At 39.4% G+C, this 236,548-nt stretch overlaps 14 protein-coding genes across 32 annotated transcripts; 4 read left to right on the top strand and 10 right to left on the bottom strand.

The window, feature by feature from the left end:
- Positions 1 to 1,858: 1,858 nt before the first annotated feature.
- LOC115435795 (aquaporin-10) lies at positions 1,859 to 10,528 on the bottom strand. The gene is given in 9 exon segments (XM_075353517.1): positions 1,859 to 2,021; positions 2,080 to 2,105; positions 5,937 to 6,132; positions 6,739 to 6,956; positions 7,058 to 7,176; positions 7,395 to 7,491; positions 7,493 to 7,533; positions 8,021 to 8,147; positions 10,445 to 10,528. Coding segments are annotated over 9 exon segments (1,071 nt in total).
- Positions 10,529 to 12,369: 1,841 nt separating this feature from the next.
- On the bottom strand, positions 12,370 to 20,989 carry LOC115435247 (uncharacterized). 3 transcript variants are annotated; one of them, XM_030157528.1, is made up of 7 exons: positions 20,725 to 20,989; positions 15,739 to 18,682; positions 15,457 to 15,652; positions 15,227 to 15,325; positions 14,022 to 14,271; positions 13,809 to 13,925; positions 12,370 to 12,960 (listed from the first exon to the last, which is right to left on the bottom strand). In XM_030157528.1, exons 2-7 carry the CDS (start codon positions 18,381 to 18,383, stop codon positions 12,797 to 12,799), a joined length of 3,471 nt encoding a protein of 1,156 aa, XP_030013388.1. In that variant the 5' UTR covers positions 18,384 to 18,682; positions 20,725 to 20,989; the 3' UTR covers positions 12,370 to 12,796. The 3 variants fall into 3 exon arrangements, with proteins under 3 accessions (XP_030013388.1, XP_030013389.1, XP_030013387.1); XM_030157529.1 differs by lacking the exon at positions 20,725 to 20,989 and adding an exon at positions 19,813 to 20,290 and having other exon boundaries at positions 13,809 to 13,920; positions 14,017 to 14,271; XM_030157527.1 differs by lacking the exon at positions 20,725 to 20,989 and adding an exon at positions 19,813 to 20,289.
- Positions 20,990 to 22,364: 1,375 nt separating this feature from the next.
- On the top strand, positions 22,365 to 27,116 carry ltap1 (lipid transport auxiliary protein 1). Its single transcript, XM_030158411.1, has 9 exons — positions 22,365 to 22,654; positions 22,856 to 22,874; positions 23,035 to 23,053; positions 23,678 to 23,779; positions 24,075 to 24,183; positions 24,284 to 24,337; positions 24,615 to 24,790; positions 25,850 to 25,908; positions 26,009 to 27,116. Exons 1-9 carry the CDS (start codon positions 22,591 to 22,593, stop codon positions 26,226 to 26,228), a joined length of 822 nt encoding a protein of 273 aa, XP_030014271.1. The 5' UTR covers positions 22,365 to 22,590; the 3' UTR covers positions 26,229 to 27,116.
- Positions 27,117 to 27,241: 125 nt separating this feature from the next.
- tuft1a (tuftelin 1a) lies at positions 27,242 to 41,083 on the bottom strand. 2 transcript variants are annotated; one of them, XM_030157530.1, is made up of 12 exons: positions 40,877 to 41,083; positions 34,150 to 34,227; positions 32,361 to 32,462; positions 32,177 to 32,263; positions 31,867 to 31,917; positions 31,642 to 31,728; positions 30,823 to 30,933; positions 29,222 to 29,445; positions 29,004 to 29,109; positions 28,821 to 28,904; positions 28,493 to 28,587; positions 27,242 to 28,368 (listed from the first exon to the last, which is right to left on the bottom strand). In XM_030157530.1, the coding sequence occupies exons 1-12, from the start codon at positions 40,934 to 40,936 to the stop codon at positions 28,296 to 28,298; spliced, it is 1,158 nt and encodes a 385-aa protein (XP_030013390.1). In that variant the 5' UTR covers positions 40,937 to 41,083; the 3' UTR covers positions 27,242 to 28,295. The 2 variants fall into 2 exon arrangements, with proteins under 2 accessions (XP_030013390.1, XP_030013391.1); XM_030157531.1 differs by lacking the exon at positions 40,877 to 41,083 and adding an exon at positions 34,725 to 34,822.
- Positions 41,084 to 49,459: 8,376 nt separating this feature from the next.
- Positions 49,460 to 64,594, bottom strand: cgna (cingulin a). Of its 4 annotated transcripts, none has more exons than XM_030158250.1 (21): positions 64,406 to 64,594; positions 59,166 to 60,030; positions 58,959 to 59,056; positions 58,755 to 58,824; positions 58,184 to 58,279; positions 57,416 to 57,537; positions 57,065 to 57,176; positions 56,655 to 56,867; positions 56,335 to 56,483; positions 56,103 to 56,129; positions 55,390 to 55,510; positions 55,076 to 55,288; positions 54,674 to 54,895; positions 54,300 to 54,548; positions 53,996 to 54,166; positions 53,615 to 53,776; positions 52,664 to 52,837; positions 52,393 to 52,511; positions 51,884 to 51,992; positions 51,639 to 51,802; positions 49,460 to 51,041 (listed from the first exon to the last, which is right to left on the bottom strand). In XM_030158250.1, the coding sequence occupies exons 2-21, from the start codon at positions 60,027 to 60,029 to the stop codon at positions 50,906 to 50,908; spliced, it is 3,591 nt and encodes a 1,196-aa protein (XP_030014110.1). In that variant the 5' UTR covers position 60,030; positions 64,406 to 64,594; the 3' UTR covers positions 49,460 to 50,905. The 4 variants fall into 4 exon arrangements, with proteins under 4 accessions (XP_030014110.1, XP_030014113.1, XP_030014111.1 ...); XM_030158253.1 differs by having other exon boundaries at positions 58,959 to 59,029; XM_030158251.1 differs by lacking the exon at positions 64,406 to 64,594 and adding an exon at positions 63,246 to 63,473.
- A 1,512-nt stretch (positions 64,595 to 66,106) lies between these two features.
- Positions 66,107 to 76,651, top strand: she (Src homology 2 domain containing E). Of its 5 annotated transcripts, none has more exons than XM_030159183.1 (7): positions 66,107 to 67,030; positions 67,576 to 67,702; positions 70,457 to 70,711; positions 70,940 to 70,997; positions 71,037 to 71,318; positions 73,728 to 73,847; positions 75,451 to 76,651. In XM_030159183.1, the coding sequence occupies exons 1-7, from the start codon at positions 66,584 to 66,586 to the stop codon at positions 75,641 to 75,643; spliced, it is 1,482 nt and encodes a 493-aa protein (XP_030015043.1). In that variant the 5' UTR covers positions 66,107 to 66,583; the 3' UTR covers positions 75,644 to 76,651. The 5 variants fall into 5 exon arrangements, with proteins under 5 accessions (XP_030015043.1, XP_030015042.1, XP_030015041.1 ...); XM_030159182.1 differs by having other exon boundaries at positions 71,034 to 71,318; XM_030159181.1 differs by having other exon boundaries at positions 71,031 to 71,318.
- A 4,163-nt stretch (positions 76,652 to 80,814) lies between these two features.
- chrnb2 (cholinergic receptor, nicotinic, beta 2) lies at positions 80,815 to 104,868 on the top strand. Its single transcript, XM_030157396.1, has 6 exons — positions 80,815 to 81,117; positions 91,010 to 91,155; positions 92,370 to 92,414; positions 96,067 to 96,176; positions 98,333 to 99,461; positions 102,450 to 104,868. The coding sequence occupies exons 1-6, from the start codon at positions 81,066 to 81,068 to the stop codon at positions 102,600 to 102,602; spliced, it is 1,635 nt and encodes a 544-aa protein (XP_030013256.1). The 5' UTR covers positions 80,815 to 81,065; the 3' UTR covers positions 102,603 to 104,868.
- A 578-nt stretch (positions 104,869 to 105,446) lies between these two features.
- On the bottom strand, positions 105,447 to 107,362 carry s100t (S100 calcium binding protein T). 2 transcript variants are annotated; one of them, XM_030157398.1, is made up of 3 exons: positions 107,265 to 107,360; positions 106,048 to 106,210; positions 105,447 to 105,945 (listed from the first exon to the last, which is right to left on the bottom strand). In XM_030157398.1, exons 2-3 carry the CDS (start codon positions 106,207 to 106,209, stop codon positions 105,784 to 105,786), a joined length of 324 nt encoding a protein of 107 aa, XP_030013258.1. In that variant the 5' UTR covers position 106,210; positions 107,265 to 107,360; the 3' UTR covers positions 105,447 to 105,783. The 2 variants fall into 2 exon arrangements, with proteins under 2 accessions (XP_030013258.1, XP_030013257.1); XM_030157397.1 differs by having other exon boundaries at positions 106,048 to 107,362.
- A 1,380-nt stretch (positions 107,363 to 108,742) lies between these two features.
- Positions 108,743 to 113,712, bottom strand: LOC115435167 (protein S100-A10). Its single transcript, XM_030157399.1, has 3 exons — positions 113,555 to 113,712; positions 109,440 to 109,561; positions 108,743 to 109,303 (listed from the first exon to the last, which is right to left on the bottom strand). The coding sequence occupies exons 2-3, from the start codon at positions 109,557 to 109,559 to the stop codon at positions 109,148 to 109,150; spliced, it is 276 nt and encodes a 91-aa protein (XP_030013259.1). The 5' UTR covers positions 109,560 to 109,561; positions 113,555 to 113,712; the 3' UTR covers positions 108,743 to 109,147.
- A 9,386-nt stretch (positions 113,713 to 123,098) lies between these two features.
- Positions 123,099 to 135,989, bottom strand: pbxip1b (pre-B-cell leukemia homeobox interacting protein 1b). The gene is given in 12 exon segments (XM_030157395.1): positions 123,099 to 125,678; positions 125,681 to 125,892; positions 126,072 to 126,306; positions 126,449 to 126,562; positions 126,845 to 126,897; positions 128,646 to 128,669; positions 128,860 to 129,102; positions 130,760 to 131,159; positions 132,698 to 132,741; positions 132,995 to 133,070; positions 133,517 to 133,593; positions 135,886 to 135,989. Coding segments are annotated over 11 exon segments (2,778 nt in total). The 5' UTR covers positions 133,568 to 133,593; positions 135,886 to 135,989; the 3' UTR covers positions 123,099 to 124,352.
- A 707-nt stretch (positions 135,990 to 136,696) lies between these two features.
- On the bottom strand, positions 136,697 to 137,352 carry lenep (lens epithelial protein). Its single transcript, XM_030157002.1, has one exon. The coding sequence runs from the start codon at positions 137,074 to 137,076 to the stop codon at positions 136,882 to 136,884; it is 195 nt and encodes a 64-aa protein (XP_030012862.1). The 5' UTR covers positions 137,077 to 137,352; the 3' UTR covers positions 136,697 to 136,881.
- A 317-nt stretch (positions 137,353 to 137,669) lies between these two features.
- Positions 137,670 to 161,054, bottom strand: shc1 (SHC (Src homology 2 domain containing) transforming protein 1). Of its 6 annotated transcripts, XM_030157000.1 has the most exons (14): positions 160,872 to 161,054; positions 154,769 to 154,813; positions 147,882 to 148,046; positions 147,559 to 147,629; positions 147,047 to 147,110; positions 145,921 to 146,040; positions 143,790 to 143,843; positions 143,383 to 143,434; positions 142,683 to 142,809; positions 142,441 to 142,588; positions 142,099 to 142,156; positions 141,500 to 141,616; positions 140,619 to 140,875; positions 137,670 to 140,474 (listed from the first exon to the last, which is right to left on the bottom strand). In XM_030157000.1, exons 2-14 carry the CDS (start codon positions 154,778 to 154,780, stop codon positions 140,346 to 140,348), a joined length of 1,374 nt encoding a protein of 457 aa, XP_030012860.1. In that variant the 5' UTR covers positions 154,781 to 154,813; positions 160,872 to 161,054; the 3' UTR covers positions 137,670 to 140,345. The 6 variants fall into 6 exon arrangements, with proteins under 6 accessions (XP_030012860.1, XP_030012861.1, XP_030012858.1 ...); XM_030157001.1 differs by lacking the exon at positions 154,769 to 154,813; XM_030156998.1 differs by lacking the exons at positions 154,769 to 154,813; positions 160,872 to 161,054 and having other exon boundaries at positions 140,619 to 140,854; positions 147,882 to 152,987.
- Positions 161,055 to 162,795: 1,741 nt separating this feature from the next.
- flad1 (flavin adenine dinucleotide synthetase 1) lies at positions 162,796 to 172,319 on the top strand. 3 transcript variants are annotated; one of them, XM_030158732.1, is made up of 11 exons: positions 162,796 to 163,069; positions 164,058 to 164,151; positions 164,451 to 164,619; positions 165,166 to 165,543; positions 166,245 to 166,358; positions 166,740 to 167,007; positions 167,351 to 167,498; positions 167,818 to 167,916; positions 169,091 to 169,280; positions 171,805 to 171,878; positions 171,977 to 172,319. In XM_030158732.1, exons 2-11 carry the CDS (start codon positions 164,144 to 164,146, stop codon positions 172,110 to 172,112), a joined length of 1,584 nt encoding a protein of 527 aa, XP_030014592.1. In that variant the 5' UTR covers positions 162,796 to 163,069; positions 164,058 to 164,143; the 3' UTR covers positions 172,113 to 172,319. The 3 variants fall into 3 exon arrangements, with proteins under 3 accessions (XP_030014592.1, XP_030014593.1, XP_030014595.1); XM_030158733.1 differs by lacking the exon at positions 162,796 to 163,069 and adding an exon at positions 163,080 to 163,227; XM_030158735.1 differs by lacking the exon at positions 162,796 to 163,069 and adding an exon at positions 163,128 to 163,151.
- A 9,263-nt stretch (positions 172,320 to 181,582) lies between these two features.
- On the bottom strand, positions 181,583 to 213,361 carry efna4 (ephrin A4). The gene is made up of 5 exons (XM_030159232.1): positions 212,793 to 213,361; positions 192,688 to 192,986; positions 189,421 to 189,489; positions 183,868 to 183,894; positions 181,583 to 183,491 (listed from the first exon to the last, which is right to left on the bottom strand). Exons 1-5 carry the CDS (start codon positions 212,906 to 212,908, stop codon positions 183,406 to 183,408), a joined length of 597 nt encoding a protein of 198 aa, XP_030015092.1. The 5' UTR covers positions 212,909 to 213,361; the 3' UTR covers positions 181,583 to 183,405.
- Positions 213,362 to 236,548: the final 23,187 nt, after the last annotated feature.

Below are 236,548 nucleotides of genomic sequence, written 5' to 3'. Positions count from 1 at the left end.
ACCACCCAGTGAACCCACTGATCTGCTTGTTAAACTCTGTCACACAGACACTTAAGAACAGTGGAGGAGCCCCATCACCTCACATCCACCCATGCATACAATGTTACTGGACGATTCAGCTCAGTATAAAGTTATGAATTACTGAAGTATGATAATATCTTAATATAATGTCATCTGTTTTAACATTAACATTAATTTGACTGTTTTATTAAACATTACTCTATTGTGCTTTGCAACTTCAGTGTCTCATTTTACCTGAAGACAGCTCATCTGAAAAATGTGGGACAGCTGATGTTTCAAAAGCTATAGGACCCGAATAATATTTCACCAATTCTACACAAAAATATTTGATACCTTCCTTATTTCCTACAAAAACATAATTCAGTGAAATACATAGCTTTTTAAAATTTTCCTGAGTGATTAACCAAAAAGTGGCCCAATTTAGCTGATGTCACCCTATTCAATATCCAATACTTTGTGATTTTGTAAAATTTGTTACACTTAAGACATCACACATGAAAAATACTGCACATTTAACCGATTTATTGAGTATAAACCTTGGTGGCCATTGTTGTAACCCATAAAGGTGCAGTGATACTTTTGTTGTAGTTACCAAATGTCCCCTGTATTTGGGGCTTTTTCTGTGAAAATCAAATATTTTCATATATTTAATTCACTGATCATGTAGATGTTCATAAAAGCCCATAGTAAAGTTGAGGGTTATATCAGAAACAGACAAAACTGAAGAAAGTGACTTTTTCAACTAAATCATTAACTGCACATAAGCCCAGTGTGTCCGTCCGCTGTCACTGATCCAATTCCATGGGTTTTACTGGTGAATGAATGTTGTAAATGACAGTGATCCGCATTCACTACGAAGCTTCTGAACATCTTAATGGGTCATAGCTGATGACCATGAAAAGATGACAAACTGCATTATACACCAATTACTTATATGTATTGTTAGGATTAGTGGATCAACAGGTATTAAACAGTTCAGATCTGTAGACAGTTTCGGTCAGTGGTGGATGTTTGGGTATGGACTCTATGCACAGCCTCACTACTTCCTGAACTTCAGGCGGGTCCTTTATTTCCTGTCTTTCATTATTGGACACACTGATTAATCCAGGTGTGTCTGCTGCCTCTTGTTGCAACTACTGATTAATTAGGCACACCTGGATTAATCAGTGTGTCCAATAATGAGACAGGAAATAAAGGACCCACCTGAAGTTCAGGAAGTAGTGGGGCTGTGCATAGAGCCCATTTATGGGTTAAGCAATGAAATAAATTTGGAAAAACAACAATTGAGAGAAATTTTAATTAAAATATAAAATCCAATTCAGACTTAATTTACAGAACCCAGTAGAATCCTCCAGGAGCAAACACTAAGTGTGACAGTGGCGAGGAAAAACTGCCTTTTAGGCAGAAACCTCGAGCAGACCCAGACTCCTGGAGGATGGTCATCCGCCTTGACCAGCTGTGGTCAAAGAGAAGAGAAAGACTGGGGAGAAAGGGGGGGGGGGGGGGGGGTAAGGGGAGACACATTGATGCACAACAAATAATGATTATAATATGTTAAAATAACTACACTAACAATACTAATGGTCCCGAGAAATAGATATGCAGGACGCATAAAAAACACTGGCCCAATGTCAGCATCCTAAAACTATTTACATATGTATAAGGTGACCCCAATGCAAGACGTTACCAGGGGCCACAATTAAAAGAATAAAATTTAAAAGTGTAAAAAACCAGGTAAACCCTGGTGCAGGCCTGACCAGACTCACAGGTCCTGCACTCTGACAAAATTACATACTAAACATTAATGATGTGATGAGGCAGGGGTGGATATTCAGGTTCAAGGAGCTGCTGGATGTCCTGGTAACTGGGGGGTCTCTTCAGTGCCTCTGGCGTTTCTTCGAGGGAGAGCCGCAGTCACTTTCCCAGGGGCCAGCGGGTGTCCCTCCTCTTCCTCAACATCCCACGCTGCATCAATGCCCAGAGTGCTCTCTTGGCTGAAGCTGCAGAGGACAGACATCAGCATGTGACCACAGGTGTCTGTAGTCTGACGTTGCTTACCACAGGAGAGAAGACTGGTCACGTGCCTGCAGAACACAATCAGGACAACAGAGTGAGGGGGGGAAAAAAAAAACTGTTCTGTGGGCTTTGATTCCTCCCACTTTTCAACTGAAACCCAGTGAAATGTTTAATCTTTCTGAATGATCTGCTGGATGTGGCTCCCCTGGTGCAGCTGTAGAGACCCCAGAGTCTCTGGGTGGATCTGCGTGTGCACCTGCGGGGGCAGGGTGACATGTGCAGACTGGTGAGGAGGGAGCCTCCATAACAGACTGGAGGGAAGGCAGAGGAGCCTGTTGCCAAGTTAAAGTTCAGGCTCAGGAGGGACCCCACCATGGAGGACACAAGTCCTCACATTCTGGACGAGTTCTGTGGAAACTGCACAGAACCTGGACAGAGGCAAAAAGAACTGTAGTCAGGATCAGTTGATCACAACTCTTATGACTTTGCATCACAAGAAATACAAACACTAGCTCCATGTGTGATTTCTAATCCAGTCCCACATCTTCAAAGGTCATGGACTTGGACCCAAAAAAGGTTGGAACAGGTGAGAATTTACTGATTTGGTTGCCAAAATCCATTTCAGAGCAGTATCAGGGAGTCAAACATGCAGCCCGTGGGCCAAAATTGGCTCAACAGAGGTTCCAATCCAGCCTGCAGGATGCATTTGGGAAATGCAAAAATTACACTGAAGATGTTAATTATTTTAGTTGAGGTTCCTCATATAGATCAATTTAATCTCAAGTGGGTCAGATCAGTAAAATACTATCATAACCTATAAATACTCACAACTCCAATTTTCCTCCTCTTTGAAAATGTTTACATTTTTTATTTCACAAAAACACAAATAACCTGAAGAAATATGAACATTTTGAAATGTCTGAAGTGCAAGTTTACCATTATTATGTCTGTTATTAAATGTTTATGCATTTGTTGACCCACTGATCTGTAAGTTGTAATGTATATGTGCAAATTATAACCAATACACAATATTGTTAAAATTGCACTGAGTTTCTTAAGAAATTTCAGTTTGTTACTCACATTGTTTTAAAGGATAGTTGGTAGATGTGAATATTTCATTGCATAATTTTTACTTTTTTGCTCTAAAACAAGGAATATATATCAGTATGTTATTATTTCACTGGTCCAGCCCACTGATGCACGTCCTTGATGCAAAATTGGCAGACTCAAACACACGACTCACAAAAAATGAACAAAAGTATTTCAATAGTCCAAATGTAATGAAACAAAAGGTGCTCCCAAGGAGGATACAAAGTGCAACTTAAAAGAATCACTACAAGAAACAAAACCCTTACAGAATACCTGAGCCAAACCTGATGAACATGAAAAAGCTGACTGGGACAGTTGATGAGACCACACAGACTGAACAAGACAAACTGGCACCAGATAAAGGGAGACAGGGACTATTTGTACATGAGGTGGGGGAACACAGGTGAAACCAATCAGGGGTGGGGCTAACAATCGCACTGGTGGGAAAATCACACAAAGGGAGGAAGTCAGGGTCTGAAACAAGAGGGAAGAGATGCGTACAAAATAAAACAGGAAGTGCATGACAGGACCAAATGTGAACAACTCGAACTTAACATAAAGTGACTGATCATAAAACAGGGACAAAACACTGAATCACCTAAGACAAGACATGAAACACTAAACGTTAACATGACTAAATTCAACGCACTTGACAAGACATGACAGTAAACTCCCTTTTTAACATGTGTTTTACTATTCAGAGATGATAGGTTACTTTTACACAGTAATGATAGTAAGAGGATCATAAATTGCTGAGAGTACTGTTCTAAAGAGTGTAGATGTGGAGATCAAATCAGTCAATCAAATTTTGTTTATACCGCATCACATCAAAGCAAAAGATATCTCTTGACACTTTACATTTAGAGCTGGTCTAAACCAGATTCTGCTGCTGCTTCCGCTGTTTTCAGTTTCCCTTTGTGCTGTTTTCTCTGTGTAAAGGTGAGTGTGTCTAAATGTGCTTTGAGCTGTTCAGCACACGGCTTCAGTCTTTAACGTGTATGTATATGGGCTTGGCATGAGGATGTGTTTAGCTACTGCTTACTGTCAGAAAACACAAACATAGCTAAATCTGATGTACAGGCAGTGTCCCTAAACACAAAACCTAGACAGACTTGGTTATAAATAATGGATAAGACAGATCCCATTTTAAATGTCCTGTCCTGATGCAGATGAAAGATGTTAATTTTGGAAGACACATTACACAGTTGTGCAGTTGTCTTCTACCAGCATCCTGTTGTCCCTATTTGTTGGTTTTTACTGGTTTAAACAGGAAATGGGCCTTGTATGTATTGTAATTATTTTAATTATGCCAACAGAGAGGACAGTGATTATAACCTCAGAGTACATGATTAAAACCAAAACACCAGACTGTTTGATGGTTAGAAGCACATTAGAGCATCAGCACATCTTGCAGTCATCATTGTGATTGTATTGTATTGTATTGTATGAATGGGTATTGTATTTTTAAGTTCAGAGAATATTACAGTATTTTAGCAAAAACTAGGCCACCATTTAGAATGATGTCTTGTCCTTTACTGCTCTCATCTTGTTGCTTGTGAAATACTTGTCACAAACAGTTGTTTGACAACTGTACAGACCATCAATTTAAGACAGTCTTGACCTTTGTGTATGTGATTCTGTGGCTCAAACAAATCATCATTGTGTAATCAACCTATTTTACAATCATCTCCTGAGTGCATTCCATATGTACTCAAGAGACTGCAGCAATCGAAAACACTGACGACAGAAACAGGCGCAACACTGAAAACTCAGGCTCTGACTCTTGTCTTCCCACATACAATCAACAGATGGTCACACTTACATGACAACATTTGTGTCCTGTGACCGTCATGTCATCACAGCATGAAAATATAGAGAAAAGCTTAATCAAAGTAAATCAAGTCAGATTTAGTTTTTAATTCCTTAAATCAGATTAAATAAGAAATAGTTGAAGAGAGTTAACAGTAAACATTTAATTTTAATTGTAGAAATTAAAACAATATAAAAAGCCTTTTTCTTTTTAAATTACGATTTACTGGACACATTTTAGGTTAGACAAAAACAGAAAAAACACGGTGCATACATTTATGAAAAATAGTTTTAATTCCTTGCTTTAATACATATATATTATAGAGACTATGAACATGACGTTATACCTTTTAGAAATACTGCTCCCATAATGCAGAAAATACAAGGTTGAAACAATGAAGCAGCAAGAAATAGACAGACGTGCAGGTTCTGATATATACTGTACCTCTCAACTGAAGATTCTGTGGTGTAGCTGAACACTTCAGTGGACTCTGAGGTATTTTGTTAAATTATAAAAAATCATATTTGAAAAAAAAAAAAAAAAAAAATCCCTGACTAAGTCATATAAACATATTATCAAGAGTGATACTGACACTTTCTATTCATTTTAATAAATTATATTCCTAGTATTCATTTTTAATTTCATAAATAGTACATAAAACTCAGTAAATCAATATTATTTAGTGCGGAATACAGACGTCAATGTAAACAACATTTTCACACAATACCAGTCTCTACTGAATGTGTTTAAGGAGGTCACAAGCTTGATCATGTACAAAAAGATACCTGTTACTTCAACAACAACAACAACAAAAAATTATGTATGTGTGTGTGTGTGTGTGTGTGTGTGTGTGTGTGTGTGTGTGTGTGTGTGTTCTTCAACAGTGACTAAACACAGATTTATTTCTTCAAACACAATATTTCCATCTCTGGTTCATCTATATTGGTCACAAAGGCTGAATAACACATTGTCATTGCAGTAACACTTAGAAATGTGCAACCTTTAGCTCTAGTTCATTTTCCCATGCAGTGGTGGGCTTCTTGACGCTGTCACTGATGGTAGATAGTTTGGAGGGTTCTACAGGGGGCTCTGGGTCAGGCAGATGCCAGTCAATGAAGATCAGGTACATGAAAGTGCCTAAAACTCCTCCGATGAGTGGTGCAACCAGCGGTACCCAGAACCAGTAGTTGTAACACCTGGAGAGTAAATCCATACAAATAACACAAGACATAACAACCCAGGAATAATGTAATAAGGGGATTACTCAAATGTATAATATTCCTTTGCACATATTCGATTGAACACTATTTACAATGTGTTTCAGCATTAGCTTTCATATTGTCAGACAAAGAAGAGCAAAGAACTGATACAAAAGCAAAAAAAAACATTTTTTGTGAGTTATATTTAATAGTGGTTAACTTCTCAGCCTAAAGGTAAGAGCTGCTAAAAACATGTCTCAAATGTAACACATCCAAAGTTTATGACTTAATTACTGACCATTGAAAAGAATTGATCAGTAAGAGAACTTGAAACAGCTGTGAAACTACAGAAAGCCAGAAGACCACAATCATAATCAGATCATCTGCGATACGTTGACTGACATGGTGGCCCTTTGATCCTGTGGAGTAATAACATATGTGCTTCTTACATACATGCAGATAGCCTTTATTGTACCAAGATGGAAATGACTGAATGCTGATAACCTCTGAGGCACAAAAGGTCAAAGACCAGTGAGAATGAGAGAGTTGTATTTGTTTACTGCTGTGCATATGTGCTTTGCATATGTTACATAAGACCCTTACTTGAAAACCTCGGTGCCCCAGCCTGCAGTCAGTGTAAACAGGCGTGGCCCCAGGTCCCGTGCAGGATTAATCGCAGCACCGCAGTTGGCAGACATCGACATGGAGATTCCCAAGACAATCACTGCCACTATGGGAGGAATCAGCTCTTCAGGAGCAGGTGTGTTCCTCTTTTCTCCCAGACCCAGGATGCACAGCATCAGCATGGCAGTGCCTACTACCTAATGAAATCATATGTGCAAATAAATGTGAAATTACAATGAATTCAGATAAACGACAGCCCTTAGAGTTCTGACCCAAGTTCTACATCATCTCAACTGACCTGGTCAAGAAAACTTCTGCCCAGAGTCAAAAACTCTGAGGGATAGGTGGCAAATATAGATGCTGTCTCATTTGGACCATAAACAGTCAGGACTCCTCCACTGAAGTCCATTATAGCATCTGGGACAAAGATATAGACAATTCTGCAAATGCACGTCTGCAGTATATGTGACAAATGAAGGTAAAGGCTGATGATGTTGCATTAGATGTGCAAACTATTCACTGACTGCTCAAAGATAATAAATGTATCATGTTTCTCCATTTATTCAATCAGGATGTCATTGCGATACGGGTGTTTCAGGGTATGGTATGGTGTTTTATGTAGCACAGAGACAAACCATAGTAGACCAGGTACACAAGTCCTGATGCGACATATGCCCCCAGCACCTGGGAGAGGCAGTAGGGCAGCAGCCGACCCCAGGGCACCTGACCCAAACACACAGAAACTCAGACTCACTGCTGGATTCAGATGAGCACCTACAGCAAAACACAGGGAGATGGAGGCAGTGAAAGAAAGGCAGTGAGCCAACGGGGCTTCACATGGGACTGGAGTAAGAAAGAATGGGAGGTATTATCTCAGTCATGTCTTGAAAAGGAGGACACAGTGTCTCTACACCGAGAACAGAGTGATAAATATAGAGTGCTCAGTTCAGTATCAGAAACAGAAGGAAAACTGGGTGAAAATAAATGTATTTCTGTAGCACAAGTAAAATTAACCTGAGGTGATCCAGGTGTTTTACAAAACGTGCAAAAGAAAACAATGTTAATAAAGTAGGCAATAGAATCATTCACTTACTGTAACAAAGTAAATTAATGATAAAGGTAGTAAAGGTACATGGAATTAGAAATGATGACACAAGTAAATAACTCAGTAGATGGAGCAAATCTCATGTGTTATTGATATTTCCAGGGACGGTAGAGGGAGTAAATATACTTTAAATAAGAGAAAAGTTCAGGTGTTTACCTGTGATGCCCTTGGTGAGGTACATGGCTGACATAACCCCCACAGAGAAGGCCATGTTAACAGACAGGAACTGGCCTTTGGTGTCTCTGCTGGTCTTCACCTGCGCGGCAGCAGAACAGCCAAAGAGCTGCAGACACAGAGGACATCGTGACAGATAAAGACTCAGACTCCTACAGTGAAAATGTAGATAGAACAAGTGATGGAAACTGTTGGGATGACGAAACAATGGGGCAGCTTTGGGTAAATGTTCTTAGGGGACAATCAGAATTAAATCAGAAATGAGTTTATTGGCAAGTAGGTTTTCACATACAGCAACAATAACAGTGGGTTTAACAAGAAACAATCTTTAGTCTTAGTTAACCCTTTCATGCATACTGGTCACTACAGTGGACAGTTATTCTACAGCTGTTCTCTTGGATATTCATGGGTTTTGTTGTTTCAGTTCCATATCAACCAACACAGTGGACGCTTATGCACCATCCAATACACTGTAATTCATACCATCACTGTAACTGTGCTGTTCTTGATAAATCTGATCTGCACTAACATGATTGGGCATTAATCAATTGCTAATTGTTCTTAAACTGTAATTAAAAGTTTTCTTAATCAAAAAGTTTTTCTTTTTTTGCATATTATCTCCATGAAGTGAGTAATAACTAGTATTAGAGTATGATAAAATGTGAGAAAACACCAGATTAGCTGCATGAAAAATGTTTTTATTTCATAGTATTCACACACTATGACAGTAAATACATGTTTTTTTGCTTCAAAAATTAAACACATGGTGACCAGCTGAGTGGACATTTTTGTAGCTCCATGAAAAATAGGTTCATAAAAAAAATGTCAATCGCATTGTTTTTTTTTTATGCTTAAAGAGGAATAAAAACACTCAGGAAAAAAATCTCAAGTAAGGGTCTCATAATTCATGCACGAAAGGGTCAAAGGGCCGGAACACAATGCAAGAAGTAATAAATGCACCATTGTATAATATACAACATACAATAACATGAATACAAATATAACAAATATTAACATAATAGCACAAATAAAATATACAATGACAGAAGTGACAGATTTGACAATAGCCATTAAGATTCTAAGTGAACTATGTCTGGCCGTTATATTATTGACAGATAGGAGTTATTTCTGCCTCTTATATCAATGCCAGTTTACTTATCTGAACTGATGGTTTTCTTTTGTTTACATCTTATTATTCTTTGTTATTCTTATATTTCTTTTTCTATGAAGTCCAAAAAAAATATGTATCATAAAAATGGAACAATCCCACTGTCATCAAACATCTTGTAAAAACTAGTCATAGCAGCTTCTGGGTCAAAGGGTTAAGTATGTATTAGTGCCAAATTAGTTTTGTTCAACTGTAATTAATTATAACCTGTCGTTAAGTCCGACTTTGGGATTCAGCTTAGTTTTCTTTATCTTATGGTATCTTTATGTCCCAGTAATTAATGATAAAATTGTGTACAGACAATAAATTCAGCCATTACAGGCAATAAATTATTTATTATTTTCACATATATGCTTTCCAGGTCACAGTGATCCGAATAAAGATGCATTAATAATTAATGTTAATATTTCTGTCATTGAGTGTTTTGTTTGATAAAGTGGTTTAATAAAGATTAGGTTTAGATTGGCTTTGTACATCATGTGATTGCAGATTCATTCATGCATTTAACAGATTATCTGCAAGTGTTTGTCTCATAAATTAACATAAAAACTACCATTTCATAGATCTTACAGATGTTTTATTACACATTTTTGTGTAATAGTCTATATTGCATACATTTTACAAGTTTAAGTTTTCCCAAGAGCCTGTGCATATACAGATCAACCTCATCTTGCATTCTTCACTGAAAAAATGTCCTTAAAATGTAACTTTGGCACAGATTTTGAATAATTGGGCCATTTTACAAGATAGTTCCAATATACAGGGGTTGGACAAAATAATGGAAACACCTTCACCTCAAGATGATAATGCCCCAATCCATACAGCAAGAATTGTTAAAGAATGGCATGAGGAACATTTTAATGAAGTTGAGCATCTCGTATGGCCGGCACAGTCCCCAGACCTCAACATTATTGAGCATTTATGGTCAGTTTTAGAGATTCAAGTAAGACGTCGATTTCCACCGCCATCATCTCTAAAAGAGTTGGAGGGTATTCTAACTGAAGAATGGCTTAAAATTCCTTTGGAAACAATTCACAAGTTGTATGAATCAATACCTCGGAGAATTGAGGCTGTAATTGCTGCAAAAGGCGGACCTACACCATATTAAATTATATTTTGTTGATTTTTTAAGGTGTTTCCATTATTTTGTCCAACCCCTGTATATAAACCATTTCCACATGCTTCAACCCAACATGAGTCCAAATCAAACCCAGGTTAAAGGATCATGAATCACTTACCAGCAACACAAAAGTTCCCAAAAACTCGGCCATACACTCCCGCACCAGGGCATTCCTGATTCTCATAAAACGAAGCTTTGACATAACTGGAGTTGTGTGAAAACTCTCCACTCATCCCACGCTGGACTCAGCTCTGGTTCAGGTCTGGCTCTACCTTCAGATGGACCAGGTGAAGACCAGGTTTTCGGTCAGTCAGTCCAGGTTCAGGAGCCAATGTAGCGATTTTACTGAAGAATCCAACAAAACTGACGCCACCTTGAGCTTCCTGAGGATATGAGGGTGTAAACTGTAGTCCACGTCTTCTGAATGTCTTGCCTCTGTCTTCTCTTTCTCCACAGCTGCTCAAACACTATTATTACCCATTTACTACACTGTCACATAAAGCGATTGGCTGGTGCAGACAGCGTAATGTACTTCAGATGTTAGAGGCAGCTTATATGACCAGAGATCATAAACATGTAGATTACGTTGTGTATTTACCTAAGTGATAGGAGATAATCAGTTTAGTCAACATACTTCATAACTATAGAGTATATAAACTGAAAAGAAAATCTATATATAGTTCAGTACGCCAGTTACAGATGGTTCTTTGATGTCCTCTCCACTGATTTTAATAGTCATGGACTTGTGGAACTGAGCCTATCATCTAATTATGCCTGTTGTTTAATAATTACTCCTCCCATTGTAATAAGTAAGCTCAGAAATGTCACATTACCATTACAAAGTACCATTTCTTGTTGAACAATGTGTTATTGTTTGGATACATTACACTAGATTAAAATCAACATTAAATTTAGATTTTGTAAGTAAACTCCAACAAAAAACTCCTTTGTTTTCCTTTGTTGAGATGAATTATTTATTTAAAAAATATATTAATGTGTGCATAAAAGCCGAACCTTTAATATCAAGACATTACAAATTATTAGCAGTCATTGTTATTCTTTATCAAAATATGCTAATCTTAAAACATGAATTAGATCTATTCTTACTCCATTAATTTCTCAAAAGATATTGAGGAAAAAACATTAATAGTGAATGCTGCACTGGGTCAAATGCAAAAAACTGCACAAAGTAATGGATGTGTAGAAAAATCAGCTGCTCATCAAGGATGGAGCTGAATAACATAAAACAAAGAAAAGGCAGAAAGACTGTCTCAAATGACTAATGGCAGGGATGAACAGAACTGCATAAGAACAAAGTCTGAGGCTCCCTGATTAGGAAAATAAAACGCTTTTAGAGGATTCATAGTTTAATCCTGAAGAGTCTTCATCAGGGAATCAAACTCCAAGAGAATCTGAAGTCCTGCTGTTTGTCAGTAGAGATTGTCTCTGATTTAGTTTTTGTTTTTTACTTTCATTCTTAAATATACATAAAAATAATAATATGAAATTTAAATGGATATTTTAAACATGTAATATATATGTCAATGGATGGACCAACTCTGATGTGGACCAATGATTATATTTTTTGCTTTGAATAGTTATATTTCCTGGAAAAGATTTCACCACAACCCCTCTCATTGAACTCTGGACTCTAATGGATTATGTAACCTCAATAACTGCTATGTAGGACCATGTTATTGCTGATAAATTTCAGAGTCACAGGAAAATAAATCAGTGACAGATAAGATGTAATACTAATACTCCATGTCAGCTTTGTATAATTTTAAAAGAAAATGCATTTCTCTTATTTATTGGAGTTTTACTCTTTTAAATGTGTGATTTGAGAGGAAAAGAGGCAATTTATAAAAGCGTCATAAACCTTGGAGGAGTATTAGACTAAGTCTATAAAAGATGCATGACACTGACTTATCTGAGCTCATCTTTTCTTATCTAGTGCTGATGACTACACTTACTCTGCTTTACTGGTAAGGTAATTTATCACTCTGCCTCCATCTGCTGGACAAAAGACCATCAAAGCATTAATTTATGCAAGTTAGAATTTATTAAAAATCAATATAAACTCTTAATGCAATTAGCTTTTATTTACAATATAATACTTAATGTGCAACAACATTTTTTCCATACAGGTGGCGCATCACTGGCTTGTATTTGGCCATTCTATCTTTTCCTGCAGGTGTCAAACATGATAAATGTGTGAGCTCATCAGTGCACTGGAATTATGGCTGATAAAATAATGACCAGGGCCATGAGGTAGATGTAATCTATAAAGATGAAAGAGTTAACACCGTCTACCTGATTACTAATGTTATTTTCCTATTAGCTTTGTTACTGTATATAGATTATCTAAAAGGAAAATCTACTGCCCCAGTTAATTCATATCAAATGGTTTTATGACTTTCTCCAATATCTTTCCCTGAATTTTAGCTGACATAAAGCACTTCATTAATCCTCATGTATTCGGGTGTTTAGAGGATCGGCGCAGAACCACGTTCACAGGACCAGGAGGAAGTTTTCGGATCAAAGTCCAGGCCTCCAGACGTCTCATCCCCACCACACTCAAACCTTCAATCTCCAGTACCTCATCACCAGGACACACTTTGTCAACAGGACCTCCTGAGCAAAAAGAAAAAAGGAACATTCAGTCCATCTTATGAAATGAGTTACACATCATACAAACACTACAGTTTCTGTGAAAGGCATAAGGGCATTAGCTTGTTTATCTTTTCTCTCAGTGCAGTGGTTCCCAACCTTTTTTGGCTCGTAACCCCATTTTAACATCTCAAATTTCTGGCGACCCCAGAAGACCCCACTGAAGACTTTTTTTTTGGCTAAAATGAACTCATTTTTGATCATGTAGTAGTTTGCTACTATGTTGGAAATAAACCTTCATTTTAGATGGCATTTAGGCTATATAATGTATATTATAATGTATATTATAATGTATATTATTATGGAAGGAGGCAGAAAAGCCAGGTGTAGATTACTGCACAAAGTGAGAATTTTATTTTCCTTGGTCAGGATATGTACAGTCAGTCCAGCTTGGATTTACAAGGCTGCAAATTAATACTGAACAAACAATAAGTCAAACTATGAATTATGAAAGAGCTGCAGCATCTTACACCGGCCACAATGAACATTTCAAAGATAAACAGTACCACAGTGCTTCAGTTTCAGCTTCAGAGTTTGTCATGTCTTTTATTTTCTTATGATTGTCTCTCTCAACTCACCATGTATATTTTATTAGTAAGGTTTTTTTTTTTTTTAATTTTATCAATTACTAGAAATTTCAGACGACCCCATTTGAACTCTAGGCGACCCCATGTGGGGTCCCAACCCCAAGGTTGAAAAACACTGTCTTTGTGTATTTGGCAAAGTCATGAGACACAAATATACTTCTTTGTGATAATGTTAACAACTGTCATTTTCTATGGAAATCTGAAGGACTGAACTTCAGCTCGCACCTTGGAAGATCTTCTGTACAGAAAGTGGTTTATTTCCCATACTGGAGCCTACTCCTCCCTCCAGACTGAAGCCCAGGTCCCTGTTGTTCTTCTCCAGCTGGACACACACACACTCACCTGAGATTGACGAAAACATTAGAACACACAGCAAGTCATGAGACACGATTTTTCACAATGTGATACATAATTCTTCTCCGTGTCCTAACACTTCACCTGTTTCAGTGTCTTCAGTTGGTGTTGGTTCCTGATTATTTGTCAAAACGCTCCCCTTTGAGACAGTGGTAATCCCACCTCTCTTCAGGACCACCACCCCCATCTCACGGCTCTTTGCCCGTCTCAGGACCCTCAGGGCCTCCCAGTGGGCATAACCCCCTAAAGCTGTACCATTTATTGATAAGACCTGGTCCCCCTCTCGTATGGAGCCTTCCTGGGCGGCCACACCTGAATGAAACACTTTGTGAACCTAAGGAGACAACAGATAAAGAAACAATAAATCAAATAAAAGTGTCATTAAATTGTAATAGTAATGTAATAGTATGGGAGAAGCTGCTGCTGGGTTGGAATCTATAAAAATAGCAAACTATTTATGATTAAATGTTAATACTAATACGAATAAATGAAAGAAATGATTTAAACTATTTTTAATACCTGAAGTAGTAACAAAGTGTCGGCCTTAAATAGTATTTTGTCTCATTCCTCATGTTAATGCAGGTTTGGATGTTGGAGGAAGTGTTTTATCATCTGTTGTCAAACAGCCAAGACGCTGGATTAATTGCTTAAGTTACAACAAAATTTCTAACATCTGCTATTTTAAAAATTGCTACATGAATTTTTCATCTGCACTGCATTACTGTATTTGCACATTTACACAGTCCTCATCTATTTACAAAATAACCCCCCCTACAACCCCTTTCACTGGTTTCCTTCACTGTACCAAAAATGTATAAAAAATGTATCGAACCAAAGACCCTCGCATGTTATGCATTTTTGAATGTTCAATGTTCATTTATGGCAAACCCTGTAATTTACTGAGTGTTTGTGAACACCTCACAATTGATTCTGCCAACTTGAGTTAAAAAAATAAAAACCTTTTTGCCGTAAAGGAAGCCGTGGACTCTTGTGCCACAAAGCTGCAACATACCGAAAACCGAAAGTGACACCTAACATGCGCTGAGAATTCACTACTGCTGAATGTATATAGAGGAAACCCTGCTCACAGGTTCTGCTGGTGTCCACCCAGCTTCCAGAGTGTTTGCGTTCTTCACATAGGATAAATGTATTTGTTTGGTACACCTCCGAATTGTATTGAAGGCCCCGAACCAAAAACGGTTTGGTACAAACAAGTGCACCGTTCAGTTAAATTAGACAAAATAATTGGAAATGTCTGAGGTAAAAGTAAAGAAACAGTATTTCCTCACAGTGACTGGTTTGTTCTGGTCCACACCTCCTGCCATACTGAAGCCCAGTCCCACTCCCACGTCCTTATGGAGAACAACCACCTGCACATCTTCACACCCCTGAAAAAAAGGGAGATCAGCCGGATCAGAAACAAATAGCACATTTTAGTTGTGTTACAACAAGGAAAAATATGAAATTGGGTGTTCTGATGTCATTTGGTGATAATTATTTTCATTCTTATGACAGGTACCTGGAGGGCGTTGTCCCCCAGGCCTTTCACATCATCTATCAGCCTGTCAAGCTCCTCGCTGGGCATCACAGACACATAGGACAGAGCAGACACATCTGAACTCAAGGAGGCTGAGCGGCGGCCTGTTGACTGCCATTCATCACTATCAGTCTCTGATTCGTAGTCCATTCCAGCAAAGTTACACAGATCTGCAAGACTGTAAAAATGAAAAAGGACAAAAACATACCTAAAAACTGACTGATCTGTTTTAATAGTTGCTTCAGATTATTTCACTTTACTCACCTGACGCTGAAGCTCTTGTGGTCTGACTGGCTCATGTTGCTGGTGATGGTCACTGAGGATTCTCCAGAGTCTGAATCATAGTTTGAATCATCATCCTTCTGTGTACTTTCATCATCATCATCATCATCATCATCATCTTCATCATCCTCCCATCCCTTAATTTGTGGATTTAAGCCAGCAACCCAAGCATCCAAGTCCAGCACCCGTTTCTTCCCTTTTGGAAGGACTTGGTTGGAATCTGGAGAGATGAGGTCAGGTAGGGTGATATACGAGGAGGTGGCGAGAGGAGTGGGTGTGGATTCACTGTCCAGAGGTTTGGCTTCCTGTATGAAGACAGAGCTGTCTTCATTTTCATTTTCCCCAAAGGGACTGGACATTTGTGGTTGTGGATCAGGGGACAGGAAGGGTGAGTTGTCTGGGGTGTTAGTGGGAGTCTTCTCATCATCACTAACAGGTGTATTCTGCAGACCAGAGGGCTCAGAGGGCTCAGAGCGTTGAAGCATACCAGTAGAAGTATCTCCACAGTCTGACAGTAATGAAGACGTTGTACTGTCAGTTGTAAGTTTCTGTTTCACTTCTTTGGGGCTTGAGACTTTTGAAAAATCTGTCTCATCCACATAAAACTTTACAGAATTTTGTGTTTGTGAACCTCCATGCAGTGGGATGTCTAGTGTTTCCTTTAGTCTGGAATATTTACCCAAATCCTCTGAACATTTGTTACCAGTGTTGACATTTTTTTCTTCCTTGTCTGCTACATCAGTACCTCGTCTTTCTTTATTTGTTAATCTTAGTCCAGCTTCATCCACTGACATTGACCTAAGGTTCAACCCCCTCTGGACCTCCTTGCTCTGGTCTGGGTTTTCAGTTTTGGTCTCTTGCAGAACTCTCTCAAACCCAAACTTCTTGTGCGTGTTTGACATTTTGTCTTCCTCTCTCTCCCTCAGTCCCTCCCACTTGTCTTTCAGTCCTCCTATTGCTTTTGCTGACCCACTCTTCTTCACACCATCGTAGGCCCTGCTGAGGTGTGTTGGCACAGAAAAAGTCCGTCTGGGTATCAGGACCTGGCCTGTGGTCAAACCCTGTGCTCTCTGTGTCAGAGCTTCAAACTGATTTATTTTATTTCTGACATTAGCTGCAGAAGGAGCGGATGACTTATTGGTAAATGACTTCTTCTCAACTGTTTTGAGTCTGATTTTCAGTGGATTTGTCTCAAACACGTCTTCTTCATCAGTTCTACTTCTCTTCAGATCAGTGTCTTTTCTTTTTTTCTCTTCTTTTAACTCACCCTCTGTCATTTTCTCTTGTTTCTGCTCCTTAATTTGATCCATTTTAATAGGATTTCTTTCTTTTAACACCCCACTCAAACCATCTGTTTCACTCTCTCTTTCTTCATTGTTTGTCCCGTCTTTCTCTTTGCTTCCATTTTGTCCTTGCGGTCTTGAAGCAAATTGATGTTTATCAGACACCTCTGATAACTCTTTTAGGAAAGTGTGTGAATGTGCTGGGGGTGCACTTTCTTCTGCAGCTCGAGCAGCTCTGATTTTGGCTGCTATAGTGTATTTACTCCTGGCTCTATCCAGAGACCTTGTGCCCAGCTCCTCCCACCCTCTACCTTGGTAAACACTCCCTTCATCAAAGTGCCTGCCACTGATTGGTCTTTGCCACTGTCCCCCTCCTGATCCTGATGTTACCCTGGTCTTACTTGTCCCAGGGGAAAACAGTGCGTCAGAATCTGCAGATATGGGATCTTTTGGAGATAACCAGCTGAATGATTCCCTAGTTTGCCCTGGACTCAGATTATACGTCTCTCTCTCTGATGAAAAACGCCTTGGAAAGGTTCCCCCAGATAAGTGCCTAGTTTTGCTGTGATCTTCTGTTTTACTCAAACCAGACGACCCGAAGAGTTTCTCTATCCGCTCCAATATACTCTGACCTCCTTTGGGCCCAAATGAAGCAGCTACCTCCTTAGATTGGCTCCTCAACTTGGAGGGCAGGGAATGACCTCTGCTGGCTCTGTCCAAAGTCTGGTCTGAGTCAGTACTTGTACCTGCAGAGTTATAAGCCTGTACCGTTGACATTACCCTGCTTCTCACGCTGTCATTTCCTCGAACCTGTTTACTGACGTCCTCTCCTGGTTTTCTTGACAACATGTCAGTCCTGGTGCAACGCTCAGGGCTTCTCCCCCCTGCTCTCCAGTCTAAACTCTTACTTCTGCTTGTCAGGTTGGATCTCCTCCATTCTGTCCTGCCCCGGCTTTCAGATGCAAAGTTTACACTTCTGTCAGTGCCAGACTCTGTGCTTGTTTTGCCTGCTATGCCATTATGGTTCATCTTGGTGGACAGTCTATGGTCTGACATTTCCCTCTCCTCACTCTGACGTCTGACACTGCTGTAGCCTGAGGTCCTACTTTGACAACCAGACGCTGAGCGATCCTCTTTGCTTGCACCATTCGTCCCATGTCTGTCTCTATTTCCAACTTCCTCAGTGTCTTCTCTGTCCTCCTGGCACAGCGTCCTGGATTTTCTAATACCTGGTCTGCGGGTGAGACTGTAAGATGGGGAGTTTGCTGATCGGACAGTGAAATGAGCTCCTGTCCTCTGCTTGTTGTAGTCGCTCACTGGAGCAGAGAGCAAGGTCAAGTCCATTGTCTGAGAGTAAACAACGTTAACAACCTCCTGTCAAGTGCCAAATCCCAAAAAGAGAACTTGATATTTAAGAGATTCAATGTAATTGTCTTTTTAATTGCACTGTGGAAAAAGCAATAAGATATTGCCGATAGATTTTTCCAGTGACACAAATCCTCTGATGAAAAAGGGGCAATGACCCTGATGGGTCTCCGTTATGTGGTATAGAAGTGATGACTCCTCTGGGCTCCTCTTTTTGTTGTTTTGTCCCCAGATGTCCTCTGCTTCTCAGCACGACCTCAGCAAACAGCTCCCATTGCCTGCCAAGCATAAAAATGTACAAATTTCCATCCTCAGAACAGAACAGACTGGAATGTTGTGATATGTGGATTGTGGTTGCTCTGGGCACTTTAAACAGTCCCACAGAATCACAGAGTGGTTGAAGACTGGAAATAAAACATGTTATTGAGACAAATAAAGTGGGAAATGAATGGAGAAGATAGGAAAATTATAAAAGTAGCAGGTAATATTAACAAATAGAAGAACAGACAGAGCCTGAGAGCTGGAGAAGTGCTCCTGTCAGTGAAGTCATTTTGCAATAAGTCCCTACATTCTCAACATTTCTCTGTCAGTGACTCAGTCCATTCATAGATCACAGACTCAAACTACTTTGTTGGACATACATTTCATAGTGGCTGTTTACACAAGCAACATACTCATGACTATCTGTCAGCGTCAGCTAAACCTGAACCATAAACTGGAATAACTCACCCAACGGCAATCCACACAGCAAAACAATGCATTTAAGTATCACATTTTATGTAGCGTGTATCGGTCTTACAGACTCCAGTAAATACAACTGGTTAAAGACAATTTGTGTGAAATAATCAGATAAGACAGACAAAGATAAGGACAAAGGCTCTTTGATTTACATACAGCAGAGAGGACAGTGTTACTGATGGACAATGGCTTAAAGCTTTCCACACAGCAGGCATTGTCAATGAAACAATCTTGGAGTTATCATGCAATCATCAGTTCTTACATTAAACAGAGTAAGCCATTGGCTTTACTGTTGCAGAAATACACAATTAAGGTCAAGTATAGTGAGTATAGTCTGACAAACCAGATACATATATTTGATGAATGTTATGAATTCCAGGTTATGGTGTTTAACTATGAGTGTCAGTCCCTGGTGGTGCTTTACTGTGCAGGTGAGTCTGCGTGTCAGTTTACAGAAACACCTGTTCTTCCAGGTCACAGAGTTTCCCATCTGGGTAGCCTGGGCAGCACAGCCCCGTTTACCTCAAACTCCAATTGATCCACCAAGAAATACATTAAAAAAAAAAAAAAAAACATCCAGAGATAAATCAAAAACACCCATTTACTTACTGCAACACATTATGACTTGTACTTTTCTCTACTGACTTCACACTTTAAATTTCAACCTTACCTTTTTTTGGAAAGGCGTCCTAGACCATGTTGTTGACACAGGTTTGTGTAAAAGGCAGCGCTCTGCAGTGACATCAGCTCCTAACTCCCCTCTCTCCGTCTTCTTCTCTTTCCATCAGCTTTGCATGATGGACTGCGTACAGTGACGCAAACCTGCCACACTGGTTTATCCTCTTGTACTCTTTCATTTCTTCCTCTCTCTCTCTCTCTGTCTGTCTCTCTCTCTCTCTCCTCCCCCTTCCATTGTTGTTTTCTCCCTCTTTTCCTCTTCTCACAGGGTAGCATTCCTGACTTCAGTTCAATGTGTCACCCACTAAACGTCTCAGTGGGGAGTGCACACACACACATGCTAACATACACACCCTCCCGACACTTCAAACCCCATTTCTTGGTCTACAACATGTGACATCAGCATTTCATAGCTCAAGGGAGAGGAGATACAGTTCAGATAATTGTGTGAAACGTAACAAGATGACATTTTCCAACACTGTTTATAATATCACCACACCTAAGGCAATCTAGTCATCTGGCCTGTGCAGGTATCAAAATACATAATAACAGAGCACCTTTAATTGGGACCAGAGACTACAAAGAGTTCATCCGGACCCCGAAATACCAATAGGGATAAATATTGTTTAACATACTCCTCTTATATGACACATGTACAACAAAACAGAGCTCCAGTGGAGACATCAGTATCTCCTCCACGCCTCTGTGTCTGTGGGACTGTAATGTCGACTGAAGGGGGAAATATCTGAGCTGGCTGATAGATCAAAATCAGGCAGAAGCAGAAGAAGAGGAAGCTTTGTGCAAAAAGTGGAGTAGGAAAGTGAACAAACAACAATTGAATCACAAATTGGCTGAATAGAAAACTAATAAAGTATTTACACTAAAAAAAAATATGAGTACTTACCATCAAGGCTGCGAACACCAATCTTCTCATTGCAGCATTTTTGCATACACCTGCTCCACTCTTCCGTTGACACAAAGGAAACTGTGGTTACAATATGAGCTTGCTGCAACCCAAATATACAAGATGTGTCTGCGTGTCTGTAAAACATGAGAATAGAAAACACAAGAGCCTGTGTTATTAGGTCACCTTTGTGTGTTTTATGACAATAATAATCCAATCATTGATCAGCCTCACAGACAGATCCCTCGGGACAGAGATAACTTCTATGAGTGGGGACAATCAGCTTCAGTACAACTCCACAGACACCCACATTTGTTCCTGACAGCATAAAAGCCCCAGTGTTTCTGCAGAATGGATGCAAATCACTGTCTTGTTCACACAGACACAGTGGTACTTTAAGTTCATTCTTTGGGGTGTAGGACTCAGGGCTCCCGTGATCGACACATTATGTGACAAATGGCAGTTTGTAGTATTTCGTCAGTGAGACATGAATGATATCAATAATCTAATGTCAAGTAATCAAGCAGCAAAATAAACTGTGAGAAGGAGCGATATAAGTGTTTGAATTGGTTTGTGTATTTGACTGGATGTGGAAATGAGAAGATTAACCCCTGGTAGACTATAGCTGTAAATTTACATCAATATTTCACTGTTTTTGTAACTCTTTCTGAGTACATATGTTACCTGGTTAAACTGCAACCAATGTCAAAATTATGTTGGAATAATAGCGATATTAATTTTATGAGAGTCTACTGATATTTGGATCTTTTTTTATTGGATTGTTGACTGGAGGAATTGGTCAATAGCAGCAGCAATAGAATAATCAACCTACCCAAGACCAGCACCTTAATGTACAGTGGTGGCCAAAATCATAAGAACACCTGACAGATCTGAAAATATTGACCTTTTTTGACTCTAAATCATGATTTTATTTCATTATGTTCATGTAACAAGTGGTTGCTCCTAGCACAATAAACATCAAATGAAGTGATTCCTACTGTTTTATTCAGTTTAACCACAATCACACCTTCTGTGAAGGAACATGACTGTGTGACATTGGCAGTGAAATAGGCCTAGTTTGTTTTTTGAAAGGTCAGGATGTCTTTATTCTATGGTTTATAAAACATAATGATGACTTTATATATATATATATATATATATATATATATATATATATATATATATAATATATATATATATATATATATATATCACTCTTTCTAGGGGTATTTTACTGGCCAATTCAAAAGAAATGAAAAAAAAAAAATTAGATGAAACCTCTTACATATGCCAAGTGTTTTTGTTTTTGTTTTTTATAATTTTGGCCAACACTGTACATCCATATATCAATTATACCTAATGTCACCAATTTGCATCATAGTTATTGTACAATATTAACAATCTCCACTAAAGTTTTCTTGACAGCAGCAACACAAGGATGTATTTCTTTACATAATTGTAATAAATTTGGGCTGGAAGGGGTTAATCTTATCTTTCTTTGCGATTCACATGGCAGGAATTGCTTGTTAGCTTGTTTTTTTTATTCCGTGAGCTTACTTTTTGCCAGCAGAGGGCAGAAGAGGCTCAAAACCACATAAGACTTGACGTCACGTACAGTTGTACCAGTCACGTGACTTTACCGGAAGTCAACAAACCAAACGGTCAAATGCAACAACTCAAAGCACTTTATTAAACTTCTGCGCGTATGCATTTTTTGTTTCGTACCTTTTAACCTTCATGAATTTTAGAACCGACAACTGGAATGAAACCGTGTGCCTTACGGGAACCAACCGAGGGCCGTGTTTTGTTTGTCGCTTAGCTAACATTGACGCTTTTTTCGTTGAAGGTTGAACAGACAGACTCAAAATGCTCAGTGAGTCTCTGTCACGGAACGTCAACGTTGTTCTTGTGATGGCCTACGGAAGGTCTGGTGAGGCCCTGTCCTGTAGTTCCCTTTGTAATGTCACTGTCATTCTGTAACCATTCTCCTTTTAGTCATTTGTCATTGTTTTTTTCGTGTTTGTTCAATGTGGGATATTCTTAATCATTGGTTAGTTCAGTGCTGTTCCTCATTATGTCGTTGTTCATTGTTATCATTGTTCTTGTTTGTTTTTTTGTTGTTGTTTTTTAGCTTTCGTTGGATTCGTTTCGTGAGATACTGTTTATTATTATTATTATTATTATTATTATTATTATTATTATTATTATTGTTATTATTATCATTACACATAGCATTTAAATATAATTTAATTACCCTTCTGTTAGTATTTAGTTATACATTGTTATTTTTACTTATTTGTAATCATTAAGTTACTATGTTTGGTTTTGTGTGAGATATTCTATATTATATTTATGTTTTTGTTTGCTATATTCTTCATTATTGTTTTGTCACTTTTCATAATGTAGTTATTTTTGTGTGTGTTTTGCGTGAGATATTTTTTGTTATTATTATATAGATATTCTTTGTTTTTGTCACAGTGACAAATAAGAATTGGCAAGATGAGCAAGTAATTATTTTGTTATCCTTGTGTTTGGCTTTGTGTGATATATATATATATATATATATATATATATATATATATATATATATATATATATATATATAAAATATATATAAAATTTGTTTGTTTGTTAAATGCTTGATTGTGTTTTTCCTGAGACATTCTTTGCTATAATGTAGTATTTCATTATTACTTAGTTTTGATTTTTATTTTGTTACTTTTATCATTATTTAGTTATTTTTGAGTGTGTTTTGTGTGAGGTTTTTTTTTTAAATTATTATTTAGTTATTCATTAACATCTGTGTCATAAATAACACTTGACAAGAGGATCAACTGAAACTTCTATTGAAAAACTTTTTTATATGTACCTGAGAATATCAAATGGCATAAACAAAAGGTGTGTATAGGGCCTCTAAATTAACCTAATATTAAAACCACTGACTTGCTTCTAGGTGTTTGTTTTGCTCTTCATCTTTGTGAAAAGACAAATTATGCGATTTGCCATGAAGTCTCGAAGAGGACCACATGTTCCTCTTGGCCACAATGCTCCTAAGGTAACACTGGATTAACCTTCACTTTTAGATGGAATGGTTGGGGTGTCTTAAATGTGTATTGATATACTGTGTGTAGATGAGTATTAGTTTTACTCATATTAATTTGCTTACGCAGTATCTCAGCCCTCTGTATCTCCCCTTCGTGATTCTTTTTGAGGTTAGCTTTTGGTTAGAGTAATAGTTGTTCCTGTGGCTTTGGCATTGGCTAAGGTTAATGTCTCAGGAAATGAAATAAATCAGTGAGATGTTTCTGAAAGTGATGAAAACCAATTTCTGTGTGTATGTGTTTGTGTAGGAGCTGAGACAAGAAATAGAGGCCAAACTGTGCCAGGTCCAGAAAATCCACTTTGAGCCTCGTCTGCTGTCCCCAGATGATGATAGGCTAAAGCATAGAGACCAGTCTGGTTAGAGGAACACATAAACACAGATACGGTCACATCAGTCCTGATACAACATACTCGCAGTGTTGATCACAGTCATCAGAAGACTATGTGTGTGTTGCAGATTCCTGTGATTACCTGTACAGGATGAGAGCCCTGGATGCCATCAGAGACACTGGTAAACACTGCTGGTTTTGACTGTGCTGTTTTCCATACTGAGCTTTGTGTAAATATGTAAATACTTTTTATATTAGTGGATTTTGTCTGACTATTGTTTTTTTTTTATTAAACATGTATTACATTTAAACAGCATCGTTCAATATATTTTTCTGTGTTTATAGTTTATCGTCTTGAAGTTAGTTTTCTTTTTTTTTTTTTTTTTTTTTTAAAGCTTATTCACATTAAATAAGGAATTATATAAATAAATCATACCATGCTGTATGCTCTGCTGTTAGACCTCCCTTTTCGTGAACTGGGTGGGACGTCTACTGCTGTGACGGGGAAAAGATTTCGGACGTGGCTACTGCAGCTACGTAAATCACACTGCCTGTTCCGAAACAGCCAAGACAAGACAAGCTCCCTCATCGACACAGTGTTAGATGGTTACAACAAAGCTCGCCATGGGTCAGAGGTCAGTGTTTGTCTATGTAAGAGACACATTTTCAAGATATACATAGAATTACATTATGATGTGATATTGATAATATAGTAAGACAGGGATATATTGTATTACTTACGCTCACAATATGTGATACACGTTGTATTCTTGCACAAAGTGAACATATTTGCCTGCACTACTTCTTATTGATGGTGCAAGTATAATTTGTGTGATACAGATAAAAGATGTACCAAAAAAGAATCCATGCATTGTTTTGACTTCATTTCATCTCAGTTGTCAAATTTTGTGAAACTGACTCTACACTGCCATGAATAAATGAATAATTACCCTGCCCCCCAAAGGGAGGCAAGGGTATTGTTTTTGGTTCAGTTTGTTTGTTTGTTTGTTAACACTCTAGCAGCAGAACTATTGGTTGAATTCATACCAAATTTGGTTTATAGATTGCCAGTGACCCAGAATAGATCTGATTAAATTTTGGGAAAAGTAGGTCAAAGTTACAATTTTTTAAATGAATTTTTATAATCGCTTTTTTTTTCCCATTTACTTATAATGGGTGAAATTTCATGTGCTTATAGCAGCAAAACTATTGGGTGAATTCATACCAAATTGGGTTTATAGATTGCCAGTGACCCAGAATGGATCTCATTACATTTTGGGAACAGTAGGTCAAAGTTCAAATTTCTCATGAATTTTTAAAATCTTCCCATTTACTTATAATGGGCAAAATATGTGCAAGGGGCGGGGTTTGTTGTGCCTGGCACCACTTATTTTCCCTTTTTCTTTCATTATCACTTTTACAAATTGTCTTCAGATATATCAAGTATCATAAAATTGCTTTATTATGATACTATCATCATTAGAAGCAACATATTGTGAATTACTCTGTGATTCCCACCTGTAGTAAATGTATGTCTTTTAATAGCAGCCATATGATTAGCATGATTTTTAAAGTATAGAGTCAAAATTTGAACCCAGACATTGCTCATAAAGTAATAATAATATTAATATTATGTACAAGTCTTGGTTTTGTGATGAAGTGCGTCCTCACTGGTGTTTACTTTTTGTCCGTAGGCTTTTGGTGAAGCTGAGTTTTTGAAATACCAGGAAGCGCTGACTGAACTGGCCTCTGTGTGAGTGATTTTCCCCACTTTGCTTCTCTTTTAAGCTAATCCCTATGTGGAATGTTAATTATACACTCAGAACAATCTGTTTCTCCCTCCTCTGTTTCAGTGTGAAGTCTCACAGCAGCAGCAGCAACACTCTGAGCCAGCACCATCAGACCGCAGCCAAAGACTTGACCATTACCACAGAGCCTGCGAGCCCCTCCACCTCCCCGACCCAAACCACCTACCTCACATCTACAGCTCAGCAGCGCAGCAAGCGGTCCAGACACTTCCTGGAGTTAAAGAACTTCAAAGACAACTACAACACTCTGGATAGTACGCTTTGAAAAACCTACAACATCCGTCCAAAGGAAAAGTCAACGATTAGTGCTGCCAGTGTAAAAGTGCCTAGAGTGAAGTCAGAAAGCACTGCCTTTATGTACTAACCCAAATTGCCTGGTTTACAGTTTACTACATATCAGACATATGTTACAATGTGCTTTACCTTAATGTAACTTGTGCAAATATTATTGTTAATGCACGCATGCCTGCTGTATTTGGGCATAAATAACTAAGACAAACAGCTATAGCAAATGATGTTAAGAAGCAAGAGTGATTTGACCAAAACACACCAGAGCTCTGGGAATATGCAACAGCATTAGACAATCAGTATTTATTGCACAATATAAGAGCCTATGCACACTGTTAAAGTTGACTAACTGCATGTACTGTATATATCCCTTTAGTTACTCGTACTTGTGAATGAGAAAGAATGAGAAAGCCAGTGTTACTGGCCGGTTCACACTGAGAAAAACATACACTGTCACTTGTGTTTACATGTCTGTCTGTCCGTCTGTCTGTCTCTTCGATGAATTAAGCACCTCTTATTTTTTAGCCTTAAAGTGTTGTTTTACAGAAGCCATACTTGAAAACATTATTTTTCTGATTGAATTTTAATCATGTTCTGGACTGGTTTTAACTTTTTAATCTTCTTTTCAGTGCAATGTAATTTAATAGTATTCCAGTTCTTAATTGGATTCTGAATGTGAAATCTTACACCTGAGGACGTCTCTTTGACAACGTATTGTTTCTTTTATGCTACATTAGAGGTTGACTGGCATCCAGTACTTATTTGGGAGTAACAGTCATCAGACATGAATTGTAATGCCAGTTTTATTTTGAGTGGTGCTCTCTGTACAAATTGCCATCCAAATAAAAAGTGTAACATACAAGTTCTATGTTCTATCATGTTTTCAGCATAACATATTTGTAGTGCAAATACTGTCCAGCAGATGGCAGCCTCTGCATAATAATCTGCTGTCAAAACCCAGGTTAAATTAGTTGTGCAACAAACGAGCCATAATTTTCAGGACTTTATTCAAAGAGACAAAAAACACAGATAATAGATTAGAATACATGTCATATAAAATCTCCTCTATCACACAGCCTAGAGGTTTATATTATAAATAAATACAAAGAACGTGGTTAGGCAGAAATTACAAATCACATCAGTGAATATTATTTACAACACACAGTGACTACTTACACAGTGGCAGGAAACTGAAATGTTCTACAAGAAGATTGTATAAAGTAATGACACCTCTATGAAGCAGTAATGTCAAATATCTTCATCAGCACTGACATTATGTGTTTCTTTATGCATTCACTTTAATAAGGTGCCATATTGTCTTAGTTTGAGACATAAAGCCACACTGTAATTTAGAACTCAACAAATCAACCGCCCTCATAAATCCACAGGGTCTTCTACAGTCTACCGTCAGTATTTACAATCAAAACAAAGGATTCACTCATTAAAGTGAACAGTCCAAACAAGGACAAGAGTTAGCTCTTCTGGTTAATGAATGACCGATCTGTTACGACACAGGAGTAAGTCATATTGATGCTACATTACATTACATTACCGTACATGGTCTTCTCATAACCTAGTTTAGATCTTGTGAAAAATGTCGTTTTACACTTTGCACGACAGCTGTGTTTTGATATAACTAAGCAGATGTTATAAACTCAAAGGTCAAAGTAGTTCTCACACATGGTAAAATGTGGAAACGTCTGCGTATAAAGTGTTAAAATGCAAAGCATCAAATGCATGTCAGCTGACCAGTACACCTATGTACTGACATTTAAAGTCTCACATACACATTTGATCCTTCACATTCACTCATGTATGGACACACATAACAAGCCATGCATGTGTGCTAACAAACTCTGTAAAAAAAAAAAAAAAAAATCCTTCAAGAGTGTACACTGAGTGGAAATGCTGATGCAGAGAAGTCACGTCTCTTAGCTTAAATATTCACAGACTCAGATCTACAAGCAGAGCTTGTTTGGTTTCAGTTGTAATTCAGAAGAGTTAGTGACTGTGAGCCCTTCTGTTTTCCTTCTGCACAGCGGCTTCATGACTTGATCTCGATGACTTTGATGAAAGGGAGTGGCTTATTAGACGAGGTGGAGGGCTTGAGTGGTTTACTGAGGGGACAAGAAGAAAAACAGATATATGACACATTAAAAACAGCATAAAACCTTGAGTCTGTATATGTGTTTGCACGATTTCCGTGAGGCCAGAGGTAGAAATCAATGCCTAATAAGTTACCTGTAGACGATCTGGGGATTACGCTCTGATGAAAGGTAGGAATTTGATCTTTGACCCCCAAGAAAGTAGTCCATCTGGTCATGCATCTCCCGGTTCTGCACAAACAAGAAGTTATGGGTCAGTTTGTATGAAAAAAGGCAAAAAAACACAAAACAGGCAACCTTTTGTGTCCGGTAAGATCATTTTCCTCTCAAATTTCTTCTGCAGAGATAGGACTGAGAAGGATTTATTGTTCCTTCTGTCACTAATTCCTGTCTTTGCTCTGACTCTTCACTTTGAACCCATCTAAAAATATATTTTATAGGAGATAAAAATGCGCAGCTCTCACCTCAGCTTCCAAGAACGCCACTTTCTCCTCCAGCTCTTTGATCACGCGGTCCCGCTCCTGGATCACCATGCGTGAATTCTGGAGCTGAAGATGAACAAACACACAGTGAGCTCTAAGCTCTTCACAAATATGAAATGGAGATAAAGTGTTTGCATTATAGAGTCTCGCACATGTGCATCTCACCTGTTCAATCATGTGTCTGACTTTCCTCTGCTGACTTTTCAGCATGTCATCCAGATGGTGGATCTTCTCTTTAAGAACTGCCACCTCCTTCTCCAACTGCTCAGCCCTAAAAATATACATGCAGTTTTAGCACACGGCTGTTGATTTGACACATTACGTACTTGTGCATGTGTTGATGATAATACTGCACATTTCACAGTTAATGTATAGAAGCTCACCTCTGCTCCCCTTTCTGGTCCCCCTCTCTGATCTTGCGTAGTTCACCGAGTTCCTCCTCCCGGTTGCGGATTTCCTCCCTCAAGGTGGCACTCTCCTGCTCCATCCCTCCCAGCAGCCTCTGGAGTTCTTCAATGCGTTTGTCTTTCTTGTCATTGGCTTCTTCTGTGGTCTTCAGCTTCTCCTCCTGTTCACTTAGACGGTCCCTCAGCTGGTTCCCTTCAGCCTGGACAGAGGAGAGAGAAGAGGGGGTGTTGTGTTGCTTTGTTTCGTTTAAAATAATCTGTGGAGGAAGTATTTAAAAGTAAAATCTACTAAATATGAAAAGAAGGTTCAGTAAAATCAGAGAAAATAGTTAGTGTTAATACTACATATGATGTTTTTGGAATCATTTTCCCAGTGCATTAATATGTTTGCTGGAGTTTACTGCTGTAGGTATTTAATGGTGAGCTAATTTTAATTATTTTATAAACTGTTGTGCAGTTTACTCTACAGCACAGGTGTCAAAACCGGCTCGCCAAAGGGTCCGTTCCAGCCCATGGGATGAATTTGTGATTTGCAAAAGTTATACTGAAAATCAATGGAGTCATAATAGTTTTAATTTTAGGTTCCACATACAGACCAATTCAATCTAATGTGGGTCAGACCAGTAAAATGCTATCATATTAACCTATAAATAATGAAAACAGCAAATGTTCTCTTTTTTAAATGTAAAATGTGAAAATGTTTACATTTACAAACTATCCTTTTCCAAAAATTGTAGATAACCTGAACAAATATGAACAACCTGAAATGTCATTTTAAGTGTCATTTTCACAACATTCTGCTCCTTACTAAATGTTTGGTGTTTTTGTAATTGTAAAGGAAGTTGTAATATACATGTGTAAATGATAAACTGAGGCAGAATATTGTTAAAATTGCAGTTATTTTTCTTGAGACATTTCAGATTGTTCATGTTATTCAGATTTTTAACAAAACTTTGAAGATGTAAACATTTCATAATGTAATTTGACTTTTCACTGTTATTATTTAACTGGTCCAGCCCACTTGAGATCATATTGGGCTGAATGTGGTCCCTGAACTAAAATGAGTTTGACAGCCCTGCTCTACAGCAATCATCATATTCTATAAGATCGTCTCATGTTTAAGAGCAGTGATATCCTGTTAGAACCAGATATCTCTGAAAAGTCAACTCTAATAGGAAAGAAAAACCGGCTTGTTTTCAGCACCATGTAAATGTATTTTCCAGATAATCCGGGAGGGTTTTAAAACAGTTTATTTATCTTAAGGAGGATGTGAACTCATAAAGAGACATTTAATCCTTATCACAAACATTCAGAATCAACACATTTGAAGATATGAGGTTTTTACTTGACAGGAACAGAATGAAAAGTGAAAACGAAAAGTGAGTAAAGCTGTCAGACAAATAAAAAGTACTATTTGCCTCTGAAATGAGTAAAACTGCAAACTTGCAGTACAAGCCCCTTAAATTTGCACTGAAGTAGATTAGTGAAGTGAAAGTATTTAGTGACATTCCACTACTGCTTAAGATGCAGTGTTTTTATTATTATTTTGCATTATAAATACTGCATGTATGCGTTACCTGCAGCCTCTCTTTTTCCTCTTGGTGTTTTTTCTCAGCCTCTTGGAGTTGTGCATACAAGCGCTTACTGACTTCTCTCAGTTTGGCTCTCTCTGCTTCATCATCCACTTCCTAATAGAGAAACAAAGAAATAGATTGATGATTTAGTGGATTATGCAATATAACATCTTGTTTGCTGACGTGAGAAGAAAAAAAGCTCAGTGTTTCTGGCTGTCTTTACGACAGCAGGCGTGTCTGTGTGCGTCAGTGAGGGAGCTGGATTTCAACCAATATTTCCCTCCTTTTTCTGCAACACTGGGAGTAAGCCATATATTTAGCATGAGTCATAGTTAAATACTATAATTAGGGCAAAAACAATCACGCAAACTCTTTGTTGTCAACACTGTTGTGTTAGCACAAAATACTACTGACATGGCTGATAGAGGTGCACAGCTCAAAGACAGTAACAAAACGATTAAAGGATGAAACAGCTGAGGAATGCTGGGAACAATGACGAAGGCCTGAGCACAATAACACATGCAGGCAAAGGAACAGCTTGTGCTAGAACAGCCCTCTCACACATTTTTATGCACCCTAGGGTAATATAAGCACTTTTCTCTCACACTCAAAGCGAGACTCGTCACTGTTTGCTTTCTGTTTAACTTTACACCTTTTCCTTGTGTGTATCTGGGAGCTGCGTGTCAAAGATCACTTTACAGGCTTCTCATGAAACAAACTGGCACGCATTGCCAAGAGGAAAACACACATTTGTAAAGACACACACACATACTGTACATAACCAAACTTCAACACAGATCATCTATGTGGTAGACTGCTCACCTGTACGTCTGTTTTAGAGCCTCCTTTAGGTGAAGGTGACGTGCTCTTTCTGAACGGAACGCTGACCTTCCACCCATTAGTGTGAGACTGGAGGGAGAAAAAGAGGAAATGCGTTAAGAAAAGTAAAAGATGGAGATGAGAGAGGTGGAGGAAATTCCACTGAAGTCACAGGATGTAAGGTTAACAATGGTGAGGGCACAACAGAGCAGTTCCAAATAGACGTACCTTGTTTTTGGCCGCCATCTGCTCCCTCAGTGTCTTCAGGCAATACCTCACCTGTAAATACACCAAGTTGTTGTAAGTTATTGAAATAATATGTTTTTTGTCTATGATGTGTGTAGTAGGACTGTTAGTTGAAGTGTCAGCCTCTCCCAACTGATCGACACATAATATTCAGTATCAGCGCCGGGAAAACAAGGGAGGGGACGCAGACAGAATCATGTGAGCCAGGAGGAATTTACATGATGCAAACTAATTCTTCGATAATTCAAGGCAGAGAGAGTTAAAGTCAAAGTTGGATTCTTGCCAGACTGACCTCTTGTATCTGTGAAACTTCATCTGACAACATCTTCAGGCTCTGTTGGTGTTTCTGCTGCTCTTGTCTGCGTGCTTCTAGATACACCTGCAAGAGGCAAATACACGGATGTAAAACCTACAAACACATTTACATAAATACAAAACACAACAAACAAAATGTCCAGCCAAAGTGCCGCTCCCACCTTGATGACCTCCACCTGCTCCTCTGTAGATTTGACAGGTTCAGGGGTCAAAGATCTCTTGTCACTTGCTGGTTGTACCACTGCAAATGCACGTCCGATGGGCTGCAGAATAAAGAGGGGTTACAGTATGCACATTGACGCATAAGCATGGGTGGATGTATTTCCAAACACCATAAAAAAAAAGCAAAATGGCACAGTGCTTTGGGAATACAGGAATGTTTGTGATGAGTATTGCACAGCAGCATTTGGAAAAACCCAGTAAAATTTAATTCAACTATTCAACTACTTCAACAATAAACTCCTTTTCCTAGACTTCTGAGAAAAGGATTCCTGTGTCTGTGTGTGCGACTGACTGTCAATCTCTGTAAACAGGACAGCGATAATCACCACAGAGGCCTGGACTAACCCATAAACATCTGGCTGCTCTTTTAGAAGTGGTAGACAGACTTGGTCAAAACCTACAAGCCAAGAGAGTGAGAGGGAGGGCAGTGCAGAAGAAGGTGGAGAGGCGTTATGTAACTCCTCTGCTCTGGTGGTCCTTTTTTGGTACTGATTTCTGGAAGAACAATGCCTGTCTTGAAGCGTTTTGAGTTGCCTTGTGTGGGATGAACACTAATGAGAAGCAGTGGAGCAGTGTTTACAACCACTAAGAGTCTCTGGACAGTTTGTGTGTAGGAACATGGAATAAACACACAGTAGCTTCAGACTATGAAGACAGTTAACTCAAGTTTAACCCATACAGACCCACACATCCACTAGTGACCAAAATCATCTACTGTTCTAAAGTATCTAATACCTGTTGATCCACTAATCCTATCAATACATGTAAATAACTGGTGTAAAAAAATGCAGTTTGTCATCTTTTCATGGTGATGATGAAAATTCTTTATTCAGTCATCACATAATACAACCAGTGTCAACACTACAAACATTACCAACAGGTTAGTGACTGAAAAGGCACAGGCAGAAGCAGAATGCTTATATTAATGCCTGTCCTAAATAACAAATTCAGCTGCCATGCATTCAACATAGGAAAAAGAAAAAACAAAAATGCATACAACCAAACAAGCAAAAACATAAAAAAGTGAAACTAAACCAGAAAACCAGAAAACATAACCAACCAAATTAATGGTAATTTAATGTAGAGTCAAAAATAAATTCTTTACTTATTACTTATTAGATCTTAACAATTGTATCCTTCAAAAATTGCCCTACGTACCATTTTTTTAAAAACCAAAAATGAGCTACACATTCTTAAATCCATACTGGCCTCATTGCATAGTTTAACTCCAACAATAGATGCACCTCTCCTTTTAGTTTCTTTTCTAGCTTTTTGTACAACAAATTCTTTTCATGGTCATCAGATATGACCCATTTGGACGTTCAGAGGCTCCATAATGAACATGGAAACACCATCATCTTCTACAACATTAATTCAACAGTAAAACCCATGGAGTTGGATCAGTGACAGTGGATGGAGACACTTCTTTTTACGTTCAGTTATTGATATATTTGATGAAAATGTGACTTTTCCTTCAGTTTTCTCTGTTTTGATATAATAACCTTGAGTTTTCATGAACATCTACATTAAATGGAGGAAATTAAATAGGAAAATACATGATTTACAGTGAAATTTCAAAATACAACACACACACACACACACAATAACACACATTAAAGCTTAACTTTCTGTGTATTCATGCTCTGCTCTTCCTCATACCACTCTGATACACTCTGCTCTAGTGTCAGACTAAAGATCGTAGGTTATTAACGTCCAGGATGTTCTCACCTTGTCTCGCTGCTGCTCTGTGCTCCGAGCTGCCTGGTTCTGGTCGTGGAGTGTGAGACGCAGCCGCCTGCACCCCTCCTGAAAAACCCAATGAAGACAGGACAAAATGTAATGAATCCACAAAGAGGCCGTTATGTGATGGAGAAACTGATTGAGGACTATTTTGAGGAGAGGGGAAAAAGAGGAGGAGAGACTGAGTCATACTCACTGAATGAAACAGTGAAGGAGGGAGAGAGGGGGCAGTAACCAGTAAGAGAGAGAGGTAAGAGCGTCACAGAGAATGCCAAAGTTTTTCACAGCTGCACAGAGACAGATTGTTTGATTTAAATTGTGTGCTACGGACGTCACAGGGACTTAGGCGGCAACTCTCTAGCCAATTGGAAGCAGCCGCTGGATTTCTGGGAAAGTGGGCAGAAAATGTCATGTCAAGCAAGACACAACATTTCCATGGCAACAAAATCACATAGTAGCCATAAAACACTGGCAAACTCACGACATAAGAACAGAGAAGAGCAAGACAAAGACAAATTAACACACATGCAACATAGAATTGAACATGAAAAAGCAAAACTCACAAGCGTTCCTCGTTTCGTTTTACTCTGAAGTACATTTACTGGGAAAAGGCTCAACTGGGATGTGACTGGGTGTGTGTCCTCCAGTACAGGGAACCCCCCTTCATAAGAGATACCCAGTGTGTGCGTGTGTGTGTGTGCGAGTCTGAGTATGCGGATATGAGGGAGGAGGTCAGAGACATTATATAAGCCATTCCAGCCATCACATCTTGTTCTGTTTATTTTTCTGTGTGTATCCCTAGTGTCGTCCTCGTGGGTAAATTCATGTCAACTCGACACGAAACAGGCAAAGAAGGAACGACATAAATGTAGACACACATAAAACGCTGCAAGAAGTCACATCTAAGACTAATTAAACTAAGGAAATACATGTTTTTGTGTTGTCAGACAACACATTTTGCTCATGTCATGGAGGTTATTTGTTTGTATTATTAATGCAAGACCCTTTGTTCAAACCTTTTTTGTCCTTAATCGTCTTAATACAATAAAATTACTGAAATTCTATTACTGGTTTGAAATGCCTGAAACTATAAAGTACCAGAATGAATTCTTCTAAAGTACTTTGTCAAAGTTAGAATTTTCAAGTGGAAATCTTATTCATACATATACATATACATATACATATACATATACATATACATATACATATACATACATATTGTCTTTATGTCTTAGCAAATGTACATGTTTCAGTCTAAATGCACTAGTTTACATATCTGTGGTTTCTTTCATGTTAGATATTTTTGCTCGTTTTAAACATCTTCTGTTGGTAGACCAAAAGCATAAATCACTAATAATAATTGAATAACTTCTGAAACACTAATCCTATCAATGTATGTAAATGCAGTTTCTACACCCATCCATGGCATCAGATATGACCTATTTGGACATTCAGAGGCTCTGAAGTGAACATGGAAAAACTGTCATATTCTGCTACATTTATTCATCAATAAATCTTGTGTAGTTTGACAAATGGACAGTAGCTGTAGATGGTTGCTTTTATGTTCAATTCATGATAGATTTTGCCTAAAAAAGTACTTCTTCCTTCTTTCTTTGTTTAGATACAAAAAACCTTTCAATTTACTTGGAGTTTTTATGAACATCCACATGATCAGAATTAGGCTAAATACAGGATTTTCAGTGAAAAATACAAAATACAGAGTAATATTAGGTTAAATTCAGAGAAAAATTCATTTGGAAGAGGCCACTAAAATAGATCTAGGTCTTTATCTGTTAATTTTTATAGCATTTCCCTGATTTTATTGCTTTTTCTTTTTTGTTCTTGGGAGCCAAGTTTTTGCTGTGACTGTTATGAAACAGTGCACGTGCACATATTTCAGATTCACTGGTGATTTATAATTTAATAAGACTGGTGTCTGGGGTAATGAGAGGAATTTGACTTGTTCAGCTGGTGATCATGATCGTCGTGTTTGTCTTTCTCCAAACTGCATTTGAGTGGGTGTGTGTCATCATTGTTTGTGCCTTCCTGTACAGTAAATCTGTATTTCTTTTGTACATATCATGCAGCACAAAAGGCTACTTAATGTTACCTTGAATGTCTTGTTCTAATCTCATACTGTTCATTGTGGCACTGAAACTGAATAAAAGAGGTGACACTCAGAAAGAATTTTTACTGTATCTCCTGAGGTATGTACCCTGGTGCCTGGCGTGCAGAATGGCCTTGATTCTAACCAGAGGTGAAATGTACTGTGCTGTGTTGCGTGATAAAGATAAAGAGCAGTGAGAGGTTATAAAATGAAAGGCATGTCTTCCAAAGAAGGACTTTAAGATTAGAAGGAAGTACACTAACAGGAGCAAAAGCACAGTGGGAGGAATAGGAAAGAAAAAGAAAGTCAGACTGAAAGAACAATAAGTAGAAGCAGGGGAAATAACATGCGGGGTGGGGGTCCAGTTATAACAAACAGAAGTCAGTAAAATGAAAGCAAAATGCCCCCCTTCCTCAACATGCTTTCCTCTCAGATTACCAACACCTAAAAGCTCTACTAGGGCAGAGCGATTACGGGAAAGAAAGGGAGGAAAAGAGAGGAGGGGGAGAGAGAAGAGAACAGTGAGAGGGTTGTTAAGAAGGAATCCATGGTTATACAACTTCTCGGGCCCTTCATAGTGGACCAGACAAAGAGTCCGGCTAATCCTCACTCCTGCATCAAATCTGTACACCCTAGTCTCTCTCTGTCTGTTTTCCCTTTTGTATCCGCATACACAAAAATGCTGTTTAACCCACCTTCAAAGATAACCTGTAATACTAGACTTCCCTGGATCACAGACAAAGAAACCGATGGGATGTGCTCATGGAGGCTGACGCATGCATGCACACGTACACAGCCGTTCACACACGGAAAAACACACACAATAACTCAGAGTACACACTACAGGGCAGAAACCTGAAACTAAGCACACATAGCATCCACACTGATGGGCGCACTGACAATGGGCACAAAGGACCACGGGGTACAGTCAGGCTGAAAGGCTTAAAGGGTATGAAGACGCTTTTGTTTTCCATTTTGGTTTGAACGAGAGTGTAAATCATCTGAGGGGGAGTACTGATAAACAGACAGCTGATGAATGTCAAGACAGTGAAGCAGCAGCAGACATTAAGACGAAAGTAGTAAAATATTAAATCCTCCATAGCCTCCGGATCCAGCATTCCATAAAAAAAACAAAAACAAAAACGCTCAGGTATGTGTGTGCGTGTGAGCACTTCAGCATCCATTAAATCACTCCATCCCTCTCATGCACCCCCCCATACCTGCAGCACAGATGTCACTTTTGTCTTCTGTCCAAATGCAGCATAAACTTTAGCCCAGGAGGCCCCAAGTCGACAGGTGTGAGTCGACAGGGTTGGATATCATGTCAGAGTTTACAATACTGATGCCAAATCCAGTTTCAGTACCAGACTTTTACTTCTGTCAGTGTTTTGCTTTGGGGAAGTGTAAAAAACATTGCAAAAACTTTCTAGAAAGAAGACGTTTATCCTTCAGTACAACCAAACTGCCTGGTATTACGTACAGAAAGATGACATTTTACTAATTATATTGATTAAGTTTATAATTGTTGTTGTTAGAGGTGGGCAATATGGACAAAGATTTTAACCTTGATGTTTTTTTTTTAATGTTTGGAAGATTTATGATTTTAATCAATTGTCCTGGCTACATGATCTGTAGCAAAAACTTGATTAAAAAGAAAAAAAATCTGTCTTTACTACATATCTGACTGGAGAAACACATTCACAACTCATATTTTACAAAAAGCTGTTGCAAGTCGTTTGAATTTTTGTTGAGTGACAAAGGTCTCTAAAAGAATGATCCTGATTTTTCTACATTTTAAGAAAGCAAAACTTTGATTTATTGATTTAACTCCATATATTGTCCAACCTTACGTTGGCCCTTAAAAGTCGACAACAGCTCAACCTCAAAGATTAAGCATATGCCTTACAGATGAGCAAATCTTTCTTGGCTATATTTCTAAAAGAATGCTATAGTGTAAAAAGTCTAGCAGCTGAAACCAAAAAAATGTAACGAAGTAAAGTCATTTCAGGCTTCATTTAGTGTTCTTCAACTGAGAGGTTGTGTCTCCAGTCTGGCTTCTGTGATATATGAGAATATTATGCAACTATTTGGTTTAGTTACTGGTTAAATTTAGCTCCGTAGCAGCTTATTAAGCCAAAATTAGATTTATTTTCTTAAAATGAACTTTCATAACCTAAATTGTTTGATATGATTATTATTATTATTAAGACTAATTTCCCAGAAACAAGCCATTTTTACTCTCTTGAGATCACTTTTTTTCAGCTCTAACCTCATTGTACCTTAGATTAATCTGCAAAAAATTTCTGTCAGTGTTAATTATTTTCTTTATTGAACTAATGATTAAAGAGGAACAGGATCAGACTAAAATGTGCATGACTCAGACATATTCACTCACTGAATATGAAAAAACTCTTCAGACTATTATTATATTTTAGTAAAATTCTAAGGACACATCCCGTTAGTACCCAACATGCTCTGGGTTCAGAACACAGACACTCTCTTGTAAATCCTTAAGCATCTTGTATCTGAGCTGTAATTCCCAGGCTGATGGTGGCTGACGTCTGTCTGAGGCTTGGCCCTTTCAGTCAGTCAACAGTCTGTACAAACTCAAAGGTTAAGTAAACTTTAAAGAGACGAGTCAGGTTGAAGTGTGAAGTGTTGAATGTGTTTTGCATCTTCAAAAAGCCTAAACAGGTTTCACTAAAGATGAATTATGAAATCATCTCACATTCTGTACTCAAGATGTAATTATCTTTACATCGTCATACTCTGTTGGGTATTTTACTAGACTGTGTGACATGTAAACCAGGTGTGCTGATACATATTTCAGTCATTTTACCACATAGATGCATTTCTGTTTGGGCTATTTCCAGTCAGTGATGTCAGACACTCCTGACAGAGACGACGGTGACTGAGGATGAGCAAAGACATCTGGAATGTGTGAAGTCATGCAATGTAGGGAACGTAAATGACCGCAGGGATAACTGTAGCTTTATTTAAATGTGCATGAGTCAAATAAAACATGTTTTTGTCTCACTATGGAGGAAAGCTGTGCCTCAGTTTCAGTTTATCAAATCTACAAGTTACCAATCAGATGTTTCCGTCTGCAACAAATATAACAGAACATTTAGTTTTTCAGAATGTTTGAGTTCATCTGGTCTTATTTAGGGATATGATCATTCGTCTCAGTTCCAGGAAATACTGTAACATCCAAACAAACATCTTTCTCTGCTACATTCCTTCTCCTAATGTATCCTTCCAGTCATGTCCCTGATAAATGGTTTGAGGTCAATTTTTTTTAAATATTCTTTCATTCCTACTTGTCATTATGGTATGTTACAGACAGAAGTGAAATACCTCTGTGGTTTGATGAAGTCTGACCTGAATAAGTATATCACATATGTAAATACTGCTGGGTGACTATTTGCCTATTGGACTGGACTTTGATAAAGATGAATTTGTGTTCTGTATAGAGTGATGCAAATCAGTGAAATGTTAACATTTCATACATGTTATTTAAACAGTAGTTGAACAAACATGGAGTTTCATCTATTGCTTCACAGCACATTCCTGAACTCAATTAATCAGTTTATTATGAGTGTGAGTGGTGCTGCCCTTTGTACACTCTGACCTTTTTCACATTTGTACAGTTACACAACTGTAACTGATATTAAAGTCTAGACTTTCACTATTAACACAAATGTAGAAACAGGCTTTCAAATTCTGCACTGGCATAAAAGATTGACTCTGTCACTTATTTTAATATTATAATGAAATGTCCTGGTCAGTGTGCACAGTGGCTTTTCATAAGAGAATATAGATCAGTCTGCTGCTGGCAGGTATGACTTCAGCAGGAGGCTGCTGATAAGGTGAAAGTGTCATGTTGCTCCGCAACCTCATAAACCACAGGACACATTAACGGTTTACTTTTATTCAGAACAAAGTCAATGATTAAACAGCTGCTGCCATAGACACTAGATGAAGCGGCTGATCATTCATTTACAAATATTTAACAAAAAACAAAGTTTAAGGAAGTGTCCTGTTCAGTCTAGTGTAACACAACTTCACATGCACAGGTGGTGACATGCTGCACAAGAGGAGCTTTTCCCAGTGTGTGTCTGAGCTGCCTTCAGTCTGTCACAACTGCACATGTAAGCCCCCAAATGATGCAGAGGGAAGCACCGGTGACAGGCACAGATGTGACTGGACTAAGGCTGCCATACCATGTGTGTGTGAGAGTGTGTGTGCTAATACTTTAAATACTATAAGGACATATAAGTAGATGAAGCCACTCAGCCTACAGATCTCTCACATATCACAGTCACAAAACCACAAAACCCAGAGCAGTCCATAAATCTGACAACACAGCCCTGTCAAACAGTTTAATACTAAGAATAAACAAACCATAAGCAAATAAAAGGAGGAACAACACATAAAATAAAAAAAGGGAGTAAAGATGTGGTTTTATGTTCAATTCATTCATTCACGAACAGCTTATTATCATCACGAAGTTTCCGTAAAATGAATCAAAAACCCACTTAAATCTGATATTATTGAATATACAGTCCTGGATTCTGTAATAGAAATGTAATATAGAGTAAAACTTACCCCATAATCCTGATTCCGGATGTTATCAAATGTGCACAAACTCCGTGTGACTCCGTTCATGTTTGAAAGATATAAATACACAAAGAACCCGGTAAACAAATAAATAAATAAATAAAGTGTAAATATAGTGGGTGTCCTCCTGTGTCTGGTGTGTTCTGGTCCACGGTAGCTGCTGCTGTTGTCAGTCCACACACCGGCCTGCGGGGCTCGCGCCTCTGCCTCCTCCTCTTCTTAGAAGCTCGTGCAATAACTCAGCTCACTTTTCTCATCACGTCACTGTGGGAGTGCGCCACAGCACCCCGCCCACAACACAACACCAAAAGGCCAAATAGGGAACTAGGGAACTGGGATAAATGTGCGCAGGGAGGGTCAGAGGACCGGCTACACAACTATAGGGACAGAAACTAAACTAAACTAAAACTAAAAAACAAACCCCCACAAACTGGAGCACCAGGGTCATGATGTGACACTGGTGGGAGTATAAGATGTTTGTACAAGTTGAACATGAATGAGATCAAATCCAGACCCTGCTGAAGGTGTGTGCTCATTTTACATATAAATAATTCATTGGAAAAGTTTAACTCCTGAATGAACCCGTTTAAGGAGTATAACCTTACAAAGCAAGTGAAAACAGACTAGTGCTGTTTACTTTTCGGTCATTTTTGATCAATCCACTACTGAATACTCATTATATCATGAATAACATATTTGTTTGTTGTTTGTTTGTTTATTGCAACTGCCTTTTTAAGTTGTCGGTAGTTTTGTTTTTTGTTTTTCTTTTTGTCTTTCCCTTTCCTTTTTTCTTCTGTTTTTTGTTTTGTTTTGTTTTCCTTTTTGTAAATGTCTGAAAATATGATAAAATCAATAAAAATTTAAATGACAAAAAATAATAATAATAACATATAAATCAAACTTTAAAGACCCACAATTATTTGTGTCATAACTTCCACATTTTTCTTGACTTTCCCAAGAAATATATCACCATATATTATCAAATTATCCTCTGCATTTTGCATTTTTCAGTGAAAATCAGGTATTTTTCCAGTTTGATTTTATTTAATTTACTGATCATGTAGGTGTACATAAAAGTTCAGAATAAACTGAAAGGTTATTAGAACAGAATCAGACAAAAAATAGGAAAAAGTGACTTTTTTTTATCAAAATATATCATTAACTGAACATAAAAACAAGTGTCTCCATCCACTGTCATTGATTCAACTCCATGGGTTTTACTGGTGAATCAATGTTGTCGAAGATGACTGTGTTTCCACATTCACCGTGGGACCTCTGAACGTCCAAATGGGTCATATCTGATGAGATACTGCATTTTATCTGAATCATTTACATATATTGATCATATATATTGATATATTGATTGATTATTGGATTAACAGTTATTAAGTATTTTAGATCAGTAGATGCTTTTGGTCAGCGGTGGAAGTTTGAGTCTTTATGGGTTAAAGCTATTATTGAAGAAATCACAACTATTGTATTTTTACTCAATCAAACTTCATTTATGTGTCAAATACAACATCAAATGCTGAACATAAAACAAGTAATAAAAAAAAAGACCCAAATATGACAAATACAAAACAGTTCAATAGGTACAAGTAAAATATTAAATAATTTCCAAAAATATGAATATAAGTAAATGTGTGCATCCACTTGTTTGTTCATGCAAATTATTTACCATGTGTCCCTCCTTTGTCCTCCTTTGTCAGCAGTTGCAGTTGTTTCATTGGTACAGAACTAACTTACTTATGACTGTTTTACACAAAAAGGACAAGGTTTGACCTAAAAAGTCTATGTATGTGACAGAACTGAATCTGAATGTGAATCTGCACAGAAACTTAAAGCCTTGTATGTTTGACACATTTGCAGCTAAGGATTTTTTTTTTGCCTGTTTTTATTCTTTTAATACATTTGAACCCAGTACACATCATGACACAACATGACCATGTCGACTGAGGACAGATAAAAGAAACAACATAAGATCACATAAGTGAGGGGCTAAACTCTGCAGTGCTGGCATTTGGCTGAGTCTTGCAGCAGATGATCCACGCAGCGCAGAGCACAAATTGGATAAAGACTTTAATGGCATTAATGGCTGTAGAGGAGCAAACAGCAACTCACTCTGACAAACAAGGGAAGAAGTTAAATGAATATGAAACGACAGCAAAAATAACACACAGACCCACACAGAAACAAATGGATCTCATCAGTCACGAACGGATAAAAATAAAATGAAACTAGTACCAAGCAGTAAATGTTTTACAGTGACTTTTAAATTATCAACTTTATAAGAATGTAGTTAATGTTTCTATCAGTGGGTGTTATTTTGAAATGGTTGGTCAATCATCAGGAATGAAGTTCTGCCACACGCACAATAAACACACCTAATCCTTACTACAGCATGTCATCATGTACCATGCAGGCAGCTACTAAGCCATAATATTATGTTTACATCACACAGCTGACCACAGTCAGACAGACTGATCCACAGATCAGACAGTTATGGGAGGTCTGTCACATACTGAAGAAACTGAAGTGAGTCAGAAAACTGTTATTCATCCTGACATTCAGTCATATTTTTGGTGTGACCTTAATGATCCAGTCATATGATGTGAACATTACAGCAAATGCAATAAAACTGACCAATAAACAGGAAAAGGCAGATAAAGTTCATGTTTTGTTTATCTGGGAATAATGGTTCAGGGGTTAAAAGTGCGTTAGGGAGTCACTGTGTGGTGATTAAGTGATGACAGTCAAACTAAAAACTGAATAATGACATCATTTATACTCAGAAGTAAAGATAAATCCTCTGCTCATTCAGAATCATCAGGGCTGAAGCTGCTGAGAAAATTGTTGTCATGCCTTCTTATGTTGATGGGAACTTTTGGGTTGTAACAATCTATGACCAAGCCTTAAAATGAGACTTTGTCATTAACTACCCAGATAGCAAACATTTTGGCAGTATTATGTCATACATTTGGCATTTTTGGCTTTCTTTTGGTATTATGAAAACCTTTAGGCTTAACTGTGGTATGATTAAGGTTATCCATAATAGATATGGAGGCACCAGCAGTATATGGCTGAGTTCTGGCATATGTGTGGTGAACCAAAAGACTGGGCAAAGAGAGGGATCAAGTACAGGGATGGTATGGCATGTTTATGGTAAGCCAGAAGATTGACTAAAGAGCGGCAACATCTTATTCCATATATGGATGTTTTTTGGTTGTGTTTTGGCATATTTCTGTAAAGCCAAACACTGAGCAAAGAGCGGGAATTTCTATTCAGAAGAAAACCTCACTTCATTTTAAAAGCATGATCAACACAAATTTTGGGTGAATTTTGGCCTCCGTTTGGCCTCTCTTTGGGTCAGTTTTGGCTACTTTTTGGCTGGATTAAGGGGATTTGGGGCTTTTCTGGGACAATTATGGCTATGTTTTGGAAGTCCGCAGTTACTTTTGGGTGAATTTTGGCTTCCTCCTGGTTTGATTTTGGCTTGCCTATTTTGGGCCATTTAGGGCCCATACATCTGCCCAGGATTTTGCCAAAATGGAATGCCAGTTTTGGGCCAGATTTAAGCCCTAATGATTTTGCTATCTGGGTAGATGCAGAAAGGCTTGTTGGTATTTTTCCATAGTTCACAGCCTGTTGTGTTTTAGGTAATAGTATAAACCTCAGCTATGTCGAGGTCTCCTTGGTTATATTCAGGGGAAATGGGGGATCTGCTGTTTTAATTGGGATTTCAATTGTTTAGTTTATGAGCGACTCTTTATTTGAATATTTGTCTTCTTCAATAACTCATCTGATTCAAGAATGACTTAACCTCAATGAATAAAATTAAATTCTGACCTTATCTCAATGGTGTCATTACTTCAGTACTCCTGTCCACAGATAGTTATAGCACCAAAGCGTCACCCGTCCACTCCTCATGCTTCTCTTCTTATTAAATAATTAATTAATATCTTGCTTGTCTTTCCACTGTCCGTGTTGTTTTCAGGTTCTACACTGAAACCTGCTTTAGGGCTGTCCTGTATTCTGTCTAAACAACTGTGACCATATATCATAGCAAATACACCATGATTTCAAAACACAACACACCCAGCGTTTGGCAAATCAGCCCTCAGGTGTTAAGTTGTTTGGAAAAAATGGAATGATATGGAAACTCAATCCCTCCCTCGGAAACTATGTTTGCTCATAATTTATGTTCCAGCAAAACAGGTACTGCTGTACACATGACACAGTACAGGTTTGGTTACACTGCATGGAACGTGTAGTATCGTGGTTTGCGGCCACCACACAAATTTGCTCCATGTAATATTTTTCCCAACTAAATTCCTATTAATCAGGAGGAGGAGGAGATTTTAACCCATAAAGACCCAAACCTCCTGCAGTGACCAAAGGCATAACTGTGTAATACCTGTTGATCCACTAATCCTATTTATACATGTAAATAACTGGTGTAGAATGCAGTTCTCTTCATGGTCATCAGATATGATCCATTTGGACGTTCAGAGGCTCCGTACTGAACGTGGAAACACCGTCATCTTCTACAACACTGATTCACTAGTAAAACCCATATACTTTGACAAATGACAGTGGTTGTAGATGCTTGTTTTTACATTCATTTATTGATATCTTTGCTTTTTCTTCAGTTTTCTCCATTTTAATATAACCTTTGAATTAATTCTGAGTTTTCACGAACATCTAAATTAAATATAGGAAATTAAATATAGGAAAAAACATGACACACAGTGAAAAATGCTAAATACAGAAGATAATATTCTAATAATCACTTAACCCATACTGCAACCAAAAGCATCTACTCATCTATAATGTTTACTAGCTATTGATCCACTAATCCTATCAATCCATGTAAATAATTAGTGTAAAATACAGTTTATCATCTTTTCATAGTCATCAGATATGACCCATTTGGACATTCAAAGGCTCCATAGTGAACATGGAAACAACATCATCTACTACAACATTGATTCATCAGTAAAACCCATGGAGTTGGATCAATGATAATGGATGGAAACACTTGGTTTATGTTCAGTTAATGATAGATTTTACTGAAAAAGTCACTTTTTCCTCAGTTTTCTCTGATTTTTAAAATAATAACTCTCAACTTTAATCTGAGCTTTTATGAACATCTACATGATCAGTGAATTAAATATTAGGGAAAATACCTGATTTTCACTGAAAAATGCAAAATACAGAGGATAATAGTGTAATGAATGATGACAAATCACTTAAGAAAGGTTAAGCAGGGAGAAAAATTCATTTGGGAACTGCCGTGAAAGTAGCACTGGGTCATTATGGGTCAAAGTCCTTTGTGGTTGAGCACACAAAAGCACCACAGGAGGAGCAGTCAGTTTGTCAAAATCAACAAGATTCTCATGCATTTCTAACACACAGACGTCATTGTGGGGTCTCAAAACAGCAAACCACAGCTTTGTTAAAGTGGCAACTTGTTAAATAGGATGTAAACACATAAATAACCTGAGGATCTGGTGAAGTGAACCTCCAGGGTGTTGACTTTCATCTCTTTTCAACACACGTATGAGGCGTAAAGGGACGGTTGATTCCCATAACCATCAGGAGATGAACAGAGGAGCTGCAGGTGTTACAAACCGACTTATTTTCTGAGGTAGACGCATATTTCTGTTCTAAAAATATCGTGTACTTCTGCAGAAGTTTCCTTGGAAGCTGTTTTCACATGGTTGTTCCTGATCCTGCACATTCCTGACATGCTTCACCCAGTGGTTTTTGTAGCAAACAATCCATCATTACCAACAACACTAACAAAAAGAGACACGTCCACAGTACAGCTGGTACCCGCCTAACACATCACCTTAAAATCCTACTTAGACAATTTAAGTTTGTCCAAACACACATTATCATTTGTCTTACTTTAAGGGTGTGGTGAAGATGAGGTTTTGAGTGGCATTTTCCTCATTCATAAGGTGAAAAATAGCCTTAAGTGTATTTGAGGCACACATTCCTGAACATGCCATCTATGTGAGAAGATTATTTTATGCTCGTGTGAAACAGGTTGATGTTATTTTACCACACATTGATCTGTTGCTTGGTGGACGCTTATATTACAGTTGCAACCAGGATCTGAGTGACAACTGTTCTGCAGTTTCATGTGTGTTTTCTGATCGTTCTGGAGTTTCTCTTTTACATAGCTGTTCAGAAAAATACTTTGTCATCAGTTGATTCTCCGTGTCTCAGTAACAGCTAAAGGTTTAACAGGCCTAAAATCTAAGCCCTAAATTAGGATTCATCCAGGAATAATGCAGAGAAAGTTGGAATGAGCTGGAAAATGTTCCCGTATCAGTCCATCAGTGGAGGTAATGTCTGCTCAGCAAGATGCTTATCCCAGTTACAATGAACAAAACAGCTCTGTGGCAAGAGATAAGAGTAAAACAATAACAATAGACACTCAGCTGTGGGTGACATGTCAACTCATACACACTCCTGGAACAGCTGATGGAAATGTAACTGCATATGTAACATGTCATATTGATGCTGATGGAAGATCAATCAATCAATTAAATTTTATTTATATAGCACCAAATCATAACAAATGTTATCTCATGACACTTAACATACAGAGCTGGTCAAAACCAGACTCTTCAGCCAAGATGCTTCACATGTGCAGCTAAGATTAGTTTGATCACTGCTAATTTTGCGACTGAGAAAAAGATTTGACCTTCAGTACGGTGCAAAAGTTTTAGGCAGCCTTTAGATTTGTTGTTTTAGCAGTGTTGAAATGAACATGCATATTTATTTCTCAGTCTCTTTTCTTCAGATACAACAAGAAAATACAGAAAATATGTGCACAGTCTTAAAAGACAGATAAAAAAAGAGAACTAAATGGGTTCCAAAATTTTAAAGTCAGTATTTAGTGTGACCCCTGACCCCATGACAAGAATCAGTAAAAACCGTAAGAAACATCTGGCATGTGCTGAATGAAACCTGGTATAAAACATCAGAAAGTGAATGGCAAAAAATTTAATATTGTAAGAACAAAAGGATTAAAGACATGTTAAGTGTAAAAGGAAGGTCACTTTAAATATGATGACAACACAAGAGGGAATCAACACCCCACCAGCAAAATGGGAAACAGAATTTTGCAAAATTATATCAAATGTATGAGACAACTCATTTTGTCATAACTACAGAAATAAAAAGTAAACATTTGACCACATACACATACACACAGTAAATGTTCTTGAATTGGAAATTATGGTAGTAGAAACTGTCACTAGAAATTGTTTAAGTGTAAAAACTCCAAAGCAGGATCAGTGACTGAAACTTCTTGTTATGGAGAAGTTGACTTACATTCTGAGAATCAAAGAAAATGCCGGAAAAAATGGAACGTCTATACAGTGTATGAGATGTGATACTGAGTGAGTGCGTGAACACCTGTAACTGGAGCTGAATATTTAGTGAAGTTCCCCCTGGGGATTAATAAAGTTTATCTGTATCTGTGTATGTGCTTCATATGTCAAATGTCCACATCAATGAAATAAAACAGCAAACTATAGATCTTTTCCACTGCAGATTTATGTAACTGCAGGTTTTTGAAGGATTTAGTTCATCTAGGACATGATCACCAATAAAACCAATGTAGTTTGACACATGACGGTGGTTGTAGACATATTTTTATTTCTACTTAATGATGTATATTGCAGAAAAAGTCTGTTATTCGTCAGTTTTCTTTGCTCTGATAAAATAATTGAATTTACGCTGAGTTGTTAGGAAAATCTAAAGGATTAGTAAATTAGTTATTGGAAAATACCAGATTTTTTGTTAGAAAAAGCAAAATGCGGAGGATGATATAATAATAAATGGTGGTAAATCACTTAGGAAAGGTTAAATGTAGAGAAGTATTCATTTGGAAGTCACCATAAAAATAGCTGTTGGTCTATAAGGGTTAACAACATCACAGAAAATAACACACGTAAAGACAAAGCTGTTATCAGTGTGAATCCAGGCTTTGAACTGGACGTACAGTTATCTATTTCTACAAAAAAGTTATAATCATTATGTGCTTAACTGGCTCTTGTGGGTGGTGCTGCATTTGAAAACACACCTCCATTCACAGTAAAAATAAACATTAAACCTACTTCCAGAGAAGCCCTGCCCTGTGACCAAAACAATAACATGAGCCATCTCTGTTATCCTAAGCACACACATCTGCCCTGTATTAGCATGTTTAGGGCTGTGTTTTTTTTGGTTTCAGACAGGTACAAATAACTTGCATAGTCCTATCTAAGTACTTCTGTACTAGTGTCAAGCTAAACTTTATTGGTATTTATCTATTTCAATATTTACTGTCTTACATTGAACTCCAATAAAACCCCATGGACTCATGTGAGGGGGGTATATCCTCTTCCATCAACCTTTGCTTTATCTGGAAATATGAACACCTGACTTCTTAAAAGCAAATGTATAAAGATAATGACAAATTTAAAAATACTACAATGCTCAAACTAATAACTGTACAGCAAAGGTAATTATTTAAAATAGGTAATAGCAACAAAGACAACAATACAGAAAATGTTCACTTAATCATTTTATTATTGCTAAATTGAAATGCAATAGAAAATTCTGTGAAGCAGTCACAGTATGAATTTCACCGTTACAACACATGTAACATATTGTACAGTTCATGGTACCATTTTGAAGTTTCATTGAAAAGACAAAAAATATTAAAACATAATGTAATACAGCTCTAACTACCTGATTGTTCAGACTGTATACAAAACCCCAAATAATCTACAAATGTTAAATACAAACACTTTACAAAAATCATTTCAATATGAATAACAAGTCTATTACAATTTTTTTCAACAATTTAAGGCATTGTAATGAAATGACAGAATATATTTAATGACGTTTATAAGGTTGAATGCATAGAAATTGTGCAGCTTCTACAAATAAAGACAGCTGTTTTGGCTGATATAAAGTGAATTGTGATCTTCAGACACTGCTCAGGACAGTTATAAACCAAAGAATCAAACTTTTAACAGGAAACGTTCAGATATTATAGACATATAGCATGAAACTAATCTAAACCTTTACTCCAACTTGTTTCTATCACATTTATATAATTATTATCAGGTTTGAAACAGAATTTGTGTCCATGCTCCAAACAATCTATTTCACAGGATTTCAGTCTCATCTTTTTGTTTACACTTTCTTTTACAAAAATAATGTACCATATTTCAGAAAACAAATCCATATATCAAAATACAGAGGCACATAACCTCTGTAATAGACAGTGTGAGAATTGTATAGTTATATTGTTATATATTTGTTATATTTAAATTGAAATCATAAATTCAATTAAACGTCAGCATGTGGTCCAAGTGTTTTATTAGTGTTTTAGGATACAGATTATTGTTAAGTTCAATCAAGTTGACAGCTGCACTACAGAAAGGCTGGAGTCCAGCAGGTAAACTGTCTACACAAAGAAATAATAGGAGTTTTTTTTTTTTTTATTATTCAGTCAAAGTCAGACTCTGGAATCTGAGTACCAGACCCAGACTCAACCCTGAAATATTTTGACATTTATTTGTACCAAAAGTGCAAGAGGTATTTTTATTGATGTTTTCACTTCATGCTGTTTATACTTACAAGCTAATATCAAAGTTTGTACAGCAGTGAGTGTGTTCATACTGTAGTGCCTTTGTTTAGTAGCATGCATTCTGTGCATGAAATGGAATGCTTCCAAATGTACGGTGTACATCTGTGGACATTGCAGACTGAAGGAAATTGCCCTGAAATCCAGAGGGTGTTGTGTTTCCTTCTATTCAGTCTAGTGTGGAAAATCATCCCCCTCTAACCTCTACACTCATTTATGTGACAGCCCTTTGTACGCATTCCTTATTTTCTATAGTGCATAGCATTATGCCTTTAATCTAAAGTTACCATGAACCTATCTGACACTTCTGTCCTTTGCATTGCTACATTTTCCCACCCCTACACCGAGGGTGAAGTACGGTTTTAACAGGAGCTGGTCTGAAGGTTGCTCTCGGTGAGGATGGAAGTGATGGTGGTGGGATCGTACAGGCTGTCGTCATCATCTGAGCTGAGGGCTGATGAATCCAAAGCTGGCCGCATTGCCACCTGGGTCTTTCTCCTGTAACACATGCCAATCATTATTTTACAACATCACTCAGGTAGTCACTAATTTCAATGAAGTCAAGGATTTTAAGTATGTTTTTTTTTTTTTCTTTTTACAGGCTTCAGCAATGGTCAACCTAAAAGGTGTCAGCTATGGTGCTCCCTCTGCAGGTAACATACAGGAACAACATGCATTTTGCTGCTTCTAGTGCAGGAATGCCTAGTATTTAATTTCCCCTGTGGTCCATGAGTAATGTGCCTTTTTAGTTTAATGAAATACCTTTTCACACATGGGTGATCACTAAAATGTTTTACACATGACATTCTGAAACACTGCACCTTAGGGACGCTGTGTGAATCTCTAGCAGGTGTCTGTAATTGTGTGCAACAGTCGCACAAATCTGGGTACATCAGCATTAGCTTCATTTACATGCAGTTTATTCATTCAGTGACATAAGGAGGGGGAGAAGGAGGCTCTGTATTACTCATTCATCCACACACTGCTGTGATAATCAGGATGTCAGGAAGTGTCTTGCATAATTATTACTAGAGGTTCGCGTAGTAACACATTAGGTGAAAATTGAAAAGGAGATAAAGAAATGGAAATGCTCACTTGAGCTCAGTTTCTAGAGCTGCAACTCTGGTCTGCAAGGCCTCTTTGAGTTCAATCTGTTCCTCCATGTCCCTCTGAGCTTTTCTCCTCAGTCCGTCCATCCTTTCCAGCTCTGTCTCGCTTTCGTCGACCTGCCTCTTCAGAGCCTTTACTTTGAGAGCAAGCTGGGATCCAGGAGAAAGAGAAACTGGTTGCAAAATGCACTTCAAAAATACAGATATAAAGTGTATAAAAAGTGTATATACCTGGTCTCTCTGTTCAGAGTGATGTTGTCTCTCCTCATCCAGCGTCATGTTGAATTCTTTTAGTTTTCTCTCCAGACGACGTTGAGATGCCAGCACAGAGTTCTTCTCTCTTTACATGTAGAAGAAGTATATTATAAACTATATTATGCTAATCATACACAGTCATTTGAGGTGTGTGATTTTTAAAAGCACTTTCTAAATAAAAGGGAGTTTAGATTTACTTAACTTCACTTAACTGATTAAAATACAGTCATAAGTGGTTTTACAAAAAATAAAAGATGTGATACATTGAGAGTTGTCATCCATTTTTTATAACTGACAAATGAATGCTAATCCAATGCTAACTGTAAGGTCAAATGTTAGAATCTAATCATCCAATCCTGCTAATACTCTTCCTTTCAATAACCATTTCCATTATGTCCTGGGCATCTCCCAGCTCACTGAACGCTTCCAAAGGTCGGTGTTCCTTTTACCCCCGTTAACAAATCCTATTCAGAATGGAGATTTACCTCTCTTCGCTCCGAAGGCGTTCTTCCAGCTCCTGTATCTTTTTCTCCAGCTGGGACACTCCTACTGAGGAGCGAGACTGGCCCTCCATGTCGGCCACACGACTCCTCAGCTCCTTCAGCTGCAGATAAGAGGTCAACAAACGTCAAACTACACTTAGGAGGAAAGTCAAAACAGGTATTCTTAGTTCCACCTTTATGTATTATATTGAAAGTGCAAACAATCGGACAGTGGAACTTGTCAGATATAAGAGTAGACGTAGATGGTGTGTACATGTCTCTCCATGGCGTTCTTGTCCAGCTCCAGGTCCTGTTTGGACGATCGCTCCTGCATGAGCTCAGAGCGAAGCTGATCGATCTGGTCTCTGCTCCTGCTCATTCTGTCTGTCAGCATCTCCGCACTGCTTTTCTCCTCCTCTAACTCCAGCTCTAGACGCTTCAGCTTATCCTGATAAAGAGGTTAAATATCCATTTTATTACGGCCATAGCTCCAAGAAGACTATGTCCACTCAGGACTAAAACAAAACAGAATCAACTACAGCCTCTACTCACCATCCATCAGTGCAATACTCATTACTCATGCACCTTGTTTTTAACTTTACTTTAACTAACTAACTAACACACACACACACACACACACACACATATATATATCCTTTATATGTTGTATATAAATTTCATCTATCTGTGGTATAGAGTTGGCCTTTTGTATATTTTAGGATTTCTTTGTAATTTTGTATATTGTGAGTATTTTTCAGTATATATTTTCAGTGTAATTTTTATGTGATAGTTTTATATACAGTCTTTCTTTTTCTACATTAAGAATCTGCTGTTAAACAGAAACAGAGCTGCTAAACTGATTTTCATTGTTCCTGTAACAGTGACAATAAAAATTAGATTCTATTCTAAAGATTACACATAATGGCATATGCAAGATCCTAAAAATATTAATATAAAATAAATATAGCCAGAATTCTTAATATGACAATCTCTGATAAATAATGGTGTATCAAGTGTTCATTACTCATATCTAAATGTTCATCTATTACCCTCATCTGATTCGATAGAAGTAAATGTGCAGAAATATATGAAGGGACCCTCATATCACACACTGGGTAAAATGTTACCAGTCTATTTCTCTACAAAAGAAGAGCTAAAATAGACAGCTAAGAGCCCCACAGTGAAGGTTTGTTCTCCTAAACCAGGATATGAACAGATATCTTACCTCCAGGATGCGAATCTCCCTGGTTTTCTCATTCTGGCTGTTTTTGCTGGATTCTAGCTCTCCCTCCAGATGGCGCAGTCTGTTTGTCAGAAGCTCTTTATCCAGCTGGTGGTTGTCTCTTTCCTCACATACCAGCAGAAGCTCCTTCTTCTGCCGTGATACCTATTTAGAGGCATAATGAGAAAAACAATAATGCCAGACTGAATTATTATCATAAAAAAAATGTGTGCTCTTATACACAGTGTGATCAGTCATCCATGAATCATCCATCTCTAAACTACTGGAAGCATTCAGATCAGACATCATTTTCATAATAAAAACAACAACCAAGCCAAATCTGAGAGTAAACATGCACACAAACATTAAAATACAAACATGCACCTCCTCCTCCAGTCGCCTTAGATTTGTTTGGCTTCTATCCAGTTCCGTCTGAGCATCGCTTCCGTGACGTTGCACCTCTTGCATTTCCTTGCGTGCCCTCTCTCTTTGCTCTTCCAGCTGAACCCTGAGAGTCCGCAACTCCTCTCTTAAGGACATGGTCAGAGACTCATGCTGACAGAGAGAGGGAAGACAAAAGTAAACAGAGAGAGATTTTTTTTTTTTGCTTTACACTCGGTAATGAGCAGAACTGATGCTCCAGGGTTTTATCATTTGCAAAGGTATAAAAACCCGCTTCCCATCTCACCTCTTTGGTGAGTTTCTCCAGGGTTCGTTCCTGCTGTTGTTTCGTGTCTTCTAGCTGGTTTATGGTGTGTTTGAGCATCTCCCTGTCTTTCTCTGTGTCTTGGAGTCGCAGGCTGAGCTCACTGTTCTCTTGGCTCAGTCTGGAAGCTTTTCTCTTAGCCTCATCTATCTCAGATCTCAACCCTCTCACCTCGGCGTGAAGGGCAAGCTCTGCCTCTGAACTCTCTGTAGCATTAGTCAGCAGCTGAGCCTAAAGGAATCACAAGAGTTGCTCATTTCTGCTTAAACATATCTGCTCCTTTGAGGATATCTAACACACTGAAATGAAAACAGTCCAAGGCATTACAAGCCGTGCACACAAGAATATGACTTTACCTCTAAACGCGAAAGTTTTTCTTTAAGTCGTATGTTGGCCTCCTTCTGCTCCTGCTGCGTATCCTCAAAAGTCTTAAGGTCCACCTGAGACCTGTGTAGATGGGTCTTACTGGCCTCCAGTTCCTCCTCAGCCAGGGTGAGTTTATCTTTGAGTTGACTGGCTTCACTTTGCGCCTCGCCAAGCTTCTGCTCTAACTCTGAGACAGTGGATGGATCTGGAAGCTGAAAAGAGAAAGGAAAAAAGAGATACAGAGGAAAGGCAAATGGATGAATTTAATATATTAAAATAAAAAAATAAAAAAAATAGAAACGCAAAACCATCGCATTAAAAACTTAGTGTATATTCACTTATTTGTTAGGCACATCTGAAACTGTTAAATCTAATGTACGGATTAAACTAACCCGTTTGCTTTTCTCCTGTGCCTTGGCAAAGTCCTCTTTGGCCCTTTGTAACTGGTCTTTTAACCTGTTGATCTCATACTTCAGTTCTGCTTCCTGGTCCTGGTGACCTTTCTTAATCGAGATGACCTCCATAACCTTCTTGTCGTACTCTGTCCTCTGCTTCTCCACCTCAAGCTTGGCCTTTCGTAGGTCAGTGTTACATCGCTGGAGTTCCTGAACAGAAGTACAACCAATTTGAAGGTGAAATGATGGCTTTTACAAGAAGTCACTTCATTCACTTGGGCTGTGTGTGTGTGTGCGCGTGTTAACTGCACCTGGTTCAGAGTTTGAGTGTGGCTAGCGTCTGGTAATTGTTGTTTCATGGAGCTCACTTTCTCCTGAAGTTCCTTCAGTTCCTCTTCAAACTCCTCTTTTTCCAAGCGTGACTGTAGGAGTCTGAAAATGGAAACATACAACTGGTAAAAACAAACTGCACCACAAAAACAATGTGATTACCGCTTGATTATGTGATTAGCAGGAGTTTAATTAAATATGGTAATCATGAGAAGTGTTCTTGATTTACTCTGATGTAGTAAAATCGCACGTAAGTTTTAATTATTTAATCTTCAAACATCTCAAAATTAATCAACATTAACAACTTACAATTTACATTTAACAAATCTACAAGACAATTTTTTGCTAAAACACAAAAAAGACCATCCACACAACTTTTGTGCTACTTGTTATTCCTACTTTAATTGTGTGTAGAGAATTAGAAACAAGTGTAACCGTATAACTAGAGTTCCAGTATGTACAGCTGTATGGCTCAATTAGTCACATATTAAGCATCACATATAATTACTGCAGAAAATTCAGCTAATTGTGCATGCGCCTGTAAGTAAAAGATGATTATGACGCTGTTAGACACGGTCCAATTGTGAATCATGTGTGGATGGCCTTAAAACTACAGTGAGACAATTGTTAGCAAAACTAAACACATCTACAGGTCTGATCTAAACACAAATGTGGTTCAACTAATGACTCTCACGGTGTTTCAGGGCTGCTGGGTCGCTCTCTGACAGAGAGAAAAACATTGACCAAGCAGAATGAAAGAAAAGACATGGATACTTATTAGTAGTGCAGTGGGCGTAAAATGCAACAATGTGTAGAGGATGACTGACAAAATCCGTACCCAGGTAAATCCACTGGAAATCCCTCATCCAGAATAGGTGAATGCAGTTTGTGAATTATATACACTATGTTGGGTTTGACTGACTTACTCCTGTTTAGTTGATCGAAGTTCGTCCCTGGTGGTATGAAACTGCTCCATCCAGTGGCTGCTCTCGTCTCTACAGTCTTCCAACTGTTGCTGAAGGGAGCGAACTGAAGCGTTTACACGAAGCCTCTCTGCCTCAATTCCTGCATGAGACTAAAATGGGAGACAGAGGTATTCAGCCTGTCATACAATGTCTCAAACATCATCAGCAAGTTCTCTTTGTGGAAGGTATTGCGAATTTTAGTCAACTGATCCAATTTGACTCCGTCCTAATCTTTTCATATGAGCTGTTGGTGATACTTGGCCAACTGTGAGCTCGTGTACCTGAGACACCTGCTCCATGCTGTTCCGAAGCTTCTCCATGTCAACACTGTACTGCTCTCTGAGAGCCTCTATCTCTTTGTCATGTGAGGCCACCTCTTCCTTCAAAGCTCCTTTCAGAGCCGTTAGCTCTCTCTCCCTCTGCCTCAGCGTCTCCTCCAGCTTTTGTTTCAGTTGGTACACTTCTGTCATCTCTGCCTGGCAAGACATCAGGTCCTACACACACAGGGAATATACAGAGTTACCTTATTGCTCACTTTAAAACAGAAAACATAAATATGTGTTGTAAAAATAGTTTATCCACTCTGCTTGTATGGGTCTCCCTGTCTTCATATGTTGCCATCTCAGGGCAATGCAATCCTGAATTATATCATCTGAATGTGCATTTCTGAGTAAGTATATTTGTATAGTACCGCCTTGTTGCTGTTTTCTCTCCTCAGTTCATCCTGAAACTCAGCCAGTTGGTCCTCCATCTCCCTGACCCGGGTCTCTGCATTTTCCCTGTCCATACGCAGTTGAGTCAGCCTGTGATGGGGAAAAAAGGACACACTATTACTCACACTTCTGATTGTTTGAGTTAAAACAGCTTTGATGCACTTATTAAACAAGTTACAGTAGCTGCTTGTTTAATCAAATAGTGAAAGAGTGTGTGGTTGACAATAAAAAGCATTTCTTGTTCACTCCTCTGTGTTCTGACTCACAGACAATGGTACCATGGCCCTGTCTGTGTGAGTGAGTGTGTGGGTATGCCAGCGTGTCCTCACTCGGATTGTGTTTCATTTAACTCTTTCTTCATCCGGTCCTGTATCTCCCGGAGTTGCAGATTTTCATCCAGACAGGAGTCCAGCTCAGCTTTCAGAGCAGGATCAGAATTGTTAACGGAGTCCTAGGCACAAGCACAAATGATGAATAAATGAGAACAGTGAAACATTAGACATCAGTTAGCTCTAGTGGGAAAAACAATGGGGGTTTTAGGAGACATTCAAGCAGGCTGCAAGGGCTCACCAATCAATATGCACGATGGATTAAGGTTTTAGGGGCCATTAGAGATTAAGAGATGCCCAACTTCCTTAAACCAACATTTAGTCTTTAGTGAAGTTAGATTATAGTGTGTGTGTACACCTCTGACCAGGCCAATGGGTTTTAGGGATTAATCTGAGGATTAATCTGGAGCACACTCCAAGCAACCCCCTGTCCTCCTGGTTAGTTTTAAAGAAAAAGCATCAAAATGCTAAGGTATAGAAATCACCTCAACTGTTTTACAAGTATTTCTTTAATTTGATGATCCATTTTGCATGGCCACGGATGAGTGTTTGTAATGTTGCACTGGATATTATCCATGTAATTAGATCTGAGCTGAAGCGACAGGCTACTTTTTGAATGTTAACAATCCCTGGTGTCAGGCACTTCCAATTAGCCAAGTGAATTCAGCGAGGCATGGCAGGTCACCCAAGGCAACAAAACTCCCTCACACATTCTACATGTGTCTATTTCCTGATATTTCACACCAGAAAGTGTCTCTGCTTTTTTACCCTTCTATTCTGCTGCAGGGTAGTCTTTAGGTCAGCCAGTTTTCTCTCGAGCTCCTTCTTTTCTCTCATCCAATCTTCCCTGCCTTTTTCTTTGGACTGGAAGAAAAAACAGGTTCATGAGGACATACAGTACACATAAGCAGTTTACCTGTGATATCTGTACATCTGACAAACAAAACATGAAGAGACCACTTCACATTCCCAGACTTGAACCCCACTAAAAACCTCTGGAATGTGTTCAAGACGAAGCCAAATGGCCATAAGCCATCAAACAAAGCTGAGCTGCTTGCATTTTAGTAACAGAGTGGCATAAAGCAGCCAACAGCAATGTTAAAGAGTGGTGGAGGGGATGTCAACACAGATCAAAGTTGTGACTGAAAACCCCCTTTGTTATTTTGACCATTTGCCATTTTGTGCAAAATAAATTCTCTTACTGACAATAATTTCATTTGGAATTTGGGAAGGGATACTGTCAGTAGTTTCTAGAGTAAACAAGTAGAACCAGTGGTCTTTTCAAAGGCGTGTAAATTTGTGCCCATACAAGACTATAACATTTTTACAGATGACAAACCTTGAGGTTGTGAAATGTATTAAGGATGACCCTGACTTTGTGCTTGATGACAGTATCACTCTCGATTGTCCTAGGGGAAAGATGAAAATGAAGATGAAAAGATACATTCACATAGTTATTCATTATAATAATCATGGTCATTATTTCAGCATAAAAGAAATCTCTTAGTCCTAAACCAGCAAAAGAAGCTTAAAATGTTTATACCCTTCTCTCAGGATATTGTAGAGAGTCTGCATGATCTGCTCGTCCTCGCTGTTCAACTCTGCACTCTGACCCTGGTCCAGCAAAAGGTCAGGTGTCACCTTAAGACATAGATCAGAAAACTACTCTTGCAGTGTTTCATGTACTTTACCATGAGGACCTCACTACAAATCAAATGTAATTACCAACCAGGAAACATTTGATCCTTACTTGTGTGTCTTTGAGATTAGCCTGTGGTGTCTCCACAGCTGTGCGTCTCCCTGTCCACTGATTAGCAGAGTGTGCAGGAACTTTGTCGACAGGACCCTGGCTGCATCCCAGGCTGCTGTGTGTTGAGGATGGAGGTGAGGTGTATGGATTTGGGCTGGGGAGAGGAGATGCAGTTCTGGGATCCTGTTGTGCAGGAGCGAGGCCTCTCTGCTGACCTCCATCAAACCTGTTTATCAGTCTGTTAACAGGAGTCTGCTTGTGAGTAGACTGAAACTCATTCGTTTGTGAGGATGGGTTTTGAAATGTTTTATATGAACTGGGCCACATATTCCTCTCCATGTTCCCCTCTCTACCACCAACATTTTGAGCCTGCTCCCTTTCTCCCTTTACTCTTGTCCCCCCGTCCAGATTACCATAACTACCAGACTTCCCATCTCCTGGTGGTCTTGACAGCTGAAAATCATCATTGCCTGCTCCTATCTCTCCATCCCTGTCCAGTAGGGACCCATGTGACTGGGCCCTTCGGAGTCCTCCTCCCTGCCCTCCCCCGCCTCCTGCATCACCCCCATCAGTTCCAGATTCTGCTCGTTCTCTCCTTCGGGGGAGGCTACTGTAACCAGAGGGGTAATGGGTTCTGAGCTGGACCCCATATGAATCTCCTTTCTCTCCATCCTTCAGAACGACATACGGCTGACCAGCAATACCCTGCACCCTGACCGCCACGCCATACTTGGAGGTGGTCTGAGTCTTGGTCCTGGGCTGATACCCTGGCTGGCCCCCACCACTATCATGAAGGTCATTAATGAAGCGGATCTGGACACCATAGTCCACTGGCGTCTTCCGTCCCGAGGACTGTGTCATCATGCTGCAACACAATAATGAGTAGAAGGCTGAGTTCAGAGCACAGGTAAGAGCTTCTGCTAGTTTACTGCAGCAGGTATAACACCATGAGCACCCTGGTAGTCCCTATTTTAAAAAAAACAAAACATTAAATGGAACATGTGAATGGTGATTTAAACAATTTTTCAGCACTATATGTTGGAAAAAAAAAAAAACAGTTCATTTATTCATTCTTTAATTTAGTCTCAGAATATATTATGAAAAAAGTTAGATAGAAAAACAAACAGATAGGCTACTGTGTCAAAGTTGTGTCTTATGCCTTGCTGTAGTATCAGAACCAATGACCAGTATGTCAAAATAGTTACGCACTGCTCAGCAAGAAACCCTGAACTGTCTAAGTTTGACAAACACTCAGATGCAGCCTTTCTTTGAACAAATACAGGGACACAGATTTATATCCACACTTAGTTTCAGGCTCGTGTGTGCCGGTGTGGACTTTGTCCTCAGTAAACTCCATTAGTCATTAACCTGAAAACACACACCCACATATCACTTTCCCCTTGTGAGGTCCAACTAAAGTTTTTCCCAACTTTTGGAACTTTCCCAGCCATACACTAAACCAATTTCCCTTCATCAAAAACAGTGTCAGCTTTGATACAGAGGCATTCCAGTGCAGCGAGTCCTGGCCTTTTCTTTTTTTTCACTCTATGATTTCCTGCACTTGTTATTTTTCTTGACTCCCTAAGCCTCCCTTTTCCAAGTTTTGATAGCGTATGATGAGTAACTCTTAAACTATTTGTCCTCCACTGAAACTGATCACACCTTTATGAGCGTTAAGTTATACATCACTGCCAACCTTGTTCAGGCCTGTAAATTGCATCAACTAATGGACACTCCTGGTTTTACATCGATTAAATCATGCCACCATTTGTTATGTCACATTCTAAGAGCCCATTATTCATGTCATTACCACGGCATGGTTCATTAAACTCATTTCAAACCTATTACAACACTCCTTCCTCACCTCTGCACCTTCCACCTCTCACTTCCTTTCCACAGCTTTCCAAGGTGAGAGACAGAAAGTGGGCTGGTAGACAGAAAGGGAGGGTGGAGTGAGAGAGGAAGAGGGACAAAAATACTCAGCTTTTCTTCTCTTATCAGTGCTCTATGTGATAAAATCCAAAGTCAAACTGTTCCTGTGAACGGCCCTCCCCACACACACACACACACACACACACACACACACACACACACACACACACACACACACACACACACACACATCTACAAAGAACTGGCTACAAATGAACAAACCATCACACCAGTCTGCTTTTTGCACTGACACATGTACACTCATAGATTATTGAAAGCCCACTCATAGACAACTTCATATTTCCATGCAGATTTTGGATTGCCCTAAAACAAGCTAATTCACTCTCAGGAGGACATAGTAAGACATCAATTCACCAGACTGAACCAATAATACAAAAAAAATGCACTACTAATATACAGAACAGTTTTGGAGCGACATGATGTGAGTGACCTTTGAGGATATCTGTGAGGGTGCAGTGTGTTTGTATAGTCTGCAGACAGGCCCACTCAGAAGTGCAGTTAGTAAATCGTTTCACCCTTTGGGAACCACAGAGGAAGCGCCCTGTCACAACACATTTGGGCAGCCAAGCATGGAGTCTGCAGCCCCCCGTCTTCACACCAAGGTCAAGCCAACATGTCATGCATTGACGATTGTGCTACTGACGCATCATAAGAGGACAGCAGAAGACCCAAGTCCCAGTTCTGAGAGCAATATGAGTGAGGGGGAACCCATCCTATTGTCCACTTGATGTGGGGCGGAAAATGAGGGCAGCAATTCTGGGAATGCATCTCCCAAACAATCCATGTGCTCTTTTTCCTCCCTCTCTTAAACTGCCTGTCTGATTAAAGGAAACTTTAATAATGAAATTGCCCTTGTGCACTTTTTAAAATACCTCCTCAAAGCTACTGACAGTACTTTCCACACCTCTGTAACATAAATATTGTTTTATGTAATTAAAGATTAAGAACAATAATAATGTCACTGGTTTCTTTGGAAAGTTATTGTATTCATTAGAAAGAAAAGCTTAAGTGAATATCTAACTACTGTAAGATTGATCAGGTACGGTCCTAAAAATGGGTTATTTCAGATATATTCAGTAAAGCTGGTTTTATTTATTCTGTGTAACAGGAGAATTTTCTTTGGACTTTTGATCAAACAAGATATGTTGATAATGCCAGAATTTACTGTTTGGAATTTTGCATGAACTTAATCAAGTTGCAGACTTATTTTGTGTTTCTCAGAGCTATTTTCTAAGATACACTGATAGAGGTTTCAATCAAATAACAGGGAAAAAACAAAACAAAACAAAAAAACACCATACCTGAGCCTTTCACAAATCTTGGGAAAACTCTGAACTGATGTAACAGTTGTTGCATGTGCTGTATTCTATACATATTGTATTTCTAACATGCTACACCAACACTTGTACCATCAATAACATGTGACTTCAACCTCCAACCAACTTTCACTGCCGGGCTTAACCTATTAAGATTGTAGCTGGTGCTTTGAATTCTGTTACAGTCATGGTCCCCTGCAGTTACGCTGCTGGGCCCTCGACTGCTGACTTCAAATTGAATTTTTGCACAGTAAATTGATTTGGGGTTGCAGTCCTTTTAAGATCCAAGATGGAACAAACAATATAATTAGAGGATTAGATCAGGTGTGGGGACAAATGAAACAACAGCAAAATGGAGTCATTAAAGTGCCGCTGCTGACTCAGAGTCAACATGGTTTATCATCTGATCAGATCACTGCCACTCCCTGCCTAAATGTAATACATGTAAAAATGACAGAAAAAGGTCTAATTTTTTAATATGCAGCACTGAATTGATATATATTTATATAGCACATATAAAATTAAGCAGAGTATATCATTCAAAATATGCTATTTTTTATGTCACTAATATTTAAAATGTTGGTTTTACTTGATAAATTATGTTCCGCATTTATCTGATTGACTTACTATTGAATAAATTAGCAAACTGTCGCAGTACCTGTTTACAACATCTAATAAATCAAACATGAGGAAGCTGTAAAACTGTATTTTGCCCTTTTCCTCCATGTGAATCACCAAGTTCTACAGGTGTAAACTGGAAAATAGACATAAGGGCTTAAGTAACAGCACTGGACAAAACAGGATCTCATACTTCTCTGCTCTTAAAGGACTGTCAGCCTCTCAGTCCTTAGGGTATTCTCCCTCTCCATTACATTGTTGACATAAAACCAGGCTCTATTCCTCTCTCCAGCAGTCAATCCTTTTCTCCAAACTTGCCTCTGCTCCTCTTTCACGCTCAAACAAATAGCCATTTATTCCTCTTTTCACATCCAAAGAACTTCATTGGCATAACAAAGGGACGCTTCAGTGTTACCAAATAGTACACAAATGACACCATATTAGGAGGATAATAAATATGCCCCTCCCTTATCCCACATTCCAGACACTTGTTTCTCTCAGTTCTTCTCACACAGACTGAGTGTGAGTACGTGGATGTAGAAGACAATACATCCTAGGACATGATCTGCACAGCTTTTAGTATCTGTAACACACTGGATGTACCTTTATCTTTGTGTTTATACTTAAGAACTGAAGTCATGCTTAACTTTCCCCCATGTTCACAATGAATCTGTGTCGTCATCTTCAATACTGTAATTATGTGCTCGAGATACAAACTATAATTTAACATTTCTCTCTTGCCAGTGTCATCACTTTCCTCTAACTACAGTTTAGCAGAAGACCTGCCTTACAACACTCACATATTAAAGGGTACGTGTCTTTTTTATATAATCATCATGGTGCGTAGATACAGAAATCTTTAAGGGTTTTAAACATGGTCACCTTTGGAGAACAGGTGTACATGGAAACCGCTAGCTGCTCAGTGCTACTATGACTTTATGGATAATAAAAATTATACCTGCAGTAAAAATGGAACCCTTTACCTTCAAGACATCATTGTAACTCCAACACAGACACGTGTTGTCATCATGAGAGTATTTTATTGGAAGTTTCTTTTTCATATATTTTTCGTTTCTAGTTCATTTCTGCCTTAGGAGAACTCAGAAGTTGCAGTAGCGCTAGCTGGTACAACTCGAACCATCAACTATGGTTAGCTACCGAGCTAAAAGGGGCTATGGAAAAACCTCAATGTTAAGCTGACACAGTACTGTTATTGACTGTTACAGAACTAACGAAAACAAAGTTGTAAACACCGGAAAACGTTAAAAACTGTCGCATATCGCATAAGTAACAGTCTGACAGGTTGTCTCTGGTTTAGCTGTCCGGCTATGTGAAGTCCAAACATTAACTTACCTCTTTTTCTTAAGTTAGTCCTCTGCTCTTCCAACTTCTTGCCCTTTAAGTCGTTGATAATATCAGATATCTTCACGAGCATCCATGAAAAAAGTACGGACGCATCCGGGTGGGACACAACTCTTGTGAAAATTAAGACAGCAACAAGTTCATTATGTGGAGACTGCAACCTGTTACCTTTGTCGGGGATGTAACCGCCCCGCCCAGCCCAGCCGTAGAGAGCGATATGATTGGACAGTTGTGCCAAGATAGGCGGGACTATTGATATGAGCAATGTTGCTTATTGGTGAAATCCTCACGTCCATCGTTCGTTATCATTTGAGACTGTATATTGACTTTATATAAGGGTATTATGTGTGGCAGCCTGTATCTTGAAACCAGATAAAACGAACAAAAAACTACCGGTGTAACCCAGATAAACAAAGGTTTTACTGGATTAAGTTAAAGATGAATGGTCTGATGCTTCATATTTGTATTGCTCAAGTTTGTCAGAAGATGGCGCAGCTATCTACCAACTGGTGAACAAGTAGCAACAACATCCTTGTCCCATGGAAAAAGCCCTCAGGCTCAGATGCATGACCACAGGAGAACCATGAGCAGAAAGATGCAAGAGGATGAGCAGGAAGCGGTGAGCATGGAAAACCCTGCCGGAAATAAACAAGTGGTTCTCTTACGTCATAATAAACTCAGGTCTAAGCCTTGCAATCTTTCATTTCATTTTAATTCCAGCTTTTATAACATACACTTATTCCTATCGTATCTGCTGTTGTTGGTCATTTGTTCCATTATGCTCCTCCACTATTGTAAATAAGTTCGAATCATACTTCCTTAGAGTCTCTGATTTATCTTTTAACCTGCTTTATTTATTCTTATTATGTTTCGCTCTCTTTTTAATTCCATGGAATTTATTACCTGGGTGAAACAGAAACAATATTTTAATTCTCTGTATGTCGTTTACATCTTGTGAACCGTGAAATCTTTAATGTTTTACAGAGGAAATGTATTCATTACTTTAAAGAATTGAAGTTGATTTTGACTGAGATCATATTCTTTATTTGTTAATTGTAACAGTGCTTCATTTAAGTCATTTAACATTTTATTTAACCTTTTTATTTTTATATTTGATTTCGTTACGGCTTCAGACAATATTGATATGAAATGACAGCAGCATTTAATCACAACTTTTCTGACTTATGATTGACTTATACAAATATAATTAAAAGTATAATTCATTTGATAGGTGACTTGTCATTTAGCACTGATGTTAGAGAAGCTTTCAGCACAAAATATTTTCCTGATGTCACCATTGATTAATTTAACACATTATCTACTTCAGAGAAAAAATGTGCAAACAGACTAACTAGAAAACAAACAACATAAGTGATGATTTGTTAATGTTTCGAAATTACACACATTAATGTATATTTATAAAACGGACTGACAAATCTTACACTAGAAGGAATCTGAAAATGACAGAGTAGAGAAATGGCAGCTCAGACACTCGTCTTGACAACTATAGCCACAATAATAACCATAAGGCTACTTAATTTAAGTTTCCCTAGTTATATATATATATATATATATATATATATATATGCATTTTACTTGTTGACCAGTGTAATGTGTAAGAAGTGATGACAGGATAACCCCCAGCCCGCCCCTTACGCACAGCACCTCCCCATATTCAGCGACATCCCACAGTCTGCGCACACAGAGCTTTTCTCTAACTTCTCATCATTTTTCCTTGTCCACTGCCTGGACGCACCATCTTACGTTCCGGGAATGGGATCTGTACTGGATTCAAAGAAAAACTTTCAGTTCTTTCGAGTTTACGCTCTGCAGAAGCTACTCTTCAAACTGCAGGGATAGTTGTTACTGCAGGTGCAGGGTGACAGCAACAAGAGGCGCTCGCCAATGTTCTCCAAGACGCACCAGAAGGTTTCAGATGTTAGGGAGTTTTAAGTGTTAGGAATCCGTTTAACACCGCAAAGTGGGCTCTCCTTAATTTGTCAACTGAAGATTCTTGCATTTTTATGTCGAATTTACCTCAGGAGTGGCGTGCGTAAAATATCTGTGCGTAAAAGTTAAAGCTGTTGCGCAACTTGTAAACGTAACCTGTGCAAAACCTCAGATTTATCACATTTTCACTCTGTGAGAAGAATAAAAACGTTGGCAATCATGGCAAAATGGTTTAAAGATTTTCCCATAAATCTGAAGAACGGAAATGAACGGGTCCGCTCTGCCTCTGAATCTGGCCCTCAGACCCGTCCAAAACCGTCGTTTTCTCGAGACAGTCTCAAAGGAAATCAGCGTAAAGATGGAGGAGTGGGGGGTTTACTGGCAGGGAGAAATAGGAAAAATTCAGCAACAGAATTAGGCCGTAGCAACACTGGGTCAGGTGGGACGGTCTGGGACACCCTGACATCTGGGAAAGGTCGTAAAAACTCCAAGGCCGAGACTGGGACCTCAGATGAGAACCGTCAGGTCAGAACCTCCAGTCTGGCGCAGGCGTACATCAGCAGGATGATCAAAGTGGACAAGCAAGACAAGAACCCCAAACTCAACGGGAGAAGTGAACAGAAGCTGCCAGAGAATGAGAAGGGCAGGCCTGACATCAAAACAACGGTGAGTAGTAACTTTTAGTCATGTACACCCCTGAACCAGGTTTGGAATTGTATATTTTATCTGGGTTTTTTTTTTTTTTTTTTTTTTTAGAATAAAACTACACAAGACACAAACATTTACAGCAACATTTGGAAGTAGATATACAGGGCAAAAACTAATGTCATTGTGGGGTTGAGGTCAGTGTTTTCCTTTGTGTTTTCCCTTCCCACATCAGATCATAACCCTGTATTCAGTTTCCATCCCTATCAAAGGAATACAATGCAGTTTCACTACATTGTGTCAGATCAAACAGGCAACACAATGCACTGACCTCTTTGCACAAGCATTTCCGCTTTTCTCTACATTACTGTCACTCTGTCATGGACACCACACACACACACACACACACACACACACACACACACACACACACACACACACACACACACACACACGTACACACTGTATGAAATCCTCTCCCCATTGTTGTTCCTACACAAATGTAACATCTGAATAGGTATAGAAACCTTGCATTGTTCTATTTGACAGTTCTTTCCTTCACACAGCTGATTATCCTGGAGGACTATGCAGATCCTTTTGATGCCGAGAAAACCAAGGAGCAGAGAGAGGCTGAGAGAGCAGGAGTGAATGATGGATACATGGAGCCCTATGACGCCCAGGTCATCATCACAGGTGAGGTCAGACGGGGAGGATCATTTATCTCAGTGACAAAATCAAAGGGCTAATGTTTCCTTGACTGCACTCTGCCTTCAAAGACATTACTCTTGAAAGCCTAATGTTTATATACACCATTTATTATAATCAGGAGCTCACTCATTGTCATGTACAGACAGTAGACAAATGGATTTGCCAGTTAATGTAATGTGAAGGTGAAGGTGATGCCAAGACTGCAAGTCAGGGGTGGAATATAATTACTTTTACAAAAGTATGTGCTTCAGTACAAATTTGAAGTACTTTTGCACATCCATTTTAAATTACTTTACTCTTCTACTCAACTACATTGTTTACTCATACTTTGTTTTAATTTTCCCTTATTTATCTGACAGCTTCAGTTACTTTTCAGATTGCAAAAAATTCCCCTCCTGTGCAGTAAAAATCATATATCTCTGAAGATGATTAGTTGAATGTTTGTCCATAAATTGAAGGATTAGTTGCTTGTAAAATCATATTGGATTATTTAGGGAAAGTGTTCTCAAAAAGCTCTAAAAGGCCTGTTTTTCTGAGTTTAAAAGTCTACTTTTTATGGATAGGTGGTTCTCACAGGACAGCGACACCACTGACATACAGTATGATGATGCTACCCAAAATTACATAAAGGAATAATATAATCCAGAATCATAATTCATAGTAGTTTAACACTGAGAGCAAGGATTTTACTGGACAATTACTTTACTTGTTATTTAGTTTTGCTGATAAAACTTACATGTTTTTACTTAATATGGTTTTGAAGTGTTTTTTTTTCCATTTTAGTAGGATATACAGTATGCATACTTTTCGACTTCTGCTGCAGTGTCACATAATTTACACATTCTTATGAAATTCTTGTTAAAATCCACTTTAAAGTGACCCAGAGCCGGACAAGAACCTTGGTCTCGCTGCTGGCTTCCCTGCCTGCTGCTGGCAGTTGCTATAGCAACAGTGTTGTGCAGGGACAATGGGTGCAGCTTCCTCTTCCAACTTCCTGTCTCCTGCCTCTGTTTCCTTTGCCCCATTCTCTTGATAGGAAGTTGGCCCCTGTGCCCCCCTCCCCCCTTAACACGTGCGTGCACACACACACACACACACACACACACACACACACACACACACACACACACACACGCACACACACACACACACACACACACACACATACACACATAATACTTGATGGTCCCTTATGTGTGAAAAAAAACTTTAAGGACCCCTCACCCCACCCTTCTCCTACAGGTCCCCATCCTCCCCACCTCAGTTTCACCCAATCATTTCCCAGCAGTCAGGAAGTCAGACCTGGTCAGTCAGCCAATCAGCAGCTGTGTTGACCTTTTCTTCCTGTAACTCCATTGTTTGCTCACACAATGGTGCAGACACGCAGGCTACCTGTCAGACAGCAAAGAAACACAGCAAGTAAAATTTCCCTAAAATGTAAAGACTTATCAAAACAAACAGTGTCCAGAGAAAAGACTACAATATAGTGTGTGGAAAAATAACATTACTTAGTATAAGATAAGATGACATTAGTCATCCAAACAAGTATTTCTTCAGTATATCAGAACCCTAAAACTCAAATCAGCACTTCAGTCCATTAGTGTTTGCATAATTTTGAAAAAAGAGAAAAAAAAAAAGTAATTACTGACAGCTAGCAAAGGACAAGGTTCACTAAGAGCTCATTAATTGATTATACTTGGGACTTAAGGCAAACGTGTGAATATTATACAAAATGAGTGCACTGAGCTCAATGAAGCAGCAAACCATATGAACTGCAAACATGTTATGTTCCACTATATATTATAATTTGTTCAAGTTTGTGTGGCAATTAAATAGGGTAACAGCCACTGCATCAGCGTCGTTCAGCCCCAAAAAAGATATTCATTGATCCATATCATTATAAAATGTAGAATATTATAAAGTCTGAACACATTTTGGCCCTTTATCAGATAAACACCTAATCTGGGCTCAAGAGTGGCTGCTTTTCCTTAGTTACGTAATGAAAAAAAAAAAAAAACATCTCCAGTGGTGGAAGAAGTATTGAAATATATTACAAGTAAAATACTTCACTACACCAGGATATTAGGATATTCAAAACCCACCTTAAGTTTAAAAAAAAGTTAAAAAAGATTTATGAGAAAAAAATATTAAGTGAAAGTAATGGTGTGCATTAAAATATTACCTGTCACTGTTTTGCTATTATTTATAGTTTACATTACTGTTGCATTAATGGGTATGTTGAATTTTACTGCTGCATGTGTTTAAGCTCATTGGTATTTTATATACTGTTATGGAGTTTAATATACAGCAATGCATCATATTCTATAAGACCAACTTATATTGTTTTAAGAGAAACACATATCATAACAGCAGGCTACGGTTTGTGGCAAGATAATTCAAGGGGATTTTCAAGGTGTTTATTTAGCCTGAACTGATGGAGAATTTTGAACTCAACTAGCTTAAATATTGGAGGTTTTCACTGCATAGGAAAGGGATGAAAATCTGTGATCTGCAAAATAAGTAGTTACTGAAGTTGTCAAGGATACAATTCTAGTGGCTAAAAGTACAATATTTGCCTTTCAGATACAGTGGTGTAGTAATATAAGGCAGCAAACATAGTATGGAAATACTTAAGTACAGTACAAGTATACCTCAATTTTGTACATAAATTCAGTACATACAGCACTATACAGAGCTCCACAAAGTCTGTAAACTTAACACATGACCTTTCTGTTGCAGAGGTTCGTAGACGAGGCTCCAAGGACCTCCTTAAAGTGTGTGTTCTGCTGGACCGAGGCCAGAAAGAGGGGAAGGCAGAGGAGGGCAAGCCCACACCCCCAAATATCTACGATATACCATATGAAGGCGGACCGGACGGCGACAGTGAGGGGGTGTGGATCCCTGTCACACGGCCAGAGTCTGATGTCCGTCCTGCTGGAGAATATGAACTGCCCTGGGAGTGGAGGAAGGAGGACATTGTTAGAGCGCTGTCAGGTAGAGACAGAGAGAGGGATGATGGGAAGGGTGGGGGTTTAGGGTGTGGAGGAAGGATGCCATGACTTTTATTTGTACAGTTATGCCACAACAATTTGTGTTTGCTTTAGACAGGAAGCAAAACAATCCCACTGAATCAATTTCCAGTGATGTGTTTACCTAAGCTTTGGCATACTTTGATAGACTTTTACTCTGAAAGGTTGATATTTTCTGTCCTGCTTCCTTTAGCTCAGTTTGAGGCGGTGGATTGTTCACCCAGCAAAGAGAACAGTTCAACTTCCTGCCGGCAGCAGCAGCAGCAGCAGCAGCAGCAGCAGCAGCAGCAGCAGCAGCAGCAGCAGCAGACCCTGAGGCAGAAAAACTGGAACCACAAAACCCTTGTGTCCTCCTCCTCCTCCTCTTCTTCTCCCTCCTTTCCCTCCTCTCCTATTCTTAAACTCTCCCCTCTCATACCCTCGTCTCCCTCCTTCCCGACTCTCAAACTTTCTCCCCTCTCACCTTCGTCCACACCTAACAAACTGTCTCCTACGTCTCCTACCTCCCCTGGTGCCCCACTGGATGGGGAGGCCACCAAAGTGGACCCCAGCCTGCCCCTGGAGAAGCAGAGGTAAGGAAAGAAAAAGGACAGATTTTATAGATGAGACGTTCTTAAATGTAAGAGATGGACCTTTGAGAGATTATCAGTATTTCATCCTTATAAGGTCTTTAGGCAGTGAAATCTTACTATTTTCAATCCAAGAGGAGGGACATCTCTCATACAAATATGTATATAGCCTATAGTTTTATTACCTACTACTACTACTATTATTTTTAATATTGTTTTTTTCCCACTATCTTTATGCACACACATTTTTTTCTTGCGCTTCATTCTGTTGCTACTTTGACCAGTGAATGTCCCTGTTGTGGGATCAATAAAGTTTCATCTAATCTCCTCTGAGGCTCTTTCTGAGGTTCATCCCCTTTTTTCTCTGTTAATGGGGAGGTTTTCCTTCTTCAAACTGAAACTGGACAGGTCAACAGGGTGTTGTATGTTGTATAGATCAGAACACCACTTGAGACAGATTTTCTATACTGTAGGGTTCAAATTGACTTGACTTGAAAAACTGACAAGCAGGGAAATTCTCAACCAGACAAAACTCTTATCAAATGATAAAGAGCAGAGTAAGTTGATATAAAAACTCCAAAAAATCCAGAAGAATCCTTAAAAACCTGGAGGAACTATTGCAGTCGTTTCCAAATTATTATTATTATTATTATTATTATTATTATTGTTGTTGTTGTTTGACATTTAAGCATTCTTAAGTGATTTATCACCTTTTATTATAATAATATTATCCACTGCATTTTGCATTTTTGGTGAACATCATGTACGATATTTTACCATATTTTATTTACTGATTGTGTAGATCTTCATCAAAGCTCAGAGTAGATTCAAAGGTTTTTATATCAAAACAGAAAAAACTCAAAATACAAAGCAAAAGCAAAATAAATCATGAACTGAACATAAAAACAAGCATCTAAAAACACTGTCATTTGTCAAACTATATGGGTTTTATTATTGGTGAATCAATGTTGCAGAATATGATGATGTTTCCATGCTCATTATGGAGCCTTTGAATGTCCAAAAAAGAAAAAAAAAGGCAGAGAAACTGCATTTTTCCTGAAATATTTAAATGTATTGATAGGATTAGTGGTTCAAAAGCTACTAAGATTTTAGATCAGTAGATACCTTTGGCTCCCAGCAGCTGTTTAGATGTTTGAAGGTTCATAAACATAGGTAAATAAATAAAGAAAATCCATACTCCACATGTCCACAAGACAGTTTAAAAGTATCATTCTGTTTATATAAGTGCTGTCCTTACCTACTGATCTAACTTTCACCCACTGCATGCTGGGATAGGCTCCTGTGCCCCCTCACAACTCAGAGTGGGATTAATGGATAGAAGGAATTAACCAGAGATGAAGGCTGAGACATGTCGGCATCTTTATCTAATAAGCGTGTATTGTTAGTGCTTATCAAAACGAACACAACATTTAGAGTTGACATGTTTTTCATTAACTTTGCAGATTCAATTGCACTTCCTGTCACCCTGCTCTCTCTGTTACTCTGCTTTGCATCAGTTATGACAGGAAAGGACACAGATTACATTTTGAAGAATTTTTGTTTTTTTAAACTCAACTCTTTTCATTAGTAAGAAACATAAAGTTCTGAGGTAAAGTGCCCTCCTTGGTGGTTTTGGCTGCAAATCAGTTTCCATTAGTAAAAGATGTAAAGCAATCAAGCAGATGTCTGTCATTATCTGATCTGGTGACTTATGATGTCAGATATATCGCAAAGGCTGCCAGTCTTCAAGGCCAAATCCTTGAACATGATATATTAAGCAAACCACTTTAGAAAAGTGAAATTGGGTATATATTACTAAGAGAATAATCCAACAGCTGCTCTTAAGCATACAATTCATAATGATGATGATGGTGCACTATTCAGTTGAGACGTCATGGAATAGAACAGCAACATTCATTAGTCTATAGTCTTGTTCCTTATTATCGCAGCCTTTCTATTTCAGATGGAACACATAGGGAACATGCTCAGAGCACGTTAGCATTTGTTCCTATCATGTTGTTGCTGAATGTCAGTGTGTTTTGCCTCCTAGCACCAAAGCCATATACTGTACAATCTGTTTATATATGGCCCATCGCCTGTAGCCATTGTCAACACCACCTTGCGCCCCAATAATAGCCCTCCCCTGAGACACTACAGCTGCAACCGTTTTGCTATTCTGTTTTATTTATCTCTCTGCTCTCTCAGGTTCACGTTTGAGTTTATATCTGTCAGTGTAACTTATGCTAAATAAATCTGTCAGTCTTGTTCTTTCCAGGCTCTTTCTCTCTTTTTTCTCTCTCAGAATCATTGCCTATCATTATCTTGACATCTGACTTATCTCCATATGTCAGTGTGCTATATGTCAGTGATATGCTGTCGCTCTTCCCCCACCCCCTCCCTCACCTCCCCTAGCTGGTACCATGGCAGTGTGAGTCGCCAGCAGGCTGAGGCTCAGCTGCAGCGCTGCAGGGAAGCCAGTTTCCTGGTGAGAGACAGCGAATCAGGAACCAGCAAGTACTCCATCGCTCTGAAGTAAGTGCACGACTATGTGTATAGTCATTGTGTGTTTTCTGAACATGGCACTCTAAAATGCAAAATGTACATATTTATTTATAGTGCTCATTTGGCTCATTTTACTCATTTACTCTTGATATTTTTAAAGAAGTTGTGTGTGTAAATAATACTTCTATTTATTTATTTTTCTACTTTGATGCCACAAGCCAATTTGACAGCCTTTAAGAAGTAGTCATGGACAAGGCTTTTTATAAAAACACTGAATATAAATAAATCCATTGTTAATTATTTTTAGTCATGTGTTGAGTATTCCCACAATAGAGAATGAACCTGTGTGTGTATATTTTTAAGAAGGTTGTTGGCAACATGAAAGGTGTCAGGAGAGGTGAGCGTGACAATATCTGTCATTTGTAGAACAGATGCCACCAACTATTTTGCCAAGAGCAGATTTTTTTGGAATACTGTGAAAGCTGAAATTTGTGCCATTGTGTTTGTGTTCCTTGTCATTCTATCCTGATGGGGACTTTGACCTGAATTCATACCCACCCATGGGGGATAGTGTCGCTGCGGGGACAAAAATTGAGTTCCCCACGGGTAGAGTCCACTTTGAGGGTTGTAAAGACTTGGGTTATGTATTCAGTTGTAATGGCTGGGGTTAAGAGTAAGGGACTGTGTTACAGCAGCGGGGGTCCTTAGAGGAGTAGTGAAACCAACATATATGTGCATGTGTGTGCACGCCTGAGTGCACATTTGCACGTTTCTTTTATTTTGCTCATTCGAGAGTCCATATCCTTAACCCCATTTACAAAATTTCCAGTGAACTTGAAAATAACTTATATAACTTCATTTGGGAAGAGATATATCAAAGAGGAATTTTTTGTGTTACGATAACAATATTATATTTCCATTTTCAGCTTTTTTACCAGATGAAAACAGCTGTAGAAGGTGAATGTGTTGAATTATATTTAATTGTCTTGGTCATAAATACTATGTGTAGCAAATTTTTATTTGTCTTTCATCAAATGATGGAGTATCTATTGTAAACTGAAAACTGCTGTTCCTATAGCATGTTAACCCTTAAAGACCTATACTTGTCTACAGTGATTCATCACCATTTATTATAATATTTTACCTGGATTATGCATTTTTTCAGTGGGAATCAGGTGTTTTCCTATATTTAATTTACTGACCATGTAGATGTTCTTAAAAGTTTAGAGTAAATTCAAAGGTTATTATATCAAAACTGAGAAAACGTTTTTTTAGCAACATATGTCATTAACTGATCAAATCAAACATCTACAACCACTGCCATTTGTCAAACTACATGGATTTTACTGATGAATCGATATTGATGGTGACAGCATTTCCATGTTCTGGACGTCCAAATCTGATGCCACTGAAAAGCTGAGAAACTGTATTTTACCTGAATACATTTAAATGTATTGATAGGATTAGTGGTTCAATCTTATTGAATATTTTAGATCAGTAAAAGCTTTTGGTTACTGGTGGCTATTTACGTCTTTGAGGGTTAACTTATTAACTCTAAAAACGGTTGTATGCCTCTCATATTCTCTGTTAATGTTTTTGTTTTTTGTTTTTTGTCTCGTTCTTGCTGCTTCAGGACCAGCCAGAGTTGTGTGCACATCATTGTGGCCCAGACTAAGAGTAGTAAAGGCTTGTGCTACACACTGGATCAGAGCAGCTGTGTCTTCTCCAGTATTCCTGAGCTGGTACACCACTACTGCATGCACAGACTGCCTTTCACTGGAGCAGAGCACATGACCCTACAGCACCCTGTACTCAAGCAACACTGAGCATGGGTGAAAGAAAAAGAAAACATACTGGAACACACTTGCACATTTGCAAACACAAGCTGAGACAGAGAGAAAAGATATATGCACAAATTTGCACATATGTTAAAGCTTAATACATGTGCAAACACAGTTATTCAAAGGTATGCTGCTTAGGATGATCCTGTGCACTAATTGAGTTTGTATGTTAACTTTGGGTATGTTTGTATCTTATACACTACCTAGTGGACAAAACCATACACTACAACAGCCAGCAGTGTTTCCTGTTTTCAACTGAAATGAACAACATTTAGTTAAAGAAACAGCATTACTTTTTACTGAATGGTGTGTTTGTCATTTTGACCCCAAAGACCATAGTGGATAAAATACAAACCAAACTAGTATTTGTCATGTCTGATGCTATACACACAATGCATTGTACTCACTGTAACCAGTTTGAACTTTGGAGAAAGTGAACAGGTTTATGATGTCCTGAGGTGATTTCCTTTGACAGAGGTGCTGACATCATCAATTAGCGCCCTGCTGCTCAGTGAGAGCGCGGTCTGTAGAATCAATACACATGATTGAAGTATATTCTTTCATCCATCTGACATGTCAATCAGCCTATTGATCTATCCTGAAAATCATGCTCATTTGCCAACCACCCTGTCAGTCAAGACAAAGAGCTTTATTGATTAGAGGAGTAGAGGTAGTGAAGTGGGAGGGGTTTGATAACATTATGGTGCCCACTCAGCAAAATTAATAAGGCTTTGTATGTGTGCCAAAAAATATGTGAATACAATGCTCATTCACATGCCTTTACTATAATTGAAATATAAAGGCTTTATGGTTAAAAAGCTTTTACTTGTAATTGTAATAAACTGACCTGCCTTACCCTAAAAATGTACCTTTGCATAAAGGATGTATGTATGAAGTGACTGTTGAATATTGTTGAATCAACCACACAATGAGGCGTGTTGTATATTATTTCTGTAAGACTTTTATTCAGTAAATAAATTCATTTTAACAATGTCCTGACAATGGGTTATTAATAGAAGTGCCAGCAGCAAATGTCAAAGCAGGATTCAAAGCAAAAACCAGTGAAACAGATATGAAAGCTAACTAGAGTGAATGTGTGCGCTTTTTCTCTTGTAGCTGTGAAACCATTGACCTGAGTGTGAAATCAATTACAGTTACACACATGCAACCTCACGCATACACATTTCCTCACAGATTTCTAGTCAACAGATACAGTCAAACATGAACACACATACAAAATGCATACATAAATAGTGCGCACACAAATAGCATTTACTTACACAATCTTTTCCCCGAACAGTGGCGCATTTAAAACCTCGCCAACACATGAAGCTTCTCACAAAAATACAGAGGAGCTTTATCCTCACAATGATGCATGAAAATGTGTGTTTGTGGTAAGATATGCCTTACCAGTAAACACCAGTGTATTGGTTGCCTATGTGTGTGTGTGTGTGTGTGTGTGTGTGTGTGTGTGTGCGTGCGTGTGTGTGTGTATATATGTGTATGTGGGCACGCTTGGATAAGTGTGTGTGCAAGTGTGATTGGGCCCATGTGTGCAACCATGTGTGCATATATATGTGTGTGTGAGACAGAGATAGAGAGAGAGAGAGACTGAATTTTTCTGTACAGGGATTACCAGGTTGCCATGGTGATTAGTTAGAGTGAGGTAGGGCCATCTCTACAGGGAATGATGAGAGGGAGAGAGAAAGAGAAAGAGGGAGGAGAGACAGACTGCAATATAAAAAGAGCTATGAATAACCATGGCCATAGTAGCAATGTAGCACCCCCACAGAATAGCCCACTCAGTTTGTGAATGAAGAGCAGCAACATGTAATGTCAGACAAGTGCCACAAATTAATAGGCCTATGCAATTAACTCCTGTAACTGTCTGTTCACCAATCAGTTTTTGAGTCCCGTTATTGATCGCTTGACCCCCTCCCTAGAGGTCAAAGTCTAGCGGCCAACACCAGACACACATGTACATGGCTTAAGGACAATGAAGCAAATACTTTTACATGAGTTCCAACCCAAGCCTTTCCGGTTGAGGAGCCATTTCTAATCTTGGCTGTCCTGCTACCCAGCGTGTCACAAATGGCAATGTTACACAACAACAAACACCACTAACCATCACCCCTCCTTCCATCCGTATGATCCGTTGTGCTTTAGTCCTCTATGTACTCTTAATTAAATCACAAAGTAGGTCAAAGCAAACAAGGGGCCTGAGGTGTCGGACATATGATTTTTGCAGAGTTCTGTGGAAAGTTACGTTTAGTATCTATTGAGTCTAATATTGCTCCTAAAATATTTGGATTTTCTCGACCATGAATATGCATCATTTCAAACACTGAAATGATCCTTAACTAATCAAAGTTTAAATACATTTTCAGATCTTTTATGTAAGTAAGGCTACCAGTAATAAAATATATGTGAACTTGATCACAAGTAATGTCTGCAATTTACATAAAATAAATTAAAATGTACACTGCTTAATCCTATGGGGAGGGCTGTGGGGAGGCTGGAGCCGATCCTAGCTGAGCAAAGGTAGAGTACAACCTGTACATGTGAAAATGTGCACAAGTTATATAAATAAATGTACTGTGACTATCAGAAGTAAAAGTTCAGAATCATGTTTATTGCCATGTAAGTAAACATTGTTCACATTACTAGGATTTTGCTTCAGTGGTTTGCTGCATACATAGAACATGGAGTAAATAAGAAACATGCAGTAAAAAAGAAAAGAAAAGAAAGATAGAAGTAAGAGAATAAACAAGTAAGCTAAAGTTCAAAATATACGATATACAGCATGGACAAAAGCAATGGGTTTAGTGAGACTATAATGGTACCGCTTATGGTTCTGTACAGATATGCAAGTACTTAGCAGTGCAATCAGCAGATGGATAAAGTGCCAATGCAGTGTATTTGGTGTTGGTGTTATTTAGAGTTCAGGAGTTTAACAGCAGAGGGGAAGACGCTGTTCCTGTGGTGTGAGGTTCTGGTCCAAATGGATTGTAGTCTCCTGCCTGAGGGAAGTGGTTTCAAAGAGTCCATGTCCAGGGTGAGAGGGATCAGCTGTGATTCGACCTGCACGCCCCAGAGTCCTGGAGGTGTACAGGCCTTGGAGGGATGGGAGGCTGCAGCCGATCACCTTCTCAGCAGAACACACAATGCACTCCAGTCTGTTTGTCCCTGGCAGTGGCCCCAGCACACCAAACAATGACGGTGGATGTGAGGATGGACTTAATGATGGCCGTGTAGAACTGGACCATCATCTTCACTGGGAGCTTGAATTTCCTCAGCTGCCGCAGGAAGAACATCCTCTGGTGGGCCATTATTATTGTACTCAAAAGACCTGTCAGTTTTGTATATTTTATACACTTTACTATTTGATTAAAATGGCTGATGTCTTAACATTTAAGCAACCCTCTGATATTGGCATTGTTGCAGAAAACTACATAAAGTATATTTGATTTTTTTACTCTATACATTAAATGCTTCAAAAAATTGCTCACATTTTAATAATTGCCTAATTGTGTGACCAACCATAAGGCAAAACATCACTCTCAAAGTACTACATTTTCATAAACTGTGATTTGCAGTACTTTACAGTATGCACAACTTTCCACCACTGTAAATCTTCATTTCTTTTATTTCATTGAATGATGCAGTATTATGTCTGTGATTTGTGTATCAGATTTGCACATTTATTAATCAAGGTAATACCTAGACATGACAGGAATGCAGGAAGCAATAGCTGCCACCAGAAGACAGAATGACAAGCATGAGAGGAAGGGACAGAGGAAGAGGAGAGAGAGAGGGAGTGTGAGGGGGTGCTAGGGGAAGACAAGCACTCGTGGGGGTCCCAGCTTTTAAATAATTCAGAGAGAGACTCACAGCACTCAGTGCAGAGGAGGAGCACTGTCAGGTCAACTCATTCACTGCAGAGGAGAGGTAGAGAGGGAGGCACTGTACAGAGAGACGGAAAGAGGAAGAGTGTATAAAGATAGCATGGAAGAGGAAGGCATTACTGGGAGTTAGCCTGTGTGTACATACATACGTTTGTGCATGCCTGTGTGTATACGCATTGTGTGCATATATGCATGAGCCCTGTACATGTGTGTTGTGTGCAAGCTGTGCGTGTGTATTCTTTGTGTGTACTGGTGATGAAAATAGAAAAAATGAAGGAGAAACAGGTCGCTTCCTCCTGGAGCTTTCTGGTTTCTCTTAGTCACCACGGCAACCGCCTCCTCCCTCCACCCTGCACTCCTGTTTACTTTTTTTACTCTTCCCCATCCATCCCTCCCAGCCTCCCACGCTCTTTAGACTCTCCCTCCCCTCTTCCTTCTGAGTCTTGTACCCCTCTTTATTTGCTGCATTCGCTCCTCCCCTCGTCATCTAAAACAATTGTTAGCATTAATACAGCATGTTGCTGTAGGTTGAAAATCCTGAAGTGTGTCTACCTGGTCACACTTTCCTGACATACCTCCTCTTTCTTCTCTTACCTCATCTTTCTGTCTCCTGTGTGTAGACCTATGGATGGAGAGTAGAGGTCGTTTCACTGGCCTTGAGAGGAAATTGAATGAGGAATCATTTGCTGTAAAGGAAAATAGAGACAGAAATAGAAAAGTAAAATTAAACAGATTTTGAATGTCACAGCATAATAGTCCCAGAAAGAAAAGGCAGAATGGGGTTATTTACGCAGTTATTTTCACAGGCAAAACTTTTACATTTAATTGAATGTATAATTTAACTTGTTCTGTTCTAATTAATCCAATATATTGCAGTATTGGGCTAAAATATTTTGAATGCCGAAAAAAAAAAAAAACTGGTTAGCATCGTAGCTAAATTTCAGGGGATAATAAATATTAGTGTTGACAGATATAATTGGCTCAGGGCTAATGTTAAAAATAAATCACAAAGAGATAAAAGATGCCTTTAAGTTTGACAAGGTCACTGTATAGTCACTATTGAGCACCACAGACACTCTGGAAATGCCTACGGATGCTGAATATTATATGGTGATGTGTGACTTTGCGTGGAGAAGATACTGGCATCGCTAACTGAGCCGTGGAGCCTCTGAGGTATGCCACATCCCCACCTCCTCCCCCCTTTCCTCGCGCTCCGACGCGCGCCCCCCGCCCCGCCCCCGCCTCTCCGGCACGTCGCATCGCTGAGCGCCGTGTTCAGCGCGGACATCCAGCACCGCACGACCCAGCGCGCGGCTTACCTGGCTCCACCAAAATATTTGTATATCCCCGTGGATGTGTGGACCGACGGAGAGCCCTGACGTCACCATGCCAGGTAGAAAGTGAAGGCGGCTTTGGGTCGTGAGGAGGGGGGAGTATCACTGCGGGTGTGTTTGGGGTGGCCTCTCCATCCTGGTGAACACCTTTCGGGCTCGGACTCACGTATGATGATGGACGTGCGGCTGCCGCTGCTGACTCTGCTCGCCATTGCGGGAGGTAAGTAACTTGTCTGTTCATGGCTCCATCGATGCGCTTTTGTGTGCAGCGTTACCTTTACAGGCCAGAACCACCGTGCGTTTGAGCATTCACTGACTCTCAATAGGTTTCTTTTAAGTACTGAGGGAGTGAGTGGGAAAACAAAAGGAGTGGTTAGATGCTGTGGAGAGACAGAGGTGGAGAAAATGACTCTTTCATTGCTGTGTCACCATCTTTTTTTATAACAGCAACAACAGCAACGAGCGCGACGGAATGATGTAGTGGAGAAATATTGCCTACTCCATATACTGAATGCGCACAATACATGAAACGCAGTGGTTAATATCACTTATGTTATGCTTTTACAATTTAAAAGAAGCCTTTATCTTTGTGTCTGTGCTTGTCACTATAATATGCGTATAGAAACCTTACTCAGGTAATAAATAACATGTGGTAATGTGATATTCCTCTCAGTTAGCCTACTTGCGGGCTACATTTCTTTTGACTCAGCTTGGGGTAAGTGATCATTTGGCTACAAAATGAATAAGATATGGCACTTTTTAGGTTCAATAGGTTAATATAAATCAGCCTATTAAATATTGATACTGACTGATAGTAATCTATGATTTTCTGCCACTGATCACCTGAACTTAAATTATTTACACACACAACACAAAGGGAAGTGAGCAAGTGAGCATGCAATTTACAAAACATTACCTTTTAAAAAAAGACTTAAGGCCTGTTGCTGTTAATGCACCTCTACATTAGAGATACATTAGAAGGAGAAAGAAGGAAATTTTGTTATCAGCCACTTACCCCCCCCCCCCCCCCCCACTCTCATTAACACTGAGGTCTTGGATTGAGTGGGCAGGTTAATGAGAGGCACGTTCAGCTAAAAAACTTCAACATCCTGTCATCAAAGCACAAATGATGTGTCATTCAGAGTTACAGGAACAGCTTAAGACAAATAAATGGTCTTTTTGACTTTATAGAGGACATGCATTGAGTAGATTACTCCTTTAGTCTAGATACTGCACTTGGAGTAAATGAGGTATGTGTAAATGTAAAGCTATTAGGGTGTTTGGACATATTTTACCTCAGTAACTTGGCTCTAATTTGGTGTTAATTTCTGCTCAGTGAGCGTTTGCCCCAAGCAGAGCGGAAACACATCGGCTGATTGGGTGAATTACAACTGCCTTAATATTTTCAGCCAATCCATAGTAACGACAGGCCAGAGGCCAACTCAACGCCTCCAAGCAAAAGGACTGCCTGTCACTGCCTGTGTAGCAGTACATATAACTACACACTCAGAACACACCTCTATCCACTCACACACACATGCCTGGCCATCTGCCTGGCATTGACTAAGTGTTCATCATCACCCATGGCAACAACATGCTCCTGCTTTCTCTCTGTCACACATGCCCGTAGACTATCACTGTGTGTCTCACTCAGAAAGACACTTTTACACAACATAAAAACACACACAAAACAATAATAATGTGTTGTTTTTTGATTGAATCATTGATCAGTGAAAATCAAGATTTGATCTGTATGCGCTCGGTTCTTATGCATAAACGCTAATGTTTAGAACGTGTTCATGTTTGATTTTGCAGGTAATGTAATTATTTCCAATATATATGACAAATTCGCGGTGTCGTACAGATATCATAATATTAGGATTGCAATTAATGATTATTATTATTAATTTTATCCTTCATTTTTATATTGTGGTTGCTGATTATTTTTTTGAATTATTCAGTTAGTTTTTTGGGAAAATAGTGAAAAATATCAGTGATTCCCAAAGTCTAAGATGATATCCTCAAATGTCTTGATTGGTCTGTAAAATATTCAGATTACTGTCATAGAGTAAGTAAAGAAGCCAAAAAAAAAATCATTTAAGAAATTGGATTCACAAAATGTAAACTTTATTCTCAAAAATGATTAATACGTATGTGTAATGAGTAATTATTTAGACTCTAAACCCAGGGTCTTTATTACCTCAAAGAAGTCTTTAAAAGGTATAAAATTTGATATGGTAGGTCTTAAGTTATGTTGTCAAAAACTTGTTGGCTGTATTGTGTTTAAATGTGCCTGGGAAATGTCAAAACTGCAGTGAAAGTAACGTTAGCCAACTCATTTCCATATGTGTCAAACCCATAATTTATATTAATATTAGGGACTAATTATATTGAAATTAGGGACCAATTATAACTTTGCAGCCCCCGGACAGAAATAACTTGTTACGATGGGAATCAAGGCATTGGAGTAAATAGATACATTTTCCTAAATTCTAGGACTTGCCAATATGATCGTGAAATAGGCTGTGAAATTGGCATTCATTTCTGTTTAAGTAGTCTTAAAACGCCTTAAATTTAACATGTAGAAACCTGTAGGAACCCTGTAAACCATTTGGGTAACTTTCTAATGTAGGAAAGGCTCCATACACAATCTATATGCAAAAAACAGTTTTGACAGTTTTCATACTGCCATCACACGGTATTTATTTAAAACACCCTTATCATGAAAATACAGTTTTTTTAGACAGAATCTATTTAAGTTAGTAAGTTTTTTTTTTTTTACAAACTTATACTGAATCCAAGAACAGGATGTGAAGGGATAGTAAAAGTAGCAAAAAACTAGTTGAAAATTGATATAAAGTGTCACAAGTATTCATGAAAATGTAAGGTGGTGCATTCAGTTTTGTTGGTTGGTCATTCCTGGGTTCAAACAGAGGTATGTGCACTAAAACAGAAAATATTACCATTGTGAAATATCACTTTAAGGAGCTTCCTAAGCAGTGGAGCACTAATGAGTCATCATCCCTTAAGGGAAGAAATCTGATTAGCATCATCCTCAGAGACTATTAACATAGTCCACAGAAAAACACACAAAACACATGGTTAATACACACACATACATACCTGGAGCATGAAGTTGTATGAAACAGTAACATTTAAGAGCACTTACAAGGAGACACGGAAAATATGTATAACTGTAAAACTTGTGTTACAATATGTGCGTCGGCCTGGACTAAGATACAGTTGTGTTCACGTTAGCCAAAACACACACACACATACACACACACAGGTGAAAGAACTGTGTTTGTGAGTTTATGCCGTCTCCTTCCTGCACACACTCATTTATCCGAATCACGGTGTCAGAGTAAATATTGGTGGTGATAGAATGAGCCGGGGCGAAGTCATAACTTTGCACCTCCAGACACACAACAATACTTTCTTACATAAGACATTCAAATACACAGACTCTCTCTCAAACACGCACACTCACGGATGGAGCCTCACATTAAGCTGCTGTGCAAGGACGCTCAAGGACATCTCACCACCTGTCTTCGACTCTGCCGTGAGGATGTGGCCATCCTGTTGTGTGAGGAGGATGTCTCTTGTCATTTCCCCAGCAGGCCATGCATAATAAACAGGTCTGTGGTGCGGGGCTGACCTGATGCAGGGGTTACCAGATATAGAGCACAGTCTCAAACAGTCTCAAAGTCTAAATGTACTTGCTATGAACACTTAATGCAAGATACGTCTTCCACCTTTCTGTCTGCTCTTGTCATGTGTGACAATGTAAGTGGACGTACACGCCATAAATTTGTCCACTTGTCCCCTGTAAGTATGTGCGTAGTGAATATCAGCTAATCATTTCCTTGGCAGTGCTACAGTCTAGAAAGTTCTGCTCCGTCTGTTTTGCCTGTCATCACTTTTCTGCTGTTCTGTTCCAGCCCGCTGATCTCTGCAGCATCTCAACCTGCACATTACAACAGCCCTCCTATTGTCTCTGCCTCTCTCTCCCTCTCTTGCTGTCACTTGCAGTCTTTATCTCGCTCTCTAATTTTCCCTGTCTCTATCTCTTTGGACCGAGTCCCAATACACAGCGGCAACAGATTCAGACCTGCGATTAGATATGCACTGCAGACACACAACAGAGGACAGCATTATATGTGAGAACGTGTGTAAAACTAGGGGCTCTCATGTGTGATGTGTGCAGGACTGTGCTTGTGTGTGTGTGTGTGTGTGTGTGTGTGTGCGTGTGTGTGCGTGTGTGTGTGTGTGTGTGTGTGTGAGAATGTGCAGCAGTAGTAGTGGCTCAAAGCAGTGTGTGGCCCAGGAGATTAGAGTGAAGCACAGGGAGCACAGAGGTTTAATAGAAACTTAAGCAGTGGAGAAGAAGACACAGATAAGAGGTGTTTGGAAAGTTAAGAGTTTTAATTTTGACTTTGTCCAGGAATATTATTTAAAAAAAGGAAAAGGTTCACTTAGACAGAGACAGTCCTTGCATTGTTCAGATGCAGGTGGCTATGAAATTGCCTCAAGATAATGCACAACTTCCTGTGATCATACACAAAAGATAAAGTGGTTTTATCTTCTATTCACCGTAAAAATATCTGGCAGTAAAAAGTGCATCGTGATAAAGAACATTGCAATAAAATGAACTCGAAAAGTCTGCTTATCTACTCGAAGAATTATGCTTTTGTAAAGGGGAACATAATTTTTCTATTTCATGTAAAAAGCTATTTTTGTTACAGTTTGCCCTGGGACTTTTTCCAAGATAAGGTTTAAGTGTGTTTTCTAGGTGCATGCGTTGCTGAAAGGCAGAATGCTATCACTATGTGTCCACATATTACTTTCAGGCAGAAGGCCTCAGCCTCATGAGAGCATAGCCTCAGGATTTATGGGTAGCCACATAGTGCTCAAATAATCGCTGTTATGACTGGCATAATGCAGTTTAAATGATGTGTCTCATTGCAGTTCCTGAATTATGCACCACTATAGTTAGAAAGCCATACCATCTTTCATGCAGAAGCTATGCTCCTTGTGCCGTAAATAACACAAATAAACCAACCAGCAGATCCCTACTATAAGGATTTCAACACCACGACAGCGGGGTAGTGTACTAACTGCAGCCATTTGGTTCTATTTCAGTGGCTTTAAATTTAGCTGAAACACGTTTTCACACTTCTCACTAAAGCAGTGTCAGACTTATTATTATTAAATGTGAAAATATTCCAATCTAACCCACCTTTTTTCATAGTTTCACCTTTATGATAATAAATGAGATGTTCTCACTTAACACATCCATGAATATAGTGGATATTAATTGGATTAAAACATGTTTTCAGAACAGTAATGCATTCATGATAATAGAAATGTTTAAGAGTTTGTAAAATCAATGTTTCTGCAGGGGAATATATGATATGTATATCTCTGCATTTACACCTTACATAATGCAGTCATTGTGGTTTTATATTGTGCTTTTGAACCCTTTAGTAGTGCAACTTTTTTTCTCTCATTTTTCATTTTCACTTAGGAAATAACTATCAGATCTGGCTTTCTGTAAACACTTTCTGTGCTTTTAATTTCTGGAACTAAGCCTTATGTTAAGGTTGTGTGTATGTGTACTTGTATTAAGGTTTACTATGTAAAAATTAAATATGGTAGAAATGCACAATATACACAATTTGTACTTGTAGAAATACATTAATACATTCACATGGATCAAGGAGATGGCCTGAAATGCTGCACCTGTGATTATTACACGTCAGCTGTTCAGTAAAACATGCAATTACAGTATATGAACTCATACTGACTTGACATATAGTCTTGAGTTTAAGTTTGTGGAATTTGGCAACATCATAGCTTTCACTCTTAGTTCATCCACAGTGGGATGGCTTTGTTTTTAGAGTACTATGATATTGCAGCTGGGCAGAGAATCAATATTAATATCTCAGTTCTATGGCCACTACAGAGCCAATTGGGTGTTGCCAGTAGATCAATGGATCCCTCTGTTATTGATTTAAGAAGAGGTCCGAGCTGCAGCCAAAAAGCCTCTTTGGCAGAGAGCAGAGTACGACCCTACTTTCCCTCCAACCTTCCTCCTCATTTGAGTGAGCTGTATAAATAGAGATCATCACTATAATAGTCTTAGTGGGATAATTCAATTTAGCTCTCGCTTCACCCTCATTTTCCCCACATTTGTCTTTACAGCTTGTGTAGAAGTCTGGCCTCCGAGTAGCAGTGTCAAATCGAACAACAGATGCTGTAATATTTAATGACTGATCTTCTCACATGATCAGACAAGTTACTTTATGTGCACTGATTTCACATCAATCACAAATAACATTGATATCTGTTAGTATGTGAAGATCAATGACAAAGTAGAAGAAGAGAAACAAGTGCTGCTGTGAGGCAATCCAATACGATAAACATGGCTCCCATCGCGTCTGTTCCCGTGCTGTGTCACTGAGGTGTTTGTGGATGTGTGTTTGCATGTGCATGGTGGTGTGTAACTTCCCTCGCTCCAGGGTTTAATGGGGAGCCCTGCTGAAATATTCATAGTGTCACATTAAGTTTGCAATATTTTCACTGAAAAACAACCTGAGCTACCAGCAACATTACAACCACTCAGCTTGGCCTTTAGCGTGACACAGTGTCATGTTTGAAGACAGAGAAACATCAGTTTCTGTTCAGAGGCTTTAATAAGAGCCAAAGATGAGCCTCAGAGTTAACTTGTTTGTGCAGCGATCAGACCAGCGGGTGCAGACATTTTTTGCAGACTTTTTCTTAAGATAAGAAAAACTGGAATAGACTAAAGCTTTCCGTTTAGGTCTTTAATTTGTCGCAGTGCCATATAATATTAGGTTAGACATTTATCCTAAACATGTTTTATCTGTAGAATTTGACTAAAAATAAGGCACTAATAACAGGACAGTGCAAGTAATTTAAAGTCGCAACATTTTTTTTAAATACAGTATAGAAATACGGAACTTACAGAGATTAAAAAAGATAAGGGTAGAAATTTGTTACACCCACTTGAGAGTAAATATCTATTCTATTCTATTCTATTCTATTCTATTCTATTCTATTCTATTCTATTCTATTCTATTCTATTCTACAATGATGAACATGAACCTATAAAATATATGTATGCAACTCCTCTCAAATCCACACATGCATTATGATTTCATCCTCCAGTTTTTGGGATATTTTGTGACACCAGCGAAAGAAACCGGAAAAAAAACTGATGAAGATAACTATCTCTAAAATGCTGCAGCCTTGCACTTACTGTAGCCTCTTTTTGACTGTCTATGTCATTATCAATGGTTTTAAAGCCTTTTCCAGAGCTGATTCTGAAAAAAAAAAAAAGCCCAAAAAGAAAACACCCAAAGACGCATTTGCTATTTATCACAAAAAATCATGTCAACCAGCTCTCATCTGTTATGAGGTTTGGCAGCTTTAAGACCTTGTATTAAAAAGACCTAGCATAAAAAAATCGGTTTTTGCATACAAATTTGACAGGTAGTGGGGTTTCAAAAGTTAACATAATAATAGTCATAATGTCACCCTGTCAAGCACTGAAATTACGAATGTTTTACTTTATTAGAAACATGAACCATTGAACTAAACTTCTAAGTCAAAGTAAGAATAAATTAATCTGGAAATGAACATAAAAGTATCCATGAAAAGGTAAGGTCATCATTTGATGCATTATTTTTGCTCAAACTCAGTTATTCATGTTGGGATCTCTAATATTATTCGTCTTTTGCCACTACTTTAAAGTGATTTTAGTATTTGTAGAACATCATATCAGCTCTGATTAACTGATTTACTTCAAAGTTTGTTGATAAAGAAAAACTACTGGATATTTATTTATATTCTTTAGTACAGCCTTCAAGTTGTCTCATTCTTAGTTTGAGCTTATTACTATTTACATTACAGGCACAGCAGACACAAATGTGGATATTTTATGCTTCATCACTGTTTAAGTGAACTGTATTAGCGTTCTGTCTCATCCGGCACTGTTATTGCCTTGTGCTTCTGGGAATAATATACATTACTCATAAGGTCCAGGCGCAGACAGTAATGCTTATTTCCCACATGTGCACATGCACACAAAAGGACATGTACACATAAAAAACAAGCTGGCTTCCATGCACAATAAACAACTATAGAGCTACACACGTGTGTTGACAGGATGTGTATTGATGATGTTGCATTACTGAGGGAAGGGGCAATAAATGGACAGTGGCTGTCAGCGACGGTGAGATGGAGATAACAGGAAAGTGAGAAGGAGGGAGACAGTCAGGGGAAGGAGAGGAAAATATGGCCGGGTCAGATGATAGAAAATGGAGAAAGTGTCAGATAAAATGAGATGGAAGACACAAGACACACGAAATAGCAAAAGATAACAAAAAAGGGAAGCGGGGAATTGCGTGTTGAGTAAGGTGCATGAATAGAGTCTTCATTGATCCAGAGACAGAGGCTATCATTCCTGCTCAGTGAACACAGCAGTGCTACAGGGCACCAGGGAGGGGAGGAGGAAGGGGGAAACCAGGGGAAGGTAGTGGGGGAGGACAGCGTTAGAGGTTATTGCACAAATAGACACATTCATTGGTACGATGAATTGATATGAGTTTAATTTAACATTGTACCTTTGAATCTATATAGTACTAAATATCATGTCATACTACTCTCTTTTGATGAAGGCTTCTATTTACCTTTCTGTTATAATTCTTGGTCCTCAGTTTCTGTACAAAACATTACAAAAAAAGAGAAAACAAGTCAAATTTCTAAAAGCCTGAGGCGCAGTTGGTTCAAACCCCAAATATATTCAATAAATAATGATATAAAACTGGAAAATTACATAAAACAGAAAAATGCTCTCAATTCTCTCATCTGAAAAACTGAGCTCTGGAAGAGTTTGTGTGTCTTGCTTGATGGATGCAGATAACCCAGATAAATCTTGCATAAAAATGTATTAATTGATTCATGAATTGCAGTTCTAATACTGATGGATTTCATCGTTTCAGTTGTTTATATTCTCTCTGTTATTTTTGGGCTGATGGTATAGTGTAGGAGTGATTTGGGGCTGAAGTAGAGCTGTCTTTTCTATCCATCTCTGCATTCTATTTATTTTCATTTCATGTAATATATGCGTTTTGTGAGTACCTCCTAAAAATGTGTCTATTCATCACAGGGTCTCAAGAGTCTGTGCGTCTTCAGATTCAGCACAAATGGGAGCGGAATTTAGTCACGTCAGCATTTGCATGTTTATTTTTCTGCACCTTTAATAGCCTCTGAAATAGCAGGAATGAAAAATGACAACATGGGTACCAGGTTAACAGTAAGCAGCCTGTGTTTATCTTCTGGGGGAAAGTGTGAGGGAAAAGATGCTGCGGAGGACAGAGCAGATGCCAGAGAAGCAGGGAATGAACAGCAGCAGAGAAAAGAAGGAGGAGGTGCAGAACACAGTTGTTTTTCTTTTTGCCTCATGTTTCTTAGTAAAACGCTTCCTCTCCTGCGTGCGTTGTTGTGACAGCTCTGCCCGAACTCGGCCGCTCCACAGATACGACTACAGTCTGCTGCAGATGGAAGGATGGCAGACAGGAGGGAGGGATGGGGGGGGTGGGGCGACAGGGCGAGGAAAAGGATGTGAGAGATGGAGTGAAAATAACCTAAAGCTACAAAAGACTGGCAGTTGGGGCGCAACACAGCAGAGGAGAATAGATAGAGACAGAGCAGAGGCACCAAGAGACTGATAGAGACAGAACGGATAGCGATAGAGACATTCAGACTGGTTGACTCATTCTTATGATGTCAGATCTTGTAAGAAAAGTGTGTATCGAGTTGTGCTGACATGCTCCAGCCGGCAGTGATGCGTAATACCATGGTTCAAAGGATTTGCATACTCAATACACATAGATAGCGCCTTTTAAAGCTAACAGCGAGTGTAGTACAAACAGAACTCAACAATCCTATGCTGTACTGTATGTTTGCAGTTTACCTTTAAAAGTGTACTGCATTAACTGTCTTGTACTAATAAGGCCAAAACAGATGTGTGACTTACTTTATATCTGATGATGGAGTCAGGTAATGATGATGTGTTCTCATTACAGGCAGCCTCGGGGCAGACACAGAGGAGCGGTTAGTGGAGCACCTCTTAAACCCAGCCCACTACAACAAACTGATCCGACCTGCGACTAATGGCTCCGAGTTGGTCACTGTGCAGCTGATGGTGTCACTGGCCCAGCTCATCAGTGTGGTGAGTGTGCACGCTGTTGTTTGTTAGAATCTGTGTGTACCTGTCGCACCGTGAGGATGATCCAGTGTAATTCTCATAATTTAATTTGGATCACACACAAAACCAAAGGATCATAATAATTACATCCAGAAGGCTTTTGGAAGGCGCAAAAACTGCACTAATGCTGACTAATTCTCTTCATGTTCCTGTTGGAGACTTGAACTTAAATTGATTTCCTGACTCCGCTAGGATTTGTATTAAAGTCTCACTTTTACAGCTGCATCAAAAATCATTTACTTTGATCTACTATATCAGTCCTTTGAGTAAATAATGGGTCTTTCAGTTTAACCCATAAAGACCCAAACATCCACTGGTGACCCAAATCATTTACTAATCTAAACTGTTCAATACCCATTTATCCACTAATCCTATCAATCCATATAAATAATTGGTATAAAATGCACTTTGTCATCTTTTCATGGTCATCAGATATGACCCTTTTGGATGTTCAGAGGCTCCGTAGTGAACGTGGAAACACTGTCATCTTCTACAAGATTGATTCACCAGTAAAACCCATGGAGTTGAATCAATGACAGTGAATGGACACACAGTTAATGATACAGTTTACTGAGAATGTCATTTTTTCTTCAGTTTTCTCTGTTGAGATATAATAACCTTTGGATTTACTCTGAATTTTTATGAACATCTAAATTAAATATAGCAAATTAAATACAGGAATATACGTGATTCCCAGTAAAAAAAAAAGGTAAAATACAGAGGTAATATTTTAATAAATGGTGATAAATCAGATGTAGAGAAGAGATAAATTTATTTGGGAACTGACACAAAAGTAGCACTGGGTCTTTATGGATTAAGGACATTCCTTTTTTCTGGCTTTATAAATAAATATAAATATATAAATATCATTTTACTCCCCAGGTTAAAATGTATATGATGTGTCTGCATCGCTGTTGGAGCTTCATAGAGTCTTAGAAATTAAGGCACATCATTTCACATTTAATACAGGACATCTGTGTTGTGAATGAAAGAGTGCATTAGTAGGCAGAAGACTGAGTTGCATCATGCTTAACTCATCCTGTATAACACAATATCACTGTCTCTATTACTCTGATTTTAATTATTCTTTTTTATAAATGTTTTGTTGCATTGCTGTAATGTTCAGTCACCTTTAATTTTAAGTTTTTTAACATCCACATCTCCCTCCCTGTCTGCAGCACGAAAGGGAGCAGGTGATGACTACCAATGTCTGGCTAACACAGGTAAGACATTCTGCTCTTAACGTCCTGCAAAAAGAAAGCCGCAACATAAGAGCAATGGGGCAGTTATTGGAAGGGAAATAGCGTATTTTTGTGTTCCATATGTTTGGCTGGTGCTGTGTCTGCCTGTGTCTAATCCTGCCTCGAGTCATGTGGAGCAGCAGCTCTGTGAACTGACAAGTCTGAAGTGTCAGATACACACCGTGAGAGACATCAAACAATACATGGCCTTAAAAATCCGACAGCTAAAATATGAGAAAAGAAAGCAAGAAACTGTGATTGTTCTATTTTCCACCTGAAACACAGATAAGGGATGACATGAAAGCACACAGTATAAATGCTGAGCCTCTTTTTCTCAGCAGGTGAGTTGGGCAGTTTTTTATATTTGTGAGCCAATGTGATGCCACTATAACCTGACCTTTTTGAACTGTTGAATAATCTGACTCTGACTGAGCTGTGACCTTCTTCTACATCGCTGGTTCTTTGTATACTTACAGCTGGGACCTACAACATGCTAGAACAAGTATGTATACATGTTTAAATAAAAACGCACCCACTCACATATGTGCTAAGGTGTTAAAATAAGCAGACATATGTTTGCTTTTACCCTATGGCACAGAAATTCAGTTCATATACAGCCGAAGTGCAGATCCAATTATGTCTTGCAATAAACATTATTGTAGAACACATTACATTTGCTACAAATAACCTGTGACTTCTTTTGCCTTTTTTGAATGGAGCAGAGTTAGACTATGTAAAATCTAGGACAGTTTAGGTGCTTTGTTAGGGCTAAGAAAAGATTGAGCTTTGCTTTAAATAAGAATAAATACATTGGAGGTATTTTTTAAATCATAAATTTGCTGAATTTTTCTGAATTAAACCCAGCACTGGTATCTTTCTTTAATGTGTTGCTATCAGTCCCTGAAGCACAAAGGGTTTAATAGTGCTAGATATAGTCAAAACTAACTAATGAATTTAAATCAAGCTGGCTGATCTTTTGGTGGGACATGAAGAATTTTTATATATATATATATATTTATATTCGGAGCAACATTTTTGCCAGACTCAAGAAAGAAGGAAATATATATGCACTTAACGTGTTTATTAAACACTTTCAACAGTTTCAACAAAACAAATTAAAACAGCTGTTCCATCTTGGGTTTTTTGTACTAGAATTTCCATGAAACTGGGTTTATTTTGGTATCTGGCAATTCGTCAGCTTTTTAAACATAATAATAGAAGAAAAATTAGACTTATTTCCCATATTTCCAGGATGTACCTAATGATGACCTCAGATAGATACAAAAAAAAGTATACTCTAGCTCTGAGCCATCCCAAAATTAATGCATTTTTAATAAAATATTGGGGCCAAAAATAGGACCAAAATTGGGACAGGAAAAGCTACTTAAGTGTCAGTGCATTTGATCCAGAAAACTTCACTTGAAATGGTCTTGTATAGTCCTATGAAGACACTGTATTAAATGTGATGCTCTTAGTGGTTTTTCTAATACAGACATGCAGGTTTTTCATAAATCAGCAGTCTCATTCCAGGTTTCGTGCTTAACCCATCATGTCCGCTCCCACCTGCCCATTTAAACACAAAAAAATCGTGAGTGATTTTGCAATAGTGGTCATTTTTGTGAAACACTCTGCCTTGCATATTTACTTCGATTCCCAAAATGTACCTGTGAGAGAATAAAAAGATATTCGATCAAATAGTAGTGCATAATTTTCGTGTCCTTTTTACTTGGTTACGTCGGGGTAATCATTGCAGAATCATCCGCGTACTGCTGGAATACTGACTAGTCGTAATTTCAGGGAAAAACTCAGATATCACGGAGTTGTCTGTGGATTTGCCTTGTGTAACAGTGTGGGTATTGGGGAAAAAAACCTGAAAGAAAAGGACGAGGGAGTTCATTATAGAAACCTGGTGTATGTGTTTCATAGAAACTCCCATATACACATATGTGATATCCTTCTCTAAATTGTCATATTCCCGCTCAGTACGACTGCTTGCTTTGTTTACAGAACATGCATCAGTCATATTTCACAACACAATATACACTTTAATATTAACTAACCCTGAGGCTTAGATGTAATAGTAGCATAGTTTTTTCTACTTGGTAGAAGGCCTACTAGTAGTTCATTAAAGAAAATGTGTGTGCATGTAGAATACTTGACCATCTGTCAAGCAAAACACTGTAACAATTCACAAGATGCTGACATGTCCAACAGCCAGTAAATGCAGTAAAATGTGTCTACACACACCAGTTAGATATAGGCCTATGTTTGACAACTTTGCATGATTCACTCAATCACTGGCTGTGTTCTGTAGCAAAAGCCATGCCGTTCTATAGTTCCCACTGTATAGTCATACCTTCTACATCATACATACCTTCTGTGGCTACCCGTCTGTTTTCCATGCACACCCAAATGCTGCCTGAATAGACAGTTGTCTCGTCATGATTATTAGACTTTATGCTAGTTATAAATGGTGCGTGCACAGACAACCCTTCTCCCTTCCTCCAATAAAAGACATAGGAGAGCCGCGGGGCGCAAAAATTAGCACCCAAGCACCACCCACAAGTGTAAACATCACATTCCAAAAAGAATCAAAACAACCAGATAGCAAATAGGTCTGTTCAAAGCACTACTGGTGTATAGCTCAGTAGGTGATGCTTTCTACTATGAAGTAGAATACCGGGGTTTGAATCCCAGCCAAAGCAGTGATGTTTTCCTGCAAATTTTCAAACAGGGAGTGCGGCGCTGAGGGCGCCGGTAGGTAAATCCACCATTGCATTTTGAATTAAATGAATTAATAACAGTATTGATGCAAAACATAATGCCATTATGTTTACTGTAAAAATGAGGAGATATGATTACTTTAGAATGATTATGAATGTAGGTCTAGGTCACACACAGATTAAATTCAATCTTTCATGTACACTGTAATAACACAGATGCTGTATTTTCAGTTACATTGTTTACACACATGTTCACACGCTCACACTTGCACCTGAGCTAGGTAGGATTTACAACATGTAATGTAGCGTAGACTGGCAATCAGTACACTATAGATCCCTTGCTTTCTGCAAGAGGGGGAGCCAAGGACAGTTGTCCTGAGCCAAGACAGGCTGTAATGGCCATAATGCATCAACGTCTAGCATGAGCATAACAGCTCCAAATGGCCCTAACATAGAAGAACAAGACACAGCTGCTGCTTTCAGGTCACAGAGTGTTCAGTATGGCTATGTTAATGATTGATCCACACGATAATGTGAGTTCTTTTACAAAAGGTTAGACAGAGGACTATGCTGTCCATTTAGACACCTGCACAGAGACACAGGATTGATCTTACTGTAGTCATTTTAATCATTTTTATTGGTTTGTGGCTTTGTGTATTTAAAAGAACATCTGACATGAGCACTTTCCTTTCTCTCTCTGGCTTTTAGTGAAAATTATGATGTAAGCGTAGAGGGGACAGACAGCACAGGATGTTCCCTGTGCTTACGTGGCTTGTGATGTGTCTAATTGACCGCCGTTTGACCTAATCGGATTGACAGACATTCTCCTCTTTGCTTCTCTTAAGATGTCTTATTGCTGTTGTTTGACAGTTAAATGAATGATTAAGCATTGTGTTTTTACTGGCCCACAGGAGTGGCAGGATTATCGTCTGACCTGGGTCCCTGAGGAGTTTGATGGGATGCTGAAGGTCAGACTGCCCTCAAAACACATCTGGCTGCCTGACGTGGTGCTCTACAACAAGTGAGTCATCCGTTCACCCTCCTGCTCTCACTTCAGAAGGCTCCCAGTAGACACACACACAGGCTCATGGATGCATACATACTCACAAAATATACAGAAACACTCAGTTCTCATTCTAAACCTAGGTTTTAAAGCCAAGTCCCTGCTGATTCAATGCAGCTGCCACCATTGTAAGTCACTTTGGATAAGAACATCTATTAAATACCTGAAGTTTAACTGTTTAACTGTGTAACACATGCAGGCCAGCCACACATGACTGGATCCGTCCACTGCTATTTACTCATATAGCTCGTGCTACATTAGCATGCCTCCAAGTCTCATGAGACACTTCAAAGATGGAGTCATCTGCACAGCACACAGCTACTGTAGATAAACACAGATACCTGCACAGTAGATATGCACAGGGACTGATAGTAGACATTTAAAAAACCATATGATGATTATTTAAGGAGAAAAAGCTGTGTCAGAAATGACTCTATGACTTTATAAGAAAGCAATGACTGAACATCTTAGAAAAAGTAATAAATGCCTTAAAATTAAATAAATAACTCTGATGACTGAACGTCAAAATGACTAACCAATAACCCTGGGAATTAAAAGGGAACAAACAGTAAAAATCTAGATGGGAGTGATTGTTTTTAGCTATTATTTCCCCTCAATGTCAGTATTTCAGGTTGACATGCCTAAAATTAGCCATCAGCCACAATCACAACTAAGTTTTGTCAGTGCTGACAGGCAATATAATGTCCTATTGATTAGAGTTAGTTATATAAACAGATTAATCTGTCAACAAGAATACATTTACAGTGATTCAAACACTGAAGCACTGTTTCAGTTGTTTGATATTTAGATTTTGGGGAAATTGTACATGATTACCTATATATTTAAAGGTCTGTTTAAAGTTTGGATGGTTTACATATGACATAATCTTAATTTTTAAAACAGAAACACTAAATCCTGTTTTGTTAGTTTTTAAATAGAGTTTGACCACTCGTCTTAATGTAATGGAAACTGTGTGTCAGCCTACAGTATGTAAATCAGAGTAGAGTGATCTGTCTGGCCTTCTCCTCTTTCTTTCCCTGCTTCAGTCCTAGCTTTACTAAAGATTAAAAGATCCCTGACCCACCTCAGTCTAGATAAAATGATCCTTTTAATCCCTGATCACATACTGAGGTCAGTGTTTTCCTAAATGTCTTTTCTGCTACTTCAGACATCTTTCAGTTACTTAAAGAGGAGGATTAGCTCTGAATGCATTAGTAATGACAGTGACTAATTTGAAGTCTTAATTTAATTTTGTGGCTAAATTTGCAGGAAAGAGGTTTTTTATATCATGTATTTCAGTAGGTGGGTCATTTGTGAAATTACTGATGGAAGGCTAGGTTAATGCTCTTGTGTATGCAACATCCCACAGCTTAAGACATCATTAATTCTTCCCAAATCTAAAGTAAAATGGAAATTCAATCTATAGCTTTTCTGCAGTCAGTGTTAGCTGAGTAGTGACTGAAGTGACTCATTTGAGATGTTCATCCTGACCCAGTCTGACCTGTGAGCCGTGTTTCTTGTCTAGACTGTACGTTCATTCGGTCCTTCTTCCTTTTTTCCGGTGTTTGTATAAGCTTGTGTGTCACCCTGCTGCCCCAAGACACCTCAAAGACACCTTAGTCCAGTCAGTTTCACATTCACACATGTGTCTGTGTGTGTGTGTGTGTGTATGTGTGCACGCGTGCATGCATGTGTGAGTGTGTTTGTGTGTAAGGGTGTGCGTGCGTGTGTGTGTGTGTGTGCATGCGTGCGTGCATGAGTGTGTGTATGTGTGTACGTGTGTGTGTGTGTGTGTGTGTGTGTGCGCAGCTTGGTGTCCTTAATGTGTGTGTCAGTGCACCTGGTGAACTGTAGCTTGTCTAAACCCTAAACATATGTCATCTCTGGAGACCAGACAAATCTGTATCTTACCACTCAGATGGTAACATTGTTTTATAGAGCTTTTTACTTAACAGATATTATGCAATGAGGTGCATGAGCATCATGCCCACCATTTCTCAGGGGAAACAAAGCCGCTTATTAAACTTTTTGTTTACATTGTTTTATTTCTAGTTAAATGATCACATAAAAGTTTTTGTTTTCCTGACACTTCTCTTTTCTTTCTTATCTCTTAGCGCTGATGGAGTGTATGAAGTATCATTCTATTCTAACGCCGTGGTCTCCTATGATGGTAGTATCTTCTGGTTGCCCCCTGCCATCTATAAATCAGCCTGTAAGATCGAGGTTAAGCACTTCCCATTTGACCAGCAGAACTGCACGCTACGTTTCCGCTCCTGGACCTACGACCGCACAGAGATTGATCTGGTGCTCCGGGCTGATGTAGCTAGCATGGATGACTTTACGCCCAGCGGGGAATGGGACATCATTGCCCTTCCAGGCAGACGAAATGAGAACCCAGCCGACCCCACCTACGTGGACATCACTTATGACTTCATCATCCGCAGGAAGCCTCTTTTTTACACCATTAACCTCATCATCCCCTGTGTACTCATCACATCTCTGGCCATCCTGGTCTTCTACCTGCCCTCTGACTGTGGAGAGAAGATGACCCTCTGCATCTCTGTGCTGCTCGCCCTCACTGTGTTCCTGCTGCTGATCTCCAAGATCGTCCCACCCACTTCACTAGACGTCCCTCTTGTAGGGAAGTATCTGATGTTCACCATGGTTCTGGTCACCTTCTCTATTGTCACCAGTGTGTGTGTGCTCAATGTACACCACCGCTCACCCACCACACACACCATGCCTCCTTGGGTTAAACTAGTGTTCCTTAACAAGCTTCCAGCTCTGCTGTTCATGCGGCAACCAAGAAACAGCTGTGAACGCCAGCGGTTGCGTCAAAGAAGGAGGGCCCAGGAGCAGAAGGAGGGCGGGCGTGGTGGAGAGGCGGGGGCTTTGATGGTGGGCCTTGGACTGGGTAGCGCTGGTGGGAATGGAGGGGCAGCTTCCACAGGCGTGTTTAACAAAGACGACAGTGACCCTTGTACCTGCTATGTGAACCGGGCATCTGTTAAACAGTTTGGGGGAGATCTGGGAGGTGCAGGAGGGGGGTCCATGGATGGTCTCAACAGAGTGAGGGAGGGCCGGGAGGGGAGTGCTGGAAATATGCCACGGGGAAAACCAGCGGCAGGAGGTCCTGCTCTGACTCAGGCTCTGCTGGCTCAAGCCTGTCCAGGCTTTGAAGAGGCTGTGGAAGGAGTACGCTTTATTGCCAACCACATGAAGAGCGAGGATGATGATCAGAGTGTGAGTATTAAACACTATTATCTGTGTAAACGTAGTACACTCTAAGAAATGAAATGTTGGAATTTATTAAAAATGTTATGCAACTTGTTCCACGAAACATGGTTATTTAAATGTAAAAAGATGTTGCAGTTAATTGCAAATATAACCTACTAATAATAAATCCAAAGTAACTGTGTCAATAAATCTAAATTAAGGTGTTACTTTAATGCTACAGCTTAAGAATTACATTTTCTAATTAACAGTACTGATTTGGATTTACACACATTTTGTTGTAATGAGTGATGAGAAGTCTGATTCTTTTAACTAGCTCGATTCTTTTGGTTCATTTGTCTGTTGCAAATAGATTTCGAATCGATTCACCAATTAAAAAAAAAAAAACATCCAGCTGGCATTAGTTGCAAACTTTGGGGGCCAAACTGCCAAGTGTATGTTTAACCCAATGCACCACTTGACGTGCCTAAGTATCAAGAGGTCTAGCACTTAATATCTCTCTTCTGTCCATCTATGAATTATCTGTCTATCTATTAGATCTAATAGATAGACGGACGGACGGACGGACGGACGGATAGATAGATAGATAGATAGATAGATAGATAGATAGATAGATAGATAGATAGATAGATAGATAGATAGATAGATAGATAGATAGATAGATAGATAGATCTACATCTTTTTTTAGATTTATTAACGCAATTACTTTAGATTTATTTGCAGGTTATCTTTGCAATTAATTGCAACATCTTTTACATTTAAATAACCATGTTTTGTTTATTTCTTAGAGTATATTAATAGTATCTGGTGCTCCATATTTGTGTACTGCATTCCAATACCAATATATTCTCTGATATGATTTTTTTCTACTTGAAACAATCTCTGTACTGGACAGTATGAAACATATTAGGATGGAAGAGTAACGATTCAATGTATTATGATACACTTAAATATTGTAAAATGTGATTTTACAAAAACTATCATAGTATTTTTTTAAAGATGATATCACTATAAAATGCACCAAAATATTTTATTCAGATTAGAGGCAATACCTGAGTTTAAAGGTCAAATGAGTGTAGATAGATTGTGATGTAGTTTTCTAGCAGCACAAATGAGCCATAGATCTTTGGTAAAACATGGCAGTGTCATGAAAAACCCTGAATGTGTCTGTGATCACATTAAATTGTATTATGAATCTACTCTCCTGGTTTTCAAGGAAAATGTACAGAATGCTAATTATTTTGAGGTGCTTATGTTTTCAACCCAAACATCCACAAAAAAAATACAGAAAAGTTTATTTTTTCTGCATGTTTAACATAGTACCTCTCTCTGCTGTATGTCACTTAATCCCAATATCATCGTATAATTTATGTTGTTTTTACTCTTTTTTTGTTCTTCTGGTTGGGCTATGTACCAATAGTCATGTGACCATACAGACCTGGTACAACATGACTGAATAACCCTCTACAGTAGCCACTAAAAGCACGCTTTACCCTCCACACTTTACTTTATTAACCCATATGACACATCTCATGAGATAATAACTCTGGTTCACACCAAATCCAAGTAGGTGACAGTAATATACCATAATGATGGCTGCCCCCCGCTATAAAAAGGACAAGAAGAGGAAGTATGTTCTGAGCTGCTATAGAAACATTATGGCATAATATGTCAGATTCCATGAAAGAGGACCTTCTCCTGTAGATATAAACACCTCATTCTCATAGAAAAAAGACAACGGTTTTTATTTTCAGCTTATTATACATTAATCAATACATAATTATAATTGTGTTCAATTTCTGCAGTTATATCCCCCTTAAATCCCCCTAAAGCTTCACACACTGGACCTTTAATTTGCAGTCTTTGGAGATTATATGTAATTGAACAGGCTTACATTGCAACTGTGATTCCATTTGATTTAATTGTATCGCCCTAATATAGACTGTTAATTAAAAATCGATGGTGTTTTTTTTTTCTTTAGAATCAATGATGTAGTATTTTTTATGCTCTGTTATATCGGCACTTTCCCCTAGATATGAAAAATGAATTTCCCCCCTATCTGTGATCTGGATATTAGGCTGTAATATTGACCTGCTGATGTATCATTTAGGCTCCGTTCCCATTAGAATAATTTATTACTTTCTATGTGGAAGACATCATATCATATTTCATTTTTCCTTTTATGTGAGTGTGTTATTAGCCATTAGTGTGTGTGTGTGTGTGTGTGTGTGTGTTATGAGCCATGTGCAGCACAGATCTGTCCTTTCTTTGGCGTATCATGTTCTGTTGAGGATAGAGCTGCACAGCGGTGCCGTTTCAGCTCTGCCATTTGAAACGCATGGGGGACTACACCAGAGCATAAGTGAAGAAGACAGATCTAGTGACGCAATCATCGCCCTCTGAATATTCAACATAGACATGTAATTATAGCAGTGGCATGACGTGTGCATAGAGGAGTACAACCAGAAAAGAGCTGGAATAGAGGAGGTGAGACATAGAATGAGGGTGGCATTTTTTTTATTTCTCACCCCCCCAGGCATCACAAGGGGCCGGGCATCTCTTCAGAAATGAAAGAAACTGACATGGAATTAACAATCCTCTTTAATTCTGTCCATCATTTTCTTAGTTACCATTCTGTCACCATGCCAACCATATTAAAATCCTCCTTCTCCTGGCACAGTGCATGGTTCATCAGGCTTTCCCCTGGCCCTTCTCCCCTCCTCCCCCAATCGTCATCATAAGGGTTACAGTATCAGCACGTCACTATCGTATCTCTCACGTCCTTCCCGTGCTTCTCCTTGACTTGTGCTGGACCTCATCAGTGCTGTGCGGCAGGATGAGTCTCTGCTCGCATTAACTCTTCACCTCCATTAACCCAACCGTAGGCAAAAGCAGGGGCGTAGATAGATGGAGGAGCCATGGGTATGAGAGAGTGTGATTCACCTTAATCTTTCTTTTTATGACATCTGAAAAAACCTTGTCCTCCTCCGTCCACAGGTGAGCGAAGACTGGAAGTATGTTGCCATGGTGATCGACCGCCTCTTCCTATGGATCTTTGTGTTTGTGTGTGTGTTTGGAACAATGGGCATGTTCCTGCAGCCGCTCTTCCAGAATTACACAGCCAAGACCATCACCAGTACACCAGGCTGACCATCCTGAGGCCACGGACTCGCTGATGGACAGCTCCTCCCAATCAATCAGCATGAGGACAAGGCTGAAGGTGGGGGGAGCAGGTCTGGCTTTTATTGTGTCTTTGGAACTGGAAACAGAACAGGAACTGAACAGTGATCACGCCCATTACCTTTATAATAACGATTTTTGCAATGAACTGTTTTTCTTGTATGACGAAAAAGGAAAAACCATCATACTCCTACTACCTGCAGTTTTTTGTCCAGATGTTTTATGGACTGACCTCCCCCTTCTGGTTGACAGGCCCCTCCCTGCTCTCCTCCTCAGGTAGCCAGGGAGGGAGGATGCCCTTATTTATTCCGTGTTGAACCTTACGCCAGCCAAACAATTTTATCTGCCCAGTGCTGACTGCTTAATTGTCACATGACATGCCCGCCTTCAACTACGAGAGACCTTACCTGTTTGCAGTTCTGACCGAAGAAAGTAGGAGCTAGTCAGAAAGGGAAGGGAAGTTCATATCAAGGTTCTGATATATTTATTTTATTTTTTCAGAAATCCACAATGTCAGTAAACTGATTCAGTATATTTTATCATAGCCTAGCAGCTTACCACAGTATAGCATCAAGTATATATTATTAAGATTTCTCTATATGTTAGCTCATGCGAGGGTCTGTTGCTGATAGAAAGGCTATGGTGTGTGTTGTATGATTGTATAGATTAAACAAGAATGTGATATAAACTGTAATACACAGCCTGTGATGCGCACACTAACACAATATGTGTACAAGCAACAGCAGATTACAAAGGAGTTTAATAAATACAAAGAGGATATGTATATTAAAGGAAGTTCCAGGATGCATTATTAGATGAAAGTAAAAGGGATAAAGTAATAGATTTTGCATGGACAGTTTTTCCGTAGAGAGTTATGCACAATAAGTAGAGTACAGCAACAGCCGGCTGTGCCAGAGTGCTCAGCTGCAGACAGATGAGTTTAGCTCTGAGCCAAGATGGTGAAAATAACCTCATATATGACCGACAGTGAATATCAGAACATGATTTTTCTATGAAGGAAGTTCTCAGAGCTCACTGATGGGCAAAGATCGGTACTGGCAAAAGTCAATTAATTTAAGTGTGTCGTGGAGAAAAGGGGTTTTTAGTCATGGAAATTAAGCTTTTGTGTGTATTAATATGTGATTTCACAACTGTTCATTTCTGTCATTGCTTTGATACTGATATCAGAGTAAAATGCCTCTCCTCTCCTCTCCTCTCACTTCATGTATGTACTTTTCTGAAAGTATGTTTGTATGTGTGTGTGTGTGTGTGTGTGTGTCTATATGTGATCCATACTGTCACATATGATCACATCTGTCAGATACAATGATCAGGACAGCATGTGTATGTCAGCCCTACTCTATACCTCTCCCTCTTCTTCTCTGGTCTTCCATGGACAAATACATGTCATTTTGTCCAATCAGAATACTGATAACCTACATACCCTACACACCTGCTCTCTTTTAATCATGAAATGGCTGATTTGTCATATTTTCACAACCCTCCAGGTCTGCTGACAGTGATGCAAAAGGTCTTTTCAGGCACACAGAATAAACTGAATAAATTAATATTTCAGTACAAAAGAGAGAAAGGACAACAGGATCAACGCTGATGCAGTCATGCCCGGTAATAAGTCACAGGTGCAAAATCATAAGCAGAAAAGATTACGCAAAGGGTGATACATGGAACTAAATATTGTTTGTGTTGAAGCTGAAGAACAATAGACTGAAAAATTACAGCAAGAGCAAGCACAATTCCCACAGTGAGGAGTAAAGGAGACTCTACAGACAAAGGACTGTTACTGCTGATGCATATGAAAGCCACTATAAACCGCTGAAAAAATGGCGCCTAGTACTCAGTCACTGTCACTCTGTGAGAGTTTCCCCGTCTTTTTATGGTCATGTGGCCAAGACTGCAGTCCATCTCAGTTCTGGACCAGGAGTCTCTTCTCTTTTTCTGTCTCTGTGTCTGGGGGACGGGAGTACCCAGGGAATTCCCAGCAGATCCTGAAAAAGTGTGAAAAGCCTATCGGACACCTGTGAAAAAAAAAAAAAAATGTGGGCTGCTCCACACGGACAGTGTTGTCCACTCTATCTCTCTTTGACCTTTCCACTTGCCTTCCTTTCTCACTTCCTCTCTCATTATACTCCCTCATTTTTCACCCTCTACTGATTCTCAGATCTGCTCCTGTGCACACCTTAATCAGTCCAATAAAGGTTGTAGGTTCAGATTAATCAAACTATGCGTCTATGTTGCATGTTTTCACACCCCCACTTGCACATATTTCCTATGTAGCCTTTAAAGTAGGGCATTACACAAACTTCCCATTAATCTTACACCACAGCAGAGAACAGAAGAAAGAAATGTTTCCTGGCTTTCTAATAGAGGCTGCTTAACTTCCTTTTTATATACTCTGTAAAACACCACCTACATGCTCTAGGAAACAGAGCTTTAAAACAATCATGGGTGTAGGGTCCAGCCAAGGTCACTGTAAGTTCCCATGATTCTCCTATAAAAACAGGAATGTGAGCACAGACACCACAGTTTTAACCAGATATTCGCTGGCTCTGTTTCAATTTTCTTGAAGCTGCAGGAAAAGTGAAATAAATTCCTCTCAGAGAAGTCATTATAACATATAATCTATTGATGATATACCTCCACCAACCATACTTTACCAACAAAGACTATTAGGTTTGAACGCTAAACATCAGTTTTCAGAGCTACTTGATTCAGCTGCTGCCACCTGGTGACCATTTTGTGTTGTTGCTCTTTCCTGCTCTAAAAGAAACACCAAACACCGTGTAGTATGAGTAAAGTTCACATTTATTCTTTCCAGGGGGAACTGTATTTGAGGGAATTTGTTACAAAATACATGAAAAGAACCAGAATGGGAGGTTTTCACAGATCCGACAATAACAGCTGTTGAAACTCTCCAGATTTTTACTTGAATACAGGAGTGATTGGGATTTGCAGAAAAATACACAAACACTCAAACAAACATTTACTACTCAACATTAGACATGTTTGTGTTTGTGTGTGTGTTTGTGAAGTCCATGACAGGATAGTCTACACAGGACTTCTCTCCTGCCTTAACTGTTACTCCCTGGAGTGTATGGGTTGCAGAATATACATCTTCAAGCTGAGGGTGTGTTCACTTCTTCTCTTGCTTATCGTTGTATTCCAGGAAGAAGTCGTTGCAGGCCACGGTAAGAGCTCCGACCAGTATGATGAACTCAGTGAAGTCTACCTCCCCATCGTTGTTGGAGTCCAGGTCTCCCATTACCTTATCCACAGCCTCCTTATCCTGAGCATTCTGCATATGCAACAATACAAAAGCAACATGAAGTGGTTATTTCATTTTCCACATGTAAAACTCTCATGTACATTTTCCTCTCCTGTACATGTATCTCCTTACCCCCAGGTAGTTGCCAAGCTCTGCAGTAAGCATCTCTTTGAGCTCAGCCCTGCTCAGTGTATATTTGTCGCCCTCATTTCCAGAGTACTTATGGAAGGTCTGGATCATGAGTTGCATGGCACTCTCCAGGGTGGAGGCATTCTCTGAGTTGGGCAAAGACATTCTGGAGAAAGATAGAAGATGATGGGATGTAGGAGGGAAAAGTTCACAAAAATAGTCCATGTCAGTACTAATTTCTGCAATATCTGCTCTTTCAAGCATGGAGGACACATCCTCTGTAAATCAATACAAGTTAATGCTTCCCCCTGTCACTTTCAGCTCAAACTCATGCACGCCTGCTCTGCCTCTTGTATTTCTCATAGACAGAGTGCCAGACAGGTTTTAGATAATTAGACGGATTTGGACACGCAGTAATGAATACATAAAAAGTTGAATCATAGGTTACAGTTCCATCGCTGACATCACTAAATAATGAACTGTTGAAGCATATCTACCAAGAGAGGGGAGCGGTATTTGGCAGAGTTTGAAATCCTGCCCTGAATCAAATTTGGTCTGTTGCCTCATACGGAGTGTTTCCTTCCTGTCAGGGGTCCTGATAAGATTTTTGTACTGATAAACTCATCCATCTGTCTGTGGCTTTGCCTCAATGAAGGGACCTCTGGGATGACATAGGACATCGTCAGCAGCCGGACATGTGAGCCAGCTGATAAGAGTGAAACTCTAAGCTGGTAAAAAAAAAAAAAAAAAAGCCAAACCAGTGGAGATGTAACAGGGACACATGGAGGCAACCTGATATGCTTTTACTTTACCGATGTAGGATGGCAGAAACACTAGAGAAAGGTGTAAGTGCTTGACTTTCCTGGACCTATATCACCTCTGAACTGTGAAGCCTTTGTAGTTGTCAGTCACAATGTTCACCAGTTTCTCCTCATGGCCAGCATGCTTTACATTTTCCTGAATATGTGCCACAAGTATTCATAAGACTGGTTCTGCTACTTACTACACCTTTTAAATAAACAAACTTTCACTGCCCTGACTCACACTGAGCTTGAAAAGAGCAGTCCATTTTCAGAAAACACTACTCATTTGCTGCACCCCAAAAAGTAGAGTTAGTAGGTTAAAAAGTAGATATAGAGATTAACAATTTTACAGAAACTGTTTTCAGTGTTGAAAGTCCTCCTCTCCTTGCAAACTTTAGGCTGGTCTTTGTTTCTTACCTGAGTGAAGGAGTGCTGGTCTACTGGTCAGGTGTTGAGAGTGAAGGCAAAGCGGCTGATGGTCAGAATGAGAAGGATAACGCCTTTAAATACATCCCTCACTCCTCCCATCCCACCTCTCCCTTCCTCCCCTTCCCCTCCTTCCACCTGTTGCTCCCCTTTACCCCATCCCCCTCTTCTCTCCTTCTCCTTCTCTGCTTACACATCAGACACCTGCTATCTGTAGTAGGATCCTCCTGCTCAGCTGTATCCTGTTGTCTATCAGAGATGACATAATGACAAAAAAACACTAATAGTACAGTAAATGCGACATTAAGTAAATTGAGGAATCAATAATGTACTTTAAATGTGGTCTTGTTACTTTCTGTGGTCAGTCTGCATTTAAGTAACTGAGCAAAAGCAGAGTGATGTTAAAAGAACACAGACATTGAATTAGTCGGATTCACTTTGAATTATCCTACTGCCTGCTTTTGTTAGCATTTTGAACTTCATGTCAGAAAAGTACAGATATAAATGACTCTACAAACGTTTAATCAGTAAAAAGTGCAGGGTGTATGGTGTTAAAGGAGGAGGTGATGGGGTTCATGTCTGATATACTATCTGAATGATTGTTGTAGCACCAGTGAATCGAGCATCACACCTGGCAAGCCATGCAGAGTAATCCCCATACAAAGACTTTACAAATGCACACAAAGGAAAACTGCTAATGCAATGCAAAGACACACACATACACACACACTTTCACAAACACAGCCACTTCTAATGGTCTAAAACACAAACACAATACATGCATGCACAAAGCATGTGAACAAGACACAAATACAGATGTATCTAGTCAAGAAAACACATTTCAAATAGCTCATAACAGCAGATTTGATGCAATATGATGGATATAGTGAAAGCCAAGGAGCATGAAAATTAAATGAAGAGAAAGAAACGACAAAAGATCATGTATGCTTGAGCGAATGGTCTAGAAAAGCATACATGGATGCAAACAACATCAACATTAATGCAAAATGACATCAAGATGTTATGAAATGTATGATTTCCATCATGGTAAGTGCATCTTCTTGTTTATGGGTCTTGCTGCAGTATATTGTGTCAGTGAGTGGGGTAGCACAGTGTGTGGGCATGCTTACAGTACATACACTGCATGTATGTATAGTGTTGCAGACTGGAGGATAGCGCACAATAGAAAGCGTATACTGTATGTCGGGATCTGGTTTCAATAGTTGATGCATCAAAGGCTGCTGAGTGTGACTAGTCAGGGGTGTTAGAGCTAAATTTAGGTTATGTTGCTGGTATCTGAGGAAGAAGAGGGTATCTGTGCAACACTTCCTATGGGACAATAACAGTTCATACCAGCGAGACAACGACGGAATTTTAGAATCTCACTGAGGACTATTGGGTAATGTCGACAAATAGAAACACAATGTATACAAATGGGAGAAAATAAACACACAATTTGAAACAGATTTAAATGGTTTTAGCATAAAGCTTTTATTCTTTTGAAAATACATTAAGTCTTCTTTGCATATTTGGTATAAAAAAGAATACACCTAGCTCAGAGTCCTTCAATATGTCCTTAAGAATGGAAAGTTAGATAGTAAGCAGTAACTGTAAAAAGGTTGATCTGAACAGATATAAAGGTGTACTTCAGAGCATCAACAGTGTCATTTAACTAAATGAAAATGATTATGGACTGTAGCTCAACATTATGATGATTTTTGGGTATTAGAGATGAGAAAACATAAAAATGCTTGAAAAGCAGACAAAGATATAAAAAAAAAAGAGAGAGACAGAATTTGCTGTTAATTTGCTGATCCTCCAAATACTCCCAACTTCACAGACTCCATGTCATGAGACACCTGCTGGAGAAGAATCTACGAGGCTGCTTCCTTGGGTTCACAATGCTTCTGACTCATTGTGTTGGCCACGTAACCAATCAGAGTGAGGTATTCTTGGAAGCTGACCTTTCCATCAGAATTCTCATCTAGTCCCTTCTGCATCTCCATAATGGCTGCAGAGCTGTCTGTATCCTGAACAAAACATAATGGGATGAACAGAAGCATTCAGGGAATATTGAATTTGAAATATAGCATGTCCCTCTGCAAATAAAGGACAATTATTGTTATAACAAAGAATGATGTAGAAGCAACCAAAAGTCGTTTGTACCTCCATGACGCCAGAGAACTGCTTCTGTACAAGCTTCTGGAAGGCTTTTGGAGAGAGGTTGTCCTTCCCCCCAGCAGACTTAAGAAATGTAGTGACTATTGTCTTAATAGCTGACTCCATATCTAAAGAGAGACAGGCAAGGACAAAAATGGAATAAGGAAGGGAATATGGCAAGTGCAGAGAAGAGATATGATATCTTTATCATTCAGATATGTTGCCATTAGGTTATTTTCATTTCCATGAATTTATTAACATGAGAAGATGTTTTCATGGGGTTTATTTCAGTTATTGAGAGCACTGGTTTGAAAACATTCGCCATAGCCTTGACCTGTTTGTGATGAAGATTCACAGTTAATTCTCTGTAACATTTATCAACCCATATGAAATCAACTTATTTGAAACATTTAAAACCATTTAGAACACCTAAAATTACTGAAACAATCATAACAAAGACATAAAATGCAATAATTCCACTTCAAATCTGTAAACAATCACCAGTAAAGATGGTGCACAATAATGTTTATTATATTTCTAGACAGATCATACAAAAAGTTTTAACATAAAATATGAGAAAGTCGAGACAAACATGTGATGTCAGCATAGAAAAAGAGGGAGAGAAGAAGGGAGATGAAAGCAGCCAGCCAGGAGGCTCTCTGAGGTAAACAGAGCGAGAGAGGGAGTGATGGAAGGTTGAAGAGGAAGGGAGTCTCTGAGGTAAACACAATGGGAGCTGTGATCTCTGACGGTGGACATCTGATCCCCAGAAGCCAGCAGGAGGCCGCAGGTTCAAATTACTGCATGCTGTCCGTATGCCGCAGAACACTTCCCCAAACACTGTAGGAATACATCACGTACTGTCCGCAAAATATGAGCAGAAAACCCTCAACTAAACCACGCACCTACAGATGAACCTAGCATGAATGTAAACAAACAGCTGGTGTCGCAGAATCACAGTCAGGTGTATCCAGATCCTCTCAATGTTCACAACCTGATGTACCGGATGTCAGGAAGTAAATGATAGCCTTTAAATCTAGTAGGATAATAAAACAGCAGCCAAGTCCTGACTCCATATTATCCATTATACCATTACACCCCATGTGTGCAACTTTTGATTATGTTCTCAGTAAAGTCATAAAATCTCAGTATACACACTTGATTTTTGACTCTGCTGTTAATGGAAACTTTAGGCCAACCAAATAATGCATAGAGTCCACACATGAGCTCCTCACGGCTGCAAAAAATTAACATAAATTGCGGTGAGGTGGCACCAGGAAAAGAAAGAAAGAAAGAAAGAAAGAAAGAAAGAAAGAAAGAAAGAAAGAAAGAAAGAAAGAAAGAAAGAAAGAAAGAAAGACTATTGCAACTTTTTTGCTTCTTTTTACCGTGTTGTTTTACCTCATTAGTACTAAACTGGAGTTGGATTCCTCACACATTAAATAACAAAACAGTGATCATTAGTTTGTGTAACACTGGGAAGTAACCAGTCACACCAAACGACATTATAAACATGAATGACAAAATTAAGGTGACTGCAAGAAAAGGAATATTACAAATTATACAATTATATTTCATATGAAGGTTTCTAATCAAGATGTTGGTGTTTACAAAGGATTTACGTGGAAATGTCCTTATTTTCTGTGCATGAATGACTTGCTTAGGGATGTTTCCTGTCAACATGGATCTGAATGAATATGAATGTTAAGGCTGAGGTTTACAGTCTGATTTAATCTGACAGATTCAGGACTTTCAGTTTTATTGCTCATTGGACTAATTTCTTTAAAAAGTCCATAAAAGGAGCCAAATGTAATGTCATGTAATGTATTACATTTATAAACACAATCATCTATTACTTGTAATCAAAATTAGTATTTTGGATGCATAATATGTATTATGAAATTATTGTCACCCAGCTCATTATTCCTGTTTGAACTCCTTCTTTGCATACTCGAATTAGAATGGAGTCAGTGTTTGCCCAGAGATGCTAATCTTGTGCATGTGCAACCTGATGCACCTCGACAAAGTCCCTTTTAGCTTTCTGTTTTCTTAACAAACAAGAATAATGACTGCTGGCAAAAAAATTAAAGGCATGAAGGGCCACTGCAGACACACAAGAAGCGTTGATAAGTATCAGTCATTAGCCACATGGCAGTGTGGGCTGAGGCCCTGCTGCAGGATTTCCAGTGTGTATTGGAAACTACCACGAGTCCCACAGGAGGATGATGATGGGTGACTGGGGTCATGTTGTTGGGGTAACAGGAGAACCCGGTAATTCTCCCATCTGACACAGATGCCACACCTCGATGCACATACAATGCAGTCACCATGGCCGACAGACAAAGACATACAGACAGACAGAGACACATATATCTAAAGAAGGACAACACCAATTAGGACTTCTGTTGCATTAACCTAATTACTGGGTGAGCGAGAGCAGGGTACGCTCATGGTCAGGCACCCAAACCTGGGATTCTGTTTCATGTCTCCTTGCCATGCCTGCACACACACACACACACACACACACACACACACACACACACACACACACACACACACACACACCTGTTTTCCAACATACAGGTGATCAGCTGTCATCAGCATGCTCTTCATCATTATTTTATAAGTTACTATAATTATCCTGACACCTTCCTAACACCAGGTACATGCCGGACACTAGATCAAGACCAGACCAGACCTGCGTCTCTGTGTGTTTGCATCTTTGAGGGCCATTTATCAGAAAGCCTGACAGGCCACCATCCATTAGTGTCTCACCCAAGTGTAATGAGATGAACATGAAACCACGGAGGCATCGGTCAAAGCGGGAGACATCGGGGCCACAGAATTACAAATGGGTAGAAAGGAACATGTAGGGGTTTTCTTCAGAGATGGGGTGACCTGGCTACTTGTGTTTGCTGAGTGCACATAAATTTCTTATCCGGCCTCTCAGCAGATGCATTCACGGTCAGAGCGTGGAGTCGGGATTGCCATGACAGAGCCAGACGCATTGTTCTGCTTGCATCACTGGTTTTCTTCATCCTGTGTCTCACTGCAAGTGAACCCTCAACACATGTTCCTCCTGTAGTTTGGCCTTTTTGAATTTTACTCTATTATTTTTTGGTGTAATATATGTGCGTACTTTCCTTGTAGCATTGAATCTACATTGGAGAGATGAACTTTGGATTGCCTTTGTGCGTAAATAACTGTACATTACTGTGCGTAAAAAAATACAATTCTTCCGTTTTAAGAAGTATTTGAAGGTCTGGATAAGTACAAACCAGTACAGGTGAACTGGGTAAGGCCACCACCCTTACACCCCACTGAACCAAGCTGACTTTAAATGTTAGTTATCTTAATGTAGGCTCTTAAACCCAAAGTTTTAGAATGACCGCAGACTACACAGATCGTTATCGAGTGCTGGCACCGGATCGTTTTGAGCATTGATTAATCCCACTGACCAATCAGCTCCACCCCGGTCGTGTTGTTTGCACTAGGCGTGACTGACTCACTTCCTCCATGAGCATGTTACCTGTCATCGGCCAGGTCGCCGTTTCTCCACGGGGTGATTAACGTCACCAGGTTAAAGCTTTTTCGAGTCTCGCTACCGGAGTCTTATCATGGTGTAAATAATTCAAGCTGATAAGAGCTAAATCTGACCGCCGTTCCATCGATCACCGTATGGACTGTTTAACGGGGCGACAACGGCCCTGGCGCATATGCTCAGAGTAGTCTGCGCCGTGCGTAACGGAGATGTCAAGGGGCTTGCCCGTGTTCCACATTTACATTTACTCTAACTAATCCTGACAATTTGTAGAGAGACCACAGGCAGGACTGACACGGCAAATAAATAAGTAATCGTGATGCGGGACTCCGGTTTCTCTGTAAGTGTAAAGGGGTTGGGGTTACATTACCAAGAAGGAGAACCTGATCCATGCGGCCACCAAGCTGGATAATGACAATAGAGACACTCCCATATGATACAAAATTGATGACACTGGGGTTGAAATACGTAAACAGGTAATTTTCTTGTTTACTCTGTAAACAGCTTGCACAACAGCCTAACCCACCATCATGTCATGTCATTGCGCACAAAATTCAATATTTGATCAGAATAGACTCACCGTTAAGAGAGAGATTAAAAAGCGACAAACTACTTCAGCAGCTGCTCCTTGTTTCTCACAGATCCTCCTCTCTAGTCTTGGGCTAGATTAACCAGCAACACATATCTTTTCCGTGATTTAACTACTCACTCCAGCCAGCTTTTTTTCGTTGTCATAGGGCGTGTGCCTAGGAGAGAAGGAATGTGGAAAGAGGCGCAGCTTGAGCAACACAGCACTTTGGAGAAACGCTTTGTTACAAACATTTCCCTCGTTAAAATCAACACCAAATACCTTTATTTTATGATTCAATAAATGTTCTGATTATATTTGCCTGCTTTTCTGATGATTTCTTGCGCATTTTCTTTTTCTTTAGACAGGCTTTCTTTCAACATGTAGAAACAAGCGCGCACATGTGCCCGTGCGCGCTTGTTCAAAGCTCTCCTAACAGACAGATGTACGCAGGCCACACCCTGAAACTATACTCACTAGTGCAAAGAATAAAGATACTGTTAACTACATAGAAAACCTCTGAGCAAATTAAGAGGCAAAGGCCAGAGGGGTATGACATGGGGATTAACAAGTCACATTTTGGGGGATTTTATTTTTAGGTTTCAACACCAAACCATGGTCTTCCAGTACAACACCACTGTTTGTCTTCTGGAGAGTGATTCCAAGCTGCACAAGACCTTCCAAGAATTAGGCAAGTCAGTAATACAATGTAATCACTTTTCAGACAATGTGATTCATGCTCTCATGGTTGTAGACCTGTAAGCACAAGCAGCTCTGAATATGTGTGTGTGTGTGTATACCAGTCAAGATTGCTTTTAATATTGCTGAAACTGTTGAACAGTATCTTGCATCAGTGTTTTGTAGCAGTTTGCCATTTATTTGTGAGAGGGCAGAGAGAAGACATGCAGACTACAAAGACATGCAGTTGGAACAAACTTTAGGGTGTTTTCCATTTGGATCATTTCCCATTTTTTCATGTGAGTAACAGAGATGGAGATATGAGAGAGCTTCTGAGGACATTTTAGTGGCTGAATCATTCTCCCTCGCTTGTGTGATGTCCAATTGGCTCCCAGAATTAAAGGAAGTTGAGCTCTACATCATTGTTCTTGTCCAGTTGGTCCATGGCAACAGGGGTCACCACTATTCTGCATGAAAACAGGAAAGCATCGGAAAATACAAAATGTGGATTAACTTGATATTATTAGGTGCACAGAGGTGAGGTGGAGGTAAGTAGACACTGACATGACAAATTCATGCGGTGTCAGCACTGGTGGTTTGGCATAAAGATCTGTCACTCTGTCACCATCTAGTGGACACTGGGATTTTGTTCAGCCGTTCAGGGGATCAGAAACACATGGAATTTTCCACACTTGGAAAAAGTAGATTCCTTTGGAGGCCTCAGGAACTACAGTCTTCTGTCATACAATGTAGACAACGCAACCGTATCTACACAACAAAAGAGACTGACAGCTTCACCTCTTTTATTATTGGAAAAAAGGAAGCTGGTGTAGTATGTGAGTGAAAATCAACTGGTGAGTTTTTTCTTCCTGATCTGTCACAGGAGTGAAATTAAAAGAAAAAAAAAACATTCCTCCCATGAAAAAGTACTTTTACTTAAGTCAACTATTGCCTAACTAAGGCACAATGGATTAAAGGAGTGCCCACGCAAAAGAACAAATGTAGTTCTTTTGAAGGCAAGTATGACTAACAGTTAATTATACAGTGCAGACACAGTGAAAAGGGCCAATATGTGATCCAGATGATACCCACCACAATATCAAACCGCTTTTTCTAACCTTTTTTTGCTGCACCAACTCTGAGGACTCAATTTTAGTATCTTTCATATTGTTTTCTAACAGTATAATTATAGATTTATGTAGGAAAAACTACCCAAGTCTTAGATGTTACTATAGTTATTTTTATTCAAAATCTGTTGTTGTCTAACAATGACCTGGATGTCTGAGGCATATGACCAGTACATGGGATTAACCCATACAGACCCAGTGCTAATTTTGTGTCAGTTCCCAAATTAATTTTTCTCCGTATTTAACCTTTCTTAAGTAATTTATCAGCATTTATTATAATATTGTCATATGTATTTTTCCACTTTTCACTGTATATCATGTATTTTCCTAAATTTGATTTCCTATACTTTATGATGCTAATGAAAACTCAAAGTAAATTCAAAGGTTATTATATCAAAACAGAAAACTGAAGAAAAATATATTTTTTCAGTAAAATATATCATTAACTAAACATAAACCAAATGCCTCCATCCACTGTCATTGATCAAACTCCGTAGGTTTTACTGGTGAATCAATGTTGTAGAAGATGACGGTGTTTCCTTGTTCACTACAGAGCTTCTGAACGTCCAAATGGGTCATATCTGATGACCATGGAAAGATGACAGACTGTATTTTATACCAGTTATTTGCATGTATTGATAGGATTAGTGTATCAACAGGTATTACACATATTAGATCAGTAGATGCTTTTGATGCTTTGGGTCTTTTTGGGTTAAAAAAAAAAAAATAGAAGGGAGTTAGTATTAGATTACTTTATAGTTCTACTCTTTGGGGTGAGAGCATATTAGACATTAGTCACTAGTTGCATTTCATTGTAATTCAAGTGATCTGAGAGGAGCCAAGAATTCAGCATCTATTACTGGGGAAAAAAATTTACCTTGTGAAGGGAATTTTTGGCTGCCTATTGGTGTTTTCAGGCAGGTCAGGGGGTTAAATGTGTTACTGACAGCTGTAATTACACGAAGTCATCCTGCAGGCATGAGTCTGCTGCTGCTGTGGCGTCACTTTTCCACAACAATAGTGCCTGGTCTTATAGAATATCTTTATACAGTATTAACTCTTTTGATTTTCAACAGAGATGAGACGGCTACAGAAGGAATTTATGTATTTTCAAATTCAGATTCTTTATCTTAACTTGACAAAGGATGAGGCTAATTGGAAAATTCATCTCTGCTCAACCTGTCACAAGAGCTATCATTACCCACAAATGTTTTGAAATAGGAAACAACTACATTAGTGGAAGACTGCATATAAGAGAACAGTAGGAACTTGAATCTACAAAGAAATACAGAAATTGAAATGCTGGTCATTTTAATAATAAAATCTTGAATAACTCTAGGAAACACATTCATTTTTGGCTCAGAGAGAACACAAATGGATAATTACCCCACCCACCGAAGGGGAGGCAAGGGGTATTGTTTTTGGATCGGTTTGTTTGTGGGTCAAAACACAGTGATGCCCCGTCACAAAGCGAACTTTAATTGATTGCCATTCCAACAGTTTTTTCAGTATGAAGTAGCTCCTTGTTTTGCATAATCCCTTATGGTCCAACTAACACAAAAATGAATTTAAAAGTAAAAATGTGGGTCATTTAGCAACACTAATCTGTCAAATTGTCTCTAAAATGTCCCATTAGAGAGATTTTGACTATTGTGTTTTGACCCTTGTTTGGTTGGTTGGTTGGTTGGTTGGTTGGTTGGTTGGTTGGTAACACTCTAGCAGCAAACCTATTGCTTCAATTCATACCAAATTGGGTTTATAGGTTGCCAGTGACCCAGAATAGACCTGATTACATTTTGGGAACAGTAGGTCAAAGTTCAAATTTTTTATGAATTTTTTAAAATCTTTTTTTTTTTCCTATTTACTTATAATGGGTGAAATTGTAAATGTCTGTGGTAGCAAAACTATTGGTTTAATTCATACCACATTGAGTTTATAGATTTCCAGTGACCCAGAACAGATGTGGTTACATTTTGGAAAAATTATATGAAAGTTAAAAAATTTTTATGAATTCTTAAAATATTTTTCGTCTCTCATTTACTTATAACGGGCAGAATTTCACATGTCTATAAAAACATCAACTTTGTTTCAATTTCCTTCCACCTTGGCCCATATATAGAGGGAATTGATATGCTGACATCACCACACGCATATACATGATGACATCAGCAGGATCAATGTCAAAATAAGCTAAAATATTTGCAAGGGCGGGGTTTGTTGTGCCTGGAACCACTTCTTTTTTCTTGTTTTTGTAAGTGGTAAATATCTGCAATCATTAAAGGAAGGTGACCAGTGATGTTGTACAGTTTAATGACAGCTGCACTGATGAAAAGACAGGAGGCACAGCTGAAGATGTTGAATTTTTGGGGGGAGTGACAAGGATGGACAGGATTAGGAAGGAGCACATCAGAAGGATGGCTGAGGATGGACATTTTGGGGACAAAGTGAGAGAGGCCAGACTGAGATGGTTCAGATGAGTGCAGAGGAGGGATAGTAAACATATTGGTTGAAGGATGAGGAGGATGAAGAAAGAGGAGATTTATGGATGTGTTGAAGGAGGATAAGCAGGTGGTTGGTGTCAAAGACAGAGATGAAAGGGACAGGGTCAGATGGAAGCAGATGATTTGCTGTGGAGACCCCTGAAGGGAACAGCTGAAAGTAGTAGAAATGGTGTGAAATATCATTTCAAAGGGCAGGTGAGGACACAAGGCTGTATGCTGTTTTTATAGCCTATGTTTTTAATACATAAAACATCTACAAGGCGGGTGAAAAGTAACTAGGCATTAGAAATTACTTATAGAATTTTTAGTATCGCTAAAGTCATGTTGAAAACATTTTTTAAACAGACAACACTAATGGGGATTTCTTATTTTCCTATTGTCTTATTTCTTATTCACAGATTCAGGAGGTCCTCAGTGGTATCCCAGATGATGTCCTTCAGAAGGTTATTCATTCCATCCCTGGTCGTTTGAGGAAACTGGTTGACACCACCAGTGGTTACTTTGAAATATGAAGGTTTACTTTCATTTTCCCATGTAATAAAGAACATGTATCATTTGTTTCAATAAATTTGTAATAGGAATAGGGATTTTATTACCAATTTTTAATGCCTAGTTACTTTTCACCCACCCTGTACTTTCTTACAAACTGATAATTGCAACCTGCAGTGATCTAAAAAAAAAAAAAAAAACAGTCCAGAGTTGAACTAATATCGAATAATGTTGTAATGGCAGTGAATCATTGTATAGCTTTTCTCATTTGAGTCACTGACTTCACACGCAGATGTGGATAAGATAAGATAAGATAAGATAAGATAAGATAAGATAAGATAAGATAAGATAAGATAAGATAAGATAAGATAAGATAAGATAAGATAAGGAGAGAAGTTTTGTTAAATGACTGAAACCCCACAAAACAAAACAGCTCATAAAAGGACATGTGTCAAAACCTACCATTTCCAGCTTGTAGTTGCTGTTTTTTGATGGAACATGAGATTTTTGCTCAATATTTAACCTCTCCTGAGTGACTTATCATCATTTATTCTAATATTATCCCCTACATTTGGCATTTTTCAATGTAAATCATGTATTTTACTAAATTTAATTCTCTGATCATGTGGATGACATTATATATGTAAATGCCTCCTGATGCTCTGCATTGGTGTCTCACTTTGTTCTTCTATTTTGTTATTTCCTGTAGAGGATGGATGTTTTGCTTTGAAAAGCTATTATTAATGTGGTTGATGTAAAGCAAAAAGAGTCAAAGACAGGTTAAGGAGAGAAAAAGGTTGAATAACAAAAAAACGCGTTGAGAGAATGAGTAATTTCAGCTATGATATAGGAACAGGGTAGTTTGTAATGTGATTTATATGTGTTTATAATGATTTTAGTTATTCAGTTTTTCTCATCATCAAGTTCGCTGAGTCCAGTCTTGGTAAGAACAGACCCAGAGAACAGACTGGAATTCAAATGGGGTCGCCTGAAATTTCTAGTAACTGAAAAAAAATTACAAATAAAAAATCTGTTTTAATGATTCAATATATATTTCATTATAATTAAAACACTACACACTTCTCCTAATAAAAATCAAGTTCAAATAAAATGCAGGATATTATATCTGAGAGGGCATATGTTGATTGACCCAATCATGTGACCATGTGCTTGTAGTTTTATGGAAGCGCGCTTCCATATAGTTTGAGTTCTTGTTTGTTCAGTATTAATTGTCAGCCTTGTAAATCCAAGCTGGACTGACTGTACATATCCTGACCAAGGAAAACAAAACTCTCACTTTGTGCAGTAATCTACACCTGGCTTTTCTGCCTCCGTCCATAATAATATACATTATATAGCCTAAATGTCATCTAAAATTAACGTTTATTTGCAACATAGTATAGCAAACTATTACATGATCAAAAACAAGTTAATTTTAGCAAAAAAAAATTCTCCACTTTGAATGTCTGGGGTTGCCAGAAATTTGTAATGTTAAAATGGGATCACAAGCCAAAAAAAGGTTGGAAACCACTGGGTTATGCCATTGGCTCCCTAACATATTCCCACAATCACCATGATATATCAGTCAATTTGATTTCAGTACATTTGTACAACTACTTACATGCCATTTATATTTGTTTTTGATACATTTTGTACAGGCCTATAGTTCAAAACTGGGTGAAGAATTCTTTTTGAATCCCATATCATGAGAATAAAGATGTATTTCTTGTTTTTCTGCCTCTAGTGTATGTTCCAACAATGTGTCACATCACCTGGTGACGTTCATCTACTCAGTAACACATTTTTTAACAAGTGGTGCCAGACACAACAAACCCCACCCCTCGCATGCATTGTAGCTTATTTTGGCATTGATCCAGCTGATGTCATCATGTCTATGCATGTGCTGATGTCAGCATATCAACTGGCTCTATATATGTACCAAGTTTAGAGTAAATTGAAACAAAATGTATGTTTTTATAGACATTTGAAATTTTGCCCATTATTAGTAAATGGGAGAAGACAAAAGATTTTAAAAATTCATTAAAAATGTGAACTTTGACCTACTTATCCTAAAATTTAACCACATCTATTCTGGGTCACTGGCAGTCTATAAACTCAATGTGGTAGGAATTCAACCAATAGTTTTGTCGCTAGAGTGTTAAAAAACAAACAAAGAAACAAACCAAACCAAAAACCATCCCCCTTGCCTCCCCTTCAGGGGGCAGGGTGATAAAGTTATCACAAAAACTACTGTTGCATTCGAGTGCATCTTGGGATATTTGCCAGCCAAGTCTACATGAGTCACCAACCAGTGCATCCTGGGTTTAAGCTAGCAGACAATTTACACTGTTTTTCTTTTTTAAACAAAAAGTTGTTTTTTGTTTTTTTTTTTCATTTTAACTCCATAAAGTGAATGACAACTAGTATTGGAGTATGTTAAAATGTAAGAAAACATCAGATTAGCAGCATTAAAAAATGTTTTTATGTCATACTTTTCACACAGTTTAGCATTTTCTGATACTGGTTTGTCAAATACATATTTCTTTGCTTCAGAAGTTAAACTCATGGTGTCCAGATGTGTGGATATTTTTGTAACTCCATGAAAATCAGGTTAATTTGCAAACAATTTGCAACAATGCAAAAAAATTTGCATAGTTTTTTTTTATGTCTAAAGAGGAATAAAAACACTCAGGAAAAAAACCTTGACTTAAGTTCTCATGAGTCATGCATGAAAGGATTAATGTATTACTAAATTAAAATGCAACTCAAACATGATGATGCAGCAGACCTGTACATGAGGACATTTTCTCTGTATGGACCTTGAATCATAATGGACTCCCCCTGGACAAAGGGAACATGAATAATCCTCAACACATGTCTTGACTTTATGATGAATTGCTCATGATTTCCATAGAAATACTAAATAATATGGAGGATCTAAGCCTTCTAATGATCCATAGCATGTCTGTTCTGACAGATGTGTGACCTCCAGGCTCAGCTGGCCCCACTTACACTGATTTTAAAAAGGGTTAAATATATGCCATTGTGGACTCACTCAGCTTATCGTTTGGCTTGGCTCATACCCACACACGGACAATAGCTTCACATTTTTTCCTTGTGTCACGAGTGAGTATGAAAAGATGGGCAAAGTGCTGTAGAGGGCAAAAACAAAGCAGTAAATCAGGTCTAATGATGCAGTCTGTGCTGCAAAACTTTTGAAAACGAGGCACTTGGGTTTCACCTCAGAAAAGTCATATTATTTAAACCAAAGCTCTGACAGGATGTGCACAACAGGCATATTAGGGAGGCAGTTAGCGCTAACAAGCACAGTGGCTTCATCATCCAAACATCCCTGCACACCAACAGTTTTCTCATCTCAGCTGTATGACACACACACAAACACACATATCTATATCCCCATACACCTGAAACTGCAGGCTAAAGTTCTCCTCCTTCACATCCTCCTGCCATCACTGAGAAACTAGACTGAAGTACCACAGATCTCCACAGGGTAAAGCTACTAGTTGTGTCATGATTAATGTTCAGCTGTTGGTGTATTTGCGTCTAAGGATTTGTTGATTCACATTTCAAAGCACAATTCATACATCAGAATCTCTCAATTACCTTGTTGTACCGTTCATCCGGCATACAGCCTTAGGGAAAAAAAAGAGTGTGTGGGAAAACACAAAGGTCTTTAAAATCATATCTTCATAAACCAGTGTCACTGACCGATTTACACAATCTCCTTTCAGACTTTAATAGGCTGATTTTGGACCTTCAGAGACGCTGGGAACTGCAAACTTTTCTTTTCAAGAGCAGCAGGATCATTTTTATGTGTGCTTTATTTGTATGTTGTAATGCAGTACCACACCTAACTATGACTGGCTTTGAACCAATTTGTCCCACACACAGCAACCACTTGTATTTATCTGAAATCCTATCTTCAGTGACACACACATAAAACCTTCAACAGTAATGTTTTCAGTGTTAATCACACTTCCTGACTGACAACAGAGACACACATTGATGCAAAGACATGAAGTCATTATGATCTAGCTCATCTCCTTTCTTGTCTACCTTTAGGCTGTAGCTGCTCCACCCACTGTGATGCATGAAATAACAGGAGTTCAACAGCAGATTGTTAATGTCAGTGAACAGATAAATAGTGTAGTCATTATGTCCATTCAATAATATGCAATAACTGGACTGAAAACTCCAGAGCATCATCTTCAACCCATTCTAACAAACCTGAAAAGTACATGGTGAGTAACATGGACTTTAAAACACCTCAGTCTGATGATCACTGTTTATTATCCTATAGTTTTTGGTTTGGTTTGTTTGCTTGATTGTTAACTCTTTGGCAGCAAAACTATTGGTTCAATTCATACCAAATTGGGTTTATAGATTACCAGTGACCCAGAATAATGGCTTTACATTTTGGGAAGGGTAGGTCAAAGTTAAAATTTTTTATGATTTAAAAAAAAAAAAATCTTTTCTTTTACTTACAGTGGGCAAAATATGTAAGATGGGCGGGGTTTGTTGGGCCTGGCACCACTTGTTAATTCTGTTTTTGATTAGGTTTTGTTTTTCTTGAGCTGATGAAAAAAGTGAATTTCTGAAGATGAATAAAGTTCATCTGTATCTATACTTGTAACACCAGTGTTGGCTTATAAGAAATAAGTTGTCAAAGGTTTCAGTATTGCCTATCATTGCCTAAAAACACTGATGCCAATGACAGTGAAAAGAGGACAAAATACAAGGTTTTTCATCAAGACGTTGACCAGATTTATTAAGTACAGCACTCTTAGGAACATCCTAACAAACAAATAAGAGTCTGTGTTGCCTAACGCATGCACAGTATGTGGTTCTGCATGACGCTTTCTGAAATTCAATCTCTATTTGGCTGTAGGCCCTGAAGAAGTACAATTATTTTACTTCAACAAAGAACTTAGAAAACATGCACTTTTTAAAGCAGTATATGTTGACAGTGTAGTGACTTATCTAATCAAACATTCAAAATTAAATGATTAAGGACATTTTAGTGCACAACAAACATTCTGTACCCAGAAAGAAACATAACATGCTCAACATGTCAATATTTTATTAACCCACCAATTTCTTTTTTTTAAATCTATATTATACATTTTCAATGCCTATAAAATAAGTTAAATACATTTCCACATATTAGCATTGTCCTTTAACCAATGAGTTTATGTAATATGTACAAACATTCTGAAGAAAATCAACACATACTGACTCAGCCAAACGTTTTTCAGCACGCTTTATAAAAACTGGTTGTTGATTTCAAGATATTCTGACATTAACAGCCAGGTGAAAGCAAATAACACATTAAGATGAAATATGTACAGGCCTAAACAGGGAAAAGGTGTAGTCATCAGTGCACAGAGGTGTTTACAGATTAAGAGGGATGTGCATAAGACTGGACAGTATCTAGTCTGGAGGGTGAGTGCAAAGCAGAGGAACATCCAACTCTGGGAGGTTTAATCATCTGGGTGCATAAGGAGAAATGGGAGAAGAAATGGCTTTCACACCAGTGGATGTTCAACATTAGCTGCAGGTGTTTAGCCGAACATAAAAAAGCCACATGTGATGTTTGAGGTTTTCTGTGGATTAGACATAAGTGAAAGAGCACATAAAGTGCTTCAAGCTTCACCAATGTCTCCAGAGTCTCACTATCATATCATTGAAGTCTTTCCCAAGAAGCAGGGCCTGACGTAAATGCTTGCGATGTCTCTATAACAGTGTAAGATCTATGCCTTGGTGTATAGATGCAATACAAAAACATGAAAAACTGTCAAATTAAATGAGAAGTTAAATCACTGGGGCAGCAGGAAGAGGTAAAATAAGATCGGCCAGCCTGTTCAAAGGGTGGCAGGATGATGAATGTGGGTTTGTAAGCATTTGTGGTCCGATATAAGGTGTTCTCTTCGAATAACCTCTCATCTGTCGTGACTCAGCTGAGCCTCTTGTGACAGATCTATCAATGCCTTCAATTCAGCCTCGTCCTCGTACACTCTCCTTCCTCCACTCTCCTTTGATTTTCTCTTCCTCTCCAGCTCCTGGCACTGAAAACTTCTGCATCACCTCTAATTCAAAGCCCTCCATTTCATCCTCAATAGCGCTATCCTCTTCTTCCTCATTCTCATTCTCCTCCACCATGTCTTCCAGAATGTCTCCTATATCTTCAACATAATCTTGAAAGCTCATCTGGTCGTGAACAAAGAGTCCATCTTTGAAAAACTCTGCGGCCAGCCTTCTGAGCTCGTCTGTTGTGGAGGAGTCGACCCCCGCCTCCTCTGCTTTGGAGAGGTAGGTTTGGAGGGTGGTCTGGAACTCAGTTAAGTGGACCAGTCGGACCCTGTCAGCCTGGGCGCAGGCCTCCGTGGAAGCGCAAGTCTGCTGGGGTCTGGTGCTGTGCTGGAGGCGGTCCCTCTTATGGACCCAGTACTCGGGCTGGTTTGGGGAGGGTCGACGGTGGCTGTGAGGGGGTTTCCTCTCCCCCCACAGATGCTCTTCATCGTGGTCATGATGGTCATGATCCCCACTGTTTTTGAGCTCCTCTGTGTGTTTCCGGAAGCTTGATTTGTCTTTTTTCCATTCTGCATTGTGCTTTTTCTCTTTCCATCCTTCCTCACCAAGCCGTTTGTCGTTTCCCCTCTGTTTCCTCTCATCTTTCCTTTTCCATTCCTTCTCATCTTTCCCAGTTTTACTCTCACTGCTCCACTGCCTCCTCTCATCCTTTTCCTTCCATTCCTTGTCATGATTTTTGCTTTCATGTTTCCTTTCACCCTGTCCTTTCCATTCTTTGCTGTTATCTTTGCCATTCTTACTCTTCCAGTCACCATCTTTCTTCCATTCTTTTTTCTCTCCTTTCTCCTTCTGATCTTTTTTCTCATATTTCTCTTTGCCACTGTCCTTGAAACCATCTTTTGCTTTCTTCCACTCCTTCTCTCCCCTCCACTCGTCTTTGCTCTTCTGCCACTCTCCATGGTCCTTTCCTGATTTCCACTCTTTCCTCTGCTCTTTATCCCTCCATTCCTTACCCTCATTTAATTTGTCATGCTTTGACTTTTTCCAGTCTTTTTCACTCTTCTCCATCCTCTCGTTCTTCCCTTCCCTGTCCTTCCAAGGCTTTCCTTCATCACCTCTGCTAGCCTTATCTTTCTTCCATTCTTTTTCCTTTCCTTTCCATTGTTTTGGCTCTTCACTGTGCTTCTTCTGCTTACCTTCCTTCTCCTTGTCAAACCTTCCTTGCTCGGTTTTTCCCTTTTTCCATTCCTTCTCTTTGCCCTCCGCTTTACTTCCATCTTTGCGTGCCTTTGTCTCTCCTTTCCATTCAGATTTTCTCCCTCTCTCCACTCTTTCTTCTCACCCATGTCATATTTATCCTTCTTCCAATCCTTCTTCTTCCCTTCCTTTTGCTCATTCCATGGTTTCCTGGCCTGCTTTTCTGCAGGGTCAGCTGTGCTGTGCCTGCTATGTTCTATCTGGCCACTAGAGGGAGATGTAGCAGCCTTTACAGGCGCTTCAGCTGCTGAAAGAAAAACAAGTAGTTACTACAACTGCAAAGAGTGGAAGAAGAAGCAATAAATTCAAATTACGGAATAGATGAAAAAGCAATACTGCACTTCCACTAAAACACTGATAACCATCTCATTCTAAATCTTCTTTCTAAATCTCCTCTATATCCCCTCTCTAGCTCTCCCTTTGTACCTGAGGAGAGTTTTAATTCAGTCACAGTGGACGTCAGTCTTTCTAGTTCTTTCTGTAGGGCCGGGACAGACTCCAGCTCTCTCTTCATCCTCTCGTTCTCTTTCTGAAGGACAGGGAGAGATGCCATCATTTTCTTCAACCTACTGTTTTCCTTCTCCACCTCTTCCCACTGCAGTCGCTCCTTTGCTCCCTCTGCTGCCTGTCCCTTGGCTACTTTTAGCTCTTCTTTTTGTGCCTGTAAAAAAAAAAAAGCAGGAAAAAGGTCCTGTGAGAATATTGCACACTTAGTGACACCCTTGTGCACATATTCACATGTATACGTATAAAGCACACACACAGAGGAGAGAGATAAGGTGAGAGACAGAATGGAGTCACACCTGAAGCTGGGCTTGTAGCTCAGTGATGTGCTGGTTCCCTTCGGCTAACTTGTTTAGAAGCTCTGTATTGTCAGCATCTGCTGCAGGCGGAGGAACGTCTGGATTAAGCCAGTCCTGTCAAAAGTTGCACATAGCAAAGAACAAAATGGCAGCAGTTCAAATGAGTTCTCAGAATTATTGTTTTCAGACAACTGAAAAAGTCTGGGTGCTGATGAGAAGGAAAAGAACAAAACCCAGAGAAGCAGAGAATGAAGACAGTACTGCTGTGTGTGCTGGTGGTGGACTCCTACAGAACCTACCATGCTAAATATTTAGGTGGTGCAATGTATTGTACTGTGGCATAAAAAAAGACTAATCTATGAAGAGTAGATTAGACAGGAGAAAAATCAGGCTGACCTGTTTTCCTGGTGCCTCTGAATCCTTCAGCCCTCTTGCACCATAGTCACTTTCTGCAAATTGTTATGCAAAGCTTAATTTGTTGGATTATACTCAGACAAAAAAAACACAAAAAAACAAAAACAATAAAAGCAACAGCACTGACTGTAAAACAACTGAACCATACAACAATGAAGGATTTGAGAACACAATGTGAACTATTCAGCTGGGTGAATTTTAGGTATTTACACCATTTATTTCCCATTAAAAATTGATGGCAGTTTATAAACCAAATATTGGCTGGTTGAAAACCCTGTATCTCCGAGTTAGGATTAAGTTTCACCTTGTTTGTGCTAAGACCTTACACTTATGTGACCTGAAAGTGAATGAGGTGTTAAACTAGAAAAGACATATCGGTTTTGTATACACAAATGATAAACAAACCTGATTTCCAGAGATAAATGGGGCATTTTCTGAAGTGCAATAAAAACCTGAAATATTAATTTGTTTGAGCCTTTATGATAGACAAAAAAGTCAATGTTTTTGTTAGTCAATATTTTACTGGCCAACTTACATGATAAATGCAAACAAATTTAGATTTTGATACCTGATACTCCAAAAAGTGGTTACAATGTATGTTTACCACATTGACATACATTGCCTTTCTATTAAATTATGTAAGAACTGGAGGTATTGATTGTTGCCCATTTTTAGACTAACCAATCTATGATGGCCATTGTCTGATTTGTAATGTTTGTACATTTTCAGCAGCAGACAGATGTGGACTGCAGATGAAACAGTCTAGCACTAGCAGTTTGTAGATATGAAGCCACACTATGTGAACTGGTCCAGAATCAGACCTGACACTGGCCTGCTGGAATAACTTCAGACCTTCAAGGCATAAATGTCAACTTGAACTCTAACATATGCCTTCATGTCGATGGTACCTTCACACATACACAGACCATCACAGAAGCTGTTTTTGTACCTGGACGGTCTTCTTTCCTGACACCTGTTTACACCTCTTCATATAATAATTTCAGATTGTATTTCTAGGTGAAACAGCATTAAAGGGACAATGGTTTTCCAAAGTCCTCTTGAAACCAGGGTGCCTACATTCATACATTCATGGTGGCTTGATTTTTTAAAAGCAGTGCCACCTGGGGGTCAAAGGTCATGCACATTCAACAGTGGTTTCCACCCTTGGCTTTTATACAGATGACATGTCCCTGGACTCCTTGTAGTGTAGATGGCGAAAGACCTCCATTTTGCATTGACAAATAGTCCTTTTGATCTGACTGACATTCCTTCCATGTCCCATCCCTTGTAAGCACTAAGTGTTTGGTTGATGCTCCATTTAAAATGAACCATGATCTCTTTATCTGTTACCAGATATCCTGATAATTGTGCAATCTGTTGTTGAACATTGTTACATGTATGTATTTTACTAATCTTTCAGTCTTATTTAGTCTCCGTATCACCTGTTGTGTGCATACTGCAGGTGTTAGTATTGACTTTCACAAATTAACAAATCAGAAACTTTTGTTTTTATTTCATTTAAGAAACTGCCCCAACTTTCCCGGAAATGGGTTTGTTTGTGATATTGTGATCATGTGGTACAAGGTTTTCATTTTACAAGTGCAAAGCTCCACGACACAAGTGTATAAATCACTCTCTCACATAAAAGCAGGCAGGGCTTTTAAACCACAAGTGTCATATGGAAGTCAGTGTTTTCTGCATGCACATTCACAAACAGAAAACATGCTGTGGGCAAGAAAGTAGTCACATACAGACTAAAACATGTGCAGAAACACAAACCTACCATCATCCAGGTCCATGAAGACACCTGCAGGTATAATACACCTCAGTCTCAGACCACCCTTTATGTTGAACACTACTAATAATTCATCACTCCCTCAATCTAACCTCACTTTAGCAGTCATAAAATTAAAATAAATGTACCATGACATAAACAAAACAACAATCCAAACAAAACAGGTGTTCACTTTCCCCACAGCTCAAATAATTATACTTACCTGAGAAAAAAATGGTGCCGAGGCCTAATAGAATAACAGCACCCAGGATGCATTTGTTCAGTGATAACCCGCTGTCCTCCTCCCTCTGTGGCACTTGAAATTCTTCCTCTTCATCCTCTTCCTCCTCTGTCCTTCCGATCCGCTCCAGAGCTGCAAGAAGAGGCCTTCGCCTCCTCACCTCCTCTCCCTCCTCTCCCTTCGTCTCAAGCCTCTCCTCCCCCGCTTCTGAATCCACTGGGGAGTCTGGAGAGGCACAGAAGAACAGTATGAAAAGCTGTAAAAGTACATTTTAACAGGTACAGTGCTTTGCAATTTACAGCTTTAATCTATTTTATGTGTACGCTCCAAGGCATAAATGGTGAAAACAACAGATCATTTATTCTGCAGTTATCCATTAGTATGTTTTACTTTATGACCCATTTATAAATTTGAAACAAAGCCTTGCCCTTTACTGGGCAAACATTCGCTCTTGCACGAATACAGCTGATATTATATAGCAGTGATATACACAGCAGCTTCGTATGATGCTGTAACCAGCTGCGGTATGAGGCAAAACTCCTCATGGGAGACAAGACTTGCTTTATTGACTCTGCTGTGCATTGCATGGTGGTTCATTTTCCTGACACTCCTTACTTTTAAAAACTGCAGTAATAAGTACTAAACAAATCACATAATGTAAAATTTGCAAATCCTTGACTCTTGTGCTTTAAGTATCTTAAACTAGCACTATAAGATTACCTGCATCTCATTTTATTGTGAAAATGCAGCGAAAGTCCTCATGACGCTTTAACAAACTTACTTTCGCTGAACTATAGTTGTTAAACAAAGGCTGGATGAAAGAAATGCACAACAGAGCAAAAAGAGGAGTCATTTTTAATGCTGTAGCATGACAAAGAGCTGCAGACCAAAAACCCCACACTGCAAAAAAACTTTATAGAGGTCCCAGTCCCTCTGAAGCCAATTTACTTCAGCAGGGTGTCATGCAAGCAAAAGTTTTCTGTCACATCATGCTCCCCTCTTTATACCAACCACAGGCTCTCCAGACAACCTCCTGGCCCAGATACTGTCCATTACCAGCTGGTCCACACAGTACACTTCAAACACAAATAGTACATACAGTACTGCTTAGTTCCCCCCGAAAAATACAGACAAGACACAAGAAAACCATGTAATTATTATTGCCATGGATAGAATATGTCAAGTGGGGAAAACACTACTAAAATGACACTTTTACCTGGATATGATTTAAATCTGCAGGAGCTGAATACATAACACACTTTCCTTCTGTATCTCTTTCCTCTTGGTTCAAATCAAGACACTTAATATACATATTAAATATAATGGTTTCATGCCACTGTGAGAAAAAAAAAGACACTTCGCGAAGCTTCTCACTGAGTCATGTCTGACTGAATCTTATCAGCATTCACTAATTACAACTCTCAGCTGCGTATTTAACCCCTCCCCCTCCACCTGCTGGAAAACATCTGTGATTATAAAAAGTGTACATTTTCTACAGTCTGAAAACCCAAAAGTGTGTAGAAATTCTTGTTTCATCTCAGATCACCTAAATTGCAATGATCTAAACAGTAATTATGGAATTTTGGACAATTGATGCCAAAAAACTACCCACAACTGCACCTTTAGGTCCAGTAACCAATATATTTACATTAGAGGTGGGAATCACAGAGTGCAAATCATGATAAGATATTGGTATCATGATAAAGTAATTCTAAGGCATATGATATATCACAATGTCTGTGCAAAGGAAGAATAAACTCCTTAAAGAAGGACTTTTACTTCTAATAAACAGTATTGCACACAACACTTTAATGCTTATTGTCAAAGGAGAGAAATACACGATAACCAAGATCTTATATTCCACTGAGTCTTGTTTTCGTACCTGCCACTTTCCCTAAGTCGGTCATGCCCTGAGATAGCTCCGACTCATCCTCTTCTTGTTGCAACTCCTCCCCATCCACTGGATGCTGCGTTCCTTCCTGTGTGAGCCGTTCTTCTTCTTGTATTGACTCCAGCCCCCCCAGAGTCTCAGTGCTCAGTGGTGATGCTGGGCTCTCATCAGGAGAGGGGCTTATGTGGGTGTAGGAATCAGAGAATGAGTCAGGATCAGCGTTGGTCTGTGCTGTGGCTTCAGGTGGTTTGTCTGATCGGCTTCCACTGTCGGGGACACAGCTGCTCATGACTTCCAATGATGTGGGAACAGGGATGTCAGGAATGGAGGAGGCCGCGACTTTGTGGACGTCTTTGTCTCCACTTGGCTCGGTTGTTTTTTCCTCCAATAGCTGGATTTAACAATGAGATAAGCAAAATTCTTAAGTATGATGGTTTTGTGTTTGCACAAATCAACATCATATTCTGATTTTAGAACCCTGGATAAACACGAAACTTAGATTTGAGATACTTAATTACTGAAGCTGGAGATCTTTGAAAGAACTCAGTATATTGTTACTTTTACAGTACTGTGCGAAAGCCTTAGGCCACCCTGGGGTTTGGTGTTGTGTATTTCCAATCTCTGTTTCTATATAAAGTATGCACAAGCAGAATATATAAGAAATATGTTAACAGAATTAAAAATAAGAGCATTATAGGGGCTCTGTGGGATTGGATGGATGAAGAAAAGAATGAAAAAAGTCTTAAGAAGAACTCCATGGAAGCTTGGTGTACGACAGCTGACCTAAGTTGCTTGAAGATGTACTGAATGCAAATAAAGGTCACACTAAATACTGACTTTTGTTTTTGTTTAGTTCTAATTTTTGTTTGTGTGTGTGTGTCTTCGCACTTGCAGTATTTTTTGTTGCATCTTTATAAAGAAACTGAGAAATAAAAGTATGTCCATGCAAATGTATGCAATAAATGTGGGCCCATTACATCTCTACACAAACAACAGAGCCAAAGGTGTACTACTTTTGCAAAGTACAGTATATGATATCTTATCCCTGTTTCTGACCACTGCTGATATCCTGTGCAGCCAAATGAAGGAACACAAACAAGGCCACCGATGTAAAAAACATCCTGTAGTCACACCTTGACAGAGGTTAAAGTGAAAGACAGATTTATATTTCCTGTCACTCTGATTTTTATTGGTACTAAGATAGATGAGACAAATACAATGGGATTTTGGCCTTTAAAAGAACTAACCCTGTTATAAGAAAACTGGCCACATTTTGTATAACCACTAATTTAAGGGCAACAGTTACAGACATTTTGGATTAAATGTACACCTTGTGTTATAAATAGCACACAACAAACACTGACCAGGGTACTAATTTTTATGTGCACAGGGTATGAATAATCAGATTTCTGTGTACAATGTAAATACCAAATCTGGAATATGCTCAAAACTAGGTATGGTTGTATACAGTTGTAGTTGGACATTCACTTGTGTTTCAAAGTTATTTTAATACAACAAATAGAACCAAATATTAGCACTGGCAAACACTGAAGAGGTCAATAATTCATAGTTTGATAAAAGCTAAAATGATTCATCTGTTAAGTATGAGTCCTAAGTTAGAGAGAGAGACGGTGAATGTACCAGAACTGAGTAGATGCCTGAAAACAAAAAAAAACTACTAAAAATAAAACAAAAAGTACACCCTCTAGAAAATCATGATCAAGTATAGCATTTGGCTATGGTATAAGTTGTTTAAACATTCATCCTCTGGCATTTCAGAAATTAGTCTTCACCCATATTATCCTATATTTAGAAAATGAGACAGCAGAATGTCTTCATTGGCCAATCAGAACCAACTACAAATTCCGCCAAGCTGTGAAACAAATAATTCTATTACATGATAGAACACGATTGAAATGGCTTTCTTACCAGGTGGTCCTCTGCAGGGAGCCCCTCTGAAGGCACAGCACCCTCTGTAAACACACACATACACACACACAAAATGGTGAGCTATTAGAGAAAAATTAAATACTTAAATTCTTAGCTGCTTAAATGGATCAGAATAATTTGCGCCGAATATTGTTTAATTTCCAGATTTACTTGATAAGTTTGAAAACAAGCAAAAAACAAGGCTAAAGTAATTTAGAAAAGAGGGTTGTAACCTAAAAAATGTGCTTCATGGGCTATGAATAATCTATTGCTTCTAAAATGCAGAGTGTAAAACACCTGCTGCAGATGTATGGCTTCCTTCATGGTGCTCTGTTCCCCCTGCCACAGGCCTCAGGGTTTCAGCAACTGTCTCCTGTTAAAAAAAACAAAAAAAACACAATGAATGAATGTAAACCCACAGGCAGTGTAGGTGGACCCATGCAGGTTTATTCCAACTAATGACAATGACTAGTTGGTCATTTGGTTGTTTATGACAATTTTAAATGTCCAGAGCAGCTACTGTCAGTGTTTCACTGAATCATCGGTAAGGGGGTGTGTGGGTGTGTGTGTGTGTGTGTGTGTATGGTTTGTTTGTTTTTTTTTACTTTCTAAGGGCAGTTTGTCTCTCTGATTGCTAGTTAAAATATGACAAAAGACCAAACAAAGACAGGCTTATTACAGAAACCTACTTCATATTCAGGTGACCCAAAAGAAATTAAATGAGGACATGGAGTTTTCGTTTTTAAAAATAATGCACTTTCATTGAGGTCACGCAAAACGACTCCACATATTCTGCTGTTCTTAATGCAGCGGTGCTACCTCAGATGTGAGAATGGTCCAGCTGTTGTTGGTACCGCTGCCTCCAGACATGGCCCCCTAGAGGCTTTGCCTGTCTCCTGCAAGACAAGAACATAACATGAATAGATGCCATGTAGGTTAAGGTGGCCATCAGCCGTATAATATTGGTATTGCTTCATGTTGCTGGTGCTGGGACAGTCATTGTTGTATTATGTTATGATGTTTTGCAAGTTTTTTATCATGATACATTCATCTTAACATGCAAGGTTTTCATATTCAGTTGTGATGTCATGATAACTTCCTTATCACCTGACTTCTGTCCAGGGACTACAGATGGAAATCAGCTTTTAACTCTTTCTGGTTCATAATACATGCTGTGTACTGTCTGTGTTAAATAAACAATAAATAAATAAAATAATACGGGTGGTTGATGGAAGTAGGAAAATACTGGAATATAAACAACTTGTGTGAAAACATAATTGCATCAAATGAAAACTAAAAATTCTCTTCTCACCTTTACCACTATTGCCTGCTTTGTAATCCCCTAAAAAGGAAATCCTAGATCTTAACTACAAAGTAGGAAAAACACATTTGTCACTACAATAATGATGTTAACAAAGTAACAGCTACTACTCTTAAATAAGTACAGGTGTATTTCTTATGCATCTGACACTGTGTACACTTCACCGGGTGGTGTGTGTGTGTGCGCTGACACTGAAGAAATTTACATCCTCTGTGTACACATGCACAGGATTTGAATACATGCCTTTACTCTTCAGCCTCACCCATTATACCAATAAAGGAAGTACTGTACCGTGGTGCTAAAACATTACCGTGTGTTTGTGTGTGCAGGAAGTCCAATTCATTCTGTTCTTCATTAGCAGTTTGTGTGTGTCGTGGGCCTTTTGCTCACCCTGGCTTTTGACTGGCTGGGAAATGTTTTGGCAGAAATGTGGGTAACTAAGGCCAGCACTATTCTAGAGATACAGGCTGCAGAATGGATCAGCTGCAAAACAAACATCTCCAAAAAAAGTACTGGCATTAATTAAAAACTGCAGATTTTACAGTAGAAACAACATTTTGCGACACATATGTTCTCTGCTAATTCCTCCAGCAAACCAAAAACCCTTTCAGACTTAGACTACTCAGGCTGAAACATTGACATTTCACTTTCACGGTTCCACTTGGTCAGATATGAATATCAGCTGTTACAGTGCTATAAAAGCCTTTCCTTCAAAGCACTGGGAGGGTGACATAACACAGATGATTATTTATAATGTGCCGTCTGCTTTTCTTCAGTGAATAGAAAAAAAACTACCTCCCTACTTTACCACCACATTGTCTGGCTAATGACACACTTCACTCCCCAAATTCAATTCTCTCCCTGCTCTGCAATTTAGGTCTTCTAATCGAGTGCCTCCCAGGAGAAGTCTACTGAATCTAGCCTAGAGCCCAAGGAGCATTGTGGAGCATATAGTGGAATGGCTTAAATAGATACCAGCTAAATATAGCCACCATGAGATTGACTAGAGACAGAGCAAGAGGGAGCATACAGAAGATGGCCATGGGGAACACAACAGTGCCAGCCATGTTTTCTAAGGACAGATTTAAAGGATTTTCTTTAAATGCACAAAACAGCCAGTGGCTATTACCACAGAAAAACAAAAGAAAACATCCAGTGGTATCTCAGGGTGGCTCAGTGACATTACAACCTAATTGTAAATATTTACAAATGGGACTTTACTTCCTGTGTCTGATCTCAGGCATGATCTTACATGAATTCATTTTTTTATGTATTATCTAGAGATGCATTTACTAATGTGGAGCATGTGTGTGTTTTCTTCAGTGAGAAACTACAATCTTACAGTTAAAGCAGAAAGGCTCAGTCTTATCTTAGTGTCAGCAGGGAAAAATTACCAAAAAAGGTCAAGAGAATAAAGTACAGAGCAGCCCATTAGGACACAATGTTACGATGTCAGTAAAAGCATCATGGGCAGCAATAAACATGGGGCTCCATCACACAGAACAAAACTACAGTAAAGTACAGTCAAATAAAGCAGGAATACAAGGTGTAAATAAAGAAAGTCAGTGTTGACAGGAAATGTATTAAAGCGAGATTAGATAGAAACAAAACACAACTTAAGTTGCGTTAAAAGTTGGTTTTAAGACTATAAAATATTAAATGAGGTACTTAAATGTGGCTACGAACATCACACTGTTAACATACGTTGCGGGAAAACTACATTTTTACTTTTTGTTTTTTCCCGTTGCACTTGTCTATCGAGTAACAAACAGGAAAAAGTGAGGCAAACAACGCGTGTCAAAACACAACATATATCGTTACTTCAGAATAAAACTTAGCTTTACCTTTTAATCTAGGTCACACTTACCTAAATGCGTCGCTGGCTTTTCTTCAGAGCCCACAGTCTGTCACTAACAGCAGACACTTCTCTCTCCACTCTTTCATCCAACTTGAAGACTCAAAGAGTGTCTCCTCAACTTGGGTGATTGTCACAGTTTTCGTCCAATCAGAGTCAGCTCTAGATTTGACCCCGCCCCTTTCTTCCATCTTGACCAATAAGAATCTAGTGTTGGTCCACTTCACTGGGAAAAAGCTTCCTATATGATTGGCACGCGCAGGTGGTAACCCATTTGTTGAACATACGGCTGGTGTTTTGTCTAAGTGTAAGATGGACTCCCATTGACTTCGGCTCATTCCAAGTTAATGCTGATACTTTTGGTAACAATATATTGCACTAAATCCAGACATCTTGTAAAATTCATCCAATATTTCTATTCAATAGGCTTCGTAAGTTATTAAAATTAGACCAGAGTAAAAGACAGCATGAAGCCACATAAAAGCTCTTACGCACAATTTCATAAACAAAGAAAAGAATAGGCATAAACGTAATAAAGTTCTATTTATGAGATCCTTTATTTATCATCACATCACTTTGTCCTACAATGAACATGGATCTTGGGGGCCATTTCCCTCAGGATTTCAGACCAGCAGGACTGAATTCAGTTTGACAGTGGACGTATGTAGTATCTGGAAGTGAGCAAGATTCCCTGGAGAGGAATATCCTAGACACTGTAAAATAGAAACAAAAAAATTAAAGTGTGTTTATGTGTGAATACCCCATTCATAAACACATTCACCTACACTGCCTTGCTATGGTGCTCTTATTACCTATAGTTTTAATGTGATTCAATAGTAGTAGTTTGTTGTCAGATAAACAAGGCCCATACTTGCCAGTGCTTTGTCAGCTCCACTGATAACCACTGCATTTCTGATGAAATAAAAGCTGGTTGAAATTACACTACAGGAGCCAACAGAGAAACAGGAAAAATCAATGTTTGACCACTTGATCTACTGTCTCAGTCCGTCAGTCCAGGATCTCTTTGATGCACCAGCAGCAGAGGAGGAAATACAGGCACTCCTTGATAGATTGTATGAACCCATAGGCAAAGTTTCCTCCCAGGAAGTTCTTGCCTCGTCCCAATCCCATGGCCATGTCCCGCAGGTGCTGTCCCAGGGAGGAGGAAGGCATGGCCTGGGGAAGAGGACGCTGTGGATGCATGGTTCCAGAGCGGCAAAGGAGCAGCCAGGCAGAGGCAACAGGCGGTCGATGAGAAGCAAAATGAGGTGAGGTCTATCAAATCAAACTGGGCATGTGCAACCCACTGAGGTCTGCTCCGTTTAACTGGCACAGTCAGCTCCCCTACTTATAACCTCCTATACAAACCCACTCCATTCACATCCTGCATTTTCTCGACTCTTCCCTGCTGTCAAACATGTGCTGATTGATTCAAGACCTTGTTCACCTTTGCTCTGTACCAGCTCACCTCTGCTGTACATAAACCCCTACACTGTCTCTCCATGGGCTCTAATAATCCCTGAATCAGCCCCCTACTGTCACAAGCTACACCTTTTCACAAAAAGGAAAGTTCCAGCAGCTCCAATACATCCCCCAGCAACATCCCACTCTTTGTTCAGGACAGTATGTGACAGGCAATTTGTCATACCTTCTAGTAGTGTGTGCTTTGTTCTAAACATTTTTTTTTTTAATTTACTTTGATAGAAAAAGATCTGAAAACTCTATTCCCAGAGGGGTATACTAAAGTTAACAGGCACAATTACCATATCAAATAAAGGACAACCCACAAAGAGAGATGAATGATATATGTATTTATATATGCAATCTATCTATTTTCAGATACAGGTGTAAACAGACATGTTTCCCTAAAAACAGAAAAGTATTAAAACATGAACATATAAAGTAAAAATCAATATCTGTGCACACTATTTAAAAGTAACCTTTGGCTTTCAAAAACAAATGAAAAATTACAACAGCATCAACAATATCACCATCACCAATGACAAACAACAAATTCCAAAGGATTTTCATGCAACAAAGGCAACTGTGATGAACAATGATAACACTTGAAAGTCACAAATGATGCAGAGGGTCAGGTGGGTCTGAGCGCACACACACACACACACACACACACACACACACACACAGCAAGCACACACAGTAAGGGCACACTGTACAGCTGTTTTTACCATATCTGACCGATGACAAACCCTGACAAACAGTTTGGAGTGTGAGTGTCTGACTGACCCAGCTGTCACTCTGTTAGATTACATCCGAGCCCACTTCGGGGTCTGAACACTAGTTGTCCGTTAAAGTTTCGGTTTAAAGATCCCTTCTCTCATTTGAAGAGTTTGGCCTCGATCTTACACTCTTTGTAAATCAATTGGCTTTAAGAGCTTCCTCAGTGCTGTGGTGTTTGGCTCTGCGTCACTCATCGAGTATGTCATTAAATACACAAGTGTAAAAACAAGAATTCAGACCAAACACTATGCTGATCGATCAAAAATCGATGTTATTTACAAATGGTCAGGATATATCCCTCCAATGGTGACATCAAGTATCTGTGACTATATGCTGAATGCAAGGATGTGCATCAGAGGAGATTGCCATCACTGAAACGGTTTGAGTTTGAGTTTGTCATTTTTGCAAGTCTTTGTTTATTTAACTGAGAGGCTTGTGTAAGTTTCTCCTGTAGTTAACTACATTTGAATTAAGTACATAAGGTGACTGCATTGAAGTGACGTGACTGCATTGAAGAAACAAGGCACGATTAAAAGGATATAAAAACAACATCATGAACTGAAGGAGGAGAGCGAGGAAAGGAGGGAACTACAGCGTAATGCGAGCTTCTCCTTCCCTAGACCCTTTAAAAAGTTTGTGAAAACAGCACATGGAGGAGCAACATTTGGCTTAACGTCTCATCATTAGCAATGCTCCAAAAACATTTATGTCCATATGTTCACTTACCCCTAAACAACTTCATTGAGAAAATGGGTTAAAGAGGGACATTATTCCCTCGCATATTTAAAAAATAAAGCAACATCACAATACAGAATCATCATGACATACATAATTTGCATCATTTTTGCAGAGGGAAATTCATTGCTTTGACTCTTAACGTTTCTCAGGGGCCACTGTTTCCATGGTTTTCCTTTACTACTTTCCTTAACATTCAGTCAGAATAATCCAGAAAAGATAAAACTCATAGATTGTCAATGCAAACGTATACTAAGGAGTCATCGAAAAAAGTAACTGGTCAAAATAATCTGGTCTATGCTTTTCAAAATATACTTAATATTATGTTTGTGGGTGACATCACTGCACAAATTACTTTCAGATCTCTTTTTTTGCAGATGCTTTTAGGCACATTAACCCAGATTCATCCCCTTTAAAACAGGCCAATTTGCATCTAAATATGCTCCCAGTGCTGTAAGCAGGTAACTGTTGGTAATTGTCATTGCTTCCTCTGTATTTAGCGACCGAGTTCATGTTCTTTGGCATGACAGGTGGTGCAGACAGAGGCATGTGGCATAAATGTGCAGGTTTTCTGTGTATGTTTACAGAGGAATTATGGAGATCCAGCTGTTTAGATCCTCCTGAATTCAAAACTTTCAATGAGTCCCAAGCAAATACAGAAAAAAATAACGGATATGACAGTCATTGGCATAGCAGTCCCAGTTTTGCATACAGGTTTTCCTCTAAACCAGGTTATCAATCCATAGGTCAAAGTTCAAAAGTCCTAAAAGGGGAGTGGTGTGGGGTAGGGTGACCCTCCTGATTGGACTGGAAGCAAACACATCGATGCATATTCACCAGGCAGAATCATTTCAACATCAGGTTGGCTGCAGAAGTGCTCCAGTGAGACTAGACGGGAGAGTTTAAATTCGAGCCTGGTCAAGTCTCTGCTCCAGCAACAGTCTAAGGAGGACAAAACATTTCCCAGAAGGAAAGCACACATGCTTTAATGTGCTGAACTCTCATCTGATGTCTCCGTTACGCCTTCATCTTCATTTATTATTCCCATGATTTCTAGTACATGATTTCAAGTTGTTAATGGGGTGTTAAATTTTTTTTTGTCATTATCGCATGGAAGATTTTCTTCTTTTAAAAAAAAAAATTGCATTTGTTTTCTGCTCCATTCTGAAATCTGCAAAGGGCTCCTCGCTGGTTCACAGTAGACTGTTGAAAAATTGCAGCAATGCATCTCCATTGTGGAGGGATAGTCTGGTGGTTGGTGGGGTTGTGACGGGGCTGCAGGTCACAGTTTAGCTTTCAGAAAATACAGGAATATGTGGCAACAGCAGCAAGTGAGTGATTTCGCAGAGAAACTGGTGTTTTTTGGCTTTCTTTGCTGTGGTGTGTGCAGATGTATTTGTGTATGTGTGTGTTAGTGTAGTGTTGAAGTGTGTATTGTAGCATATGAAGGTATTTAGTGGGTGTGTGTATATTTGGTGAATTATTTCATTGGTGTGTCAGGCCCTGCGCTCTACTGGCTGTTGCAGACACACTTCGCTACCAGCTGATACGATGGGGAGTCTGTTGTCCATGTGGTAACTGATCAGATGACTCACACTTTCAAACCGATGGTCTTTCGTGCGGACCTAGAAAACAAAACCATGATTAGAAATTAACCTAAATACCTTCAAACTGTCACAAAATGCTTTAGATACCACCACATAAGGACACTCATGCTCATCCAATTTAATCTCTTGCCCTTCTAATCTGCTCCCCCCACCCTGACTCACCACTCCTTCTGGGTCGACCAGCAGGAGGTGTTTGGGTTGACCCCCCTGCTGTCCTGTGAGGACATACTGTCCAGGTGTGGTCCCAGACTCCCGCACCAGGAAGTCTCCGTCACGGCTCAGCAGCCTCTCAGCTTCCCTGCGACTTAAGCTACCGTGGAACCAGGCCTCACACTGCAACTGCTCTACCAGAGGGGGTGCCGCTGTCACCGAGCTGAGACCACCATGTCCAGAGACTCCTAGGGCATCATCAAACGGCTCTTTAAAAAAAATAACAGTAAAACATGTTAGGACCATTGTGTGTTTTAAACCTCTGAAAGCCAGGTTTATACAATATGTAGAAAAAATTAATTCACACGAAAATGCGAAAATGATTACTTCTCTTTAAAGCATAAACTTTGAAACAAGTTAACCCAGAGGTACCAGGCAGTTGTGTGTTACACCCTGATAGCTTGTTGTGTCTTTAATGTGAAAAGCATTCTACCGTCAAACAATTATGTTACATAAAAAAGGCCTGTAATGGACAAAGGCACTCTAATTCTCTTATCTTCCTCCAAGGCTGCCTTCAGTGGGCAGCTTTGCTCTTCAATTAGTCAGTCATATGGAAGGTCCTGTACACTCCACTCTGCTGAACCTTACTCTTTCCACATAGTAAAACAAATGCATACAGTATTTGAATACAATGTGAAATAAATTAAGCCACTTTAATTAGACAGGAGAGGTAAATCTAGCTATTTATATAAACTGCATGCTCTAACTTTTTATAGTTGTTTGGTCTCTGAGTAAGCTTAACGCTCTGTCAGTTTTATCTTGCTATACAATGTTCCCAACAAAACAACTCCTAACAGACCACAGATATACCAACAAACAGATTACACACTTACTCATGTCAAATGCATCCCTATGAGCATTTCCATTGGCTGCAACTGGGGGACGGGGTTTATCTACATTGACATATGAAGGGTCATCAAAGAGTTCTCGTCCCCCCTCTTTGGCACCTACTAAGAAAACAAACGACAAAACATTAGCTGCTGTGGCACATCTCCTAATTTCCTATCAGCTGGACACATTAAATGGTATTTTAATGAGCCATGACAGGACAAAACACAACAACAAACAGGAGAGAGCTGAGAAAGTGTGTGAGTGGATACTCAGCTAGGGGGTATGTCTGGTTATCACAGAGCTTAGACATTATAAGGCCAAAGAAATGCTCTGGATTTTCTAACTGAAATGAACAATTCAAGGATACTATTATCTTTTTGCACACAAAGCAATATATGTACAAACATTACTGAAAGCCAGTAGGAGGAAAGAAAAAGTCAGCCGTGATGGTAGTTTGACCGTGAGTCAGTCACAAAATAAATACAGCTATGTCTTGGTATTTTGCAGCCAGAGAACATGCTGAATTTTTACTTTTAAAAAAGTGACAGGAAGATAGAAAGCGAGACAGAGATGCAAACAGGCAGGCAGGAACAGAGCTTACCTGGTAGAGGTGGCAGAGGCTGCTTGTGAATATCATTCTGACCTGGCTGTCCATAAGGCTGTAAACACAGAGGCATGTAAACAAATGAGTCACGGCCACATGTGAGCATAATCTCATAAATAAATGCCCTCTGTGATGGCAAGAGGTGACTACAGCCTATTAAAAGGGCTCTGAAAGGAATCTGATAATTAACATTTTAAGCAGACAAATCCCAACTGTATCACAGCTGTGAACTGTTTTTTAAGGCCAATTGAATACATCTACTGTGTATCCAGTAGGTTCCTCAGAAACATGTCATCAGTGGTGCCAGGATATGTGGTGTGTTCTCTGTACTTTTCTCACCAGCGTGGCTCCTGGGCGCGTCCTCATGTCGATCAGTCCACCAGGGGGAGGCTGTTTTCCAGGGAAATTATTATAGTACGGAACATCAGGAGGAGGAACAGCCTCATCATCTTCTTCCTCCCATGCTGAGCCGTCAAATGGAGCCATTCTGGGGACAATTGTTCATAGATACATTGTTAGGTAACAAACCTCAAGAATCTATACTCTTTGCTGATAATGTGAGTGAACATGTCCCTGTTTACCTGTCATGAGGCGTGACCAGTTTAGGAGGATTCTTTAGGTACTGTTTAAAACGCAGTTCAAAAGCCTGGCCGATGGTGCTGATGACTTCCTGGGCTAAGCCTTCTGAGCACTCCAGGATATGACAAGCTGCAGGAAAGCACACAAATGTGATTGAACGGTAAAACAAATACAGTATACAATCCACCAGGCCTGGTATGAATATGCAGACCAACAGATAGCATAATGTACCTACTCAGGTTTTTCCTCAAATTACATCAGAAATTAAAAGAACATAATAAATAAAACTGTAAACTGTATGTTTATAAATTTCATTCATTTCAACCAATCAACAATTTAATAAACCATTTTACAAACAGTGCTGTAGCTCCTCTGGGTCTGTAATGTTTCAGCTCTAGCTGCAGTGGGCGGCGTGTCCAATTCAAAGCGGAACAAAACATGAATCAGTCATTTTAAGATTTCAATGGGATTCATTTACATTTTAATAAACACAGCTTGTTTGTATTCACAAGCAGTTTGCAGTGCAATCTCATGACATATTTTACCCAGTATATTACTATGTACACACACGATTAGGTTGAATATAGAGAAACTTTGGATTTCTATATCGTAGTAAAAGTGTTGCACAACTAAATCTGGACGAAGTTGAGCATCACTAAGATGATGCCTGAATGACAGTGCAATTTTTCTGATTGTGCTTACCTCTCTGGTTGACTGGGTCTTTGGCCACATATGCTACGTATTCGGCCGTGTCCTGAGGGAGACAAGGGAAGATGGTTAGGGGAGACAAGGGGAAAAATCAATAGAAGGAAAGAGTGAAGTGCAGGTTTAGGACAGATAGAAAGAAGAAATTGATAAAGCAAAGGGTAAAGTCTTTGAGTCATAAGAGAAGTGAAAACATAGATTTGCCTGAAAGAGAGGCGACAGGAAGTAATGAGATCGAGCTCGGAAGAGAAGGAGAGCAAGCCAGCGAGGCAGCAACGGGGTAAGTGGTATTCATAGGAACAGACAATGACAGAAGATAGGAAGGAAGGATATGCAGGCTGAAGAAAGATGGAAAAAGGCCAGAGAGAGTTTTGAGCACAGAGGGAGAGGGCTGGGTGACTCACTGGGTCTCCTCCAGAGGCAAAGGAGATGGACTGCATGTGATGATTGGCGATTATCTGTGGAGAAACAGAAGGAAAGAGGCCGAGGGAAGGGAGAGAAAGAGAGCACGTGGGTGACATGAAGTATGTGGGAAGTGAGATGAAAGCATGTGGATGGAGAGACAAATGTGGAATCATTATTGAGAAAAGTGCTTTTTCCTCCAGTGAACGCCATCAGCTGTAGCAGAGATAAAAACTAAGTAGGGACAATGGATGGAACACCTTTTTAACAGTCTGCAACAAGAGCTCATGTTGAATCAATAACAACATCAACACTTGCTAATGCTCCCTGCACAATGTGTGGTCTATATCAGAGGCTGTATTTGTGAATGGGTACCATATATGCCCAGTGTAGCATGTTTCTTTGTGCTACACATTAACGTGTAGGCATTGCTCTACTGCATATCATCTCCCCAAAGAAATAAACATCATTCAGCAGCTATTAACTCATTAGAGGTCTAAGAGGAGGATCATGTTGTGCCCCATGGCGATGCAGGGATGAGGATGATAGTTAAGAGGGATTTGTGCAGCATCCAGCATAAATGAGGCAAACAAAACTGGTGGAGCTCTAAATTTATCTGGGCATTCCCTAAATGTCCTGAAAGGTTTACAAGCAGTGTGTTGATTTCCAAATTAAATAAATGTGTGGATGCACCAATGAATGTGAAATTCTGGGAAACAAAGAAATCTTCATGTAATAAAATAACTTTTAATTATTTTTTTCATGATGCTGTCTCAGAGAGCATACATTTAATCAGTGAAATGTGTTTAAAGTGATACTAAAGACTACAACATTCTCTTTGAACTGCAAACTGAGGTGTGCACATAAAAAAAATATTTCACAGTACTTACTTTACTTTTACAAAAAAAAAAAAAAATCATTCCACATTATATTACTGAAAACTTGTCACTTCCTGCTGACCACCCTGATATTGATTTAAACACAGATTTTTCAGATCACTCATGTAATTTCATGAAATTTGTGTGCACCTCCCTGCACTTAAGTGAGAGTCTGTCAAACCTCATTTTTGAGGAACTGAAGCTGTTATATTGCTGTATTTGGAACCACTGCATTCATGAATAAAAATAAGCATTTGTATGTCCTCTATAGTTGCTGCAATCTGCTTGCATGTCAGTTTAAATTGTTTAAAACCCAAAGGCACACAGTAAAATGAACCGGCTGACTGATCGAGGTGACTGCAGACTTGCTGTTATTGTCAGCCAAGTCTGATTGGTTTGAAGAGCACTTCAGGGCTTCAGTCCCTTGTGGGGAAAGACTGGTAAAGCTGCAAACTGAGTTTTATATGTGGGCCTTTAGAGGTTGGTAAAGCTGTCCAAAACCCCAAACTAGCCCTTTCAAACCAGCATATTGTGATGAATTGTGATGTTCTGTGATTCTCTGTCCTGCTGTTGACACGGATCTACTTCGGTCACTCATCCACACCTGCTCCTTCAGCCCTTCTTCATCTTCTTCTTCGAACTCCCAACCTTCATCCTCCTGTCAGCCTCTTACTGACTTTGTAGCACTTTACAGAACCATGCAGTGTGTAGAGCTGGACTCAGAAAGGAGTACTTTCACACAACACAACACATAAACACTGGATTCTGCCAATGCTGAATTTTGACTGATTTACGAGGAGGCTGATGGCAGTTGGTAAAGGCTGAGTAATATACTGTACATGTGACATTTGGCTGTATATTGGTGCATCCTGAAATAAACAGTATCTTGAGTCAGATTTAATTCATAAACACAGTTAAACAATGCCATAATTCATTAGTAAAAATAGTTTACATCCTGCCAGGTGCAAAACCTGGAAGCAAGCCTTTCTTTAAAAAAAAAAACAAAAAAAAAAAAACCTTTAAACACCTGGCTCTCTGTAAACTATAACCCTTACACAATAATAAATAATACGTGCAGAAAGTTTATTCTGAAATTGCACTCCAAATACCAAACATAGTTCTGGCTTCAACAGAGAGCTTTAACAATAAGATGCATCTCTGACTCAGTCTTTCTGGCAAGTAGATTACTCCATCTGCTAAGAGAATTTTTGAGAGATAGATGCAAGAGTAAGAATACGCTGCTTTTCAGTCTAACCTGTTTGCAGTCAGAGGCCAGCAGGTTGAGGCTGCTGGTTGAGATGGTGAGGCTGATTGTCATGCCAGCAAACTGCAGGTTACTCTTCCCCAGGATGGATGACATACAGCGAGACGAAGGCTGTGAAGAAGAGAGAAATGATCCAAGTCTAGCAAACAAACAAGGTACACTAACAGAAAACAACCGGGCATTTTTAAAACTTTAACAAAGAGGGAAAGTCCACTGAGAGCTCTCTGCATGTGCATGAATCTCTGGGCGTTTGTATGGAGACGCCTGTGTGTGGGGGAGTGGGAGAACAGCTGCAATTGTGAAAGTAATCCTGTCTCCAAGGCCAACTGTGACCAATGGGGACTAGACGGGACAGTTCACATACTGTTTGCTGCGCCAAGAGCATCATGCAGATAACACCGGCATAATTTGGTCGGCCTGTTTATCCCAATCCTCCTCCTGTTCTCCTGGCTTTCATCCATATCTGCTCTTTTATATTTGAAGTAGATTGTGAGAGCATCATCATCATCAGGGCAGGAAGCACACAGGCTCAGCCACATTAACCTCAGTCTAACCAAATCAGTGGGACTAGACCAGTGTGATCTATTCTAGTTTACATCCTAACTGTGTTTTGTCTGGGGTTCTGCACTGCCAGACATTCCTTGGTCAAACCCTGCTATGGGAGCAGGCGGCTGGATTTAGCCACCTGTTTTATAGACTGTTTGGGTGGATGTTTTTAGTTTTACAGGAATACTCTACACAGACAGTCTTTAAAAGTGGCAGACTGGCGGCTGTACCGGCTAATCTGGAGTGCTTCTTTAGCCTGACACTGGCTCCACCTCTGCAGCCTCCCTCGTGACAACAGGGAGGGAAAAACAGAGATGAAAGAGCGATTGGTAATTACCTGCAAGTAGCTGGGTAACCACAAAAGAGCACAATCAGCCTAAATCAAGATATGTGTGTACATGTGTGTTTGTCTGTGAAAAAGACAGTGTGACTGAATAGCCAATTGACCACAGAGTGGACAATCAAACTAAATCTAGCTCTTATCCAGAAAACCCATCCCACTGCTACCCACTTAAGCTGTATAAATAAATAATGCCTTGTCAGGGTGTGTGTTAGTGTGTATGGTGTGTACCTTTCTTCTGCGCTGGGCTCCTTTGGCTCCGGGTACTGCCTCACAAACCACAGAGATCGCTTCCCTAAAAGATTAAAACATGCAAGTTAGTACAGCCATAACCCTCACACCTTCCTGGATGTACAGTTCTGTGAATTAAATGAGATCTGGCTGCAGGTGATTGAATTTATTGTCCCTGGCATTTGTCCTTGCCACAGAGACAAACATCACTACGGAAACCAGAGGGAAACCACCAGGATTCCAGAACATTCTAATTTAGGGGTCTGAGACAGACATGTACGCACACACACACACGCACACACACACACGAGGATGCAGTCACATACTAAAACAGAAAGATACAGGCAGCAAAAGAGAGCAGAAGTGGGAAAGATGAACAGCTGGCAGAAAACATTATACGTGAGAGGTGAGTGGTGTGTGCAAAAGCATGTGGCCGGTTCTTCTCCAACCACATTTACAATGTTATGCGTAAATAGGAGCTAACATGAGAGAAGAACAGAGTGTAATCTCACCTGGTGACCTGAGTCCTGGTGTTGAAGTCCAGCGCTCGCATTGACTGTAGCACCTCCACGCAACCCATGTACTGCCCCGGAAACAGGAAAGCAACGCATTATTATCAGACATTTCCTTCATGAACTACAGCATGTCCCACTGGACACATGGAACAACATGAAAAACAGAGGAAGAAAGATATGGTGCCTTTGTGCTCTTTTCTGTGCCTGTTTCTAAAATCATGCAAGCAAAGCGTGGATGTATGTAAAGAAACTGACTGGAAAGACAGAGTGGTAATTATATATTTTAGCTAGCGTCGGTGTGGAGTGTGCCATTCACTTACCCGTACAGTATAGGACACACCAGCAGTGCTGACCACATTGTCAGAGTGCAGCCAGCCGCGGGTGGGCTTGTTGACAAAGGAGCCATGGCGTGTCCACTCATCCCCTCCCAGCTGCCCTCCTTCCACCCGAGCCCGCCTGGACACCCCTCCCAGCCGGTTCATGTCCTGCAGAGGAGGTCGAGGAGGAGGACAAGGCGCAGTTAGAAGGGGGACAGGGTGATGAGGTGGAGGGGAGGAGCTTGAACTACTCCTGTCATCCCCAGAGGACTCAACAGGCGCCTGAGGCTGCTGTGGCCTGCTTGAGGCCTTGAGTCCTGGGAGAAGAGTGGCAGAGACACCCAGACGAAGGGAGCCCATCCTGGGAAAGAAGGAACAGAGGGTGGTGGGGCTGTTCTCTGCTTGGTGGGGAGAAGATGGGGGCAAGATGGGTGTGAGAGACGAGGAGGAGAGAGAAGAAGGTAAACCAGGTGAGGGAGTAAGGGGCGTGGTGGGACTCGAAGGAGGGAACGATGATGGATTGGAGTTTGTTTCATCAGTAGAACTCAGTGATTCACTCCGAAAGTGGGTGTACTTGGTTTTTGGGACAAGCTCCATAATGAATCTGCAGTGTCAGTTTTTATATTCATGCAAGTTGACGCAGGCTCTAGTGATTCAATCAAAGTCTCTTTGTTTCAGTATTAAAAGTCTCTCTCTAGTAGGACACACAACCCTCTGTCTGTATCCCTCAGCACAAGAGACGCATCCATCTGTCTGGTTGTCGGTCCTCCAGTCATTACCAGGCAGCCCAAACCGGCCTCCTTTAAAAACGGTTTTCTCCACAATGAAAGCAGAATGATCGAAGGTGCAGAGGAAAGTAGGGTGTCCCAGTTAATGGTAGAATGCAGATGAAAAAAGTTTAGATTTAGTGCAACAGTGCAGAACATGTTGTCATCAGTTCACTTAGAAGTCTGCATCAATGTTTGTTGTGTTCCCAGGGACTGATGATGAAATGGTCTTAGGTCTCCATAAAATCTTCAAGTTGGTGTAGTGTTTTTGCCATAATGTAAAACAATATCTGTAAGGATCTGGTCTTGGTTTAATGGTCTCTCGGTGAGGGACAGTTTTCCAGCTTTCACCAGCACCATGGAGAATCAACACAAGTGATTGTCTCTCAACGCCCCCTCACATATGCATCTTACTGGACTGAGGGATGTGCACTTGTACATGATGTGTTTACATGTGTCAAGCAGTATAAAACTTCCCTGCCCACAATGCCTCCTGGATTATCCGTATATATGTGCGTTGGCATGTGCACATGCGTGCATGTGTGAAGTAGCTCCCCTTAGCAGCTCCATCCTGCTTGACACATACCCATAAAAATCCTATTAGCAGCCAACGAGTGGATCTCACAGGGGCTGCACGCACTAACGGGGCAGCAACACACACAACACAGCTTCAGTTGGTCAATACTACAGTGAGCACCTGCAGAGTTCAATGAAGCATAGAACTGCTAAAAAGAGAGAGGAGGCATTCTGATGTATGGCTAGTCTGCAAGTCCTGGTAGCCGCACATATTCTCACATCTTTTCTAAGGTTCCTCTTTTACTCCCTCTCTCTCTTCCTCCAAACAGTTTCATGCCCTCTCTGAATGGCCCTTACTCTCTCCCTCCCTGTGTCTCCTTCTTCTTCTTCTCTCTTCTTCCAGATCACTTCTGGCACAGGCTCCTTCCCTTTCTCTGTACTCTTTATTCCCTTCTCTCTGTCTCCTCTCTTCTCTTGGAAGTCCTCTCTTCTCCTCCACACAATGTAGTCCGCCAACCTCTGTCTCTCCAATGCTTCCGCCCTCTCCCGCGCCACCACTTCCTCTCTCCTCTTCCAAATAATCTCTCGCTCCCCCTCTCCCCCTCCCTCGTCTGCTCGCCCGTTCTCCAGGCTGTCCTGTTTAACAGTCCCTCTGTCTAATATATAAAGTATTAGTAATATGTATTTTAAGATTAAGGATAGCTAGAAGCTGGACATGGCCACCTATTTAGACACCAGTAGAAAAGAGAAAGTAAAAAGTTGGTACTTAAGACTGGCCCGGTAGTATTGGGCTATTTCCTGACTGAAGTTCCTGATATGGCTAAAACAACTGAGGCTGCCACGGTTCAAGTGTGTTCCCTAAAACTGGCCACCTCGGTTAGGGTTTTTTTCTGGAGCACCATTAGAAAGTGGTAGGTTAGAGATGTTGTCTGTGTCTGGTATAGTGACACACACTGCAGCAGCACGGTGGTGATGTAACACTAAAGAATGTAGGTCATTGGCTGATAACTACCGGTGGGCTTGTTGCTGTGATGGTAATGAGACCTGATTAGTCCAGTTTGAACTCCCAACCCAGGGTTCCCTGAATGGTGCTGGAGACTCATCAGAGTTGAACATGAACTCACTTGCCGAGCTGGAAATACTCAATCAATACTGTACTCTGCTGTTATGCTATTTGCTGTTGTTATCTCTACATGCATAACTGGTCTTACCCCAGTTATATTTCTGCCTTGTTTAATTAACAAGCCCAGATTATAGTCAGGTACCTGAGAGAAGAGCATTGACACAGCCCCATTTGATATGAACAAACCAAGAGTTTATTTTCTGGAAACACTTCCTACCTTATCTAAGGCTTATCAAGCAGCAGGTCAGTGCTCAGTTCTACTGCAAACTACTGAACATCTCATGTTCTGCATAGTCCAACCTTGAAGGCAAACAACAGTCTGTTTACATTAACAGTCTCTTGCAACCCAGAGTCCCACAAACAAAACAGTCAGCAGTAGTTTGACCTCAGTAGGTGGCAAGGCTACACCTTTAGACCTGCTCTATGCTGGCTAGCCTACACCAAAGTGCTGTTGAGGCACTAGTCATGTTTACAATCTCTTGACCTTTACTCCTTCAAAGAGAGCAAGGCTTACACACACCTTGCCTAGATCACTTACACAAGGTTGTAAATTTGGCACTGATGTTTCAGTGATGCCAAGTGAAAAAGTTCATTTTTCCACACCAACATTATAGAACTTAACTGTGTCTGAAGTACACAGCTTGTAGTGGGTGCTGAATGTATGGCAAAGGAACAGTCGCCTACACCAGTCTAGCACCACAGAGGGATTGTCTAGCAATTCTAGCTAGCCATCCATCTGGTCTTGGCCAAAAAGCACCATGAAGGATCCAGTCACACTCACGCACAGCCAGACAGGCTGTGATAATATCCAGAAAGCTGTAAAATATGGCTGGAAGATTCACAAAAGACACCTAGTATTTGGATAATCAAATAGCATGCAGAACAACTTACACCCCTAAGAAAATATTAACACTTAAAAAAGGCAACACAAATTTACATCTTAACACAAGAGAGAAAAAATACAGGTGTTTTTAATACATGGGGAGGGTGAAATACTCTGTGTGCAGCTTTAACCCTTGCCCTGCCCAAGGATGTGTCAGCGCACATAACACAGTGTCGGTCAGGTGACTGCAGAGGAGATGACCCTCTGTATGAGGTTTAATCCTGAGTCACCTACACATAGACAGTTTGAAGAACAGACTGTCACAAATGTAGCACATCTAATGATCAGTGATTAGTGACCTCAAGGCCAAGCAGCTGCACAGAGTGATATGTACAAGTGAATACAGGATGATAATCTAATTTATATAGTCATTCCTGATAATGGCACATCAGTTTGACTGATGAAGATGGTAGTTTTGGGGAGAGGGAGGGGGAGACAGGTGACCTGAAACAACCCTGATTCTCGGAGACTGCTGCGCTCCGCATAGACAAAGACCGTCTACTAAAAAAAAAGGGAAAACAATCCAGTCTTACAAAGAAACTAAGAACTGTACACAACCATGGACTAATCCAGTCAAATGATTCTTATCTACTAAATATATACAATTACCTAATGGAAAAGCACCAGTTTTTAAAAGCTAAGACAAGAGAAAAAGAACTTTACATCTTGCTCTGTCTGCAGCTGCCGCCCGTTGCTATGGCAACAGACATTAAAAAGAGATGCCTGCAGAGGATATACTATGAGAAGTCCTGACAACAGTCGAAATCTTGAGACAAAGAGATAACTGTTTTGTCAATTCACGTGGCAGCAGTTACTTGCTGCATCGAAGGCTCCACATTAGAGCTTCTTGTACACAACAGAAGGAAAAACTACAAGCTCCTAGAAAGATCAATAGGTTTCAGGAAATGATCAAAGTTTGACCAGCAACGCACCAGCCATAAAACCAAATCAATGTTGACATCCCATGTCGGCTGCATGCACTGACTCGAACTAGGGCATGTCAGATGTTATTCAAATAACAATAATCACTCTCCTAATAACAGTAGAAATAACAGTTAGACTAATCAGTTACTTCTAAAAGACAACACTAAGGTTTAGAAAACTTGCATAAAAACAACCTGAATTTTCTGTGCAGCAGCTAACAAAGATAATGACTGTATAACATCTCAAAGAGTAGATGTTATGCTTTAAGAAAATAGAAAACCATAAGTCACAAAGAGAATCAATATTTACAAAAATGAAAAAAGTAATTTAAATTGTCCTGTATAAAGTGAATCTAATCAATTTCACTGAGTTCTTTCTCTTTTTAATGAATGGCAAATTATAAATAGTTCCTTTTTTGGTTTAAAAAGCATACAGTTGATAATCCATGGTGATCTAAAGCTGGGTTCAGTATTGACATGAGAACCACATTAATGTTTAAACAGGCACAGACTGTCCGGTCATTCGTCCTCTCCTTCCTCTTTCTGGCTCTCTGTCCGTCCACTCCCTGAAAAACGTGCTTCTCCTCTGATCCGCTCTTCCGCTCGATTAATTCACAAAGTCACTGCCGGCAGCTCCTCTCCATCTATCCTCTCGTCTGTTTGGCTGCCTCCTCTTTTCTTCTCTTTCCTCCTCTGTCTCTGTCTCTCTCTCTCTCAGCAGATGGTGAAATGGCAGTACTGCCAGGATGGACAATGGCACTCCTTCATTGTGCTCCTCTTCTCCCCTCACGTCTGTCTCTCAGTTCCACTTTCCTTCCACCTCTGTTTGTTAGAGGGACGAGCACACTGTCTGTCCTCCCCTCCTCCCAGTCTGGGTGGGTGATGCTGCCTCCCATTTTCTCTGTTATCCTCTCTCTCTCTCTCTCTCTCTTTCTCTCCCTCACACACACACACGCTAGTGGCTGCTGCCTCTGCCCTCCCCACCTCCCTTCCTCCCATCCTACCTCCTTCCTGTTTCCTCCCCCTTCCCCCCTCCTCGTCTCTGCAGCCTCAGTCATTTAGCACTGTACATGTGTATGCACAGCAAGATGCTGCGCTCCTGCACTTTAATGCACACTCTAAGGGGAGATGGAGATGTGGAAGGAGGGAGGAAAGGGGGGAGGGAGAGAGGGGCATTTTTGTGTATGTATGGGGTGGGGTGGGGGAGTGGGGGGCAGCCCATGTTGGCGATTCAACGCTCCTCCCTTATTCATGTTTGGTAACCTGAGAAAGAGTCAAGGAGGGAGCACAAGCAAGGGAAGGAGGATGTAGACAGACCCTCAAGGTCTCTCTGTGAAAGAACCATGAATAAGAAAATAAATATTAACTATTTTTCTATGTGGCTACAGCTCTTTAGGATAGAAGAACAGGTTATTATCAGATAAGCACAATAACAGCTGAGTGATTTTATAGAAGTAGACATGAAGCAGAGACCCCACAGACTGGCCCAGACATTCAAGCATATCAAGCAAAGGCAGTGTTGCAGAAAGCAGAGGAAACCACCCATAAGTGTGCCACAGGAACCCAGCAGAGTGGATAACAACAAGTCCTTAAATGACACCCCAAATAGCTTCCCTGCAGTACTACATTTGACCACTGTAGTCTAGTAGTGCTCTTGCGGATGTAAAAAGCAAAGAACTGCAGAGAACTGGAGTGTCATTCAAGGTAACACTCTTCACCAACACACTGTGTGATATGAATAAAGATAGCGATTGGTGCACACAGTCCCTTCTACCAGTAGCCTATATCACACACAATTGAAACACATGACACACATGGCTTAGGGTCGACAGAGTAAGTGTCTCAAAGCAGTTAAAATAAATGTGTGCCTAAAAAACAAAGGAAATAAGGTTTGATCATAAACTGTCACATCCTTTTTTTAGAGGCATTTATCGCATCGCTGAAGAATCTGAAAGCAGTTGTTTCAAAGTTGCCAGCTGAGTGTAGTTTACAGCAACTTAAACCACAATAAATGTGAATTCATTTTGCTGTACGATTATTCATGCACTATTTCAGTTTCCAGTTTACCATGATGATGTGTCAACATTTGCATTGTGCTTGTAGGAGCGTCTGCACACTTTTGATACAAGAGGTAAATTATGCAGTAAAAATAGTTCAAGTCGGATGTAAGGTTGGTGATATGATGCATAACAGTCAATTGGTCTTGGAAGCATTGTGGTTTGTTCAGTACAGATTCTGATCTGTTGTATAAGATTTCTGCTGCATGTCACTACTGAGAAATCAATCTAAATGGGTCAGAAATAGCTCTACTTTAATTTCAATGTCTAGAATAAACCCTACACTTTAATCAACTTAGATTAGAATACTTTTGAAATGGAAATGTTTGAAGCATTTCTGCTTTAATAATACAGCCCTAAATTTACAGCAGTCACTTAAATACAAGACCACTGTTCCAAAATCCACCTCAAGTGGGCCAAAGAACTTTTTCAGGAAGGTTTATCCATTTGAACTTGTGTTTTACTTGTCAGTAATCTCAAAATACCACACTGATTTAAGTATCTGACACAGGAATTTTGAGATTACATTGTGGTACGAAGATGCCAGCCCTTTGCCACTGTGTCACTGAGTGTTTTGTTATTTTTTTTTGATTAGGTGGTTGTATCATTGGAGTGTCTTACCACATATTCCATTGGCCAACACAGGCTGTCTGTGAGTCTGTAACCCTAAAAACACCAAATTGCACATCAACGCACTGAACACACAAACACACACATGCAAAACACATGGAGCCAATCACAGCGTGCTCAGATGCCGCCCGTGCAGCTACTTGACTCCCCGCAAGCTTAGCTCTCAGGATCAGCTGTAGAGAAGGTCACAGCACCTCCTTGGTATCAACAGCCCGGTCGATCGAGCGCAGACACACAACATTGGCATAAGACTGAGACAGAGCAGGAGAAAGTAGAAGAGAGTGAGAGAAAGAATATGGAGGCTGAAATATGGAGAAATGTCTGATCCTGCGTGCATGTTGAAACACACATTGGAATGAAAGGAATTGACTGAAAGGACTGCATGTGTAGGATGTTTGTGTCTCGGCTTGCCCAATGTGAGTTAGCAACTATGTGCTTTGTTTCTGCGATGTAACAGCTCTATCTGGAAGCTGCAGCAGCTCATCAGAAGTTATTAGACGAAACAGTCGGAGACAAACTGAGACAGAGCTCTGGATCTAATGCACATGCTCCAGGGCCACATCTGCTCGTACGCTGTATGTCTGTGTGTGTTTGGGTCAGTGTGTAATCTGATTTGACCTCCCTTACTCACTCTGCCGCATATTCTAAAACCAAAAAAACCATGTAGATGAGAAGAAAAGTGTATAGACTAACCTTTTCCTTTTCGAGCAGCTGCCAGCTTGAAACAATGTCCAACATCAGTGCACATTACACATAAAAGAAAAGACAATGATGAAGATGATGACACTAAGGGCTCAGCGGGAAGGTGAACAAATGACACGGCAAAGTCTTGGACTGAACCAGGGGCGGAAAAGTGTAGACACGCTTTTACATGGAGACAGAAAAATGGCAATCAAATTTTCAAAAATTACGGGTGAGGGGGAACATTAGATTAGCTAGGCCTTCAGCCGGAGGCCTTTCTGTCAGTTTTAGAGCTCACCACACACACAGCAAACATGTGAGCTGGCTATTTCGGGTTGTGCCAGCCCCCCTCCACCACCCCCTCTAACCACACTCCCACGTCTCTATCTCCTTCCATCATTCTCTTCCTGCTGCTTCATTCTGCCTCTCTCCACTTACAACTTCCCTCTTTAACGGTCTTATTTGTCATAGACAGTCATTTCTTCTCCTAAGTTTCCCCAGTAAACTCTAGGCCTAGATTTTATCATGCCAAAACTTTTAGCCAACTACTAGAATGTGATGAACAATATGAATCTGCTACATGATCTGCTTTTCAGGTGAACTGTGTCATTAATAAATAAGTTTCCAATCATTAATTTTAAAACAGCATTTCTCATGGAGCACTACATGAGCAGTCTTTCTTTGCTGCATTATTGCAATCAAACAAATATATTTAAGTCTGCCCCTGGTCATTCTTAGGAGTTTGCCTGGTTTAGTTTAAACAGAGGCAGTTTGTGCAGGGGTTTTTTCTACTGTAAATAAGATCATGACAAAAACATCTTCAGTGATGTTTTTTCTTCAGAAAAGGAAATTCTGTCAGAAAATTACATCCATCTCATATGATTAGCTCAGACTGATGATGTGAAAATTATACATTGTTAGGGAAAGCAATTGAATTAATAGTAATAGTGCAGTAAGAAAAATGTAGACATGTTTACTTCATCAGTGGGCAGGGTCTAAATATTGGAATATGTCAAAAATTATGCAGTAATGCATTATGTTAGTCAAATAACAAAATGAGGTCAAGTTAATGTCACTGTATGCACAAAAAATATAAAAAACCAAGGCCAGCCAGTAGACTTTCAAGGCCAGCAGGCTAAAACACATTGGGGCTCAGTGAGGTCCATTGGCACATGCCATCATTAATAAAGGCATTTTAAAATTATAAGAGTGCCTTGGTTTTTTGTATTTTTTGTGCATTGACCATCCCTTCACCAAAGAGCACCTCTTTTACCATTTTTCATTACTGCCTGGAGGTCCATGAAGCATTCGTCTGGACCGTTTGTTCAAGATTAATCACTGTATACCTGAGATCATTATATTATCAATTATTAATTTGTTGGTTATGGTATGGCATAATGCCACTGACGGTAATTGCTAATCTGCAACAAGAATGAATACAACATCTGTGTGGATACATCAACTGGAAATTTTTACCCTGCCTTAAGTGACACCAAAAATGTTTAGTCTGTACTTTTGTCAAGCCATTTCCATATTTAAACTACCTTGGCTGGTTTTATTTATTTTATTTGGTTAGGTTAAACTTTATTATCCACAAAGTGAGGATTTGTCACTGTCTTTAGATCTTTAATCCTCAAAGGCCAAGAGCAGTGTGTCAGACTTCTACCTCTACTGTCTTTATTTTGTTTTTCTATAATTTTCTATTAGTCACCATCAGTTGTCTTTGAGTTAGAAGAACCAGAAGTTTCATCTGGTTCTTCTACATTGTATATTTTCTTTGCTTTAGAATAGATAATGTTACTGAAATTAAAACTAAAAAATGTGTTGTTACTGTGAACACTAAAGAAAATCACTGTTCAGTTTTCAGATGATTTTCACTTGGCAAGCTAAGGCCTTTCACTTGAATATTGTGGTATGTGTTTTTCAGAGTATTTATTTACAATTACTTAACTGACCATGTACACATCTCTGAAAACAATCATAGTGTCAACTAAACTGATGCAAAGACTCAAACATATTGATCTGCATACCTTATGGAGTCTCAGAATGACCAAATGAGACAAAAACCAAAGACACTCCACACTAATACAATTAGAGGGTCAGCAGTTATTTTAGAGTGATTCACATGTTTGGTCTCTGACTTTAGATCTTTAAAGTCCTACTGACTAAATGCTGTTACATTTTGTATCTGAACTATTGACACCCTCAATACAAAAATCTGTAACAATACCCATGGACTATTAATCTGGCTCTCTGTATCCAAGTTAATGTGAACATAAACTCATCTGCTCAAAGATGATATAACAGCTGGATGCACACGTTTAGTATTACTTCACTTACAGTTATAATTTTCAGTTACAAAAATGGGAAGAAAAATAGGAAACAATTTTAGGTCCATGTTCTGCAAACAATATCAAATTCATTGAGTAGCTGACTGAGTTTATATTTCCCAAACTGAAACCAAACACTGATTTCAACATTGAGGCTGAAGTACATCGTGTTTTATTTTCAGTTGCTTAGCGAAAACTGCTTCCAAGTCCCTGTTCCTTCAGCTGCCCAAATAGTGGCATTAATGGCATTTTCCCAAAGCCAGTGTAGAGAACACACCTTCAAATCAGACAGATGAACAAATGAAAAATGGCATTAACTGAAGCCACTGGCATCTTGATATGGCATGAGAAAATCCAGTCAAATTCAGTAATGCACAAACAGCACAGGTGTTCTTCTCACTCAACAAGGCTTTACAGTAACAGGGGTTGGTTACCATGATGATGTGTTGGAAGTGTGACGCTCTTCACAAACCACAGAGCCCACTTATGTGTTAAGGTGAAAACATAAAATAAAAGCAGCAGTGAAATGTTCCTTTGAATTACTGATGTTACACAGGGTGGTAGGTTCTAAGTACAATACAAGTTGCAGCTTGTCCAAAGACAGGCTATGAATTAAGAATGTGGACCTGGACTGACCTTACAGGAAGAGAAACATCTTGAATCTCTCATCCAGCAGAGTCTAGCTAAGAAATGTATATGAAAATGCAATTTCAGCCATCTCTAATGCAGATATTACCCATGAGAGACATTTTTTTAACTTAAGGACAGATATATACTGATGCACGTGTATAACATAATCACACCCAGTTAAAAGTGAATCAGACATAATTATCAAATCCTTAGGGTGATTAAAGCTCTGTTTAGTGTGATGAAAGTTTCTTGTTCTAACATCACACAGAATAAGAGCTCAGTCAAACTGTGGTTTATTAAGTGTACTGATCATGCAGCACTCGAGCAGTGCTGGAGGAAATGCAGCTGAGACTTAGTCCTATTGTGTAGAGGTAGAGACGGACAACCACATGCTATGACCTCGAAAACAAACTCCTACAGTTTTTGTTTCCAGAACACACTCACGACACACCAAACAGCAAAAACACAGACAAACATAGACAAACATATCCCCACACCAGCAGACAGACAAATATACACACATCAGACACAACTACGCAAACAAACACACCATCACACAGATGGACACCCACACAAAACAGCATTTTGTCCTGTTGATGCAGGCCTCAAGAGTTTGACATGTTTATAGCAGCTTAGTAAGTTACCACTGAGTTTTATCAATACCAAAGTATAAAGTATCAGAACACTAATTCAAGACCAGTATCAGAGTAAACATTCACTACGTCATTCACTAAAAATCAAAGCTTTTTTGTGTGGTACAGACATGTGTATGACTACATGCACTAGTGCACACGCCTGTCAAAGTGAAGCAACAACAATCACAAGTGCCACGCTGTGCCGTCAGTCAGGACTAAAGCATCACTGCTGATTGATACTGTCTGAGCTGAACTGGACAGATCCAATTTTAATCAAGTGGATGTGATAGAGTGGTCAGGATGCTCCTCTGTGACTGACAGTTGGTGTCTCATTCTGTGCTTCTGTTTGTGTTGTTTAGGTTCGTATATATATATATATATATATATATATATATATATATATATATATATATATATATATATATATATATATATCTGTGTCTGTGTAGTTGCACATGTGTTGCCCAGTTCGTGACATCGGTCTGAATCTACCATTTTACGGATCAGCTGTTGATTGGACCTTCTCGTCCCCTCCATCTCATCAGCGGAGATAACTTCACCATATAATATCATGTCAGCGGCTGCAGGTCTGAGCGGTGTGGCTGACCCTGATAAGACTAACGCACAGCCCTCTGCTTTCAGTCACCTCAATCATCCCCTATACCCTTCAGTCTGTTTCCATAATAGTCTGTCTGTCCTTCACTCACTCACAGTGAACTTTAACTCCGCCACACTGACCCTGTTTCAACACATCTAGATGTGTTTGGTTGATCAGTATCCATGGTGATGCCCAAGACAGAAAAAAACTACTAGTGTCCAAACCTGAGTGTACAGTGTGATAGTGTAAAGATTTGAGTGACAATGCTTTGATTGGTTGTGTGATTTCTCCTACTGACAATTTACAACTTTAAGAGATATACCTCAACTCTTAATCCACCACTTTTATGACTTTTTTTTTTTTTTTTTTTTTTTACACTTAAAAGCAATTAATTCATGGCTGCAAGTGATGATTATTGCCATTTTTAAAAATCTGATACTTTCTGGATTAATCCTTTATTTTTTATTGTTTATAAAATTCAAGCAACATGTGAAACATGCAGATCGTATAAGGCAAATGCATATTTATGTAGGCCTTTTTTGGCTTCTATCCTCTCCTGCACAATGGTGTTACCTGCATGATTTTTTTTTTTTTTACATTTTTTTCTTCTTGTTTATGATGTGCAAATAAATACAGACTAAAAGACAAAGAAATGATGAAAAGTGGAGCTGCAAATACTATACGAGTATGTGCAATGCAAAAAAAATCTACTCCTACTCCTGAATTTTGCAGTTGATCTGAGAGCTTTGAGAATGCTGCAGTATCCAACACATAAAGCCATTTTAGTAACTTTTTCCTGTTTAGAATACGTTCACTGATCAAACTAGGTTGGACTCCAAGTAGTTTTAACTCCATACAGTGACTTCAGTAGTGTTTCTGTTTTGGCTGCTGGCCTACTGGGAGGTTAGGCTCAACTACCAAACTCTATTAAGTCGTGTGATTGTGCAAACAGATTAAATATTTAGCTAATGTGAGCAAAGCCCGGTTTAATCATGAACAACACTCGTACAGTAACTCGACAAGCTAATGGAACACGCGCACACTCGACTGTACAGAAGAAAGCTACAGTCCGATACCACAAACACACTAGACTCAGAGGAACAACTCCTGTAGTTTTAATGTGTGTAATAACTGTTAAACAGTGACACATAACAGCACAGACACCAAAACCATGCCCCTTTCATAAAAAAAAGTGTAGTCAACTTTGACGAGCAACTTACCAGCTCTCCGTCTCCCTTTCCCTCGAGTTGCCCCTCGTGCCCACTGGGCTAACTAACACTCCACCAGGACAAAAAGCAGCTCCGTGCTTTTATCTGCCACGACTTACAGTTTTGATAAACTTCATAAGAGATTGCTCAAAACTTCTTCTTTCCTCTCCCTTTCCTTCCCTTCCTCCTCCCCCTCGCCTCCCCCCTCTACGGTCACGACAGAAGCCACTTCCGCGAACAAATGGCAACGTCATCTGGCGGCCGCGGATCCTGCGTGCGTGTGTGTGTGTGTGTGTGTGTGCGTGCGTGCGTGCGTGTGTGTGTGTGCGCGTGCGTACGTGTGTGTGTGTGTGTGGGTGTGTGTGTGTGTGTGGGTGTGTGTGTGTGTGTGTGTGTGTGTGTGTGTGTGTGTGTTGCTTGGCCCTCCTTTGCACCTGGCTCATTCAGAGCACATTGCGCAAAAGTAGAAATTCACAGACAGAAAGCCAAACAGATTACACACAGCCTACCTTAAATAAATACCACATGTGTACAAGTTAAGTTTTGTTTTCCTAGTACAGTTACCAAGAAAGGAAGGAAGTTGGTTTAGTTGTCAAGAAAGAAAGAAAGAAAGAAAGAAAGAAAGAAAGAAAGAAATCTAATGCTAACTTCATGATAAGCATCCCTCATTCCTTTCCGTGATTTTGAAAATTGCCACACAAAATGACATCAACACACAAAGTAAACTACTAAAAAAACCTGAAATGTATTTCAGGACAGAGAAAAAGTTTCATCACAAACATTACAAACAAACAAATAAATAACGTTATTATTGTCATTACTACTACTACTACTCTACTACTACTACTACTACTACTACTACTACTACTACTACTAATAATAATAATAATAATAATAATAATAATAATAATAATAAACTTTATTTAAAAAAACAAAACAAAACAATAAAATGATCAAGGTAAACGAAAGGAAAAGACGCAAACACAGATTTCAACAGAACACTACAGAATACAGGAAGCAACGAGCCAAGACCAAACTAAAAGGACATATAACGTGTACAGTAATTTCAGTGTAGCACATTAATAGCATTTTGTGTCCGATCTTATCCTGTCCAACAACAACAACAACAACAACAACAACAACAACAACAACAACAACAACAACAACACCTATTATTATTATTGTTAATAATAATAATAATAATAATAATAATAATAATAATAAGTTATTATGATTATGATTATAATTATTATTACACTTACAATTAAGACATTGGATCTGGGATTTTCCATATAACCTACCAATGGGCAATTGAATTGCAGACTTTATTAATCAAAGAGGACTTTTTTATGGGAATAAAATAAGTGACTGCTCAGTTTAATTTTTAACATTCCAGACAGACAACTTCATCTGTCCGGGAGGAAGTGTGCAGAAAGCCACTGAATGAAATTTATAGTGAGGCTGTTAAAAGCCAAATATACTGGCAGTTTCATTGTGAAAACTATTTCGTTTTTATTAGTCCTCACATAAAATACTACAGCAAACAATGTATCCTTCTTAAGTTTATACTCCTTCTTAAGTTTATACTGTGGGAAAGAAGAAAATAACATGTTTACCCTGCACTTACGTTCAACATCCAGTTGCTGAGCAGCATGTCCTCAACATGCCAAGTTGCGCCACCTACAGGCGGGTAAAATCACAACCCTTGAGTCGGATTTACGTTAGGGGTAATGAAACCCCCAGCTACCAGGGGCAGTAGAGTTATACTGAAGCTCAGGTAATGGCGAAGAAAAGAAGACGAAGAAGCAGGAGACGCCGTAGCAGCAGCAGTAAAAAAAGCAGGAGAAGAAGAAGGAGGAGGAGAAGCGGTAGCTCAACTGCATCAAGTAATTAGAGAAGACATGATGCAGAGTCAGATTTCAGAAATCGGCACATTGGCTCTAACGCTTGTATTCATATTAACAAAAATACACTTGACTTTTGACAGTGATTGTTTTTCATTAAAACGACTACCTTTCATAACTTCCGTGTTACAAAACGACTGAGCACTCAGAAACCCACCGCGTCCGATTTGATTGGATTTCATATCTGTCAATTAAATGTCTCTTTATTCTGATTGGTTGAGAACCGTCAAGCGTTTGAGTGGCATGCATCTACAACCCGTCGCATTTGTAACGAGGGCATATGCGTATCTGGACGAAGGTGTCTTGGTATGGAGTTTGCTTTCAAATTATATCACAGCCTATCGTGTGCGTCGACATAGTATATTAGATGAAGAAAGTGTCAATGTCGGTAGACAGTCTGTTACTGTGTGTGTCTGAAAGCTAGTGCTCTGCTGTGTTCCGCCTTCAAAGACTTGAGGACCCTAGTAAGGAGACTTACAGTTAGCTAACATTTTTCACAGAACTGTCACAGACTGCAAGGTTAAATTTATATTCGACCTAAATATATGTTATTTTTATACTAGAGAAATGTGCGTGGGTACATTCCCCTGTCACGATTTGTGGTAGTTATGTTGCGTAACACTGCCCGGGGTAATCAAGTTAAAGAAAGTAATTGTTACCCAAACGTGAAAATCCACAAGCATGTAACGATGTGAAGACTATCTTAAACAAAACCTAGTTGTAGTTGCTGGGGTGGAATCAGAATTGTCACTGAGCATCCTACATTGACTTGTGTTAACCTGCAGTCTATACAACCTTTGCTCTTTTTATTGTTTTCACCTAGTTAGAGTTTAATTCCCTGTTTTAACTTACGTGCATTTATATGTACTCATGTTTGCTCAGGCATGTCAGTATTATCTGTGTCCTCTTTAGCCATTTGGGCCATGTTTTTCTTACTTATTGTGTAGTTGCAAAAGCTGCAGCCGAAGGTGTGTTGCACATCTGCTTTAGAGATGTATCAGTCTGTCCTTGGTTGACCCCACATCATATAAGTAGGAGAAAGGTTTATGTTGAGTAACCAGTAGTAATGTTACACGACTGGCCACTTTTCTACACCAAAATGGGGTTTAAAACAGGAGTTAATTTAAAGTATTATTTTTTCAGACTTATTTCTAATCTTAAAGATAGACAGAACTTCAAACCATTGCACTCCAAACGCATAAAATGAAGCCATAGAAAGTTAGTTGAGTTCTTTTAGTTACCCTTCTGTTCATTCTTGCATGTCTCATATTGCTCCTTTTGTGTCTTTTCTAAGGTGCTCCTCATTGGATGTGTGTTGTTTTGAAACTGTACAGGGCCTGAGCTGCAGAGAAACATCTGGATACACCAAATGGAATCTTAATGTTGATGTAAGAGTTAAGAACACCAAAAATAATGATGACACATTTGAAGCTAGACTGAATGGTTCTATCCATACTAATCTGCATTACAGTTTGGTGTCCTCGTTACGCGGTAACATGTATTTTGTACATGTTATTGCATAACGGGGACACCAAAATGTAATGCAGATTAGTACGGATAGACCCAAATGTTTAACATACTCTTTGTCGAAACAGGGTTACTTGTCAAGGTACCCTTGCTAGCGAAAGATAGGCTACAAGCAAAAATACAAATGCTTTTCAGACTGACATTTTGTTGTGTGCTCTAGCTTGGGTTTTCCAAAGCTTAGCAGAGCGGTGGTGCGTGTGAGGAGACTGGCAGCTCAGCTCAGCAGAGCAACCATGGCTACAAACAGTGAGGGCTCCAGTCCGTCCTGTGCAGCCAATGGAGAGGCTCCCACTGCAGCTATTCTCATCATTGGAGATGAGATACTCAAGGTAATTTAGTGTTGATAGATATTTTGGTTTGTATGACTTTCAAGATGTGTGTGTGGTTTGACAATATATCAAAGAGAATTCTTGAAGGTTTCTTGATGAGAATGTCAAAAAATCCTGTTTGTTTTTTGAGAACAAAATCTATTGCTTTGAAGGCCTGGGATTTTATTAACCTATATACTATGGCACAACCTAATTCATTAGTATGCATCAGCTCTCTGATCTGCTCTGCACTTCAGGAGTCACATGTCATATGTTAAAGAGAAACCCCATGATAGTTATATGATGGTTATTTGATGTGGCAGCTGCACTTGGTTTTAAAATTAGTTCACCATTTCTTGACTTGACATGATCATGATTTAAACATAAGGTCCTTGATTTTTGTCCAAAGTCACATCTCAACTCAACAATACAGTCATGGTCAAACCCTGAATTCCGTAAAAAAAGACCTTGAAGTCATTGCTCAGTCCTTGAATATGAAATCCATGTGAGAATAGGAATGGGGATTGAAACTTACTGCATTATTTCTTTTCATCTTTTGTTTCTCAGGGTCACACAGTGGACACCAACAGCGCCTTTCTGACACGGGCACTAAGGAAGCTTGGAGTGTCTGTACAGCGCATAACTGTCATACCAGATGTACAGGAGGTCATTTCCAAAGAGGTGGCCCTCCTTTCGTCTCAGTACACACATCTCATCACCTCAGGTGGCATAGGCCCCACTCATGACGATGTCACTTTTGAGAGCATTGCCATGGCTTTCCAAGAGGATCTGTATCCTCACCCTGAGCTTAGCAAGTTGGTGGAAGAATTCTTTGGGGCAGTGGATAAAAATAGTGCTGCTATGAAGCTGGCAATGGTGCCTCTTTCAGCCAAGCTCAACTATGGAACTGACCCTCAGACGGGAAAACCTCTCCGCTATCCACTGGTGAGTAGAAACTTCAGACTAGGAACTTGTATTTGTCACATGCCATGGATCATAAACCACTCATTTAAATTATATTAGAAAGTACTCTCCACTATTTTACTCAATGTTTCATACTGTTGCATCACCTTCTGGCCTTATTTCATATTAACTAACAAGTAACCAAAGGAGTTAAAACAACAAACTTGTGCGTTTTGTACAAACTTGAGCAGTCAAGTCAAATATCATATCATAAAGTGCAATGTGTGAACTACCATCTTATGTAACAGTATTCAACTAAATATAACACTAATTGTAACTTAATGTAATTAGAAATGAAACAGAGGCCTACCACATGTAACATACCTTTTATTTGCCTTTTAATTACCACCTGCTTAAAAATAGTAATTAACACTATATTCAGTTACGTACAATAGTCACCACCAAAAGTAACTAGGTTTGTTCCATTATCAAAACATCCATAGTGGTTTTACAGCTTGCGCAAGTTAGACAAAAGAAACAAGATACACTATACAACATCTGCTTGCCCTATATGATCTTCTAAATGAGGTGGAATGTCCTCTTGGCATAAAAAAGATGCGTTTACGTCAATGCACTCCTCAAGTCATCAAGTATCAGTTGTATCTGAAACAGATTGAGAGAAAAACATACATTAACTGTTCCAGATTTTTTTCATAGTAAATGATTTTCACACTTTTTTTCAGGTCAGTGTACGTAATGTGTATATCTTTCCTGGGATTCCTTCTCTGATGGAGAGGGCCTTTAATGGGCTGGAGCATCTTTTTGCTGGATCAGGGACCACTTTTCACACCCGGGAGGTAAAATCAGGAGTACTTTTTCAGCTTGAGATAAATCTGGTGTCTCCTCAAGACTTAAACTTCTACAAAAATATATTATGAAGTGCCATAGTAATTACAGCCCTGATTAGGAATGTAACAAATCATCAAAGCAAACATTTAGTGAAATGTTAAGGTTTTCTTCATTTTGTAAAACATACATTTAATTTTTGTAACAGTCCTTTCTATTTTCTCACACCCTCCCAGCATATTAAAAAAGAGTATTCTTCTACAGTATACATTTTCCACTGTCAACAGGCATCCCAATAACAATGGACCTGCTACCTAAATTTTCAAAGGCAAATGTAAAGAATTCTATATTTGAATAATACAATAAAAGTAACCAGTGACTTGTATTTTTAGGTGTTTGTGGACGCAGATGAGGCAGCGATTGCCCCTGTGCTGACCAAACTGCAGGCTGGCTGGGGCCGAAGGGTGGCTCTTGGTTCTTACCCTGATTGGTTGAGCAACTACCACAGAGTCAGGCTGGTCCTGGACTCAAACAGCCCAGAGGAGGCGGACAGTGCCCGAGCGCAGCTGCTCGATGAGCTGCCTAAGGGCAGCGTGGTGCCTTTAGTCACTGACCCGGTGTCGATCGCTACTGCTGAGGTGTACACACTGGCCAACAGTGGTGAGGGGGAGGCTGAGGGCACATATGATTGTTAAACTCTGTCAGTTTAATATAAAGTGAATATTACAAGGAACTCTCTCATTTTACACAGGTACTGGGAGCAATAAAGCGAGCAAAAAGATTAAAGTAATTATAGCTGTAAAATCATAGTGGATTATAAAAAGAATATAACTGGCATGAGACTGAACAGAGAATAGAATGTGGATTAATAATGAAGACAAGACAAAGAAGATATTTTTACTCTGAATGTGACAGAAATGAGGCATTATTTAAACTATGCCGAACAAAATGTGACTGCATTCCCTGTAAAACCTCGTTATCCTGTGGATTTCATTTCCCACAGGCACACCTTTAGGTGAGAAAGTCACGTCTGCGCTGAAAACTATAGAGGCTGCACTGGATCAGTATTCAGCAGAGGAGGTCTGCGTTGGCTTCAATGGAGGCAAAGACTGCACAGCGCTGCTCCATCTCTACTATGCAGCAGTAAAACGGTAACAGGAAAGGGGAGGGCAAGATGGAGCAATTAGAACATTTAGGGAGAAGAATCATTTAATCAGGACAAAACAAATGACCCGAGAAAAAAGGAGTTACCTCTTAAAGATCATTGCATCTAACAAATAAGTAGTTAGTGAGGAAAAAAGAGTCGAACATGAGCAACAAGATTAAAAACAAATGAGGATTGGACAAAGATCTGTTTGTTAGATTTTCTTGGCTTGTTTTGGTCAGAGAATGGGAAATGTGATAAAGATTCCAGGACTTGTACTCTACCCTTTTTAAAAACAAATGCTGCTTTTCTCTCTGCTATCTTAGGCGATATCCAGATGGTAAAGACAAGGTGAAAGCTCTGTATATCCGTATTGTCTCCCCATTCCCAGAGATGGAGAGATTCCTCCAGGATACTATAAAGAGGTGAGTCATTCGTCTATTTCCTGGTCACATATACATTTCTATACAGCAGGTGACTTAAGCAAAGTTTTCATTGCATTTATCTATGACAGATTTATATTTTGAGTTCTCTTGCTAATTTGTTTGACACAAATGGGCCTCAAACGATCTATTAAATTTCTTGTATGTTTTCTGTTAAGACAATGAAGAGCAGTCAACTCTAGATCCACCAAAATGACTTAACCATCCATGTTTGCGCCAACCCTGATGTAATGAATCCCTCCTGATCACACACTGAAAGTGCGATGGGCTGTCGTCAGTATAGGTTAACCTCTATAAGAGTTGGCATATACGCTGGTACATTCCTAAAAATTGGAGCAATGTCACCAAAAAAACATTATAAGAAGAAGCAGCTTTAGTGAAACTGATGTTCTGTTAAACAAAATTAAGCAAAGTAAACAGGATTTTTTTTCCAGGGCATCACCACACTACAAATCCAAATCTGAATAGTAACTCAAAGTAAAATAAAAATGGTTTGACATGAAAACGGAAGCAGAAAATCGCATTGCTCAGGCTACGCATTCCCTGATGGCAAGTGGAGGAGGACAGGAGGAGGTGGTGGTCATGCAAATAGACCTAAGAATTCAAGAAATAATTGGAGAGGTGGCACTGACAGGCGTCCACTCAGATGCTCCACCTGACAGCGATGCTGCTCCAGATGCATCAATTTCTGAAAACCTCCAACACACTGACACAGTATCATCCAATTGTTTTTATAGTCTTGGGATCAATGGACCAACAGTATATCTGATGGCCAAGAAATTAATTATCCAGGCATTATAATAGCTCTAAAAATATATGCAACAATGGTCTACATTTACAATAGTCATGTGTTTTATATTCATCAAATGTAAAATTTGTGTTTCCTTGCATTGGAAAAATAATCTGTAGACTGTGAAAACAAGAAGGGCAAAAATATGAAAACACTGGTGAATTCCAGAAATAAATGGATAAAAAAAAAACGAGAATATATTGTGGATCCAAACAAAAATGTAATGAGGCCAAGTGAATTAGTTTGCTTCCACTCCATGTGCTTTTTCAAGATTTTTCAAAAGTGTAGTCATTAGAACTTGACTAAACCACCAAACCTTATGTCTTACTTTTACACAGTACTTGTTCCTCATTGTCCCTCATATAGGTATGACCTGGAGCTGTTCTCTGTGGAGGGCAGTATTCGACAAGCGCTGATCGAGGTACAGGAGAGGAGACCAGAGCTGAAAGCCGTCCTGATGGGGACCCGGAGGAGTGACCCCTACTCACACACACTCACACCCATGTGTCCCACTGACCCCGGCTGGCCAGACTACATGAGAGTCAACCCATTACTAGTAAGACAAACACACATAACATAACATAACAACAATAAGAGCATCCTGTAAGTACATGAAATTCAGTTAAGGCTTTATGTTTAACACAGCAGAGTTATACTCACCCATTTTAAGTGCATGTGACTCTTAAAGGGACCATACATTAGAGTTTAAGTGGTTAGAATTAACACTATAAATGGTTGTGTGTGTTTACTGTGTAGTTTTCCAAAATCAGTTGTTGCAGGTTTTCTAAGACCACCTGCAAACATTAATTATATATAAAAACTACTGTGGAATCTTGTATTTATAAAGTCACAGTGCTGCTGGAAAAACTGCTTTTTTTACTGGTAATAAAACAGGCTTCACCCTGTTACATGTAATATTTTTGTCGTCTTGACTCAGGTTTTCAGAGCACAAATCTCTGGGGTTTAAATGAACTATTATGACACCTGTGCAGTTAAATGAAATCCCGTTGCCCTTCAGAAATACTATGTTCATAAACCTGAAATAATAACCTGCACTGAATATTCTGCCCTCCTCACACAGGATTATTAGGAAAAGGCTTCCCGTGGTCATGGAAAACCTGCTAAATGGATTTTTTAGAATCTCGTCCTGGAAAAGTAATTTGACAAAACTGAAAAATAAGAAAGCAGACAAGGAAATGGAGGAGAAATTGTGGGGTGCTGAAACCATGATGATTGAATATTTTTCCTTGAATGTAGCTTCATGTTGCTTTTCCCTTTGGTTGTTGCAAGAGGAGCGTGGCTGTAATTGTTTAAGAATAAGCTAGGGAGCTCAGCGTTTTCTGTCTTGTAAATTTGTGCATGCGCTGTGCACAGCCTTGTGCCAAAGACTGCAAAGTAACTTCAAAGAAAAACCATGCAAACACAGTAAATAATTGATACACACCATAGCATGTTTGAGCAGTTATATCACAACTTCTTGGGTAAAAACTGTTTTCTACTCAAGCTTTTCTGAAATGATAATACAATTTTAATTTTGTATTATTCCGTCATTTCAGTTTTCACTGATTCTTGAATGCCAACGCCAGACGTTGTCACCCTGCTGTTTACGTAATTACAGTGGATATGGAAATAACTGACAGTTAGAGAAGGAAGAAAGTTGCTTAATTCTTAAACAGTAATGAACTACAATGCACTTCTTTTCATGAACTTAAAGTTTTGGAATGATCTGGGAAATTATATTATGGGAAACAATGAAAAGTGTGTTCATAGATACATTGGTAAATGAATTGTGTTCATTTATGAATTATGTCTGAGTTATGTAGTGAGTTGTAGTTTGACTTTATTAAGCCAAAAAGGGTAAATAATGAGCATATTTTACACACATTTAGAGAATGATTATAATGGAAAATATGTATATCCATGTCAATTGTACTACTTCCTCTATATTTATTTATAACATTTGACTGTAACAACTGTATTCCTTACTGAACACAACACCTGTACATTCTGCACATTTTCTATTGATGTTAGATTTGTGTTTGTGTCAGTGGTGGCTGGTGAAATTCTTTTTTGGTGGGGCGCAGTATGCAAGTCAGTTTTCAGCTGCACTATAACCACATATCACCACTAGGATACACCAAAGTACATGCACCACTATTTTAAAATATTAATTTAAATTAAAATAAAAATACACAATATGTTTTCAGTCAGTTATTTTTTATATATAAATTTCACCTATTTATCCTTCAAACATGCACATTTTTCTATGACTCTATTTGCGAAGTCAGGCATGTCCCTGTCAAGTGTCTTTTCCACTGATAGTCTGGGCAATGCATTTAGACCAGGGTGGAAGGGAGTGCAAGTAGATCACATGGCATTGAAAAAAATGAAAGCAGGTAGCATTATCAAAGTTACTGAGCTAAGAAGAGAGTCCACTTTTTCCAATGTCTTTCTCCTACATCCTTTTGTAGCCTCAGATTATAGGCGATCTGCTCCATATGATGTAACTGATTCACAATATTTCTAAAGGTGTCTACAGAAGGGCCGTGTTTTTGAAGCCAGCATCTCGTGATAGCTTTCTTACTGGCTGCCATAAAAATCTTTAGTAAATAAGAATCATTCTTATTTAAATCCCCTGGGGGAAGTCCAAGGTATAGTGGAGGAAAAGACCTATTAACCTCCGAAAGATTCCGAAAACATTTTTAAATGACATTTGAATGCAGATTATACACACTAATCACGGGCTGTATCATGTATAGGTCATTTATTTAAATATTAATGTTTATGTAAAATTATTTTAGGTGATTCCTATTGTCGTCTTCTTCATGTGAGAAAGGTGAGGCAGCTCTAGCGCCCTCTATTGATGAGCCGCCACTGTTTTGTGTGTATATGTGTGCGTGTGTGTATTTTGAACTTGACTGTTTTTGTTTTTTTTATTTTTAACTGTTTTTATAATTACCTTCTGTATTTATTCTGGACACTTCACAGAATGTTAAAACAACATTTGTTTGCACTGTACAGTTGTATTTTTGCAATGACGATAAATTCTATTCTATTCTATTCTATTCTAAATTCTACAGGACTGGACCTATCACGACATCTGGTCTTTCTTGAGGACATTATATGTGCCCTACTGTATTCTCTATGATAAAGGGTAAGAATTATTTCATTACTCCTGAACAGATTTTCACTGTCTTCATCTGCCTGGTTTTGTCTCTGGATAGCCTTTAACGGCTCTCTCTTGCCTGACAGGTACACTTCACTGGGCAGTATGGACAACAGCCATCGAAACCTGGCCCTCCAGGTGGTGGATGGAAGGGGGGTGACGCGCTATAAACCAGCCTACCTCTTGGAGAATGAAGAAGAGGAGCGAAATTCCCGTGCCTGATGTCGTGTCACATTACCGCCCAGACCAGTTGAGCAAACACAGACATTTCATTTCTCGTCTTCTCTTTGTGATCCTTTCCAACCTACCTGACCTACCTGCAGAATGACACTGAAGGAAGGATGCCTGTATGTTACTTGTGTGTACAGTGTTTTCCAGTCTGAAGTAATGGCTCTGCCGTTGAATAAAACATCAACCTGTGTCATCTTTTCCTGTTGTCATGGTACTATTTTAAGAGGAGTTTCACATACAGATGCTGACACTTAAGGGCTCACAATATACCAGTTGATCTGTGTTACTCATCAGGCTGTTTTTCTTTCTCAGGAGTCTAATTGGATGAGGCTGGCTCTGTGTCTAGCCTCCGTCAAAATGTTTTAGGAAATAGTGAAAAGGCTTTCTGTCAAGCAAAGTGAGAAAATCAGGTTTAGAGATGTGTGCTTGGACAGGCTAGGGAAGGTCAAACAGCAGGCTCTTATTGATTCATGTGTGGCTCAGTCTCCATCCCCTTCATGTGCAGACTCCAGTAGAACCTGCGCCCTGCTGTAGTTCCCTGTGCGCACCTCACGGGCGCGTTGTTCTCACGTTTTCCATTTAGCACCAGTGATTACAATAAATTACCTTCTCTGTTTCCAGACATGATTGAATCCAGGCTCATCGATCCCCCCCACCCCACCCTCTCTCTTTCTCTCTCTCTCTTTCTCTCTCTCTCTCTCTCTCTCCGCCTGGAGATTAGTCAACGCCGCGCAGCGACGATCGATACGGGCCGATCTAATAAAGCGGGTCGCTTACGAGGCCACCGCGGGGCTGCACACACTGTTACACCAGCAATTACCACCTCCAGCTCCGGCCCACACACACACACACACACACACACACACACACACACACACACATACACACACCCGAACTTATCTGTCCGGGCTTCACGGCCTGCTTGATTTATTAATAATAACAGTAATAAAAGAGGCAATAAACAGAGGCTTCATAATCAGAGCACAAATGTAATGGTGTGTGTTTTGGTGCTGCGATAAACACACCGGGGCATTGTGTTGAATTATGATATTTGGGTGGAAAAAATAGTCCTGTAGATTTAACAGGCTGAGAAAGCAACCTCTGTTAGTATGGAGTGGAAAAAACACAATTAACATAACTTTTAATGAAGTCTGATAACACCCTCTCCTTTAAAATCTTACAATTTGGTGTTTTTTGTTTTATATAAATGTTATTTTATGTAATATATGTACTTTGGGCCCTCGAGAAGAGATGATCTATTTTCATCTCCTTGTCTAAATAACTACTCAATAGGTTCAATTAAAACTTTGCAGTTCATACTGTTGGATGACCCTTCTGACTTTCTCCCACACTGATTTATTTCCATGTTTAAATGTGTATTTCTGTCTTATGTTTGCTTTTGGTGTGTTTTTTTGGGAATGCATAAAAAAAATAAAATAAAAAAAAAAAATCGCAATTTGCTGCTTTTTGTTTTATATAAATATTAAGAAAATGGGGTCTGTGAAAGAGATAATCTGTTTTCATCTCTTAGTCTAAATAAGTACTCAATAGATTAAATAAAAGTATTTATTTTATTACTTTATGGTGACATTTTGCAGTTCATTATGTTTGATGAGCACTCTGACTTTCTCCCAGCCTGATTTAAATAAAAAAACAAATTTAAGTTGACATTTCCTTGTCAGTATTTGCACTTGTCTCTTAAGTTTACTTTTGATGTGCTTTTTGGTGAATGGACCAAAAACAAACAATTTGATGCTTTTTGTTTTATATAAATGTTAAGAGAACGGAAAGAAAATGGCAGTTAAATGCATTAATTTGAGGTTTTGGAAAGAGATCATGCATTTCCATCTCCTAGTCTAAATAAGAAGCACTCAAAGGGTAAAATAAAAACCTTCATTTCGTTATTTTATAGAGATAATTTGCAGTTCATTATGTTGGATGAGCCCTCTGACTTTCTCCCACACTGACTGAACTAAAACATCAAATTTATGTTCAACTTTCCATGTCTAAATTTGTATCTGTCTCTTAAGTTTACTTTTGTTCCCACAGTTTCGTGTTCATCCATATTCAGTCATCTCTCTATCAACTGTCCTGATATCCGTCATGTTCAACCGCTTACTATCATCGCACCACTTCCTTCCTTCCTGCCTGCTCTTCTTCATGTGTGTTATAATTCTGTGTTTTTTTGTGTTCACTTCTTCTTATGAATTTTAAAGTGATGTTTTGTTTTTGACCTGGAAGACAGAGTGAGGAAAAACTACCCATCAAAGTCTGGGTTGACATAGTGGGTGGATATGGGTACTGACTACCAGGGGTCTAAAAGTGTTTTCACTATGTCTAAAATACTTTTCTTGCTCCTCAATTGCATATTTATGAATAGCTTTTTTTTATTATTGTTATTTCACAGTCATCTGCTTTTGAATCAAGTTTAGTTTGAAATCTACAAAACTGCAAACAAAACGTTCTCAAAAATCTGATACAGCAACTTTTGCGTAATTTGAGACAAAGTGGAAGAAGCCTATTTTTGCCTCCCCTGTGCATGCTTAAACTAAATTGCATCCCCAAAGATGGATTCTGGTTGGACTGGTGTGAGAATGATCACAGCAGCCACTTAAGCAGATGTAAAGGTAAGAAGAACTGGGGTGATCAGAGTTACCTCCTGTGCACGAGCCCCATAATTCCTTGCTGTTTTCTTGATACACTCAAGTGTTTCTCTCCAAATCTCCCAGGTGGGACTCTTATAACTTATAACAGAATCCAAAGAGCTAATGATGTGTGATATGGAGTCAGCGTGACTTAAGATCACTACTGCACACCTGGCATGACTTTGTACAAAATCACGCGGCAAGCTTTGATATCAGACTGAACTATCCATATTTGCTCAGATGCGAGACTGCTTTGGTGGCTGTGATGCTTTTCTCTAAAGGAATATGTTCCTAATCCAATTCCTCAGCAGTTCCTGCAGTGTAAAACGAGACTTGAAGCAGCATGAGACAGCAATTCAGGCGATGTCCTAGGAGGGATGCTTAACACAGAGGATGAATAGACACTCCGTTGTCAGAAAGCATCCGGAGAGAAGGGAGACCTTTGAGTCTATGCAAATTACTAACCTATCTGCATGTAAAGCCAATCGACCAGAACATGGGAAATAGGATGTTCAGTATCAAAGTGTCACACATTAAAAGTGGATGAAAGTAAGAGAGAAAGAAAGGAAAGGAGGGAATGGGAGGGAGAATGAGGACGAAGGCTGCTTTGCTTGCTGTCATGTGAAGTGTGACTGACTTAGCTCGTTTGTGTCTGGTTTTGGTCTGTTCAAATAAAAAGCAGCCTCATAATCCTAAGTTTGTCACAGCTACCAGTCCGGTACACAGAACCAAGACCCCCTGCCTGAATCTGCACACATGGGATGCATTCAGAACTGCCTTTCACACAGCGGGCTCACTTTAATGTAAAGGGCCGGGGTCTGTGAAGCTTCAACCAGCATGTTGAAAACTGATGAGAAAATTCAGCACTGCTCCACTCAACTGGACCTCATTTGCACTCAACAGCCGTACTTAAACATGGTGCGGAATGTTAGAAAGATGAGAGATGTTTAACACTAGAAAGGCCCCGCCAAACTCTACTGATTCCTGTTTTTATAGATTAGAGCTGGATTTTGAACCTTCCAAAGTCCATCCTTGAGTCTGAGACTAATGATATGAACAAACCAATGTAAAACATCTAAAATCAAGCATGAAAAGCACATTTTTACGTGTTTACTTCCGTCAGATTACATTTTGTACATCTCTTTACTATTTGCAATGTTTGTCAGCTATTCCATCAGTTGCTTTTATGTTAAAAAGTCTATCAAACTCACAGATAAAAATAATATTTCAGCTGATATATCTGTTGACATGGATTCTTGCTTGAGTGAAACACAAAAATGGCTAGAATGGTTTTTTTTTCCCTCCTTTGTCATTATCTGGTCCATTCACATTTGTCACTGTTTATACAGCACAGTCGACATGGCTGCTTTGTGAGCATACAGCAGAACAATTTCCCTGTTATTGGCTATATGACATGTGTAGGAGATGTAAAAGTGAGTTTGACAAGCACTGAACCTGGTTAGTTTAGACTATTTAGAAAAAAAAAATTTTTCCCTATGCCTGAAGATGAAATAAAAACCTTGACTATTATTTATAACCTGAAAAATTAAACAGCACACAGATTAATCAAGGCTAAATAAAATTATTCAATGATAATCCTCTGAGGCTTTCACACCCCAAGTCTAACACAAAAAAAAAGAAAAAACATTAAGCCACTCATGAAAGTGGTTATTTATGCTGCTAATGGAAGTCTTCTTGTAAGTGATGCTGTGACTCACATTTTAACAGCAAAAAAAAATAAATAAATAAAAATAAAAATTGTGTTCTGCCGAAAACAGATGTTTCCAAAGCTGGATGTGTTATGATGGAGCATTGTCAGTAAAACAGCATCAATGCAAATGTGACTGATTCATTTCAAATAATTTCCCAATCAGTAGATTTTGGGTACAACATTCAATCTATATTTTGACAAATTACGATGTGACTTTTAGGTCCAGTTTTATCTTAAATTATTCAGTGTTCATTTGTTTGTGGGTGAGGATTCTTGCCACATACCACAGCCAAAGCAAATTTGCCATGTCTCTCCCTACCTGGGCTTTTAAAATACATAAAACTCAACAACATACATTAGGATTATACAAACTACAACCGTTGTCACAGCAGTACACAACGCACAGGTGAAAATATGTGACAATATAAGTACAATAATACAAGAAACATTGAGTTATTCATTACAACATGACTGTTTTCTCTTTCAGATTGGGTGTAAAATTATTTCAGCCTGAGTTCTGAAGGCAAATACTTCCACATATTGATTCCATGAACAGAGAAAGCAGTTATCCAAAAGAGGATTTACATAGAGGCAATTTACAGGTCCCTCCGGATGCTGCTTATGAGGAAAACAAGGTCATAGAGCACCTGAGGAGCCTGGTTATGAAGGCATTTATAGATGTATTTGGGAAATGTAATGAAATACTCAAACTAATTAACTTAAATTTTTTGAGAACATGGCAGTGATGTGATCTTATTGATCTCCTGTCCAAACGTTGAAATATTGTCATTATATTCCAGGTTTTGTAATGTGGAAGTATGAAAACTAACTTTACTGATTAAATCACGGAAACTGTGGGGTTTGTGCTTCTGTCCATAGATTGCGTTCTCCATTAAAAGTATTTTCTTACATAATTCTGTCGGAGTTGAAACTTGTACTGCGTGATAAAGTATGGTACAGTATTGATCAGCTCAGCTGTGAAGGCCACTAAAAATTTGTGCAGAGAAAACCAGTCAAGTGAAACCTCCAGAATAAATAATAAGGGCGATATTCTTGAACTGAATTCTAAAGAATATAAAGGAGTTTAAGTAGAGGATCTGCTTGTTATAAACCCAGATCACAGATTTAGCCTCTTAAGTCAGTTTTACTCTCTAGTGCATGAAGGGTCAAATATTCATCTTGGAAATATATACTGTATCTAGTTATAAAACATTGGAAAAGTAAACGCAATATCTGCAAGAGATGTCAAATCACATTTTACTTACTTTAACATAGTCCTTAAGCTCAATGTCCTCAAAAGCTGTTTTCACAGGACAATATAACACAGCACACACAGGTGAGATATTACCTTCAGCTTTAAAGAACACTCAGACACACAAAACACTGAAATATTATAGCAAAAGCCTCCCTTTTCTGCTAGAAAATACGAAAAAAGTTTATGTCCAGTGCAGTGGGATTGAGAGGTCACGAGTGTAAATTAGACCCATTCCTTGATGCAAAAAATGGTTCTGTTTGGAAGATGACAGATGTGCCATCAGTTGTGCAGAGATGACAACTAAAGATTAGATTGGTGAGCTGGAAAGATTTATGACGCCCAAGTTTTGGCAGCCGTGAAATCTAACAGGCTCTAACCAACAACTAAATTTTTAGATCCCTTCATGGAGAAAACAGCCAAAGCGGTCCTGAGGAAGAAGTAAAGAGGAGCCTCAACTATATATATATATATATATATATATATAATATATATATATATATATATATATATATATATATATATATATATATATATATATATATAATTTTTTTTTTTTTAATATCAAACTTAATCTTGATCAAATTGCTTAATATGAAAAACTGATCAGAGTTTGGGTGTCACAACCTTTTTTTAATGTATATATGACAAGGTTGAAACTTTGAGTATCATTTTTGTGACATTATTGTGAAAAAAATATTGTGGAATAAATGTATACCTTTCATGCAGTGTCTTGTGTTGAATTTATTGGAAAAATTGTGTAGTTTCAGAATATAACATCAAAAAATGTGTATCACTTGTCCTTGTGTGACTTTTTTGCATGATGTTCGCCAAAAGTGGGCAAAAATGACCCTTTTTCAGTAACAAATAATTTGAAAACCCCTATTAATCCTGTTGCTGCTTGCAAATTTTCATTGAACTTGCTTACTTTTAACCTTAGGAGAAGAGCTTATGGTCTGCCCTTTTGAATGAGTATCAGTTTCAGTGATTTCAGTTAGTCAATGACGTCATATCAGCCAGTTCCTCAGAAGACATCCTGTAACAAATTTGTTTGGATTTTTTGGCTTCTAGGTAAGAATTTGACTTATAATTCTTTATGTAGAGTTGATATTATCATAAATCTGTATGTACTATACACCATTCTCTTTCTTTTTCTGTTGTGAATAAAGCATTACCCAACAATTAAGTATATTCTAATATTAGATCAGTAAAATCATTACTTTTACTAACCCTACCCCCATCAGTTTTTAGTTTGTGAAAAAAATACATACCATTGTAAAAAAAAAAAAAAAAAAAAAAAAAAAATTGCATTCACTCAATTTTCAATATCTAGCCTCCAAAATTTAATCAATTATGTTACCTAAAGTGAGATCAAATTTTTTTTACAATCAAATTTTCATTTTCAACTGCCCACCAATTTGTTAGATTTTGACTTGCTCTGTCAATGATGAAGGCAATTTAACCAGCCATAATCACTTTAGGAAGGCTTCTGTATATCAATTTAAACTAATAAAACAACTCTTACACATGTTGTGGAGTAATGCCTAATTGATTTTTTTTTTTTTAAATTTCAGACTGACTGAACAGGGCTAAGATGCCAAGACGAAAGCCATCCAGGGGTGGAGGAAGGCCTCCTGGGGAGGATTCAAAGCTCACAGATGAAGAGAAGAAAGCATGTTATGTTTGATTTTTGACAGAAATTAAATGGTTAAATCAAGTAGTGCATAGGCGAAATTTCATGTTTTTTTGTTTGAACCTTGTGTCAGTAAAGGCTCAGTGATTTGAAAACCACAAAAGGTTTTGCATAAATGATTTCAGATTCAGATTCCTGAGAAAATTTGACCCTAACTGATGTATTTTCATTCCATAACCAAGAGCTTGAATTTTTGCCCTTAATGTCACTAAAATGCAACTCAAACCTTGAACCTTGTCATATATACTAAAGCTTTTTTAAGGAGAAAACAAGATGGATGATACACAGCCTTGTATCGCTTCGCCTCTCATAGGATAAAGAGCATATATTTAATCCTGCAGCTTCAGCTCAAAACAGCAAATAAAATATATGAAATAAGTTCTCTCAAGGTCTCCAGTCTTCTGCTTTCCAAAGGACACTTCCTACTGCAGGGATCAGGGACGTCCTCTCACCTCACCTCAATTCACCTCGTTTCTATGTGAAACGTACACTAGTCAGGATTCACGACTTGTGTGTCACTGCTGTTCAAGGTGTTGATTACTGAGGAACTTATCTGTGAAGAACATGTTCCTGAACTCCAAGGAAAGACCTGAGAGGAGGAAAACTCAGGAAGGACTTACCTTCTAGCAATCATCTGTGAGAACTACAAATATTAAATTCAGAATATACAAATACAGTAAAACCTAAGTATATATTTGACTGATTTTTAATAACACTCAGTGACTGTGAGGTGCAGTTAATTTGTGACTATTCTATTGTAGAAATCTGCATAAATAGATGGGAATTATCACACAGATGATGGTAATACTGCAAGAGAATAAGCATTGTTTGTGTCTATTAATAGCCAGTGTTTTAGGTTTCCGAAGATGTAATCAATACCAGGAATCTGAGCCTTAAATATTCATCCAGGGTCCAATTAAATATAAACTAACTTGTGGCAACAGAACCTGCTGTGTTGAAATGTGATACAGTGCAATTACACTGTCATTTGTGGAGAAGGGAGCTGTACTCTTATGGATATGTAATCTGGAATATTTTTTCATACAGATAGTTAAAACTAAATTTGTCGTCCAAGGAATTGTTTACGATCGCAGTTGTGCCACGAAGGCTCCCAAGAAAGTATGATGTGGGATTTTCATGATGTTCTAAATGTATGTAATACGGCAACATCTGTCCATAATTAGAAAGTTTATTCGGGAGGTTGAATTCAGCTGCAGCTTCAGTAAACTGACAAACAACAGATCTGTTATGTACATCAACATACTGAGTGGAAATAAAAAGAAAGAAACATAGTCCAATTGCTGAAGCGTGATGGTTGTTAAAGCATTTTATGTCTGAAATGAAACATAAAATATAAAACGTCCACATCACAGTTACATGTAAACATCACTTGGTGCATGTCTTGGCTGAAAACAGTTTTTAAACACTTAATACTGGTGTGGTGTTCGTCTTTGCTTCCTTTTGCCTTTATAAAGATCTAAAAGTATAACCGTTTCTTTCACGATGCTTAATTCATTTACAATAGAAAAAAATATAGGCTTTGGAAATATGTATGTGGTGAAAATCATAAGCGCTTCATAACAACATGCCTCAACAGTGACAAACATGTCATCAGAAGAGATCATAAACCATGAAATAGGAGCATTAGCCATATTATCCAGGAAATTGCCCTTCTAGCTTCACAAGAGGCTCTACATTACAGCCTATATAAATGGAAATGCATTTACAGCTTATTTAGACTTACACCTCTATATTTAAAACATAAAACAAAAATGTCTTCAGTCGTTCTGTGTTCAGCCTTAGTCCAGTGTTTACGGAAAATAAATCCAGCGAATACTTTGAGGTCGATGTATTGGCAATGATTCTTTATGCTCTAATAATACCGAATGTCTACTGGGTATCAGAGTCTTATCAGGGTTTGGCTGCTCATAGATAAAAACTCAGCTCAATATTCCACTAGGTTACTCACATTACAATGGCCTCTTACACCACAAGGTCATTTCAAGTCCCTGAAGTCTCCTTATCTCTGAGCTCTTGTGTTTTACACTGATGTGTGTTTATTCCACAAATAGGGCTAGGAGTGTGTTTGTGCGATCTGCGGTCAGATTAAATATCAATACTTTCAAAAGTAAAATGACGACTCGACCCAATTCGACCCGATTTAATGCAATCATATTTATTTTGTTGTATTTTGTTGCCATGTAAAAGGGGCTCAGATTGCAGTTGGCTCTTCACAGAAGAAGCTACATCCTTCACTAAAATGTGAAAGCAGAACATAATACACACATCATGAAAAAAACACATCCCTACACATACATGTTTATAAATTCTACAATACTGAAAATATTTAACAAATCCTCAAAAATTCTTTTAACACCCATTTACAAAATTAAAATAGAAAATAAAATGGCATGAGCGGTATGATGTACAGCATGTTGACACCTGAATATTATATTATATATACAGTATTTAAGTGCTGACAATGTAGTTTCAAGAGAAAAATAAATTGCACAATTAACCTTAGATTTTATGAGCTAAAGTAACTTGACAATTGTTGGGATATTATAAAAAAAAATTAAAATATATATAAACTCAAGTTTTAATTGAAAATACACACTGATTATCCGATTCAATAAAAAAATCTGGAAAATAAATTAGTAATTTATTTATTTTTTCTGTTAGAGGTTTTTTTGGTCAATAATCAGATAGAAATGAGGTGAATTAACCAACAAACTGATTTAAAATGGGGAAACTACACTGTTGGAGATCATATTGAAAATATACCAGTACATACATACAGTGTGTATGTTCAGAGGACAAATCATAGTTTGTGTATGAATAAAATATTTGTTTTATCTGACATTTAAATAATGGAGATCTGTAAAGCTGTTCCTAAAACACTGATTTACACAGTTAATATATCTTCTTTTTGTAGAATATATTAACTATAAAAGCTAACAATCAATAACAACGGGGGAAATAAGAAAAAGAAATCAGCAAAAATAGAAACAAGGAACAAAAACCCTGTGAGTGTGTCTGCACACCTGGTTGGTCAGCAGAAGCATCAGCCAATCAGCCTCCTCAGTGGTCCGCGGCATGTTCTGTGGAGCGAGACGCACTGATGCTCTCCATTTTGCCCATAAGCCTCTCTGTTTTTTCCACTTTATTCCCAAACACTGGCATGGCTTAAAGAGGCAAAACAACAGGCGGTCCAATCAGAAAGGACTACCTCTGTTCTGGGTCCCATATTCACCTAAGAGCATCACAATCTAGTGTCCAGTTTTGGGGGTTAATGACCACACCAGTCCAACTCCAGTCTACCCAGTTTAGTCCCAGTAGGGGGCGCAACAGTCCTACTTGACTATTCCAGAATACTCCTCAAACTCCTTTATTTTCCAAAAGTTTAACCCATTTATCATCTTTAGAAGGATGTGAGGTGGTTTCAGTTCAATATCCAGCCTTTAGTAGGAACAGTGTTTAACAGGGAACTGATCGACCTCCATCCTGAGTCAGTGCACGAGTTCGTATATATTTGGCCACTTTTTTCAGCTGGCGTCATTTACTCAAAAAAGTAGCAACAATGACAAAATATGAGAAGTGGAATGAGAAACCAATGAAAAAGTGAGAAAACTTTGCAGGAACAAATTCTGACAGACTCATTGTTCTTCTGGCACCAGAACGGGGTAAGAGTCTCATGACTATGCCTTTGCTTTATGGGTAATATTCTCTGGTGCTACTTACACAACAGGTGAAAGAAAATAACAAGAAATGAATCACTGTGATTCGCTGTGTTGTTCCCTGAGTCACTGTGGCCCTGTTTTTGAGAAGACACGCAATTTTTTTTCCTGGAAATTGTCTGTGTGTCATGCGTAATAACGTAGCTTAGCTTGCAATGTATCATTCACTGTCTTGAGAGTTGATGGCATTGTGTCCTTTAATGTCCCACGGAGGAGAGGTGCGAGGTCAGCAGACAGATGAGGAAGTCATGTGATCAGCAGGACGAGGACAGGGACGAGGAGTGGGAAAAAAGTTGTTCTCGGTGAGAAAACACTATTCGGATGCGTTGAGTCTGAAACAGAGACAGAAACTTCATGTGTGGACATGTTTCCTACAGAATTATGTGAAAAGTTTTTTTTCCACTACAGGATTTTAATGTTAATGTGATGCTTTGAGGGGATGTTGATGTGATGTGAATCCTATATTCTAAGTCTCCTCTATATGGTAAATCTGATGTACACTATTTAACATAGTACTATATAATTATTGTTTCATGTATGTTCATATTTTTAATAAATAGTTGTTACACTCACTTCTTTGCTACAATAGTGGTAAAGTGTGTATAACCCTGAGACAGGTAGACAAATGTGAGAAGAAGAAAACAGACCTTTAGACACATAAAATGAGCAAATATAAGATTTTTAAGATGTTAATATATTGCATCTCACCTTGTTTTTGTTTTGAACCCTCTGATTCTGTAAAAGGAGGAGAGAACAGAGAGGCGAGAGATTTAGATAAAGTTGAGGCAAAGAAACAAGTTGCTGATTAGTCATTTTTGCATGCTTAACTTTCTCAATAAAACTACTGCCTTGTGGAACAAAAGGAGCGAGAAACAGACAAATGACCAGGGGAAGGTATTTACCATTACTCAAAGCCTAACGCCATGAAAAATGTGTACTGACTGGCTGTGCAACCCTAAATATGTCCCCTATGCAAATTCTCTTAAAGGTCGGATAAAAAAAGAGCTTGAGAAGCATGGCAACAGGAAAAGATAGTGTTATGTAAATTAGGAAGAGTAAGAATGATCGAGATTATACAGAGGGGGATACAGGAAATGAAAAGGAGAGGGGGGAAAAAAACACACGAAAATTCAAAATGACAGAGCGAAACCAAGAAGTGGACAGAAGATAAAAGGAGAAAGTACAGGGAAAAAAAGAAGGTTGGAAAGATTGAAACAAGGTCAGACAGAGAGAAAAGGGAGGGAGAGAAAGAGACAGGATAGGGGGGTGTTTGTGTCTGGGCGTCACTTTCTCAGCGGGGAACAGACTAAAAGGAAATAATGGAGGGAAGGATGGAAGGATGGAGCGACAGGGAGGGGTGTGGGAGCCGGCGAAAGAGGTAAAGGATAAAAAGGGAAGAAAGGAGAAGAAATACAGGTAGCGTAAAAAAAAAAAAAGTGAAAATGGTTAAAAGCCCCCTGAAAAGAAGAGATGGCATGTAACATCAGTGAGAAAGGGGAGAAGGGTCAAGAAAGAGGGATGAGACGGCACAACTGCAGCTGTTATTAAATCGATCTGTAGCCCTGAACCCACCTCTGACACTGCAACCCCGAAGACTCATAACATACAGGCCTGCACACACACACACACACACACACACACACACACACACATATGAAGACAAGTGTGTATTGATGTCTCCAGGAAAACTACCACCTATCCCTATCCCACAGCGACTGACTGAGATTATGAGAAAGGAAATGGGACACTCGGAACTCATCTGTCGTAGACTCACATACGAGGAGAAGCCTGGATTTATCAAATGAAGGCTTCGCTGGAAAAAACAGTGTTTGTCTGTAATATCCGCCTTGTACCTACAGGTCTCTGCTGCAACATGTCGCTCCGACAGACATGAGTCACTAAATTACTCTCAGGTTCTGTGCGACTAACGACCATCTAGGGGTTAACGAAGCATTAAATAGCGTGCTGGGTCTGGGCCTCTCGCTGAGCTGCTGTGTGTCTGTGATTGTAGGAAGAAAAAACCAAAGCAAACAAGAGCGAATAATACTTTTCCTTGCATTTTCTACTTTAAACATGACTGTCGCGTGCAGAAAACAGACCTTAAAATCACATCTCTTATCGTATGTCGCAATTTACTGGAAAATGTTGCTATCGAGCCACATCTTTATTCAATTAGGAGATTTACGAGTAATAGTAACGCACTGTTCTTTAAAGTTAAGTTCATGATAATATGGAGACTTGAAAAAAAATGCATTAATTAACAACACACAATGAAAATGATGCCACAATTGTAGAACAAAATAACCACGATATATTCACTTTATTCTTCAGATTGTAGGGGGCTCTGGTTGCAGATAAAGAAAACTTAAGGCAGGATTACTTTCCGATGATTACAACCTTTTCCTAAATTATAGTGCCACAACGCTGTGTGGATCACTATGAATTATTGTTTGTGTTTTGCCGCGGCGCGTTTCGAAACTACAAAACGCTAGTGTTGAATGCCTGGTGTTTACCCGACTGTGTGTGATGTGTGTGTTTTGATCTGGCTTTAATCACATCATTTGTGTAAAAACTGAACATGAGGACACCCGTTTGTGTCAACATCATAATTTCGGTCATGGTGAGCTACGCCACAAAATGGCGTTCATGGTGGCATGTCTGTAAGAACAGTGTGGTCTCTGCACTGCAGTCAGCTTGTGTAACTGTATGTGCACTTGTGCACTACCATGGCTAAATGTGTGTGCATATGTATGTATGTGTGTGTGTGTGTGTGTGTGTGTGTGTGTGTGTGTGTCTGTGTATGTGTGTGTCTGTGTGCGTGTGTCTCGAGTCGAAAGAACGCCCCACTGCAGAGACAGACACTGTTCCACCATCCCACCTCTCCTCTCATGCCGCCATTTTACACATGCAGGAGCTAATGCTAACCAAGACTGACTTGTTTGACTGTAAATATGAAACGCGAAACGGAAATTGTGAACGGAAAAACTGAAAACAAAACGAAATCGACAATCAGCAAACGGGGAAAAAGTTCAGTTCTGTCAGTGACTGGTTCGGGATTGTCCGGGCAAGGCGGTGTGTGTATGTCTACGTTCGAGTTTTGTTCTTGTGTGTATCGAGTTCAGAGGGTACAAAGGTATTTGGGAGAGAGTGGAGGGGGTAAAAGAGGGCAGCGATGTAAGAAATTTCCTAAAAAAAAAAAAAAAAAAAAAAAAAAAAAATCTGAAAAAAAGAGGACAGAAAGTGAGGAAAATGGTGAAGCTCTGCAAACTGAAATGAACGCAATGGACTGCTCACAGCAGGAGAACGACAGAAAAAAGGAAGGAGAGACGGAGAGAGAAGGGGAATCAATTAGAGAGAGAGAGAAGTTGCTCTATAATGGTTTCTCACAGTAGGACAGCGGGAGAAGAGAAAGGCAGAGAGGCAGAGCGACAAGGAGAATAAGGGAGATAAACACAACAGGAGGAGTTTTAGGGAGAAGTTGCAGTAAAAAAAAAAAGGTAAGTGCGGAGTGAGAGGCAAAGCGAAGCTGGTGAAAGATGCAATAGAGGGCTGCAGGGCGTCGGAGATTTCACATGACACCAGTCTGCTGATGCCGATTCAGTGCCTTGTTTTCTGATGCAACACAGGCTCAAGCACCTTTCAGCAAAGGCTTTCTCTGGCATCATTTATGACAGCGTTGTGTTCAAATAACCTTCACATCCCCACACAACTCACTAAGCCAAAAACATAGGCAAAACATAAGAACATGCTCTGCAACAACCTGAAGGATCATGAGGAGAAACCATCGGATACACACACACACACACACACACATACACACACGAGTGTAAAGGATGTCATTAGTAGCTTCCTGCGTCACAGTCTGTCCTCCCTTGGTTTGTTGTGTTTTCGGGTTAAATTAAGGCGATAAACACACACATTCACACACCGGAGAGGAGACCGAGGGACTGATGAGTGGTAGCTGACCTTGGAGCAATGACAGCGTACCTGACGGACCCTCACTGTCACCACTCTGTCCTTCACACCAGTGTGAGGCAGGTGTGTGTGTGTGTGTGCGACGCTGATAATTAATTCACACACCCACAACAGGGCATCCCCACATGGAACTGCCTTTTAATCACACGGGCTGCTTGTTGGAAGGAAAAAAAAAGTTTGTGAAGAGAGGGAAGGTGGAGGGAGGTGTACGGTTTGAAGTTTAGATAAGAGACGATGAGATGTAGCTGAAGGACAAGAGCTGCCATCACCGAGGGCCACACACACTTGCTGAATAGAGGCATGGTGTGCCCTGCTGCCATGCTACCTGTCAGATAAAAGGGAACCTGAGGAGGAAGGAACCAGAGAGTATGTGAGGTGTTACCACAGGGGAAAAACACAACAACAGCTGTGGTAAACCGCCACTAATGGACAGCCAAAGAGAGAAGAGAGACCCTGCAACTCTCCTTCATCTCCTCTCTCATCCATCTCATTGCCTCTCCGCTCTCTGGACTCATGCATCCTCATCCCAACGCACTCGCCGCACAGCATGTGCACGACAGAGATGGAGCATCACAAGCAAACAGGGAGGTGAATAAGTATATAAGTGTAGTGTAGATATGGAGATGCAACAAAGAGATATGGAAGACACAAGGAGGTTGAGTGGAGTAGGGGGGTGTGGGTGGGGTTGGGGTTGGGGGGGGGGGGGCGGAGTCACGACAAAAGGAGGAGGAAGTGTAAGAGACTGCCATGGATGGTGCCTAGATTAGTTTTGCTCCAGTAGCGAAGATCATAAAAAAATGAGGAGGGAGGAGAGAGCTGAGGAGACAGAGAGAAGGGGAGGATTAGTGCCACTTCAGGAATGACAGAAGACTAGAAAAGAAAGAGCGGGAGGGGTGGGGTACGGGGGCGGAGGGGGAGTAAAAGACAAGGAGAGAGAGATCCTGAAATTTAGTAGGGATTAGTTTTGGTTAAGGAACAGGATGAGAAGGAGAGAAAAGAGACAAAAAGGGCCAGAAACCAACAGTAGATGGAAGTAGGTGCATCTTTAGGTAGAAGTCTTTCTAATGTAAAATAATGGGCTTGGACTGTGGTGTCAAGAGCGTTCACGTGTCCTCCGGTGTGTGTAATCCAGCTGATTTTAAATATTTTGATTATTTTTGGCTCTCACAGGCTGATTGGGGAATACTGTCAGAAGGTCAAGACTACATTAGCATTTCTTCACAGCACAACTATCTGTCGTATTTCTTATTAATGACAGCAGGATAATTAACATATAAAAAAAGTCATCAGGCTTCAGTCTGGTAATAACACAGAAAATTACTCCCCGTCTCGTGCTGGAACAGTGATGGCATTTAGGAATTTATTCGAGACAGATAAGGGTTCTTTTTATTCCATTTTTAATTTTTTTTTCTTTCCTGATTTTTTTCCCCAAACTGACACGAATTTAATCAAGACAGCTTGATTGTGAAATATTTGTTAGACGACATGCAGTAATTTAGTCAGCGCTTCACACAAACACACAAGGTTACTGGAATGGAGTGTGAGTGTCAGCTCAGGCTGGGACAGCACGACAAGCCCCCTGCAGATTGCACTGGGATGGGAACTGGGACAGACGTCTCAGACACGCACACACACACGCACACACAAATTAGAACACATGCGAAGTCCCATAGATGTGCACAGGAACTGACAAACAAAACCAGACAAGTGCACGAACACAGAAAAATGGTCATACACATAAAAATGGCTTCACGCGAACAACAACTGTACAGGGATTCCCACAGTGACTGGGCAACATTCCCAACCGGAATGGGCAGCTCACTGGACTGGAAGACTAACATTACTCCAGGCGGGCTCTGGATTAGATCAACTCTGGGAATTTCACACTGGGACAGAGAGATGGAGAGTGAATGAATGAAGGAGACAAGGAAGGTAAAACGAAGAGATTTTGAGCTAATGCTGGAAAAAGCCTCGATCCAATTAGGTTTAAAGGCAAAAGAAAGAGGATTTTAAATCTATTCTCACATCTCACAAGGTTAGGGATAACACGTGGTTATGTCTGAAGACATGAGCTAACATGGTTTTACTGATAAACATGGAGAATTAGAACATCAGGCCATTTAAAAGAAAGGAATATAAAGAAAGGTGGGAAGGAAAGTGATAGTCTAAACCCCCACAATGTGCTGTACAGCCTAGAAAGGAGAGAAGTGAGAGGCAGAGACAAGTCTGTAAGTGTAAAAAGACATGGATGAAAGAAGGAAAGGATGAAAAGAAGTGTGTACTCACTGGTCTCACAGCACACAGTGACACGCAACTTCATACATGGCAGAGGAGGACCTTCATCTGCAGGTAGAGCTGGAAAAAACAACAACATGAGAAAGATTTTAGTATGCTGTGTACTTATTAAACCCAACAAACAGTAACAGCATTCAGAATGTGTCAAATAAAAGACGACATTGAACAGCACTGAATGAAACCCTTTCATCAAAATTACATTTTGTTGGCTCTCTTGGTACCTTTGAAAAAGTTTTATGACAAGAGAAGCAGAAAAACTGCAATGTTGTTTTCCGGTTTCTTCGACATCAATACATAACATCAGGATGAAGAATTGCATAATCTAATAGTACCACAGAAACATCTACGTACATATCACTCTTACCCACATAACTAAATAAAAAACTATAAATGCACAATTGAGGGTCTAACCATAAAAGAATAGAAATACTCTTGTGTCAATACCGATCATGGCTCATATGGGAAAACAGGCAAACATCAGCTGTATTACCTGTCAGTTTAGCATCGCTTTGAACAAACAAATCTGTCTGGAAACTGCGGTTAAAGGGCTTTTTATTTGAATAATTCACAAACAGCTGCTAACTCAACAGGGTCCCACCACACAAGCTGAGTATATGATAGCTAACAGTCTGCCTCACTTTGTATCCATAATTTCAAGTGATAAGCTGCAGAACAGAAAAACAGTGGGTTATATTTTTAGGCACTACCTACAGTGGACGAGAGTTTCCAGCACACAGAAAACAGAGAAGATGGATAATGACAACACAGCAGTATGTTGCAAAGAAGTGAAACACATGCATAGATACAGTTGTGATGCTGCAAATTAAAGCAGCAGATTGCACAGAGTTTGGGGAAAAGCTATCGTTCATGATCCTCAAGACTGCTTACAATACGTGCTGTCAAATTAGCAAATGTAAATATTTCTCTTTGCGGAGTCATTTTTATGCAGCTTGTTTTTCAAAAGGGAAAATATGTGTGTTGTTTCCTCGGTTTCATTTTGTTGCTGAATTACAGTGCGTTGAGTCTTTCGGGCCACTGTAACTGTAACTGTCGGAGAACATGATAGGTTTTGTTTAGCTGCTCCCAACATGTCTCATGTTAGGAGCAGCTGGCTATCAGAGGATGTCAAGGTGTTTCCTGTTTTTAGGGATCCAGACGTGAGGAACTTGTGGGCGTTGGTGTGCAGATCGGGCAGAGGGGCACAGACCCACGGAACCTCAGACCCAGAGACCCTGGGTTTCATAGTCTGTGGGAGCTGGAGATGGGAGTTGAGCCCAGCTCAGACTGTGCCAACTAATGCCATTAGTGTTTCTAATACTATTGTAGTGTTCTCCCAGGCTAATGCCATTATACTGTCTCCAGTGCTCTGGGTTCATTCAGCACACAAACCCCTGAGCCAGACATTTGGACCAACTTTACGCCTTATCTTTGATGTGGACAAAACATTCACAATCGCTCTGAGCCCGATGTGGCCCAACCAGGGGGGACGAACCATTGTTGCTTTTCTCTGAACTGGCCTGAACAGCCACAATAGCCCAGTGTGTGTGCGTGTATATACATACGTGTGTGTGTGTGTTTGTGCGCGTAGTCTCTCTCTCTCATGCCCTCACAATGCTCCATTGTCCCGCCGACCACAACAGTAATTTATGTAAAGATTCTTTCTTTCCCTCCGTCTCGTCCATCCCTTCTCTCTGTTGCTTTTGTTGCTCTCCCTTTTCTTTCTCCAGTTTGGATTCCACTCATTGCCCCCCCCCCCCCCCCCCCCCCCCCCCCCCCCCCCACACACACACACAGTCAGACTATGTCCATCTTTTGCTCCTTCTCCCCCTCTGTCACTCCTCCACGCTTCTCTACCTCCGTCTGCTTCTCTGCTTTGCCTTTTTTTTCCCTCCCTCACTGTCGTTCTGTATTGATCTCCGTTTCTTCCTCCTACACTTTACAGTCCCCGTGTCTCTTTGTTGTCACCTACCCATACCATGAATTCACTTGACTCTTTCATTCTCTGCCTTGTTTCGTGTCACCCCCCCTTCTTGGTTGGACTGACACCAGTAGTTGTAAAAAGTTAGAAAAAAAAAATGTCAAATGATTTTACAACGTCTGAACCATTTTCTGTCTTTTCCCTCCCTTTTTCCACTTCAGTGATTTAAAATGACTTAGGGAGAAGAGCATAGGATAATATTATTGGAGAAAAAGGAAACTCTCACCATAAAAGCTGTAAATTAAAAAAAAAAAAAAAATCATGTCATTCAGCATCAATTTATGGAAACATTATATCAATATGCTGAAGTTTGCTAATACACAACACACAAAATGTCATAAAAACACAACTTATCCCTCAAAATTTAAAGTTATTTTACTATTCTACTACTTTTTTTTTTACAAGCAAGATTCAGCACAAATAATTTACTTTTCACCAATAAACACTGAACAGTCAACAGTCATTCAACACTGATTGCTAAATAGACTACATTTTAAACCCATTTCATCCAGAACCCTTTACAATTTATATGATTCACTCATATACACACATACACATGTACACCGCTGTTGGCGAGCCAGAAGGAAACTTACTGGCTTAACCACTGGGAACAATTTGGGTTTAGTGTCTTCCTCAAGGACGCTTGTAAAACAGGAGCATTCTGGGATTGATTTCTCCTGTGATTAGTGGACAACCAGGTCAACCTCGAGAACCACAGCCTCCAAAATGCCAACCCTCCTCTGGTTTAGGCAATGTTTAATGTTAAGATTTGCATTTCTGGAAATTTTAAACTTAAATTTTTTGGGTCAGCAATTTCAAGACAGCATATTGGGTTAGGAAACTGATGCCTTTTGATTCACCTGACTATGATTTATTAACTTAACAATACTGTTTTTTGATATTTTACTGTTCTGATGAGTTATACTGTTCCAGCAATGATGGATCAAGAATTTTATTAACAAATATTTAATCAAAACTCTTTAGCTCAAACTGATAAAAACGCATCTTTTGAATATGAAATAACATCTTGTGCCTGCCTAGTTATTAAGATATTTCCTGAAATAGTCTACGAAATAAATAAACTTTCTGATGGCTCCTGGTACAAAAATGATGCTTTTAGAAATATGTCTCACATGTTGTTAAATTAGTCTAAAAATTCAGGTAATTTAATTGTACCAGTGGGAAAAGATACCCCGTCTAGTCAGTCCCACCTAATGAGTCTCTAAATCACCAGACTAAATGACCGCTCATTCACACATGAACACACAACCTCTACTCACAGCTATAGTAGTAGTGGTGCCCTGGCAGAAACTCAAATCCCAATGAGAATGGGGTGAACCTTTGTATCTTCTCAGAGAAGCGCACCGGTCCAAACGGCGCATAGGGGGTGTTACACTCCCACCTCTTAATGGCTCCTCTGGTCTCTACACAACCTTGGAAAGCTGCCTGTCCCACCAGGTACAGGGCCAGTGTCTCGGGCTGCGTAGAGTCCAGGGTCTCCTTTTTAGGGTAGTAGGGGCAGTAGATATCCAGGTAGTCGTTCAGATTCACCTGGATGGACAGATCACCTGCTGTTAACCTAGGAGGAAGAATGACAGTGGTGTTAATATTTTGTGTAATGAAAACATCTGATGATATATGAGTAAAAGAAAAAGTGAGGTTGATTAAAGACTGAGACAGAGATAAGAGCTGATTGTTTGTGGCTAATTCCAGCAGTTCCTCAGTATTACACATAATGATCACACAGGCTGAAAAAGTAATGCTGTACACGTTTATTTTTCTTTTCTACAAGACTATTTGGAACTTTGATTTATAGCAATTGAAATGTATTATATTGCCATGGGAATTATCAGACCAGCCAGACAGAGGTGTTGAGAAACAGATACAGGGAGCAACAATTCCTCATATGCTAATTAAAATCATTGAGAGTAGCTCAGAGTATAAACTTAACTGCCTCTTCTCCTCCTTCACTACCCAGTTCAGATATACACATGTATACGTGCATGTGCACGCACAACCATGTCTTCAGTCAAGGTTGACTGGCTTTCTGCATAAAAACAACTCTGGACAAGGCAGCATCATTAGAACAGAAGAGCTGAATAATGTCCGCTCCCTCAGACTGCAGATTCTGACTTCCTGTCAGCTGCAGTATAAAGAGTTACTCGTGTACAAACTAATACAGACTGAGAAAGACACAAGACCAGATTATGACAGAGGTGAAACGAGAAGATGTAGGACAAAGTTAGAATGGTAAAGGAGCAAGAAATGATATGCCTTTGTATGAAGCACAAAAGCATGAACAGACAAGGCAACAAATGAAGAGAAAAATGTGTGAGTAATGGTGAAAGAGAATATGAGTGATAGAGTGACATGAGATGAGGCTCAGAGGAAGACAAAACGAGACTGATGAAAGAAGTTGTTAAAATGGGCTGGAGTCAAAAGGTGGAACAAAAAAAGTAAGCCAAAGGACGAGGAAAGTTGGACGAACAGGTGGAAAAAAAGTGTAGAGAAGAAAGTAAAGTGTTTTAATTAGTGACCCCAGAGAGTCTGAGTGCAGACACACAGAGAGGAGAACAACGACATGGAAGAAGAGAGGAGACGGACTTTAATTGGGCTCCTCTTCGCATGAAGCGCAGGAGAACAGAATAAGGGGCAGAATGTGGCTTGGGCAGAAGGTTTAGGTTCGTCAGTGGGAGTCTTTATAGAGGGGTGACAGAGCGGAGGACAGAGGAAGGGAGTGCTGGGAGTCAGTGAAGGGGAACATGGGAGGGAAAAAGAGCGTGGAATGGGGAAGGGGGTAGTGGACAGCAGAACAGACTTAAGTTAAGTAGGCAGACAGAGAAGAGACCAAAAGAATAAATGAGTGCAGGAATGAGAGTACCATCACAGTGGGAGCAGGAAGAGGAGGAGATGGAACTGGTGAAAATGAAACAGACGTGGAAAGAAGTAGGATGGTGAGATGGTCCAGCAAATCTGCAGAGGTACCAAAGATGGATGGAGCAATGAGAGAAGGCACGACATGCAGCCATACGACAGAATACAAAAACAGATAGAGAAATCTGTGTTAAATGTGAACCTGAGTGATATGAAAGAAATGCTTCTGAGTGAGTCAACGCAGGTGAAATGGGGTGTATTTCTGAGGAAGATAATGGAGCGCAAAAGCAACCAAGTGTGTGAGTGTGTGTGTCGGAGGAATTCAGGTGAGGCCCTGAAGGCAGGTCTCACCAAAGCTGCTTCCTGCTCAATAGTTCCCTTGCAGAATTGGCGATCTATCAACAGGACAGGCCGCCATCGATCAGGATCCCTCGCTCAGGACACACACACACTCCCCTGATCAATATCTGCCTGTGAATGTGTGTGCCACCACGTCCGATTGCTCTATTACCTGTGTGTTGGTGTAACATGGCTGCTGTAAACACCCGTGCACAAAGACGCTCATGTACGGTGGCACGTTTGGTTTCCCTCCTACCTGTGGTGCTTTCTGAAGCTTCTCTAAAGCAGAGGAATGTTTACCGAGGAGCACCAGCTGTGGAAGCGTGAGCGCGGTTATGTGTATGTAATAATAGACGTGTGCTGTGTCAACATGGTGCACCCCCTGCTATACATGTCAGTCACCTCAAGCTTCCTCTGTGCTCCTTAGGTCCCATTTCCCTCCCTTTCAATCCCCACCCCCCTCCTTCTTCCCCTCCATCTATTCCTTCATCTTTCCCCACTTTGGATGACTTGCACTCCCATCAATTGCTTCAGAGGCTGCATCTCCCTATGCTCTCCTCCTATTTCTGACTCCTCTCTATCCCACATTACTCCCCCCACCCACCCCCACCTTGCACAAGCCTCCGAGCTTGGCCTGTACCATATGCACGCCAGCAATTACAGAGACGGTGTGCTCTACTGATGTCAAACTGTCAGCCCCCTCTCTCTCTCTCTCTCCTCTTCCCTTCTTTCCTCCCTTTCCTTCTCTTTGGCCCTGGTAGGCTTGGGTACACCCTAATTACACTCAGCATCCTAACCTCCTGCCAGCCACCATGCAGCAGAATGGTGACAGCACAGGAGCATCATGGGAGTACTGAAGAGAGGTGAGTGTCAGAAAACAGAGCGCTGGATCAACCTATCAGTGAGAGAATCCTGAGGAAGCGCAGGAGAGGATTGGCCTGGTCCAGAGCTGGAGTAAAAGGAGGGAGAGGGTGAAGAAACAGCACACACACACGCTCATGTGTATTTAAGAACATGTGGGCGTGGCTACACACACAAACACATGCTCATACACACACATACGCACAGAGACATGAAAGTACTTCAGGAGAATAAAACATGCTCTATCCCTCATGCCAGAGGGTGATCAATGACACCCTTCTGAGGGCTGGTGCAAGCTCGTGGTTGATAAAGAAAATTCCCACCGAGCAGCCGAATCAAAAATAACACGCTGGGTCCCTGAATGGAGCTGCACGTTAAAAAAAAAGGCCCACATTCACTCTTTTTACAATTATAGGAAATCAGATTGTGAACTCGAAATTGAACATAAACGAATCCCTTCCAATGCGTGTCCTTATAAATGAGCGTGCACACTTAAATATACATACATGTACATGTGAGTGTGTGCAGTGATAATGAAATGCAGGGGTTTGACTGTGCCAGAGACCTTTGATCCTTTAATATGAGAGAATAATTAAAGGAGCAACAATCCCACAACACAGCTTCGAGAATACAGAGCAGATACCCGCTCACACACAACGGCTGCATACTAGGCATACTGAATATATTGGGGCCCTTAAAGTTGTAATAATATGCTTACACCGTAGTAGTCATCCCAAAAGAATTCAGAAATTCTACACTATTTTTAGTTTTGTGCATATGAGGGCATGTTAACCACCTCACATTTGAAGCAATGGTGGGAGGCTGAAATGCTTGGTGGAACCTCAGTATTTCCATGGCCGGTCACAGCAAGGCGACCACTGACTCAGATCACTCCACTGACCAGCGACAACAGCCCACTGCTGTGTCACAGCTTCAGCTCCATTCAGAGGTCTGTGGTAACCTTACAGGTTTAATGGGAGGATCTCTGATGCAAAAGCAGAATGATTTTGCAAAGCTGTATTCTTTTCTTTCAGGTGGTTTGGTACATGACAGGTGAGTCATTAATCTCAATGAATATAAGAGGATCAGCTTTGACAGATCACGTTAACAGTCAATTGAAAAACTGGTTTCAGAGTGATGGGATTCTGTCATTTTAAGCTAATTAAACCCACACTGAAGGAGGCACGGTGGTGCAGTGGTTAGCACTGTTGCTTCACAGCTCGGTTCCAATGCCAGCCAGTGTGGGGGCCTTTCTGTGTGGAGTTTGCATGTTCTCCTGTTGTGTCTGTGTGGGTTCTCTATGTTTACTCTGGCTTCCTCCCACCATCCAAAAACATGCACCTTCATAGATTAACTGGTCATTCTAAATCACCCATAGGTGTGAATGTGACAGTGAATGGTTGTTCATCTATATACATCAGCCCTGTGATGAACTGACGACACATCTAGGATGTACCCCTCTGTTGTTGGGATAGGCTCCAGCATCCCCACGACCCTCTTGAGGATTAAACAATTTGAAAAATGAATGAATGAATAACTCCACACTGAACTTTTTCCTACAGTCTAAAATTACCAACTACACATTATCTTGACAATGTTGACCTTTGACTCAACAGAGAACCTTTGATTTACAGCATATATTCCTTATCACACTTAATAATAACTCTGAAATACTCTTGTACTAAATGTTTCATAAAATAATTTGGCAGAAAGCTTCCATGATATAAGGAAAATCTCTCATGTGAAGTAACATCGTTCAATTGGCCTGTTGCCATTACAGTGTAACTTGTGATAAGTAGTCTTTCCAACCTTGCTCCCTGCACAAAATTGACACAATTTAACATTTAAAAGGTGGCTGACAGGTGGTTGGGGTTTCATCTGATCAGCTAAAATGTGTGAATGTATGAACAATATGTCCAGGATTTAATCTAACAGAGCAAATATTTGCATGATGAGAATGAATATATGATGTGTGTAAAAATACTTTTCTTTCTCACCACAATTGAGTCAGTAGTGGCTTTTCAATTGGACATCTGTGCAAAATTTTACCGATATTTACTAAAGGTCGAAAAAATAGAAGTGTGTAATGTTGTTTTTTCCATTAAAACCCAAATGCGATGATTTGTTTATTTATTATTGCGAGATGACACAAGAAGTCATTCCATAAACATGGTGAGGAACATAAATATCACGTTGATTTACAGATATTTCCATTATTATTATTATCATTATTATTATTTATTACCCCCCTATCCCGTACTAAATTAAAAATGATTCGGTTTCCTGGTGTGTCCACACATACCGCACCATGTTTCTATTAAAACGCTTCTTCTTCGCTTGTTGTAACATTCGTCAGCATCCGTTATTTTTTATTCATGTGACTCTAGTTGTGGAAAAAGGTCTTTCCATTACAGTTTTCCGTGATATACCAATTTTGCTATGCCCAAAAAAACCACCTCTTGCCAGCGCAAAAACTTTTCATCGAAAAATGTTTTTTCATTAGGCAAATTTTTATGCAAAGTTATATTTGCGCAATTTGAGGGTCAACGGAAAAGCGACTAGTGATGATGAAGAAAATCCGATTTGCTATCATAAAGAAGGAACATGTCGTTAACTAATTGTTCAATAAGTGACTGGCATGTTGTGTCTTTCAAAAAGATGCAAAAATTGTGAAGTTTGAAATCTACACCTGTAAAGCCTTTCACAAGGAAAAAAGCAATGCACCAAGGGGTAAAAACACTGATGCAAAATGTAGCTTAGGACAAAAAGACCCTGAAGACAGTAGAACAGGTAGAACATGCCTGAGAGGGAACATGCTTTTCCTTAGATCTCTAAAGCTTCAGCGACCTCCTGCTCCACAGGCTATCCTATTTTCAGAGGAAAAAGAGAAAGAAGAATCACACAACCAGGCTGCTGTAGCCATGAGTAAAAAACAATGGGAAAAGACTTGAAAAGAGATTTGCTTGGTGCTGCATGAAAAGATTCTGCATAGTTACAACATTTTGTTCACAATTCTGAGCACTTTGTTCATCCTACTACTGCAAAAATGTAAAACTGAACAGAATCAGGACACGTTTTCCCCTCACCCTTGTTCTCTTAGTGGTGCCCCCCTCTACACCCACACAACAGTCATGCTGCGTCCAGAGCCCAAACACCAGTGTTGTGTCTAACCTGGTGCTTTACTCCCCTTAATGCGCACAAACAAGGACTTCACCCCCCACCTCTGACCATCTGGGGCCCCCTACCACCCCGCCTGAACCAGCTGGCCAAAACATCCCATGCTACCCCCTTCTATTTCACACCCTCAAGACTCTCCAAACCCCGCCTCTTTAGATCCTCTGTGTCATCAAACTGTGGCCAAAAACCGTCATCAAGCACTCCTCACAGAGAGGAAAAAGGGACTTAAGGGAAACAAGCTGTTATGCTTATCTCCTCTTTCCTGTTTTGTACGGCGTATGTAGATGTGGGTATGTGTGTGCTTCCTTCAAGGTCAGCAGAAAGCGTATCACTTCTTCACACCAGATCTTTGGCGTACTTTTCAATGACCCCCTATCTCCAAAATGTAGATGGTATGTGAACTCTGCTCTTACTTTTTTCTTCCTTTGCATTCCTCATCCACTGAAATATGTGCTTTTCCTTTACATGCAACCTTTGAGAACCGACATTTGAATTACTGTGCATTTACATCAGGTGGCTTTCCACCTCTGGGGGAAACCCTGCCTCTGTCCTCACAAGTATAGCACACACATACTGCATCGATATGAATTTGGTGCATAAAAATATCCAAGTATAGCTTTGGGTGCAGGCGTATAACCAAGATGAAGTGATTGGTTGCACCTCTCTTGCCCTGCAGGCTCCATTAAATGACCAGTAGGCACAGGGCATTCAGACCACTCCACTCCTTATTCAAACTGAGCGGATCAGCAGGCTGCCTTGTGGACTCACATCTCCTATCAATTTACAGACACAGATAGAACACACCGATATACACACAGAAATACACACACATGCTGCTCCAGGCCTTAAGGATTCTCAGCCCCTGGTGAAGACAGACCCTATTTTCTGCCTGTTATGGCATAGGTCTTCCTCTGTGTGTGTATGTGTGTCCATTCTGGGAGACTCAGCAGCACAACAGGATGTATAGCTACGGCCGTCAGAACTGAAGAAAATTGCAGGATTCAGGCCCACAGGACCCATCAGTATGGAAACCAATCCATCGGAACCATTTTGATACGGCTACAGGTCTGCAGAAACCATCATCCCCCTCTGTGGTAGAGCTCTGTCATACATAGGCACTGCTCTCCATGTGTGGTCTAGTCTGATCCTAAAATAGGCTTTCCAGTGACTTTTCTGGGAGGTATGAAATTACTGTCCACAATATAAATGGACGGCACTCTATGATTCAATTTTATTTTCACTGTTTGACCAAAGACACTTAAGCCAAAATGTTGCGTCACTATGCCCACCAGCATGGCAGCAGCTAAAAGTGTAGCCTTTCTTGACTCCCTCACCTGTTCTTTGAAGAAGTCGACACACTTGTAAAAGCAGTGTGAGGAAAAAAATGGCCATGAGAAGAAGACTTCGTGCTTTCATGCAGAGAATAGTGACACAGAAAGTGTTTGCAGCAAAAGAAGTGAGTGTAGGCGAGAGCGGGGTATACATACAGCGAGGGTGTACAAAGGGGTAAATAAGGTCATACGTGCCGTTGCCAGGACGACAACCAATCCAAAGCTGGGACTAGTGCCAAAGCCAGTGCCCCACCCATCCATCCATCGCTCCATCCATCTTTTTTTTCCTGCATCCCTCTGTCGGACAGCCTAAACCTCAGAGTAATGAGTGCTCTCCATGTTTCTGCAGTCCAAATGGAGCTGCAGAGTAAATACAGGGCTGATTTGTACAGGTGCCAGCCGTGGATACATAAACCTGATTATAGCTACAGTAGCTCACCGCTCAAACACTGACAGAGACGGAGGAATGGAGGAGGGACACTGACAGCTATGATGGGTGGACACGAAAAGCCATGATTCATACTATTTATGAAATCTATCAATGTGTATTGCTACAAAGTGGCAGCTAGTCTGATCCACTGTGTCAACATAATTTGTCTCATGTTTATGTACTATCTTTGCTGTTAGGGCTCTGCAGCTTGGTACACAGTGCCAGGGCTGACAAGTGGGTAAATTAGAGGGTTTAGACAAATTAATGTTAACTTTGAAGTAAATAAGACTTAACACAAATGTTGGGAAAGTTGTTTTTATGCCAATAAAGCAGACGTACAGGAAACTTGAACATGTTTCTATTGGGATTTTAAAGAAATAGTGACAATAATATAACAAAATTAAAAAAAAAAAAGTATTTGTCCATTGGTCTCATAGTCTGTGTGTCCACCACATACTTGTTAATTTAAAGGATCAGTACAGAAAACTTCCACATGCTTGTAAGCTTTCAAGGAGTTTGTGTTGGAATTTTTTTTTTTGCGATTGAATCCGGTCTTTTATCGACTCGATTTCTAAGTCTGTTGCTGTTTTAGAGACACAGAAGACAGGTATTGAAGACCTTGAGACAGCATAAAGATTTTTGCAGCAAAAAACAAATTAAGTCCTCTAGTCTTCATCGATGCAGGCGACCGATACGTTAGCTTAGAAAGGGAATCATGCAACGTCAAAAAGCAACTCCCAGTGCTACACAGACTTGAATACTAGCACACAAGCAACACCAGCATGAGGATCCATGAATCCAACATCCATCCATACTGTATATCCAGACTAAACCTTTAAACCTGGAACTGTTGACAAATGAGCAGCTATCCCCCCAAATTTAAAAAAAAATGCAGGTTTCCTTTTGTTTGACATCATTATATATTAAATATTTCTAGGTTTTAGATGGTTGTTCAAATGAAAAATCAATTAATCACACAGGCAGATTAATCTATGCAGAAATGACAGAATATTGGTACATTTCTATCGTCTTTTCAAAACAGCTTGTCTGTGCCTTTATCTATCTGCCTAATGTCGTGACTTTTTTGCACTATTTTCAAACTAAAATGATAAGATAATTTGTTAATGGGTCATGTCAGCTACAGATGATTTTAGACGTTAACTGTCACTTACTCTATAAATTCAACGTGCTGTTTGCCAAACTAGCAGTGTTTGTGATTTTTCCTCCACATTTTTAAGGTTTCAGACTTCCATTAATAAGTTAATTGTATTATCTTTCATATAGTCCCTTGTCTTAGCAGTATACAATCTACACTCTCATCTATTATATTAACTTTACTTAAAACATTTTCAGTGAGGCCCACCTGTGTAAGTGGGTTAAGCAGGACATGCAAGCACCATCCCTTAAAACACACACACATACACATTTACTACACTCTTCACTATAGTGAAAAGGGCGCTCGCAAAGCAAATACACTCAGCCAATAAATCAGACTTGGCCTTAAGAATCCATCATTTACTAAGTGGGTCACACTTCTGATGCCGTAGACACTCTTTCTGTTCCACTCGTGCACTCTGTTTTTGTCTCTCCCTCCATGATGTGAAGGTCAGCGCTGGACAGGCAGCACATCATATTCATCCCAGGTGTGCATCCACCCCTCACCCCCCGGTTTGCTTCTGTGTCTAATTATTTGGCCATTGTTGGTGCAGCTCAGAGGGTTAAAACTCTCCTTGTGTCTATCAGTCAGTCAGTCGGACCGAAACAACACAGCCACTCAAGACATGCCAAGGAAACCTGCCCTAATACAGCCAACAGGACTGAATTATTTAAACAGCAGGGAGAAGAGGAAAGGAGAAGATTGAGAGAAAAAGATTGGAGAGGCACAAGGAGTAAGGAGTAAATAGAGTAAGCTGGCCCTTTCAGTCCCCCTGACTCCTGGTGAACTTATTTAAAAACTTCTATACTTGGTTTCACTCCCATCTGCTTTCTTTCACCCCATCCTCAGAAGGTCTCATTTCCTTCCCCTGTCAGCGTGCCTACACCTTCTTGTCTTCTCTTCCCTCCATTGCTTTTTCCACCAACATTTCACCCACTTCGCCCTCCCTCCCTTGCCCCCCCCCCCCCCCCCCCTCTGTCTTTCTCTCTGTTTATCTAAGCACTTTCACGGTCACTGCTTTGGAATCCCAGGAGTCTAAACTGGCCCTTCCCTCTCCCTCTTTCGCAGCCGATCTATGCTCTTCTCTCCCTCTCCATCTTTCTCCGTCACAACGGTTAAGATTCATATCGCTCTGTGCATCGGGGCTATGGAAGGTCCCCCTTATTCCCCCTCAAGGCAACCAGCTTTGTCCTGTTCTAGTCACGCACAGCTGCCCCCTTCCTCACACACGAACACATACACATAGAGGTAAGATACTTACAATAATCACAATAAACTCAACAGAGCTAAGAAAATATATATTTTTTTAAGATATTAGAATTTTTCAAGTGGCTCCAAGACATCCAAATTCGTGCTATTTATAAAATGGATACAGTATATTTAGCTACAGAGCGTGAGCTTATCCCTTGCTTTTCAGGATTTGCAATAAAACTGTGCTGTCTACGTTTGGGTTGATAGAACTAGATGGCATGGGCTGTCTTGAGGCCGGATGCCCCTGATTTTCTTAGAGAGGCCAGTTAAGTTCCACAACACTGATGAAGGGTTTAGACACAATGAGAGAGAAGGAGGGGGGCCTGGATTTAGGAGCAGAGAGGAAGGAAGTGGTGAGGGTCAAGAGTAGAGGTGCAGACACCAGCCTCACAGAGTGCGAACAACAGCCTGACAATGGGCTGGGATTATCTGATTAATTTGGGATTAAAGATGACTGGTCGCGACTTTAAGTAATGAACCGCATTGACCCAAAATTACAAGATTAACAGCCAGGAGGTACAGAATGTGTGAGTGAGGGATTGAATTTTTTTGACAGTTAAACAAAGTCCACTGTAGACCAGAGGCAAAGTAAGAAAATGCTACAAAAAGTGAATACAAACGCTTATCAACTCAATATCTACCTTTGATGAGGAAGAAATTCTGATCTTAACAATTTTACAAGTAAACTATCTTGGAATCTCCTTAAATGTGAAAATGTAATGAGTAAGGGCTTTTCGGACTTTCATGACAAGCCATTTGTCACTAGTTGTATTTTAGGAGAAAACACAGATTAATGCTACAATCATAAACACACAGCGTCTGCTCCAGTGTTTTCAGAAGCGCACTGCGTGCAAGAACTCCATTTCCAGCTGAATAGGAGAGCAATGAGATTCATGAGTTCTCCTGCTACAAGGCCATAGCTATGGAGATTTGGGACAAGGCTATTTCCCCTCTTCCATTCAGCACAAAATACAACCACCACTCCGGATGCTCTCAGACTGTAGATTACAACCATCTGATCATTTCTGATGAATACGACAAAATGTACTTTTGGACAATGACAGAGAGCAATTCATTTAGAAATGACAGTCTATATTAAAAAAAGGCAGGTTGGTGGTTTAAGTTCTCAGTTTGTATATTAGCATGCCAGCAGCCTGTCAGTGTGGTAGATGGTACAAGCTACTTTATCATCCTCCAAAAGCAATAACATACGCACCACACTGAGAGAAAAGTGGAAACATACTGGAAAAGTAAACCAATACTTCTAAGGTTGATCAAAGAACTAATTCCAAGAAAGGAGTCTACATTTCTTGAACTCATAAATAAAAGATTTTATTGGGATAAAATGTTGAAAACAGATGAGGAAGGGGGAAAAGAACAAGGACAGGGAGAGAAAAATAGTTGTCAAAGCACCAAGAGACAAGGATCAAGCTGTGAATTACAGCACACCCAAAAATCATGTGGTACCGGTTATTGCTACAAAAATAACACATTTGCTTGTACATGCATACCAAAATCATCTCTCATCATCGTACTGTGTAAGCCTAAAAAAATCTGAGCACGGGCTTGTTTGAATAAGCATACGATAGCACATTCCATTCATATTTTGACCAGGAAGCCTTTTTTTCCTCTCAGGTAAGACACACAGTACATAATTTTTACCCCATGTGTGACCATATAAATACAGCTTTGCTTAGTCAGCGCACGTGCACACACACACACACACACACACACAAAGACCAGAAAGCAGCATCAGTTCTAAATGTAGTGTTATTCCTACTCTGGCTCTCCCCAGAGTCCGAGCAGCAGCACGCAAGTGTGTACGCAGGCAGGTCGATGGCGCTATTGGTAGCTGGAGTGTGTGTGTGTGTGTCTACGCCGCACCTATATGGTAGCATGCGTGTGTGAGCCACAGTGTGTTGCTACGGTGGGAGGGGGTGGGGTGGGCGTGGGGTGGTGGTGGGGTTTCGCTGCTCACGCCTGCTTATGACAGTGATAGTAATACCTGCTGACATTCTTTCTTTCCTGCTCTCCCTCTCTCTCTCCCTCACCTCATCCCTCCATCCCTGGGGGCCTTCCTGTGCTGTTTTGGGAGTTGAAATCTGTTGACTCTTTCCCTACCATCCTCTGCTTAGCGCATTCTCCACCCCTCGCTCCATCCACTGCAGGTCTAATGTTTTTACCATCTCTGGGGGCTGACGAGAAAAAGCAACAGAAGACGAGTGTATATTCATATGCATGTGCATGTACGGCGGAATAAAAAAAAGAAAAACAGAAGAGGAATGTGTGTGTTTCACATCATTGGGGGCTAGAAAGTAGGCTGTGCTGCTATACTTCTGGGAGGCAATGCCAAAATAATATTAGTTTTTGTTTCACCATGGAAAAGTCTCCCCAAATCATCCAACAGATTCAAAATATCTACATCGTGCAACATTTGTCATGTGATCCATCTCCTCTGGAAATCACAAAGCATAGGATTAAAGGTGACTTTTTTTTTTAAGATCTGGGAATACAGCTGACAAAAAGTGTTACTTTTGTGTTTTTACATCTATAAGAAAGCCATTGATTCATTCAATCCACCAAAGAACACACCACCTAAATACACATATGTTCACACTCCTTTAGGTATTTGTTAGCGACTCTTTGTTGTGTCTAGATAAAGTGTAGACAAGCTGTGCTTTCTCACAGGTTTATTAGTCCATAAAGTTTGTTGGGGCAAAGACAACTGTTTTATATATATATATATATATATGTATATATATATATACATACACATATATACATATACATATATATATATATATACATATACATATATGTATATACATATACATATATATACATATATATACACATATATATATATATATATATATATATATATATACATATATATATATATATATATATATATATATACATACACATACACATATATACATATACATATATATATATACATATACATATATGTATATACATATACATATATATACATATATATACACATATATATATATATATATATATATATATATATATATATATATATGGCCACTGCACAGTCTTACTCAACACATACAGTAAACTTATACTCTAATTCACAAGACAGTTCAAAAGCTGACACATTGAGTACAGATGGGATATACAAGAAGATCACATGCAAATAGTTTTTTTTTTCACCCCTACTTTTTCACAATTTTCTACAGTGAGATCAGGCATGTAATTTAATTCACATCATTCCATTATATCAGAAAATGTTCAGTATGTCTTTCTCTGGCAGAATGTCAGGCCACGTTATAATGAAGGCACATCATGAACCTTTTATATTTCCTCTACATCAAAGCTACTGTCACATTGAACATGTCCTTACAATGTGCACAAGTAACATGAACGGTGGATAAAAAAGAACATTTAAGCCTGCAAACATCTTTAATCCTACACATCGCATTATAAAGCACATATATATGAATTGTCAACAAAAAAAATATATTTTATGAGTACATTACCCTTATGAACATTTACTTTTGCACTGTTTGTCTCCAAACTGTGTTGTACAAGTACAACTTTGTAACTACAGATTAGATTAGCTGTTTTACATTTGTACAAGGGTCAAACAACATCAGTTCTGCAGAAACTGAAGAAACTAGTGGAATTGATATTTGCACAGCATCCGCAAGAGGGTCTGACTGAACTGAAAATAAATAACTGTACACTGGCAAATTGGTGTTTGTTCCTGAATGTACATAAATCACATCAAAATAGGCCCTCACATTGAAAAGCATGGCCTCCTTAGCAGGTAGAGAATACTGCAGGAGCTGTTTCACCGGTTAGAATTATCTACAAGAACACCTTCAGGTTGAAGTATGATGGTAAACATGTCTCAGTGTCCTCCTGGCAGCGAGGACCTTGTATGGTACAATAATCCAGGTTCCTGCTACAGCTTTTTGCTCTGCCTGGGTCAATACTAATTCAATTTCTGTCTCAGGGAATTCCCAGGTTGCCTCTTGGCAGGATTTCTGAGCTGAGTGGAGGAGCATTGTGTGAGGTTATATCTATGTGTGAGAGTGTTTGTCTGCCTGTCTGTATGTCTGTCCAGTGTCCTGCATGTGTGAGTGTGTGAAACAAAATGCACACACTGGCTAAACAACAAGACGAATGTGCTGTTTTAGTCGGACTTGAGTTGATAGTTTCCCACATATTTTAGTTTACATATTCACATGACACAATTTAATTACTGTTTTGTATGTCAAAGAAACACAGTTAGTCTGACACCTACAACAATGCCAGCTCATTGTGAGCCATGAATGAATGAATGAAAGCTCTCCCCGCTCAGTGCTCACCAACAGCCTTTAACTACCATAACCGCCCTCTTCACACACATACGGCATGGCGGCCATTTTGTGCCAAAGCCAGGCTGCGTTGTGCCAACAGAGAGGCAGACAACACTGCACCTCATTTCATTCCACAGCTGTTACACCCCACTTGGAGACATTCATGCAATACAACTTATTACAGCTTAATGCAACCTAATATTGATGTATGTGTGCACACAGAAAAACAGGGCAATGTGGGGAGAAAAATTGGGAAAGAGATGGGTCCATATGCAGTCTGGTGATAATGCGAGAAGCCGGTGATAATATCTGGGTGTTAAATTGGTATCGATTGACTAAATATCCTGACCAGGAGGAGAGAGCGGTCGCCCTTTCATGCTTCTACGCCATGTCTGCTCCGACGGCTCCAAGCTGCACTGTGACTATCTGATCCATTTTAATACAGACATCCTCACTGCTAGGCCTCAGCCCAAACCTCATTTTCAACACAGTGTGCTTGAATCCTCCTATGTGTGCATATCTCAGCTTTCACTTCAGTTGCAGCAAAGATTATTTTTTTGTTGTGCAACATTTTTGTGCTGGTTTCATTGCATCACTAAACAGTAAAACGGAGCATTACTGATTTCACACGGATACACAGAACCAAAAGTGCACAAAGCTGTGCCAGTCAGCAGTGACCTGCACCCATTTCTGTAAAAATTCACATAAAATAGTTCACAAAATGAGGCCATGTGACACTTCAGAGCAAAAGACAGGGTTGCACAATACGATTTGTGCACACCCCACCTTCAGAAAACTAACCATCCAAAGGCAACAGCACACCTTTTCCCCTCAAACACTTGTGTCACACCTAAAATCTACTAACAAGTGGAAACAAAACAATGACCTATTTAAACGAGAGGCCAGCACAGCAGTAGGTAAATGTTCCCACAGTCACACATCGCTGGCCGGGATTGAGGATTTTTTCAGTCAAAGCAACTTTCACTGCAAGCTGTGAAAGGAAAAGAAGACTGAAAACTGTTGAAGAAAAAACATGAATCATGTGAAAGACCCCAAATGAATTAAAGCATGAGTGTTTTATTAGGGCTGGGTATCCTGGTGCATTTCTGGGTTTTGTTTTTCCAGATCTGAAATTTATCACACTCCATCTCTTCTCAAGGAAACAAACACTTCCCTTTTACGTAAACCAGCGGGTCACTTCCACTAAACACACACACATGTTTGCACCACATAGTATAGTGGTGACACATATTGTTATATAAATTCCCTTAACTCTTACTTTAAACCTTAACCATCACAACTGAGTGTCTAACCCTTGAACTTTTACCCTAAAACCAAACCTAAACCATCTAAAATAAAGACACACACCTCTGACAGAACTATTGTTCAACTGAGATGAACTTCAGCGAACAACAATGCCACTGAATGTCAATGCACAGGTGTACAAATCACTAAAATCACTGCCGCGCATTGTTTCCAGACAGAGGTGAAGAAGCTCAAGTGTACACAAAGTTAACTTATCCACAGTTTACCACCACTCAATGCACTCAATATCACAAACAAACAGACAAAGCACATTTACAAAGACAGATAAGGCAGGCAATCGTAGTCACAAACACATCTCTGGATCTACACAGACAATAGGCATTGACACAGAAAGATACAGAAAAAAGAGAGATACTGATACATTCAGATGACAGATGAGGAGGGGGGTTGGTTTGTTAGCAGGGCAGTGAATAAAGTGGTAATTACCTCACTGTGAGTTTGTTGATTATAGTTCAGCCAGGTTCTCTATGTTAATCATTTACCAGGGGAAGACAGAGATTAGTGCAGAGACAGACAGAGAGAGGAGAGATAGCAGACAGCGCCAGAAATATATTCATTTGCATGCACACACACGGCAGAGAATGGGCACACACAGACAGACCGGCGGGTGAAGAAATAATAAAATATAAAAAAAGAAATCAGCCTCCAAGTGCAATCATCTTCCCTGACAAGACACAATTACAAACAGTGTCTGCTTTCACTTTACTGTATACTGTAAGTGTGTCTGCTTACACAAGTGTGTGTCTGTGTAAAGGTATGGTATGCAGAATGTGATTTACTCTGGTATTTAAACCAGATCACTCATGAGCGCACACAGAGGGAAATGATGCATAAACAGAGCAGAGATTACACGGAAGACTTATGAGGGGTGCTTTCAATAAAGATACAGAAAACCAATACAAATATTCATCTCCTCACGCACCGTTTAAACATGCTCCACTGGTTTGGAGCTCGCCTTCAGCCTTTGTCAGTAAAGGGGAGAGAGAGAGATACAGAGTGGTCTGGACTGATCTCATGTTATTTTAAATGTTCCAAGTTTAGTGTCCGAACTCGCTAAGTGAATTACAGTATCATTTAACAACTACTGTGGCAAAGGAACAAAGTATGAGAAAGAGAGGATGGAGGTAAGAGGACGAGTCTCTAATATTACTATAGTAAAATGTGCCTTTTCGTGGAGAGTAAAACAGTTATTTCTGATTAAAACCCTGCTGATCTTCCACTCCGCAGGAAAGAAAGGCGGAGATTAAGAAAAGAGAGGGTTGAAGTTGTAACTGGGATCCAGAGGAACTGTTGCAACAAGTTTGGCTCCTGGCATGGAGGATAAGAGGCAAATGAACAGTAGATAGGTGAGCCAATAACAAGGGTAAGTCAGAGGACAAGGAAATGGAGCGGCTGATTTAAGGCTTGGGTTTGGATGACATTTATTCTTGTTAGAAATATATGAGCAGCCAATATATGGATGTTAAAAACCTCTTTCATGCTATATCTGGCAAAAAAAAAAAGGTAATTCAAAAAGTTTTGGTGCTTTAAGTAAACTTCCTGGCAGGTCCTAAGTGGATTTATGAGGATGAATGTAGAGAAAGAACCACACAGTGTTGTGTCAGCAAATACACTGGTCAACTTGTTTGGTCCGGCAGGTTTTAAAACATACCATGGCACACAAGAGGGGGCTGAATATACCAATAAACTAGTCTGAGCCTGCAACACAGGGGAGAGCTGAGGTGTACTGTCAGCACTGTGAACAAACAAAAGCACACAGAGGCTTAGAGCAGTGTGGTTCTAATATTTTAGTAAACTTTAACAGCTCCAGGAAGTAAAAAATTATTTCTCCTCTAATAAGGAACTATCGCTCTGAGAAAAACGCTGTGATAAAATTGTGAACGACCATAAACTCGGTTCATAAAAACATAAAAGAGGGCAATCGAACCACTTGAGTCTTACAATAAAGAAGCCTGCGTATCTGATTCGACAATGTTCACCGCTGACCCAGCAGTCAGTCTATCAGTTTCATTTCAGAGCTCCATTTTTCAATCTGGAGGGTGCTAAATGTGCACCAGTTTAAGTGTTTCACTGAGCCTTTGTTACAGCCATATTAGCCGGCGAAGAATGGAACAACGAGGCCCTTCAGTCTCCACTTCACTGCCCCTGCTTCATTAAAACCATAAATCTAGATGTCGAAGGAAAGGTGACGACCAGTGAATGTCTTCTGTCATCCATATTAGCAGCAGCCTGTTTGCCAGCCAGCTACAGTTATGCTATATTTGACATGAGACTTTGACACATCTGTAAAAGCATACATAGAGCCCACTTCAGTGCTTTAGAAAAGGTGAAAATGAGGCACAAGAATGAGGTATAACTAATTCTAAATACATTAGTCTTCACAGGCCTTTGACTTTAGCTTCCAATGTAACTTTAAATTAGGATAGAGCTCAAAAAGAAACATCTCTAGAGACTATAAAACACTTTATCCAACAGTACATTAGCACAAAATCACACTAGCAACATGTGCTACAGATACTACTCATTTAATTTGAACATACAATTCAGTACTAAAACAATGTTTGGACTCTTATTAAGAAACTCTGATCAAAAACTAATAACCAAAAAGTGTTATTTTGTGATCTACAGTGCCCTCTGTATTGGTCCTGCAGTGTAGCGTCACGCCAACAAAAAGCAGCCCCCCACCCCACCCCACCCTGACCAAGCTCCGTTCACAGGCCTCAGGACAGCCCCACTGTCTGGTAGGAAGCTAATAGAAAATATGGTATGGGAAAATGAGTGAAGCTCACTAATCACACTGCCAATATCCATCACTGGGCAGGAGGGAGTCATGAGAAAGTGGAGACAAAATATGGAGGAGAGGAGAGGAGAGGAGAGGAGAGGAGAGGAGAGGAGAGGAGAGGAGAGGAGAGGAGAGGAGAGGAGAGGAGTTCTAGTACTAAACCCATGGGATTGTGGGCCGGCTGCAGCATCACGGCTCTGCTGATAGCCTTGTGATTGGTTGGTGCTGCTGATGAGAGTGATTCTTTGCCACAGTGGTTACCCTCCACCGTCAGGCTGATGGCATTGTGATTGTGTGGTGCATTGGCTGAATGTGTGGCCCTGCCACAGGCTGTGAGCATTCATCCCTGAACCTCTAGGGAACAAGAAGGTGCTTCCTAATCCTTACATTGTCCCTCCCCACCACATTTCTGTTGGATCCTAATTACAGGACTGGGTTTTACCCGCCTGGACACACTGGATATAACCTTGGCTGACTCTAGTACAAGATGAGTCCTGCAGACCTGACAAAGGAGCCCTTGGGGGAATGACAAGTCTCTGGAGTCATATTTCTGTCACATTTTATGCATCCACAAATGTAAAATGCAAAATAAAACAGTGACTGACAAAATGGCCTCTGTGGCCAACAACCATTAAGTAAAAAGGTCATTCGTCTGAAGGAGTGTTTGGGGAATCAGGCCTTAAGGAGAGAGAGAGTGTGTGTCTAAATAAGCAGGTGAGAGAACAGCGGATGTTTTATTTTGGGCAGTAACCCTACTGGCCCTGCAGGTCCCCCGTCTCAACCCTTCAATTAGCCAGACTAGAACACCTGGATGAGCAGGTGAGCCGCTCTCTACCCTGCTAATGGCCGCAATCAACCCATTACACACAGTCACAAACACACACACCTTCCCATTACCCAACTACATATTCACTTATGCACAGCAGTACTTTAGACTTTAATATACACCTGTGTCCTCAGAATGCTATCTAGGGCACTATTCAGAACAAACACTGGAAGAAGAAACCCTTACTTCTGCCATTTTCTAAGCAGCATAATCACTAACCCCAGAAGGCAGTGGACAGGTGAAAGCCAGGGTCAGAGTGGAGTCCTGATGATTAAGGTGAGATCAGGCCACTGTGTCTCCTGTGCATCCCCAAAGGTCATGGTCCTTTATTTAAGTCAGATACCGGTCGGATGGCTTTGGGTTTGGTGCAGGTTTAATCATACCTCAACTGCCCTCTTCAATTAAGTGCACAAGGACGGGATGTGCAGCATAGCAGAGATTCTTTAAACCAACCAAAGCCTGACTCATTAAGCAGGAATTACTTTCTGTGCTCGTTGTGCAACAGTATGTGTGCAGCAGAGCAAGTTCAGACCAGCTACATCTGTCTTATGCAAACTCGGTTAAGGGGAAATGAGTCCTTTTTGCTTTATGGCTCTGTTTGGGCCGCAGCGAGAAGGAGTAATAAGAGACAGAAGCCAGAAAGCAGCTCCTGTTCTGTCCCGGAGAGGAGCATCATTAGGCACAAACTGTTTTCTCACCTTGTGTTTGTGGAATTCCAATACACGACGTGTCTTTTGGCCAAAGCAGCGGGGAGTATGTTACAGAGAAAAAGCATGACTGTCCAAACCCACGGTGTCCACATCACGGGCTCCATCCTGATCCACGCGGAGGGTCTGCACCGGTGGGGAGTGGCGTGCAAATTCAGGTGAGGGGGATCCGACACAGGACTCTGGAGAGGCACTTTTCCCAGCAGTCCCACAGAATTACGCACAGACTCACTCCACTACGTCATCTGATGTTGAAGTTCTGCACAGTGCATGAAAGGGACAGGCTGAAGCGGCTCCGAGGTGGTTAACAGTGGCAGGCTGCAGGGTAGAAGGTGGAAACGTCCACACTTAGCAGTTCTTGACAGTTGTCCACGTTGCGCATGGTGGATTTAACCTGAGATCTGTGCAGAAAAGTAGAGTCTTCAAGGGAAAGCAGACAAAAAACCAAACAAACCCTGAGTTAAAGGTCAGTGTTTCAGTACAGTAAGGGGTCACAACATCATTTGGATCTGCTAGATGGTTTGGAAGCAACAGGCTGCGGGGCGCTGGAAGGGCGGGTCCGCCTGGGGTGAGGGCGGTGCCGGGAAACTTTAAGCCAATCAGTGCGTAAGGGTGTGGTGATGCGTGATAGTGGAGCACACAGTGAAATGCTTGTGAGGTGCGCCGACTGGTGTGGGGACACCGTCTGTCTCAGTTCCAGTTTTGCAGGGAAATCAGACAACCTTTGCTTCCATTTGTCCCCCATGTGCACTGACTGACTGAAGGCGGAAAAGTTGAAAGTTATATAGTGATGAGGAAGGAAAGAAGGAAGAACACCTGCCTCCAAGGGTGTCACATTCTAAACCAGGGGTGTCAAACTCATTTTAGTTCAAGGGCCACACTCAGCCCAATTTGATCTCAAGTGGGCCGAACCAGTACGATGATAACAGTGGAAAAAAAAGTAAAATTACATTATGATCAGGTTTACATCTACAAAGTTTCCTTAAAAATCTGAAAAACGTGAACAACTTGAATTGTCTTAAGCAAAACAAGTGTAATTTTAATAATATTCTGCCTGGTTTTGTCAGTTTATCATTTACACATGTGCATTACAATCACACAAATCATTTAGTAACAGGCAGAATATTAGTAAAATTGCATTAACTTTTCTTAAGACATTTCTGTTTGTTCATATTTGTTCAGGTTATTCACATTTTATAAACATTTTCATGTAATTTTACTTTTTTGCACCAAAAAAATCAAAGAGAAAATTTGAGGTTGTTATTATTTATTATAGGTTATTATGATATTTTACTGGTCTGACCCACTTGAAATCTAGTTGGACTGTATGTGTCTGTACGTGGAACCTGAATTAAAATGATTTTGGCACCATTGATTGTTAATATCTTCTGTGTAATTTTTGCATTTCACAAATTCATCACGTGGGCCGGATTGGACCCTTTGGCGGGCTGGATTTGGCCCCTGGGCCGCATGTTTGACACCTGTGTTCCAAACAGACTCCTCAGTTACTTACTAGTAAGCTGGGCCTGGTCAAGGGGAGGTATACATGTGTGGTAAAAATATTAAAATTGTCCCCCAGTACCCTATTATAGTTTTTTTTTTTTTTTTTTTTAGCAAATTCTGTCTAGTTTTTGGATCTGTTTTTGGTTTTGAAACATTCCTGTTGACAAAAAAGTTACAGCCATATGAATATATCTGCTCGGTGAAAGCACATCTCAGAATTGCACTTTTCTAATTTTTTTTTTTTTTTTAAATATTGTAAAGATTTAAAAAATGGAATATATGAAGTTCTTTTTTTTCCATATTTTACTTCTTATTATGTATATCCAACATACTGTGGTGAGATTTTTATACTATTATTATATCATAGTGCATTATAAAGTTTGGGGCCTGGAGATTTTAGGCATTTGATCCATTACCATGAAATTAGTGTTTTTTAAAACATTTTTTATGGTTTCACTTGGAATTGGACAATGGCAATTACAGAAAGTAAAGATATTTATACCTACTTTAAGGTACCTTATACTTTTTTTTTTTTTTACTAAATCATAGACAACTATGTGAACTTTGCATGTTTTTTTTTCTTTGGTCCATTACCAATGACTGTCTTATGTACATTAAATATTGTACCAAGCCATCCTGAACACATGGTCCTTTGGTCATTGGATGACCCGCTCTACCAGCTGAGCCACAGCTGGCTATAATATCTATATATGTATATGTAACAAAAACATTTGGCACATGGCCAACAGAAGTTTTGGCTCAAGTGAATTATCTAGAATTTTTTATCCAGTTTTCTTAAAAATGTCCTCACAAGAATATCTTTATGATTTATTCTGTGATATGATTTCATGGCCTATAGGTACCTACAGAAAGTAGTGGTTTTATTCGCCTGCCATGCAGAGTGGTGGCTTCTTCACACTCCTACCAAATCAGGCAGACAATGGGCTTTATGCACAGCCCCACTACTGCCTGAACTCAAGGCAGCTCCTTTATTTCCTGTTTTTCATTACTGAACACACTGATTAATCCAGGTGGGTCTGCTGCTTCTTGTTGGGACTACTGTGGTCAGATACACCTGGATTAATCAATGTGTCCAGTATTGAAAAACAGGAAATAAAGGAGCTGCCTTAAGTTCAGGAAGTAGTGGGGCTGTGCATAGAGCCCATTGGGTCGAAGCTCGTATGTATGACTTTATCTGATCAGCTATTTGGGTTCATTCCTGAGGATATACGAGGTTTCTGCCTGTTAAAGGGAAGTTTTTCCTCGCCACTGTCACCAGTCACAAGTGTTTGCTCCTGGAGGATTCTGTTGGGTTTCTGTAAATTGGCTTAGAGTCTGGTTTTGACCAACTCTATATAAAGTGTCATGAGATAACTTTTTTTGTGATCTGGCACTATATAAATAAAATTTGATTGATTGAGTGATTTAATTGGTTTTCCCCTGTAAGTCGCTTTGGAAAAAAGCATCTGCCAAATGCATAAACATAAACATAAACATATAATAAGTGAGTTTAAGTTCCAGCAGAAAGCACAAACTGTAATCTTTTGTTAACAATGTATGATAAAAGATTAACATCAAGGTACTTAATTTAATTCAGTACAGTTACTTGTTCCCTATATTAGCTATGTTGTATTTCATACAAACAAAAGACTGTGCTTTTGAAACAATAGTCTGTTTTGATCCGTTACTCAGCGGGCAATTTCTTTTGCCCCTAATGAAATTTTAATTATGACACATTTTTGCTACAACACTATCTGGTGTTATAGAAACACATATTAATTAACATATTTAATTGTATTTTATGTGAAGTTTCGTTGGGAACAGGGCATTTTAGTCATTTGTGTAAGTTAAAAAAAAAAAAAATCTTTTTTTGATCCATTACCAGGCTTTTTTTGCCCTTTTTTTTTTTTTTTTTTTTTTTTTTTTTTTATCACAAATGTATCATTTTAGTAACTCATCATTCTTGCCATATCAAAGTACTTATAAATACCTACCAAAAATATATTTTATAAGTAACTTTAGGTTATTTAGTTGAAACAGTATACCCATTTGAACAGCAAATGTTTGGATCTGTTACCATTTGACCAGGTCCCACTGCTTCTGCTGGGAGTTGCCTTTCAGCAGCTGGTTCACAGAAATCAACTTGCAGACTTCTTACTTGTAACCTAACTACCTATAGTTCCTGCAGCTTCAAGTAGGGCATCATTACATGGTAAAATGTTGTGTTCAGGTGCTCAACACAAAAGGTAATCAAACAGTAGAGAGCAACACCACCCTTTGACTATTGTCTGCAAGATCCATATTTAGTTTAGCTACATTTGGCTGCATGAGATGCGTGTGTGTGAGTGTGTGTGTGTGTGTGTGTGTGTGTGTGTGTGTGTGTGTGTGTGTGTTGATGAGTATTAATTCTCTCGTTGTTGTCAGGCGCCCCAGGGGAGGGTGTAGTGACAGTAATCACTACGCCTCCATGGGTGAAAGCCACTGGTGGTCCTCTCTAATTATCTGACTCTCTAACTCTGTGTTGGTATGTGCATGTGCTGCTGTGTGTGTGTTTATGTGTGTGTTCTCCAGCACTATCACTTATCCGAAGACAAAGTTACATTGATGGCTTTGTGTTATTAGCTGCAACTGCACGTTTGGCGATTTCCTTTCTGGGAGACCCCCCTCCTTTCTCTTTTTCTTTTTCAGTCTTTTATCCTGTGTATGTGTAGGTGGTGTGTGGTATAAGTGTGCGTGTGGCACAAGGACTCATTAGCTCACTTCCTGGAGGTCCCGATCATTAATTTCCCATGATGCCTCAGTACTCCTGTGTGGCTAATTTGTCCCTGGTGAGTTTGCGCTCCCTCAGCAAACGTGGAGCGGACCACAGAGGAGTAACTCACTCCGCAGGGGTCTCTCCTTTGCTCTCTCTCTTATTTTGAGTGATCTATTGGACCAGACAGTTTCTAACAAATTTTGTAAAAGTGCCAGAGGTTAATAACACTTTGTGAAAATTCATTTTGTTCTCCCTCTCTTCCTGTTTAAACCTTTCTAACTTCTATTTTAGAGTTCCCTTTGGTACATAACAGCTTAAGTATTCAGTGACCCTGCAGGTAACTCTTCTATTGCAGTTTCCCTCTTGACTCAGATGGGATGAAGAGAGAAGTGGTCTCATTTACCTCATGGGAGCATCAATTGAAATCTGCAGTTATGATTCACTGAATTAAGAGTCCTGTTGATTGCAGAGCTGATGGATCTTTAGACACACCAATGATTGCTTTATCTAATCAGGCACTGAAAGACATTTTAGCACACTCTCCACTCTCTCAGACCTCTCTCTTTCTCCATATTTTCCTGCTTTCGACCATTTATTTCGACATTTGAATTGGTCTTCTCTCCGCTTTGTGTGTCTGCTATTAATCATTATCAGTGCTCTTTTCCAAAATCTTTACCTTTTACTTTCTTCAGTCTCTATCCATCATCCATCCTAATCTTCTCTTTCATTGATCTTATCATTACTGGTCAAATATGTTTTTCCCTCACCTCCTGGCACAGTTTTATCTCATCAAACATCCTCTATACTGCAATCCTATCAAAACAAACCAGCATCTGAAAAATTCACTGGATGAACAGTCTAATGCACAGTATTTGTAAGACTTCATTCTACCTGAGTTGCACTTTGGCCAAAATTATTCATCAACACATCATCCAGAATTCTGAGCTTACTTCAGATGAGATTTAGACACTGCAATAGTGGAAAAACAATCACATACAGTATTTTTATACTTGGGTCTTTTAAGAGGCTTCAGCATTAGTTGGAAGACTTCCAAGAGCCAGATTTGCCAAAAGAATTCATCATAATATTGCATTAATAAGCTGCAAATACACTGAATCCCACAGTTCCTTTTAAGTAACTCAGTTTCATTTCCAAATGAAAAGACATTTCAACCTTTCATTTAATATAGACTTATTTAAGCTTCAGATATTTAAGGGTTACAGGCAGTCTGAAACCCCCCCCCCCCAACCTTTGGGATCTTTACACGGGGCCTTTGACACTGGTGTCGTTCAGGTGGATTATAGTGACAGAACAGACAGGAAACATGGTGGTGTAAATGTTCACCAGTTAATATAAGAATTGAATGATGGCAAAGCCTGCATACAGACCCTTGTCGTACTGTTGGATAATAGATGAGAGACACAGTGATGAAACACACTCACACTCTCAGTTGTCTCGCTGCTTTAACTTGTGTTAACCCTTAAAGACCTGACTGCCAATTGATTTTTTTTCATCCAACTAACCATTTCTAAGCAGTTTAATACAATATATTATTTTATCCTCTACATTTTTCATTGAACAGTAGGTATTTTCCTTTATTCAGTTCACTGACCACGTAGATCTTCATAAAAGCTTAGAGTTAATTCAAAGGTTGTTATATCACAGAGTATGGGTTTGATGAAGCCAAATTTATGACTTTTTAAGACATTTTTCAAGGCACCTTTTGTCAAATTTAAGACCTTACATTCACAAAAGTAACAGCACAATGTTACATTTATATTTCTCCATGACTAATGTTTCTGCCACTGACATTCAAGCTGCTAAAGCTCATAACTGAAACCTTCCACTCATCTCTGTTATGATAAAATGGTCAATTCTAATGGCAAATTTAGCAAATTCTTTCCATAGATAGATAGATAGATAGATAGATAGATAGATAACTTTATTTGTCTCACAGTGGACAATTCTGTTAACAGTCTCGAATATGGTTTAAGTGGATCATAGAACAATATACAACCCCCCTCCCCCCCCAAAAAAAAAACAAAAACAAACAAACAAACAAAAAAAAACAAAGCAACAAAACACACAGACATTAACATTTCAAACATCATCATCAAACATACACATACAGGCACTGTCAGTATGAGCAGCTTATCACAATCATTAGTATATATGTGTGCAGCAGCGTACAACATCTAAGGGAAAAAAAAGAAGGATCATTAAGTAAACAGGTAAACATGCACTCTACAACCCTAACTCATTCAGCAGCCTGTTGGCAGAAGGAATTAATGAGTTTGTGTGTCTGTTTGTTCTCCTCTGAGGCCCATTGTATCATCTCCCTGATGGCATTAAAGTGTATCTGTCTATGAGGACGTGGTCTGGTTGGTTTAGGATCGTCCTGGTTTTCTGCACCGCCTTGCTTCTGCTACAAAGAATTCAGGTCTTTTAGTTGAACTCCTATAATTCTGGAGCAGACCCTAATGATGCTGCTCAGACTGCGTTTGTCTTTCACAGACAGCCCATTATAAAAGCAAATAAAGAAAAGGTTAAAAGACTTACAATAAAAGAAGAGTAAGACTACATGAAATAGGTTTAGAAATGTTAAAGGAGTTGAGCTTCTGCAGCAGGTGGACCGTGTTTTTGTCAGAACAGATTTCCAAAGCAAATATGGCAATACTGAGTCTGTGGAATTTTTTAAACTTTTGAGTGACAGATTTAAGATTTAAGGGTAATTAAGGCCTCAATTTAGGACAGTGAAATATAAGACTTATTAAGGACATCCTGTATCAGAAAAGGCAAATCTGAAGAAAATATGTAATCAACTGAATCGTCTACAATCACTGCCCTTTGTCAAACTCCATGGATTTTACTGGTGAATCAATGTTTCAGAACATGATGGTGTTTCCATGTTCACTACAGAGACATCCAAATGGGTCACATCTAATGCCAGTGACAAGCTAACAAACTGAATTTTACATGAATTATTGAAATGCTCTGATAGATTTAATGTTTCAAAACTTATCAAACATTTTAGGTCAGTACATACTTTTGGTTGCCAGGAGCTATTTAGGTCTTTGAGGGTTAAGAGCTTCATTTGACCTTCTTTGCATGTTGCCCTCCTCAGTTTTGTCAAGCTACTTAAAATTTGCTGCATCTAGAGTCACGTAGGACATTAAGAATCTCTGAAATATGTAACCATCTATATAGAAATTATTTTTAATTCAGATTTTTTTTGACTCAGTTTGAATTAATATATGGCTTAATATTTAATGCCAAAAGAATATTTAGAAATCAAGGGGAACATTCCTTTAAATCTGTCTCCCTTTTCGCTTTTTCCTGCTGTTTCCTTCTCTTCGTCTTCTCCATCCGTTGCTTTTGTACAGTAGTGTCAGTAGCCTCTTAATCCCGTTATCTCCACATATACAGGCTGACACTGAGCCACTGGCCAGAGCTGTAATCAACTACCCTATACACACACACTCTTGGCTTTTTCTTAAACACACACACAGCATGAACACACTCCTGTTTCTACATTATTCTGTCTCTCTCTCTCTCTCTCTCTCTCTCTCTCTCTCTCTCTCTCTCTCTCTCTCTCTCTCTCTCTCTCACACTCACACTCACACACACACACACACACACACACACACAGAGCGAGGACAGCGGGACTGGCCCCGTTCTCCATCTTCTCTGTAATCCTGCTATTTTTGGTCTTTTACTATTTTGATTGGCCTTATGCTTCATGTTTGGTGCTCATCTTGGCCTGTCTATCACTCATCATCTGCTTCCTGTGATAAAAACATGTCTTATTTCTGTCATTCTGTCACTTTTTTTTTTTTCCCGGGTCCTTGCAAAGTTAATTAAACAACCACTTAATCAGTCAGTTGTTAATTTCTGGATAGGGTTTAATGAACAGACAGTAGCGCTGCTTTTCTTCACATGAATATGCTTTCTGTCACACCTACACTCACACAAAAGGTATTTTTCACAGCTGCGTCTTTTGCTTCATCTTTGTTATTTTGTACTTTTCTAAAGCACCTTTTTTCCTGCCTTTCTTCCTGCACGCCCACTACACTTATTTGCAACAGTGCCAATTTTACGGGGTCATCACTTTACTTGCGTGTATTTTTCAGTCTCACCTTTTTCCTTTTGTAAAAGTACATTGTGTGCGTCCCTTTTCTTGTGTGTACCTCCACTCTTTCCTCCCCCTCTCTTGCTGTGTCTCAGTTCCGTAATTACAGCTCTGGACTCAAGCAGTGCTGGTAAATGCTTTTCTATTCCCCTCTCTCTATCATGCTCACTCAGTCTCCATCGTTCTCCTTTTCTCACCAAGCAAATTACATCTCGGTTACTATAGAGACATGTTTATTGAATGCTTTTTGCCACACTTTCCTACGTCCCCCTAAGCCCCTTTTGCCATTCCTGTATTTTTTTTTCTCAGCTCTACCAGTCTTTCGCTGTGTTCACTCTTTTTTTCTTGCACTTTTGTGTATTGACGGTCATCTGTGTCTTTTACCTGCATTTTTGTTTCTCTCTTTTCTTCTCTTCTTGGCCGTCCTTTCAACTTCTTTGGTAACTAATAGTCACTATTTGCAAAGAAAAGGTGAGGACTGAGTATGTCGAAGAGATTTTCAATGCAGGAGTTGGACCCATTGTTGTTACTATGTATTACATGTAAGCAGATAAAGAGGGCAAGGTCTCTTATTGTACTGATACGGCATGTGCTATCCATTACTATTGACTGTGTAAGTGGCCCCCGCAGAATACATTCAGAGAAGTGAGCAATCCGATTGTGTCTCCTCTTTCTCCTCATCATCACAGATACATTGTCCTATCTCCCTTTCTTCTTTCTTGCTCTCTTTCTTTATCCACCTTTTTCCTCTTTTTCTGTTTGTTCGCTGCTTTTATAAAGTATCTGAGCTTCTTTCTTTATGTGCTTCTCTCACACTTTGATAGGGATACTGAACCATAATACAGTTAAACGCAGATAAAGACTAAAACTGAATCATAGCAAGTATTAAAAACTGTCAAGTGCCAAAAGCAGGCACTAAATGTTTGCTCTTTCTTTGCTTGATTCTCGTCTTTGATCAGACTTTCCGTCTTATCATAATTTTATTCATAATTTTGTTCTTGTAGTTGCTTGTCTTAAGCGTCTTCATTAAAAACACTCTTTTTCCAGAGTGCTCAAAAATATCTAATATGGTATGTTCCGAATGCCTGCCCAGAGTTTGGGTAAAACATGCATAAACTGATGTATAAATACAAGGATATGGAGATCGAGCAATTAATTATAATGATTAGATGCTTTACACATTATTGGTATTGGTTGAAGTTTGTATCGATAACAGCCATTTAGATCAGGGCCACAATTGTTCTTGATATAAATGTTTATATCTATCAGTATTGATTGTGATAAATGTCTGTGTGTTTTTCTCTCTTTTCTTTCTCAAAGGCTTTTTAATCCTCAAAGACCTAAACAGCCTCCAGCAACCCAAATCATCTACTGATCTAAAATGTTTAATAATGATTTAAACCACTAATCCTATCGATACTTTTAAATAATTCATGTAAAAAGCTGTCCCTCAACTTTTCATCAGCATCTGATATGTCTTAATAAATGTAGAAACACTGTCATTTTCTTCAACATTGATCCACTGTAAAACCCACATAGTTTGACAAGTGGCAGAGGTCTCTTTTGCTTCAGTTTTATCTGTTCTTATGTAATAACCTATGAATTTTTTGTGATCTTTTATGAACATATACATGGTCAGTGAATTAAATGTAAGAAAATACCTGCTTTTCACTGAAAAATGCACGGACTAATAGATGGAATTTTGAGGATGACAAATCACTTAGGAAAGGATAAATGTAGAGAAAAATGTAGAGAAAAATTCATTTGAAACTCATCACATAAACAGTTCCTGGTTTTTAAAGGTTGAAGTTTCAAGGGTGATCTTATATCAGATGGTTATTTGTGGGTTTAAGTTATTCATAGAAGATGAAAATGACTAAGTTCTTTAAGTGTATTCTGTCTAAAGTCTATACCTTTGTGGCAATTGCACAAAAACCCCACAAAACTCCAAGCTTTGATTCCCTCTCCTCAAAGTATTTTACTTTCATCCTCATTCTTTGTTCGTATTGTTCCTGTTTCAGTCCATTCTGTCCTCTTACAGCATTTGTTGTTGATAAGTAGAGTTATATAGAAGCAAGAGGAGGACACATGATCCGTTCTGGGTTTTCATCTGTCCTTCTGTTCCCTCCATTCACCCGACCACTCACTGCAGTCCCATTCTCTCTCTGCTCTGTGCCAGCAGTCATCCTCTCCTGAACATCCTCACAATTTATCCTGTCTTCTCCCTTTGTGTCCCCTCCTGTACTGTATCTCCCTCCGCTCCTCCTCTCCATCCCAGATGGACTGAGTCAACCCTCTGTAGTGAAATTAACTTTGAGATGAACAAGGCTATGGCTGTTTGCACATGCAGTATGATATTCTGCCAAAAATGTAGTGAAGGTTATGTCTTGATCCATTTACTGCCAAGACACTTTTATGACTCGCCGTTGCTCGGTTTATGCTCTGGTATCTAAAAACAAACTGTTTTAAATGCCAAAAACAGATTTCCATTTAAAAACAGCCAGAGATGATGCAGCAGGGCGGTCCAAGTTAATGCAAGTTCTTGTCCCATTACAAGATTCAGGTCTAAACGTCATCAAAGTGCCTTTGAGGAGAGCACACATCCATCACTTGCTCAGTCATGTGGCTCTAAATGAGATAAGAGAGTAAAATGTAAATGAATATCCATCTTTTTTTAGCAGCGGTGGGACTGTTTTGACAAGAGAGGCCAATGCATGCAAGTGCTCAATTGTCATTTTGTGTGTTCTAATAAATGCTTTCTTAAGATATCTATACTGAGGAGCTAAAAGAATGACAGTGACAATATTTTGATATAAAGTTGTGAGAGAACATATTTACATTTAAGTGCATCAAAGCCAGCTGCTGTCAGTATAAGTGTGGCACATGGGAAATGGCATTTACTCTGCCTTTTGTTGTTTTTTTTTACTTCTGTATTTTCACTTACTACTCGTTGTTGCCGTGCTCGAAGCTTTCTTCATTAAGTGCACACAAATGAGTGTTTTCTAGTTTGTGTCTTTGTAATCTCTGACTGTTGGTGTGTGTTTTTGTGGGCAGTGATCTGATGGGGATTTGGCAGACATGCTTATGTGGTAGGAACTAAAAGCAAGTTAATTGTTCCCTTAGGAAACGTTTCAAACAGGCCGGTCCACTTAAAATTACGGGCTGAAGATAAAAATGCAGATTTTTTTCCCTGTCAATGACTTTTTCCCCATCAACGATTTTTCCTGTGAGTTATTACTGCAGAATCAGACGCTGGTACAGTGTATGTGCATGAACTTGAGTGTGCGGGATGAAGAAATAGGGTGAGGTGTGTGTGTGTGTGTGTGCAATATGTCATTAAAATGCTCGTTTTCTGCTGTTCTTACATCACAGTGTTTGACAGGTTTACAATGAATATCTGTAAACATTTAATTAAAGTGTGGAAAATGCACGCGTGTTTTCCAATAATCCCACTTCATGTTCTGTAATTAACTCTACATACACTTAACTTAATTACTCTTGGAAGAGGTCTGCTGCTCGAGAACAAACAACTGCGTTCAGCCTATAGCTAAGACGACATAATTACCACGATCGGATCAGATTTACCTCCGATCCAGACAAGAAAAACTCAATGAATAGGTTTGAAAACTCCCACGTGTCAGTACGTTGGCTGCAGGTTTGTGATTTGCATTATTAATTCTCAGCTAATGTCTTATTGCTTGAGGATGTGGATTCTCAGACTGCATGTGTCTGCTCACCCTTCTCTGTTGTTCTTTCCCCTTATCAGAAGAGGGGTGAAAGTGATATCTGCTAATGATTGCCCTCTTATTCTCTCTTCTCCCCCTCTCACTCGGTGTCTTTCAGTAAATGAGGGAAAGTGATATGGTTCTCTAATGACCAGTGTGAATAATCGCCATCTAAATAAAGGCTCTCTTTGGTGCTAGAAATCTCCCACTCTGTCTTTCACTATCTTTGTCTTGCTCTGCGCTGGCCCATTAGCTGATGAACATATGTTTTCTATCTTTGTTGATTTCACACCTCTAATTCTGCTCTCCCTTCTTATTATCTTATGTTTCTCATGACCGGTGCTGTGTGTTCTTTCATCATTGATCTCATGGTTAAAGTCTTTTGGGTACCACGCTTTCCTCTATCCTGATCCAGATGGTCCATTTTTTATGTGCTTGTCAGTTTTCACATCCTCAGTCCATTACAGCTGTTGGGTGTGCGTGCGTATGTGTAGTTTTCTCTCCACAGATCAGAGAGGAGCTCAAATTGACATCCATTTCGGCTGCATGTTTAGCTTTTATATCCTCGGCCCGAGTGAACAGTGAGAGGAACCGGAAGACATGAAAGAGTAGGAGAGTGCCGGAGAGATAAAAGAAAAGCACTAGAAAACCTTACTGTCTGTCCGCACGTTTATTTTGTGCTTACTAAAGTTCTTCTCGTACATTCTCTCTCTTCGTTCGGGTGAGGAGGAGCTGAGTTATTAAAACGCCAACCTTTCCAACAAGAGGCAATAAATCAAACTAAATATCCAGGGGAGAGAGAGGGAGAGAGAAGGGGGGAGAGACTGAGAAGAGAGAGAGAGAGAGCACATGGAAATGAAAAATAGGGAATGTATAAGTCTAGGAGGGGGATTTGATGAGCAGAAGGCTTGGGAAAGAGGGAGAGGAGACGGAATGGGAGAGTGGTATTATAAATTGATGTAGGGGATGAGAGGAGAAGAAAGCAGCAAGAAAAATAATGAGAGTCTCATCCGACGGGTCTGATGCCGGCCCGTGGCTCATCCACTTTGATTACAGACAGACAGGCCAGCCAATCAGGGTTAATTCACCATCACAGCAAATCAGTCACCGGGCAACTGAATTCAAGACGGCTAAGTGTTTTCAGTCCATTTTGGGCAAATGTGACTTCAACCCAAAAATAATTTGAGTAATGATGACAAAAGAGTTGATGAAATGATGATAAAGAACCAGTTGAGGGGCTTTGGTTCTCACAGATGAAACTCAGGTTCTCTGCATGTGCACACTAACAAACAATAACAATGATAAGTGCATCAATCACAGGACATCTACTGCAAAAAGTCAACATCAAGTTATTGATTATGAAGCCAGTGTGAGCGACCATTCTGTGAGACATGAATTAAATACAAAATGAGATTCTGTCCACGTGAACAAAGCAAAAACAGTCAGTTCTAGCTATAACAAGATGAGTAAACAGAGAAAGACATCCTGTGATGGCCTGTAGAAATAGGATGCTCAAAAGTTTCACACCCACTGGTCAAAAACTCAACGTCCTATTTACTTCAGGAAATATGAACCTTTTACTTTAAACCCACATGTGTTCACATAATTGCATCAAAATGTGAAAGAAAATGCATAATCAGCAATAAAAAGCAATAACAATTACAAATATTATACAATAACTATTGTAAATATAAAATTTCCTATAATGCACAACACATGTTTATGCTATGTCATATCCTGTCTGCACTTTATCCACTTTAACCACCTTATCCACACATTCACATGTTATTTACTGTACAATTGTTATTATTATTTATTACATTATATTATATTCTTTTTTACTTTCCTACATTTCTTTGGTGTTGTGTAATCATGCTGCTCATATGTGCCTTTAAATTGCCCCCTGAGGATAAATAAGGTTTATTGAATTGAATTATACTGAAAGTGAAAACAAACATATAACTGACTGGATGTAATAAGTTAAATTTAAGTTTAATTAACTGGAAGCACAACACTCAGAAATCTAAGTTTAAACTAACAGATTTTTCCTTGTTATTCATGAAAGTGGATTTTTTGTAGTTAAGTTTAGAAAAGTTGAATGAAAGTTGAATAGTATTAAATATTTTTCTCGTTCAATAAACACAAAATGCAATTTTATTCTTTTAGTCAAAATGACGCCACACTAGTGAAACACTTTATACTCTGTGTGAATTTGGAACAGAATAGTTTTAGTTCAGACAAAAATTAACTTTTGCTGAAATTGAGCATGGTTTACCAAATACAGATAAACAGTTCACAAAAGGCTATATTTGTGGGATGTATAATCATTAAGGCAGAGCATTCCCACTGGAATAAAGTAAGAAAAAAGATATTGATGTAAGTTAAAGTTTGTCTGTTAAAACTCTTTCAGTTCTTAGTTGTTTAATATTGGATCAAATCTTTTCACTGCTGTTTTCCTTATAGATCTGTACCAGATCCATCTATTCCAATTCTCTTCTTCTTCTTCTTCTTCTTCTTCTTCTTCTTCTTCTTCTTCTTCTTCTTCAATAAGTTTCCAAGACAGCAATTATTCTGGTGTTATTTAAACTTGGGTGATTATAAAATGTAAATGCCCAGTTTTAGTTCAGCTATCAGTTCAGTGAGCATTTTTACACTGAAAAAAACTACTGCAATGAGTTGTGCTAAATTTGGGTGAGACATGGGCCAAGAATTAACCTATTACATTTTAGAGCAGATCCATAAAAAAAGGGCCAAATGCTGGGATCTTTTTCTGTTTTTCTAACATTGTAGGATAATGGTGTTTTGTTTGAATTACTAGACTATAGCGCCTTAGTGAAAGTATAGGCTCCACTAAGTGCATTTTTATTCATACATTGTAGAGTTATCACACACAAACATAGAAAAAAACATGCTTATTACATCCAAATTGATTGTATTTAAACACTTTGCCACAATTGGAAAAATAAAATTTATGAAAATAAACGAATGAAAACCTGAAAGTCCAATCAATTTGACAGGACAAACTGTAACCTACCAAGAAAAATAAGAAAGTACAGATTATTTGCATAATTTATGGAGATTAGGATTTACAAAGTTACTCACCTTCAGTCAGAGTCAGATCCTTGAGAATGACTCAGTGATCTGAAAGTAGACGGACAGTGTACTTAAACACAGACCATATTATTTAGCGTTTTTATAATGAACTTTTACAAAAACCTATTTGTAACAGACAGTGTTCAATTTATTAAAAAAGTTCGAATACTGTCATTGTCAAATACAATTTTACATCATATTAACATTGTAGTCAAACACTATAAATAGCCAAGAGGTAGCCTAAGCTTGAACAATACACACAGTATTACTTACAAACAAGGATCAAAATTGCATCTTTTTCTTTAAACCATATAATCCTTGCCTCTCTGTCACAACATCTTGATGAAATACTAACTTTGTAGGTAAGAAAAAATGGTACTTGTGGAGATTTAAGTGCGTTAACTAACTGGAATCTGACAAAGTGATGGAGCGGAGAACAGTTTGTTGTGGTCCATGCATGAACTAAAAGTGTAAGGTTTAACTTGAAGACACTAGCACAACAAAAAATAGGTTTACGGTTGTTATAGAAACAGTGAAGCTTGAAAACTGCTGGTTTAATTTTTTGCTAATTCATTCACTGGTACCTGAAGAAGTATTATATACATGGTATATATTAGTGCTGTCAAATGATTCAAATGTTTAATCAGATTAATCACAGAGTTGCTGTGGATTAATTTGATTAATCATGATTAATATATCATACATTTTTAATCTATATTAATCGTGTTTCATTTTGCATGAGTAAACAGACACAAGAAAGAAGGAAATATATATGCACTTAGCGTGTTTGTTGCAAGCTGGGCGGTGTGTTAGCCGAAGTGTTAGCAGAATCCCCGACTAATGTATGCTTCCTGTTAATGTGGTATTTTAAGATGGAAGTGGTTTGGAAAACTCCTTCCTACAGAGTGTGCAGTATACTTTGTCAGTCGACTGTTCCATTTTGCTTTGTTTTTTTTCTTTACTCATATTTCCATCCAGAGGGCCAACGTGCTGTTTGGTGTCTTCCATCTATGGGCCGGATCTACTAAGGTCCCAGTTTGCATGTACTAACTTGCGTGCGCAATCTAGAATTTTTGCGTGTGGGGTGTAAACGCGTTTGTGGGTGATTTACCAAGAATGCTTGAGCAAATTACAACAGGGTCAAAGTCTTGGTGACCGCCCTGTTTAAATGAGGGTTTTGCATGTGCTACTGGAGACAATGCACTGTAAAAACTGCTCTGGGATACAGCAGCGCTAATGGGAACAGTGACTGTAATGATCCAGACGCACGGAAATGTAACGTTGGAGGAGTTTTGTCATAGAAGGTATTGCATGACTCATTCATTCATTTATTTTTTATTATAAAGGTGTGTGTGTGTGGGGGGGAGGGTAGTTGGACTGAATGACTGTCAGGCGCACATAATTTTGTCACACTGTAGCCTAATGTCGGTGCGTATTTTTAATCACAATCATCAAGAGTGGAAAAGAGTCCCGTAAAGTAAGTGTGTGTGTGTGTGTGTGTGTGTGTGTGTGTGTGTGTGTGTGTGGTGGGGTGGTGGGGTAGGGGGGGCAATTCTATGAGCAAAATTACTTTCAGGTTTGATAAATCACTTTGCGTGTGCTAAATTAGTATATTTACATTTTCTCTTCCCAGCACACCAATTGTGTGTAAATGCCCAATATTGCATTTTCATTGTGGCAAATGTGCTAACTGGATGCAGACGCGCTATTTTGCACCTTTGAAAGACGCAACCCTTAGTGGGCACTACTAGTAATTAAGTTTGTACATTTTTTTGCGTGTGCAATGAGTTTGCACACGTTTTAATACACGCAAACCTTTAGTAGATCCGGCCCTTTATGGGTTGGTTCTGCTGTTTGTCACTACCGGATCAACTACCCATTTGCACATATGTGACACTAACTCTACTTGGACAAACTGACCCAAATGCGTTGGTAGAGACGGTCAGAGTCATTCTGTGCTGCAGATGGATTAATTGCATTAAAATTTGTAATCAGATTAATCATGATGATGGATTTATATACACACACACACACACACACACACACACATATAGTGCCAATTTAATGGATATTAGTATATACATTTTATAAAGTATAATGTAGACAATAAGGTTTTTAAAGTTCATGATCACAGTTGTTTTTACTTCATTCTGACTCATACTTGCATTTAGAATGGTGGATTGGATTTTTTTTTTGGTGGGGGGGTAGTCTGAGTGACATTGAGGGGGCTCTGAGGTTAAATGGTTAAATGGTTTAGTCCTTCTAACACGCTGTTTTTTCGTCCTTCATCACTTGCCCCCTTTCTCTCTTCATCTTTAAATGACTAATATGAGGAAAGAGACATCAATCATAACTCGGACACACAAACGAACACTCTGAAACACACAGACACACACTCATTATTCCTACCAACATGTTCTATGTTACGTAGCGTTCACACATGGACGCTGTGTTTATGTGTGTGTATTTCTTGGAGATTCAGGAGACTTCGAGGGTAATAGAGAGATTCAGAGAGCGTGAAAGAGAGATAGAGCAATAAAAAGTAACATTCTTGTTCTCTCTTCTCCATCTCTTCTCCCACTGGACCATGAGATGGGCTGTATTTCACTACATGCATTTAAAAAAGAAACCAATTATTATTTGCCAAGTCTGTGGATAATTACATAATTTTTAACAAGCCCCCTCCAAGGACAGCATTTTATGTTTTTTGCAAGTTCTTTTTTGGGGAAAGATCTGACTTTGTAATGTGTGAAAATAGAATTTAGGATTTACCCTGCTGAGAGCTAATTTAAGATCCTGTTATTAAAAAAAGAAACCAGTTGATCAGCTCATAAGGGAGCGAGGCTGAAGTCTGAGGTCTGGTCGATTAGGAGTCAGGAGCCTCATTTAATGACATAAAATATCTTCCTCTGTGTAGAATTTGCACTTTATATGATCTTTTTAACTCTATAAAATACTGTTTTCAGTTTAATCAAAAGGAATACTTAGTGACTAAAAATGATAACACCTACTCAGACAAAAAATTGGCACTGCTTCAAAGTTAGGTGCTGGTGATGTTCAACATTTCCATTGGCGGAATCAACTCTTTTTTTTTTCCTCAGTCAGTAGAAACTTTAACATTAAGGCTTTTCATATTTCAGTTAGATCTTGAGTGCACTTTTCTTGCCTTTTGTTCTGATGCAGGGGTTGACCCTGAGAAACTGAGTTGAAAGACAGTGGCATCATTCTACTGCTGTGAGCATGGAAAACAACTGTGAGTGCATGAAAACAAGGTGATGAATAATGGAAAGGCAAACAGAAATCATTTGAAGGGAACATTAGCTTGAGAGTATGGTTAGGCTATTGTTTGCTGTTCTCGCTTCTACACAGGTTGAGTTCTCTGTATTTTAAAAATGAAATAGAAAAAAAAAGCAACTCATATTATCTGATTTGGTACTTTTTTCCCCTCAGAGTCTTAATTTATTTGAGAGCCCTTACATTTACTGCATTTATCTCTGTGATTTTCCCCTTCTAGTTTCGACATGAATAAATAGCTTTACATTAATGAATACTTACACACACACACACACACACACACACACACACACACGCAAAACACACACACACACACACGCACACTCACATAGTGGCATGTCATACTCAGATGGTAGCTGGCACTATATGCTGCTACTAATTGAATCACGTATTACATTTCCAGGAGGATTAGTTTAGCCTGAGAGGCTGGTGACTGCACGGGCTGTAAGACAGTTTGTGTTTGTGTGCCTGTGTGTGTGTTCTGTGGATTCACTGGGGTTGGAGAACCTACGTATCAATTATTCATCTTGTGTGCTGCTCAATCAGATACTTAGGAATCCATCTCTCCCTTTTTCTCACCTGCAGGGATTACAGGAGGTGCGGTGATGGGACACACTACGATGGTTTCACAGTGAATTAGCATGCTGCTGTTGTGCTGGCCAGAAGGAATTTTGAGAGTGCCACAGTGGTTACTGATGGAACACAGGAGACACTCAGGATACTGGTTTCACTGGTCGATCTGCTGTTGCAATAGAGCCCCAGATGACTGAGAACAGAGCCCCCTGAAACCTAAAATAGAGAATAATGCATAAATTATAAAAAACTAACTCTTCAAGGTAAACTGCCAGCCATATTTACTTGCACGATAGCTCTTGACAGTGTGTTTTTTGTTTTATAGAACAGTGTTTTGCAAAGTGGAACCTGTGAATGAAAATTATTTGCTATGTAAAAATATCTTTTCCAGCATAATGCGTGTTTTATTTTTCATATTTCCATTGCTGAAGTATTGTAAAAATGTTAATTTGAGTGAGAAATAGTATTGATATTGAGTTTATTTGCATCCTAAAAAGAAAGGGTTAAACTTTTTTTTATATCAGTTATAGAAAAAGAGATGAAGAACAATGTTGATGGGTTCATGCTGCTGCTAAGAAACAAGCAGGTGGCAGAGGGGGGTGCTGATTTCATTCAACTGCCTTATTATTAAAGCTAAAATAAGAACCAAACCTCAAAAGATAAACATGACAACTTCGTCTTAACTCATTATAAGCAAATCTTTTACCAGAAAAATGGTGTTTCAGAAACATGTCCCCATTTGTCTTTGCAACGAGACTGTTAAATCACCTTGGAAATGGTGTGTAGCAGCTTGTTTTGTTGCACTTCACTGTGTTGTACATCACAGAGCTGTTGTTCTCACACAGCTTCCTTCATTTGCCTGCTTACATTAATATCCAAGTGTTCCATGACCATGCTATAGGTGCTCTGTGGTCTCCTAGACATGACAGGCCAGTGGACTTGTAGCTTGTTAGTAGGCTCTAACCGAGAGCATCTGGTGACCTTTGACCTGAATTTGGAGCTGCAGGCAGTTGGGAATCCTCTCAGTCTGTGACCCTGCAGCAAGACGCTCATAAAGTTTAGGTTTGGGTCAAAGGTCAGAGAGCAAGAGGTAAATAATACATATTCACACAAGGAAGCTTGAGGAAAAGAGATGAGAGGACTGAAAAACATTTTACAATATTGATGCTTGATCGTGCTGTGTTAACTGCCATTAGCCCGCCACTGCTATTGGTTTAACAGATTATCGTACGAGCTCACTGTGACTTATTTCAAGGAAATACTGTGATGAGTTTTGATGTAAAGTGGTCTCTTGCAGCTCAGGGTCTGTTGTTTGAAGGAGCTCTCCGTGATTCCGACAAGGGCTCTGCAAGAGCTAATCCCCCTTAATAAACTCGCATAAAAACAGTGAATCATCATTAAATTACTAACTGTACAAAGAGGAGGTGGAGGAAGAAGCAGCTCTACAGTGATTGGAACTTGCTCAGACTTTAAGCTTCGTCCACACAGCTGTGTAGAGGATCCAGGCATGTTGTGCACTGCAAAAATCTAAATCTTACTAAGTGTATTTTTCTCATTTCTAGTCAAAATATCTCATCACACTTAAAATAAGACATAATCACCTAAAGAGTAACTTGTAAGTGAGATATAAGAACTTATTTTTAGACAATAGATCTTGAACATCTTATTTCAAGAAATCTTACAAAGATAATTTTCACTTGTTCCATTGGCAGATTTTTTTTTTTGCATGTATTAAACAGAAAAATCTGTCAATGGAACAAGTGAAAATTATCTTGGTAAGATTTCTTGAAATAAGATTTTCAAGATCTATTGTCTAAAACTAAGTTGTTATATTTCACCTACAAGTTAGGTGATTATGTCTTATTTTAAGTGTGATGAGATATTTTGACTAGAAATGAGAAAAATACACTTGGTAAGATTTAGATTTTCGATTTAGCAACTGAGAGCAAACAAGTGCAACCTCTTGCCCCATCCACACTAATGTTGTTGTGCAAAACCCATATATTCCTTTACATCTGGGCCTCTCGTACACACTTGCACAACACTTTAAGTCACATATTTTTTAAAAAGTCCCATTTGTGGGTATCCATTTTGAAAAACAAAATGGAGAGATTGGAAAACAATGTCATCACACTCTATTCTTTGTATGTCTTTTATTGCTTTGTGTAATGAACTTGCACCTAAAACATCAAATCCAGGTGTGTAAGTCAGAGCATTGAGTGTCTGTTCTGGTTTATAGATGTTTTTATGTCGTTATGTGGACAGGGATATTTCGTAAAATGAAAGTTTTGCGGAAAGAATATTATTTTAAAAAAAGAGTGTCCTGAACTTCACATTCATTGTTCACAGCACATGTTGCCACAGTCATAGAGGCCAAAGTTGAATCTGACACTGTAAAGAACAAAGCATTGGAAACACAGGTAAGTGTGGGCGTATTCTATTTTTCTTTGTTTTTTTTGTCTTCATTTTGTTCACACATCTACAAGGATCCCAATCTCAGTCATTTAAAGAAAAACAACTACCGGCGCTCTCGTAATGTGATTTTAATCCACAAATATATTCCCAACCAAAAATAAAAAATTGAAATTTACCTCCAAACACTTTTCCATGACATATAGAAAGACAAAAAACTTAGGAGTAATGGAACAACATGCAGCGATAGCCCCTCGCTGCAGTCATTAACAGGAACAGTCTACGTCTTAACCTCTAGTTCAATTTATCTCGTGCCATTTTTCACCCATCCCATGCACTTAGGTTGTTGTCTGACAGCCTGCTCTCTAGTCACTAATGTTAAAGCACTTAGGTGCACTGATAAGGAGGAGGTTTTCAAACAGTGCCTACTTAGAAATGCATTACCAAAACAAAACAAGACCGGGAGCCTCTTTGAGATTGTAATGCCCATTAGATACAGTAATCTGACAAAATGAGCTTTTTGACCTGATGATGGTGCTTGATGAAAAGTCAACTAAGTAGGCTTCATCCTTTGGGGACCATTAAAGCACAGAATCTAATGGCACAGTGAGATATTTCAGTCTGGACCAAAGTGGTGGATCAACTAGTAGCCGCATTCTGTCGACACAGTGTGTTTTATATTCTCTTTACCTTTGCCGTGTATGTACAGCAGTGGCAAGAACAAGGACTGGTATGGACCACCCAGAGCTCCATCCAAACTTATCCCTCATTATTCCATCCATGCCTGTGGTCTCACGAGGGGGGACAGGGATGCAGATGACAACGCTGAGAGGCTGATCTGTACCTCAGTTAGAGCAGAAAAAGAGGGATGAGCCGGTAGAGGACAGTGAAACGATAAAGAGGACAAGAGCAGTGCTCAGAGTCTGTGTGATAGATAGAAATGGGGAGAAGGAAGATAAGAAGAGGTAAGTGTATACAGCACTGTGTATACTGTATGTAGGAGGACTGGAGTAGAGGCGGCAAGACAAGAGGAGGCATTGACTGGCTTTGTGAGACAATAAAAATAGTGCTGACATGGTACAGCTAATGTGTGTGTGTTTGTCAGCATGTAAGAGGGAAGTGAGAGAGAGAGAGAGAGAGAGAGAGAGAGAGGAAATGAAATCCTTCCTGGAGCAGTGATAAAAAAAAGTAGGAATGATGTGAAAACAAAGGATAGAAATCAAAGTGAAGAAGGGCAAGAGCACAGGTTGCTTCGATCACGGTTCCAAATGTTAAATTGCACCTATTTAGTTAACTGCTGATCAGATCGATGGGGAAAATTGAGAAAGGGAGAAAAAAAAGATGAAGAGGACAGGTGGGGAGGTGTGGAAAGTGAAAGGTGGCAGCGGAGGATTGGTGACTGTGGAGGCAGTGGGGAGAATTGTGAGAGGAAATATGGCTGCCACGCTAAAGCAAGAGCAATGGAGAACAGAGGTAAAGAAGGAGGGAGAAAAGAGGGATGGAGGGTTGAGATGATGGATGTACTGCTCTCGTTTCGTGCCCCCTAACGAAGACTCTAATTAGTGTTTGTGTAATTCCACACTGTCTCCTCCGCCTGCTCATCTTAATTAACTACATTCATCTTCCCCTCCCTTCATCCATCCCTTTCTCTCACCCTCCCTCCCTCTGCCCTCCTAAAATAACATACTGACTGTCTGAACCCCACCTGGACCAGACCTGCTTTTACTTACTCACTATCTCTCTGTTTCCTCTCTTCCATTCTGCCACCCGCTTTTATTCCCCCTCTCTCTCCATCCTTCTTCTACAGTGTGCATGCATTCTTGTGCAATCTGTTGTCTCTCCACTATTCTCTCTTTGCCTCACCTTGGAAAAACTCTCTAATCCTTTTTTTTTTTCTGGCTCTGTCTCTCTTGCAGCTGACTGTGTTAGCGTTTGGCCGCCGTAAATGCCTGCCCACCCTTGTAAGTCTCCAGAGCCGTGTATTGTGACGGCCCATTTAGCCACCCTGGTCATTAATTTCATCAATAGGCTCAAGCAGGAGCAGCGACACAAGCAGAAATACATGACTGTTGGAAGTGAGTCATACATTAAAGCCAAGTGACCCCCACTGCCAAGCATACACTGACCAAAACAACAAACCAATAAATTCAACAGCAACTCTAAAACAAATTTAGGATGACATGAAGCAAACAAAATGAGGAAACAAGGGAAAAGGAGCCACACAAATGATTTCACTGAATCTGGCTCTACTTCAGTGATATTA

This window comes from Sphaeramia orbicularis, chromosome 16 (assembly GCF_902148855.1).
Source record: "Sphaeramia orbicularis chromosome 16, fSphaOr1.1, whole genome shotgun sequence".
Classification (NCBI taxonomy): domain Eukaryota; kingdom Metazoa; phylum Chordata; class Actinopteri; order Kurtiformes; family Apogonidae; genus Sphaeramia; species Sphaeramia orbicularis.
Note: the sequence above shows the minus strand (reverse complement) of the source record. Positions and strands in the feature narration are given on the sequence as shown.

Excerpts from the sequence above, each read along its gene's own strand:
- LOC115435247 (XM_030157528.1), bottom strand. The coding sequence starts at position 18,383 with ATGGACTTGACCTTGCTCTCTGCTCCAGTGAGCGACTACAACAAGCAG. Across the intron at positions 15,326-15,456 it reads TGGGGGACAACGCCCTCCAG|GGGTGTGAAGATGTGCAGGT; the intron begins GTACCTGTCATA and ends CCTTTTTTTCAG. Across the intron at positions 14,272-15,226 it reads ACCAGAACAAACCAGTCACT|GTTCACAAAGTGTTTCATTC; the intron begins GTGAGGAAATAC and ends TTGTCTCCTTAG.
- ltap1 (XM_030158411.1), top strand. The coding sequence starts at position 22,591 with ATGCTCAGTGAGTCTCTGTCACGGAACGTCAACGTTGTTCTTGTGATG. Across the intron at positions 23,780-24,074 it reads TTGGCCACAATGCTCCTAAG|GAGCTGAGACAAGAAATAGA; the intron begins GTAACACTGGAT and ends GTGTTTGTGTAG. Across the intron at positions 24,184-24,283 it reads AAAGCATAGAGACCAGTCTG|ATTCCTGTGATTACCTGTAC; the intron begins GTTAGAGGAACA and ends TGTGTGTTGCAG.
- tuft1a (XM_030157530.1), bottom strand. The coding sequence starts at position 40,936 with ATGAACGGAGTCACACGGAGTTTGTGCACATTTGATAACATCCGGAAT. Across the intron at positions 32,463-34,149 it reads CAGAGCAGCAGCGAGACAAG|CCCATCGGACGTGCATTTGC; the intron begins GTGAGAACATCC and ends TTTATTCTGCAG. Across the intron at positions 30,934-31,641 it reads GCTCTAAAACAGACGTACAG|GAAGTGGATGATGAAGCAGA; the intron begins GTGAGCAGTCTA and ends TTTCTCTATTAG.
- cgna (XM_030158250.1), bottom strand. The coding sequence starts at position 60,029 with ATGATGACACAGTCCTCGGGACGGAAGACGCCAGTGGACTATGGTGTC. Across the intron at positions 56,868-57,064 it reads GAGAAAACAGCAACAAGGCG|GACCTGATGTCTTGCCAGGC; the intron begins GTACTATACAAA and ends CTGTGTGTGTAG. Across the intron at positions 51,042-51,638 it reads GCTCTAGAAACTGAGCTCAA|GAGAAAGACCCAGGTGGCAA; the intron begins GTGAGCATTTCC and ends CATGTGTTACAG.
- she (XM_030159179.1), top strand. The coding sequence starts at position 66,584 with ATGGCAAAATGGTTTAAAGATTTTCCCATAAATCTGAAGAACGGAAAT. Across the intron at positions 70,712-70,939 it reads CATTGTTAGAGCGCTGTCAG|CTCAGTTTGAGGCGGTGGAT; the intron begins GTAGAGACAGAG and ends TGCTTCCTTTAG. Across the intron at positions 71,319-73,727 it reads CTGCCCCTGGAGAAGCAGAG|CTGGTACCATGGCAGTGTGA; the intron begins GTAAGGAAAGAA and ends CACCTCCCCTAG.
- chrnb2 (XM_030157396.1), top strand. The coding sequence starts at position 81,066 with ATGATGATGGACGTGCGGCTGCCGCTGCTGACTCTGCTCGCCATTGCG. Across the intron at positions 81,118-91,009 it reads TCTGCTCGCCATTGCGGGAG|GCAGCCTCGGGGCAGACACA; the intron begins GTAAGTAACTTG and ends TTCTCATTACAG. Across the intron at positions 92,415-96,066 it reads CCAATGTCTGGCTAACACAG|GAGTGGCAGGATTATCGTCT; the intron begins GTAAGACATTCT and ends ACTGGCCCACAG.
- s100t (XM_030157397.1), bottom strand. The coding sequence starts at position 106,308 with ATGCTTGAAAGAGCAGATATTGCAGAAATTAGTACTGACATGGACTAT. Across the intron at positions 105,946-106,047 it reads AGCTTGGCAACTACCTGGGG|AATGCTCAGGATAAGGAGGC; the intron begins GTAAGGAGATAC and ends TTGCATATGCAG.
- LOC115435167 (XM_030157399.1), bottom strand. The coding sequence starts at position 109,559 with ATGGAGTCAGCTATTAAGACAATAGTCACTACATTTCTTAAGTCTGCT. Across the intron at positions 109,304-109,439 it reads AGTTCTCTGGCGTCATGGAG|GATACAGACAGCTCTGCAGC; the intron begins GTACAAACGACT and ends TGTTTTGTTCAG.
- lenep (XM_030157002.1), bottom strand. The coding sequence starts at position 137,076 with ATGCATCCACAGCGTCCTCTTCCCCAGGCCATGCCTTCCTCCTCCCTG.
- shc1 (XM_030156996.1), bottom strand. The coding sequence starts at position 148,475 with ATGGAGCTTGTCCCAAAAACCAAGTACACCCACTTTCGGAGTGAATCA. Across the intron at positions 146,041-147,046 it reads GAGCCCAGCGCAGAAGAAAG|CCTTCGTCTCGCTGTATGTC; the intron begins GTACACACCATA and ends TCTTCTTCACAG. Across the intron at positions 143,844-145,920 it reads TGGCCTCTGACTGCAAACAG|ATAATCGCCAATCATCACAT; the intron begins GTTAGACTGAAA and ends GTTTCTCCACAG.
- flad1 (XM_030158732.1), top strand. Across the intron at positions 167,008-167,350 it reads GTACACACTGGCCAACAGTG|GCACACCTTTAGGTGAGAAA; the intron begins GTGAGGGGGAGG and ends CATTTCCCACAG. Across the intron at positions 169,281-171,804 it reads TGAGAGTCAACCCATTACTA|GACTGGACCTATCACGACAT; the intron begins GTAAGACAAACA and ends TAAATTCTACAG.
- efna4 (XM_030159232.1), bottom strand. The coding sequence starts at position 212,908 with ATGGAGCCCGTGATGTGGACACCGTGGGTTTGGACAGTCATGCTTTTT. Across the intron at positions 192,987-212,792 it reads TGGAATTCCACAAACACAAG|GTTAACAGCAGGTGATCTGT; the intron begins GTGAGAAAACAG and ends TCTTCCTCCTAG. Across the intron at positions 183,492-183,867 it reads GGGTTCAAAACAAAAACAAG|ACTCAACGCATCCGAATAGT; the intron begins GTGAGATGCAAT and ends TCTCTGTTTCAG.